Source organism: Misgurnus anguillicaudatus, chromosome 12 (genome assembly GCF_027580225.2).
Source record: "Misgurnus anguillicaudatus chromosome 12, ASM2758022v2, whole genome shotgun sequence".
Classification (NCBI taxonomy): Eukaryota; Metazoa; Chordata; class Actinopteri; order Cypriniformes; family Cobitidae; genus Misgurnus; species Misgurnus anguillicaudatus.
In genome coordinates, this window is record NC_073348.2 from 11,824,157 (window position 1) to 12,112,514 (window position 288,358).

Sequence of the window (288,358 nt, forward strand, 5' to 3'; positions counted from 1 at the left end):
TCATGCTAATCATGCTAGAATCATGCTAGCTTCATGCTAATCATGCTAACATCATGTTAGCTTCATGTTAATCATGCTAGCATCATGCTAGCTTCATGCTAACATCATGCTAGCTTCATGCTAATCATGCTAGCATCATGCTAGCTTCATGCTAATCATGCTAACATCATGCTAATCATGCTAACATCATGTTAGCTTCATGCTAATCATGCTAGCATCATGCTAGCTTCATGCTAATCATGCTAGCATCATGGTAGCTTCATTCTAATCATGTTAGCATCATGCTAGCTTCATGCTAATCATGCTAGCATCATGCTAGCTTCATGCTAACATCATGCTAATCATGCTACCATCATGCTAGCTTCATGCTAATCATGCTAACATCATGCTAGCTTCATGCTAATCATGCTAGCATCATGCTAGCTTCATGCTAATCATGCTAGCATCATGCTAGCTTTATGCTAATCATGCTATCATCATGCTAGCTTCATGCTAATCATGCTATCATCATGCTAGCTTCATGCTAACATCAGGCTAACTTCATGCTAATCATGCTACCTTCATACTTAAACATTCTAACAGTCAGATAGCCTACTAAACTAAACTTCTGTCAAACCGTTTTAAACGTTCAAGCTACGCTTTTTCAAGCCAACATAAAGTTTGTCTTCAAACTTTAATATCTAGTTATATTTTATTCTTACATCCGGACACTTTTTCGGCGCGTAACTCGTCCCGCACGCTTTGTCGTAGACCTATGAAAGAGGGCTCAAATCGACCGGATTATTGAGGAGAGGTGTGCTATGACTTTTATAAGGGATAGGGTGCAGGATTTCCGAAAGGGGGGCGTAAAACCACCCGAAAAATCCCATTGACTTAACATTGGGCCCAACTTTGACGGGTCATAGCTCTGCTCGTGGATTTTGTAGAAACATGTGGGTTACAGCATTTACAGAGGGTGGTAGGCTCTGTAAGAACATACATCACATTGGGGTGTAAGCTGTACCCCTGGGGTGTAAGAGGCTCCCAAAAGTGCCCTAATGAAAAGTCAATGGGGCAAGGAACACGCCCATATAAGGGAATACAATTTTTCCTGATGGGATATCTTCGCATTGCAGCTTCGTAGAGACAAGGGGATGGGCTCATTTTACTCGGGCATCCAATCAGTCCCTCAGGATCATCTCAGATCTATTAAGCCACGCCCCTAGCAACAATTTTGGGTACCCTAGCAACATCTCCCATTGACTGCCATTATAAAATGCCCAGATGGATATCTTTGCACCACAGTGTCATAGAGACATGGGGGTGGGCTCATTTTACTCAGGCATCCAATCAGTCTCTCAGGATCCTTAATGACTTACTAAGCCACGCCCCTAGCAACCACTTTTGAGCACCCTAGCAACATAAAATTCAAACAGTTATATCTCGGCATCAGAACATCGTAGAGACACGGGGGTTGGACCGTTTTACTTGTGACTAGGGGTGTAACAATTGGGCACATAATTGGCCACTCCCAAGCCACGCCCATAGCAACCAAATTTGAGCACCCTAGCAACCGAATAAACTAAGCCTTATATCTCCGCATCAGAACATCGTAGAGACACGGGGGTTGGACCGTTTGACTCGTGACTCGGAGGGTAATCAGTAGTGGATGGCAATTTTTTCCCTAGCAACCAAATACAGTACCCTAGCAACAGAGTAAACAAAGCCTTATATCTCCGCATCAGAACATCGTAGAGACACGGGGGTTGGACCGTTTGACTCGTGACTCAGAGTGTAATCACTATGGGATGCCAATTTTTTCCCTAGCAACCAAATACAGTACCCTAGCAACATAGTAAACTAAGCCTTATATCTCCGCATCAGAACATCGTAGAGACACGGGGGTTGGGCCGTTTGACTCGTGACTCAAAGCGTAATCATTATAAGATGCCAATTTTTTCCCTAGTAACCAAATACAGTACCCTAGCAACAGAGTAAACAAAGCCTTATATCTCAGCATCAGAACATCGTAGAGACACGGGGGTTGGACCGTTTGACTCGTGACTCGGAGGGTTATCACTATTGGATGCCAATTTTCCCCCTAGCAACCAAATACAGTACCCTAGCAACAGAGTAAACAAAGCCTTATATCTCCGCATCAGAACATTGTACAGACATGGGGGTTGGACCGTTTGACTCGTGACTCGGCATGTAATCACTAGTGGATGCCAATTTTTTCCCTAGCAACCAAATATAGTACCCTAGCAACCGGATAAACACAGCCTTATATCTCCGCATCAGAACATTGTAGAGACACGGGAGTTGGATCTTTTTATTTTTGGCTTGGAGTATAATCATATATGGTCCACAGAATTTTGCCACGGCAAGCACCACTCACATTTTCTTCAGGAAATGTACCTATCTAGTTATTATTATTCTTCTGTTCATACTTTTTACCAATTGTAACTCCTCCTAGAGCTTTCAAGCTACACCCACAAAACTTTACAAAACTTTTAAGACTGGTCCGTAGATAGGTGCTATGCCTTTTCTAACTGATGGGACCTACCGAATTCCTAAACGGGGCGCTCAAACACCCCAAATTTTCCATTGACTTAACATTGCGACAAACTTTGACGGGTCATAGCTGCAAGCGAGAAATTTGTACAAACTTGTGGGTTACCACATTTGCAGAGGCTGGCAGGCTCTGTAAGAACATACATCACATTGGGGTGTAAGTTTCACCCCTGGGGTGTAGGAGGCCCCCAAAATTCCCCATTGACTTATAACGGGGCAGGAAACACGCCCATATAAGGGAATAAAAACGTTCCAGATGGAATATCTTCGCTTTACAGTGTCATAGAGACATGGGGGTGGGCTCATTTTACTCAGGCATCCAATCAGTCTCTCTGGATCATCCCATAGCAATTAAGCCACGCCCCTAGCAACCATTTTTGGGCACCCTAGCAACATCTCCCATAGACTTCCATTATAAAATGCCCAGATGGATATCTTTGCAGCACAGTGTCACAGAGACATGGGGGTGGGCTCATTTTACTCAGGCATCCAATCAGTCTCTCAGGATTCTTATTGAGCTATTAAGCCACGCCCCTAGCAACCAAATATGAGCACCCTAGCAACATAATAAACAAAGCCTTATATCTCTGGATCCGAACATCATAGAGACATAGGGGTTGGGTCTTTTGGTCATGTTAGCTTCATGATAGCTTCAAGCTAAGTCATACTAGCTTCATGCTAGTCTCATGCTAGCTTTATGCTAATTTCATAATAAATCTTGCTAACTTCATGCTTATTCATGTTAGCATCATGCTAGCTTCATGCTAATTCATGTTAACATCATGCTAGCTTAATGCTAATTCATGTTAGCATCATGCTAGCTTCATGCTAATTAATGTTAGCATCATGCTGGCTTCATGCTAATTCATGTTAGCTTCATGCTAGCTTCATGCTAATTCATGTTAGCGTCATGCTAGCTTAATGCTAATTCATGTTAGCATCATGCTAACTTCATGCTAATTCATGTTAGCATCATGCTAGCTTCATGCTAATTCATGTTAGCATCATGCTAGCTTCATGCTAATTCATGTTAGCATCATGCTAGCTTCATGCTAATTCATGTTAACATCATGCTAGCTTCATGCTAATTCATGTTAGCATCATGCTAGCTTCATGTTAGAATCATGCTAGCTTAATGTTAGCATCATGCTAGCTTCATGTTAATTCATGTTAGCATCATGCTAGCTTCATGCTAATTCATGTTAGCATCATGCTAGCTTCATGCTAATTCATGTTAGCATCATGCTAACTTCATGCTAATTCATGTTAGCATCATGCTAGCTTCATGCTAATTCATGTTAGCATCATGCTAGCTTCATGCTTATTCATGTTAGCATCATGCTAGCTTCATGCTTATTCATGTTAGCATCATGCTAGCTTCATGTTAACATCATGCTAGCTTCATGTTAATTCATGTTAGCATCATGCTAGCTTCATGCTAATTCATGTTAGCATCATGGTAGCTTCATGCTAATTCATGTTAGCATCATGCTAACTTCATGCTAATTCATGTTAGCATCATGCTAGCTTCATGCTAATCATGCTAACTTGATGCTAGCTTCATGCTAATCATGTTAGCTTCATGCTAGCTTCATGCTAATTCATGTTAGCATCATGCTAGCTTCATGCTATTTCATGTTAGCATCATGCTAGCTTCATGCTATTTCATGTTAGCATCATGCTAGCTTCATGCTATTTCATGTTAGCATCATGCTAGCTTCATGCTAATCATGCTAACTTGATGCTAGCTTCATGCTAATCATGTTAGCTTCATGCTAGCTTCAGGCTAATCATGCTAGCTTCATGCTAAATCAGGCTAGCTTCATACTTAAACATACTAACAGCCAGATAGCCTACTAAACTAAACTTCTGTCAAACAGTTTTTAACGTTCAGGCCAGGCTTTGTCAAGCCAACATAAAGTTTGTCAACAAACTTTTCTATCTAGTTATATTTTATTCTTACATCTGCACGTTTTTTCGGCACCTAACTCGTCCCGCACGGTTTGTCGTAGACCCATGAAAGAGGGCTCAAATCGACCGGCTTATTGAGGAGAGGTGTGCTATGACTTTTATAAGCGATCGGGTGTAGGATTTCCGAAAGGGGGGCGAAAAACCACCCGAAAAATCCCATTGACTTAACATTGCGCCCAACTTTGACGAGTCATAGCTCCGCTCGAGGATTTTGTAGAAACATGTGGGTTACAACATTTGAAGAGGGTGGTAGGCTCTGTAAGAACATACATCACATTGGGGTGTAAGTTGTACCCCTGGGGTGTAAGAGGCGCCCAAAAGTGCCCCAATGAAAAGTCAATGGGGGAAAATCCCATAGACTTAACATTGCAAAAATTTTGACGGGTCATAGGTACGAGTGAGGATTTTGTAGAAACATGTGGGTTACTAAATTTGAAGAGGGTGGTAGGCTATGTAAGAACATACATGACATTGGGGTTTAAGTTGTACCCCTGGGGTGTAAGAGGCACCCGAAAATTCCCATTGAGGAAACATGCCCATATAAGGGAATGAAACAGTTCCAGATGGGATATCTTTGCTTTACAGTGTCGTAGAGATAAGTGGGTGGGCTCATTTCACTCAGGCATCCAATCAGTCTCTCAGGATCATCCCAGAGCTATTAAGCCACGCCCCTAGCAACCACTTTTGGACACCCTAGCAACATCTTCCATAGACTGCCATTATAAAATGCCCAGATGGATATCTTTGCACCACAGTGTCATAGAGACATGGGGGTGGGCTCATTTTACTCAGGCATCCAATCAGTCTCTCAGGATCCTTACATAGGTATTAAGCCACGCCCCTAGCAACCACTTTTGAGAACCCTAGCAACATAAAATTCAAACAGTTATATCTCGGCATCCGAACATCGTAGAGACACGGGGGTTGGACCGTTTGACTCGTGACTCACTGTGTAATCATTATGGGATGCCAAATTTTTCCCTAGCAACCAAATACAGTACCCTAGCAACAGAGTAAACAAAGCCTTATATCTCGGCATCAGAACATCGTAGAGACACGTGGGTTGGACCGTTTGACTCGTGACTCACAGTGTAATCATTATGGGATGCCAATTTTTTCCCTAGCAACCAAATACAGTACCCTAGCAACAGAGTAAACAAAGCCTTATATCTCGGCATCAGAACATCGTAGAGAAACGGGGGTTGGACCGTTTGACTCGTGACTCGGAGTGTAATCATTATGGGATGCCAATTTTTTCCCTAGCAACCAAATACAGTACCCTAGCAACGGAATAAACAAAGCCTTATATCTCCGCATCAGAACATCGTAGAGACACGGGGGTTGGACCGTTTTACTCGTGACTGAGAGTGTAATCATTATGGGATGCCAATTTTTTCCCTAGCAACCAAATACAGTACCCTAGCAACGGAATAAACAAAGCCTTATATCTCTGCATCAGAACATCTTAGAGACACAGGGGTTGGACCGTTTGACTCGTGACTGAGAGTGTAATCATTATGGGATGCCAATTTTTTCCCTAGCAACCAAATACAGTACCCTAGCAACCGAATAAACAAAGCCTTATATCTCTGCATCAGAACATCGTAGAGACACAGGGGTTGGACCGTTTGACTCATGACTCAGAGTGTAATCATTATGGGATGCCAATTTTTTCCCTAGCAACCAAATACAGTACCCTAGCAACGGAATAAACAATGCCTTATATCTCTGCATCAGAACATCGTAGAGACACAGGGGTTGGACCGTTTGACTCGTGACTGAGAGGGTAATCATTATGGGATGCCAATTTTTTCCCTAGCAACCAAATACAGTACCCTAGCAACAGAGTAAACAAAGCTTTATATCTCCGCATCAGAACATTGTAGAGACACAGGAGTTGGATCGTTTTACTTTTGGCTTGGAGTATAATCATATATGGTCCCCAGAATTTTGCCATGGCAAGCACCACTCACATTTTCTTCAGGAAATGTACCTATCTAGTTATTATTATTATTCTTTTTCTTCTGAGACCAAAATTTCTAACTCTAACTCCTCCTAGAGCTTTTAAGCTACAGCCACCAAACTTTGCACAGACCTTCAGTCTGATCTGAGGAGGTGTGCTATATCTTTTCTAAGGGATCGGACTTACGGTTCTCCTAAACCGTCCGATCAAACATCCCAAAAAAGTCCCATAGACTTACATTCATAGAATGTTTAGGCTGAGTGTTTATTTTCAAATTCTAACTGTCAACTCTCACTCATACAAATACATTACATCATCTCTCAACCTCTCTCAGTCTATCTCTGTCTCACAAAACTCACTCAATAGCACAGACAAACAAAACTACACACACACACACACACACACACAACCACACAGACACACAATCACACACAACTACACACAGACACACAACTACACACAGACACACAATTACACACACAAACACAAAATTATATATAACATACTGTCACAAAAACAGACATGCACACATACATACACACACACACACACACACACACAATCACACACAGACACACAACCACACACAGACACACAACTACACACAGACACACAATTACACACACAAACACAAAATTATATATAACATACTGTCACAAAAACACAGACATGCACACACACACACACACACACACACACACACACACACACAATCACAATCACACACAGACACAGACACAAAACCACACACAACTACACACAGACACACAATTACACACACAAACACAAAATTATATATAACATACGTCCACAAAAACACAGACTCACACACGCACACACACACACACACACACACACACACACACACACACACACACAACCACACACAACCACACACACACACAGACACACAACCACAAAATTACACACACAAACACAATATTACACACCCAATCATACTCACACAAACACACACATAAATGTCCCAACTGCCCTAAATGCCCCATCTGCCCCATTCTGCCCCAAATGCCTCAAATAACCTAACCGCCCCATTTTGCCCCATTTGCCCCAACTGGCCAGTTCTGCTCCAAATGCCTCATCTGCCCTAAATGCCCCATCTGCCCCGTCTGCCCCAACTACCCAATTCTGCCCCAAATGCCCCAACTACCCTAAATGCCCCATCTGCCCCAAACACCCAATTCTGCCCCAACTGCCCTAAATGCCCCATCTGCCCCAAATGCCCCGTCTGCCCCAACTACCCAATTCTGCCCAACTGCCCCATTCTGCCCCAACTGCCCTAAATGCCCCATCTGCCCTAAATGCCCCATCTGCCCCATTCTGCCCTAAATGCCCCAACTGCCCTAAATGCCCTAAATGCCCCAACTGCCCTAAATGCCCCAACTGCCTCATCTGCCTCATTCTGCCCCAAATGCCCCAACTGCCCTAAATGCCCCAACTGCCCTAAATGCCCCATCTGCCCTAAATGCCCCATCTGCCCTATTCTGCCCAAACTGCCCTAAATGCCTCAAATGCCCCAACTGCCTCATCTGCCCCATTCTGCCCTAAATGCCCCATCTGCCCTAAATGCCCCATCTGCCCTAAATGCCCCATCTGCCCTAAATGCCCCATTCTGCCCAAATTGCCCTAAATGCCTCAAATGCCCCAACTGCCTCATCCGCCCCATTCTGCCCCAACTGCTCTAAATGCCCCATCTGCCCCAAGTGCCCCGTCTGCCCCAATTATCCAATTCTACCCCAAATGCCCCAACTACCCTAAATCCCCCATCTGCCACAAATGCCCCATTCTGCCCCAACTGCCCAATTCTGCCCCAACTAACCCATCTGCCCCAACTAACTTAACTGCCCCAACTGCAGCTCCATCTATTACTCTCAGACTAGGCTTTCTCAAGCCAACATAAAGTTTGTTCACAAACTTTAACCTCATCTAGTTATGTTGGCTTGAGAAAGCCAACATACTGTTGTTGCACTTAAACTTATTATTATGTTGGCTTGAGAAAGCCAACATACTGTTGTTGCACTTAAACTTATTATTATGTTGGCTTGAGAAAGCCAACATACTGTTGTTGCACTTAAACTTATTATTATTATTCCCTCTTCTTTTCTTCTGAGACTAAAATTTCTAACTCTAACTCCTCCTAGAGCTTTTAAGCTACAGCCACCAAACTTTGCACAGACCTTCAGTCTGATCTGAGGAGGTGTGCTATATCTTTTCTAAGCGATCGGACTTACGGTTCTCCTAAACCGTCCGATCAAACATCCCAAAAAAGTCCCATAGACTTACATTCATAGAATGTTTAGGCTGAGTGTTTATTTTCAAATTCTAACTGTCAACTCTCATTCATACAAATACATTACATCATCTCTCAACCTCTCTCAGTCTATCTCTGTCTCACAAAACTCACTCAATAGCACAGACAAACACAACTACACACACACACAGACACAGAACCACACACAACTACACACAGACACACAACTACACAGACACACAATTACACACACGCAGACACACAACTACACACACAAATACAATATTACACTTACAAACACATTATTACACACACAAACATACTCACACAAACACACAAATAAATTCCCCAAATGCCCTAACTGCCCCATCTGCCCCAAATGCCCCATCTGCCCAATTCTGCCCCAAATGTCCCATCTGCCCAATTCTGCCCCAAATGTCCCATCTGCCCCGTCTGACGCAACTGCCCAATTATGCCCCAACTGCCCTAAATGCCCCATCTGCCCTAAATGCCCCAACTACCCAATTCTGCCCCAAATGCCCCATTCTGCCCCAAATGCCTCATCTGCCCCCTTCTGCCCCAACTGCCCTAAATGCCCCAACTACCCTAAATGCCCCAACTGCCCTAAATGCCCCAACTGCCCTAAATGCCCCAACTACCCCAAATGCCCCAACTACCCCAAATGCCTCATCTGCCCCAACTGCCCTAAATGCCCCAACTACCCAATTCTGCCCAAAATGCCCCAACTACCCAATTCTGCCCCAAATGCCCCAACTGCCCCAAATGCCTCATCTGCCCCCACTGCCCTAAATGCCCCAACTGCCCTAAATGCCCCAACTGTCCTAAATGCCCCAACTGCCCTAAATGCCCCAACTACCCCAACTACCCAAATGCCGCAACTACCCCAAATGCCTCATCTGCCCCCTTCTGCCCTAATTGCCCAAACGGCCCTAAATGCCCAAATGCCCCTAAAGGCCCAAACTGCCCTATATGCCCCAACTGCCCTAAATGCCCCAACTACCCAATTCTGCCCCAACTGCCCCAACTACCCCAAATGCCTCATCTGCCCCCAACTGCCCTAAATGCCCCAACTGCCCTAAATGCCCCAACTACCCAATTCTGCCCCAAATGCCCCAACTACCCCAAATGCCCCAAATGCCTCATCTGCCCCAACTGCCCTAAATGCCCCAACTGCCCTAAATGCCCCAACTGCCCTAAATGCCCCATCTGCCCCAAACACCCAATTCTGCCCCAACTGCCCTAAATGCCCCATCTGCCCCAAATGCCCCGTCTGCCCCAACTACCCAATTCTGCCCAACTGCCCCATTCTGCCCCAACTGCCCTAAATGCCCCAACTGCCCTAAATGCCCCATCTGCCCCATTCTGCCCTAAATGCCCCAACTGCCCTAAATGCCCCAACTGCCCTTAATGCCCCAACTGCCTCATCTGCCCCATTCTGCCCCAACTGCCCTAAATGCCCCAACTGCCCTAAATGCCCCATCTGCCCTAAATGCCCCATCTGCCCTAAATGCCCAAACTGCCCTAAATGCCTCAAATGCCCCAACTGCCTCATCTGCCCCATTCTGCCCTAAATGCCCCAACTGCCCTAAATGCCCCAACTGCCCTAAATGCCCCATTCTGCCCAAATGCCCCAACTGCCTCAAATGCCCCAACTGCCCCAAATGCCTGCCCCATCTGCCCCAACTGCTCTAAATGCCCCATCTGCCCCAAGTGCCCCGTCTGCCCCAATTATCCAATTCTACCCCAAATGCCCCAACTACCCTAAATCCCCCATCTGCCACAAATGCCCCATTCTGCCCCAACTGCCCAATTCTGCCCCAACTAACCCATCTGCCCCAACTAACTTAACTGCCCCAACTGCAGCTCCATCTATTACTCTCAGACTAGGCTTTCTCAAGCCAACATAAAGTTTGTTCACAAACTTTAACCTCATCTAGTTATTATGTTGGCTTGAGAAAGCCAACATACTGTTGTTGCACTTAAACTTATTATTATTATTATTATTATGTTGGCTTGAGAAAGCCAACATACTGTTGTTGCACTTAAACTTATTATTATTATTATTATGTTGGCTTGAGAAAGCCAACATACTGTTGTTGCACTTAAACTTATTATTATTATTATTATTATTCTTTTTCTTCTGAGACCAAAATTTCTAACTCTAACTCCTCCTAGAGCTTTTAAGCTACAGCCACCAAACTTTGCACAGACCTTCAGTCTGATCTGAGGAGGTGTGCTATATCTTTTCTAAGGGATCGGACTTACGGTTCTCCTAAACCGTCCGATCAAACATCCCAAAAAAGTCCCATAGACTTACATTCATAGAATGTTTAGGCTGAGTGTTTATTTTCAAATTCTAACTGTCAACTCTCACTCATACAAATACATTACATCATCTCTCAACCTCTCTCAGTCTATCTCTGTCTCACAAAACTCACTCAATAGCACAGACAAACACAACTACACACACACACACACAACCACACAGACACACAATCACACACAACTACACACAGACACACAACTACACACAGACACACAATTACACACACAAACACAAAATTATATATAACATACTGTCACAAAAACAGACATGCATACATACACACACACACACACACACACACACACAATCACACACAGACACACAACCACACACAGACACACAACTACACACAGACACACAATTACACACACAAACACAAAATTATATATAACATACTGTCACAAAAACACAGACATGCACACACACACACACACACACACACACACACACACACACACACACACACACACACACACACACACACACAATCACACACAGACACAAAACCACACACAACTACACACAGACACACAATTACACACACAAACACAAAATTATATATAACATACGTCCACAAAAACACAGACTCACACACGCACACGCACACACGCACACACACACACACACACACACACACACACACACACACACACACACACAACCACACACAACCACACACACACACAGACACACAACCACAAAATTACACACACAAACACAATATTACACACCCAATCATACTCACACAAACACACACATAAATGTCCCAACTGCCCTAAATGCCCCATCTGCCCCATTCTGCCCCAAATGCCTCAAATAACCTAACCGCCCCATTTTGCCCCATTTGCCCCAACTGGCCAATTCTGCTCCAAATGCCTCATCTGCCCTAAATGCCCCATCTGCCCCAAATGCCCCGTCTGCCCCAACTACCCAATTCTGCCCCAAATGCCCCAACTACCCTAAATGCCCCATCTGCCCCAAACACCCAATTCTGCCCCAACTGCCCTAAATGCCCCATCTGCCCCAAATGCCCCGTCTGCCCCAACTACCCAATTCTGCCCAACTGCCCCATTCTGCCCCAACTGCCCTAAATGCCCCATCTGCCCTAAATGCCCCATCTGCCCCATTCTGCCCTAAATGCCCCAACTGCCCTAAATGCCCCAACTGCCCTAAATGCCCCAACTGCCTCATCTGCCCCATTCTGCCCCAAATGCCCCAACTGCCCTAAATGCCCCAACTGCCCTAAATGCCCCATCTGCCCTAAATGCCCCATCTGCCCTATTCTGCCCAAACTGCCCTAAATGCCTCAAATGCCCCAACTGCCTCATCTGCCCCATTCTGCCCTAAATGCCCCATCTGCCCTAAATGCCCCATTCTGCCCAAATTGCCCCATTCTGCCCAAATGCCTCAAATGCCCCAACTGCCTCATCTGCCCCATTCTGCCCCAACTGCTCTAAATGCCCCAACTGCTCTAAATGCCCCATCTGCCCCAAGTGCCCCGTCTGCCCCAATTATCCAATTCTACCCCAAATGCCCCAACTACCCTAAATCCCCCATCTGCCACAAATGCCCCATTCTGCCCCAACTGCCCAATTCTGCCCCAACTAACCCATCTGCCCCAACTAACTTAACTGCCCCAACTGCAGCTCCAGCTATTACTCTCAGACTAGGCTTTCTCAAGCCAACATAAAGTTTGTTCACAAACTTTAACCTCATCTAGTTATTATTATTATTCTTTTTCTTCTGAGACCAAAATTTCTAACTCTAACTCCTCCTAGAGCTTTTAAGCTACAGCCACCAAACTTTGCACAGACCTTCAGTCTGATCTGAGGAGGTGTGCTATATCTTTTCTAAGGGATCGGACTTACGGTTCTCCTAAACCGTCCGATCAAACATCCCAAAAAAGTCCCATAGACTTACATTCATAGAATGTTTAGGCTAAGTGTTTATTATCAAATTCTAACTGTCAACTCTCGTTCATACAAATACATTACATCATCATCTCTGAATCTCTCTCAGTCCATCTCTGTCTCACAAAACTCACTCAATAGCACAGACAAACACAACTACACACACACACACAACCACACAGACACACAATCACACACAACTACACACAGACACACAACTACACACAGACACACAATTACACACACAAACACAAAATTATATATAACATACTGTCACAAAAACAGACATGCACACATACATATACACACACACACACACACACACACACACACAATCACACACAGACACACAACCACACACAGACACACAACTACACACAGACACACAATTACACACACAAACACAAAATTATATATAACATACTGTCACAAAAACACAGACATGCACACACACACACACACACACAATCACAATCACACACAACACAGACACAAAACCACACACACACACACACACAATCACAATCACACACAGACACAGACACAAAACCACACACAACTACACACAGACACACAATTACACACACAAACACAAAATTATATATAACATACGTCCACAAAAACACAGACTCACACACGCACACACACACACACACACACACACACACACACACACACACACACACACACACACACACACACACACACACACACACACACAACCACACACACACACAGACACACAACCACAAAATTACACACACAAACACAATATTACACACCCAATCATACTCACACAAACACACATATAAATGTCCCAACTGCCCTAAATGCCCCATCTGCCCCATTCTGCCCCAAATGCCTCAAATAACCTAACCGCCCCATTTTGCCCCATTTGCCCCAACTGGCCAATTCTGCTCCAAATGCCTCATCTGCCCCAAATGCCCCGTCTGCCCCAACTACCCAATTCTGCCCCAAATGCCCCAACTACCCTAAATGCCCCATCTGCCCCAAACACCCAATTCTGCCCCAACTGCCCTAAATGCCCCATCTGCCCCAAATGCCCCGTCTGCCCCAACTACCCAATTCTGCCCCAACTGCCCCATTCTGCCCCAACTGCCCATGCCCCATCTGCCCTAAATGCCCCATCTGCCCCATTCTGCCCTAAATGCCCCAACTGCCCTAAATGCCCTAAATGCCCCAACTGCCCTAAATGCCCCAACTGCCTCATCTGCCCCATTCTGCCCCAAATGCCCTAAATGCCCCAACTGCCCTAAATGCCCCAACTGCCCTAAATGCCCCATCTGCCCTAAATGCCCCATCTGCCCTATTCTGCCCAAATGCCCTCAAATGCCCCATCTGCCTCATCTGCCCCATTCTGCCCTAAATGCCCCATCTGCCCTAAATGCCCCATCTGCCCTAAATGCCCCATTCTGCCCAAATTGCCCTAAATGCCTCAAATGCCCCAACTGCCTCATCTGCCCCATTCTGCCCCAACTGCTCTAAATGCCCCAACTGCTCTAAATGCCCCATCTGCCCCAAGTGCCCCGTCTGCCCCAATTATCCAATTCTACCCCAAATGCCCCAACTACCCTAAATCCCCCATCTGCCACAAATGCCCCATTCTGCCCCAACTGCCCAATTCTGCCCCAACTAACCCATCTGCCCCAACTAACTTAACTGCCCCAACTGCAGCTCCATCTATTACTCTCAGACTAGGCTTTCTCAAGCCAACATAAAGTTTGTTCACAAACTTTAACCTCATCTAGTTATTCTTTTTCTTCTGAGACTAAAATTTCTAACTCTAACTCCTCCTAGAGCTTTTAAGCTACAGACACCAAACTTTGCACAGACCTTCAGTCTGATCTGACTTGAGTTGCTATATCTTTTCTAAGCGATCGGACTTACGGTTCTCCTAAACCGTCCGATCAAACATCCCAAAAAAGTCCCATAGACTTACATTCATAGAATGTTTAGGCTGAGTGTTTATTTTCAAATTCTAACTGTCAACTCTCATTCATACAAATACATTACATCATCTCTCAACCTCTCTCAGTCTATCTCTGTCTCACAAAACTCACTCAATAGCACAGACAAACACAACTACACACACACACACACACACACAGACACACAACTACACACAGACACACAACTACACACAGACACACACACAATTACACACACAAACACAAAATTATATATAACATACTGTCACAAAAACACAGACATGCACACATACACACACACACACACACACACACACACACACACACACACACACACACACACACACACAACCACACACAGACACACAACTACACACAGACACACAATTACACACACAAACACAAAATTATATATAACATACCCACACACAACTACACACACACACAGACACACAACCACAAAATTACACACACAAACACAATATTACACACCCAATCATACTCACACAAACACACACATAAATGTCCCAACTGCCCTAAATGCCCCATCTGCCCCATTCTGCCCCAAATGCCTCATCTGCCCCAACCGCCCCATTTTGCCCCATTTGCCCCAACTGGCCAATTCTGCTCCAAATGCCTCATCTGCCCCAAATGCCTCATCTGCCCCAATGCCCAGTCTGCCCCAACTGCCCCAATGCCCCAATTCTGCCCCATGCCCCAACTGCCCTAAATGCCCCACCCCGTCTGCCCCAACTACCCAATTCTGCCCCAAATGCCCCAACTACCCTAAATGCCCCATCTGCCCCAAACACCCAATTCTGCCCCAACTGCCCTAAATACCCCATCTGCCCCAAATGCCCCAAATGCCCCAAATGCCCCAACTACCCAATTCTGCCCCAAATGCCTCATCTTCCCCAACTGCCCCATTCTGCCCCAACTGCCCTAAATGCCCCAACTGCCCTAAATGCCCCATCTGCCCCAACTACCCAATTCTGCCCCAAATGCCTCATCTGCCCCATTCTGCCCCAACTGCCCTAAATGCCCGATCTACCCCAAATGCCCCAACTACTCAATTCTGCCCCAAATGCCCCAACTACCCTAAATGCCCCATTTGCCCCAAACACCCAATTCTGCCCCAACTGCCCTAAATGCCCCATCTGCCCCAAATGCCCCGTCTGCCCCAAATGCCCCGTCTGCCCCAACTACCCAATTCTGCCCCAAATGCCTCATCTGCCCCAAATGCCCTAAATGCCTCATCTGCCCCATTCTGCCCAAACTGCCCTAAATGCCCCAACTGCCCTAAATGCCTCAAATGCCCCAACTGCCTCATCTGCCCCATTCTGTCCCAACTGCCCTAAATGCCCCATCTGCCCTAAATGCCCCATCTGCCCTAAATGCCCCATCTGCCCCAAGTGCCCCGTCTGCCCCAAATATCCAATTCTGCCCCAAATGCCCCAACTACCCTAAATGCCCCATCTGCCACAAATGCCCCATCTGCCCCATTCTGCCCCAACTGCCCAATTCTGCCCCAACTAACCCATCTGCCCCAACTAACTTAACTGCCCCAACTGCAGCTCCATCTATTACCCTCAGACTAGGCTTTCTCAAGCCAACATAAAGTTTGTTCACAAACTTTAACCTCATCTAGTTATTCTTTTTCTTCTGACCTAAAAATTTCTAACTCTAACTCCTCCTAGAGCTTTCAAGCTACAGCCACCAAACTTTGCACAGACCTTCAGTCTGATCTGAGGAGGTGTGCTATATCTTTTCTAAGGGATCGGACTTACGGTTCTCCTAAACCGTCCGATCAAACATCCCAAAAAAGTCCCATAGACTTACATTCATAGAATGTTTAGGCTGAGTGTTTATTTTCAAATTCTAACTGTCAACTCTCATTCATACAAATACATTACATCATCTCTCAACCTCTCTCAGTCTATCTCTGTCTCACAAAACTCACTCAATAGGACAGACAAACACAACTACACACACACACACACACACACACACACACACACACACACACACACACACACACACAGACACACACACACACACACAGACACACAACCACACAGACACACAACCACACACAACTTCACACAGACACACAATTACACACACAAACACAAAATTATATATAACACACTGTCACAAAAACACAAACATGCACACACACACACACACACACACACACACACACAATCACACACAGACACACAACCACACACAGACACACAACTACACACAGACACACAATTACACACACAAACACAAAGTTATATATAACATACTGCCACAAAAACACAGACATGCACACAGACACAACCACACACAACTACACACATACACACAACTACACAGACACACAATTACACACACAAACACAAAATTATATATAACATACTGTCACAAAAACACAGACTCAAACACACACACACACACACACACACACACACAAACACACACAGACACACAACTACACACAGACACACAACCACAAAATTACACACACAAACACAATATTACACACACAAACACAGTATTACACACCCAATCATACTCACACAAACACACACATAAATGTCCCAACTGCCCTAAATGCCCCATTCTGCCCCAAATGCCTCATCTGCCCCAACCGCCCCATTTTGCCCCAAATGCCCCATTTGCCCCAATTGGCCAATTCTGCTCCAAATGCCTCATCTGCCCCAACTGCCCCATTCTGCCCCAAATGCCTGATCTGCCCCATTCTGCCCTAAATGCCCGATCTCCCCCAAATGCCCCCTCTGCCCCAACTACCCAATTCAGCCCCAAAAGCCCCAACGACCCTAAATGCCCCAACTGCCTCATCTGCCCCAACTGCCTTAAATGCCCCAACTGCTCTAAATGCCCCAACTGCCCTATAGCCCCTATCTGCCCCAAATGCCCCGTCTGCCCCAACTCCTCCATTCTGCCCCAACTGCCCCATCTGCCCTAAATGCCCCAACTGCCCTAAATGCCCCATCTGCCCTAAATGCCCCATCTGCCCTAAATGCCCCATCTGCCCTAAATGCCCCAACTGCCCCATTCTGCCCTAAATGCCCCAACTGCCCTAAATGCCTCAAATGCCCCAACTGCCTCATCTGCCCCATTCTGCCCCAACTGCCCTAAATGCCCCAACTGCTCTAAATGCCCCAACTGCCCTAAATGCCCCATCTGCCCTAAATGCCCCATCTGCCCTAAATGCCCCATCTGCCCTAAATGCCCCATCTGCCCTAAATGCCCCAACTGCCCCATTCTGCCCTAAATGCCCCAACTGCCCTAAATGCCTCAAATGCCCCAACTGCCTCATCTGCCCCATTCTGCCCCAACTGCCCTAAATGCCCCAACTGCTCTAAATGCCCCAACTGCCCTAAATGCCCCATCTGCCCCAATTATCCAATTCTGCCCCAAATGCCCCAACTACCCTAAATGCCCCATCTGCCCCAAATGCCCCATTCTGCCCCAACTGCCCAATTCTGCCCCAACTAACCCATCTGCCCCAACTAACTTAACTGCCCCAACTGCAGCTCCATCTATTACTCTCAGACTAGGCTTTCTCAAGCCAACATAAAGTTTGTTCACAAACTTTAACCTCATCTAGTTCTTCTTTTTCTTCTGAGACTAAAATTTCTAACTCTAACTCCTCCTAGAGCTTTCAAGCTACAGACACCAAACTTTGCACAGACCTTCAGTCTGATCTGACTTGAGTTGCTATATCTTTTCTAAGCGATCGGACTTACGGTTCTCCTAAACCGTCCGATCAAACGTCCCAAAAAAGTCCCATAGACTTACATTCATAGAATGTTTAGGCTGAGTGTTTATTTTCAAATTCTAACTGTCAACTCTCATTCATACAAATACATTACATCATCTCTCAACCTCTCTCAGTCTATCTCTGTCTCACAAAACTCACTCAATAGCACAGACAAACACAACTACACACATACACACACACACAGACACACAACCACACAGACACACAACCACATACAACTACACACAGACACACAACTACACACAGACACACAATTACACACACAAACACAAAATTATATATAACATACTGTCACAAAAACACAGACATGCACACACACACACACACACACACACACAACCACACACAGACACACAACAGACACACAACCACACACAACTACACACAGACACACAATTACAAACACAAAATTATATATAACATACTGTCACAAAAACACAGACTCACACACACACACACACACACACACACACACACACACACACACACACACACACACACACACACAGACACACAACCACAAAATTACACACACAAACATAATTTTACACACACAAACACAATATTACACACCCAATCATACTCGCACAAACACACACATAAATGTCCCAAGTGCCCTAAATGCCCCATCTGCCCCAAATGCCTCATCTGCCCCAACCGCCCCAATTTGCCCCATTTGCCCCAACTGGCCAATTCTGCTCCAAATGCCTCATCTGCCCTAAATGCCCCATCTGCCCTAAATGCCCCAACTGCCCCATTCTGCCCAAACTGCCCTAAATGCCCTAACTGCCCTAAATGCCTCAAATGCCCCAACTGCCTCATCTGCCCCATTTTGCCCCAACTGCTCTAAATGCCCCAACTGCCCTAAATACCCCATCTGCCCCAACTGCCCTAAATACCCCATCTGCCCCAAATGCCCCGTCTGCCCCAGCTACCCAATTCTGCCCCAACTGCCCCATCTGCCCTAAATGCCCCAACTGCCCTAAATGCCCCATCTGCCCTAAATGCCCCAACTGCCCCATTCTGCCCTAAATGCCCCAACTGCCCTAAATGCCTCAAATGCCCCAACTGCCTCATCTGCCCCATTCTGCCCCAACTGCCCTAAATGCCCCAACTGCTCTAAATGCCCCAACTACCCTAAATGCCCCATCTGCCCCAAATGCCCCATCTGCCCCATTCTGCCCCAACTGCCCAATTCTGCCCCAACTAACCCATCTGCCCCAACTAACTTAACTGCCCCAACTGCAGCTCCATCTATTACTCTCAGACTAGGCTTTCTCAAGCCAACATAAAGTTTGTTCACAAACTTTAACCTCATCTAGTTATTATTATTATTCTTTTTCTTCTGAGACCCAAAATTTCTAACTCTAACTCCTCCTAGAGCTTTTAAGCTACAGCCACCAAACTTTGCACAGACCTTCAGTCTGATCTGAGGAGGTGTGCTATATCTTTTCTAAGGGATCGGACTTACGGTTCTCCTAAACCGTCCGATCAAACATCCCAAAAAAATCCCAGAGACTTACATTCATAGAATGTTTAGGCTGAGTTTTTATTTTCAAATTCTAACTGTCAACTCTCACTCATACAAATACATTACATCATCTCTCAACCTCTCTCAGTCTATCTCTTTCTCAAAAAACTCACTCAATATCAAAGAAAAACAAAACTAAACAAACACACACACACACACACACACACACACACCCACACACACACACACTCACACACAACTACACACAGACACACAACTACACACAGACACACAATTACACACACAAACACAAAATTATATATAACATACTGTCACAAAAACAGACATGCACACATACATACACACACACACACACACACACACAATCACACACAGACACACAACCACACACAGACACACAACTACACACAGACACACAATTACACACACAAACACAAAATTATATATAACATACTGTCACAAAAAAACAGACATGAACACACACACACACACACACACACACACACACACACAATCACAATCACACACAGACACAGACACAAAAACACACACAACTACACACAGACACAAAATTACACACACAAACACAAAATTATATATAACATACGTCCACAAAAACACAGACTCACACACGCACACACACACACACACACACACACACACACACACACACACACAACCACACACAACCACACACACACACAGACACACAACCACAAAATTACACACACAAACACAATATTACACACCCAATCATACTCACACAAACACACACATAAATGTCCCAACTGCCCTAAATGCCCCATCTGCCCCATTCTGCCCCAAATGCCTCAAATAACCTAACCGCCCCATTTTGCCCCATTTGCCCCAACTGGCCAATTCTGCTCCAAATGCCCCAACTGCCCTAAATGCCCCGTCTGCCCCAAATGCCCCGTCTGCCCCAACTACCCAATTCTGCCCCAAATGCCCCAACTACCCTAAATGCCCCATCTGCCCCAAACACCCAATTCTGCCCCAACTGCCCTAAATGCCCCATCTGCCCTAAATGCCCCGTCTGCCCCAACTACCCAATTCTGCCCAACTGCCCCATTCTGCCCCAACTGCCCTAAATGCCCCATCTGCCCTAAATGCCCCATCTGCCCCAATCTGCCCAACATGCCCCAACTGCCCAACATGCCCTAACTGCCCCAACTGCCCTATATGCCCCAACTGCCTCATCTGCCCCATTCTGCCCCTAATGCCCCAACTGCCCTAAATGCCCCAACTGCCCTAAATGCCCCATCTGCCCTAAATGCCCCATCTGCCCTATTCTGCCCAAACTGCCCTAAATGCCTCAAATGCCCCAACTGCCTCATCTGCCCCATTCTGCCCTAAATGCCCCATCTGCCCTAAATGCCCCATCTGCCCTAAATGCCCCATTCTGCCCAAATTGCCCTAAATGCCTCAAATGCCCCAACTGCCTCATCTGCCCCATTCTGCCCCAACTGCTCTAAATGCCCCATCTGCCCCAAGTGCCCCGTCTGCCCCAAACACCCAATTCTGCCCCAACTGCCCTAAATGCCCCATCTGCCCCAAATGCCCCAACTACCCAATTCTGCCCAACTGCCCCATTCTGCCCCAACTGCCCTAAATGCCCCATCTGCCCTAAATGCCCCATCTGCCCTAAATGCCCCAACTGCCCTAAATGCCCTAAATGCCCCAACTGCCCTAAATGCCCCAACTGCCTCATCTGCCCCATTCTGCCCCAAATGCCCAACTGCCCTAAATGCCCCAACTGCCCTAAATGCCCCATCTGCCCTAAATGCCCCATCTGCCCTATTCTGCCCAAACTGCCCTAAATGCCTCAAATGCCCCAACTGCCTCATCTGCCCCATTCTGCCCTAAATGCCCCATCTGCCCTAAATGCCCCATCTGCCCTAAATGCCCCATTCTGCCCAAATTGCCCAATTCTGCCCCAACTAACCCATCTGCCCCAACTAACTTAACTGCCCCAACTGCAGCTCCATCTATTACTCTCAGACTAGGCTTTCTCAAGCCAACATAAAGTTTGTTCACAAACTTTAACCTCATCTAGTTATATCTTTATTCTTATGTCTGCACAAAATTTCGGCGCGTAACTCGTCCCGCACGGTTTGCCGTAGAGCCATAAAAGAGGGATCAACTTGACCGGATTATTGAGGGGACGCGGGCTATATCTTTTTTAAGCAATCGGGTGCAGGGTTTTCGAAATGGGGGCGAAAAACGACCCGAAAAATCCCATTGACTTAACATTGCGCCAAACTTTGACGGGTCATAGCTCCACTCGAGGATTTTGTAGAAACGTGTGGGTTACATTATTTGAAGAGGGTGGTAGACTTTGTAAGAACATACATGACATTGAGGTATACCTTGTACCCCTGGGGTGTAAGAGGAGCCCGAAATTTCCCATTGACTTATAACGGGGCAGGAAACACGCCCATATAAGGGAATAAAACCGTTCCAGATGGGATATCTTTGCTTTACAGCGTCGTAGAGATAAGTTGGTGGGCTCATTTTACTCGGGCATCCAATCAGTCTCTCAGGATCATCCCAGAGCTATTAAGCCACGCCCCTAGCAACAATTTTGGGCACCCTAGCAACATCTCCCATAGACTGCCATTATAAAATACCCAGATGGATATCTTTGCAGCACAGTGTCATAGAGACATGGGGGTGGGCTCATTTTACTCAGGCATCCAATCAGTCTCTCAGGATCCTTACAAAGGTATTAAGCCACACCCCTAGCAACCACTTTTGAGCACCCTAGCAACATAAAATTCAAACAGTTATATCTCAGCATCAGAACATCGTAGAGACACGGGGGTTGGACCGTTTGACTCGTGACTCGGAGTGTAATCATTATGGGATGCCAATTTTTTCCCTAGCAACCAAATACAGTACCTTAGCAACAGAGTAAACAAAGCCTTATATCTCCGCATCAGAACATCATAAAGACACGGGGGTTGGACCGTTTGACTCGTGACTCAGAGTGTAATCACTATGGGATGCCAATTTTTTCCCTAGCAACCAAATACAGTACCCTAGCAACAGAGTAAACAAAGCCTTATATCTCCGCATCAGAACATCGTAGAGACACGGGGGTTGGACCGTTTGACTCGTGACTCAGGATGTAATCACTATGGGATGCCAATTTTTTCCCTAGCAACCAAATACAGTACCCTAGCAACAGAGTAAACAAAGCCTTATATCTCTGCATCCGAACATCGTAGAGACACGGGGGTTGGACTGTTTGACTCGTGACTCGGCGGGTAATCACTAGTGGATGCCATTTTTTTCCCTAGCAACCAAATACAGTACCCTAGCAACAGAATAAACAAAACCTTATATCTCCGCATCAGAACATCGTAGAGACACGGGAGTTGGATCATTTTACTTTTGGCTTGGAGTATGATCATATATGTTCCCCAGAATTTTGCCACGGCAAGCACCACTCACATTTTCTTCAGGAAATGTACCTATCTAGTTATTATTATTATTATTCTTCTGGTCCACACTTTTTCTAACAGTAACTCCTCCTAGAGCTTTCAAGCTACACCCACAAAACTTTACAAAACTTTTAAGACTGGTACGTAGATTTATGCTATATCTTTTCTAACTGATGGGACCTACCGAATTCCTAAACGGGGCGCTCAAACACCCCAAATTTTCCATTGACTTAACATTGCGACAAACTTTGACGGGTCATAGCTGCAAGCGAGAAATTTGTAGAAACTTGTGGGTTAACACATTTGAAGAGGCTGGCAGGCTCTGTAAGAACATACATCACATTGGGGTGTAAGTCTCACCCCTGGGGTGTAAGAGGCACCCAAATTTCCCCATTGACTTATAATGGGGCAAGGAACGTGCCCATATAAGGGAATAAAAGCGTCCCAGATGGAATATCTTCACTTTAGAGTGTCGTAGAGACATGGGGGTGGGCTCATTTTACTCAGGCATCCAATCAGTCTCTCTAGATCGTCTCATAGCTGTTAAGCCACGCCCCTAGCAACCATTTTTGGGTACCCTAGCAACATCTCCCATAGACTGCCATTATAAAATGCCCAGATGGATATCTTTGCAGCACAGTGTCACAGAGACATGGGGGTGGGCTCATTTTACTCAGGCATCCAATCAGTCTCTAAGGATTCTTATTGAGGTATTAAGCCACGCCCCTAGCAACCAAATATGAGCACCCTAGCAACATAATAAACAAAGCCTTATATCTCTGGATCCGAACATCATAGAGACATGGGGGTTGGGTCTTTTGGTCATGTTAGCTTCATGCTAGCTTCATGCTAAGTCATACTAGCTTCATGCAAGTTTCATGCTAGCTTTATGCTAATTTCATAATAAATCTTGCTAACTTCATGCTTATTCATGTTAGCATCATGCTAGTTTCATGCAAATTCATGTTAGCATCATGCTAACTTCATGCTAATTCATGTTAGCATCATGCTAGCTTCATGCTAATTTATGTTAGCATCATGCTAGCTTAATGCTAATTCATGTTAGCATCATGTTAGCTTCATGCTAATTAATGTTAGCAACATGCTAACTTCATGTTAATTCATGTTAGCATCATGCTAGCTTCATGCTAATTCACGTTAGCATCATGCTAATTCATGTTAGCATCATGCTAGCTTCATGCTAATTCATGTTAACATCATGTTAGCTTCATGTTAGCATCACGTTAGCTTCATGTTAATTCATGTTAGCATCATGCTAGCTTCATGCTAATTCATGTTAGCATCATGTTAGCTTCATGTTAATTCATATTAGCATCATGCTAGCATCATGCTAATTCATGTTAACATCATGCTAATTCATGTTAGCATCATGCTAGCTTCATTGCTAATTCATGTTAGCATCATGCTAGCTTCATGCTAACTTCATGCTAATTCATGTTAGCATCATGCTAGCTTCATGCTAATTCATGTTAGCATCATGCTAGCTTCATGCTAATTCATGTTAGCATCATGCTAGCTTCATGCTAGTTCATGTTAGCATCATGCTAGCTTCATGCTAATTCATGTTAGCATCATGCTAGCTTCATGCTAATTCATGTTAGCATCATGCTAGCTTCATGCTAATTCATGTTAGCTTCATGCTAATTCATGTTAGCATCATGCTAGCTTCATGTTCATTCATGTTAGCATCATTCTAGCTTCATGCTAATTCATGTTAGCATCATGCTAGCTTCATGCTAATTCATGTTAGCATCATGTTAGCTTCATGCTTATTCATGTTAGCATCATGTTAGCTTCATGCTATTTCATGTTAGCATCATGCTATCTTCATGCTAATCATGCTAACTTGATGCTAGCTTCATGTTAACCATGTTAGCTTCATGCTAGCTTCAGGCTAATCATGCTAGCTTCATGCTAAATCAGGCTAGCTTCATACTTAAACATACTAACAGCCAGATAGCCTACTAAACTATACATCTGTCAAACCTTTTTAAACGTACAGGCTACGCTTTGGCAAGCCAACATAAAGTTTGTCAACAAACTTTTCTATCTAGTTCTTCTTTTTCTTCTTCTGAGACTAAAATTTTCGCAGCTAACTCGTCTGACAGCTTTCAAGCTACATCCACCAAATTTTCCACGGACTTTCCGACTGGTCTGAAGAAGTGTGCTTTATCTATTTGAAGGGATCCGACTTACAGAATTCTTAAAACGGGACATTAAAATTCCGAAAGTCCCATTGACTTAACATTGGACAAACTTTGACGGGTCATAGCAGCGAGCAAGAAATTTGTAGAAACGTGTGGGTTACCAAATTTGAAGAGGCTGGCAGGCTCTGTGAGAACATACCTCACATTGGGGTGTAAGTTTCACCCCTGGGGCGTAAGAGGCACCCGAAATTCCCCATTGACTTATAACGGGGCAGGAAACATGTCCATATAAGGGAATAAAAATGTTCCAGATGGAAAATCTTCGCTTTACAGTGTCATAGAGACATAAGGGTGGGCTCATTTTACTCAGGCATACAATCAGTCTCTAAGGATTCTTATTGAGGTATTAAGCCACGCCCCTAGCAACCAAATATGAGCACCCTAGCAACATAATAAACAAAGCCTTATATCTCTGGATCCGAACATCATAGAGACATGGGGGTTGGGTCTTTTGGTCATGTTAGCCTTATGCTAGCTTCATGCTAAGTCATACTAGCTTCATGCTAGTTTCATGCTAGCTTTATGCTAATTTCATAATAAATCTTGTTAACTTCATGCTTATTCATGTTAGCATCATGCTAGCTTCATGCTAATTCATGTTAGCATCATGCTAGCTTCATGCTAATTCATGTTAGCATCATGCTAGCTTCATGCTAATTAATGTTAGCATCATGCTAGCTTCATGCTAATTCATGTTAGCATCATGCTAGCTTCATGCTAATTCATGTTAGCATCATGTTAATTCATATTAGCATCATACTAGCTTCATGCTAATTCATATTAGCATCATGCTAGCTTCATGCTAATTCATGTTAGCATCATGCTAGCTTCATGCTAATTCATGTTAGCATCATGCTAGCTTCATGCTAACTTCATGCTAACTTCATGCTAATTCATGTTAGCATCATGCTAGCTTCATGCTAATTAATGTTAGCATCATGCTAGCTTCATGCTAATTCAAATTAGCATCATGCTAGCTTCATGCTAATTCATATTAGCATCATACTAGCTTCATGCTAATTCATATTAGCATCATGCTAGCTTCATGCTAATTCATGTTAGCATCATGCTAGCCTCATGCTAATTCATATTAGCATCATGCTAGCTTCATGCTAATTCATGTTAGCATCATGCTAGCTTCATGCTAACTTCATGCTAATTCATGTTAGCATCATGCTAGCTCATGCTAATTAATGTTAGCATCATGCTAGCTTCATGCTATTTCTTGTTAGCATCATGCTAGCTTCATGCTAATTCATGTTAGCATCATGCTAGCTTCATGCTAATTCGTGTTAACATCATGCTAGCTTCATGCTAATTCGTGTTAACATCATGCTAGCTTCATGCTAACTTCATGCTAATTCATGTTAGCATCATGCTAGCTTCATGCTAATTCATGTTAGCATCATGCTAGCTTCATGTTAATTCCTGTTAACATCATGCTAGCTTCATGCTAATTCATGTTAGCATCATGTTAGCTTTATGCTATTTCATGTTATCATCATTCTAACTTCATGCTAATTCATGTTAACATCATGCTAATTCATGTTAGCATCATGTTAATTCATATTAGCATCATGCTAACTTCATGCTAATTCATGTTAGCATCATGCTAGCTTCATGCTAATTCTTGTTAACATCATGCTAGCTTCATGCTAATTCATGTTAGCATCATGCTAATTCATGTTAACATCATGCTAATTCATATTAACATCATGCTAGCTTCATGCTAATTCATTTTAACATCATGTTAGCATCATGCTAATTCATGTTAAAATCATGCTAGCTTCATGCTAATTCATGTTAGCATCATGCTAGCTTCTTGTTATTTCATGTTAGCATCATGTTAGCTTCATGCTATTTCATGTTAGCATCATGCTAGCTTCAGGCTAATCATGCTAGCTTCATGCTAAATCAGGCTAATCATGCTAGCTTCATGCTAAATCAGGCTAGCTTCATACTTAAACATACTAACAGCCAGATAGCCTACTAAACTAAACATTTGTCAAACCGTTTTAAACGTACAGGCTACGCTTTGTCAAGCCAACATAAAGTTTGTCAACAAACTTTTCTATCTAGTTGCTATTAAACTTATATCTTATTATTCTACCCCAAAATTTCTGACACTAACTCGTCCTAGGGCTTTCAAGCTATATGCACCAAATTTTCCACAGACCTTCAGACTGGTCTGACTTAGTGTGCTATATCTTTTCTAACTGATGGGACCTTCCAAATTCCTAAACGGGGGTCTCGAACACCCCAAAATTTCCATTGACTTAACATTGAGACAAACTTTGACGGGTCATAGCTGTGAGTGAGAAACTTGCAGAAACTTGTGACTTACCACATTTAAGGAGGCTGACAGGCTCTCTAAGAACATACATCACAATGGGGTGTAAGCTGTACCCCTGGGGTGTAAGAGGCCCCCAAAATTTCCCATTGACTTATAATGGGGCAGGAAACATGCCCATAAAAGGGAATAAAAGCGTCCCAGATGGAATATCTTCACTTTAGAGTGTCGTAGAGACATGGGGGTGGGCTCATTTTACTCAGTCATCCAATTAGTCTCTCAGGATCACCCCAGAGCTATTAAGCCACGCCCCTAGCAACAATTTTGAGTACCCTAGCAACATCTCCCATAGACTACCATTATAAAAAGCCCAAATGGATATCTTTACACCAGAGTGTCATAGAGACATAGGGGTGGGCTAATTTTACTCAGGCATCCAATCAGTCTTAATAGGATTCTTATTGAGGTGTTAAGCCACGCCCCTAGCAACCAAATATGAGCACCCTAGCAACATAACAAACAAAGCCTTATATCTCTAGATCTGAACATCATAGAGACATGGGGGTTAGGTCTTTGGGTCATGTTAGCTTCTTGCTAGCTTCATGCTAAGTCATACTAGCTTCATGCTAGTTTCATGCTAGCTTTATGCTAATTTCATAATATATCTTGCTAACTTCATGCTAAATCATGTTAGCTTCATGTTAAATCTTGTTAGCTTCACGCTAAATAGTGCTAGCTTCATGCTAATCATGCTAGCTTCACGTTAAATCATGCTAACTTCATGCTAATTATGTTAACATCATGCTAGCTTCATGCTAATCATGCTAGCCTCCTGCTAGCTTCATGCTAATCATGCTAGCCTCATGCTAGCTTCATGCTAATCATGCTAACATCATGCTAGCTTCATGCTAATCATGCTAACATCATGCTAGCTCCATGCTAATCATGCTAGTTTCATGCTTATCATGTTAGCATCATGCTAGCTTCATGCGAATCATGCTAACATCATGCTAGCTCCATGCTAATCATGCTAGCTTCATGCTAATCATGCTAGCTTCATGCTAATCATGCTAGCTTCATGCTAACTTCATGCTAATCATGCTAGCTTCATGCTAATCATGTTGACGTCATGCCAACTTCATGCTAATCATGCTAGCATCATGCTAGCTTCATGCTAGTCATGCTAGCTTCATGCTAGTCATGCTAGCTTCATGCTAGTCATGCTATCATCATGCTAATCATGCTAGCTTCATGCTAATCATGCTAGCTTCATGCTAACTTCATGCTAATCATGCTAGCTTCATGCTAACTTCATGCTAATCATGCTAGCATCATGCTAGCATCATGCTAGCTTCATGCTAATCATGTTAGCATCATGCTAGCTTCATGCTAATCATGCTAACATCATGCTAGCTTCATGCTAATCATGCTAACATCATGCTAGCTTCATGCTAATCATGCTAGCATCATGCTAACATCATGCTAACTTCATGCTAATCATGCTAGCATCATGTTAGCTTCATGCTAATCATGCTAACATCATGCTAGCTTCATGCTAATCATGCTAGCATCATGCTAGCTTCATGCTAATCATGCTAGCATCATGCTAGCTTCATGCTAATCATGCTAGCATCATGTTAACTTCATGCTAATCATGCTAGCATCATGCTACCTTCATGCTAATCATGCTAGCATCATGCTAGCTTCATGCTAATCATGCTAGCCTCATGCTAATCATGCTAGCATCATGCTAGCTTCATGCTAATCATGCTAGCATCATGCTAATCATGCTATCATCATGCTAGCTTCATGCTAATCATGCTAACATCATGTAAGCTTCATGCTAATCATGTTAGCATCATGCTAGCTTCATGCTTATCATGCTAACATCATGCTAGCTTCATGCTAATCATGCTAGGTTCATGTTAGCTTCATGCTAATCATGCTAGCTTCATGCTAATCATGCTAGCTTCATGCGTATCATGCTAGCATCATGCTAGCATCATGCTAGCTTCATGCTAATCATGTTAGCTTCATTCTAGCCTCATGTTAGCTTCATGCTAGCCTCATGTTAGCTTCATGCTAGCCTCATGTTAATCATGTTAGCTTCATGCTTATCATGTTAGCATCATGCTAAATCATGTTAAATCATGCTACCTTCATACTTAAACATATTAACAGCCAGATAGCCTACTAAACTAAACTTCTGTCAAACCGTTTTAAACGTTCAGGCTACAATTTTTCAAGCCAACATAAAGTTTGTCTTCAAACTTTAATATCTAGTTATGTTGGCTTTGAAAAAGCCAACATATTGTTATTGCTATTAAACTTATATCTTATTATTATTATTCCGCTTTCTTCTGAGACTAAATTTTAAACACTAACTCGTCCTAGAGCTTTCAAGCTACATGCACCAAATTTTCCACGGACCTCCAGACTGGTCTGACTTAGTGTGCTATATCTTTTCTAACTGATAGGACCTTCCGAATTCCTAAACGGGGGGCTCGAACACCCCAAAATTTCCATTGACTTAACATGGAGACAAACTTTGACGGGTCATAGCTGCGAGTGAGAAACTTGTAGAAACTTGTGGCTTACCACATTTAAGGAGGCTGACAGGCTGTGTAAGAACATACATCACAATGGGGTGTAAGCTGTACCCCTGGGGTGTAAGAGGCCCCCAAAATTTCCCATTGACTTATAATGGGGCATGAAACATGCCCATATAAGGGAATAAAAGCGTCCCAGATGGAATATCTTCACTTTAGAGTGTCGTAGAGACATGGGGGTGGGCTCATTTTACTCAGTCATCCAATAGGTCTCTTAGGATTGCACTAGAGCTATTAAGCCACGCCCCTAGCAACAATTTTGGGTACCCTAGCAACATCTCCCATAGACTACCATTATAAAAAGCCCAGATGGATATCTTTAGACCAGAGTGTCATAGAGACATAGGGGTGGGCTCATTTTACTCAGGCATCCAATCAGTCTTAATAGGATTCTTATTGAGGTGTTAAGCCACACCCCTAGCAACCAAATAAGAGCACCCTAGCAACATAATAAACAAAGCCTTATATCTCTGGATCTGAACATCATAGAGACATGGGGGTTGGGTCTTTGGGTCATGTTAGCCTTATGCTAGCTTCATGCTAAGTCATACTAGCATCATGCTAGTTTCATGCTAGCTTTATGCTAATTTCATAATATATCTTGTTAACTTCATGTTAAATCTTGTTAGCTTCATGCTAACATCATGTTTACTTCATGCTAATCATGCTAGCCTCATGCTAATCATGCTAGCATCATGCTAATCATGTTAACTTCACGTTAAATCATGCTAGCTTCATGCTAACCTCATGTTTCTAGCATGAAGCTTCATGCTTGTTTCATGTTTATCATGCTAGCATCATGCTAGCTTCATGCTAATCATGCTAGCTTCATGCTAGCTTCATGCTAATCATGCTAGCATCATACTAGCTTCATGCTAATCATGCTAGCATCATGCTAGCTTCATGCTAATCATGCAAACTTCATGTTAGCTTCATGCTAATCATGCTAGCATCATGCTAGCTTCATGCTAATAATGCTAACTTCATGTTAGCTTCATGCTAATCCTGTTAGCTTCATGCTAATCATGCTAACAACATGCTAGCTTCATGCTAATCATGCTAGCTTCATGCTAATCATGCTAGCTTCATGCTAATCATGCTAGCATCATGCTAGATTCATGCTAATCATGCTAACATGATGCTAGCTTAATGTTAATCATGCTAACATCATGCTAGCTTAATGCTAATAATGCTAGCATCATGCTAGCTTTATGCTAATCATGCTAGCTTCATGCTAATCATGCTAGCATCATGCTAGCTTCATGCTAATCATGCTAGCATCATGCTAGCTTCATGCTAATCATGCTATCATCATGCTAACTTCATGCTAATCATGCTAACATCATGCTAACTTCATGCTAATCATGCTAGCATCATGCTAGCTTCATGCTAATCATGCTAGCTTCATGCTAATCATGCTAGCATCATGCTAGCCTCATGCTAATCATGTTAGCATCATGCTAGCTTCATGCTAATCATGCTAGCATCATGCTAGCTATGCTAGCTTCATGCTAGCTTCATGCTAATCATGCTAGCATCATGCTAGCTTCATGCTAATCATGCTAACATCATGCTAGCTTCATGCTAATCATGCTAGCATCATGCTAGCTTCATGTTAATCATGCTAGCATCATGCCAGCTTCATGTTTATCATGTTAGCATCATGCTAAATCATGCTACCTTCATACTTAAACATACTAAAAGCCAGATAGCCTACTAAACTAAACTTCTGTCAAACCGTTTGAAACGTTCAAGCTACGCTTTTTCAAGCCAACATAAAGTTTGTCTTCAAACTTTAATATCTAGTTATTATTATTCCGCTTTTTTCTGAGACCAAAATTTCTGACACTAACTCGTCCTAGAGCTTTCAAGCTACATGCACCAAATTTCCCACAGACCTTCAGACTGGTCTGACTTAGTGTGCTATATCTTTTCTAACTGATGGGACCTTCCGAATTCCTAAACGGGGGGCTCAAACACCCCAAAATTTCCATTGACTTAACATGGAGACAAACTTTGACGGGTCATAGCTGCGAGTGAGAAACTTGTAGAAACTTGTGGCTTACCACATTTAAGGAGGTTGACAGGCTGTGTAAGAACATACATCACAATGGGGTGTAAGCTGTACCCCTGGGGTGTAAGAGGCCCCCAAAATTTCCCATTGACTTATAATGGGGCAGGAAACATGCCCATATAAGGGAATAAAAACGTCCCAGATGGAATATCTTAACTTTAGAGTGTCGTAGAGACATGGGGGTGGGCTCATTTTATTCAGTCATCCAATTAGTCTCTTAGGATCACCCCAGAGCTATTAAGCCACGCCCCTAGCAACAATTTTGGGTACCCTAGCAACATTTCCCATAGACTACCATTATAAAAAGCCCAGATGGATATCTTTGCACCAGAGTGTCATAGAGACATAGGGGTGGGCTCATTTTACTCAGGCATCCAATCAGTCTTAATAGGATTCTTATTGAGGCATTAAGCCACGCCCCTAGCAACCAAATATGAGCACCCTAGCAACATAATAAACAAAGCCTTATATCTCTGGATCTGAACATCATAGAGACATGGGGGTTGGGTCTTTGGGTCATGTTAGCTTCATGCTAGCTTCATGCTAAGTCATACTAGCTTCATGCTAGTTTCATGCTAGCTTTATGCTAATTTCATAATATATCTTGCTAACTTCATGCTAAATCATGTTAGCTTCATGTTAAATCTTGTTAGCTTCACACTAAATAGTGCTAGCTTCATGCTAATCATGTTAGCATCATGCTAATCATGCTAGCTTCACGTTAAATCATGCTAGCTTCATGCTAATCATGTTAACATCATGCTAGCTTCATGCTAATCATGCTAGCCTCCTGCTAGCTTCATGCTAATCATGCTAGCCTCATGCTAGCTTCATGCTAATCATGCTAAAATCATGCTAGCTTCATGCTAATCATGCTAGTTTCATGCTAGCTTCATGCTAATCATGCTAGCTTCATGCTAATCATGCTAGTATCATGCTAGCTTCATGCTAATCATGCTAGCATCATGCTAGCTTCATGCTAATCATGCTAACATCATGCTAGCTTCATGCTAATCATGCTGGCATCATGCTAGCTTCATGTTAATCATGCTAGCTTCATGCTAATCATGCTTGCATCATGCTAGCTTCATGCTAGTCATGCTAGCTTCATGCTAGCTTCATGCTAGTCATGCTAGCTTCATGCTAGCTTCATGCTAGTCATGCTAGCTTCATGCTAACTTCATGCTAATCATGCTAGCATCATGCTAGCTTCATGCTAATTATGCTAACTTTATGCTAGCTTCATGCTAATCATGCTAGTATCATGCTAGCTTCATGCTAATCATGCTAGTATCATGCTAGCTTCATGCTAATCATGCTAGCATCATGTTAGCTTCATGCTAATCATGCTAGCATCATGCTAGCTTCATGCTAATCATGCTAGCATCATGCTAGCTTCATGCTAATCATGCTAGCATCATGCTAGCTTCATGCTAATCATGATAGCATCATGCTAGCTTCATGCTAATCATGTTAGCATTATGCTAGCTTCATGCTAATCATGCTAGCATCATGCGAGCTTTATGCTAATCATGCTAGCATCATGCTATCTTCATGCTAATCATGTTAACATCATGTTAGCTTCATGGTAATCATGTTAGCTTTATTCTAGTTTCATGCTAATCATGCTAGCATCATGCTAGCTTCATGCTAATAATGCTAGCATTATGCTAGCTTCATGGTAATCATGCTAGCATCATGCTAGTTTCATGCTAATCATGCTAGCATCAATCTAGCTTCATGCTAATCATGCTAACACCATGCTAGCTTCATGCTAATCATGCTAGCATCATGTTAGCTTTATGCTAATCAAGCTAGCATCATGTTAAAACATGCTAGCTTCATGCTAACTTCATGTTTAATCATGTTACAATCATGTTAACTTTATAGTAAAACATGTTAACATTAAAACTGCAAGCAGTGATGGAAGGGCCCTCGCACACATGACTCCGCCATGCTGTGGCATAAGAATGAAAGGGAACAGTAGTAAATAGGCATTTAAGCATGTAAATATAGGTGAACCATTTAAAAGTGTAGTATAATGTGCCACATTTCCTGTTGCTAATTACAAATGACAGCGAGGTAGCATCGTGTAAGATAGCATGAGAGAGAGAGAGTGAGAGAGAGAGCGAGTGTGTGTGAGTATGAGTGACTACATGTAAATATTGGCACTTAGATGTGTTCAGTCCAGGACTCTTATCAATCATGTGAAGTTTGGGACAAATCCGACATTGCATTATCATTGTAAACATGTTGCTTCCTGTTACCAGCTGGTGGCACTATGACCATAACTGACTATTGGCATCATAGTGACAAAGTAACACGTTTCTGTAACTCCACTACTTTTAGCAGTAACGAGCATGTAACGAAGTATTTTTTATCAAATAACGCATTTACTGAAATTTAAATGAGTTCGTTACTCGCGTTACTCTATTTTGTAAAAATTAGACAAGACATATCTGATGTCGCAGGACCGTAGTTTGCAGCGCAATGATTCATTACACTTCATCATAGCTGACAGTGCATATAGAATGAACATGAAAAATCTGAACGGGACAACATACCTTTGTTTAAAAATTGTGCGCAAGTCATAATCCATCCAGGCTCATGTTTGTAAATGATCTTCACCAAGCAATCGCAGTATGACATCAACTTGCATTTGTAGTCCACAAAGGTAATAAATCTAAGAAATGTTCATATATTCCTAGATGTTTACATCGGCTTCATGGAAGAGAATGATCCGCGATTGTTGTTTCCACTAAAATATTCACACTGCGCTGTACACCCGTGTTAAAACTCCATAGTATGTGTGAGCTCGCTTTTAGTTTTGGTTTCAGTCTCTCCGTATCCGAACAAACAATCCACTCGCTCTGTGTCTGTCTGACAAAACAATCCACTCGCTCTGTGTCCGTCCGACAAAACAATCCACGTAGCCTACTCCGTTTTCTGATTAAATATCTTCCTTTAATCCTGTGTATCATTTAAATCCAACAGAAATCAAACAATATATGACCAAAGAGCGCAGTCCCTGCGGCAAGCTTCACAAGCTGTGTTCCAATGCAAGGGCTGCACTCTACTAAGCATGTGATAAAAGGTGAGCACTCGGCCTTTCAAGGCGCTCAGAAGTTCGCGAATAGAACTGAAATGAGACGGTCTAACCTTCGGAGGACCCATAATTTGCCTCAACTGGTGCACGCGCATCGCGCCTGTCAGCAGGACACAGCAGAGACGTTTCTAACTTATTAAAATAAATATGAAATCAGAAAAATTATAATTTATTTTAGAAAATATGACATGTTGACACAATTGTCTCCAAGTTTTTAAAGACACTACACAATTGTAACACATTATATATTTTTGTAAACATGCAGAATATTTGTCTAAATGGTCTAAATGATATACATAAATAAACTAAGTTTACATATTAAGATAATTTCTAACAAAAATATTCAAAGGTTGAATCTAAAGCAAAATAGGCTCCTACAGTATGTGATATATTAGAGTCTTACGTGTAAAATAGCCCATCCATATCATTTTACTGTTTGACTGTTCAGTACTGTTCATATTTACATTTAAAAAGCAGACATACAAGTAACAAATTACTTTTGATATACAGTAACTGGTAGAGTAATTCAGTTACTTTTAAAAGAAGTAACTAGTAACTGTAACTAATTACTAATTTTCAGTAACTTGCCCAACACTATTGACATGTAGATGTGTTCAGTCCAGGACTCTTATTAATCATGTGAAGTTAGGGAAAGATCGGACATTGCATAATCAGTGTAAACATGTCACTTCCTGTTGCCAGCTGGTGGCGCTGTGACCATAAGTGACTGTTGACATGTAGATGTGTTCAGTCCAGGACTCTTATTAATCATGTGAAGTTTGGGACAGATCAGACATTGCATAATCATTGTAAACATGTCACTTCCTGTTGCCAGCTGGTGGAGCTATAACCATAAGTGACTATTGACATGTAGATGTGTTCAGTCCAGGACTCTTATTAACCATGTGAAGTTAGGGAAAGATCGGACATTGCATAATCATTGTAAACATGTCACTTCCTGTTGCCAGCTGGTGGCGCTATGACCATAAGTGACTGTTGACATGTAGATGTGTTCAGTCCAGGACTCTTATTAATCATGTGAAGTTTGGGACAGATCAGACATTGCATAATCATTGTAAACATGTCACTTCCTGTTGCCAGCTGGTGGCGCTATAACAATAAGTGACTATTGACATGTAGATGTGTTCAGTACATGACTCTTATTAATCATGTGAAGTTAGGGAAAGATCGGACATTGCATAATCAGTGTAAACATGTCACTTCCTGTTGCCAGCTGGTGGCGCTATAACCATAAGTGACTATTGACATGTAGATGTGTTCAGTCCAGGACTCTTATTAATCATGTGAAGTTTGGGACGGATCAGACATTGCATAATCATTGTAAACATGTCACTTCCTGTTGCCAGCTGGTGGCGCTATAACCATAAGTGACTATTGACATGTAGATGTGTTCAGTCCAGGACTCTTATTAATCATGTGAAGTTTTGGACAGATTAGACATTGCATAATCATTGTAAACATGTCACTTCCTGTTGCCAGCTGGTGGTGCTATAACCATAAGTGACTATTGACATGTAGATGTGTTCAGGTCAGGACTCTTAGCAATCATGTGAAGTTTGGGACAGATCGGACACTGTATGCCTGAGTTCCAGCAACCTGTTTCATAGCGAAACAGACACCAATTTTAATATAGAATCAAATCCTTCGCAATTTAGCATCACAAAGGCCTTAAGATGACAATCACCAAATATGAAGATGATCCGACTAAAACTGTAGGAGGAGTTAGTTAAAGTATGACTGCTGGAAATTAGAAAAACTGAGCCAAAATCTGAGAAATAATTCAAAATAGCTGACTTCCTGTTTGGTGTAGGGCGTTGCTCTATGAGACTTTTTTGTAGGGCTTGTAATAATACATGAGCATACAGAAATTCGTAATTGTAAGTTAAACACAGTCCAAGGGCTGCTTCATTCAATATTTGAAAGTGGCGCTAAAACATGTTCCTTCAGGTTGCCAGCTGGTGGCGCTATGGCTATAAATGAAAATTGTTATGTAGATGTGTTCAGGTCAGGACTCTTAGCAATCATGTGAAATTTGGGACAGATCGGACATTGTATGCATGAGTTCCAGCAACTTACTGTTTCATTGGAAAACATCAAACTTTGTCGGGCCAGAACCGACACAAATTTTTATGTAGAGTCAAATCCTTCGCAATTTAGCATCACAAAGGCCTTAAGATGACAATCACCAAATATGAAGATGATCCGACGAAAACTGTAGGAGGAGTTGATTAAAGTATGATGCCTGGAAATGACAAAAAAGCTGCGCCCAAATCACAAAATAACTCTGAATAGCTGACTTCCTGTTTGGTTTACAGCTTCACTCCAAGAGACTTTTTTGTAGGTTTTTACATGATACAGAAGCGTACCGAATTTCATACATGTCTGTCAATCACAGTCCGAGTGCTGCTTCGTTGAAAATTTGTAGGTGGCGCTATAGAGCCATTTTCCCACGCCTAATTCCAGAGCCTGTAAATTTTTACCACTCTTGACATCTTTGCAAAATTTCATGAGTTTTCGAGTATGTTTAGGCCCTCTAAAGTCCCGCTGAAGTCGGAGAAGAAAAAGAAAAAAAAAAATAATAATAATTAAAACTGCAAGCAGTGATGGAAGGGCCTTCGCACACATGACACCGCCACGCTGTGGCATAAGAATTAAAGGGAACAGTAGTAAATAGGCATTTAAGCATGTAAACATAGGTGAACCATTTAAAAGTGTAGTATAATGTGCCACATTTCCTGTTGCTAATTACAAATGACAGCGAGGTAGCATCGTGTAAGATAGCATGAGAGAGAGAGAGAGAGAGAGAGAGAGAGAGAGAGAGAGAGAGAGAGAGAGAGAGAGTGTGTGTGAGTATGAGTGACTAAATGAAAATATTGGCACGTAGATGTGTCAGTCCAGGACTCTTATCAATCATGTGAAGTTTGGGACAAATCCGACATTGCATTATCATTGTAAACATGTTACTTCCTGTTACCAGCTGGTGGCGCTATGACCATAACTGACTATTGGCATCATAAGTGACTATCAGTGATGGGAGTAACGCGTTACAAAGTAACTGTAACTGTAACTCCACTACTTTTAGCAGTAACGAGCATGTAACGAAGTATTTTTTTAAATCAAGTAACGCAATTACAATTACTGAAATTTAAATGAGTTCGTTACTCGCGTTACTCTATTTTGTAAAAAATAGACAAGACATATCTGACGTCGCAGGACCGTAGTTGGCGGCGCAATGATTAATTACACTTCATCATAGCTGACAGTGCATATAGAATGAACATGAAAAAATCTAAACGGGACAACATACCTTTGTTTAAAAATTGTGCGCAAGTCATAATCCATCCGTTCTTATGTTTGTAAATTATCCTCACCAAGCAATCACAGTATGACATCAACTTGCATTTGTAGTCCACAAAGGTAATAAATCTAAGAAATGTTCATATATTCTTAGATGTTTACATCAGCTTCATGGAAGAGAACCATCCGCGATTGTTGTTTCCACTAAAATATTCACACTGCGCTGTACACCCGTGTTAAAACTCCATAGTATGTGTGAGCTCGCTTTTAGTTTTAGTCTCTCCGTATTCGAACAAACAATCCACTCGCTCTGTGTCCGTCTGACAAAACAATCCACTCGCTCTGTGTCCGTCCGACAAAACAATCCACGTAGCCTACTCCGTTTTCTGATTAAATATCTTCCTTTAATCCTGTGTATCATTTAAATCCAACAGAAAACAAACAATATATGACCAAAGAGCGCAGTCCCTGTGTTCCAATGCAAGGGCTGCACCCTACTAAGCATGCGATAAAAGGTGAACACTCGGCCTTTCAAGGCGCTCAGAAGTTTGCGAAGAGAACTGAAATGAGACGGTCTAACCTTCGGAGGACCCATAATTTGCCTCATCTGCTGCACGCGCATCGCGCCTGTCAGCAGGACACAGCGGAGACATTTCTAACTTATTAAAATAAATATGAAATCAGAAAAATTTTAATTTATTTTAGAAAATATGACATGTTGACACAATTGTCTCCAAGTTTTTAAAGAGACACTACACAATTTTAATACATTATATATTTTTGTAAACATGCAGAATATTTGTCTAAATGGTCTAAATGATATACATAAATAAAGTAAGTTTACATACTAAGATAATTTCTAACAAAAATATTCAAAGGTTGAATCTAAAGCAAAATAGGCTCCTACAGTATGTGATATATTAGAGTCTTACGTGTAAAATAGCCCATCCATATCATTTTATTGTTTGACTGTTCAGTACTGTTCATATTTACATTTAAAAAGCAGACATAAAAGTAACTTAAAAGTTACTTTTCTAAGTAACTAATTACTTTTGATATACAGTAACTGGTACAGTAATTCAGTTATTTTTAAAAGAAGTAACTAGTGACTGTAACTAATTACAAATTTTCAGTAACTTGCCCAACACTGGTGACTATTGACATGTAGATGTGTTCAGTCCAGGACTATATTAATCATGTGAAGTTAGGGAAAGATCAGACATTGCATAATCAGTGTAAACATGTCACTTCCTGTTGCCAGCTGGTGGCGCTATAACCATAAGTGACTATTGACATGTAGATGTGTTCAGTCCAGGACTCTTATTAATCATGTGAAGTTTGGGACAGATCAGACATTGCATAATCATTGTAAACATGTCACTTCCTGTTGCCAGCTGGTGGCGCTATAACCAAAAGTGACTATTGACATGTAGATGTGTTCAGTCCAGGACTCTTATTAATCATGTGAAGTTAGGGAAAGATCGGACATTGCATAATCAGTGTAAACATGTCACTTCCTGTTGCCAGCTGGTGGTGCTTTAACCATAAGTGACTATTGACATGTAGATGAATTTAGTCCAGAACTCTTATTAATCATGTAAAGTTAGGGAAAGATCGGACATTGCATAATCAGTGTAAACATGTCACTTCCTGTTGCCAGCTGGTGGCGCTATAACCATAAGTGACTATTGACATGTAGATGTGTTCAGTCCAGGACTCTTATTAATCATGTGAAGTTTGGGACGGATCAGACATTGCATAATCATTGTAAACATGTCACTTCCTGTTGCCAGCTGGTGGCGCTATAACCATAAGTGACTATTGACATGTAGATGTGTTCAGGTCAGGACTCTTAGCAATCATGTGAAGTTTGGGACAGATCGGACACTGTATGTCTGAGTTCCAGCAACCTGTTTCATAGCGAAACATCAAACTTTGGCTGGCCGAAACAGACACAAATTTTAATATAGAATCAAATCCTTCGCAATTTAGCATCACAAAGGCCTTAAGATGAGACTCGCCAAATATGATGATGATCTGACGAAAACTGTAGGAGGAGTTCGTTAAAGTATGACTGCTGGAAATGAGAAAAACTTAGCCAAAATCTGAGAAATAATTCAGTGTAGGGCGTTGCTCCAAGATACTTTTTTGTAGGACTTGTAATAATACACGAGCATACCGAAATTCGTACATGTAAGTTAAACACAGTCCAAGGGCTGCTTCATTCAATATTTGAAAGTGGCGCTAAAACATGTTCCTTCAGGTTGCCAGCTGGTGGCGCTATGGCTATAAATGAAAATTGTTATGTAGATGTGTTCAGGTCAGGACTCTTAGCAATCATGTGAAATTTGGGACAGATCGGACATTGTATGCATGAGTTCCAGCAACTTCCTGTTTCATTGGAAAACATCAAACTTTGTCGGGCCAGAACCGACACAAATTTTTACGTAGAGGCAATTCCCTCGCAATTTAGCATAACAAATGCCTTAAGATGACACTCACCAAATATGAAGATGATCCGACGAAAATTGTGGGAGGAGTTAGTTAAAGTATGACGCCTGGAAATGACAAAAACTGCGCCCAAATCACAAAAATAACTCTGAATACCTGACTTCCTGTTTGGTTTACGGCTTCGCTCCAAGAGACTTTTTTGTAGGTCTTGTCATGCTACAGAAGCGTACCGAATTTCGTAATTGTACGTCAAACACAGTCCGAGGGCTGCTTCGTTGAAAATTTGTAGGTGGCGCTATAGAGCCATTTTCCCACGCCTAATTCCAAAGCCTACACCACATGTAAATTTTCATCACTCTTGACATCTGTGCAAAATTTCATGAGTTTTCGAGTATGTTTAGGCCCTCTAAAGTCCCACTGAAGTCGGAGAAGAAAAAGAAAAAAATAATAATAATTAAAGCTGCAAGCAGCGATGGAAGGGCCCTCGCACACCTGACACCGCCACGCCGTGGCATAACAATTAAAGGGAACAGTAGTAAATAGGCATTTAAGCATGTAAACATATGTGAACCATTTGAAAGTGTAGTATAATGTGCCACATTTCCTGTTGCTAATTACAAATGACAGCGAGGTAGCATCGTGTAAGATAGCTTGAGAGAGAGAGAGAGAGAGAGAGTGAGTGAGCGAGTGTGTGTGAGTATGAGTGACTACATGTAAATATTGGCACGTAGATGTGTTCTGTCCAGGACTCTTATCAATCATGTGAAGTTTGGGACAAATCCGACATTGCATTATCATTGTAAACATGTTACTTCCTGTTACCAGCTGGTGGCGCTATGACCGTAACTGACTATTGGCATCATAAGTGACTATCAGTGATGGGAGTAACGCGTTACTGTAACTCCACTATTTTTTTAAATCAATTAACGCAATTACAATTACTGAAATTTAAATGAGTTCGTTACTCGCGTTACTCTATTTTGTAAAAAATAGACAAGACATATCTGACGTCACAGGACCGTAGTTGGCGGCGCAATGATTCATTACACTTCATCATAGCTGACAGTGCATATAGAATGAACATGAAAAATCTAAACGGGACAACATACCTTTGTTTAAAAATTGTGCGCAAGTCATAATCCATCCGGTCTCATGTTTGTAAATTATCTTCACCAAGCAATCGCAGTATGACATCAACTTGCATTTGTAGTCCACAAAGGTAATAAATCTAAGAAATGTTCATATATTCTTAGATGTTTACATCGGCTTCATGGAAGAGAACGATCCGCGATTGTTGTTTCCACTAAAATATTCACACTGCGGTGTACACCCGTGTTAAAACTCCATAGTATGTGTGAGCTCGCTTTTAGTTTTATTTTCAGTCTCTCCGTATCCGAACAAAAAATCCACTCGCTCTGTGTCCGTCTGACAAAACAATCCACTCGCTCTGTGTCCGTCCGACAAAACAATCCACGTAGCCTACTCCGTTTTCTGAATAAATATCTTCCTTTAATCCTGTGTATCATTTAAATCCAACAGAAAACAAACAATATATGACCAAAGAGCGCAGTCCCTGCGGCAAGCTTCACAAGCTGTGTTCCAATTCAAGGGCTGAACCCTACTAAGCATGCAATAAAAGGTGAGCACTCGGCCATTCAAGGCGCTCAGAAGTTCGCGAAGAGAACTGAAATGAGACGGTCTAACCTTCGGAGGACCCATAATTTGCCTCATCTGCTGCACGCGCATCGTGCCTGTCAGCACGACACAGCGGAGACGTTTCTAACTTAATAAAATAAATATGAAATCAGAAAAATTATAATTTATTTTACAAAATTTGACATGTTGACACAATTGTCTCCAAATTTTTAAAGAGACACTACACAATTTTAACACATTTTATATTTTTGTAAACATGCAGAATATTTGTCTTAATGGTCTAAATGATATACATAAATAAACTAAGTTTACATATTAAGATAATTTCTAACAAAAATATTCAAAGGTTGAATCTAAAGCAAAATAGGCTCCTACAGTATGTGATATATTAGAGTCTTACGTGTAAAATAGCCCATCCATATCATTTTACTGTTTGACTGTTCAGTACTGTTCATATTTACATTTAAAAAGCAGACATAAAAGTAACTTAAAAGTTACTTTTCTAAGTAACTAATTACTTTTGATATACATTAACCGGTAGAGTAATTCAGTTACTTTTAAAAGAAGTAATTAGTAACTGTAACGAATTACTAATTTTTTAGTAACTTGCCCAACACTGGTGACTATTGACATGTAGATGTGTTCAGTCCAGGACTCTTATTAATCATGTAAAGTTAGGGAAAGATCGGTCATTGCATAATCAGTGTAAACATGTCACTTCCTGTTGTCAGCTGGTGGCGCTATAACCATAAGTGACTATTGACATGTAGATGTATTCAGTCCAGGACTCTTATTAATCATGTGAAGTTTGGGACAGATCAGACATTGCATAATCAGTGTAAACATGTCACTTCCTGTTGTCAGCTGGTGGAGCTATAACCATAAGTGACTATTGACATGTAGATGTGTTCAGTCCAGGACTCTTATTAATAATGTGAAGTAAGGGAAAGATCAGACATTGCATAATCAGTGTAAACATGTCACTTCCTGTTGCCAGCTGGTGGCGCTATAACCATAAGTGACTATTGACATGTAGATGTGTTCAGTCCAGGACTCTTATTAATAATGTGAAGTAAGGGAAAGATCGGACATTGCATAATCAGTGTAAACATGTCACTTCCTGTTGCCAGCTGGTGGCGCTATAACCATAAGTGACTATTGACATGTAGATGTGTTCAGTCCAGGACTCTTATTAATCATGTGAAGTTTGGGACAGATCAGACATTGGATAATCATTGTAAACATGTCACTTCCTGTTGCCAGCTGGTGGCGCTATAACCATAAGTGACTATTGACATGTAGATGTGTTCAGTCCAGGACTCTTATTAATCATGTGAAGTTTGGGACAGATCAGACATTGGATAATCATTGTAAACATGTCACTTCCTGTTGCCAGCTGGTGGCGCTATAACCATATGTGACTTTTGACATGTAGATGTGTTCAGGTCATGAATCTTAGCAATCATGTGAAGTTTGGGACAGATCGGACACTGTATGCCTGAGTTCCAGCAACCTGTTTCATAGCGAAACATCAAACTTTGTCTGGCCGGAAACGACACAAATTTTAAGATAGACTCAAATCCTTCGCAATTTAGCATCACAAAGGCCTTAAGATGAGACTCGCCAAATATGATGATGATCCGACGAAAACTGTAGGAGGAGTTAGTTAAAGTATGACTGCTGGAAATGAGAAAAACTGAGCCAAAATCGGAGAAATAATTCAAAATAGCTGACTTCCTGTTTGGTTTAGGGCATTGCTCCAAGAGACTTTTTTGTAGGGCTTGTAATAATACATGAGCATACCGAAATTCGTACATGTAAGTTAAACACAGTCCAAGGGCTGCTTCATTCAATATTTGAAAGTGGCGCTAAAACATGTTCCTTCAGGTTGCCAGCTGGTGGCGCTATGGCTATAAATGAAAATTGTTATGTAGATGTGTTCAGGTCATGACTGTTAGACATCATGTGATTTTTGGTACAGATCGGACATTGTATGCATGAGTTCCAGCAACTTCCTGTTTCATTGGAAAACATCAAACTTTGTCGGGCCAGAACCGACACAAATTTTTACGTAGAGTCAAATCCTTCGCAATTTAGCATCACAAAGGCCTTAAGATGACACTCACCAAATATGAAGATGATCCGACGAAAACTGTAGGAGGAGTTAGTTAAAGTATGACGTCTGGAAATGACAAAAACTGCGCCCAAATCACAAAAATAACTCCGAATAGCTGACTTCCTGTTTGGTTTACGGCTTCGCTCCAAGAGACTTTTTTGTAGGTCTTGTCATGCTACAGACGCGTACCGAATTTCGTAATTGTACGTCAAACACAGTCCGAGGGCTGCTTCGTTGAAAATTTGTAGGTGGCGCTATAGAGCCATTTTCTCACGCCTAATTCTAAAGCCTACACCACATGTAAATTTTCATCACTCTTGACATCTGTGCAAAATTTCATGAGTTTTCGAGTATGTTTAGGCCCTCTAAAGTCCCGCTGAAGTCGGAGAAAAAGAAAAAAAATAATAATAATAACTCCTTGAAGAACAATAGGGTCCTCACACCCCGGTGTGCTCGGGCCCTAATAATAACTCCTTGAAGAACAATAGGGTCCTCACACCCCGGTGTGCTCGGGCCCTAATAACTCCTTGAAGAACAATAGGGTCCTCACACCCCGGTGTGCTCGGGCCCTAATAATGCTAGCTTAATGTTAAATCTTTTTAACATTATGTTAGTTTTATGCTAAATCATGTTAACATTATGCTAAATCATTTTAGCATCATTTTAGCTTCATGCTTAATCATGTTAGCATCATGATCGTTTCAGTCTAAATCATGCTAGCTTTATTTTAGCTTCAAATTAAATCATGTGGGATTCATGCTAAATCATGCTAGCTTCATGTTGACTTCTTGCTCGTGTGAGATTCATTCTAGATTCCTCAATTTATTTACCTCTTATATTTTACAGGGACCAAAAATTAAACTTACATATTGAGTCAAGCAACAATTATTCACAATAACTCTTTTCTTTAAAATATAATTATATACAGTGCCCTCCACAATTATTGGCACCCCTGTTTAATATGTGGTCGTGGACTTCTAAAAATTTTCCTTTTTATTTAAACAACATAGAACCCAAATGCAAAAAAAGACAAAAATCCAACCTTTGATTTAAGTACATTACTTTAGTGGTAAAGAATTTACACGTTTAGAAAAAAAACTTGAAATCATGCATTCCACAATTATTGGCACCCCTGATATTAATACTTTGTATAACCCCCTTTTGCCATCACAACAGCACTTAATCTCCTCCTATAACATTTCACAAGATTGGAGAACACAGAGAGGGATCTTTGACCATTGTTCTTTGCATAATCTTTCTAGATCATCCAGTGTCCTGGGTCCTCTTTTCTTTCGCTCACCCCACAGGTTTTCGATTGGGTTGAGGTCTGGGTACTGAGATGGCCATGGAAGGACCTTGAGTTTGTGACTGCTCACTGCTGAACCATTTTTGTGTAGATTTTGCCACATATTTTGGATAATTATCCTGCTGAAAGCCCCAATGACGACCCATCTTCAGCTTTCTGGCAGAGGCCCTCTGGTTTTTATTTAAAATGTCCTGGTAGTTCAAAGCATTCATAATGCCATGCACCCTAACAAGGTTCTGAGGGCCTTTGGAAGAGAAACAGGCCCACAGCATCACAAATCCTCCACCATACTTCACGGTGGGCATGAGGTGCTTTTCGGCATACTCATCTTTTGTTTTACGCCAGACCCACTTAGAGTGTTTGTTGCCAAAAAGCTCAATCTTAGTTTCATCTAACCAAAGCACATGATCCCAGTTGAAGTTCCAGTACCGCTTAGCAAACTCCAGATGTTTACCTTTGTGAGAAAAGGCTTTTTCCTTGCATGCCTCCCAAACAGCTTGTTGGCATGTATAGAGGTTCTGATAATTGTTATGGAGACCCCTGATGCCACTCTTTGATGCAATTCTGTGACAGTAAGCTTAGGAAAATGTTTTACTTCTCTAACCATCCATAACCATCCTCCTCACTGTGCGTTGTGGCAAGATAAACATGAGACCTCTTCCAGCCTTGTTTGTCACTGTTCCAGTGGTTTTAAACTTCTTAATGATTCCTCTGACTGTTAATACGAGCAAGTTAAGGCAAGTGGCCATTTTCTTGTAGCCATTGCCTGACTTATGAAGGTCGACACACATCTGCCTTACTTGAATGGTGTGTTCTATTGTCTTTGCCATGATGACAAATGGGTAAGAAAATTAGACCTCTTTGTCACGTCATATTTATACTCCAGGGAAACAGGAAGTCATGAATTACTAATTAAAACTTCCTAGATACCCTGACCAACTTTAGCTACTACAGAAAAATATATTTAAAACTTTTTTTTTAATTATTTTCATAGGAATTGTTAGGGGTGCCAATAATAGTGGAACAGGTGATTTTATAAAATATATATTTTTCCTAATTTGTGGACTTTTTAAAAATTATTATTAACTTAAGGGCTTAAGGGTATATTTTTCAAAATTTTTCTGTTAGAGATTATGCTTCTGAAAAAAAAAAGAAATAATTAATTTGATCGCTTTTAACACATCTTAAACAGGGGTGCCAATAATTGTGGAGGACACTGTATATTATATTTTAAATGTACATGTGTTGTCTCTCGGAAGAAATACATAAACAAACTTCCAAATTACTAATTTTGTTGTTTAACAACTGATTTAATGTAATTAATCTACTTGTTAATGCAACAAACTTCGGAAACTGTCGTCTTCGCTCTCCAGGCAGAGAGTGGACACAGAGATGCTGCGGAACGGTCGGTTAAACACGAAGTGGATCACCGGAATAAGTGGATCTTTAGCGGAGCAGTAACAATAAAACAACAAGATTTTTGGGCACCGTGTTTAGTCTATGTTCCGCGTTTTGCTGCTTTCCGCAAGTCTCTCATATTAAAAACGAACTAGACATCCGCCTGAAAGGGTTTTTAAAATATGTATTTCATATTTAATAAATCATCATGCGGGCCGGATTGGACACCTTTGTGGGCCGTATGCGGCCCGCGGGCCGTATGTTTGACACCCCTGGTTTAAATATTATATAGTGTACCCTTTCCACTTTTGTACTGTGTAAAGTTAATAAATTACTTGTACAGAACATGGTTACTACATAGTTGAATCACACATTAAAATTAAAATTTATAAGCCATTATTATTAAACTTTTACTATTAAAAAGTACATATGTATGTTAAGTATGTTAATAATTCACAAAAGTAAAAGTATTGATTTTTGTAAAGCAGATGATGACACAACTACTGACGTGTCTGCAACATAAATATGAGTTTATTATATTATTTTTTGTAGCTTTTATTTAAGAAGTATTTTGTATGCTTTTATTTTGTACAAAGTAATTAGTTTGCTAGACTGCTATGAGATATCGCAATGACAAAATTTGACCAGGCATTAGTGTTAGATATCAGCTGGGGGGCCTATAGGGGACCAGAATCACAAGGGGGGACAAAATTCATTCCACCAGAAACTCTTTTTCACATGCTGTTCCCATGGTGAATCGTAATATCTAGCTCCATTAATAATGGCTTTTCATAGTAGTTGTGCACATTTTAAAATATTGTTACTTGTCTACAAACCTTAACATGGCTTAGCACAAACCTATCTTTCTGAATTACTGACTGAATATCAACCTTCAAGATCTCTTCTGTCATCAAATCAGGCTTTATTATGTACCCCTAAATCGAGGCTTAAGTGTACGGGAGATTAAGCTTTTTACATTGCTGCTCCCAGGCTTTAGAATGCCTATCCAATTAGCATAAGACAAGCTCCACCTCTTCTCACTTTTAAGTCCAGACCTAAAACTTTTTAAATTTCAAAAGCTTTTGATTGACATTGTGTCATGCATATTAATTAGTGCAATTTTATGTTAATTTCTGTTTTTTTTTTGTTATTTGTATTGTTTGTTTGTTATTTTTAGTATGAATTTGATTACATTGTCAATGGCACATCATTTGACAGACATTGTGCTATACAAATAAATTGTCATCTTAGCAACCACATAGCAAGACTATAACAACCACCCAGTGTTCCCTTAGAAACTACTTAGCAGCACCCTAGCAACAACCTTTAAAACCACCTAACAACTGTATCATGCTAAAACATGTTATCATTATTTTAAAACAAGCTAACAACATGATAAAATGTGTTGCCCTTATTTAAGGTGTTTCATGTTGTTATTATGCTAAAACACAAATGTTAAAACATTTTAGCTTAATATTTAAATGTGTTTACATCATTGCTTAAACATACAGTTTTATTGTTTAGATATGCTGTAATGATATATTAAAGAACCACAAGAAGTAAGTTTGTTTAAACAGTGATTTATTTGTATTGATACACACACACACACACACACAGAAATTTGTATATTTATATTTGTGTATATTAAAGTCATGAATTTGGCTTGCTGTATGTTTTCTATAAAATGTAGCCTTACAAATTTAGAAATGATTCTCAAGTGACCCACATTTGATTGTCCAGAATTGTTTCATCTCACACTCAAGTAGTGTGGCAACAAAAATCAGAATTGCCTGTCAGGATGATGTGGTCGAGGAGCTGGTCGGGATGATCTAGTGGATTTTTGATTGAGGCAGCTTGTAATGTCTTACAGCCCCTCCTATTTGATGCTTTTGGCCCAAAAAGCATCATATCCACTTTCTTGATCCATTTCACACCTGCCTGCTCGGGCAGGTGCCCAGGGCGGTGATGTCCTGCCTTAGGTTGCCCTCCGCTGGCCAAAAGAGAGTCTTACCCGTCATTGGATCATCACCTCATGCACCTGGTTCATGCTCCATCCCATTTGGCAACTCTTATCATGTAGGTGTTTTTTGGGTTGGTAGTGGGACACTTGAGAACCAGCACAGCAAATCTGTCTTAACCAAATACAAAAAATTCAGATGCATGAGTCTTTTTTCCATTTACATTTTTTATGTTTTAATGTGTTTATCATGCATAAAAACATTATAGTATATGTCATGGTTTAAATGTTTAAATCATGAATAGTATATGAATACTGGAAGAGTATGAAAACTGCATGTGTGTGTGTGTGTGTGTGTGCGTCTATGTACGCACATGCGCATAACTAGTTTTTATTATGTTAAGAGGACCAAATGTCCCCATAAAGATAGAAACAAATAAAAAAATAGTGTGTGTGTGCACAAACATGTGCACAAACACCTGGTATTTACGTTGTGGGGACCAAATGTCCCCACACAGTTAAGATTGAATCAAATAGAATGTGTGTTTGTTTTTGTGTGTGTGTGTGTGTGTGTGTGTGTGTGTGTGCATTTAAATAGCAGGGTTGCATCATCCCTGATAGTAAATGTGATAAATTGAATTCATCACATTTATGTAATAAACATCAAAATATATATCTTGTTCATGTGACAGATTGTTGTTAAGGGACTCTAATGTGGGTATATTTTATTGGAATCTTTTAAATCTGGAATGTTTTAAAAGCAATGTTAATCCTAATGTGTACTTGCTAAGTTGATGAGGATGAAGTTTCACAGCTGATAATTTCTTATAGTATCTATTCCAAAATACAGTAGACAGGATCGTGATAACTGTAGTATGTTTGCAGTACTCCTGCTCTGATATGTGAGTGTGTGCTACTAATAAACACAGGATCCAGAAGGGTGTTGTTTTCAGTAGTCCCAGTGTGGATCAGTTGTGTATATCCTTTGTCATTAAACAGTTTCAAAATGGGTTTGTTCCCATGGGACAGCTGGTCTTCATTGAAGTCTCCTAAAATTATAACAGGGTTGATGTTTATGATTTCTAGGATGTCAAAAGGGCATTTAGGTTAGTCAAAAACACTCCTAGGTTGTATTTAGGTGGTCTGTAAATTACTGTGACAAGTGCTTCTTTGGGGTGTTCTACTTTTAAAACCAAATATTCCAGGTCTGTCACGTTTTGTATGTACATCAGAGGATGAGCTTGTAAGCTATTTCTCACATAAATGGCCACTCCACCACCATTTCTGTTTGCCAACTGTAGATTATTTGTGTAGGAGGTATGTCTGTTGCGATTATAAATTCTGTATCCTTCCAGCTGGAGACACTCATGAGCAGATGAGCCAGACAGGTGTGTTTCAGTGAGACACAAAACATCAGCCAACAAAAGCTCATGATGACTTTTTAAATCATCCATATGACACTGTAGTCCCTCTGTGTTATGATGAATGATAGTAAGAGGAGAATTTGCATCATACTCAGTGTGTAGAAGAGGTTGGACATGTTGAAAGTCAGCTTTTGGCATGTTCTCCAAAGAGGCATTTATTTCTGGATCACAGTAAAAAATTTTTTCATCAAAGTCTATTATGTGCAATCCACTAAGCGCTGTGGTTCTGCTTAGTGCAACATATGCCATGCCTGGTTCAAAAATATGCTTTAGCGATACAACAGCACGATCAGTTGTCATTCCTTGAACTTTGTGTATAGTGCATGCAAAAGCAAGTTTCATTGGAAATTGCCTTCGAACTGTTCCCTTTCTTTTTAGCGGCTCCTCTGACCTCTCAATATATACAGTGTTGTCATCTCCACCAGGTGCTTTGTTACGATGTTTTTGTCCAGCATTTACATCATCCAGGTAAAGACCAATTAAAAGCACACATGGAACACCATCTCGTTCCTGAGTTGTAATTTTTGCCACTTTACCAAAAGTACCATTAACCAGTCCATCTTCCACATCAATATTTCTGGTAAGCATTACTCGTGCACCAATTGCAATCTGTAGTTTGTCAATTAGATCACATTTGTCTCCTTTATATGGTGCAGCTTGCTTTTTCATTTCACCTGTTCGAGGATCTTTTTTGTAGTCATTGGCATCAATAGTAATAATATTTGAAAATTGAGAGAATATGGCTGCAGTGTTGTGATTGTCTACCTCTTTATTGGTTGCAAAAATGTGTAAAACATCAGTGGGACACTCTTCGGGAGACAAACGTATGACAGTTTGTAACATGCACTGGTCTGCAGCTGTGAGCCTGTCATGCTTCTGTTTTACTCTCAGTCTGTTGGGCAGCTCAGCATATTCAAGATCCTCTCTCTGTCTCATAATCTGTGTCAGTGTTATGATCTGAAATTGATCTTTCCAGAAGTCCAACACATGATTCTCATACACACAGAGTGGGCGTGCTCTGCCTAGGGGAGGCAACTGTAGAAAATCTCCAACAGCAAGAACAGACAATCCGCCAAAAGGTTTCTGGTTTCCTTTAATCTGTTGCAGTCTCCAGTTAACATACGCAAACAACTGTTTTGATACCATAGATATTTCATCTATTATTATAATGTGTACGTTAGAAAAGTCTGCCCTGATTTCATCCAAGCTGTTTCCTAGGCCTTGGTATGTAGGTTTTAAGCTTCTTGGGAGTTTTAAAAGACAGTGCAATGTTTTACCAGAAATGTTAAAAGCAGCAGTACCCGTAAATGCTGTTAAAAGAACTGTTGGTTTGGAAATGTCAGTGTGCTCTCTCACGCATGGAAGTTTGCGCAATATTTTAGATGCTTCTGCATGAATAGATTTAATAACATGTGATTTGCCAACTCCTGCTCCTCCATTTAAAAAATATAGAAACTGTTGTGGGTTTTCACCAGAAACACATCTTTTGCACCAGTCTCGCACGGCATAAAATACAGAAGCTTGTGTTTGATTTAAGCTTTGAAACATTTTGCGAATCTGTGCAGAATTGAGCTGGGGAACTTCTATTACTGGCATAGCTGTATTATTGACAGAAGAAGATGCTGTGTATTCAGGAATATCATCTTGTTCATCGTTTGCATCAGATGGTTCACGTTCCATTATGCATTCCAGCCTGATCACCTCAGTTGCCGGTGCTAATGTTGTCCATGCATCCTCGACTGGACCGTTCTGTTCAAAATCCTCAATTGCTTGTTCTATTGCCTCATTATGCTTCTCATACTTTTCACGGTTTCCATTTACAATCATGCACACGCGTTGCAGTTCATCAGTGCCTGGAAGGTTTACTGAAGCAAATTTGTAAAATGATTCATATGTTGGGAATCTTGGAGACTTAAGCTGTTCATCTGTGCGATATGGTAGGTAGAGTTTTAACAATGTTCCAAAGTATTTTTCTGGGTTTTTTTGTTGTGAGAAACGAGCAAATCTAATAACAGCAGGTTTACCCCGTGTTCTTTTTTGAACGTGTCCTATATTCTTTTGGAGTGCCAAAACATTTTTACCCTTTTTCTGTCTTCCATAAACAATGCGGTATTCACTTGCAAATTCTGCCATGCACATGTTATCAAATTCAGGTTTGTTTGGTCTGGCCTTGTACTTTTCTGGCAGTCCAGTCATCCACACATTCTCTAAGTCAGGGTCCATTGTCTGTAAATACTTTATTGGTAAACTCATCTTTACAGCATTGTCATCAGTGGGTATGAATATGACAGCTCGTGATGATGATTTCAGTTTTAGACTGCATGTGCGAGCAACTGCTTCTTGAGCGGAAACTTCCCTAGATTTTGCATAGCAATTCATGACCTGCTTCATGCTTTCACAGTCAGACATGTTATCATGACTTGAGTCTTTTATTACTTTTTTTAAATAATCACTCATCTCATGTTCAGCTTTTGAAATGTATGAGAGAATGTACATGATACTGTGACGTACGAAACACGCTGGAAGCATATGCAGGAAAATAACACAGGTTTATTCAGAATGAAGACAAACACAGGGATATCAACAACACAATGTCCAGATGATGGTAATGGTGCACGAAGGGCTACGGTGGTAAAGCGGGTGATGGTGGTTGTGATGGTCGTTGGTGGTGTAGGTCTGAAGTGGAATATAATCCTGGGACAGAGACCGGAACATCCAACACGAAGACGACACGAAACAATCCACACACGCTGTACAAACAATCCAGAATGACACGGAGGCCAAACAAAGAGTGAGGATCTGACGAGGAACAGAGAGCAGAGTGAGTATATATATGGAGAGTCTGTAATGATGAGCAGCTGGAGTGAGACAATCAACACAGGTGAAGGGAATCGGGATAACGAGCACATGCCATCACAAGTGAGTAAACACTATACACGAGACACAGAGAGAGCAGTGTATTTACCCACCGTGACAGTACCCCCTCCCCTAGGACGTCACCTGACGTTCCTAGCCTGCTGTACCTGTTGACGGTAATCATCAATAAGGGAGTGATCCAGTATGTCCCGAGCAGGCACCCAACTTCTCTCCTCCGGACCGTAACCTTCCCAGTCCACCAAGTACTGAAATCCGCGTCCCCTCCGCCTAGAGTCCAGAATACGATTCACCGAATAGGTAGGTTCCCCTGCTACGAGACGAGGCGGGGGGGGAACCGGAACTGGCGGGTTAAGTCGTGAACGAAAAACAGGTTTGATTTTAGAGATGTGAAACGCAGGATGAATTCTCCTGTACGCAGGAGGGAGGTTAAGGCGAACTGTTACCGGGTTAATAATCTTGGCAACAGCAAATGGGCCAATAAATTTGGGAGCAAGCTTGTTCGAGACGGAACGCATCGGAATGTTCTGAGTAGAAAGCCACACTTTTTGACCGACGACGTATACGGGAGGCTTAGACCGGTGGCGATCGGCTTTAGCCTTGGTGCGCGCCCCCACCCGGAGTAGAGCTTCACGAGCTCTAGTCCAGGTGCGGTGACACCTCTGGACATAGGCGTGAGCGGAGGGAACCGCAATCTCGGATTCCAGACTGGGAAAATTAGGTGGCTGGTAACCTAGACTACATTCAAACGGAGATAGGCCCGTAGATGACACTGGCAACGAATTGTGTGCGTACTCCACCATAGAGAGATGTTGGCTCCAGGACGAAGGATTCTTGGAAGCCAAACATCGTAACACTCTTTCCACATCTTGGTTGGCTCGCTCGGTCTGACCATTGCTCTGGGGATGGAACCCGGAGGACAGACTAACAGTCGCTCCTAATAACTTACAAAATTCTCTCCAAAATTTGGACACAAATTGGGGAGCCCTGTCGGAGACCACGTCTGTCGGAAGGCCATGTAACCGGAAGACGTGGTCTACGACAGTAACCACTGTCTCCTTGGCTGATGGTAATTTGGGCAAGGGGATGAAATGAGTCGCCTTCGAGAATCGGTCCACTACGGTTAAAATCACCGTATTACCCTGGGAGGGTGGGAGGGCGGTAATAAAATCTAGCGCAATGTGGGACCAGGGTCTCGAAGGGACTGGCAGCGGTAAAAGTAACCCGTCAGGAGGGCGATTCGAAGTCTTACCAGTGGCACACACCGAGCAAGCCAAAACAAAATCGTGAATGTCACGAGCCATACCTGGCCACCAGAATCGTTGTTTGACTAAAAACTTAGTGCGATTCACCCCTGGATGACAAGCTACCTTGGAACAATGACCCCACTGGATTACGTTGGACCTTAACTTCTCCGGCACAAATAAGCGGTTCGATGGGCAACGAGACGGAGGCGTTACCCCTTCTAAGGCTGTCAAAACCTTCGATTCGACCTCCCATCTGAGCGCGGAGATAAATAGAGTCTCCGGTAAAATATGCTCGGGAGTAGAAAATCGACCGGAACGCTCAAAAAGTCGAGACAAAGCATCGGGTTTGATGTTTTTAGAACCCGGACGGTATGAAAGAGTAAAATCGAAACGTCTGAAAAATAAAGCCCACCGAGCCTGCCTGGAGTTAAGTCTTTTGGCAGTTTTAATGTAATCGAGGTTCTTGTGGTCGGTCCAAACGATAAAAGGTACACCCGAACCTTCTAACCAGTGATGCCATTCCTCCAATGCAAGTTTGACTGCCAATAACTCTCTGTTACCAATGTCATAATTACTTTCTGAACCTTTCCGTCTGAAGGTGTGCACTGGGAAAGCACTACTCCTACCCCCAGCTCTGACGCATCGACCTCCACTATGAACTGACGTGTGCGATCAGGGGAAACAAGAATGGGAGCTGAAACAAAGCATCTCTTGATTTTGGCAAATGCAGCCTCGGCTGCGTCTGACCACCTGAACGCAGTACTAGGGGAGGTCAAGGCAGTCAGAGGAGCGGCAAGTTGGCTGAAATTGCGAATGAAACGCCTGTAAAAATTGGCGAACCCCAGAAATCTCTGCAGGGCCTTGCGAGAATCTGGGGATGGCCAATTCACCACAGCCTTAACCTTATCAGGATCCATGCGGACACCCTCAGTCGAAATGATGTGCCCTAAAAAAGGAACAGACTGTGCATGAAAAACGCATTTCTCCGCCTTGACAAAAAGCCCATTCTCTAGCAACCGCAGAAGCACTCGTCGTACGTGTTGCACATGTTCCTGGAGAGACGATGAAAAAATCAATATGTCATCCAGGTAGACATATATGAACTGATCTACCATGTCTCGCAACACGTCATTAACGAGTGCTTGGAAGACTGCCGGCGAGTTAGATAGCCCGAAAGGCATCACGCAGTACTCAAAATGGCCACGAGGGGTGTTAAAAGCAGTCTTCCATTCATCCCCCTCCCTGATGCAGACCAAATGATAAGCATTACATAAGTCCAATTTAGTGAAGACGGACGCTCCTTGCAACCTCTCGAATGCTGAAGACATCAACGGCAAAGGATAAGTATTCTTTACCGTTATGTTGTTCAACCCTCGGTAATCAATACAAGGTCGCAAGGATCCATCCTTCTTCCCCACAAAAAAGAACCCCGCCCCCGCTGGAGAAGAGGAAGAACGAATGAACCCCGTTGCTAGAGAATCAGAAATATATTTCTCCATGGCCTTCATCTCAGGAACAGATAAAGAGTATAACTTGCCTTTAGGCGGAAAAGTACCGGGAAGTAACTCTATCGCACAGTCATAGGGACGGTGAGGAGGTAGAGAATCAGCCCGCGACTTACTGAACACCTCCTTCAGGTCCTGGTACTCTGCGGGCACGTTAGATAAATCCACTGCTTCCCCCTGAAACACAGACTCAGAAACAGTTAGACACGCAGACAAAAGACAAGACTTGTGACACCCCTCACTCCAGCTGGTAACTGTCCCAAGACGCCAGTCGATCTTCGGATTATGTTGGTGAAGCCAGGTGTGTCCGAGAACAATGGGTGAGAGAGGGGAGTCTGTGACGTAAAAGGAAATGTTCTCGTGGTGATTGCCCGATGTGATGAGTGAAACAGGTTCCGTGATGTGGGTTATGGTAGGAAGCTTGTGTCCATTAACACTCTGGGGTCGACGGCGGCGCGGGCGCCGCAAACTCTCTATTTTTCAATCACTCCACAAAGAGACTTAAATTACTCTGCTGATTTTTGACATACAGATATGATTTATACATCATTTAAAACGTTACAGTGTCTAGTTTTTTTCTGTCCACACCCAATAAAAACAGAATGTTGTGCTTTTCGCAAAATTACGAAAATAAACATGATGCGCGTTTTGTTCTCTCTCCCTCAGTGAAGTCCTTTCAGAAACGCGTCAGAAAAATAAACTGTAACTTAACGAATACTTGTCGTAGGGACAAAAGATAAATGTCTACATAATGCTAAGAATGTCTCCTTTTAAATGATGTAAGTGAGATTGAAAACAGATATTGTCATTCGGTGTAAACTGTATGAGAAGGTGGAGAAGGACCGTTTTTCTCCAGTTACCTCATTATCTGTAATGAGAAGAGATCGCCACACCCCCGCGCCATTGAAGTGAACGAGCAGAAACATCCATATGCATGACTCGTGCCTTCTGCAGTCAATGGATACGCAATCCACAATCCATTCTCTCCATTCCTTGTTGTTCATCCGATTGCACCAAACATGACATCTAAATCCTTATTTACTTGCGTATGTGTGTCAGTATCTCCAGACGCGAGTGTTTTCTTTGTCTTCCGTCAAACAGTTGACGCAACGGGAACGCACATACACAAACACGCGAGTAAGGAAACTCGACGCGCTTTTTGGTATTCTTATAAAATACGCGATTACAAATAGTACAATCCTTATTTAGTTGCGTCTAAGCGCATATCTCCGCACAGCATGTTTATTAAACACAGGATCACTCGCGTGTGCACACATTCACTGCATTCATGATCAACACGTGAGGTAATGGCGGCGACTGTAAACAAACATTGATAGGTTTATCACGCGTGTCCCTTGTTGTGTTTCTAATGATTACAAAAACACTAATAAGAGTCCAGACACCGAGAGGCAGTTGTTCTTTTGAGCTTTTACTGCACAAAAGTAAACCTCTCGCTGGCCAACCAAACACTAACCCTGTGTTGAAGTGTGTTCACTTTACGATGGCCAAACAGTACCTTTACCATGATTAGGCTACTATGGTTTTTAAAAGGTTACTTATACTTGTGAAATTAATAGAAAATATTTCAATAGAAATATATATATTATGTGTATTTACATTATATTGAAAAGTAAACCTTATCATTACTACAGAGAAAGTTACATTCCTGTTGAACATCCCCACAAGGCTCATGTGGCTCATTATTCAACTCTTTTGTCTCTCAGCTGTCAATCACTGATTATTCAGGAGCTTTCCCGCCTCCATGCATACAGCCTTTCCCAAGCAAAAGTGTCTTAGAAATTGTAAATAAAAATCTTGCTTTATGTGAATGAGCAGGCCATATGATTTTCACATCATTTTGAAGAAAAAACTCTAGACTACTAGATCCTGTTTTTAAAAGTCTTGGGAAAACATGTTTAGAATGAGTTTTGTGGAGTTATATCAGTGACTTAAAAATTTAGCTTTTTCAAAAACCACGCATAAACATTTTTCTCTCAAAAATACAAACATGTACATACATGTTGATTATATGATATTGTAGCCCAGTTTGTGATGAACACAGTGTTATGAGACTTTTGCCATTAATATGTTTTTAAGCAACTGAAAAAAGCACAAATGTCAGTGCATGTCAAAACGTCCCCAGGGCCCTAAAAACCCCTTAGACCCCAGAGGGTTAAGAGCGAACGGGGCAATCTGGTGAGTAAGCTGTGTAAGTGGTATCTGAAGCTTACGTGCAGTGACGTGATCGATGAAACTCCCCTCAGCTCCCGAATCCAAAAGTGCGTGACAATCGTGAGAGTGAGTGGACCACCGTAGTTTCACCGGGAGAAGCGTAGATGTCGATGAGGTCTTCATGGAGGAGATCCCGCCCGATAGTAGCCTCAGATTTACTATCGGGCTTGGTCTTTTACCGGGCACTGATGGATCTGGTGCCCGGCTTTACCGCAGTATAAGCACAATCCAAGGGACCTCCGCCGGAGCTTCTCCTCCCGGGAAAGCCGAGCTCGACCCACCTGCATGGGCTCGAGATCGTTGGAGGGACTGACCGCATCGCTCTGGCTGGTTTGGAGATGATCCAGTCTCATGGGTAACGGCGTGGTAGCCCTCCGGCGTGCCGCCTGGCTGAGTCGGGCGTCGACCCTGATGGCCAGGTCGATGAGAGCATTCAGGGACGTGGGTAAGTCCACCACATGGATCTCTTGCTGGATGCGGTCAGCCAACCCATGCAGGAAATGGTCCCACTGCGCTTCTTCGTTCCACCTACACTCCGCCGCCAGGGTGCGAAACTCGATCGCGTAGTCAGAGACGGTCTTATCCTCCTGACGGAGCTCTGAGAGACGTCTCGCGGCCTCTTTCCCGGCGACGGAGCGATCAAACACCCTCTTCATCTCATCAGATAGAGCGGGGAACGAAGAACAGCAGTCGTCACGGTTCTCCCACACCGCCGTCCCCCAGAGGGCAGCCTTCCCAGTCAGGAGAGAGAGCACGAACGCCACCTTGGTTTGCTCACTGGAGAAAGTTCTGGGTTGCAAAGCAAAATGGAGAGAACAATGAGACAAAAAGGTGCGGCAAAAATTCGGCTCACCAGCGTATTTGTCCGGGATGGGAAGTCTAGGCTCCGACTGAGAGGCTCCCTCTGGTGAAGAAGATGTAGCTGGGGGTGTGGGAGGCGCAGTGGGAGGTAGTTGTTGTTGCTGTTGTAGGGTCAGCTCGGACACCTTCGTCACCATTACTTGGACTGCTCGACCCATCTCCTCTATAACTTTATCCTGACGGTCCATCCTCTGAACCGCCCGCTGGAGAAACTCCTCGAGAGGAGATGGGGAGCGATTTCCCGCTGCTTCCATTTCTGGTCAGATCCTTCTGTGACGTACGAAACACGCTGGAAGCATATGCAGGAAAATAACACAGGTTTATTCAGAATGAAGACAAACACAGGGATATCAACAACACAATGTCCAGATGATGGTAATGGTGCACGAAGGGCTACGGTGGTAAAGCGGGTGATGGTGGTTGTGATGGTCGTTGGTGGTGTAGGTCTGAAGTGGAATATAATCCTGGGACAGAGACCGGAACATCCAACACGAAGACGACACGAAACAATCCACACGCTGTACAAACAATCCAGAATGACACGGAGGCCAAACAAAGAGTGAGGATCTGACGAGGAACAGAGAGCAGAGTGAGTATATATATGGAGAGTCTGTAATGATGAGCAGCTGGAGTGAGACAATCAACACAGGTGAAGGGAATCGGGATAACGAGCACATGCCATCACAAGTGAGTAAACACTATACACGAGACACAGAGAGAGCAGTGTATTTACCCACCGTGACAGATACAACTGTATGGATTGATAATGAACTGTATGTCCATGTTTGCATTCCAGGCTCTTAACAGCATTGGATTATAGCCATTAACCCAGCAGTCACGTGGTCGTCTCTCCATGACAATTACATTTGATGTTGACAGACATTGAAAATATTTTTTATATTCTTCATAAGTCATGTTTGCTTTTTGAAGCAGCTGTGCTGTGGTTTCAAAACTCTGTGTTGTGTCATTCAGCAGATCCCACACTTTTTGAAGTTGTGCTTTTGCTTGTGCAGTACTGTCATTTTCTCTCTCCTCTGTTGCTTCATTTTCTTCATCAGACTGATCTATTGGAGGAGGCCTGGGACGAGTTATCATGGTTGTGTTCATGGGTGGTTTGGGAAATCCAAATCTACAGTGCTTATTGTTTTTTCTACAGGATTTGGAGTGGTTACGACTGTGCATCTGTACTTCACTTACAATTCTATGCAGTTCTGGTTCTTTGTTTGGGTCTGGTAGTTTACATGAGATATATTTATCAATGAAATTGCACACATCTTCATCTTGATCTTTTTCGAATTCTGGAGAATCTTTCACCCAAAATAGGCAGTGAATGTGTGGAGAGCCACGCTGTTGAAATTCTACTCTATAAAAAAAGTCAATTACCTCACCGATGGGTTGAGCAGGTGACTTTATTAGATCTCTTATCAAGGCTTCAACTCGTTTTTCAAACATGCGCATGGCTGTGACTGGGTTGCTTTTAAGAATGTCACATTTCTCTGACCAGTCTAATTCAGAAAAGTTCACTGTTTCACCTTGTTGGGCTTTAATAGCAGTAATAACTTCTGGCCATCTCATCTCAGCAGCACTAAATGTACAGAAAAATGTAGGTGTGCCCAGTTGTCTTAACATAGAGAACAAATCATGCAGAGTTTTCTCCCAGTAAGCTGGTGTTCCTCTTAGTGGCTGCATGAAACGTGTTGCCTCTTTGTTGTGTACAAGTTTTTCTAACTCAGATTTATCCTGCAGCAGTGAACAGTTTATTCTACGACCATCACGTGTCATGGGCTTTGCTTTTCTCAACTGAATGGACATACTAGATGTGGCCATGTGCATTTCTGTGACAAACTGTGCAAAAAATATGTAGTTTGTATCCTTTGCACAACGGTTATCTACAGAGAATAACCTGGTGTTAAAGTATCTGCTGGGGGAGACACATTTCACTCTGTCAGGCTCATCAAAAGTGTTCTTACCATCAGGAAACTGCACTGGAAATGCCATAGACTCAAGCTTAGGAATTTTAAAAATGCTTACAGGACTGTTTTTCTCTGCAGGGGCAATACAAAATATTCCATCATCATAAGACAACAAATGTTGACCAGGATCTGGGGGCTGTAGACATGTGTCCAAGACAAGACCAGATTGTTGTTCATTATTAGATTCAGGGTCATCACTTGAATTATCATCATTTTCATTGCTTTGTCGTTCTGTGTTTTCACTTTGGCTGTTGTTGTCAATGTCCATTGGCTCATCGTGTGCACTGCTGTCATTTAAAGACTGTTCATACTCATTCAGCATTTCATCTGCCTGGGGAGATGGATTTATAACAATATTTTTATATTCTGAATGCATATCTTTAAGTTTTCCTAAAGCAGATAAAACCTTGTGCATATTCATAGTCTGATACTGATAATGACCTTGGTAACAAAGACGTCTTTTCAGTTTCACTGTAAGCAGCTGTGATTCACTTCTTGGCCTAGGTAAACAATTAACTGTTGTTTCCACTTCAGATGCAACTGAAATTACAGCACCCTTTATAGCTCTCTGTTGGCCTTTAGGAAGTGTTAAGATTTTAGCAAAAGGAATGTACTTTGCAATAACATGTCTTTCTAGAATATTCAAATTGCATAGCTCTGGAGGAATAGGACTAAACTGAAGCTTATTGGCTACAGCAATGTCTGGCATTGTACCTCTCAAAAGTGTTGAATGGCAGCTGTGACAAATCCATTCTGTGTTTCTCATACACTGATCAGTACAATCAGAACAGATGTGAACATAGTTACCTGTCAAACATGCTGAAACAACTGTTGGATTCTTTTGATAGCTTTCACGATCACAGGTGCGCACTTGATTTGAGAAGAGTGCTCTTGCACAGCATGTGCAGATATATGTTGGCCCCTGTTTTATAATGTCTCTGAAAGTTTGCAATGCCTTTAATATCACTGGATTCTATATTTCAACAGGTTGGTCATTTCTAAACACTTGTGTTGCCTGGCGCACACAGTCAATTAGTTTATATTTGTGCTGTATGTCTTGTGCACAGTTTATCTTGTGAAGTATTTTGAGCGCTGATATTCTGTCTTTAGTTTTGAAAAAATTATATGCTTTCTGACGAGCCCTGAAAAGCAAGTCATGTTGATAAAGTTTTTTAAACGTATCCTTTCTTTGTTCATAAAAGTTTAAATCTATTTTGCACCGGTTTGTATAATAGTCTTTTTGCCTATGCCTGAAAAGTGCATCTCTTGAATATCTATCAGTGATGTATCTCTTATGTTTTTCCTTAAATATATTACTACTCCTGTAATTTCTTTTGACATAGTTTTTCTGTCTCTCTCTTAAATTCTTATCCATTCTGTAATTTACAATGATATATTTCTTTTGTTTCTCTCTAAATTGTGCATTACTACTGTAATTGCTGATTATTTTTCTCTTTTTTATATTTCTGTATTCCTCATTGGTCTTGTAATTGTAGATTCCATAACATTTTCTCTGATTTCTGTATTCCTCATTATTCTTGTAATTCACGATAGCATAAACCCTTCTTTTATTCTTATATTCTTCAGATTTGTTATTCAAGTTGTTTTTCATGGCTTGTTTGTGCTTTTCCCTGTAAGCTGTATTAGTTCGATAATAGTTCTTCATAGCTTGGTTATGTCTTTCCTTGTATTCTCTGCTTGTTTTGTAATGCTGTTTTTTTTGTCTGTTTCCTATCTTGTTTTAAATAAATTGTTTTGTGCCATTTTATCTGGTAATGCTTGCGCCTTCTGGATTTGTTAAGCTTTTTTGATTGCTGATTCAAGTTAAATGTTTTAACACACTGATCATTTGGATCTGACAATATAATTTGAATTGAGGAATCTTTTGAGATGTTATGAGAAAGTTTATTTAATTCAACATTTTTGTCTCTGTCCAAATTGTCAGTTACAGTAGTTTGAATCTCCATTTCATCTTCATCTGTTGTGTTGACTGGCCACTGAACTGGATTTATTACCTGAATTTGCTGTTGTGATGATGCAGCAGGTGCACATGGGTCATTAGTGGACAGAAATAGTTTTTCAGATATTTGAGATGCTACACACGGCTCTATGTTATCAAGATACTCCATGGAGACATCAGTACATACTGTTGTGCTTGTGAATGATACTGGCAGCAAATCAAATTGCACGTTATCGCTTAACTGGAAACACCCTTGAAACAACAGCAAACGTCTCTCTATCATGTCTTCTAAACGTGAAAATGTCAACATTACAGCAGTACCCGTGCCATCATTAGTAGACATGCCATCTGGTGTTCTGCAGTGTGAATCAAAAAATCCAAACCTCCCTGAGCGATCTCTAAACAAAGCAACACAATAAAGTCCACACAAAAACAGGCAGTTGCTGATTTCACTTCTGAGACATTGCAGAGTATTCTCGAGGTTGTCATAGCTGCCTAGTGCAGGTGCATCTCTTAGTAATCCAAACCTCTGGCCATGTTTAATGATGTTGTAAGAGCACAAGTTTGTCTCAAGTTTATCCGGTAGCTCATCAAAATCAAGGAAATTACTCCGAAATTGTCCTTTACTCTGTAGTGTTTGCTTGACAAGAGTGTACAAAGCATCACCTTTCTTTAAAATGTCATCTAATTCCAAACTGTTCAGCTCATTACGTTCGTTGTGCACCGCGAGAAACATTAAGGAATTGCACGTGCATTGTTGCCCTCTCGAATAAATACCGTACCTCGGGTCACTTTGACAGTGGGACGCCGTAACAGAGAGCACGTCTGGGCTTACGTCACTCGAACTTGACACGGAGTTAATGCACAGTGAAGCTTCTACCTTTCTGCGCTGCTTCTGGGCTTCACTTCGTTTACCTTTACGTGGCATGACGATGGAACAGGTGTTAGAAATCTAAAGATGTGTTTATAGCAAAGTACCTTTCGTATGTTAAACAAGTGCAAATTTTCCGGATAAAACCTTAATAACAAATACAAAGACCCACTCAATGAATATTAATGCTTATTATACGTTATGCTAGTATACCACAGTAACAAGTGTCAAACTACTGTATTTACATACACACAATGTAACTGTTATACCGTCAACCCTTTGTATTTCACTGAATTACAAAATGTTAACTAAAGGCAATGCCAGTAATGCAACCAATTAGTAAAGGCAAATGTTACAACGTGGTAAGATTCAAATATGAACTTGCCAAACCAAAATACTTTACTGATATTTTAATTACCTTTAAATGTACTGCACTCAAATAACAATTACAACAAGAGTCAAACTGTAAATATAATACTGATATATTAATTAGCTTTTAAAGTATAGGACTGAAATTTTAGTAACAAGTCAACAAATTAAATTTACAAACACACAAAACTATAGCAATTGAACTGTTATACTGTCAAACACTGTCAACCCCAATATTGTACAAAAATGTTAACCAAAAGCAATATCAGAAATGCAACCAATTAATAAAGGTAAATGTTACAATGTGGTAAGATTAACAGAGGAACTTGGCAAACCAAAATATTTTAATGACCTTTAAATGTAGTCTATTCAAATAGCAGTTACAACAACAGTCAAACTTAGAATATTTTACTGATATATTAAAAGTACTGTACTAAAATTTCACTGTTAAAACAGTCAAGAAATTAGATATACAAACACACAAGACTATAGCAATGGAACTGTTGAACTGTTAACCCCAATATTTTACAGAAATGATAACCAAAGGCAATATTACTAATGCAATTAATTAGTAGAGTATAGGCAAATGTGAAAAGACTCAGATATAAATGTAATACGTTTCAAAGATGAACTTCAAAAACAATTTTTTTTTACTGATATATTATTGACTTTTAAAAGTACTGTAATGTGTATTATCTATTATAAGCAGTCTAAAAGACTATAGGAAATTATGTTATTTTAAAACTATAGTAAATTATTGTGTGTGTTGATGGTGTTGATTTCCCAACGCAGTCCTCTAATCAACGTTGCTTTGTGAAGACACTCAAGGCAGCAGGGCACACTGGAGCTGTAGGTAGTTCTGCTCTCACTTTTTCTGTCAAAGCAAAAAGTTAAAAGGGCGTTCTGTTTTGGGGAAAGTCGGTGTATGGGGGTTAGGGCAACAGATTGGCTGGGTGGGGTAAAAAATTGGGTCGTTTTTTTTGGGTAGAAATTGTAGGCTTTGTTTTTTTAGTTGAATCGGTGGTTTTTTGGTATCCTGGCAGTTTTTAAGAGGCAAGCTGCTTGGGTATGCATGGCATGTTTTGCAGTGTTTAAATGCGGTTTGGATGCGTTTGAAGAGGAAGCAAGCAAGCAAAGCAGCAACGTTTTGAAATGCGCAGCCAGGTGTTTGTGAAGTAAAAGTACAGAATAGAAGAGAAGCAATGATTTTAGCAAGATAAAAGTTTGAAAGAAAATGTATATAAAGGTCAGGACAGGACATGACAAACAAACACAACACAAAGAGAAAAAAAACAAGTTAGTTACATTCTAAAGTCAAAATAGCACGCATATTACAGAATGATTAACAGTACATACTTAATTGTACAAAACATATTGCAGGACAAAAATAAGTTACAATTTTTGTTTAAACTCAAAGTATTAAGATCATATTAAAACTACACTCTAATATCAGTTTTTGAAAAGGCTGAATTATATTATCTTGGTTACACAGAATATAGGTCCAGTCTGTATGTTCATTCTGTTAAGGGTGGGGCAGTCAAAAGCTGATGCTCTGTACAGAGTGTTAAGTGTATGACACAAACTGACTCTGATTTCTTCTTTTAAAATCATATAATATTTTTCATTTTCCATGCAAACTGCTGATTAAATTTAATAGTGTATGTTCCTTCATGAGGTCATAAAGTAACCAGGCAGTGAAAATCAATTGTGCATTGCAGTTACTAGATGCTACCTTTAAACCATATTGGCTTTGCCATTTTGGCAGAAACAAGGATGTGACTACACATGGGTTTGTTGTGTTCAGATTGACTAGACAGCAGGACGATGTATGATCTTATGTTTTGGGCATGTAATGCGCAATATTCTGACAGCCAGGTATGTGATATGTAGTAATTTTTTAATCTGTACAAATTTTATGTTGAGTAATATTATTCAGCCTTAGGAAAATTATTTTAATAAAATCCCAGTCATCTCTCCCCCATTGTTAAAGCAATAGTTTGTCTAAAAATTAAATTTTTATGTTTATCAGCTTACCATCAGGCCATCCGAATTGTAGGTGACTTTGTTTCTTCAGTAAAACACAAATGTAGATTTTTAACTTCAACCGTTCAGTCTCTCAGTGAATATGCATGTGGATGGTATTAAAATTTGATAGAGAAAAATAACTCTGCGGCTCGTGACGACACATCAATGTCCTAAGAGATAAAACTGAACCAACAGGTTGCGAACCAACTTCATAGGTGCATACTGCCACCTATTGTATCGGGTGCACTGCATGAGGGTGCATAAGCACTATACGGGGCACCGATATAGTAGGTGGCAGTATGCTCTTATGAAGTTGGTTTGCAACCCACCCTTAAACACCAAGAAGAAGATGTGCACACACGTACTTCTTTAGGCATAGTGCTGTATTGAAGGTTAAAAAATTATATAAATACTTTTCGGTTTCTTGCACAAACCGATCGTTTCGTGTCTTAGGACATTGAGTTGTCGTCATGAGCCGCAGAGTTTAATTTGGATTTGTCTGTACATTCCTCTATCAAGTTGTGTTACCACCCACCTGCATTATACATCTGACAGACTGAAACAGTTGGGAGTTAAAAATCTATATTTGTGTTTTACTGAAGAAACAAATTCACCTACATCTTGGATGGCCTGGGGGTAAGCTGATAAACATAAGATGAACTATTGCTTTAAATGTGAAATATGTAACTGTTACTTACAAAGATGAATTAGATGTCCAATCTAGGAAAAACAAAATCAACAAAAACGACAAATTAGTTCAAAGTAGGCATGACCACATTTACAGTGTATTTAGAAAGTACTTAAACCCCTTTACTTTATTTGCAAATTTGTTATGTTTGCATTAATCCTTTTTATAATTTATATATACCTCAAGAATTTAAAATTACAAATTCACCTACATCTTGGACGGCCTGGGGGTAAGCTGATAAACATAAGATGAACTAATGCTTTAAATGTGAAATATGTAACTGTTACTTACAAAGATGAATTAGATGTCCAATCTAGGAAAAACTAAATCAACAAAAACGACAAATTAGTTCAAAGTAGGCATGACCACATTTACAGTGTATTTAGAAAGTACTTAAACCCCTTTACTTTATTTGCAAATTTGTTATGTTTGCATTAATCCTTTTAATAATTTATATATACCTCAAGAATTTAAAATTATATTACTTTCCAAAGATAATGCAGTTGTCACAATATTAAACACTGTGGACTGGTTTCACAGACAAGCCTATTAAGCATCTTTAAAAAGCACTCCTTTGAAGAAGACATTACTGGTGTGTATCATAAGACAAATCAATGGCACTGGCATATCTTAAGATGTGTTTTACTAAACCTTGTCTGTGAACCTGGGGGTGTGTTAATAAAAGTCAGATGCAGCTTTTCAAGGCCTAATTAAAATGTTCTGACTCAAAAAAAAAAAGAATTTAAATCATTCTCATTAATCAACATCTAGTACCCCATAATGACAAAGTGAAAACTGAATTTAAGACATTTCTGTAAAATGTTTTAAAGGAAAAAAAAATCACATTTACTTAAGTATTCAGACCCTTTGCGATAACACTAGAAATTTTGTTTAGGTGCCATTTATTTGTGTTGATCAATGCCGAGATTTTCTACCTTGACTCGAGTCCACTGAGCTATCATCACTAAAACCTTATCAAAATGACCCTAAGCAAAGAACAAGGACAACACAGTAGTGGTTTAGGGACAACTATGTGAGAAGTGGACCAACCAAAGCCCTGACTTCAACCTCACCAAGCATCTCTGGAGAGACCTGAAAATGGCTGTCAGCCGACAGTTCACATCCAAACTCACTGAGCTTGAAAGGATTTAAAAGGAAGAATGGCAGAAATTCCTTCAATCCAGATGTGCAAAGCTTGTTGCGTCATTCCCAAAAAGACTCGAGGCTGTACTTGCTGCAAAAAGTGCTTCAACTAACTACAAAGTAAAGTGTCTGAATAATTTCATTTTTTTTTCTTCTTTTAAATACATTTAGACATTTCCAAAATCCTGTTTTCAGTTTCTCATAATGGGGTACTGAGTGCAGATTAATAATAAGAGGGGGGGGGGGATTATTGTAGTATCAGATTGAGACCTAACAAAATTGAACTGTGTAGGGGGTCTAAATAGTTTCTAAATACAAAGGTCCACAATGTGCAGTATAATGTCATTCAAACTTCAGTGTTTCTGCTGTCCTATAATAATTGGTAAAAATTAAGTCTTGATCTTATTTAGTCGTACCCAAAATGATCTACTTAGTCACATATGCTTCAGAATAAACAATTAATTATATGATATTCCTGTTCAAAATGTTTCCTTTCCTGTGGTATTAATGTAAAGATTGTTAATTTAATAAATTATCGCATCAGGCAACACAATAGAACCTAAACTGTAAAATGCCACCTTCAGAATTATTATTTTTTTTAACTCACCCCCTTGTCATCCAAGATGTTTGTCTTTCTTTGTTCAGTTGAATACAACCAGACCTATATTAAATAATACCCTGGCTGTTCCTTGCTTTGTAATGGCTCTGATCAGAGACCAAATGTTTAGAAGCTCCAAAAACTGCATCCATCCATTATTAAAGTAATCAAAATTTAATGTATCCAGTGGGTTAATAAAAAAACAATTCATATTTTGACCTTTTAGTTACAAAACATACCTTAAATAAACAAACAATAAAACATTTAGTGTCTAACGACTGTCAGTTTTGTCACAACTCATGATGAAACACAAGAACCAATAAGATTTTACATACCACTATATTTAAATCTATAGTTGATTTTGTTTTATAAAATTACGTATATGTAACTAATCACTAAAAGTGCTCAGAACTAAACTTTTTCTTATAAACCTTATACTTTGCTTCTAAATACATTTATTAAACCACTGGGTTGTATATGGATTACTTTAATGATGGATGGATGGATGGATGGATGGATGGATGGATGGACTTTTTTGAGATCGTAAATGTTTGGTCCATGATCAAACTTATTACAAAGCAAAAAGGAGCCAGTATATTAATAATTAGAACTCTGATTGTGTTCAGCTGATGAAAAAAAGGCATAAACACCTTAGATGACTTAGATGGGGCTAAGTAAAAAAATCTATCATTTTTATTTCTGAAGGTGGAGTACATCTTCAATAAAGTCAGTTTTACTTTCAAACTAGGAGTGTAACGGTTGTCGGTAAAGAATCGAATCGTCCTGTTTTCCAACCCACAGTTCGGGACGCACGGGCACCATGTTTAATTCGACCACGCATTTCTATTATAGTTTGGTGAAAAAATGATGCATAAAAAAGCTAATGTATGGTTCTGAATAATCTCTGCATGTGTTAAGGTGAGAGTACCTGTCCAATCAACTCGAAGTATGCAAATTTGTTGCCATCCTCACAGTTCATCCTCGCGTGTTTGTGTGTTTCACAGACCGTTTAGCACGGCAAACGAAGGAGAAAAGACGCTAACAGAGTCATCCCCAGCTGCATTTAAGTGTACTGCAGCAGTGGTGCTCAAGAAAACGTGGACAAAACTGTAAAATTCGCGAGTGCCGTATGCCTAAGACAATACATCTAATATGACGAGACGCTTTACGCGTCATCACCAGGGTTTTGTTGATAGCACACGATCGCAGGTGAGGCAGAAACAGCACAAATTGCCTTCTGTGTTTGAATTTTAACAAACCTATCTTCTTGCAAAAAAAACTTGAAGATAGCGGCATAGAATATAAAAACTAACCCAGTGTTCTAAGCTATTTTATGTTCATATTGAATTGCACAATAAAGCTGGTATATAGTATAATAATACAAGTGCTATTAAGTGAAAATGTTGATTTTGGCAGAGGTTAAAAACAGCTTAGGTTTTTATTTTTGTAAAGCAGCCTGTTGTGACCAATGTGTACTGAAACTGTGACCCTAAGCCGTGATACGCACCGAAACGTGAGTAATTTGAACCGTTACACCCCTATTTCAAACATGCTGAAATGGCCAAAACTGACAAACAACAATAAACATTGGTAAACAATATCTGTTACATTAACAGAAAAACAATGTTATAATGTCATTAGGCAATTACTGATTCAAAAGTAATTGAAAATGACTCACCAGTGACGCAATGTGGATGGCTCTGAAAAGAGCCTTTGGGTTCGCTATAATAAATTGTATGAAATAGGTGCTGTTGCCCAGCAAAACCAGGAATTTGGCTGAGGTCTAGAGAAAATCAAACAGAAGAAAAAGAAATGGTCACTAAATATCTAAATAAAATATGTCATAACTTGTACATTTAGTAAGAATTTGACATTCAAAAATAATACTTACTTAGCTAAAGCAGTTAAATGTTTTCAAAAGAGCAAAAGAAAGAAAAATTAAACATTACTATTTAAATATCATGTGCAAGGTTAACTGTTCAGAAAAAAAGTATTATGTTGCAACAGAGATTGTTATATAAATGACTTACCACAAAAATGTCTAGACAGCAAAAAATGATGTAACAAAAGTACAGGGGGAAGAGAGAAAAAAACATACATTATTATCAAATCATAAGGGTTGATATACCAACCATATTCTGTTTACAATAGTATATTTTATAAAGTATATTTTGAGGAATTGCCTCCAACATATTAATAAACGTTACACTAGAAAAAAACGCATGTATTTTGCGTACTTCCCCCTACCTAGGCTCTTTATTCAAACATTTTTTCGTCTCTCGCAAATAACAGTGAAGCTAACGTTGGCTGCGTCCGAAAACTCTAAATTGCTGCCTTCTGAGGCAGCTTTCCAAGGCAGCAAGTCATCAAGTCATGTCCGAATTCAATGTTTGGTTTACTTCCTGTCTCCTGAGATACCTATGCGTGGACGTACATTAAGAATGTGATTGGTCGAGTCCGGTCGAGTTCGAAAAATAAAATGGCGGCCAAGGACGCGACTGGACCACCAATTTAGTGTAAATAAAGGTATATTTTTACTTTTTACACCTTTTAATTGCATTTCTAGCGAGAAATTAGTATTGTAGTTTTCAAATATGTGATTAGTTATCACAAAGGCGCTCTCTGTTTAAATTTCAAACACGCTGCCTTAGAAGTGTGTCCGAAAGTCTTTCTCTGAGCTACCTTCATGCCTCCGAAGTCATTTCCTCATGAGGCAGCGAGGCAACGAGTCACTGCCTTGAGTTTTCGGACGCAGCAAGTGTTAATAATGCGGAAGCTCAAGCTGGGCGCGACCTCCCGGGTTCGCGCCCATAGATATGTATATAAAGGCTAGATGGCTCAAGGCGGAGTCCCTAACGGCATCACCTGGCGGCCATCTTACGACAGGGCGCTCGCTCACTCGTAGTATTGAGTTTAATGGTGCAGGTACTTTTAAATGACCATAACTTGCTCAATTTTCTACCGATTTTCAAACGGTTTGGGTTTTTACAAACGTTATTAACGTGGCTATAATTCTGAATGCTTTAACATGTTTCATAAATGTATTTTTTATTTTTAGTATAGGTATGCAGTGTCATAGGTACATCTTTGACGTTTATAACAAACCAACCCGTTTGAAAATCGGTAAAAAATTAAGCAAGTCATGGTCATTTAAAAGTACCTGCATCATTAAAACTCAATGCTACGAGTGAGCGAGCGCCCTGTCGTAAGATGGCCGCCAAAATGCGGACGTTGCACTCAATTGGCCAGCAGCGCGGACGAGCCATCTAGCCTTTATATTCACCTTATTCCGCCACGCCCCTTTTTAATTCTTCGCTCTTCCGCGTCGTTAGACGATATGAAGCGGCCGCGGCAAGTAACTTGGCATATTTAATTACCTCGTCCTGTCAGGAGATGATGGAGCAGCATTGAAAATTATTAAAGTACTTATGCCTACCAATATTTACACAGTGATTTCGACTTTTTTTAAGCAAATGTGCACCTTAGCCAGTCCAATAACTATTTCGTTTTTATGTGGTACCATGATAGAATTCATTTGCAAACTTGCCAACAATTATTCCTTCAAATCAGGAGACTTAAATCCTTTTAAGTGGAATTTACAAAGCTCACATATGGTTTAAGAAATTCCTTACAGATAATATCCGATCACATTGTAAAGGTTTATATAGCTGCATGGCAGGTAACATCTGATCACATAGTAAATGTTTAATATAACTGCATGACAGGTAACAGCTGATCACATTTTAAAGGTTTAATATAATTGCACAACATCTGATCACATTGTAAAGGTTTAATATAAATGCACAACATCTGATCACACTGTAAATGTTTAATATCACTGCATGACATTGTAAAGGTTTAATATAAATGAACAACATCTGATCACACTGTAAATGTTTAATATCACTGCATGACATCTGATCACATATGAAGGTTTAATGTAACTTTACAACAGGTAAAGCAAGACCACCCTGCAATAAATTAAGACACACAGCTTTATCGGGTCATCAGGAGCTGATCCCAAGTGTTTATCTGGAAGCTGTTGGTGTATGTACTGGTAAAGTGCTTGGCGACTGTGTAATGGATGCAATATCAACCCTCTGTAAAGCTGACAAAGATGGTTGTTTCTCAGCAGAGATTTGTACATTTTTGCCAGCTCAACACATTGAAGCAGTTTCTCAGACAGGGTTTACAGGACTAGGATTTAATTATATTAGGACATTTTAGTTTTTACAAACAAACCCTACAAAAAAAAAACAAGACTGGGGCGCATCTTGTGACAAAACAATGACAATCATATATGTTGAGGTATGTCAGTAAAAGGTGTTTTTAAATTATTGTAGCTCAAATATGCATTTTAGCCTGGGACCAGCATAAGCCCTGTCAGGGAAACTGCACCATTGTTTTTCCCATATCAGATGTAGGTTGCTTCAGGTTAAGTTGTGATTTTAAAGTGTAGTTGTGGTCAGAGACGGATGGATCCTGCCATTGTGTTTCTGCATCACAGTTTAGGAACATGTTGATTGTATCATCCTCACAGTTGTCCACTGCATCACTACACATCAATGCATCTGTGAAAACAATATAACCATAAACATTTTTATGTTAGTATTTAAAATAAACTTGCATCATGAGAATTAATATATAAATGGCACCCATACTTAAACAACAGTGTGTGAGAGAGAGATGCATTAAAAAGAGACAGTAACATTATACACACAACCTCTAACTTCAGTGTTAAATAATACGTTGTTTAATAGGTCATTATCATTCTGAATGAGAAATGAACTGACATTCTAGCATCTGAAATCTCAGTAACTTGTAGGAATCACGTGGGCTACTGTAAGAATGCAATGTACTATAATATCTTGTTGTACTATCATAAATACAAAAATATAGGTGGACAATTAAAACCATTCAAAATAGTTGCATTTTATAAACTAACGTTACTGATCTTAAGTGTATTTGTAGAACGGACTTCACAAATCTAACGTTAGGCGAACAAGCACATAGTTAGCTAAGATAGCTTACCTGAAACTGGCCACCTTTTCAACACCCGGCGTGGTTTAAAGTTACCGGAACATCGTAGTCGAACCTTGGGATAAGGGTGTTCCTCAGTTGGCTTAAAATTGGTAAGAAATAAACATAAAGGCGCTCGAGTGAGCTTTTTAAGCTTAACGCGTCGCCTTCAGTCACTGCCTCAGCTGCTTCTTCTTCTATGCTGCCGGAAGAACGTTGACAAAATGAGCGCAATGGCGCCGCCCTTGTTGTCGTGAAAAATAAGGTGAATACATATCTATGTTCGCGCCTACCAAACGTATCTTAAACAAATAAGTTAAGTTACCATAACTTCAAAATGAACGTAAAAAACTATGATAAAATATGAAACACGTCAAAAACTCATGAACAAACAAGGCATTTAAGTAAAGCCTCGCCTGCAGATGTCACTGTAGCTTCGAGTAACGTAACGTTATGTTATTCTTCTATAGACGACACCATGCATTTATTATATATAATTGCATATGTTAGTCCACAACTTAAGTGGTTGTTCCTACCATCCATATAACCTCGGTTAAGCTGATTTTTGTTACCAAAAACAGGCAGACGCCTGAGTGTCTGACAACCACTTAAGTTAACGGTTACCTTTTCCCTCACTGAAATTGTTCGGTCGGTCCGTCCGTTTAACGGTTCACATTAACAATATATCAAACTAAAATCATATAAACAATAAAAATGGGCTTTAGCCACAATTTCTTAGGCTACAATTATTTGAACTATCCGTTTGTTTTTTTCCAACGCATAATTTACCTCAGAAAACAATGATAGCAGAAGATAATCCGTTATATTTCTTTATTGTTTAAACGTAAGTAATATTACACTCATCTAAATTAACAATCGACATATTTAAAATCATCAAGTTGATTAATCCACCGTCTGTCTGTGAAATTTTAAGACTTTTATGAGGAAATTTGACCTACCTCAAGAGATAGCTGAGAAAGTGGCGCTCGCTCAGTGAAGGTAAAACCAGTGAGAACCGGAAGCAAGCTCATTAGCTATACAGACTCTCGTCCAAAGCTGTCGTCTCATTGGTTTGAATTAATCACGTGATGTTACCTAATACCTGAATACTAGTCGTGTAACAAAAGTATTTCAAAAATATATATAAAATATTATCACATTTGAGCTTTGGATACGGGGCAGACAATATTAAACCATAATATTAAAAATAATAAAACAAGAAAAGCTTCCTTAAAATAAAATAAATATAATGCTATCAATGGCCATATGAACTCATTTGCTCTTATATATATAAAATGCTTATCATTTTGTTCGTTATTTTATTTAATTGATTAACTTTGAGAAATGCCCAAAATGGACAATTCTACAATAAATTGATAAATTCTTTGCCTTAAACAGTGCTTCCCAAACTGTGGGCCGCTGCCCCCCAGTGGGCCTTCGCAGTACTGCGGGGGACCTTGACTAGGCTAAATAAAAAAAATCATGTGATTTTAAAGCGTATTTATGTTGTATATTTATTTATATTTATTTCATTTTTTTATTATACTGAGGTGAGATACATTGCTTAAACGTTTTTATATATTTTTTAAATATTTTTTAACATAGTTATGTAATTCATTGCAATAGATTTATGAACTATTTGTGAGCTATGTAGCTTCTGTTACACACTTTTGGGTGGTTTCCCAGACTGGGATTAGCTTAAGACAGGACAAGGCCTTAGTTTAATTATGAAATATAACTAGTTTGAATAAACATGCCTTACTAAAAACATACTGGCGTGCATTTTAAGGAAAAACAAAGGGCACTGATGTATTTTAAGATATGTCAGTGCATGTTGTTTTCAGTTTGGACAGCTCTTATATTTATTTTAGTCTAGGACTAGTCTAATCCTTGTCCGGGAAACCACCCCTTTGTGTTATAATGGTAAATACTATGCAGAAAGTATGTAGTGTTATGGTTTTATATATGAAGAGTTTCGTTGCAAAACGAGATAACCACCATTTTTTTAAATGTTCAGAAATCTTGTTTTTTGGTTGTGCTTTCCCATTTTGTTTTGATTTAAACCTTCATAACTTAAAACATACAGCTAAGTAGCACCATAAAACAAAATAATAACATGATAACAATAATAAACATATTTTCACAAAAATGTTAAAAAATTGATTTATCTCGTTTTGCAACGAAACTCTTCATTTATTTGTAAATAATTTTTACGTCATCTTTCAACAGAATATAAAATACTTTCCATAGTTCTCATGATTCACGTGAGAATCTTAAAAACTGGTTATTAAATGTTGGTAATGTGCAAAGAGACAATCGGCTTTATTAAAAATATATGTTATACTACAAATGGGGGGGGGGGGTCGTGGATGTTTTGCTATGTTTTTGGGGGGGCTTACCAGTGTTAAGTTTGGGAAGCTCTGGCCTAAAATATTACACAGTGATAAGATGGCACTGATAGGTACAGACACACTATCATCAGTGTCATTATCCTAGTGACTATTTGTGAACCTCTTAAATGGCAAACAATTCACATAGATGTTGCAGTAAAGCACCAGCTGGGAAAAATCAAAGGTCATCATCCTATTTATCTTGTCTAAAACATAGATAAAGGAAAAGATGCATCAATATTCACATACAAACAACAGCAGTGTGCATTAAAGTATACTGTGTATCAGTTCCCAGACGTAAAAAAACATGAATATCATTATGCATTACATTATTGTCCGAAAAATGCTGCATAAATGTTTTCCCAACTAATAATGAATTTAAATATATTGAAGTTTCAAGCATCAAGACCTTCATGTTTACTGCATACTCTGATCTTGTAGCTTACAATTACATAGCAACTGCATAGCAGCATCCTAATCATCCTAGCTAGCCTCATATTAAATCAAGCTAGCCCTGCTGAACAAAGCAGCATACCAGCAAGACCAGCATATGTTGTGTTTTGGTGCTGGTTAGCTACTGAACACAAGCTAAACCAGCATCAGCACCAGCATTAGCACAAGCTAAACCAGCACCAAACAAGCAGTAGCACCAGCATCCCATGCTGGTCATACCAGCAAGACCAGCATATGTTGTGTTTTGGTGCTTGTAACCACCAGCTAAACCAGCATCAAACCAGCATAATTTCCACGCTGGTCCATGCTGGTGTGATGCAGTTTTTTCAGCAGGGAGCTTCATGCTAAACTATAGGCTATAGCTTTGTATTAAATCATGCTAACTTTATGCTAAATCATGCTAACTTCATTCTAAATTATGCTAACATAATGTTAACTTTGTTAAATGATGTTGAATGGTGTTAGCTTCATGTTAAGTCATTGTAACTTTGTTTAATCATGCTAGCATCATACTAAAACATGCAAACAGCTAGACTAAACTAAACTTCTCAAGTAAACGTTTATCCTGTGAAATTGTTAAAAATGTTCAGACTCGCTTTTTCAAGCCAACATAAAGTTTGTCTTCAAACTTTAATATCTAGTTAGTACATTAGAATCTTACAGTTATTCCTGTAAGTTGTTGACATTTCAAATGACAGTTAATTAATTAATGACCTATTAAATGTCATAATAACACTGGAGTTAAAGTTTGTGTGTACTACTGTCTCGTTTTTAATGTGTGGCAAGGTGATATACAAAAAGGGAATTACAAATGAAACTAATTTCCGACTACGCCACCCGGAATACACCGGGAAATTAAACCATAAGGCACGAAGGTTCGTTGTCAAAGATGGGGCGAGAAGGACAACACAAATATAGAAAAATATATAAATTCTTTATTTTATAGAGTAAAAAAATAATCGTCCCTCAAGAGTCACAATTTAAGCTTCACAACACATACGGAAAAAAAGACAATAAAATTAAAGTGAGAGTTGCTTGCAGGGATTGTGTAGTTTACACCCCACACTCAATACCGCAAAGTTAGTGAAGCACTGCAAAACAGCAAACCGCAATTTGTGAATTTCAATCCCCAGCCAACGCATCCCACTTCAAACAAAATACAATCAAAACAATTAAACTTATACAAAAAGACAGACATTAATAACTAAAACATAAAACAAAACAAAAAAAGCATAATCAAGGCAATTTAATAAACCGACAAACAACCATAAGCGGCAGCTGAAGGTAGTTGGGTCACGTGTACTCCCAGCGACCAGAGAGAAAGGCTGCACTTTAAAAGCAGTGGATAAAACAGTAAATTCAGACCTTCATGATCACAGTCCCGTAGTCAAATGACGTGGTCAAGGCCGTCAGCACCCGGTCAATGCCGTCAGCACCCCACCTCAGTCCTATAGCAGCCTAAAGGAGGGCAATATCATTGTCGCGGATTCGTGAGCGTCCAACTACCAAATTGAGCAAATGAGACCCAGGCAAGGCAGCAGTGCAGTCATCTCAGATTAACACTCGTCCCATTTAATGTGGTTACGGACACCGTGAAGGCGTAGGCTACATGTCACCAATTCATTCCCAAAGGTTACGAACAGGCCAGTTGACAGTCTTGCCTGGGCCCGGGACAAGATAATCTTAGAGGGCCCCCCACCCCTTACTTTTTACTGGTAACAAGACATTTGGCATTATCAGATTCAGGACCCACGAATATTGCCATTGTATAAAACATTTAGTTAAAGGTGCAGTGTGTAATTTTTAGAAGGATCTCTTGACAGAAATGCAAAATAATATACAAAACTATATTATATGGGGTGTATAAAGACCTTTTAATAATGAACCGTTATGTTTTTATTACATTAGAATGAGAAGTTTTTATCTACATACACAGAGGGTCCCCTTACGTGGAGGTCGCCATTTTGTGTCGCCATGTTTCTACAGAAACCTTTAACGGACAAACTTTTTTTACTAAGTTGTCTCTGACGATGACATGTTTTACCGGTGGTGGCTACTGTAGCTTCTCTATGCGTTTCAAAAGCGAGGGGTGAGTGGATTGAGCCGTTGGTTGCAATTTGCAACCTCACCACTAGATGCTTCTAAAATTTACACACTGCACCTTTAAATGTAGTATATACTGACACAAAATATCATAATCACGTATGAATTATGAACAGACTATTGGAAATATCAGTAAAACAACTTCAGCTAATATTATGCCGTGTTTGGACTAAAAATTGAATAAATATTACTCCTCTCTTTAGAAATTTGAAGTAAACATATATAAACTCAATCAAAATTTCTCCAAACATGCACGCCTTTGAACCAAAAGCCCAGAGGGATATTATTTTGTAAAGAGCTTTCATGATGAGCATGCATTGCATTTTTCTCAATGAATGCGACTGAGGGAAGAGCCCTGCATTTCAGTCCAAGCCCGACCCGACCTTTTTACACCCCTCAGGTCGGGTTTCGGCCAATTTTAACCTCACAGCTGATACGCAGGCGGACCTCGAGCTTATTTAGGCTTCTCCGTCTTTTTATATTTTTCAATTTAATTAAAATAACATTTTGACAGACGATGATTGCAAAACAAACGTAGTAAGACTTTTAACCTATAGCACGAGTCCGCTATAAGCACAGCCAGTCACACATTTACAATGCAGCTGTTGCGTATTTAACAGCAGTACCGCAGCGCACCGGGAAAAAATATTAATGGAGGACTAAAACCTTGGATACTGCGCATAATCTATACAAACAGCATCCAATACATAATCTATATATGCATAGCGAAGTTTTTAGCAGGTTGCATGTTTATTCGGTTTCATCTTTATTTCGTTTCGTTTTGTAGCTATAGCCCTTTTCATTTTTATATTTCTGCCCCCGTTGCAGCTGCGAGCAGCAGAGCAACCTGCCTCCGCTTTTAAAAAATAGTGTGTGTAGATAATAAACGTTTAAACTAACACTGTGATATGCTGAAAATATATATTTTATGTAGTTGTTATTATAGACAAGTGAAGTGTTGATTTGAGAGTTCAATTCATCAAACATGTCGTCAACTTGCTGTCGGCTGCTAACCGCTTGTTGGAACAAACAAAAATACTCTAAAATGTAAATAAAAAAAAGAAATATAACTATTTTGCCATTTAAAACAAATCTGAACTGCTTTAATTGCTGCAAGAGTAGTAGGCCTACAGCTGTATAAGGAATCTGTGCAAGGAGTTATTTTTTTGCTATTTCTGCGGATTTCTTTTGCAAAATCTATGCGGAATTTTGCAGAATAATTAAACATGTTTTAAGCACATTAAGCACATTTGAGAGAATGTGCGCTGTGAATATTACAAAACAATAAAATATTTTATAATTACATTTTATTAAAGGATTACCCTGAATTAAACTGGACCAACATGAACCAACAGATAATGAACAATGTGCTGTCACGACCATAGAGTTTTATATAAAATACATATATTACTGTCTACAGTGTAACAGTAAAAAGAAAAGGCTTCTCATTATGAATGTAGCCTATATCAAGATAATTTCATCTGTTTAACAATTTATATTTATCTTGTAAACGGATTTGAAATAATAAATAATTGTCGCGTCACTTGGCAATAGAGATCTCATCTCATTATCTTCTCCGCGGTAAGTTTTATTTCAAATTCAAGTTTTACACATTAAATATTAAATAGTTTGTGCTTTCTCTCATAAAAACCTCACCACACTGCGTGTCATTTGTACGCATCTTGGTGAGAACGGGTAGTTCTAAACACACGCGATGCAGTGACTTTATCTGCGGTCACAGATTAGGGGAGAATTAGGAATTCTATTTTCCTCTATTTTCCTCTATAAGGCCTATATTTTCTTCTTTTCTTTTATTTTCTGAGCACCGGACTTGTGCTGAGTCTGACCGGACATTTTGAGCGTACTGAACTTCAAATCAAATGAATCAAATATTTTCTTTATTTTTAACAATTATTCCATAGGTTCCAGTTCTGGGCCCCCCTCTGGGCCCACCCCCACCCTGGGCCCGGGACAACAGACCCGTTTGTCCCCCCCTGTCGGCGGGCGTGGTTACGAACATCACGTACTCGGTGATGAGACACCCGATGGAACGAGCATTATCCATTTATTCATTCATAAAAACCCGCGTCTGCCAAGAGGGTGGTACCACTGGATGACGCATCTCGCTCCCCAACCTCTCAGGGCTTTTATACCCTCTGAATCAACATCCAATTGGTCTGGTTTTACCACACATTAACCAATGACTAGACGTCATCCTGCTACAAATGTATCTCTCTCAAACCCTATTGTTTAAGTATGGGTGCCATTGTATATTCTCATAATGTAAGCTTATTTTAAGTACAAATGTAACATGTTTATGGTTATTATTTTCACAGCTGCATTGATTTGAAGTGATGCAGTGGACAACTTGTGAGGGTGATACCATCCACATGCACCTTAACTGTGATGCAGAAATACAATAGGAGGATCTGTCTACACTTCAGAATCACAACTCAACCTTAAACAACCCATATCTGTTATGGTAAAACAATGTGGCGGTTTTCCAGAAAGGGCTTATACTGTTCCCGGGCAAAAATGCATGTTTGAGCTACTGTAATTAAGAAAACACCTTGTACTGACACATCTCAACATATATCAGTGCCATTGTTTTGTTTCAAGATGCACACCAGTCTTGTTTTTGTAAGGTTTGTTTGTAAAAACTAAAATGTCCTAATATAAGTGCCCAGTCCTGGTTTAATCTAAGGCTCTGTTTACACGTACATGGTTATTTTTAAAAACTGAGAGATTTACCTTCGTTTGTGCCCCTCGTTTACACGCAAACGGAGAACTCGCCTCTGAAACCGATTGTTTCTTAAAACTCCGGCCAGAGTGGAGATCTTGAAAATCTTCGGTAGCACGGTCGCATGTAAACTGAGACAAACGGATGTTAAAGCAGGCAACGTCACAGAGTATGCGCCAGAGCTCGCACCTACGTCAAAAGTGCGACCTATGTTTACATGTGTGACTGCTACTCTGAACGCTTCCAAGATCACATTTATGTTCGTGCAAACTCGTTTCGTGTGTTTGTATTTGCAAATACAGCTGCTCCATTATGTAGAGGAGCAGAGACGAGTGCTCAGAGATCAGCAATTTTACGCGTGTTTGACTTCATGCGGCGCTGCATGAACCGACAGACGGATGATGTCAAAGTACCGCGAGGGCGATTCGAAATTAGACCTCTACGTGTGATTCCTCAACTCGCTCTCGCGGTACCTTGACGTCATCGATCACCTACTGCAACAACACCTCCCTCCAACATGAAGAACCAGTTGGCGTCACGACCAGCGCTGCCGGTGATTGGCTTACGTGGGCTTGAGCTTCTCTTGACGGCATATATGCACGGGTACGTGTACATAAACACTTTTCTGAAAACTGACATGTGTGCACGATATTATGTTTGAAACCGGAGAGCTTGAAATGTCCGTTTATGAAAATAGCCGCCCACGTGTAAACATAGCCTAAACCATTGGTGACCAGACCTGTGTCTTGAGATCTACTGTCCTGCAGAGTTCAGCTCCAACCCCAATCAAACACACCTGAACCTGGCAATCAAGCATTTCAGGGCAACCTTAAAATTATAGTCAGGTGTGTTTGTTAAAGCTGGGTTGGAACTAAAATATGCAGGAGGGTAGATCTCCAGGAACAGGGTTGGTCACCCCTGATCTAAACAAAGGGTTTCCAAACTGTGTCCTGCAAAGTTTAGCTCTAACCATAATCAAACACACCTGAAGCAGCCAATTAAGGTCTTACTAAGCATACTAGAAACTTACTGGCAGGTGCTCTGATGCAAGTTAGAGCTAAACTCTGCAGGACACCAGCCCTCCAGGACTGAGTTTGGGCACCCCTGCTAAACCCTGTCTGGGAAACTGCCCCAATGTTTTGAGCTGGCACCATTGGACATTACTGCCGCAGAGAAACAACCACCTTTCTCAGCTCTACACAGGGTTGACATTGGATGCATTATTATTATAAAATGCATTCATGTGCACTTTACCAATACTGTACATAGTCAACAGCTTCCAGCTATACACTTGGGATCAGCTCCTGATGCCTCTCATAATGCTGTGTTATAATTTATTGCAGGTTGATCTTGCTGAAAGGATATTTTTATAAACCTTTACAATGTGACCAGTTGTTACATGTTGTGCATAGTTATTTTTATTAAACCTTTACAATGTCACCAGATGTTAACTGTTGTTAAAAGTTATTTTTATAAACCTTTACAATGTCACCAGATGTTACATGTTGTGAAAAGTTATTTTTATAAACCTTTACAATGTTACCAGATGTTACATGTTGTGAAAAGTTATTTTTATAAACCTTTACAATGTTACCTGTTGTGAATAGTTATTTTTTATAAACCTTTACAATATCACCAGATGTTGTCTGTTAGCCATTATAAAACCACGTGAGCTCTGTAGATTCCTCTTAAAACTTAGAGAAGAATTAATTCTTTGCAAGGTTGCAAATGAATTTCATCTTGGTTTAATACATATTAAACTGTCTGAGGTGCACATTTACTAAAAAAAAAAAAAAAAAACGAAATCACCCTCACTGTGTAACAGTTCACGATTTAAATATTGGTATGCCTAGGTACTTTAATAATTTTAGGTTGGTAAATATATCCATATATGCCGTATATTGCCATATTGTCTACCCACGTTAACAATGACGATGGATGAGACAATATAAGACCATCCGAGCGTCTTATGAAGCTTCCTCCAATTTAAAACATTTACGGCAGTAACGTTATTTGTCATTACGCTAAAGTTGAAAGAGAGCTATAAACAATCGTCTTACTATTAAACTAGCTATCGGATGTGCCGTGTCAGTTTAGCGGAAGTCGGACATCTCGCGGGATTCTGTGTGACTTGGACAACTTAAATTTCCGCCCCCTGCTAAAAGTTACGCCGCTTTAAGGTACGCCCCTCTCTTGCACTCCGCAGACAGCTGCAGCCAGGGGCTTCTCCACTCCAGATCAGTGGGTGGCGGTAAATGCACCCGAAAGTTGTTTGCCAACCGCCAATAAAAACAAGAGAAGAAGCTCGAAGAACCACCAAGGTTTTTCTCCCATGTTGGGAGAGTGAGAGAGTCAAAAATAAATGTTTTGCTTGGATTGCAGTGGATATAGCAAGGAAAATGGGATTAGATCAGGTAGCATGCATCCCTACGGTCCCATTGACAGTAACTGCTCCATGGTCATTTCCATCTGTTTTTGTTGACTTCTATCTATTAGAAAATAGTCATCTTTTTAAAGATGCAGGAAATTTGCCAAGTATAGTGGAGGAAAGAATCCACACAGGATATCAGAGTTATGTACCAATACAGATGGATCTAAAGATCCTACAGGAAGAACAGCGTATGCTTTTACAATTCCATCTTTACAAGTATCTATTAATAAAAGAACATCAGATTACCTGGCAGTTTATACAGTTGAATTAATTGCAATTGCATCAGCTCTACAATGGGTAGAACAAGTAAAACTAAATAGAGGAATTCTGTGTTCAGATTCAAGTTCAGTGTTATTATCAATTCAGTCATTTTCATCCCGGAGTAGGCAGGATATAGTCAATGAAATATATGAAACTCTTTTTAGGCTCCAAAGGTTAAATATAATAGTTTCATTTATGTAAGTACCTGCGCACAGGGGAATTAAAGGCAATGAAACTGCAGATACATTAGCAAAGGAAGCAAGCAAGCAGGAAAATATAATGGACATTTTATTTAGTAAAACAGAAATAAAGACAATAATTAAAAGTGAAATGATAAGGAAATGGCAAAACAAATGGAACAAGGGTAGTACGGGTAGACATTTTATAATTTTCAGAAAGATGTGGGAAGAATGAGGATGACAGGGCGAAATGCCTTGGAAGATAGCATAATATCAAGGTTAAGGCTGGGTCATACAAGATTAAATAAGACATTACAACTCATTGGAAAACATCCTACTGGTCTGTGTGAATATTGTCAAGAGGAGGAATCAGTGGAGCATGTGTTATGTCATTGCCGAAAGTATAATACAGAAAGAGAAATATTGAGAAGGACACCACAGGACACATTAACTGTTGAGCAAATACTTGGACAATCAGGAGGTTATCATTCTTTAATTATGTTTTTGAAGGAAACTGGCTAAATAAACAGAATTTAAATTATCTCATTAAAGGAAATTAATTATCTGATGTTGTATTAATATTATAATTATTATTGTTAGTCATTTGTATTAAATATATATATAGGTTTTTTTTTATTTAATTAAGTTTGGGTAGATACTCTAGTTCACACTCCAGCATAGTAGGTGGCGGTATTGAACCTAAACGTTGGATGCCACCCGCCATAAAACATAAGAAGAAGAAGAAGAAGAAGAAGAAGAAGCTCGAAGAATAAGCTGTAGCTGCAGTTACGGTTTAACATCAGACGTCACGCCACAGTATACAAACAGTAACATCATCATAATTAAATGATCTATGGCGAGAGATTAACACCACGTTATTGATGAGCTGCACTCATATGATTATTTCTTTATACCGAATGGATAAGAAAACCGAAGCATCAGCATTGTGAGCAACGATTGCAAACATCACAATATGTAAGTACAAGCAGTAACTTTTAGATCTTTTTAATTTAAAATTGTCTGGTAATGAATAAAATGTAATTGAAAACTGTGATTAACACGTGGGCGTTATTCGTTTTTAAAGAAGTTTTTAAAGTAAATAAAATCTAAAATCGCATAGCTGTCACGTGGCCAAAACTTTAAATATTGTTTTGCAAGTATCTGAGTGATGCTTAGATAATAAAATATGATCAGCGTTGATAAAATAAGAGAATAATACCGTGAGCACATTTTCCTACTTTTGGAGAAAGTGAAACCAAAAGTGTTATTGGGGTGTAGATACAAGTGCAATTTCTAGCAAGTCAAACTATTAATTTCTTGAAAAAATGTTATGAAAAGCGAAAACATGGGCATTTAAATAGCTCGCGTTCTCCGCTTTTTAATATAGAGGGTTTTTACGGCACTCCATCAATCCGGAAGTCGGCCATTTTGTCGATACTGAGCGTAAACAATGCCATGGAACCGAACGGACCTCGCACATTTTGCTGATGAAACAGTAGCAATTTTAACATAAAGTGGCATGGCATCTTACGCACAGAAGCCACTATGTTTAGTGGCACTTCCAGTTTCCATGGACTTTTACAACTTTGTTTAGTGGCCCGTGGAGTAGCACTTCCGGTGTCAAGTGCCTCATACCACTCCGTTTAGGCAAAATATATCCTGTAAAAGAAACATTGGAGCGTTTTCATTTGGACATTGATAACAAATGTTCTTTTTGTAATTGTGAAAAAGAGACTATTGTACACCTATGAATGTCCCTGCTCATCCTTCTTTTGGTACAATATGTCACAATTTTTAATTGTTATCTTCAGTTGCACTGCATTCAAATGAATATGACTTTTCCAAAGGAAAAATGTTTGTTCTTGATTTTGTATTTGCTATTATGGAAATTTTATATTCACAAGGTGAAATGGAGTAACTCGGAACCCAATTTTGTTTATTTTCAAACAGCCTTTAAAGTATATTTAGAATCTATAAAATTTGTGAAGAACAACTTTGACTTTTAAATTTAATATATGTTTGTGATGCCCTTTTTATTGTTATTTTATTTTATTTTTGTACAGTATCTGAATTGTGAAAATATATGACGTTATGTGGACTTGCCCTTTTGTATAATTCTGAATTTCAAATGTTCAATAAAAAAAGAGGGGAAAAAACACTTTGCTTAGTGGCTCGCCTCGTCCACTAACACAGGTCAGTAAAACTTACAGATAGGTCTGTTGGATTGAGGCATATGGCACTGATAGTAACCTATTGATCATCCTAGAGTAACTTGTGCGTGCTGCTGCTATATACCTTTTGCGTGTTTGCAAACAGAGATGAGTTTTTTTGTGGGCAGAGCCCAACTGGTGACAGAAAGTGAATGCTTCTCAATAGCTGTGTGAAGTGTTCTAGCATTAAACTGTGATTTTTAAGCATCCGGTGTTCTGTAGAAGTCTGTTTCCCCTATATTTCTCTTAAGTGTAATGTTTCTTATAACGTTTTCACCAAGTTACGTTTATTTTTTAAATAAATTAAAAGTTTAAATTAGGGTTGGGCGATGTCCCCATAAATTGGCAGTTGACGATGGTTACGTAAACCATCGCGATGGACGATGATATCGTTAGGTGGGGGGGTATTTTAATTTTTCGTTATTATTCGTTATTATATAATTATTATTCGTTATTTTAATTTATTTTTCCACTTAAGAAGAGTTGTGCACTTTTTATTTTAATATATATTTTACATAAATACTATTCTGTACTTAAAATCTATAATTTTGTTATTTTACTATCCCAACTAATGTCTCTTTCCTATAGGTTGCACATAAGGGGAAAAAGTAGCTTTAATCCACTGAAGAAGAGTTGTGCACTTTTAAGCACTTTTTAATCTCTTTACATAAATATTTTTTTCTATTTAAAAGCTATAATTTCGTTATTTTACTAACCCAACGACTCCTCCGCGCTTTCCAAATTTTGCACGTAAATATCTGAGCGGGGTAAAGTTAGTTTTGTTTTGGATATTCGTGACACATTCGGTACTGAAAATAAAGCATATTTATAAAAAGAGCAAAGCTGATAATGTTTCACAACCTTCATTAACAATGGTTTCTGTCTATAAAATAACCACTGACCCGCAGAAGCCGTCGCAATCTCAATTGTGCTGGAAAGCGCTCTTTTGGCGGAGCCGCAAGTAAGGGACCGTGGGGAAAGTGCAGGTTTTCTTGTTTGATGAGCGGTGTTTTTGTAACAGCCTCCCTGCAAAATGTCCTATGAACAACAAACCAGTGCCACCCAGCACAGGGGGACAGGGGACACCCCCCACAACCTCTACCCCAAGCCCCACTGGTGAAAAATGGAACTGCATGTCCAACATTAACACTCCTTTTGTAACAACTTTGTCCATCGGCGAGACAGAGACACCAAACAAGTGTCATTCAGTACTGGAGGACAGGGGACATCTTTCACAACTTCTATTTTAACCCCTACTGGTGAAAAATGGAACTGCATGTCTAACATTAACACTCTTTTTGTAATAACTTTGTCCATCGGCGAGACATAGACATCAAACAAGTGTCATTCAGTACTGGAGGACAGGGGACATCTTTCACAACTTCTATTTTAACCCCTACTGGTAAAAAATGGAATTGCATGTCTAACATTAACACTCTTTTTGTAATAACTTTGTCCATCGGCGAGACAGAGGCACCAAACAAGTGTCATTCAGTACAGGGGGACAGGGGACATCTTTCACAACTTCTATTTTAACCCCTACTGGTGAAAAATGGAATTGCATGTCTAACATTAACACTCTTTTTGTAATAACTTTGTCCATCGGCGAGACAGAGGCATCAAACAAGTGTCATTCAGTACTGGAGGACAGGGGACATCTTTCACAACTTCTATTTTAACCCCTACTGGTGAAAAATGGAATTGCATGTCTAACATTAACACTCTTTTTGTAATAACTTTGTCCATCGGCGAGACAGAGGCATCAAACAAGTGTCATTCAGTACAGGGGGACAGGGGACATCTTTCACAACTTCTATTTTAACCCCTACTGGTGAAAAATGGAATTGCATGTCTTACATTAACACTCTTTTTGTAATAACTTTGTCCATCGGTGAGACAGAGACATCAAACAAGTGTCATTTAGCACAGAGGGACAGGGGACATCTTGCACAACTTCTATTTTAACCCCTACTGGTGAAAAATGGAACTGCATGTCTAACATTAACACTCTTTTTGTAATAACTTTGTCCATCGGGGAGACAGACACATCAAACAAGCGTCGTTCAGTACAGAGGGACAGGGGACATCTTTCACAACTTCTATTTTAATCCCTACTGGTGAAAAATGGAATTGCATGTCTAACATTAACACTCTTTTTGTTATAGCGTTGTCCATCAGCGAGACAGACACATCAAACAAGTGTCATTCAGTACAAGGGGACAGGGGACATCTTTCACAACTTTTATTTTAATCCCTACTGGTGAAAAATGGAATTGCATGTCTAACATTAACACTCTTTTTGTAATAGCGTTGTCCATCAGCGAGACAGACACATCAAACAAGTGTCATTCAGCACAGAGGGACAGGGGACATCTTTCACAACTTCTATTTTAACCCCTACTGGTGAAAAATGGAATTGCATGTCTAACATTAACACTCTTTTTGTAATAACTTTGTCCATCGGCGAGACAGAGACATCAAGCAAGTGTCGTTCAGTACAGAAGGACAGGGGACAGCTTTCACAATTTCTATTTTAACCCCTACTGGTAAAAAATGGAATTGCATGTCTAACATTAACACTCTTTTTGTAATAACTTTGTCCATCGGTGAGACAGACACATCAAACAAGTGTCATTCAGTACAAAGGGACAGGGGACATCTTTCACAACTTTTATTTTAATCCCTACTGGTGAAAAATGGAATTGCATGTCTAACATTAACACTCTTTTTGTAATAACTTTGTCCATCGGCGAGACAGAGACATCAAACAAGTGTCATTCAGTACTGGAGGACAGGGGACATCTTTCACAACTTCTATTTTAACCCCTACTGGTGAAAAATGGAACTGCATGTCTAACATTAACACTCTTTTTGTAATAACTTTGTCCATCGGCGAGACAGAGACATCAAACAAGTGTCATTCAGTACTGGAGGACAGGGGACATCTTTCACAACTTCTATTTTAACCCCTACTGGTGAAAAATGGAATTGCATGTCTTACATTAACACTCTTTTTGTAATAACTTTGTCCATCGGTGAGACAGAGACATCAAACAAGTGTCATTTAGCACAGAGGGACAGGGGACATCTTGCACAACTTCTATTTTAACCCCTACTGGTGAAAAATGGAACTGCATGTCTAACATTAACACTCTTTTTGTAATAACTTTGTCCATCGGGGAGACAGACACATCAAACAAGCGTCGTTCAGTACAGAGGGACAGGGGACATCTTTCACAACTTCTATTTTAATCCCTACTGGTGAAAAATGGAATTGCATGTCTAACATTAACACTCTTTTTGTAATAGCGTTGTCCATCAGCGAGACAGACACATCAAACAAGTGTCATTCAGTACAAGGGGACAGGGGACATCTTTCACAACTTTTATTTTAATCCCTACTGGTGAAAAATGGAATTGCATGTCTAACATTAACACTCTTTTTGTAATAGCGTTGTCCATCAGCGAGACAGACACATCAAACAAGTGTCATTCAGCACAGAGGGACAGGGGACATCTTTCACAACTTCTATTTTAACCCCTCCTGGTGAATAATGGAATTGCATGTCTAACATTAACACTCTTTTTGTAATAACTTTGTCCATCGGTGAGACAGAGACATCAAGCAAGTGTCGTTCAGTACAGAAGGACAGGGGACAGCTTTCACAATTTCTATTTTAACCCCTACTGGTGAAAAATGGAATTGCATGTCTAACATTAACACTCTTTTTGTAATAACTTTGTCCATCGGTGAGACAGACACATCAAACAAGTGTCATTCAGTACAAGGGGACAGGGGACATCTTTCACAACTTTTATTTTAATCCCTACTGGTGAAAAATGGAATTGCATGTCTAACATTAACACTCTTTTTGTAATAACTTTGTCCATCGGCGAGACAGAGACATCAAATAAGTGTCATTCAGCACAGAGGGACAGGGGACAGCTTTCACAATATCTCTTTTTAACCCCTACTGGTGAAAAATGGAACTGCATGTCTAACATTAACACTCTTTTTGTAATAACTTTGTCCATCGGCGAGACAGAGACATCAAACAAGTGTCATTCAGTACTGGAGGACAGGGGACATCTTTCACAACTTCTATTTTAACCCCTACTGGTGAAAAATGGAATTGCATGTCTAACATTAACACTCTTTTTGTAATAACTTTGTCCATCGGCGAGACAGAGACATCAAACAAGTGTCATTCAGTACTGGAGGACAGGGGACATCTTTCACAACTTCTATTTTAACCCCTACTGGTGAAAAATGGAACTGCATGTCTAACATTAACACTCTTTTTGTAATAACTTTGTCCATCGGCGAGACAGAGACATCAAACAAGTGTCATTCAGTACTGGAGGACAGGGGACATCTTTCACAACTTCTATTTTAACCCCTACTGGTGAAAAATGGAATTGCATGTCTAACATTAACACTCTTTTTGTAATAACTTTGTCCATCGGGGAGACAGAGGCATCAAACAAGTGTCATTCAGTACAGGGGGACAGGGGACATCTTTCACAACTTCTATTTTAACCCCTACTGGTGAAAAATGGAATTGCATGTCTAACATTAACACTCTTTTTGTAATAACTTTGTCCATCGGCGAGACAGAGGCATCAAGCAAGTGTCGTTCAGTACAGGAGGACAGGGGACATCTTTCACAACTTCTATTTTAACCCCTACTGGTGAAAAATGGAATTGCATGTCTTACATTAACACTTTTTTTGTAATAACTTTGTCCATCGGTGAGACAGAGACATCAAACAAGTGTCATTTAGCACAGAGGGACAGGGGACAGCTATCACAATATCTCTTTTTAACCCCTACTGGTGAAAAGAGGAACTGCATGTCTTACAATAACACTCTTTTTGTAATAGCTTTGTCCATCAGCGAGACAGACACATCAAACAAGTGTCATTCAGTACAGGGGGACAGGGGACATCTTTCACAACTTTTATTTTAATCCCTACTGGTGAAAAATGGAATTGCATGTCTAACATTAACAATCTTTTTGTAATAGCGTTGTCCATCGGCGAGACAGACACATCAAACAAGTGTCATTCAATACAGGGGGACAGGGGACATCTTTCACAACTTCTATTTTAACCCCTACTGGTGAAAAATGGAATTGCATGTCTAACATTAACACTCTTTTTGTAATAACTTTGTCCATCGGCGAGACAGAGACATCAAATAAGTGTCATTCAGCACAGAGGGACAGGGGACAGCTTTCACAACTTCTATTTTAATCCCTACTGGTGAAAAATGGAATTGCATGTCTAACATTAACACTCTTTTTGTAATAACTTTGTCCATCGGTGAGACAGACACATCAAACAAGTGTCATTAAGTACAAGGGGACAGGGGACATCTTTCACAACTTTTATTTTAATCCCTACTGGTGAAAAATGGAATTGCATGTCTAACATTAACACTCTTTTTGTAATAACTTTGTCCATCGGCGAGACAGAGACATCAAACAAGTGTCATTCAGCACAGAGGGACAGGGGACATCTTTCACAACTTTTATTTACATCCCTACTGGTGAAAATTGGAATTGCATGTCTAACATTAACACTCTTTTTGCAATAGCGTTGTCCATCGGCGAGACAGACACATCAAACAAGTGTCATTCAGTACAGGGGGACAGGGGACATCTTTCACAACTTCTATTTTAACCCCTACTGGTGAAAAATGGAAATGCATGTCTAACATTAACACTGTTTTTGTAATAACTTTGTCCATCGGCGAGACAGAGACATCAAACAAGTGTTATTCAGTACAGGGGGACAGGGGACATCTTTCACAACTTCTATTTTAACCCCTACTGGTGAAAAATGGAATTGCATGTCTAACTGTATTACTCTTTTTGTAATAACTTTGTCCATCGGCGAGACAGACACATCAAACAAGTGTCATTCAGTACAGAGGGACAGGGGACATCTTTCACAACTTTTATTTTAATCCCTACTGGTGAAAAATGGAATTGCATGTCTAACATTAACACTCTTTTTGCAATAGCGTTGTCCATCGGCGAGACAGACACATCAAATAAGTGTCATTCAGCACAGAGGGACAGGGGACAGCTTTCACAATATCTCTTTTTAACCCCTACTGGTGAAAAATGGAATTGCATGTCTAACATTAACACTCTTTTTGTAATAACTTTGTCCATCGGCGAGACAGAAACATCAAACAAGTGTCATTCAGTTCAGAGGGACAGGGGACATCTTTCACAACTTCTATTTTAACCCCTACTGGTGAAAAATGGAATTGCATGTCTAACATTAACACTCTTTTTGTAATAACTTTGTCCATCGGCGAGACAGAGACATCAAATAAGTGTCATTCAGCACAGAGGGACAGGGGACATCTTTCACGGCTTCTATTTTGGCCCCGGCTGGTGAAGAATGGAATTGCATGTCTGGCATTGGCACTCTTTTTGTGGTGACTTTGTCCATCGGTGAGACAGAGACATCAAACAAGTGTCATTCAGCACAGAGGGACAGGGGACATCTTTCACAACTTTTATTTTCATCCCTACTGGTGAAAAATGGAATTGCATGTCTAACATTAACACTCTTTTTGTAATAACTTTGTCCATTGTCCCCTGTCCCTCTGTACTGAACAACACTTGTTTGATGTGTCTGTCTCGCTGATGGACAAAGCTATTACAAAAAGAGTGTTAATGTTAGACATGCAATTCCATTTTTCACCAGTAGGGGTTAAAATAGAAGTTGTGAAAGATGTCCCCTGTCCCTCTGTACTGAACGACACTTGTTTGATGTGTCTGTCTCCCCGATGGACAAAGTTATTACAAAAAGAGTTTTTAAGTTATACATGCAGTTCCATTTTTCACCAGTAGGGGTTAAAATATAAGTTGTGAAAGATGTCCCCTGTCCCTCTGTACTGAACAACACTTGTTTGATGTGTCTGTCTCGCCGATGGACAAAGTTATTACAAAAAGAGTGTTAATGTTAGACATGCAGTTCCATTTTTCACCAGTAGGGGTTAAAAAGAGATTGTGAAAACTGTCCCCTGTCCCTCTGTACTGAACGACACTTGTTTGATGTGTCTGTCTCCCCGATGGACAAAGTTATTACAAAAAGAGTGTTAATGTTAGACATGCAGTTCCATTTTTCACCAGTAGGGGTTAAAATAGAAGTTGTGAAAGATGTCCCCTGTCCCTCTGTACTGAATGACACTTGTTTGATGTGTCTGTCTCGCCGATGGACAACGTTATTACAAAAAGAGTGTTACAGTTAGACATGCAATTCCATTTTTCACCAGTAGGGGTTAAAATAGAAGTTGTGAAAGATGTCCCCTGTCCCTCTGTACTGAACGACACTTGTTTGATGTCTCTGTCTCGCCGATGGACAACGCTATTACAAAAAGAGTGTTAATGTTAGACATGCAATTCCATTTTTCACCAGTAGGGGTTAAAATAGAAGTTGTGAAAGATGTCCCCTGTCCCTCTGTACTGAACAACACTTGTTTGATGTGTCTGTCTCGCCGATGGACAAAGCTATTACAAAAAGAGTGTTAATGTTAGACATGCAATTCCATTTTTCACCAGTAGGGGTTAAAATAGAAGTTGTGAAAGATGTCCCCTGTCCCTCTGTACTGAACGACACTTGTTTGATGTGTCTGTCTCCCCGATGGACAAAGTTATTACAAAAAGAGTTTTAAAGTTATACATGCAGTTCCATTTTTCACCAGTAGGGGTTAAAATAGAAGTTGTGAAAGATGTCCCCTGTCCCTCTGTACTGAACGACACTTGTTTGATGTGTCTGTCTCCCCGATGGACAAAGTTATTACAAAAAGAGTTTTAAAGTTATACATGCAGTTCCATTTTTCACCAGTAGGGGTTAAGGTCTTTACACACCGGGACGTTTTTCGGGCGCGTTTGTCGTCGACGTTTAACGTCTCGTGACTCAAGAACGAGCGCCAATGTGAGTGCGCACACCCACGCGAAAAGCGCGACGCGCAAAAGCGTCATTTTCAGAAAAACGCCTCGGACGCGTTTTTTTGGTTTGACGCGGCGCGTTAAAAGTTGGCCGACCAATGAGATTGGCGCTTTTGTTCACGTGCCTGGCGCTGCTGAAGTTCCAGTAAAACACGACTTGGTGGCGCTCAAGCACAAAATGGTCTTGCGGAGCACGTGGAACAGGTAAACACACAAAGAAGATGCATCGAGGCTGTGGAGGTTTATGAAGGTGTCGGAGTTCCTCACATCATCGACTGAATTTCGAAGGTAACATATATACATTAGAACATTACAATACATAGCTGTGTGGGCCATATGATTAGATTAAACTTTGTTGTCATTACACAAGCACAAGACAACGAAATGCAGTTAAGGTCTAACCAGAAGTGCAAAAGCAGTATAAAAAGTGCAGGGTATCAATAATAATTGCATAGGTGCAGGATTATGTAATACGATGTAAACACTTACTATGTATGGGTGGTACTATGAACATACGAAATGTACAAATGTACATAATAAACTAAACAGAACAGTAGTGAAATTAATATTTAAGTAGTGCATGAATGAATTTGTATTGTAGTCAGTTAAGAGTGCAATGGCTTAAGTTATTGTGAATAGTTATTCTAATATTCAGTACACAGGGGTACAAAAGATGCAATTCAAGTAGTCCAGCAGTGCAAATGAACAGGGAGTATGAATGAGACAGTCCAGTAGTGTTTTGAACAGACCAGTAGTGCAAATCTACATGTTAACTGTGCAAGTAATAAAAAATTATTATTGGTGCATTACATTACGATATGTAATACACTGACATTGAACACTTCATACCATGGCATGTTCCCTGTACACCGTGATATCACATGTTTTGTTGTTTGCACCACAGTATTTCATTGTGTGTAACTGGAACCTGTTGTACACAAACGTGGACAATTACACTGCTTCATGTTCAAAGAAAAATATTTGGTTATTATATTCATTGCTTCTTCCTAACCCCAAATAGCTTGGAGAAATCTAAAATGCAAGCCAAACCAAAGGTGGGGTTTTAGGAGGTTAATTTGTGTTCTGTGTATAGGTAACATCTGCTGCATTTGTTCAGCCAGATAAAATACCATGAATCTAAATTACATTTGTAATCAAATATTGACCTCATGGATATCGTGGCCCTCAGTGTGAAAGATTGTTTCTGATGAAAACTAAATTTATCTTTACAGTGTTCACAGCAATATTTCTGCTAAAATGATGTGAGGAAAAGTGAGGAGGCCCCAGCAAGCACGTCTTCAGGATCATCCAGCACCAGCCGTGTAGGGTCCAATCTTAACAAAAGAAAACAGTCCGAGACGAACCTCTGGAGATGTACCTCTTATCAAAAGATGCTAAAGGGAAAAAATTGAAAGCGAAGCACAGAAGAGAGAAAGAAGAGCACAGAAGGAGCGCTCTGCCAGTTTTGGGTCACACCTATAGATGTTTATTATATACCATTTTATTTAGTTATTTTTTAATGTTTATACATTCAAGAAATACAGTTGAACATGTACATTTCATAGATATGTTTATTTCCACTACAGTTCACTTACACTTCTATCATTGTGACTTATTTGCTCTACAGCTCTGCCAGTTCTTGTTCACACAAATTAATGTTTATTATATACCATTTTACTTATGTATTTTAAGTGTTTATACATTTAAGAAATACATTTGAAAATGTCTAATTTCTAAATGTTGATTTGCACTATCGTTCACTTGCACTACAGTCATTGTGACTTTTCTGGAGTGGACCAACATTTCTGAATCCTGTTTTATTTAATTTAAACTGTCATGTCTCTGATTGTTAATGCAAACTGCAGTTCATTCACAAAAATAAATGTTTGATTAAAAAAACTAATTGTAAATAACGTGACATTTTGGCACTATGCATATATGTGTACATCAGTATTGTTGACCTTTTATTGTAATAACTACATACCTAATTATTGCATCATTATATTTATGGGCAACACTTACCAATTTGCAGGAGTATTAAAATTTTTGGGCACAACAAAAATGGTGGTTCCTTGTTCTACCCACCCAACCTCTATAAAACGAGTATATTGGTTAAAATGAGAACTTAAATCTTTAGCCAAATCACAAAATACAATACATTTGGCAGGAAATTTGAGAAAATTGTTAACAGAGAAAATGCTTGTAAAAGATTTGTTAAAAGTACACACATCCCATTACCTTATATTTTGTGAAAGAGTTTTCATTTTGATATAACGTGTTCTATCAAAAATAGTTAATTTTATCTGGAGATGCTGATATATTAACTGATGATAAAAGAATCGAATCAAATAGATTTCATTTAAAAATGTATTCAAGTTCACGGAGATATTGTTTGTACAAAGATTATATATTCAAGAGCCATGTTTGTTTGTTTGCCCGTTAACCAAAAATCGTATATTTATGAATGGTGACTACACGCGAGTGGCTCTCTTCTTCAGTGTGACAAGTGACTGTCAGAACAGACGCATAACGTCTCGCAGCGCCGCCCCGTGTACCGGCATATATCTGTTTTGTATTAGGCGCCATCTAGTGTCCAGGGAGTGAAATTGCACCTCACTCGGCTCAGCGCCAGTAAAAATCGTTTGGGTGTGAAAGCAGAAAAACGTGACGTTAAACGTCGACGATAAACGCGCACGAAAAACGTCCCGGTGTGTAAAGACCTTTAAAATCGAAGTTGTGAAAGATGTCCCCTGTCCCTCTGTACTGAATGACACTTGTTTGATGTGTCTGTCTCGCCGATGGACAACGTTATTACAAAAAGAGTGTTAATGTTAGACATGCAATTCCATTTTTCATCAGTAGGGGTTAAAATAGAAGTTGTGAAAGATGTCCCCTGTCCCTCTGTACTGAACGACACTTGTTTGATGTGTCTGTCTCCCCGATGGACAAAATTATTACAAAAAGAGTGTTAATGTTAGACATGCAGTTCCATTTTTCACCAGTAGGGGTTAAGAGATATTGTGAAAACTGTCCCCTGTCCCTCTGTACTGAATGACACTTGTTTGATGTGTCTGTCTCCCCGATGGACAAAGTTATTACAAAAAGAGTGTTAATGTTAGACATGCAGTTCCATTTTTCACCAGTAGGGGTTAAGAGATATTGTGAAAACTGTCCCCTGTCCCTCTGTACTGAACGACACTTGTTTGATGTGTCTGTCTCCCCGATGGACAAAGTTATTACAAAAAGAGTGTTAATGTTAGACATGCAGTTCCATTTTTCACCAGTAGGGGTTAAAATAGAAGTTGTGAAAGATGTCCCCTGTCCCTCTGTACTGAACGACACTTGTTTGATGTCTCTGTCTCGCCGATGGACAACGCTATTACAAAAAGAGTGTTAATGTTAGACATGCAGTTCCATTTTTCACCAGTAGGGGTTAAAATCGAAGTTGTGAAAGATGTCCCCTGTCCCTCTGTACTGAATGACACTTGTTTGATGTGTCTGTCTCGCCGATGGACAACGTTATTACAAAAAGAGTGTTAATGTTAGACATGCAATTCCATTTTTCATCAGTAGGGGTTAAAATAGAAGTTGTGAAAGATGTCCCCTGTCCCTCTGTACTGAACGACACTTGTTTGATGTGTCTGTCTCCCCGATGGACAAAATTATTACAAAAAGAGTGTTAATGTTAGACATGCAGTTCCATTTTTCACCAGTAGGGGTTAAGAGATATTGTGAAAACTGTCCCCTGTCCCTCTGTACTGAATGACACTTGTTTGATGTGTCTGTCTCCCCGATGGACAAAGTTATTACAAAAAGAGTGTTAATGTTAGACATGCAGTTCCATTTTTCACCAGTAGGGGTTAAAAAGAGATATTGTGAAAACTGTCCCCTGTCCCTCTGTACTGAACGACACTTGTTTGATGTGTCTGTCTCCCCGATGGACAAAGTTATTACAAAAAGAGTGTTAATGTTAGACATGCAGTTCCATTTTTCACCAGTAGGGGTTAAAAATAGAAGTTGTGAAAGATGTCCCCTGTCCCTCTGTGCTGAACGACACTTGTTTGATGTCTCTGTCTCGCCGATGGACAACGCTATTACAAAAAAAGTGTTAATGTTAGACATGCAGTTCCATTTTTCACCAGTAGGGGTTAAAAAGAGATATTGTGAAAACTGTCCCCTGTCCCTCTGTACTGAACGACACTTGTTTGATGTCTCTGTCTCGCCGATGGACAACGCTATTACAAAAAGAGTGTTAATGTTAGACATGCAGTTCCATTTTTCACCAGTAGGGGTTAAAATAGAAGTTGTGAAAGATGTCCCCTGTCCCTCTCTACTGAATGACACTTGTTTGATGTGTCTGTCTCGCCGATGGACAAGGCTATGACAAAAAGAGTGTTAATGTTAGACATGCAATTCCATTTTTCACCAGTAGGGGTTAAAATAGAAGTTGTGAAAGATGTCCCCTGTCCCTCTGTACTGAACGACACTTGTTTGATGTGTCTGTCTCCCCGATGGACAAAATTATTACAAAAAGAGTGTTAATGTTAGACATGCAGTTCCATTTTTCACCAGTAGGGGTTAAAATAGAAGTTGTGAAAGATGTCCCCTGTCCCTCTGTACTGAACGACACTTGTTTGATGTCTCTGTCTCGCCGATGGACAACGCCATTACAAAAAGAGTGTTAATGTTAGACATGCAGTTCCATTTTTCACCAGTAGGGGTTAAAAAGAGATATTGTGAAAACTGTCCCCTGTCCCTCTGTACTGAACGACACTTGTTTGATGTCTCTGTCTCGCCGATGGACAAAGTTATTACAAAAAGAGTGTTAATGTTAGACATGCAATTCCATTTTTCACCAGTAGGGGTTAAAATAGAAGTTGTGAAAGATGTCCCCTGTCCTCCAGTACTGAATGACACTGGTTTGTTGTTCATAGGACACCCCACAAAAAAGCTACCTCAAAAACACCGCTCATCAAGTTATAAGAAAAAACAAGAAAACCTGCACCCTCCCCACGGTCCCTTACTTGCGGCTCCGCCAAGAGAGCGCTTTCCAGCACAATTGAGATTGCGACGGCTTCTGCGGGTCAGTGGTTATTATATCGACAGAAACCATTGTTAATGAAGGTTGTGAAACATTATCAGCTTTGCTCTTTTTATAAATATGCTTTATTTTGGGCTCATTGCCGTTCAGTACCGAATGTGTCACGAATATCCAAAACAAAACTAACTTTACCCCGCTAATATCTGTGCATATGTGCCACCAGTACTCCGTCAGAGAGCGGGTCTTCAGCACCGCGGGGAGCAGCCAGCACTTCAATCCGCAGCTTATTAAAACTAGACAAAGTGAACAGGGCCAGACACATCGAAATTTAAACATGGTCTGTGTATGTAAATCCCGCGTTTCGGTCGGAGTGTTGTTCCCGTTTTCTTGTTCTTGACGTTCGCTGAATTCTGGGTTTATATCCTAATCTGCCGCTTCAGTGCAGTATAGCCTCAATGTAACAATGAGCACGATCTCCCGAGACACTACAATAGGCTACTAATAAATGATTAATATGGGCTGTTTTCTTGTACAAAATTAATTATTTTAAGATAAATGTACAACATGTAAAAAGACAAGATTCTAGCAATGTCAAGATTAGGGATGGGCATTTTCCAGTAACTTACTATTACCAGTAATTTACTATTACTTTTAATATTTAATTTTTCGAATATTTAAGCTCTTAAAGAACGAATATTCGTTTATTTAAATTATGTTAATTAAGACATGCGTGTTTTGTATTTTTCATTTTGTCATAATTTCACAGAAGGCTTATAATTAGGAAATATCCACAACAAGCTAAACTTATATTCTGTATGTATATATATATGTATGTATTTTTAAGTTGAAAACATTGTATATATATATATATTAAATTCTTCTTAAAAAATATCCTACAGAAAAAAATGCTTTAAAACTTAATGCGGAGCGAAGTCTAGTCAAATCCTTAGTTTCAAGTCGGTCGTTAGTATTAATTCATTACTGTTTGATCTTACATACATTATATTATACCAAATATTATACACTAACCCCAAATCTAAGCGAAGTTTGATGACTTGTGAAGTTTAAAGTTTGAGGACTTGACAAAGTAGGCTATCATCATTTAAACAGACTCAAAACACCAAGAGACCGGAGCAAACGAAAAAACACATCTACATAACCGACTGCTCAGTCGCCATATAAATATCTTCTCAGCTTAGTTTGACATGTATTTGTGAATAAAGAAAACCGTATTTATCCTACCTGCTTCGGTGAAAGCCCGTTCTTCTGACTAGATACAATAATGCCGGTGCTGCGGAGAAAACTCTTACTGATGATGGTTATCCGATTAAAACAACAGACGGATTGAACAAGATTGAATATCTGTATTTAACATTATTTTACAAATAACGTAAGCGGCTCGATACCTTATTGTTGACTGTGCAAAGTTACTAACGTTAACAAAATTTCACAAAGACGGTGCTTTGCTTTAAACTGCCATGTGCAGTTATCCGGTTCATTTTCAAAAGAGCACCGCATATAATAAATGTTCTCCGTTTCATTTCGTTCTCCGTGTCTGTCTCCTTATTAACAAAATAAAGTAGACTTTATAACAGAAAGCTTACAAATCTCTCATGATGTGTTGAGTCGGGCGGCGGAGAAGCACGTTTAATAACACGTGAGCCCTCACTGAGCCAGTGGCCAAATACGGCGCGGCGCGGACAAACCCAGAGATAAAAGGAAAAACTTAAATTCGTCTGCAATCTGCATTGCCAAACAATCAGAAATACATACAAATTAATGTTCATGTATATTTTACATTTAAGTCTGTAAAAGACAGTATAGATGAAGCATTAAATAAGTTGTTACCCTTTGGTGGCACATTAAAAACAAACAAACATTCGAATAGCATTTTTTAAATTCGAATTATTATTGCCATTCAAATATTCGAATATCCGTGCCCATCCCTAGTCAAGATCAAATGCCTGACAGGATATTTTCACAGACTAACACACGTCACGTCTCAGGCATAGACTACAGTATTTAAAATAGCATATATGCATAAGTTATATTTTCTATTTAATTTATAGAGCAATTCACGCAAAGATATTAGGTTAACTATAGTCTATATAGAAGAGAGTAAGTGTATGTCGACTCGCAGCGGAGTGGGGAGGGGGCGTGGCATCACGATGGTGTCTCTCCATCGTGATGTCAGTCAACCATCACGATGGACGATGATATCGTCTATCGGCACAACCCTAGTTTAAATGGCTTGGCTACTGATATGTGTGCATGTATGTATGTATATGTATTGTTCTTTATTGGCAAATCAATTATTTTTACAGTATGAATCGCTGAAGTACTTATAAGAGCAATACTATCATGTATTCTGTATAATATAATTTATTAAATATTTCATCATTTCCTGTTTTCAATTTCTTCCTTATATTTTTAGCCTACGTGTTTGATCTAAAACTATTATGTTCACATACAAATGAATTTGTATAGGCCTGTTTACATATTATTAACACTTTACATCGTGTGTGTGTGTGTGTGTGCTATGTTTATATATTTATTAGTAAACATCATAATTTAGAACAAACAGGAAGAAGACATAGGCTAAGATAGAAGGTAAAAAGAAGTAATAGAAAACGAAAAAAAAAAAACCTGAATACTTTAATAAATGGTAATATTATTGATATTATGAACTAATTCAAATCTTTAATGTTTCTAAAAAAATTATAAATGTAACATGATGAAAACGCTATAAGAGACACTATAAGGGACAGACTTCGACAGAACACCAGATATCTTCTCAAATTATTTTCTATTCAAATTATTAAAACATTTTCAGATGATTTCATCACTCCAGTCTATCTGGTTGAGGGCTTTTATTGCAACCATAAACACCTACGTTTATCTTCAAATGATGTCTTCGACGACGGTATACTATAAAAATAAAGGTCATCTATTTTGGCATTCCTATTCTGACACTCAACAGCACAACAAAAATTTTTCTAGTGAGTTATATTGTTCATTTCACTCGTGTCTCAATAATTTCCACTGTTTTTCTGCCACCACATGCGCACGTGACGTAACTGTGACGTCGACTCGCAAAAAGTCTATATGAAGAGTTTGGTTCCAAAATGCAATAAATCCATTTTGACAAATTTTGGTAAAAACTAGGGATGCACCGATAGGATTTTTTTGGGCCGATACCGATTTAAGCAGACAACTTCTGGCCGATGCCGATACCGATATTAAACACTTGTATACAATACTATACAGTTGGTCTATTAGCTAGTTTATTTCTGCATCAAATTATTTTTACTGAACATTTGAGCCAGCTCAACAAAGGTTTTCTGTCGGTGCTTAGGGCTAGACCAGAATGTTCGAATATTCGTTCCGTTGGTTGACATTCGATTTTCAGTTTTGAGATTCGAATATATATATATTTTACAGCGTTTATGCAGAGCTATTGCCAAGCAGGAAGTGCGCTTCACGCTCCAGCTCTATAGGTGGCGCAGAGAGACCAACATCCATAGCCAACAGCCATTAAACGGCACCAGTAGAAGAGATCAGAAAGAAATCGCCTTGAACGGAAAGCGGGCTTCCTGCTTTGGCATTCACGCTATATTGTTGTAAATAACGTTCAGTTTCTTGCAAAAACTGATTGATTTGCTTCACAAGACATCAATATGTCACACAGAGTTATTGGGGGTTACCTTTGTATTAGATATACTAGGGATGCACCGATAGGATTTGTTTGGGCCGATACCGATGCCGATTTAAACAGACAACTTCTGGCCGATACCGATGCCGATACCGATATTTAACACTTGTATACAATACTATACAGTTGGTCTATTAGCTAGTTTATTTCTGCATCAAATTATTTTGACTGAACATGGATTGGATCTAATTAACATTCAACTGACCAACATAATAAGAGAGGCACAAATTAAGCTAAAACAAATATAATAAGACAGCATGACAACCTTCCAAGGTGGTTTTTGCTATTCAGCATTTATTTGATAAACAACATTAACTCATTTTTTACATATAATGGATTTCTTTATGCAGTTAATTAATAAACAATCGGTATCGGCCTTTCCCGTGCTATTGCGGATATGCCGATGGTTTCAAATTCATCAAAAATCGGCCGATAAATATCGGCGGCCGATACATCGGTGCATCACTAAGATATACATGTTTAAAGTGGCGGATCGATTGACTTGCATGACGGAGCACTGGGGTTTCTGCAAAATATCTTCTTTATTGTTCTACTGATGAAAAACATTTTGGATGGTGTAAGTGTTAGTAAATACTTGATTTTGAAAGTATGCTACCGTTTTATTACAGTTTCATTCATTCGTTCATTTATTTACGTTGTTTTATTTAAATGGCCTAAGTTACCCTTTACGTTATCAGTAATTACTATGATTCTAATTTCTGATACGGGAGTGTTTGTTTGTTAGAAAAATGTTAGGCTAACGTTACCTTATTAAAAGTATTGCTCGTGTTTTGTTTCACTAATGCTGTTCTCGCAGCACGCGTGACAGGCACGCCGCTACATACGCACACAGATTCCTGCCTTTATTAAAGAGGAAAATATGTTCAGCCCCTCCTTCCGAAGCTTGAATATTTGATTTGATTTCTACTAGAGCTTTGAAGCTCAAAAAATGGTATTCGGAACAGCCCTAGTGCACACCCAAACATTAAATCATTTTAATTGAACAACAGACATGCAATTCATTGACTTTATGCGGTTAATTTATAAACAATCGGTATCGGCCTTTCTCGTGCTATTGCCGATATGCCAATGGTTTCAAATTCATCAAAAATCGGCCGATAAATATCGGCGGCCGATGCATCGGTGCATCACTAGTAAAAACTTGGTTTTCAATGAAACCAACTATTTTCTGTTACAAACTTTCACATAGCATCTTTAGGTTATAAAAACGTAAAAAAAATTAAAATCCATATGTTGATTTTTAAAGATTTATTATAAAAACAGATTATTTTTTCCACAAAATGCAATAAATCCATGACAAGTTTTTATTCAAAATGCTATAAATCTATTGAATCAATAGCCTATATAAATGTGCATTCATCTTTGCCATGTTATATTCATTTAGTTGACTAGTTGTACACACTAATTAAAAATATAAACATTAATGTTACAGTGTTTCCTCTAGGATTTTTTTCAGCTGTGGCGGCAGGGGGCGCCCATGATGATTATAAATGTACATTATTTTTTAAAAAGTAGAATATAGGCTACAGTAAACTAACATGTATTTTTTTTATCATTTTCATGCTGTCATTTACTTTTCCTTATATTTATAGCATATTGCTTTTCTATGTTTGATCTAAAATGTATTTTCTTATAAAACGTTACATAGTACGTAGTTCGGATATTTCATTGTAGTTTTAATGTAGTGTGCATTGCAAGTTGTGCTCGATCGTGTTTAGCGTTACAGAGCTGTTGCAAACTCACGCACAGTCCTGTTTGATAATCCGCACCGCTGTGATTGACCGAACATCCATCAGCAGCAATTTTATTTCACACCCGGACCATTTGACATAAAGACCCCGGGCCGGTCACACCGCAAATCGCGCAGTTGAATAGAAACCTTAAACGGTCTTCAGACAGATCTTAAAAACGAGTCGAATTTTGGTCTTGGATGTTAGACCCGCATTTTACCCTTATTGAGTTACCCGACCTGCATCTACAACAAATGGCATGCGAATAGTCTATTATTACACCCGTTAGATCAAATATTATCCGTCTGCCTCAAGTTTCTATTACCAACGTTCTTCTCTTCCACGGGAATAAGTTTCCTTACAACAGATTCGACTATTAATGTCTTGCAGTCGCATATAAGTAGTATTCAGTATTTAACCTTTTGTTTTTGGACAAATATCATATCATTTAATGTGAAACTTTGTGAGTGTCGATCTAAAGCACAGAAGATTGATTGACAGCTGAGCGGTCAGCTGCAGCAGCGCTAGTGCGCTTATAGCCTATATTCTGAATAACTAATGACCAGAAAAGTTGATAATATGACTGAGTACAGTGATTCCAAATGAATGTCCAAAAAAACTCGTAATATGTTAAATCGAAAGTTTAATAATGTCTTTTCTCGCAGCCCTGCGCTGCGTCCGTGTATATGCGCCGGTGAACATCAAATGCGTGATGACCTTGCACCTTAAATTACCCTAAATTTATAGACATAAAGATAAAAGTAAAACAATATTCGAAACTTCAAATTATGTATTTTTATTTGTGTAAACTCACAATAAGGAGAAAACTTTGTGCTTATTTAAAATCATTAAAAACATGACGTGCTTTCTGCTGCTTTGGTCAGCGCGTCACAAAAAAACAGAAACTCAAATACTTTTTTATTCGTTTTGTCAATTTAATTATTAAGTGTAACATATTTCGTATAGGCTTATTTATTTTATTATTATTTCTCAAAACAGAGACGTAGCTTAATCATCCTCTGTTGATTTGAAATCTATTTGTTCATTAAACTAAACCCATGGAAGAAATTATGATACTTTAGGAGATTTATTTATAAATGATTTAACAACGCGAATCCAGAAAGGAATTTATTTCTAAGACAGCCAGTCTGGCAGAGCGGACATTTCTGTAGCTTTTTTGCGAGCTGCCGCCGTGGGTTTTGTCTAGAAGGGATACAGCAAATGCCGAAAAGTTATGGTTTAGATTTGGAGGTAGGATTATTAGGATGAAAACAGCGGCTCTGGCTAAATGAGATACAAATACATCCTACAATCGTGTGAAATTTTGTGTTTAGAGTTGGGTTGAAGGATTAGGATAAAACAGTGCTCATCCAGCAAGATTTCGTTTGCTGTATCCCTTCTATCCAAAACCGCAGGCGTGGCGGGGATGTTTTAGGCATGGCGGGCCGCCACGGTAGAATGTATATAGCGGAAACACTGTGTTATTAATCAAAACACTTACTTTGTCATATTAAGAACCCTGTCATTGCGGTTATACTGACGTCGTCGCTTAACGTCTTTTACAGCGATCAGCTATAAAATGTTTTTGGTCCTGCTCGATTTTCGTTGACTTTAAGTACAATTATGGAAAGTTTTTCATAAGATCCCCTGGGGTCAATGTGTTAGCATGACAAAAGCTCGATGCTGTCGGGAGAACAAGCACCCGTCTCCCGAGTGCCTCTCAGGGAAATTATTAGATGTTGATGGCTTACGTTTCTTTCCCATCACAGAAAACCATCACAGGTTTATCAATGCAATTAAAGTATTATTTTGTTTTGTTTGTTGATCACGAAGTACAAAGTAGATGAGGAAAACTAGGACTCCGTGTACTCAGCGCGCCGCCATTGTTTGTTTACATTGCGTGAATGGTGCGCTGTAGGATTTATTGCGTTCTGTAAAAAAGGGGGAGTGGCGTTTATCGCATTTTGGGAAAAAAGGGAGAAAAGATGACGGAATAACATGGCAGATATTGGATTTTGCGTAAAATTAAGAGTTTACTTTTAACTACTGACCTGATATAATACTGATTTTGGCAGTAACTCATTTTTTCAAAAATGGTGTTTATCGCGTTTTGGAACCAAACTCTTCATATGTTTACTTAACTGTGATTACAATGATTTTGTGTGTCCTTTTTGACTGTCTGGTGTTTCAGGTAACCCAATGCGCGAAATGATTTGAGAGCTAGTATATATAGCATCTTGATGCTCGTTCATAAGGGATTGTATGATCACAATATTTTAATATTTAAAATGGAAATGCATAATATTTTGAGCGTTTTAATTTAATAAAGCACAGTATTTGTCTAAGCCATGGTCGTGTGAAAGTTGTGCCTTTTATATTTAACCACATTTCACCACACCCTTTGGTTTGCAGATGATAGCATAAAGGTGAAAACGAAAAGCAATTCTTTCTCTATTTCTGTAACCCTCAAATGCTCCTCGTTTTCTGTTTAAACTACTGGCCCTTGGGGTCTATATGACCCCAAGATTGAAAGCATAATTGTAAGAAAAATATACATCTTGAATAATACAAATAATATATTTTTTTCATCTATACTATAAAGCTGTGTTTTGAGAGATTTGAAGTACTTTTGTACCTGTTTACCACTAAATTCCTCAACTACACCATTAACTTGGCTGAAAAATAAAAAAATTATTATCTAACTTTGATTTAAATTGTTTTTAGATATTGATCTAGGTTTAAGGTGTTGAATTCAGCCATCTGTTTAGAAAAAAAGAATTACAGTTTACGAATTAAATCATTTCGGCCAACAGATGCCCATAGAGACCTATTCATTTACTGGATATGGGCAACTGCTCAAATCACTACTTTATTGATACATTTTGTGAATTTATGTTTATATAATCAAGAGTTTGGTTCCAAATTGCGATAAACGGCATAAAAAAAAGAAAGAGTTACTGCCAAAATCAGTATTATATCAGGTCAGTATTTAAAAGTAAATTCTTAATTTTACACAAAATTCAATGTCCGCCGTGTTCTGTAATCTTTTCTCCCTTTTTTCCCAAAAGGCAATAACACCACTCCCCTTTTCTTCAGAATGCAATAAATCCGCTCCACAAATTTCAGCTCTCCATTCCATGTATTGTAAACAAACAATGGCGCCGCGTTGAGTACACGGAATCCTAGTTTTCCTCATCTACGTTGTACTTCGTGATCAATGAACAAACAATAACAAAATAATACTTTAATGGCATTGATAAACCTGGGGTGGTTTTCTGTGATGGGAAAGAAATGTAAGCCATCAACATCTCAAAATTTATGCGAGAGGCACTCAGGAGACGGTTGCTTGTTCTCCCGACAGCATCAAGCTTCTGTCATGCTAACACATTGACTCCAGGGGATCTTATGAAAAACTTTCCACTATTTTACTCGGTCAACGAAAATCGAGCAGGACCAAAACATTTTACAGCTGATCGCTGTGAAAAATGTTAAGCGATGAGGTCCCAAGTACTATAACCGCAGCAATGACTGACAAAGTAAGTGTTATAATGCCATAAATGTTTAGGGCTTGACATTAACTTTTTGAGGAACTTGTCCTTTGGACAAGTACATTTATGTTTCACTTGTCGGGTAAAGATTTATTATATAATGTAGGGCTGCACGATTAACCGGAAAATAACCAAAACCGAAATTCATAAACGTTAACCGACCCTATTTTATCATGTCGGTTATTTTCGGTTTTTAATCCTGTTAATACTTTCATTTTAAAACATACTACTGCATGTGAGGTTACGTGGCTCCGCCCCATCCAGTCAGTAGCACAGAGACACATGGAGGAGAACTCAAACACTGTGTTAACTGAGCAGATCATCTAGTGACAAAGAAAAACGAAGTAGTCGCGCATGTGCGGGCCCCCGTGATAAAACTACGGAATGGGCAATCGGGTTTTTACTGCAAATTTGCATGACGCGTAAAAGTTTTATGTCACCGTGCGCTCAGTTGAATCTAGCGAGGAGTCTACACAGCCCGGGTAAAGTCAACACATACCTCAGAACCGCGAGAAGACGCAGGAAAGCAGGTTTAATTAGACATGAGAGAGAGAGAGAGAGAGAGAGAACAGGAGAACTTCTAGTCTACATCAACACCAAAAACATTATAGATGAGAGTAAAGGTCTTGTATAGCAGTGCCCAGTTAAGGAAAACTGAATAGAAGACAAGAAACGTTTAAAGGATACAATGTGTATTACCCTGCCACTCATCTCATTATCTGGATATAGCTTATTGTATATATGTATCTTATGGCTAGAATTAGTCATGTGGGTTGTATGAATCTTTGGTTCATAAGTTCCTATTTTGAAAGTTTCATAAATTGTGCATAATAGCATGTGCAGCAACTGCATATGGTCAAGTCTATTTAGTATTTTTCAGTAATGCAGTTATTTTGGGGGGTGTGTGATTGCAGGCTGATTTAAGGTGTGCCCTAAATATTCTGCTTGTGTTCCTAAAATTTTCAGTCAGGGGGTACAGTGCTCATAATAATAAAATAGTTAGTCTGGAGCCCTGAATTACTAGACTTAAAGGCGCTGTATGTAGTTTACAGCGGCCTCTAGCGGTGATGTTTCAGATTGCAACCAATAAGTTTACAAGCGCGTGCTCGAACTCATGAGTGACGGCCAGACTGAGATTTAACACACCGGAGAAAGCATCACACAACATGCTGGAAACTCAGGTAAACTCCCACTGCAACGTTTAATTGACTGCATTTAGCCTATGTAATGTGGTGTTACGTAGGTAAATTTATGGTAAGATAACAAAAACGATTAGTGAACTACACTGAACAATTTCAGTATAACAGTAAAGCCTGGTATACACTGTGCTATTTTAAATAGTCCTTTAGGGTTGTTGCTTGCCACACTGTGCGATCAATATCGTAGTTAAGTCCATGTCACACTGTATAATCTCAGTTTCCATCAATGTCAGACTGTACGAGTTTAAAGACTTTTAAAAAGCGGACGCACGCAAACAAAGGCGTCCGCAGTTTTACGTCATCGATCGACGACGGCTGGGCAAACACGCTAAAGCGAAGGCTAGCAAACCGAAACAATGTCTAAAAAACTAAAGCACAAAATCAAAATATATTTAACATTCTTTGTAGTAATGTTAGCTTACCTGCCCAATAGGATGAAGGCCAACTCCGGATCCGTTTTTATACCCAAAACAAAGCGGAGGTTTCTCCATAATTCAAATGCCCTGCCACTGTTAATCCGTGTTTTTGTCCTTAGTTGATCCGATTCACGTTTGGCCTTATGAGCTTCAGCAGATAACTTTTCTTCACAATATGTGGAGTTTGTGTTGGAGTCTGTGTTGTGCTGGGAGCAGGTCGTTTCAGTCTGTCAGACAGTGTCGTCGCTGTTGAGGGCAGAGTCAGTAGACGAGGCGAGAGGCTCGGGAGCGCGCATGCAGGTGACGTCACTGGATTTCGCGCCAAATCCGGCCCGGTACTTTCACAAAAAAATAATAATATTTTTTTTCAGAGGTAATAGCAAAACCCGCAAAGTAGATCATTTTAATGTGAGATTACAACCCATTCGCACACAGGCAATTGAAAATGGATTAGTTTAAGTAGAAACGTTACGTACAGCACCTTTAAAAAAAATAAGTTATGTATTTTCTACTACTTTTTTTTTAGGAAACTGTGAAAATGTGACTTTTTATTTCAAGCAATCTGTGCTTTGATTTCAGTTGAAGTCCAATTGTTCAATAAATAACCTTAGCAACTAATACTTTACTCTTCACTTAATTCTTTTAAAATCACAAAGATAACAACAATTGCCCTTTCAATAGAAAAATATATGAAGAGTTTGGTTCCAAAACGCGATAAACGCCATTTTTGAAAAAAATGAGTTACTGCCAAAATCAGTATTATATCAAGTCAGTAGTTAAAAGTAAATTCTTAATTTTACGCAAAATCCAATATCCGCCGTGTTATTCTGTCATTTTTTCCCCAAAATGCGATAAACGCCACTCCCCCTTTTTTACAGAACGCAATAAATCCTACAGCGCACCATTCATGCAATGTAAACAAACAATGGCGGCGCGCTGAGTACATGGAGTCCTAGTTTTCCTTATCTACTTTTTACTTTGTGATCAACAAACAAAACAAAATAATACTTTAATTGCATTGATAAACCTGTGATGGTTTTCTGTGATGGGAAAGAAACGTAAGCCATCAACATCTAATAATTTCCCTCAGAGGCACTCGGGAGACGGGTGCTTGTTCTCCCGACAGCATCAAGCTTCTAATGCTAACACATTGACCTCAGAGGATCTTATGAAAAACTTTCCATAATTTTACTCAAAGTCAACGAAAATCGAGCAGGACCAAAAACATTTTACAGCTGATCGCTGTGAAAGACGTTAAGCGACAACGTCAAGTATAACCGTAATGACAGGGTTCTTATTATGACAAAGTAAGTGTTTTGATTAATGACATTAATGTTTATATTTTTAATTAGTGTGTACAACTAGTCAACTAAATGAATATAACATGGCAAAGATGAATGCCATTTGCTCGTTAGCGTAGCAAATGGCGCCGACCTATGGCGACACGGTGTGGCTCTGTGTTTATGTTTGTCTCGTTTTGTTTTGTTTTGTTGATAATGCAGTCGGTCTGATTACATATGACAGACATGAATTATTATGTATTCGGGACACTTTGCAAAACTTCCCGGCCTCGGATCATTGGAGGAATGTTGCGGGAAATATTGGCAGTCAAGCCAATGCTTACAGTCACAAGCGTCCTCCAAGGAAGAGAGGCAAACGAGCGGGCGTTTTGGTTCGATTAAGGCAGAGGGTTCATCGCTCTCCGCTACCCAGCTTGATACTGTCAAATGTCCGGTCCTTGAGGAATAAACAGGACGAGCTGGCAATCCTGATTCAATCCAAGCGGGATGCCGCCGAGTGTTCTGCTATATGCCTGACCGAGACGTGGCTGGATGGAAGTATTCCGGACGAGGGTCTTCTACAGCCGGGTTTCACTCTAATACGAGCCGATCGTTCGCAACAGGATTCACAGAAGAAGTCAGGTGGGGGTGTGTGTTTTTACATAAACCAAAACTGGTCCACCGATGCCGTCGTACTTTCGCGACATTGCTCACCGGAGCTGGAATGTTTAATTGTTAAATGCAGACCATTTTATTTACCGCGGGAGTTCTCCTCCGTCACTTTCGTCGCTGTTTACATTCCACCTAAAGCTGTAGCCAAGGAGGCTCGTAGGCAGCTGGCAGCTCAAATAATGAAGGTGGAGAATTCTAGCCCGGACTCAGTGGTTTTAATTTTAGGCGATTTTAATCACGTGGACTTAAAGGAATCACTACCCAAGTATAAGCAGCAGATTCATACTGCTACCAGGGGTGAAAAGACATTAGATAAATGTTACTGTGTAATTTCTAATGCATATCATTCTATTGCTTGGCCCCCTTTTGGTCGGTCAGATCATAACACCATTTTCCTCATCCCTCGATATCGTCAGAGACTGAAATCCACTAAGCCGACTAAAAAAGTAATTAAACAATGGTCTATCCAAGCACAAAATGAATTAAAAGACTGCCTTCATACCACTGACTGGTCTGTCTTCAGGGATGAGTTTACCACTCTGGATGAATACTGTGATGCTGTTACTTCATATATTCACTTTGCTGAAAGTGTATGTTTTCCCTCTAAGACTGTGACTGTTTATAGCAATAACAAGCCATGGTTTAGTAGAGATATTAAGATGTTATATCTGGAGAGGAAAAATGCTTTTCAGAGTGGAGATATTTGTCAGTATTATATGGCTAAATATGCATTTGAACGGGCTGTTAAAAAGGCTAAAGCTAATTATAGGGCCAAGCTTGAAGCTAAGCTTGGTGTCCACGATAGCAGGGGTGTTTGGCAAAGCCTTCAGCAGATTACTAATTACAAAAACAATTATATAGTCTCTGATGATGATCCCTTGTTACCTAATAAATTAAATGAATTTTATTGTAGATTTGAATGTAATTCTGAATGTTCAGTCAGCTCTAATCTTCTTAATGACATAACTCCTCTTGAACCACCTTTTCTGATAGAAGAAGAAGAGGTCAGATCTTTGTTGAGGAAACAAAACTGTAGGAAAGCAGCAGGCCCCGACCAGGTTTCTGCTGCCACTATTAAATGGTGTGCCAATGAGCTGTCGCATGTTTTTACTGATATTTTTAATTGGTTTCTTAGATTATGTAAAGTCCCGGCATGTTTTAAATCAGCTATTATCATTCCTGTACCTAAAAAGTCGAATGCGAGTTGTCTGAATGATTACAGACCGGTGGCCCTAACCTCTGTTATTATGAAGGTTTTTGAGCGACTAGTGGCTAATCATCTTTCAGCTATGCCACTTGATTCTTACCAGTTCGCATATAGGGAGAACAGATCTGTTGAAGATGCTGTTTCTCTCTGCACCCATAACACTCTTCAACATTTGGAGGGGACAGCCACATATGCTCGGGTTTTATTTATTGATTTTAGTTCGGCTTTTAACAATATTATACCAAAGAGATTATGTGACAAACTCCTGGGGTTGGGGGTTAAGGAATCCATATGTAAGTGGATACTTGACTTCTTAACTGACAGATCTCAAGTGGTCAGGGTTAATAACATCTTGTCAAAATCAATGTCGATCAGCATTGGCGCCCCCCAAGGGTGTGTTTTGTCTCCCCTTTTATACTCTTTTTATACCAATGACTGTTTGTCTCATCATGATTCAGTAAAGATTTTTAAATTTGCAGACGATACCACTGTGGTAGGCCTCATAACTAATGATGATGAATCAGCTTACAGAATAGAAGTTTCCTTGCTGGCTGAGTGGTGCTTAATTAACAATTTGTCTCTCAACATCTCCAAAACTAAAGAGATGGTTGTTGATTTTAGGACCAAAAATATTAGGTCGCTCCAGCCTCTGGCCATTAATGACAAAATTATAGAGTGGGTGGAGAGTTTTAAGTTCCTTGGGATTATTATATCCTCAAATCTAAAATGGAGCCTCAATGTCAGCCAGATTGTTAAAAAAGCACATCAGCGACTTTACTTTTTGAGACAGCTTAGGAAATTTAAAGTGTCCAAGGCTGGTATGCTATACTTCTATAGGGCTGTAATAGAGAGCACTCTTACCTTCTCCATTACTGTATGGTGGGGAAGTTGTTCGGCTGACGATAAGTCTGCACTGAATAGGGTAGTTAGAGTTGCATCAAGAATAATTGGGCTGGAGCTCCCTATAAGATCTGTGACATTTATAACACCCGTTTGATTAAAACTGGTATGAAAATACTTAAAGATTCATCACACCCTGCTAACTCACTTTTTATTCCTTTACCATCAGGTAGAAGGTTAAAAAGTATAAGAACTAGAACCACTCGTTTTGCCAACAGTACTTACCCACAGGCTGTGAGGGCCCTCAACTCACAACAGCACTAACCTTATTTATTCAGACATAGCTTTGTTCTTAAATTTGTTTTATTACTATTTATTGGTTAGAATTTAAGTATTTGTTTTCTTTTTAAATTGTATGTTTTTTATTGTATATGTTATGTTATACTGTCTTGTGTGAGCCAATTCACCAAAATGAATTCCAGGCGATGTAGGTCGCTCTGGCAAAAATAAAGAAACTTGAACTTGAACTTGATAGGCTATTGATTCAATAGATTTATAGCATTTTGAATAAAAACTTGTCATGGATTTATTGCATTTTGTGGAAAAAAAATCAGTTTTTATAATAAATCTTTAAAAATCAACTCATGGATTTGAATTTTTTATGTTTTTATAACCTAAAGATGCTATGTGAAAGTTTGTAACAGAAAATAGTTGTTTTCATCTTGTCACTTTCTTGGTATAGAAAACACGTTTTACCAAAATTTGTCAAAATGGATTTATTGCGTTTTGGAACCAAACTCTTCATATCCTACCTTTTAATATCTGAGCATAATTAAAATACAAACCTTGCCAGTGAACTATGAGGCAAAAAATAATAATAATTGCTCATTAACTCTTTCACCGCCAACGTTTTTTTTAAAAAGTTGCCAGCCAGCACCAGCGTTTTTCATGATTTTCACCAAAGTTTAATGCCTTCCAGAAAATGTTCTTCTTTTAATATATAAACATACAATATACCAAATGAAAGAACAGACCCTCTGCTTTCAAAAAAAAAAAAAACGTTTCTTCCTACCTATAGTGGTTCTTTTGTAATCAGCTTTTGAATATGGGTAGGTTTCACCACATTTTGAGCAAAAAGCAGAGATAATTCCATTTTTGTGACTGACTTTTCATAGAGATCCCATTCAGAGCGATCTTTAAAACAGACACGGACATGCAGCTGCTTGCCATAGGGCAATACTTCCGGGTTTAAAAAGTTGCGGATTTTGGCGGGGAAGCGTTTTCTCTTGATTGACGAGATATCTCGTCAATGGCGGGGAAAGAGTTAATCGTAACCGATGGCAAATGTTAAATTAACCGAGGTTTTGATTTTAGGTCAAATCGTTCAGCCCTAATATAATGTATTTTTTGTGTTTTGCTAATCAGTGGTGGAGCAAGGGATTTTTCATAGGGGTGGCCAGGCAGGGGCCAGCAGTTACTCTGGGGTGGCATATAAAATCTCTAAATCAAAACAAACCAACTGCAGTTGAATTGAAATTAATTGGAATGCACAACCAAAAAACAAGATTTCTGAACAATTAACAGAACGGTGGTTATCTCGTTTTGCAACGAAACTCTTCATATATTGAAATGTTTACATTCAGATATGTAAATCAACATTTATAAATTGCTATTAGTTAATTAATGGGGAGATAATTGCTAGATTAACCGTAAATTAAAGCAATAAACCCCAAGAAGCAGTGGGTTACCAGTGCATTTTATAACAGCTAAGGGGCGTTGTTAGGCATGACGCGAAGCGGAGTGCCTAAACCCCCTTAGCTGTTATAAAATGCACTGGTAACCCAACGCTTCGAGGGGTTTATTGCGTTTATAAAACGGTTACTTCATATGCATAAAGTTAGCGGGATTTTATAAAATAAAACACAAATAAGTTGTAACTATATTAGTATAAATATTACTCTTCCGCCAAACAAAGTAGTTCCTCAGAATCAAGTGTGACTGAAACAGAGCGCAGTTCACAAACAACACAGACGCTAGGGTTGTGCCGATAGACGATAGTATCGTGTATCGACGATCTTAAGACATATCGCCAATGGCAGGCTTTCATGGCGATAGTCAAGACGATAGTTGGCGAATGGTTATTATTACATTTATTATCATCATAGTTTTATATTAACACCGACAATGCATGCTTTTCCTCACATGAGGGTTTGTGGGCTTCACTTTACACGGAGAGCTTGTAAAGAGAGTATTCCTTCTTGCACGTACCTGCACTTAATGCGTGCGTCTTGGTCTCCTTCTACCACTAAATCCAGCGCGCCGCGTCATGAGCAGCTGCGCTTCTCTCTGTGCACGCGCTCTCGCGTCTGTCCGCAGTCTAAACATAAACTAAAGTAGTAATCCTTATTTGTTCAGTTTAATGCGTTTCATGCGAGCTGATGCAAACTTTCCTTTTTGTTTAAAATATGACCCGCTGCATATTAGCGCCTCTCTCTCACTCTCGCGTACGTGCAGAAAGCTGCGCTCTGTCCGAAGTCAGATCACTAGGTATTAATCCTGTTTATGATATGCATTTCAATGAGTTGTAGCAACACGTCCTTCGTGTTTAATATATGATTGTGTTTAAAATATGATCGCGTTCCGCTGGACCGATGCGTTTAAAAAGGCACCTCATGAGAGCACCACTGCTTGACACGTGTAGTCTTCTGCAACAGCACTAAATAAATGCATTGAATAGTTTATATGTGCGCGCACGTGTGTGTGCGTGCGCAGATGCATGTTTTTACAGTTATTAAGTAATCATGATAGGGTTTTAATGACGCGCTCGCTTTAATGGCATCAGTTTTAAGAAGGTTGCGGTCATGACGGTGTTGCGGTCCTGTTTTTTTTTGTCCACCCATCAAGTGACTTGTTATAATGAGTAAAAATTTACAAATAAAAAAAAGAGTAAACTACTGCCACGCCCCCCGATTACATCGTGTATCGCCGATCTCACAGGCTGACGATAGGACGATCTGAAAATAGGGCATATCGCCCAACACTAACAGACGCAGCAAAGATACAATGAAAATATGATTAAAGACGGTGGTGTTTATTTTATAAATCACCATTCATCTAATTTATACATTAACATTTATATTGTGCTGTTGAAGTGATGATCAAATATGCTTGTAAGCATATGCTGAACTCTTTCCCCGTCAGCGTTTTTTTTTTTAAGTTGCCACCCGGTTTTAGTTTAATGCCTTACAGAAAAATTATCTTCTTTAAATAAACATAAATATAAAATGAAAGAACAGACCATCCGCTTTCAAACAACAACAACAAAAAGTTTCATCCTACCTTAATTTGTTCTCTTATCAGTTATCACCTCTCAAATTTTCAGCTAAAAGCGGAGATAATTCCATTTTTGTGAAGAACTTTAGTAAGAAATCATCAGATTCAGACATGAACAGTACTACACGGTGTTTTCAGTGAATGCGTCAGTGTTTAAGTTGGGAAAGATCGCCACCCAGTGGATAATAGCGGGCGTATGAACTTCAGTTATAAACTCCTCAGACAACGTTTTCTCTTTATTGACGAGATGACTCAACAGTATTTATTGACATTTATTTGGATATCGCCATTAATTGTGCAATTGTAAACAAATTAAAAATATGATTAAAGACTGTTGTGTTTATTCTCATAAATCAGTACGCAGCAACAGTGGCGCAGTGATACTTATGTAATGTGCTCTGAACCGTGAGGTTACCGGTGTATTTTATCACGGCTTAGAACGCGTTTCAACCAATCAGAATGAAGAACCAGAACTGCCCGTTTTATAAAAGCAATTTTATATCGGAATATCGGATTTTAAAACCAACATACATTTGTATCGATATCGGCCTTCAAAATCCTTTATCAGTCGGGCTCTATTCTAAAAGTTACACACTGCACCTTTAAGTGTTACATCTGTTATGAATCGTTTAATGTTTTTAGTAATTAAAACAGTCAAACATGTTTAGACATGGATGTTACAACAGGACATATCAAGCGATCTCTTAAGCAATAGTGAAACGCAGTAACGTTAGCTTAAATAAAGTAAAATGTTTACATCTGATTATCTCCAACATGGCCACGCATCCGTGTAACTGACCAAACCGTGCCATAGGTGAAAACACTCTATACGCAGGTTTGAATGAGATGATTGATAGGATATTTTCAAACTAAACCACACACACAATGTAAGACGTAATCTGTTAGGAACTACATCACCCTAAGATTTTCTATTTCTAGCACCATTGTACAATAGCTATCAAAAATGCAAGCTAACATTTGATACAAATACTAGGCTATAGTTAGTTACTAGAAAGACTTAAAAAAGCACTGTAATAAAGAGCCATACTTGGTCTTGTAGTTTTGGTATGAATATCACTATATAATACAGGTATATTTGCATAAGGACAAAACAACGTGTAGATCTTTATGTATTATTAACACAGTAGTTTCTTTCTGTAAAAAATGTGTTGTTCATGAATGATAATTTAAATATTCACCATACATTATAAGAGATGTTTTGTATGTTGTTATAGAGTTTAAGATTAAGATGATCAGTGGAGTTATACATTAGTTATCAAATGTTATTTACGTGTGTTTGTTTGGAAAGCACTTTTAACAGGCGACTGCATTTAACAATGATCTTAATTCTTAAGTTGCTTCGGTGGTGGTATTAATACTAATACTACTTTGCTTGCATGTATTATCTTATAGTAAAATTGTATCATGTGCCAAGCAGTAAAGGACAGAAAAATACCCCACAGTGTTAAGAGGCTTAAGAACTATCGTAAACCTTTTCTGAAATCATATGTTTTTAAGTAGATTTAAAGTTAGGTATCCATAATTTACTACTATTCTGAAAGTCATTACTTTTACAGATACATGTACAGGTGTTTAAGGTATAATAAGAGCAGGGATTTATTTATTTTACATGCAGCTTAAAGGGGACCTAGATTAAAATTTCACTTTAACATTGTATTTCAGCCATGGTATCACCTTATCATGACAGAAAACACCCACCCCTGTTATAATCCTGATAAACAAGTTATTTGAGTTCTGTCCAATGAAATGTCATAACAGCAACTAAGGCTGTGACGTAGGCCTGGGCGAAAAATCGATTTAATGAATTAATTCGAATTTTTTGTTGTGGGCGATTTAAAAAATAAGTAATTCGATTTTTTTGTGATGGCGCATTTTGGCTGCCCGGGGCTTCCGTAGCATTATTATAGCAACATCAACAACATCATAGCACACGTAAAACACAGCTGGGACTTTGATTCCAAGAGGGTGTTTATTTATTTATTATTCATCTCATAAATTGGGGTTACATTTGTCTTGCTTTTGAATAAATTAAAGCAAAATTTGCTTCAAGTTGTCTGCCGTTTGTACTTATTGCTTTTCTTAATAAGTGGGGGGGGGAATCGGAAAAAATCGGAAGTCGAATTAAAAAAAATAAAATCTGAGATTTTATTTTTAGGCCAAATCGCCCAGCACTACTGTGACGGTGGCAGTTTTTTTTTACCACCGCGATGGTAATGCACCAATTCACCGCAGTGGTGCGGTGTTTATAGATTGTGTGTCCGCACATATTAGTGCTGGGTTTCGATTCAAATTTTAAGGATCGATTCGATTCCGATTCTCAAGATCTTGAATCGATTATCATTATTCGATTCGATCGGATCTGATCCGATCTTCGAGATTTAGATTAGTGTTTTTGAAAAAAGCTTTTTTTTCCAGCTATTACCTGAATTACAGGACTGTAGTTATGCAACATTCATACTATTTGCATTTCTGGAGTTCAAAACAAACGCTTGCTTAACGTTACAGACCGCCTTGTTCATTGTTTTAATATCCTTCCACCTCGCGCGCATGTGTGAATTCAATCTAGGGTTGCTGCGGTGACAGAATTTACCCACAGGTGGGCTTATAAATGCGCATGCAGACGTGCGCATTTTACTTTCACTTTTGAATTACGCAACTATTTAAATGCAGCGCTTGCGTAAGCTGCGTTAAATCGTGTATGAATTTGCATGCAATGCGAGTGCAACAGATGGTTTAGTTAAGGTAATGTGTGCAGGTAATTCTCACAGAACCTGCCAGTCCCAAGCAGAGCAACCGGCCACTTCTCCATAAAGTGCTGCTTGAATGATGGGTTTATTATTTTTCTTGATGATAAACACAACAACAAAACGATCTCGCTTGTATAAAACATAATATATGTATAACAAAAACAAGTAAGCACGCTGCTTCTGCCATCGTCTGGTAAGTCAGCTCACCTCACACGCTGACAGAAATAAATGAAATCTGACACCGGCTGCTCTGTGATGTGACGCGCGTTCAGCTCCGCTGAATTCAGGCAGCAGACACATTCAGTTGTTAGTGTTTGCTCTCTCTAATGAAACTAAATGATTTAATTACAAGAGAATATCAAAAAGACGGTGAAAGACGGTGTCACGGTGGGCAAGTGATCTAACCGATGAGAGGCTTATCACCGCTTCACCGACTATCGCGGCAAGCCTAATTCAATGACGCGGCAAGTTTAAGTTATTAACTATTAAATCGATCCTCTCAGTTACGGATCGATCTTTAGAAATTAATATGAAAATCGATTCAGAATCGGTGAATCGATTTTTTAAACACAGCCCTAATACATATATTTTGAAATATAAAAATGTAAAGGAGGATCAGATATACAGTTCTTAACGTGCATGTTCAAAGGTGCTGGCTGTGAGCGATGGGTGACTAACTGTTACTTGTTTAAATTGCATTTTTGTGTAAGAATGATGATTCGCATAATATTTTAGCCTTTGTCTGCTTTGATTTTTGGAGAAACGCCAGGATCTTTTTGTCTATTTTACAAAATCGTTTCTACGAGTTTCCTTTATTAAGACATCTAACGTTAATGTCATTGTGGATAAGCAAGTCATCATTGAGCTGACATATCAGACAACAATTGTCAGAAAATGCAGTGTTTTTATGCTGGAAATACAACAAATCAGCCATAGAGTCCGGTCTCTTTACTCACCACTGTCAGTCATCAGGTCTTTAGAGGCGGGCGCGAGCGGGGTAGGTTCACGTTGTGGACCAAAGCGCGAATATAAACACGTGACACAGCTGCTCGCGCCAGTCACGTGACTCGCGCTCTGCAACTCATGCTGTTTGAAACAGACGCATGCGCATCAACTCGTAACTGTAGGGCCCGTTTTCTAACTAACAAAATTTATTCTAGAGATGCATTTTTTACAGACTACATAAAGGGCCGGATCAAATTACCTTGGGGCCCGGTTTTGGCCCGCGGGCCGCCAATTGAATAGCCCTGCCCTAGGGCAAACAGCTGTATGTCCGTGTATGTTTTAAAGATCGCTCTGCATCTGATCTCTATCAAAAGTCCTTCATTATCCCAGCTTTTTGCTAAAAATTTGGTGTTTTTGATGAAACCTACACATATTTGAGAGGTGATAAAAACAGAACACATGAAGGTAGGATGAAACAGATTTATTTTGTTTGAAAGCAGAGGGTCTGTTCTTTTAATTCAAATATTGTATGTTTATATATTTAAAAAGGAGCATTTTCTGGAAGGCATTAAACTTTTGTGAAAATCATGAAAAATGCTGGCGGTGAAAGAGTTAACAACAAAAGACGCTCTGGAACCCCCACGTGCTTTGAAGAGGAGGGAAGCGGAATGGTCACGTTTTTGCATGGTTTTAGACGCGACATTTGAGACTGGTAGCACAGATTGATACTTGTTCGCAACCTTGAGTGACCAAGATAAAACGGGCGTTTCTCAATCCGAAGCCTGCAGCATCCGGAGGTCGCATATGTCATCAAGCCTGGTATATTTCATTTAGCTGACCATTACATTTGCAAGTACAATCAACAAAGAAACATATTCAACTTAATAATTGTTAATGTTATGAAATAAGACAGTCTTGATGACTATTTTTCATAGTTTGTAACGTGCACACCACCGCAGGACGCACTTCTCCATCGCAGGATCCACTCCCTCACCAGGGTGGCGTGGTGGTTATGACAACCGTGACAGCCCTAACAGCAACAACATACCCATGACTGATAATAGACTCTGCCCTATTAGCATAGATCCATTCCTGATCCCACGTTGTGTTTATATCCTTGCTAGAGCAAGCTTGGAATAATATAATGTCTCTGGTACATAAACAATCAAAATGTTCTGTTGTTGGTTAATTCATTGTTTTTCTTGTATCTAGGTCAAGTCAGGGGTTTATCTGTCAAACTTTATAATGACAAGGACCTCCAAATTTTATGAACCTTTTGCGAGGGCCATCCTCCTAAAATAGATATCCATTTATAAGAAACATTTCAAGTAATTTTAATGTTATAAAAATACAACATATTGCTTTCAAACTTAAACAACTGGCTACACAGTAGACACAATAGACAACTTTTGCCTGTCTTTTTTCAGAAATTTGGAAAGGTCCTTTTTGTTGTAAATGTTTTATTTTCTCTGCTCTTTGTGTTAATAGTAACAGACCAAGGTGCTTTCAGCATTTTTTCTGTAAAGAGTAACCAGTCCAAAGCAGTGGTGGCCGGTGACTTCTTTTTTTTGAGTGTGCATGATACGAAGTTCGTCACAACATGTATGTAGCCCGTCATGTGTGTGGTTAGTAATTTCAAAATATGTGTTCTGCGCTTTGAGAGATCGTGTGTGTTGCCAAAACAAGTGCCTGCTGCAGACGCTTCTAAAGGGTTTATGAAAAGAGACACTCGCGTTTCTCGCATAATCTCATGCGTAATCAGAGTTTAATGTTAAGGGAGTGTCTTTCGTGTATTTTGTAAACGTGAGTGTCTCTTTTATCATAAACTGTTTTGACACAGGCACTTATTTTGAAAAAACACGTGATGCACACATGTTCTCTCGACACGCAGGACACATATTTTGAAAAAGGGAACCACACACATGATACGCCAAACACTTATTTTGAATTAGCGCATCCTCTGATGAGGAGTCACGAGCCCCACTGGTCCAAAGGTGAAGTACCAAACTGCTGGTCAAAGCTATTTCTTTCTTAAACGGTAATTCCTTTAGGTTTATCTCTAGCCAGCAAAAGGTGGAATTCTACACCTAACACCTAGATCAATATCCAAAAACAATTTAAATTAAATTTAGATAATCATTTAAGTGACTTTTTTGCATAAAAATTAATATTTCACATGCAAGCTAATGGTATAGTTGAGGATTTTTGTGATAAATAGGTACAAAAGTACTTAAAATCAACTTATTGTATAGATGAGAAGTAAACAAAAAAAGATTTGTATTATTGAAAATTTATATATTTCTTACAATTATGCTTTCAATTTTGGGGACACCAAAGACCCCAAGTGTAACCAGAAAACGAGGACCATTTGAGGGTTAATACAGCGCTGTCTAAACCAACTCAGAGAAACCAGCCCAATGGAAACTTTGCTGAAGTAATGGCAGAGGAGCAAGAAAAGGACTCTGCCTCTGAGATATGTCTCTCAGAGGAACAAAGGTGAGTCTGTTTTAAGTCATTAAAAATCATTTAATGCCTTTTATTACACATTGTTAAAAATACAGAGGTATAGACACCTCATTGGTGGCCAAGCGAGTGCATGAAAGCTGTGCAGTGCAGTGTGTCAACCTCAGAGCTTGTTAGAGCGGCTGTCTGTCATGCTGAACCTATCACTGGTTCGACTCTCAATCAGAGCAGATTTGGGTAACACCAAGATCGGTTACACAAACTTAAACAGGACAATTTAGTTATGTTTATTTTAATTTATTAGACAGTTAATTTGTCTAATAAATTTCAGATGCAATGTTTCTACCTAAATAAGGTACACACACACACACACACACACACACACACACACACACACACACACACACACACCACAAAATGTTTGTATTACACAAAATAGCTTTTACAATGAATGGTAAAGTATTAAAGGGATTATTAAGACATAAGACAGATAGAGACTTACATAAGTGAAAAGTGGGGGACATATTCCACATGTGATCTATGCATGTGTTGGATGGGAATTATTTAAATGAGCAAAACTGTAACATCACAGTATACTGAAAAAAGTGTACCATATAGCGCCATTGGACTTAGCTTTGTATCTTTTCATACATTTTTTATGCTTAAACAGCATCACAAACTAAAATTGAAATGGGAAAAAAATTTAATAGGACCTCGTTATGGTAAGAATTATAAAACTTTTCTTATTTACCTTCATTAGATAAACAAGATACATTGTATCTTAATCTCAATAATTGTGATTAAAATCATCCTGTTGTTATATTCTTGGTTTTTAATATTATGTTTTCCCTCATTGAGCTTCAATGATTCCTTGCACCTTTTGTCCAAATGAATTTTGTGTACAAATTCATTTTAATTTACTATAAAATTGTCAAGTAAATGAAAGTGGCTAATTAGGCCACTGCAGGGACACAGAAAAAAAATATTGACCTATTTTTTTTCTTTTTTTTTTACTAAATTAAAATTCTAAATTGTTTATTGTAATTACCACTGAGGTCATTTTTGTTGTAAATGTTTTATTTTCTCTGCTCTTTGTGTTAATAGTGACAGACCAGGTGCATTCAGCATTGTGTCTGTAAAGAGTAACCAGTCCAAAGGTGAAGTACCAAACTTCAATGAGGAAACACTATCAACTACCGAAAGGTATTTTATGTGTTTAATGGCCAAATATGGACTGTGTTAGAAATTATCTGAATTAACATAAACGTTCACATAACAAAAAATGTTTGCGGTTTTCAACCTTGAAGGCATCTTGAGAATGTAGATTTGAGAACAGTTAACCTTCATCTGAAAACAGCTGATGGTGATTTACTACTAATCAAGGAACCGGCATTACTGACGTGATGCGCGTGACAAACAGATGCGATTTATTGTGCAGCCCTAAGTAGAAGTAGTAGTAGTAGAAGTAGTAGTAGAAGTAGTAGTAGTAGAAGTAGTAGTAGTAGAAGTAGTAGTAGTAGAAGTAGTAGTAGAAGAAGTAGTAGAAGAAGTAGTAGAAGAAGTAGTAGAAGTAGTAGAAGAAGAAGTAGAAGAAGAAGTAGAAGAAGAAGTAGAAGAAGAAGAAGAAGAAGTAGAAGAAGAAGAAGTAGAAGAAGAAGAAGTAGAAGAAGAAGAAGAAGAAGAAGAAGAAGAAGAAGAAGAAGAAGAAGTAGTAGAAGAAGAAGTAGTAGAAGAAGAAGTAGAAGAAGAAGTAGAAGAAGAAGTAGAAGTAGTAGAAGTGGACATCTTGGAAAGCAAACTCTTGGAAACAGGCCTTATGGTCAGGACAGAAAATTCAGGAAACTTAGGCTCAGCTAACTTGGTCGAGACAGGAAGCTCAGGGGACTCGAATTCAGACCTTTTAGCCGAAACAGGAAATGCAGAGGACTCTGGGTTTCTGACCTCTCAGGCGTGACAGGAAGTTCAGGAGACTCAGGTTCGGACATCTCATCCGTGACAGGAAGTGCAGGAGGCTTAGGTTTGAACCTATCATCTGTGACAAGGAGTACAATAGACTCGAGTTCATGGGCTTGAGAGACATCTTGCTGAAAAGAAGAGCAGAAAGCAGACCACACACACCACAGAGCCAAGCACAGAATTCAAATGATATACCTCAGGCATCATCTGTTCCACAGAACTAGAGACCACTGGAGTAGGAACACCAGCCGTCCGTACTGACACTAATGGAGTATCTTTCAGACTGGAAACTAATCTTCTGGTTCTGAGTTTTACTATAAACGGTGTAAAGAAGGTCGTTTTGTGAAGTGGCTCGGGTGTGACAGCCATCTTGTGAAGTGACAGGGTGTGGCGGCAGCCATCTTGTGAACAGGAGCAGGTATGACTACAGCCCTCTGTGGACCAGATGCAGGAATGGCGACAGCCCTCCTTAGAACAGGTCCATGCACGGTGGCCATCTTGAAAACAGGTGCAGGTAATGATGGGGGCCAGCCTCGGAACAGAAACGGGCATGGCGGCGGCCATCTCAGAAAGTGGCTCAGGCTTGATAGCCATCTTGGGCACGGGTGCAGGCATGAGTCTTGGGCTAGCCACCATTAGCGTAGCACACGCAGGCATCCTTAACCGGCCTGGCTCTCCGGCCTGTGAAGCCTGGTGTCTACTGCCCCCCCAAAAAAACTGTTAGACGCCAGCGCTAGCTCCACAAAGTTCTCAAAACTCCCCTGAGGATCATATTGAAAGAGTTGTGTTCTGAGTGGATTGTTTAAACTTTGTTGATAAAAACTATTAGTGACTTATGTGGGTAATGGGTGTGTGGAACAAGGTCTAAGAAGTCCCAGGTGTGATTCTTAAGGGAACGGGAGCCCTGACAGAGCATAAGAAGTCTCATGGGTGGAGACCCAAAAGCTGCTAAGTCCATGGTGTGTCATGGGATGGTAAAAGTCACTGCTGGATCCTGTCTTGATCAGCCTTTCTTTTACGAGTGTGGACAAAGGCAGGCAGAGGCAGCGGCTCCAAGTCCAAGTGACTTTAATGACGACATAAACAAAGTAATACAAAATAACACTGAAAGTATTTAACAGAAATAAATATAAACCAGACAGGATGAATCGCATGTAAACAACATCTGATACAGGACAACTGAAACACTGGGCTTATATACACTGAAGGGATAACAAGACACACCTGGGGAACAACCAGCAGACCAATGAACAAAAGAACTACACAGAACTACAAACATGGCAAACAGAGACATAACTTCAAACTAATGGCGCTTTTCCATTGCATAGTACCCCACGGTTTAGTTTAGTTTGGGTCGGGTCAGCTCACCTCACTTTGGTGTTGTTAGCTTTTCCATCGAGTTTAGTATCACTTCGTAGTGGGAGGGATTTTAGGCGTGTCGTTATATTTGCGCTGCCCACAGCTGTGACATCATACAAGTGAGAGGAATGTTGTTGTACATTCCCATACATTTATTTATTTCTCAGTCCGCCACAAAATTAAAATTGGCCACCACAAATAGATGTTTGCACATCGCGTTTATCACTAACTCTGTATCACATGACAGTTTCAAACACCCGCGGCGTCAGCCGACGGCGCTCCGCTGAGCCTCACTGAAGTTGCATTTAAGCATATAATGCTGACGTGCCTGTCGCGAATGTTCCGCCACAAACTGCAAGTCTGGAAAAAACTGTTATGGAGTCCCTGATTCTCAACATGTGGATGTTTTTCTTCGCTAAAAGGGAGTTTGGGAACTTATAGCAGAGCACAGATGACAACATGTTTGCTCGAGACAGCGCAAGCTAGCCTAGCACAGGTAAAGCTAGCGATGACGCTGTTAGTGACGTTTCTTTCAGACCAGTCAGTGATCTACAGTGTTTTCGCGTCACGTTTGGTATCAGCTCGGGTCGCTTGGAACCCCAACCGAGGTGGTACGAAAAAAAGTATCGGGTACCACGTACTGCACCTAATGGAAAAGCTCCCAAAAGTAAGCTGACCCAAACTAAACCAAACCGTGGGGTACTATGCAATGGAAAAGCGCCATAAGAGCGCGGGAAAGTGAAACACAGACAGATATATCCAATACAAAAGTAATCCAAATGACTGGTGATATATTGACGTCTTGTGAGGCAAATTGATCAGTTTTTGCAAAAAATTGACCTTTATTTTACAGCATTATAAACTCAGCCACATAGGAAGTGCGCTTCTTGCTCTGTAGGTGGCACTGAGAGAATGGTTTGCCAGCCGCAGGCAAAACTAGCCTCTCAGTACCACCAATAGAGCGGGAGCATAAAGCGTGTCCAAGGTTCTGCATTAACGCTAATAATGTTGTAAATAGCGTTCATTTTCCTGCAATAACTGACCGATTTGCTTCACAAGATGTTCATTTGTGACCCGTCACGGAAACCAGTGACACAAGTCGGTAGCACAAGTTTCGAGATAATGAGAAACAAAGTTTTTTTTTATGTGTTTTTCGTTTTATTGCAGAATCTGTTAGTTGAGATCACAAAGAAGCCTCTCCATGTTTTAGATACCAGTTTTTGTATATTTAAAAGCATATATTTTGCGGTTGAAATCGGCTTGTTTTTCCGGAGAATTTAGCATGCAGTGGGGGGCTTCGTTGTCTATGTGTATTTACACACTGGATAAGCGGCTTGTTTTTTTGCCCCCGCCCCCAAAGGGAACTGCGTGAGTACTAAATAAGGATAGGGAAAATAATTGCATTAAGATAGGTATGTATTAATTCGTCTAGTTTGAGGTAATAACATAGTTTAGTATGGCAAAAGGGTAGACTTATTCCGTTCATCTTCTGAACACAGTTTAAGATGTTTTAACGTCAGATTTAGTCCGAGAGCTTTCTGTCCCCTCCATTGAAAATCTATGTATGGTTTCCATGTCCAGAAAGGTAATAAAAACATCATCAAAGTAGTCCATGTGACATCAGTGGGTCAGTAAGAATGTGTTGAAGCATCGAAAATACATTTTGGTCCAAAAATAACAAGAATTACCACTTTATTTAGCATTGTCTTTTTGTGTAATCCGGCTCTGTTGTGAACTGCATGAAGTCACGCGACTGTAGTTACGCGGACCTTTTCCTCAGACATGTTTGTTAAGTTTTTTTTTCAAACTTATAGGGTGCATCTCCCTAGACTGTAAACGAAGCTCGGGCGCACAAAAAAAGAAAAAAAGAAGCTGGGGCGGAACGGATAACAGTCAGCCGTGTCGTACGTCAGCCGCGTCACTGACTTTATGCGGCGCCACAGTCAGATGACGTCAAAGTACCGCAAGAGCTCTTCAAGAAATCTTACAGAGTAGTTTAATTTCGACTCGCTCTCGCAGTACTTTGACGTCATCAGTCTGTCAGTTCTTTCAGTTCAGCATATACCTTTAAATGTTACGATGTAAATAGTTCTCAGATTGTATATTATATTCTATTACCAGACGTTCATGCGAAATCTGATGTAAACAATAGACTATATATCTATATTTCACGGTTTATATGCATTTTTAGGGACAAAAATGGTCATTGGATGATTCACACATCTGAAACAGACTGGATTCGACTTGTGATCCCCACAAAGGTAAAAAGTCATCCGGACTTCTGTCACAAAATACTACATATGATGCTAGAACATCTGTATCTCAAAACGGCTTTACAGGGGGTATGGCTTAGCTAAATGAGATGTAAATGACCCCTATTGTCTCTCCAGGCAGGGAAAGTGTTAACTTTTCTTTCGCAATTTTTTCAGAATTATCTTTCTTGAATGTGTTATATTCAAATGGCCACAACTTCTCAGATTTCCATGTGTAACACATCATTGGAAAGCTTAGAAACCGCACTTTCAGAATCTGTGAATAACTCAAAATGCCCCAGATCAGACTTGTGTCCCAACTTTCCTTGACTGGTCACATATGTCACCAGGAGTCATGGGGATTACTTTTGTATTGGATATCTGCTTTTTGAGCTTTCAAAGTGACGGATCTGTTGACTTCTATTATATAAATCACAGATGGGGTTTCTGCAAAATAATTTATTTATTGCTCTACTTAAGAAAAAAGGCAAGTAAATAAACAGCAAAGTTTTATTTTTGGGTGAACTATTCCTTTTATTATATACTCTATTATATTAATCATCCACTTTTAAGGTTTTATAATTTTGCAGAGCAGAACTATATATCTCACTTACATAATACATAACTATACATATACATAATGTAATATGCTAGTGACGTCTATGAAGGTAATATAATATCGCATTAACCTTATGTAACAATCTTGCTGCGTAGTTTGCATTTATTTGATGCACAGAGAGAAACGGATGATGTGACGGACAACTGGTTGTCCAGTGCGATTCTGTCCAAACGCCACAGCTTCTCTGAAAATGTATGAGTGTGAGGTCGGTTATAGAATGCCGTTTTTCAAACCCGTAAACAACTGAAATGCGTGTGAACACAGCCGTCTTAAGCACTCAAATATGGGTTTGACAACTGTATTATGGTACTGTGTGAACGCAGCCTATGTCATTAATATTGAGCCCATGTGACACAATGAACTCTCAGACATGCAGATATGATTTATACATCATTTAGAGTGTCAAATTTTTTATGTCCACTCCCAATAAAAACAAAATGTTGTGTGTCGTGAAATTTTAGTCGCATCACATAATACCATTAAAGAGTGAAAGTCAAGGATCACACAGACAACACTGTTAACAGAATTTTCTTTGTCTGAATGTATTATATTCTGCAGAATAGTCTATCACCCTCTGTAAGCAGAGGTAAAAATGAGAGTCCCGTTCACAAAGTTGTTCACATATTTATAGCAAGATACTGAAAAATACATAGTCATCCCATCTCTGCCCATGAACCAAAGATCGTCATTTTAGTTCCAGCGTCACTTTGAAAATAACCTTCAGTTTATCAATAATTAAGAAACATATCAGTTAAAGCACATCTAGTCAAATAGAAGAAATGATTTTGTTCTCAGTGAACTACCGTTTACTGAGTTTGTTCACTTGTTCATCAGTTGTTACTTATTTCATTCACTAGCCCCCTTTATCTGATCTGCTAGGACTTTGTATAACGTTCTAGTCCTTGAGCACTTAACTACTGAACAGATGGAAAGAACAGAAATCTTTCACGAAAGAAGAAAAAGATTTTGCATTTAACAAAGTTCATAAACTATAATTAAAATAAAAAATCTCCCACTACATGTGCCTTTCATAAAATTATGAAAATAAACATGATGAGCTTTCTGTTCTCTATCCCTCAGAAAAGTCCTTTCAGAAACGTGTCTGAAGAATTAACTATAACTTAGCGAAAACTTGTCAGACGAACAAAAGATAAATGTCAACATAATGCTGTGAATTTCTACCTTTAAATGACGTAAGTGAAATCAAAAACAAATATTTTCACTTTGTGCAAACTGAAGGAGAAGTACTGTAATGAAGGAGAAAGGTAGCAGGTCCAAATGCAGTAGGTTTTAAGGAAAACAAAACAAGAACAAGATAATCCATATTGGAGAGGCACACAGAACAGGGAACAAATGCCAGAACTTGCATTGCAGTGAAATACTCGACCAAGGACAACTGAAACACAAGGGCAATATATACATATGGGTTAACAAGAGACACCTGGGAAGACAATCAGAGAAGGACAAATGGAAAAATAACTATAAAGGACTACAGACATGGCAGACAAAGACATCACTTCAAAATTAGGCTACAGGACTAGGGAAACACAGAACCAGATAATTTCAGGTACACAGGTCTTTCTCTTATTATATATCTTATATATATTATATATATATTATATATCTTTATTACCTAAAATGAGCTGATATCGCAACACCCCGCGCTATTGACAAGTAAAGAGCTGATACAATCCATATGCAAAGCTCACGCCCAACAGTCCAGGGACACTCAATCCCTGATCCAGTTTTCTGCATTAATGCTTTGAATCTCCAACTGGCAGAGTCTTATGCTTAGCATTTGCCAGCACTTTAAGTTTGGATCTAATGTTAGATGCTCTGCCTCCCAGTTTACATTCAACTATGGTGGCTGGTGCCTCTATTTCCACGTTCCTGAGAATAGAATCACCTATAACCAGGGCGCTTGTGACTAGGGCTGTCACTTTTCGTTCGAAAATCGATTGCACAATCGATCGGACCAACCAAAAAACGTTTCGAAAACGAAAATAGGCAATCGATTTTAACCAAATAAGTACACTATTAAATTTTAAAAGAATTAAACAGTTAAAAATATAGAGTAACAAAACTCACAAACAAGCAGAAAAAGAAAATAAAGAATTCCGAAAGTGCAGTAGGTGTGCGAAAGCTAGACAGAAAATACCCAGCAATTTTACGCACCTATAGTTTCACGCTTTCAATCGCTGCATCTAGTGTTTTGCAAAGAAAATGGAGGACAACCAGTCCCGGCGCCATGGGCGGGCTTTAGGGGGCCGGGCCCGCCCTGTGAGTCACTAGTGCCCGCCCTGGACGAACCTGCGGTCTGCCTTCACCTGTTCACCAGCTCCATGTTTTTATCAATAGGCCACTGTTATTAATTAAAAGTTATTGTTTTGTACATATATAACTCATGAATAAAAATAAAAATGTGTTTGGTCTGATTTAAAAAAAATATATATTTTAAACGAATTTGATTGGTTTGTCAGTAGTGAGCGCGGATGTTTGGTTGTTTGCTAAGCGCGCCACCGCTTAATGTTAAGACACGATTGAGTGCTGCCTGCAGTGAGACTGACATGTTATGGTTCTGCTGTTATCTTTCACTATTTTCGCCACTGAAACAACAAAAACAGTCAACATTGCGTCTAAAATGTAAGTGGCTTAATATTAATTACTTGTAGTGAACTGTCATTAAATCTGTCACATTTTCAACCGTGATGTGATGCTGCTTAACTCTGTATCATGTTATTAAAAAATCCACATTTTTACCGCAGTATGTTTAACCCACTTTGTTAACACACTTTGCGTTTGCTGTGCTTATTTGTTTAACTTTGCGTTTTTACATTATGCACTTTCGGTCGCCATTGATTAAAGGATGAAGAATCATCATCCTGTTTTGGTGATTGTTATTGGCGTTTTTTTAATCAGACTAGGCAGCTTGTTCGGTCGAGCAAGTAAAATTCTCTTTCACTTGGCCTTTTAAAAAATCTACTTGTCTCTGATATTAACCGGACAAGCGTTGATGTCGAGCCCTGCGACGTGTTTTATTTGCGTTTAGATTGCTTCAGTAAGCTAGGTCCAATCTTTACGACTTCTCCGTATTGCGTTAATGGAGAGGTATGTTCGTTCTTCCTCGCTTTTTTTGTCCACTTAATGCATAACTAATGATATTATGCATTGCAGTGACGTTGCTCTCATTTGTGCCCCCCCTAAAAAATGAAATGCCCGTCCGTGAATTTGTGTCTGGCGCCGGGTCTGAGGACAACGTCAATAAACCTGTGCAACACGAGACAGCGTCGAAATTGTGACCTTACAGGAGATGATGAGTTATGACAAGGAGCCACCCTTGCGAGCTGACAACGACCCGCTTTTGAGATGGAAGATTGGCAGTACGAAATACGCAGCGGGCAACGAAGTACCCGAGTTTCCCTGGGACATCAGTGCGGTCGGAGTGCGTCTTCTCAACAGATGGACATAGTGAATGAAAAGCGCTCTGCTCTTGACCCCTAAAATGTTGATTGACTTGTTTTCCTGACCAATAATTTGTAATGGCCCTACTCTTTTTGCGCATTTCATTATGCCTGCCTAGTGCCGCCTAAGTGTCGGTTACGTTTAATAAAATACACAGCATGTTCTCAACTTCAAGTAAGTGTATTTAAAGTTTCATTTTTGAACAGTTGTTTGAAATGGATCGAATCATTATTTAAAATAAATTTTGAATTGCCTAAATCATAAAAGCAGCCGGTTGAACCTGCAGTAATGTTTTTCATTTATGGCAGCAGTCCACTCTTTTAGAGAATGTTGCACTACTGTTGCTGTTTTTTATTCTGCACGAAACTTAATGACAATGAATAAGAAATATTGCTGTCTTGTGCGTTTCAGGCACTCTCTTTACATTTGTCTGTTATTTGGCGTTAAATGGAAACGTCTTTTTTAGACATGGAAAATCGATTTTACAATCGATTCAATGAACACTTATATATTAAAAATTGAAAATGATTTTTTCACAAAAGTGACAGCCCTACTTGTGACAGACATCTCAGCTGGTGTGCTGTTGTGTGAAGAGACCCTGTTTGTAATTGTGATAGAAGCATGTGAGTGGTGCATCATTAGTGCAGCATTAAAGGTTCTCTAAGCGAATTCAAGCGTTTTAGACCATAAAACATTTTTTGTTACATACAGCAAACATCTCCTCACTATCTGCTTGCTTTCTGTCCGCTGATCAAACTGTAAAAAAACGCGATCTCTGTACACAGCCCAGCCTCCACAAACTGTAATAACAAACTGGCCAAACCTACACCAGAAACCATCACAAAGTGTTCTAACCAATAAACGCCAAGAAGGATTTGGGGGTTGGGTTTGGGCGCGTTCATAAAAACACGGAAGGGAGGGGGAGGAGTTAACTACGCTTAGTTTGTTTGAAAACACATTTCAAAAATCAACAGACAGATTCGCTTAGAGAACCTTTAATATTTACTCGCTTCAACTAGCGTTTCTAGTTCTTCAACCTTCACCATTAGCCATACTACTGCTTTACACTTTACGCATAAAAAACCCTCTTTGCTGATGGAAGACCCTAAACTATGCATGTTCCATGAAATGCAGGTTACAATAACAAGTGAGGGAGCGACTATCTTATTGCTTTTAAGCTGATTGGTGGAGTTTCCGTTCACCAAAACAAGGTCTGTGAAGTTGCTTTGTGTGGGGGACGAGGTCCTCGGGCCTGTCTCTGCTCTGCTGCTGACTGTAGTGCAGGTTCAGGGTGATGGTCATTGTGCTGTGCCTACGGACCACGAGTCCAGGCTGGTGGCTTTTGCAAAGCTACCAGTTCTGCACTCGGGGGTGAAACAAATATTGGATAAATCCGCCATTAGATTGGCAAGAAAGGCAGAGTCACAGTAAACAGTAAATGGACAATGTTAAACAAATGCTAGCAGGCGTTGTTTTGTGATGTTAGCAGGCTGTGTGCTAGGAAAGGGTGTTAGCAAAAGATAGTTACCTTTAGTTGTACTATTTGATAATGTCAAATAAAGTTTTCCTGAGTTTAACTATTATGTTATGAAATAAATAGGAATAAAATAGTAAAACAGAGGATTTAGTATGAACTCAACAGACCTCCAAATTTAGATCATGCGTCAGCAGTAAACCAGAACCATAAATGTCCAATAGTTGGCATGTTTGCATAGTTTTAAATTGATTATTATTACTACTATCACCTATATTCACCATAGTTTCACATTAACATTCCAACATAAACCGCACTTGTCACGCCAACAGTTGCATGATTTTCCTTGTTTTTGTTTAAATTTAGCATATCTGCTTGGCCATTTTGATGGGTGCTCGAGCTGAGCCCCCGACCACCCACAGTATCGGCCCCTATGTGCGTGTTTATTGTAGCACTTCTATCCAAAAAACAACACACAGTTTAAGTGAGTAACCTTATTGGGGTTATAATGTTTTCAGCCACGCTGAAACATGTTCTGATAGTGTACTGGTAGCGCAAATTGATACTTGAGAATATCTTGCCTCACTGTTCAGCCCCTCATCACTGATATCAGTTGCCTCCCCTTGCAAAAAAGGCACTAACTCTGAGTCTGCTGGCCGTTTCACACAAGTTACTTTGTTTATTAACATAAAAGATATATTGAAAAGATAAAAATATATTTCATGAACGGTAACGAAGAACAATCCATAGAATGTAAACAGGGAACCAACACCTACATACATACAAAAACGACTGCTTTTGTGGAACAAACCTAACTTCTGGTAAACTTTAAAAAAAAATCAATAACATTAGAGTCCTTTAAAAGTAGTTTATTTCAGACAACAAGCCATCTAAAAGAGTGGATTACCATGTTTCACATCATCATTTGTTGCAGAGTTCATTTTAGCCACTAACCAGACCATAAAAAACAGAGACTGTAAGAAACCATCTATATACACATGGGCTTACAAGAACACAAGAAACACCTGGGAAGACAATCGGACAAGAACCAATGAAATAACATAACTGCACACCTTCTGCAAAGGACTAGAAACATGAAAACAGGGACCCAAAAATACAATCTAAATGTCCACAACTTCAAAATAAAACACAAGACCAGTGAAACACAAGACAGGAGCTTGACAGGGTCACACTTGTTTTATTCATACAAAATCTTATTTTAAAGTTTTTTTATTTAGGTAGTCATTATTTTCTCACACCGCTGTCTTCAAATCCTCTATTGCTGCTTTGTTCTTGGAACTGGAACAGAAACTTTTTGCTTTTTTTCTGTTAACAATACAAGCTTCATAAAATAACACCAGCAACTCATGCTGTATATTACAAGTGTGTATAAGGTTTGGTGAACCGCAGACTAAAATATTATCAATTCTTTTATAAAAATCTTGACCCATGTATCTGCCTGCATTCGCTGTGCCTAACCTGCCTTCAGACTTTGGTGTAATGAAATATCTCCTAAAATAAAGACTACAAAGAGTAAGTGAGTGAAGTGCATCCAGGAGCTGTATTTAACATGAGCATGGATTGAGTTTTTTTGAAAGTCAGAGTGTATGAGTTTTCTCTCGCTCCAAGAGCACTCCACTACTGCTCCATGCAGTGTTTCCCACACATTGACTTTACTTGGGCACGCCGCCCAGGTATGTTAACAAGCACCCAAGTATATCTGGTATCAAATTTTGTCTTTTTTGTTCTTCCGTGATGATGACACTCTTTAATAATGACATTTTGTCTGCGACCTGATGTGTTCGGTGGCGTTCACATGCTCTCTGTTTCTCAATGAATTGGGTGCGACGCGAACAAGCTCGTGTCACATTGTATCCTTTGTTTCTGAACTTGAGCAGAGCTTTACCATTCCAGGTCTTCACGGAGCACCTGCGGCCCGTATGGTTCTGGGTTTATATTTGAAATGGTCAGTCGGGTCCGGGTCAATAATAGTTAAATTTCTTCGGGTCCCAAGTCTGATTAATATTGTGTGTAAAACCCATGTCGATCGGAGAATGACCGTGAGCGTTACCGCGTTAAAGCTCGCATGCAGTTTCAGTGTGCCTCCGGTTTCTATGGCGATAACAACTGGCTCTTGTTTTGAAAGTCACAACCACGCGCTGGATTTTCTTTCTCCCATTTTTTAATACTATTATTATTATTACTCTGCGCTGTGCTCTTGCAGTCATCTTTACAGGACGACCACGTCTAGGGAGTGTAGCAACAGTGCTGAACTTTCTCCATTTGTAGACAATCTGTCTACTGTGGACACATGGACATCAAGGCTTTTAGATATACTTTTGTAGCCCTTTCCAGCTTTATGCAAGTCAACAATTCTTGATCGTAGGTCTTCTGAGAGCTCTTTTGTGCGAGGCATGGTTCACATCAGATAATGGCCGTGTCCCAATATACGCACTTCTGCCCTTGTGCCCCTCATATGCGCGGGTGTTCCGATTCTCTAATGGTGCTCTCCAGGGGTGATCATAAGTGCACTTAATGGTTGACTGGTTGGCTGACTCCTGGCTCCAATTAGCTCTTGGAGAAGTCATTAGCCTAGGGTTTCACATACTTTTTCCACCCTGCACTATGAATGTTTACATGTTGTGTTCAATAAAAACATGAAAACGTATAATGTTTGTGCGGTATTAGTTTAAGCAGACTGTGTTTCTCTATTGTTGTGACTTAAATGAAGATCAGAGCACATTTAATGACCAATTTATGAAGAAATCCAAGTAAGCCCAAAGGGTTCACATACTTTTTCTTTCAACTGTATATATTAACCCAGTGTTCTTCATCCCGTTCCTCGAGGACCCCCTTCCAGAATGTTTAAGATGTCTCCTTAATAAACACACCTGATTTAACTCATTAGCTTGTTGGGGAGACATTCTGGAAGGAGGCTGATGAGGTGGTTCAGGTGTTTCAAATAAGGGGGTCTAAACTTTCTGGAAGGGGGTCCTCGAGGACTGGATTGAAGAACACTATATTAACCAATTAATTGTAATTACCACTTGCCTTTTTCTTGCAGATGTTATATTTTCTCTGCTCTTTGTGTTATTAGTGAAAGACCAGATTCATTCAGCATTGTGTCCGTGAAGAGTAGCCAGTCCAAAGGTGAAGTACCAGACTTCAATAAGGAAACACCATCAACTACCAGAAGGTATTTTATGTGTTTGACGGTCACACATGATGGGCTTCATTAATCAATCTTACGTAGAACAAGCGCAAATCGATGTGCAAATTTTATCTTATGACGGGGTTCACATGTGATTCATGAAACCTTCATATTCCGCAGTTTCATAGTATAAATGATCATATGTTGATAAATGTGTCAAATGAAAACTATAGTAATTTGAATATTATGTCCATAAAATGAAAGCCTCGCCCCTAGAGTTCACGGCATGAAGAAAAGTAACGCGGCCACACAGAGGAACGTCTCCATGTATACTGAACTTTGACCTTTCAAGTTCACACGGAATGGCTTGAAAAACAAAATAAAAGGAAGTCTGGACAATGCAGTTTGGAGCCAGATCACTGAAGAGAAATTGATGCAATTAAATAATTAATTAACATAAATATGATATTAAAGGAGCGGTGAATTAAAGAATCAATTTTATCTTGATACTTTGTTATATTAGAGGTCATTTGTAAATGAAAATACTATTTCTAACTTTTTCTAACTTATGATTCCTTTTCTGATAGGATATCAAATGGATAAAACATAGGCCCTACATCTTTATGCTCACTTAAAACCATATTGATAAATACCAAGTCTTGCGTGGAAACAACTGAACACAGTTTTCTGTCGTACGTTTATTTTATAAATGAGGCCCAGGGCTTTGCTCAATAAGAGCAGGTGAACACACAGATCCTTTCTTCACCAACACTTGGAGAGCTTAGGTTTCAAAATCAAATCCAAGAAGAGTTTGGGGTTTGTGTTTTTAGGCATGACGCTTGACTTCAACAGTTCTTGAGCCTTACTAACGCTGGGGCACACGCTGGCTGTCATCTTGTTCAAAGTGCGTTTATTCGCCCCCTCAATTGATTTCAGAGACAGTTGGGTCTCATGGCAGCTACATCCCTGCTCATTCCGCTGTGTATGCTTTTCATTTGGCAACTTTCAAGTCCTGCCCCGGATAACGCTCAAAGTTCCATGCAGCTGTATGAAAGTGCTGTTAATATGTGGGTCCCCTCACCTGTTTTTCTCAGGCACGGAGCTTGGTTATGAATGCAGGAGGAACGTGGTGACTACGGATGCCTCTATGACGGGAGAAGTTGTGCACTGCGATGGCGAGCCAGCCTTCGCTATGTGGAATGCTCATCTGATAGTGGCGATTAAAGCACTTCAGTATTTCAAGCTTAAAATCTAGCATCATGTTCTTCTTCGGTCAGACAGCATGACTGTGATTTAATTTGTAAATCACCTGCGAGGGCTGCGATCTTTACAGGCTGTCGAGACGCCTCCTCATCTAAATAAATAGAAATACCCTTCTCAAGCTCAGTCAGCTTAACATGTGATTGTCATGATTGAAAGATATTTAAAAGGGAACCAATTGCATTATAGAATTGTTTTAAAGGTGTGGTAAATCGGTTGTTTTTATTGTTTTATACTGTTGTCCAAGCTCTACTTATGACATTCACATAGTTTTTACATTCAAAAACATCAAAAGCAGTAATAGGTTATTTTGTACACTGGTTTTGAGGTTGGCTTAAGAAACGGGGGCCACATTGAAGACTTGGAAGTAAACAGCCACTGCAACAATTGATAATATTTTTTCGTAGTAAACTAGCTTTCAGTCCTGCGTTATAACATGGGGAATCAGAATTTAAATTCACTGTGTTTTCAAACGGCAGCTAGCTTGACCACATACACAGGGAAGTCTTTATCACTAAACTTTGTGGTTAGACTTGGATGTTACACACAATCAGGACATATCAAGTGATCTCCAACTAAGCAATAGTGACACGTAGTACTAAAGTGTTTGACTCACATAAGATTGCTGTGCCATTTTGTCTGGATCCAATTTTAATGAAATAGCATTGCTTTATAATTGCAGTCTCTCTGAAAATCCAGCGTGTTTTAAGCATGTGAGCTAGAACTTCTTAAAAAATAAACTTCAACTAAGCATTCCTAAAATCAGATTCCGAGGAAAGGTTATGCAGTGACTGTGTTTACAACCAGGCACTGTACAATATTTTGCAGTCTTCATCGACATGTTTGTGGTATGGACTATCCAGTTTGCATGAACCTGTGGGCGGGGTTTCCAAAGTAGATGTTAAGTGGAGGGGGTGTTAAATTTACTGGATGTTCATTCAAGTACAATGACCTCATCTACAACAAAAGCTCAAGTTAAAATTGATTCCTTGATTCATCGCTCCTTTAATTTCTCTGTCCATAGCCATGAAGAGAACAATGTATACATGTAGTTAATTAGTTATTGTTAAATTTAGTTACCATTTATGAAACAAAAATCACAAAATGAGACCAAACAACTTTATGTACTTTTCTCAATGCTCTTTATTTTAAGTGAAAGACAAGGTTCACGGATCTACAGCACGGTGTCTGTGAAGAGCCACCAGTCTAAAGGTGAAGTACCAAACTTCAGTGAGAAAACCCCATCAGCTACCAAAAGGTATTTTATGTTTTTTTTTACTGAGGGTCACACTTGTTTTATTCATCCAAAGTCATAGAGTGGTTACATACTTGGGTAAATTTGCCTGGACCCAACCCGATTCTCTGTTCACATTATAAAATTTGGTTCAGAACCACAGCATGATTGCGTCATTAAGCTGCAGCCCTTTGCTGATTTCCTGGTTTTTATTTATGTACACTGCTGTCTTCAAATCCTCTATTGCTGTCCTTGTTTTTGGAACCATTGACTCTTCTGTTTATGACATGCTGTGTTCTAAAGGCATACAAATAGGTTTGGTTAACAACATACTAAAATATAATCCATTCTTTTATGAAAACCTTGACCTTGTAAAAAAATGCAACATAAAGTTAAAACAACTTGGTTTTGCAAGTCAGTTCAACCTACTATAAGTTTTTTGACCTGTAATAAGTTGACACTAGCCTGGTAATACCATCCTCTGCTACTTTGCTTCTCTTCGTAGACAGAGTCTGGCTGGGCATAATTGATAAGCGTTAACCTTCTCGTGGGGGGAGGGGCTTGTCTGAAGTTTAAAATCATTGGTGTAAACATTAGTCAATCACATAACGTTTGGTTATGACGTGTGTTATGCGCTGGCTCAGCTGACATGTATGATGCGAAAACAAATCCATCGAGCAAATACAAGAGTGAACCAGGCTGTGAAAGACTGGATGTGTTAATTAAAGCTGCCCTGTCCAATAAAAACACACACCAGTTTTGAGTTTGCTGTTCTGAAGAAGCATTATCTGATGTGAACCATGCCTCGCACAAAGGAGCTCTCAGAAGACCTACGATCAAGAATTGTTGACTTGCATAAAGCTGGAAAGGGCTACAAAAGTATATCTAAAAGCCTTGTTGTCCACGTGTCCACGGTAAGACAGATTGTCTACAAATGGAGAAAGTTCAGCACTGTTGCTACTCTCCCTAGGCGTGGTCGTCCAGTAAAGATGACTGCAAGAGCACAGCACAGAATGCTCAATGAGGTGAAGAAGAATCCTAGAGTGTCAGCTAAAGACTTACAGAAATCTCTGGCACGTGCTAACATTTATGTTGATAAATTTACAATAAGGAAAACATTAAACAAGAATGGACGTCATGGGAGGACACCACGGAGGAAGCAACTGCTGCCCAAAAAAAACCATTGCAGCACATTTGAAGGTTGCAAAAGAGCACCTGGATGTTCCACAGCACTACTGGCAAAACATTCTGTGGACAGATGAAACCAAAATTGAGTTGTTTGGAAAGAACACACAACACTATGTGTGGAGAACAAAAGGCACAGCACACCAACATCAAAACCTCATCCCAACTGTGAAGTATGGTGGAGGGGCCATCATGGTTTGGGGCTGCTTTGGTGCCTCAGGCCCTGGATGGATTACTGTCATCGATGGAAAAATGAATTCCAAAGTTTATCAAGACATTTTGCAGGAAAACTTAAGACCATCTGTCCGCCAACTGAAGCTTAACAGAAGATGGACAATGCAACAGGACAACGACCCAAAGCATAAAAGTAAATCAACAACAGAATGGCTTCAACAGAAGAAAATACGCCTTCTGGAGTGGCCCAGTCAGAGTCCTGACCTCAACCCGATTGAGATGCTGTGGCATGACTTCAAGAGAGCGATTCACACCAGACATCCCAAGAATATTGCTGAACTGAAACACTTTTTTAAAGAGGAATGGTCCAAAATTTTTCCTGACCGTTGTGCAGGTCTGATCTGCAACTATAGGAAACGTTTGGTTGAGGTTATAGCTGCCAAAGGAGGGTCAACCACTTATTAAACCCAAAGGTTCACATACTTTTTCCACCCTGCACTATGAATGTTTACATGTTGTGTTCAATAAAAACATGAAAACATATAATGTTTTGCGGTATTAGTTTAAGCAGACTGTGTTTCTCTATTGTTGTGACTTAAATGAAGATCAGAGCACATTTAATGACCAATTTATGAAGAAATCCAAGTAAGCCCAAAGGGTTCACATACTTTTTCTTTCAACTGTATATATTAACCCAGCGTTCTTCATCCCGTTCCTCGAGAACCCCCTTCCAGAATGTTTAAGATGTTTCCTTAATAAACACACCTGATTTAACTTATTAGCTTGTTGGGAAGACATTCTGGAAGGAGGCTGAAGAGTTGGTTCAGGTGTTTCAAATAAGGAGACATCTAAAACTTTCTGGAAGGGGGTCCTCGAGGACTGGATTGAAGAACACTATATTAACCAATTAATTGTAATTACCACTTGCCTTTTTCTTGCAGATGTTATATTTTCTCTGCTCTTTGTGTTATTAGTGAAAGACCAGATGCATTCAGCATTGTGTCCGTGAAGAGTAACCAGTCCAAAGGTGAAGTACCAAACTTCAATAAGGAAACACCATCAACTACCAGAAGGTATTTTATGTGTTTGACGGTCACACATGATGGGCTTCATTAATCAATCTTACGTAGAACAAGCGCAAATCGATGTGCAAATTTCATCTTATGACGGGGTTCACATGTGATTCATGAAACCTTCATATTCCGCAGTTTCATAGTATAAATGATCATATGTTGATAAATGTGTCAAATGAAAACTATAGTAATTTGAATATTATGTCCATAAAATGAAAGCCTCGCCCCTAGAGTTCACGGCATGAAGAAAAGTAACGCGGCCACACAGAGGAACGTCTCCATGTATACTGAACTTTGACCTTTCAAGTTCACACGGAATGGCTTGAAAAACAAAATAAAAGGAAGTCTGGAAAATGCAGTTTGGAGCCAGATCACTGAAGAGAAATTGATGCAATTAAATAATTAATTAACATAAATATGATATTAAAGGAGCGGTGAATTAAAGAATCAATTTTAACTTGATACTTTGTTATATTAGAGGTCATTTGTTAATGAAAATACTATTTCTAACTTTTTCTAACTTATGATTCCTTTTCTGATAGGATATCAAATGGATAAAACATAGGCCCTACATCTTTATGCTCACTTAAAACCATATTGATAAATACCAAGTCTTGCCTGGAAACAACTGAACACAGTTTTCTGTCGTACGTTTATTTTATAAATGAGGCCCAGGGCTTTGCTCAATAAGAGCAGGTGAACACACAGATCCTTTCTTCACCAACACTTGGAGAGCTTAGGTTTCAAAATCAAATCCAAGAAGAGTTTGGGGTTTGTGTTTTTAGGCATGACGCTTGACTTCAACAGTTCTTGAGCCTTACTAACGCTGGGGCACACGCTGGCTGTCATCTTGTTCAAAGTGCGTTTATTCGCCCCCTCAATTGATTTCAGAGACAGTTGGGTCTCATGGCAGCTACATCCCTGCTCATTCCGCTGTGTATGCTTTTCATTTGGCAACTTTCAAGTCCTGCCCCGGATAACGCTCAAAGTTCCATGCAGCTGTATGAAAGTGCTGTTAATATGTGGGTCCCCTCACCTGTTTTTCTCAGGCACGGAGCTTGGTTCTGAATGCAGGAGGAAAGTGGTGACTACGGGTGCCTCTATGACGGGAGAAGTTGCGCACTGCGATGGCGAGCCAGCCTTCGCTATGTGGAACGCTCATCTGATAGTGGCGATTAAAGCACTTCAGTATTTCAAGCTGAAAATCTAGCATCATGTTCTTCTTCGGTCAGACAGCATGACTGTGATTTAATTTGTAAATCACCTGCGAGGGCTGCGATCTTTACAGGCTGTCGAGACGCCTCCTCATCTAAATAAATAGAAATACCCTTCTCAAGCTCAGTCAGCTTAACATGTGATTGTCATGATTGAAAGATATTTAAAAGGGAACCAATTGCATTATAGAATTGTTTTAAAGGTGTGGTAAATCGGTTGTTTTTATTGTTTTATACTGTTGTCTAAGCTCTACTAATGACATTCACATAGTTTTTACATTCAAAAACATCAAAAGCAGTAATAGGTTATTTTGTACACTGGTTTTGAGGTTGGCTTAAGAAACGGGGGCCACATTGAAGACTTGGAAGTAAACAGCCACTGCAATAATTGATAATATTTTTTCGTAGTAAACTAGCTTTCAGTCCTGCGTTATAACATGGGGAATCAGAATTTAAATTCACTGTGTTTTCAAACGGCAGCTAGCTTGACCACATACACAGGGAAGTCTTTGGGTGCGTCTCATTTCTCTGTCTTACCCCTACCCCTCGGTTTTGCGTGTTCATGTGAGGCGAAGTGGCGTCTCAATTCTCCGTTTGATCGAGAGCTAGGGCCAAGACGTAGGGCTACACAGCCCTTGAAACGAAGTGTGATAAGGACCACACTTGAAAGAGAGGGGTACACGTAAACGTAGGAATTTCTCAGGAGAGCCGGCATTAATATGTTTTATGGCTGAACCTTGAACTGTCAAGGAGTCGCACAAATGAAAGTAACGTTATTTTCAGCAGTTTAATTGACATTATATTATGACACACATGTTTTATGATACTTTTAATAAAATGTTCAAGCGGTTTTAAGTGTAATGTTTTTGTTTTGAATCGCTGGTTAAGCCGCTAGCTAGCAGCTAAGTTATGTGCTATTTGTTGAGCTCAGCTCAGGTAATCGATACCACACCTGAGATGACGGTATCTTCTTTGTTTATGTCAACGCATGTCTGTTTACGTAGCAGCCATCAAGGGAAGGTGACGCAAACGGTAATCGAGTGGTGTCTCATTTTTTAGATGAACGATCTGTCTTACCCCTTCCCCTTCACTTGGTTTCGAGGGGCAAGGGGAAGACGAAGACAAAGGGGAAGGGGTAAGAGAGAGAAATGAGATTGGCCCTTAATCACTAAACTTTGTGGTTATACTTGGATGTTACACACAATCAGGACATATCAAGTGATCTCCAACTAAGCAATAGTGACACGTAGTACTAAAGTGTTTGACTCACATAAGATTGCTGTGCCATTTTGTCTGGATCCAATTTTAATGAAATAGCATTGCTTTATAATTGCAGTCCCTCTGAAAATCCAGCGTGTTTTAAGCATGTGAGCTAGAACTTCTTTAAAAATAAACTTCAACTATGCATTCCTAAAATCAGATTCCGAGGAAAGGTTATGCAGTGACTGTGTTCTTTTACAACCAGGCACTGTACAATATTTTGCAGTCTTCATCGACATGTTTGTGGTATGGACTATCCAGTTTGCATGAACCTGTGGGCGGGGTTTCCAAAGTAGATGTTAAGTGGAGGGGGTGTTAAATTTACTGGATGTTCATTCAAGTACAATGACCTCATCTACAACAAAAGCTCAAGTTAAAATTGATTCCTTGATTCATCGCTCCTTTAATTTCTCTGTCCATAGCCATGAAGAGAACAATGTATACATCTAGTTAATTAGTTATTATTAAATTGAGTTACCATTTATGAAACAAAAATCACAAAATGAGACCAAACAACTTTATGTACTTTTTTCAATGCTCTTTATTTTAAGTGAAAGACAAGGTTCACGGATCTACAGCACGGTGTCTGTGAAGAGCCACCAGTCTAAAGGTGAAGTACCAAACTTCAGTGAGAAAACCCCATCAGCTACCAAAAGGTATTTTATGTTTTTTTTTACTGAGGGTCACACTTGTTTTATTCATCCAAAGTCATAGAGTGGTTACATACTTGGGTAAATTTGCCTGGTCCCAACCCGATTCTCTGTTCACCTTATACAATTTGGTTCAGAACCACAGCATGATTGCGTCATTAAGCTGCAGCCCTTTGCTGACTTCCTGGTTTTTATTTATGTACACTGCTGTCTTCAAATCCTCTATTGCTGTCCTTGTTTTTGGAACCATTGACTCATCTGTTTATGACATGCTGTGTTTTAAAGGCATACAAATAGGTTTGGTGAACAACATACTGGTGAACAACATACTAAAATATAATCCATTCTTTTATGAAAACCTTGACCTTGTAAAAAAATGCAACATGAAGTTAAAGGCACACCATGGAACTTTTTGGCCACTAGGGGGTGCTAGACATGTATTTTTCACGCCTAGCGCCCCTAGAGGCCACAAGCGCTGCAGCACTGTCGCAAAGGAAAGGATCTGGCCAACCTTAAAACTAAACTAAAAACTAAACATTTAAAACGCTAAACGATCAACATTTTGAGACAACAGGTCTTAGTTAATCGTAAATTGTTGCAGTATGCTTATGACTTGCGAATGTAATTCTCAGTTTACCTTAATAAACCAGGCTTGATAAAGTATTCAGCCTCCATATTTGACCTCCGGAGGCTGCAGCCTTCCAATTGAAAAACGACCAGAAATATTTCCTTGCCTTTTTCCAAACAAATATTGTTGCATCGTCTCTCTCTCCCTCGCCACCAGGATTTTCCGCAATGGCGCTCGTTTTTTCTCTCTTTTGTGTGAAAATTGTCGCTCCAAATCCAAGTAAACCGATGTGATCCAAGCAGACCTAAAGTCTGCCGCTTTGTAATACGTCACGCGAGTGACAGCGGAACGCAGCAAATGAGGAAGAGAGAAGAGAGAAACGCTCGGATCTGATTGGTGAATGAATAGGGTTTGGTTTTACACTGTGTGAGTTTGAGCAAGTTTGAATGCTATAGGATCCTGGATTGTAATGTAAATACCATAGACACAGTAAAAGAAAGGTAAATACGTGAACACAGCATCTGAATACAGCGAACTATAAGCAAGATAATCGCCGTCATTTATAAAGAACATCGCATTTATGTATGAATCAAGAGTTTATATAAAAAGATTGCCTTAAAGGGGAATCGAACCCGGGTCGCCCGTGTCATAGAGCCGTGACCAGGGGTGTGATTCTTCCGGATAAATCCGGAATTCCGGCTTTTCCGACCTGAAAATGAGGCTTTCGTGAATCATGCAAATCCAATTTTTTTTGTGTGTGGGGGGGTGCAAGGCACCGTTATAAATGACCGCATATCACTCCAAGTAGTCTATTTATTTGTCACGATGGAACTTCATTCAAAGCAGAGCTCGAGCTTGCAGTCGGATCTCCGGCGTGTGGTGTTCGCTGCGAATAAAAAAATCATGCGTTCGTCTACGAATAATATGAGAGGAACACATCTTTCACTCTCAACCAAACCAACAAACTAGCCAATAAGAAGTAGAATAGGGAGGGGTCTTTGAGGTGTGGCTGAGATCCAGCTGCAGATGCCGCGCGGTCGCGGCGCGGAGAAGTCATAACAAGTTAACTTTGTCAGCAGGATGAAAAGTATATGAAGCCTAGGTAAGACGACCTAATTGAAAAAGGACTTAAATCAGTGGCGCTGAGCATGGATAGAAGGAATAGGCAGAGACAAACAGCATTTTAGTGGTAAGAAATTAAGAGAGCCAGCCAGGTGTTTGCTGCTTTGACAAACTGTCCGTTTCAAATCAGACCGCTATATGCCAGTAATGTTAATATCAGATTTCTCATCGAGGTGAAATGCGGTGTCGCGATATCAATATAAAGTTGCGTTTGTGTCAAAAAGTTTGCTTGCATTATTTTTAGGGCCGGGACTCGATTAAAAAAATTAATCTAATTAATTAGAGGCTTTGTAATTAATTAATCTAAATTAATCGCATTTTAATCTCATATAAATATTTGACCTGAGAACATTAAGAAGTATTTTTACATGGATTTTTATGAATAATGACTGAATACATAAGCTTAACAAAATATTGTTTATTTTTGTTCAACCAAGTCGTTGTACCCGGAGTCGGGCTAATGTCCACGCTAGCTGCTGTATGTTTTGCATTGAGATTATACTTGAGGCTCGATGTGCTGCGGTGATATGTGAATTCCTTGTTGCATATCTTACACACAACCATGCTCTTATCGACACTTACCAGTGATGCGCGGGTCAATGTATAAACAACCCGCCCGCAACTCGGACCGCAAAGAAAAAAAAAATATATTATACCCGACCCGCTTCCTGTCCCGCATTTCAGGCATTTCTTAAAGTAGTTTGTTTAATATTGCAGGGTTCGGGACTTCTCAGGTTTTGACTGTCTGTGTTCTGGTACCTATGTGCGCGGATGCCCCACCTCGCGTATAAAAACAACAAAACATAATATACTATATAGCCTATATTAAAATTAAAATATATAAAAATGTGCATAATATAGTTTTTAAGTTGCACATCGTTTATAGGTTTCTTAAGTGGGATTCGGATGTGAAAAGCGCTGCATAATGTACTCGCCTTTAGTGTTACCATTGAAACTTAACTAAAGTAAAAAAAAATAAGAGGTGATATATAGCTTTAGCCTACATAAATGCTTATTGCTTTAATGTTGCGAGTTCCTCTTCAGCTTTTCTTGCTGTTATGTTTATAATAGTTCATTGTTCAGAGTTCATATTGATGATCTTATAGTCAATTTAAAAATGTTCTTACAAACTGACTCTATTCGTTTAACTTTTTTCCTTTACCTGCCGTCGCTGATCTCTGTGCGTGTCCTCCGTCAAAGTAGCCTATTAAAATTAATATGAAGTTGATTTTTAAAAGTCTTAAGCACACCGCGAATCAAACGTGCTGCTACAGTATGCTCTAAATGCGCGTGTAAATTTAACTTCTGGGCACTGCCAGGCTGATTTTTTGAAAAGTAAGTGATATAGGCTACTCACTGCATGTTTTGGCATTCGGTAGCATATGCATCAATAGATGCACGGTGTTGCTTTTAATGTTCTTTTTAATTTATATTCACAAAACCTAACAACAAAACATTGTTTATAATTACGAGACAAATTATTTGAAACGAAATTCGTTTTAAAGTAGCAAACAAAACTTAAATTAAACTCGTAATAAACTAATTAAATTGAAACAAAACAACATTACAACAATATTTAAACCCAACAATACTCAAACATTAACATATAACAGACATTAGGATACATGTTAAAATAATCTGTAGTTTGTTGGCAGATGTTTATTGGGCAAAACCTCCGTTGCAAACCTCCATTTACCAGAATAAATCATTTTTACTTTGAAATTGATGCGTTGTCACGTTAAAATCAGCTGTTCGTTTAGGTTCCGTCTACTTTTATTTACACTGCATCACAACCCCGGAGTTCTCGAACTAAAACAGGGTCTGCAGCATTTACGAATGACTCTATTAATAAGTGCGATTAAAATGCGTTAAAATGTTTAACGCGTTATTTTTTGTGTAATTAATTAATCTTAATTAACGCGTTAAAGTCCCGGCTCTAATTATTTTATACTGTAATCACATACGTCAACGCACGCATATACGCGAATCAGATCCAACGTCATCCTGACGAACACACGCATACGTTTGCTTCTCTTAATGGTTTGTGAATCTGGCAGTAATGCTTGCGATTACAGAATAATATAATGATAAACACACACATTCATGGATCTGGTTTGGGAAACGCTTAGCTCTTGACTGTTAGATGCTTTACCAAAAGAACTATGCAAAATAAGACAAATGCACTTGACTGTCTTTCCAGAAAGTCACAGCATCATTTGAATTAAGTATCTTTAATGTAACAGTATCCACTTTAAATCCAGCGATCAAATGTTGTAATCAATAATTCATCTGTATTAAATGCCCCCACTAATTATTCTATAAACATTAAACATGTTTTGACCAATGGCGAATCTCATTTATCAAGTTGTGTATGTGTTTGTGTGCCTTATTATTATTATTACAATATGTAACCAAAGATTTTACTAAAAGGGCACAAATTTACAAGAACATAAAAATCCTCATAGATTTAGTCACTTATTTTTACTCTCAAAATGCACCACATTGATGTATTTACCTTTAAATGCACAAGATGATTTTGTTCAGTCTGATGCAGTGGCAAGGCTACATAATGGTCAGGGTGGCACTTGCCCAAGCGGATTGACGATTGGCCACTCAGATCAATTTTGAGCCCGAATTATATTTCAACTGTATTTCATTTTTTATATATATATGTGTGTGTGTGTGTGTGTGTGTGTGTGTGTGTGTGTGTGTGTGTGTGTGTGTGTGTGTGTGTGTGTGTGTGCGTGCGTGCATGCGTGCGTATGTATGTCACCATGTCATGGTAGGTGTGCCGTATATTTTCCTGCTTTTTTGTCCTTTGCCAATCACACCTATGGTGACACTAACACAGTGCCACGGAGTCACATAATAGAAGTTGCTCTCTACACTCCTTAAGTAGCCTCCAGCAAAATTCACGTTAAAAACAAATTGTGTGGAGGAAGTGACGTATGCCGTAAAGCAGTCGAATTTTGTAGTTTTTTTGGTGCTCTGGTTACTACCAGAAACCCTAAGTTTTAAAATACGAGTAAAAGTGATACAGACCCCGTCAGGCTATGGTAGACATGTCATTCAACCTATTTAAAGTTGATGTACTATCACAAGGGTCTTGAAAATTTATTATGAAGGTTGAAAAATTACATGGTGTCACTTTAAAACAACTTGGTTTTGCAAGTCAGTTTTACCTACTGTAAGTTTTTTGACCTGTGATAAGTTGACACTAGCCTGGTAATACCATCCTCTGCTACTTTGCTTCGCTTTGTAGACAGAGTCTGTCTGGGCATAATTGATAAGCGTTAACCTTCTTATGGGGGGAGAGGCTTGTCTGAAGTTTAAAATCATTGGTGTAAACATTAGTCAAAACACTTAACGTTTGGTTACGACGTGTTATGCGCCGGCTCAGCCGACATGTATGATGCGAAAACAAATCCATCGAGCAAATACAAGAGTGAACCAGGCTGTGAAAGACTTTTGCAGATTATATGAAGTAAATTGGGCCAGAGCTAGTTGAACACTATCCTTACGCTGTCTTTCCACTCACGTCTAAGTGGAGGAACCCCCTCACCTCTCCCAAACTCAAATACTCTTCCACCACACTGCTAAAAATGGTTTTCAAGAAAAAAATTTAAATAAGAATTTTTAGATATTTTTACTGAAAACAAGACAAAAAACTAAGAATTTTTTTTCTTGAAAATAATTTTTTTTCAGTGCAGACATCACATCTTTACATAAACTAGCTAAGTTTATTTGAATTTTGACTCATCACAAACTCAAGTCTAAGGGCCAGATTTACTAAAAGCTTGTAAAAGGTTCTTTTCAGTGTACTTTATTAGCTGGGATTTGGCACCCTGCATTTTCAGCATGAAACGTCTGTGGTGCTGATCTCAAATGCATCAGGTGTTAGTAGATCACCAGCACCTCCAGGAGCATCAGTTTGCGTTGGTCATTATGGAAATCAGCTGTTGTGCCTGTGTTATTTAATTTGTGTCTTTTTAGTAAATAAACATCAGCGTATTTTTGGAATTGCGCTCTTATGCTAATTTGACCCGTTTAGTTAATCTGGCCCTAAAATCCTGATCAAGCTAAAAACATCAGCAATAAAAATTTGGACCTGGTCAAATTATGTTAAGTCCTTGAAACCTTAATCCATTGACCTTGATCCACAATCAAGAGAACAATGAACAGTTAGTTAGTAGGTTAGTTAGTTAGTTAAAAAAATGACTTAATTACCATTTGCAACACTAAATCCTTAAGTTACACTGATAAACCTTTTTAAAATGTTTAATATCTTTGCTTTTATGTTGTTAGTGACCTGTCCAAAGGTGAGGTACCAAACTTCAGTGAGGAAACAACATCTCCCAAAAGGTATTCCCTGTATTTCCTATTGCTTTTCACACCTGGATCTAAACAAAACTTATTTAATAGAAGATTCTGAGCTGAGATTCTACCTAATTTCTCTTAACTATATAGTCATGAGAAGAATAGTGATGTTTTTTAAAGTACTTAAATCTTTTGCCACTATATAATCATCTGTTTGAAACATAGAATTACTTACTTTAGCTTACTTTACATACTTATCTTTACGTGGGTTAAAGATACTTGACATTTATTTGTGTGCAAATGTACCCTACACTCTACTTATATATTGTTATTATCATTACAAGATTACCATTGTGATTTAGAGTAAGATAAGAAGTCAGGTTTGACAACTTGTGTTTTATGTAGGCCTACTTGCTTATTAACAGATAAATGTTGTAGCTGTAATTAACATTTGTAACAAAAAAGGGCTTTTACACTGAGCTTAACGCTGCTTTTAATGATAAAAACAGTTGTTTTAGCAACTGCACAGGTTGACAAGTGCCTTATGCCAGTGGTTCCCAAAGTTTTTAGCCCTAGTACCCCTACTGCCCTATTAGTAAGGCTCAAGTACCCCTTTGTCGAAACTAAACCAAAGTTGTGTTTTAAAGACAAACAATTAGTAATATTAATTAATTTTAAACATTAAAGTAAAAAGCACTGAGTGATGAAGCATGTTTATTTTAACAAACCACCATCATTGTGATAAGTGTTTGCATTTTATCAGCTCATTTGCATTTTAAAAGACACACCCAAAAACCGCACATTTTTGCTTTGGCCTTCAAAAAGGCAATTTTGAATCTGTGGGGTGTTCTGTGATAAAACTTCACATACAAACTCTGGGAATGATAAAAATACTTATTTTACATCTTTAACATTTTTATCATATGAGGGCCAGATTTACCAACAGCTTGCGCAAACCATTATTTTGGCGTTAAATAACGACTGAACTTACTAAAGACACGCGGTGGATATTTAGCTCTGAAAAGGTGTTATTTTTGCGACCTTATTGCATATTATGCATTTGTAGAAGTTTTCCTTTCAGACGCAGCATTAATTGGAGGAAAGTATTTAAATTTTGTTTGCCAGAGGAACATACTTCTGTTAAAAGTTTGCCATGCCATGCTATGTTTAATTTGCTGGAGAAAAGAGGAGGAGATGTCATGAGGAGAAGTAAAATCAGTTGTTTCAAAACTTCTTTTAACCCTTCATCTTTCGTCCCCCGATTCTTTTTAGTGTTTTACTTTGTTCGCTGGAATCTTACACTCCGCAGTCCGCAGTTTCCTTGCGATGTGCTGCCGAGGAGCATCAGCTCTGCTTATTTGCAACCCTGTACTAATTTGCACTGCTCTTGGTAGATTGCAATGGTCATTATGGAAATGGGAAATGTGCTAATGTCATTATTGGGCCCGTGTCATTTTATTTGCGCCTCTGTAGTAAATCACACACAGATTTTTCACTCCAATCGGCGCTTGTTCGGAACTGAGCTCTCACGTCCTTCCTAAATCTGGCCCTAAATTTACTAAAATCTCAATTTAAGTTACTGATAATTAAAGTGTGCAAAAACCTAAAATTATTCTGTTCAAAATATAACGAGAAACAAAATGTGTTAAGACATTCACTATAAATACAAAAGACATATCACATACAGGACAAAATGTTTTTTTTAATATGCCACTTTAAAAACAATGCAAATGTTTGTTTGCATCATTTGAAATCCTATGGCAGATCGTTCTTGAGTTGGACATCGCTATTGCATTTTGGAGCATGCAGCGCATTTACTCACGATGGCTAATGTTAATGATAAGATTAAAATTACATTTAAAGGACAAGTTCGGTATTTTACACTTAAAGCCCTGTTTTCAGATTGTTTATGATGAAATAGAACGGTTTGACTGAAATTTCGACATATGAGGCTGGCCCGAGAATTTTCGGGTGTTTGTGTTTAACCTCCCACCTCTACAATAGGTTTAATGGTGCACTGGAACAATCCTTCCTAAAATGCATTAAACTTTAGTTTACAAAGACGTGAAACTCACCGAGTGGTCAGGGGTGTTCACTGGTATGCTCACACAAAAATCGCTGCAAAATATGCATTCCAACAGGTTTTATCGTAGTTTTTGCCAACTCCATTGACTTGTATTAGATGTGCTGTGAGGTACGGTATTACTCCGCGCCGGGAACTTTGTTTCTATTCTTGCATTTGGCAATGGCGGATTAGCGCCACCAACTGGGCTGGAGTGTCTATTATTCAAGCTCTAAGGGGAAGAATGTACCGGTGTGAGGCGTTTGGAAAAATAGGTCCACAAGTTATCAACGAATGCTAAAACAGCTGTTTGAAAGCATCTTTTGCAGCGATTTTTGTGTGAGCATATCAGTGAACACCCCTGACCACTCGGTGAGTTTCACGTCTTTGTAAACGAAAGATTAATGCATTTTAGGAAGGATTGTTCCAGTGCACAATTAAACCCATTGTAGAGGTGTGAGGTGAAACACAAATACCCTAAAATTCTCGGGGCAGCCGCATATGTCGAAATTTCAGTCAAAACTGTTCTATTTCACCATAAACAATCTGAAAACAGGGCTTTAAGTGTAAAATACTGAACTTGTCCTTTAAAGTTGTCATTTTTACAATGCTTTCCTCACAAAAACCAATCTAGGTCAATGACTGGACAAACGAAAGACATTCTTTATTAAAAGCAAATGAGATCAAAGTAAAATCTAAATCTTTTCGTGTACCCCCTGGAAACTCTTCACGTAGCCCCTGGGGTACACGTACCCCTGGTTGGGAATCACTGCCTATTACGACTCCGTATTGAGCCCCTACTATTGGTTAACTGGAAGGCGGGACTTCAGTCGCCAGAGCAGCCATGAGTGTTGCATTGTCTCCCATTCATAGTAATAGGAATGCTCAATATTGTTATATCCAAGCTTTGTTTAACTCGACCGGAACTGCAAAGTGGACTGGTGGGATTGGCCTTGTACAATATGGTTGCCACACACATTCATAATTTTGACAACAATGGTTAACTCGCAACTTTCATCACGGACATTTGGACATCTGATGTTAGTCCGGTCAGTATGCTTAGCTTAACGGCTCAGTGGTTGGATGAAATGGTTATTATGAAAATTATAGTAGCCTTTAAAAAATATGAACTTATTGGTTATTGGTATCTGTATCGGCCATCAGGAGGACTTAATTAACGTTATTGGTATCTGTAAAATTTTCTCCTGTTGTGCATCCCAAATGCAAATAATAAACTTTTGGCACGAGGATGCAATTGTCCGCTATAGACTTTGCTAATGTGTCGTCATCATGACGTATTCCCGGTGGTGAACGCAAAGCATTTTGTGAGTTTGTGAAAGTTTGTGAGTGGAGTGCATCCAGGAGCAGAGAGGTATGGATTTAACCTGAGCATGGAGTGAATTTTTTGAAAGTCAGTGTGTATGGAGTCTCGCTCCAAGAGTGCTCTACTACTGCTCCATAATTTACTCACTAAAGTTTCATTTTTTGTGAACTAAGGATCAAGAGTCTGAACTTACTTTATGGGGCTTACCAAATTCAATCAATTATGTTATTTTTTTATATTTTTGTTAAATTGTACTTATGGTAATTACCACTGCAGTCTATTTTGATGCAAATTTTTTATTATCTCTGCTATTTGTGTTAGTGAAAGACCAGATAAATTCAGCATTGTGTCTGTGAAGAGTCACCAGTCCAAAGGTGAAGTACCAAACTTCAATGAGAAAACACCAACTACCAGAAGGTATTTCATTTGTTTGATGGTCATATATAGTCTAAAAATGTCTAATGTCCAATGTCTAAATCAATATTTATGATAAAAGATGACATATTTAAAGAGTCGTGGTTCTCAATCTTGTAAGCAATTTTGAGACAATTAGTTTGTCAAACAATTTAACATAGCATGCTTTGGGTTTATTACTGCCTATTTGGCTGAGAATATTTTTAGAGACCTTCAGCAATAAAATTCTCAGTAAGAAACTCAGTAAGATGATGTGAAAAACCATGAAACCTTTGGTGTTTAGCACATGAAATGTATCATAAAACAATAGAGGTTCTTGAGCAAACATTAACATTATAGCACTGTATCTGAATAAGCATCATAAAATCATACAAGATCACATCTTTACATAAACTAGCTAAGTTTATTTATATTTTGACTCATCACAAACTCAAGTCTAAGGGCCAGATTTACTAAAAGCTTGCGCCTGCGCAAACCATCAATTTGCCGATAAATAACGAGTGGATAATTAGCTCTGAAAAGGTGTGGTCTAGTTATTTCTGTGACTGACCTTATTGCATTTGGATTTCTAGGAGTTTCCCTTTTCAGATGTAAAATTTATTGTATGAGTGTTAAATACTCTCATCCCATAAATTTTACGTCTGAAAGGGAAACTCCTTAAAATGCACGCAACGTGATTTACTAATGTTTGCGTGTGTGATTACTGGTATTTGTGACATTATTTAATGCAGAAAAAACATGTATTAAATCATTTTGCGCTTGAAATAGATGCAATTGTTAGTGATAAGAGAAGGCATCACAGAAATAAGAAATCGCATGCTATTTTTTAATTGCTGGAGGAAATAAGAGGAGTCACTAGGAGAAGTCACACAGCAGGTGTTTCAAAACTTCTTATAAACTTTTTTCCCTCCGGTTCTTTTCAGTGTACTTTATTAGCTGGGATTTCACACCCTGCATTTTTAGCATGAAACCTCTGAGGTGCTGATCTCAAATGCATCAGGTGTTAGTAGATCACCAGCACCTCCAGGAGCATCAGCATGCATTGGTCATTATGAAAATCAGCTGTTGTGCCTGTGTTATTTAATTTGTGTCTTTTTAGTAAATAAACATCAGCATATTTTTGGAATTGCGCTCTTATGCTAATTTGACCTGTTTAGTAAATCTGTCCCTAAAAATCCTGATCAAGCTAAAAACATCAGCAATAAAAATTAAGACCTGGTCAAATTATGTTAAGACCTTGAAACCTTAATCCATTGACCTTGATTCATATTCAAGAGAACAATGAACAGTTAGTTAGTAAGTTAGTTAGTTAAAAAATGACTTAATTACCATTTGCAACACTAAATCCTTAAGTTACACTGATAAACCTTTTTAAAATGTTTAATATCTTTGCTTTTATGTTGTAAGTCATCTGTCCAAAGGTGAGGTACCAAACTTCAGTGAGGAAACAACATCTCCCAAAAGGTATTTCCTGTATTTCCTATTGCTTTTCACACATGAATCTAGACTTATTTAATAGACAAGATTCTGAGCTGAGATTCTACCTAATTTCTCTTAACTATATAGTCATGAGATGAAAAGTGATATTTTTTAAAGTACTTAGATCTTTTGCCACTGTATAATCATCTGTTTGAAACAAAGAATTACTTAACTTAGCTTATACCACGGGTCTGTTGAATGCTGTATTAAGATTGGTTGAGAAATGTTCCGTGGTTATGCATCATTTTTTGATAACCGCACACCTAACTTGTCAAATGTCTTAAAAATAGGCACCAGAGCAATACAGTATTTGTGGTAACCGTGGTATAAAAGGAATAATTGACTCCGGTCCTTTGAATTATTTTAAAATAATGCACACCCGCGGTTTAACGGCACTTCACTTCGCGTCGTGCCACATTACCACCTTGGGTGTGCATTATTTTCTTAAAATTCAATGGCCTGTCGTCAATTATTCCTTACTTACTTAACATACTTATCTTTACGTGGGTTAAAGATACTTGACATTTATCTGACATTTTTGTTCAAATGTACCCTACACTCAACTTATATTGTTATTATTATTACAAGATTATCATTGTGAATTAGAGTAAGATAAGGAGTCAGTTTTGAAAACGTATGTTTAATGTAGGCCTACTTGCTTATTAACAGATCTTTTGTTAATTTTTAACCAAAATCGTTAAATGTTGTAGCTGTAATTAACATTTGTAACAAAACAGGGCTTTTCACACTGAGCTTAACGCTGCTTTGAATTCTAAAAACAGTTATTTTAGCAACAGCACAAGTGGACAAGTACCTTATGCGACTTCGTATAGAGCCCCTACTCGAGAAATTGTAAGTCTTTATCGATTGATGATTGCTTCTTTTAACTGAAGGAGGGACTTCAGTCGCCAGAGCAGCCACGAGTGTTGCACTGTCCCCCATTCATAGTCATAGGAATGCTCAATATTGTTATATCCAAGCTTTGTTCAACTTGACCGGAACTGCAAAGTGGACTTTACAGGGTGTCCACCATCTTAAGTGGGATTCCAATCCGAAGGGAGCAAAATATTCATGACGAATATTTCCTGGCTTTTGATCTACGTGATTGCTTTCACTCTCTTAGTTGAGTGTGTGCGTTCTCCTCCCTGTGTGCTTAATCAACTTGCACACCTAAAGAGTGATTTCTCCTAAAAGAGCTGCAGTTGAACTTGCGTCTTTTTAAAGACAGCTGTTCTCTGCTCATGGGCATTAAGGGTCTTTTTAAAGATGTCTTTTCGTCCGTGCTCCACTTTTGGATGCGGTAATTATATGGGACCTCGTGATGGACACGATCGCTGTCTCTCGTGTCTGGGCCTCCAGCACGCTGAAGAGGCTTTCGTGGAAGGGACATGCTCCGTGTGCGATGATCCGTTGCTGATCGCCCCTAAGAAGCAGCTGTGAAGCTACGGAGAGACTACCTCTGCCCTATGGTGCTGAATCGGTCAGCTGGTTCGTCCAGCGTCTCTCAGCAACCGGATCCGCAACCAGCTGAGGTCCAGATGGAGACGGAGGGTGCGTGTTATGCGTCACTCTGTACCTCTGTCGGGCCTCCCGAGGATTCTGTATCTGCTGTAACATCGGAGGAGAGGCCGTCACTCTCGGACGTTGATCCGGATCCTCTCCCTCCTTCGGGAAGGGTTGCGGTTCCCGACCTCGACCCTGAGATGATGGCCATGCTCGCTCTGGCTGCGGAGTTGGTCGGGTTGGAGTGGAGAGCTCCTCCCACTCCCATACGTCCCATCTAGATGATTGGTACTTTGGGGCTGCACGGACTTCGCAGTCCTCCCCACCAGTGCCTTTCTTTCCCGAGGTGCATGATGAACTGACTTGGGCGTGGAAAACCCTGTTTTCCTCCCGGAACCGTCCGCATCAGCCATCACTCCTCACCTCCATTGATGGCGGGCCCGCTAAAGGGTATGCCGGTATCCCGACAGTGGAACATTCAGTAGCAATGCAGCTTGTCCTGCTGGCGTTTCCTACTGGAAGGACAGTCTGACCCTTCCCTCGCAAGCCTGCAGACACTTGTCAGCTTTGACAAAGTCTGCGTACCGGGCTTCTGGGGAGGCGGCCTCAGCCTTACATGCCATGGCTTTGTTGCAGGTCCATCAGGCTAAGGCTCTGAAGGATCTGCACGAGGGAGGTCACGATTCGGCGGTCTTTAAAGACCTTCTTGCGGCTACAGATCTGCCGTTTCGTGCAACCAAGACTACCGGACAGGCCGTCGGTCGTGCTATGTCCACTATTTTAGATCTGTTTGTATCTCCAGAGACAACCCATTGTCGCCTATTTTATTAACTGAACGAGGGAACACTCGGCGGGGATGCATTGGCACACAGCTGGCCAAGGGGTCTTCGCAAATACGCATTTCCCCCAGTGAGCCTCATTGGGCAGACTTTGTGCAAAGTCAGAGAGGATGAGGAGAGTATTCTTTTAGTTGCTCCGTATTGGGCCACCAGGAGTTGGTTTCCAGAGCTCACTCTCCTCGCGACAGCCCCTCCCTGGCGGATTATGGTACTCGCGTCTCGATCTGTGGATTCTCCATGTGTGGTCTCTGGATGGGGCGCAGAGGTTTTAGGTGATCTACCCTATCCGGTATCTAACACCATCGCTTCAGTGCGAGCACCGTCTACGAGACAGGCATATACGCTGAAATAGAACCTCTTTGTTGAATGGTGGACTTCTCAATGAGAAGACCCCCGGGAATGCTCGATCAGAATTGTGCTTCTATATCTCCAGCACTGCTTGGAGAAGAGGCTGAGCGAAATGACCTAAGTAGTAGTTTTAGACAAAAATTATACAATTTAAGTTAATTTGTGCTTAAAACAGGCAAAACAATCTGCCAATGGGGTAATCAAATCTTTCTTGAAATAAGTGTTTTAGAATTAAGTTCAAGATTTTTTTTCTTACCCCAGTGGCAGCTAAATATATGATATGATCTGTATTAATACCATGTATATAACATGTATGTATATATTTTTTTCACAGGTTCATGGATGTAAAATAGCCTTTTTTTTGACACATTTACAGAAATGTTTATGAATGTGCTTTGCTCCTGGAAATAAATAAACTTGAAATGGAGTGAATTGTTCTATTTAAGATCAAATTGAAAAAATAACCTTCATTAATTAAACTACCACAACAACATTATGCCTAATGGTTGGGTTAAAAAACGTATATAAGGTCTGATCTGTTTTAATGTGTTTTTTTTTGTCTTAGAAAACAATGGCCGAAGGGCACAGTAAATATTGGTGCAGAGATTACACGATGGGAAAATCTAAAACGGCAAAAGAACATGGATGATGTACAACTGGCAAATTATCTTTTAAACTGGTGGGTACTCTTCATGCACCAATTTTTGTGAGTTTTGGTCATGTCACGTGAGGTTTGCATGTGTGTACGGCAGGGATTTGCACAGCGTCCAGAGTCACAGTGGACAGCTGCTGCCAGACTAATATTAGTTATCCCAAGTTTATAAAACAAGATTGCTTGCTCATGAAGCAAAGGCATTTTAGTTTACTGCCATAAATGACACATTTTGAAATACAAGGTCTATATTTTGCCTTTTTCTAGTTAACAGTAATACTGGTTGTGAATAATAGGATGTTAACAATTAAGTTTTTGAATTTACCATTAAGTAATTTGCCATCCATTTATAATACCAGTTTAACACACAAATGTTCTGTAACCACTGTCATCAATAGACACACATGTATGCACACACATGTTGGCATATGTGGTTTACAGGGACAATTCCATAGACGTAATGCATTTTATACTGTACAAACTGTTATATTTTATTCCCCTAATCTACTGCACTGATACTTCAAAAGTATTGCAATTCTCGGAAATTAAAAACAACACGATTCCTAAATGTATTAATATCGATACTTCTAAGAATGACCGCGTTCCAGATTTTTAATAGACACATTTCATGTTGGTGTGTGCAACGCACACTTCCAGTGCCTCCCTATGGATGTCTGTGCTTTTTCTCCTCACGCACGCAGCAAAGAAGCTGCAGCTGTCGTGTGACAAACACAACAGTAGGATGGCTGCATACTGTAAGTGATAACCATCAGAACAGGTTTTCCGCACGTTATCCTCTTCGCATCGTTTCTAACAAACGCCCCTTAGCTATTATAAAATGCACCGGTAACCCACTGCTTCTTGGGGCTTATTGCTTTATTATACCACGGGGCTGTGAATGCTTTATTCTTATTGGTTGAGAAAGGTTCCACAGGTGTTGATTTTTTTTTTCTGTAAACCACACACCTGACCAAATAGCCACCAGAGCAGTGTTTGTGATAACCGATTTGTGTCATGCCGCAATACCACCCGGGTGTGCATTATTTTCTAAAAATTAAACAGCAAATATCCCTTACTTAATTTACTGTTATTTATTTTGTTAATAGGGTTCAGCATGTGACACCAGGCTCTGGCTTAAAGACTTCCAAGTATTCTAAAGATTTAAACAACATCTTTCAGGTAGGTTTGATATTATATCTTTTTTAAAGGCTGGCAGTTATATTTAGCATTTTTAAATATTGAATACATTTGAACTATTACACAGTTTTTAATTAATGATCTGGCATAAGCCTCATGATCAAAATTAATGACAAAAATTACTTATAAGGGCAAATTAAACCTTTCTTCCACTGCATAAGGTTTGTTAAGCAAAAATAGATAGTTGTTGTTCAGTCAGATGTAGCAGATGATGAAAAGTCAAGTATGCGCTTTACTTCATGAATCAAGTCCAGGAAAGAGACAACCTGAAAAGTTAGGAAGAATAGTTAGAAAAGTTAGAAAAAATAGGAAGACAACAATGATTTGTGGTGTTATACACACTACACAAACAGCCATTTCTTCTTATTGTCTTATCTTGTTTTAATTTGTAAGGTATAAGCTACAAGTTTTGAAAGCTGTTTGGCTTTTGTGTAAAGAAAAAAGAAGAATTAATGATATACATTAAGATTAGTCAACATGACACAGCATTTTTTCTGTACTTATTATGTTATGTTATTAAGTTGTGTAAACTTAATGCAGTAGGGCAGGGATGGGCAACTTCTGTCCTGGAGGGCCGGTGTCCTGCAGAGTTTACCTCCAACCTGTAACGTTGGTGCTTAAAGAAAGCGAAGGAGAGTAAAATCCATGTGCAAAAGAGGTTTAAGTAAATCCCAAAAAGGGCCAGCAAACACATCCAATAAGGGGCAATCCAAATCGTAATCCAATGACAGGCAATAGGTCAGGGCAGGCAGCAAAACAAACAATATCCAAAAATCAGGCTAGGGTCAAAAACAGGCAGATACTAAACAAGATACAGATAAACAGATACAAACAGGCTAGACCAGGGGTCCCCAACTGGCGGAGCCCGGTCCGAATCCGGACCGCGAGATGCGTCCATCCGGACCGCAAAGACTTTTGACACAATAAAATGCATAAATAGCAAACGCTATTTAACGTTATTATAAAATCCAAATTATATCAGGCACATATATGGTCAGCCCAGTAGCGCTATTTGGGTCCTACATTGACACAGGTTTCGAGTGCGGCGCCAGCGCGATCAGTCAGTCACAGCAGACAGGTGTGCAGGGAAGAAAGCAGAGAGCCTCGTCTGCTCGCGTGTCTGTTGCGGTTGTCAAAAGTGGGGACATTAAACACCTTTACGAAACTAAACATAGACACTTTGAAGAAACTTACCCTCAGGTCCGAGGTAAGGGTACGAAAAATAAATGAACTAAAAAAAGCCCAGTATGAGTGACCCACACGGGTCCTCTCCCACTCACTCACTGCAATAACGAGCTATGACGAGTCATCTATGAGTGTTCACTGATAATACAGTGGATTTTAGGAAAGCATAACAAGCCCTTTACAGATGGGAAAAAAAGTGTGTGGATGCTGCATTTTTGGCTCAACGTATAGTTGCGTGTCAGCATTCTCAACACTTAACATTATCAAAAGTAAATGCATGTCAAGAATGATCAATGAACATTGTTTTTTTCAACTAGGACTTTTTGTGCTTTCGTCGTTCAGCCTATTTTATTTATTTTTCATTTGAGCTTATTTACATTTGTATAGACTTGAAGGAACAGTACAAATTAAGAGAGAAATGTTTTCCTGAACTTTTTCATTTTTCCAACACTGCGAGTTTACTTTTGCCTGTTTGTGTTTATGAATGATATTGATGATGATCTTTTACCAGTGCAACTTGAAGCACAGAAGAGAGTGTTCAACATAACATTTAGTTAAGTACAGACAATGAATGAGAATGAAGATAACATGTGATATGATATGATAGAGGTTTGTGTTCATTGATTATGATTGTTAATCTCAGTTTAGCAGAAAAGAGCACTTTAGTTTTCCTTTTAAGTTGTTATGTGGAAATGAATGTGTGTTTTGAAGTTTTAGAGATGACTGCATTTTGATTTCCCTTTATATTTTTGTCAGACATTGTTACTGGATAAATTTAGATATTTTGTACCAAGCAACTGAAAGGACATACAGTAACAGAACAGCATTAAAATTAAATCCATTTTGTGAAGGATTATTTATGCTTATACATATGAAGAAACATTATTCAATATACTTGATAACACTATATTTTGTTTAATAAAACACATATTTACACTAATTTCTTTAGTCTGGCGAAAGCTGTCAATTTATGTTTTTACGTGCAGTACATGTCCGGACCTCGGCTGGTGCGGAGGGTTCATTTACTGGACCTCCACCAATTTTAGTTGAAGACCCCTGGGCTAGACAATACAGAGTAATGTAATAATGAGCAGTGATATGATCCAAAGGAAGTGGCTTTATACTAAACAAACAGGAAGTGGGAAGTGAAGTGTGACATGGCATGATATCAAAATAAAAGTCAGAACAGAACAGGGTATCAAAATAAAAGTACAACACACAAAACATAACAGAACACGACAAAACCCTTACACAACCATAACTAAACACACCTAATGCAGCCAATTAAGGTCTTACTAGGCATACTAGTAACTTTTAGGCAGGTGTGCTGAGGCAAGTTGGAGCTAAACTCTGCAGGACACTGGCCCTCCAGGACCGAAGTTGCCCATCCCTGCAGTAGGGTAATGTAAGAATTTAAGTCACATTAACTAAACACATTTAGTCAGATTACTCAATTTAAGCTTAAGTTAGTCCAACTTAACTCTTTCCCTGCTATTGACGAGTTAACTTGTCAATTATGAGAAAACGCTCTCCTGCCAATGACAAGTTTTTCTTTCAAGCCACAATATAGCTATTATCCACCCAACTTATGCAACAAGAAACCAACCCCTCCCCCAAACAGTTCAGACACAGCGTGTTTTGATCATTGCTCTGAATAAGATCTCTATCAGAAGTTATTTATGTGATATTTTTGAAGAAATTTACCCATATTTGAAAGGTGATAACAAGAGAACAAATGAAGGTAGGATGAAACCTGTTGAATGACGAGTTGCAAGGCAAAATCCTTTTTAACAACAGTATCTTTACTAAGAGACAGCATGAGTTTCACAAACAATATACAAACTTCAACACCGCAGCACCAACCCGCGCATGCATATAAGCAAGCTTTAGGATCTTAGTCTGCTCAGATTTAAAGCTACAGAACACTGCCATGTTCTACATCCTCCTTCTTTAACTTTGACAGTTATTGTTTAATGAACAATTTCTTATATTGAAGTTGGCTCAAAAGGTTTTTTTGTTTTTCAATATGAAAGGCATTAACAGATTACTTGAGCTGAGAGTAAAAAGAGCACTAAACAGAACATTTGTTAACTCGCATTTCAACATCAGTTATAATTTTTATAAATTGACATAAACATTTATTAATTAAACATTTTGTTACTGAATTATAGAACTTTCTTTTCTGTCTCTATTAACTATTTTTTCATTCCAGGTACTTTGGGTTTGGTTTGCAAATGCGAGCTGTAGAAAGAACGTTTGCTGAATGTACATTCAGTGGCTTCTTCTCAATTCCTTGTAGGGTACATTGTTCTTTGACCTCATTTGGAGTGGGGAGTTTGTGCTTAGATTCAGCAGAGAGGGTCTGAACAAAGGGAAGCGACATATCGCTGTTGTTTAACTTTTGTTCTGGTGGCTCCTCGACAGGAATGATGTTTCCGGTTTCGTCTGTATACTTTACCTTCAACTTCCACAAGACACAATCATGGTTCATCACAGAGCTGTTTGACGAGTCCAATTCATTCATGGCCCTTGGGTGTTGTGAGTTTACTACCTCTTTTTGTAAGAGTGGTCGGAGAGGTCTGCTGGACTTGTTATAGTATGTCTTTTGACAATGTCTCTTTTTTGAGATTTGATTCCTGACAGCAATGTTATTCCTTGAGGCTGGCACCAGAATAGACTTGCTGATTGGCAGAGATGTGCGCGTCTGCCTCGACATTAATCTCTGCTGGTGAACCCAGTGTGTGGCACGTGGAACATTTCTGAGGTTGAGCAAGTTTTGAAACACATCCGAGGCATGCCTCTTGGATTTCTCTATTAGATGTTTTGCACTCCGCACTGCCCTCTCAGCTAGCCCGTTAGCTTGTGGATATTCAGTGCTACTAGTGGTATGTGTAAAATCCCAAGCAGCAGCAAAGTCTTTGAACTGTTGGCTTGTACACTGGGTACCGTTGTCTGAAAAGAACAGAGAAGTGTCTTTTGAGTTTTGTGATTACTTTACTGGAGGACAAGTCACAAAGCAGATCAATTTCGAACCATCCCGAATTCAAGTCAATTAGTGCGAGGTAGTGTTGACCATTCCACTCAAAGATATCCATAGCCACACTTGACCATGGGAGATCTGGGATGTGATGTAAGTGTAGAGGCTCTTTAGTTGATGTGGTTTTATATGGTTACAGACAGAGCAACATCCTTGGTTAAAGAAGGCCAAAATACAATGCCCCATGCCCTGCGTTTGGTTGCATCAAGGCTTGGATAACCTCTGTGAACAATGGTGACTCACTGCGTAGTGATTCTGGGACAACTGTTCTCTGTCCCTTCATGAGTACATCTTCATCACCTGTGAGCTCATCCCTAAAGGGAAAATACTCACGAATTTCTGCTGGCAGCTTTGATTGGCTAGAGGGCCATCCTGGCTTGATAATACTGCAGAGACTTTGAAGAACTGGATCCTGTGCAGTATGAGTGTGCAACTCTTTCAGTCTGGAAGATGAGATGTGTTGAACTGACATAACTTCAAAGTCAGCTCCATCATCAGTGTGTTCATCTGGTGAGTCTATGGGGGAACGTGACAACGTGTTGGCAAGGAACATATGTTTTCCTTTCTTGTATGTGATTGTGAAGTTGTATTTCTGCAATCTTAGCATCATGCGTGCAGCCTTGTTGGAGCTGTGTAGATAGGTTTGTTAAGGATGGTAACCAGTTGCTGGTGGTCTGTTTTGATGTGAATTTGTTTACCATATATGTAGTTATTAAATTTGGTGCATGCAAATACAACAGCTAGAAGTTCTTTTTCTATCTGCGCATAACATACTTCTGTTTGCGTCAGGGAACGTGAAGCGTATGCAACAGGAGCACCTTTTTGAAACAAGCAGCTCCGAGTCCAAACTGGGAGGCATTACAGGTGAGTGTGACAGGTTTCAGGTTGTCAAAGTATTTCAAGGTAGGTGGAATAAAAATCCTGTGCTTCAGAACTTCAAAAGCATCCTGATGCTGTTTAAACCAACACCACTCTGTGACAGGTGAGCTCGCGCAGAGGGGCAGACAGCTCAATAAGGTCCGGTATGAATTTTCCTAAGTAATTGATCATACCCAGGAAACGCTGCAATGCAGTAACATTGTCTGGTGGTGGCATTTCTGAGATAGTTTTTGTTTTTGCTGGGTCGGGTTGTAGTCCCTTGCTTGAGAAAATATGACCGACACAGTGCACTTTACTTATTCGGAATATGCATTTTTGAGGGTTCAGTAAAGAGCACAGTCCAACACTTTCCTCAGGTTTGCATGGTGTTCCTGCTCACCGTTACCTCCCACAATGATGTCATCGACTATGACTGCACACGAGTAGCCAGCAAAGATCTGTTCCATATGGCGCTGAAAGAGCTCGCTGGCCGAATTAATTCCAAAAGACATCCTGAGAAATCGGAATCTGATGGCGTAATGAACATAGTCAGTAGGGAGGACTTTTGATCCAGCGAAATCTGCCAAAAGGAAATTTTTTTCCGCCAAGCACAGAGAATACTTTGGAGTTTGGCATCTGCACTGCCACTTCTTCCACTGTGCGCATGGGGTAATGCAGACGTTTAAGGAACTTGTTTAGGTCCCTAGGGTCAATGCACAATCTTATTTCATCTGAGTTTTTCTTGTAAGTCACCACCATAGATGACACCCAATCGGTTGGCTCAGATACAGGAGTGATTACGCCCATAGCAACCATTCTTTCCAACTCTGCTTTTTAACCTTGTGTTGCATTGCAGCAGGAATTCTGCGTGCTGGATGGAAAGGTTGAGTTTCTTTGTCCAGTTTCATGCAGTACGTTACAGGAAGCTTTCTGATTTCATATCGGAAAAGATCTGCATATTCTGTGTGTTAAGCTGCTGGATGAAACTTGAGTTTTCTTTCACACTGACCTGGTGGACTGCATTATTGAGAGAAATAAGGCCCATCCGAAGACAGTCTGACAGTCCGAGCAACGGCTGTACGTTTTTTTTCGACTACATAAAACTATAGAGGGTAGGTCTGGTCACTCAGATTGCAAGATAACAGGGTTGAACCAGCAGTTTGGATCTCCTCTCCACCATACGCAACAAGCTTCACATGGCTTGACACCTGAAGGTTTCGTCTTGCTTTACCTGTGTAAATGTCTGCAGAGACATGATGTTACATGAGGCTCCTGTGTTGATCTTTAATTCAAGAGGCTTTCCATTAGTTTGCACTGGGCAAGATATTGCAGTTTTCTTTAATTGTTTTTAGTCAATTAGATGTTTTACACCTACTCCATCTATAAAGAATGAGTCTTCGCTGCTATTTGAGGCTTTGGTGACACCAATTTGATTTACAGTCTTTTTTAGATTTCGTGTGCGCTGAATTTTCACTGATTTGCAGCATTTTTGGAAGTGATTCCATTTGTTGCACCTGTGACATTGCTGGCTATATGAAGGACATTTCAACAATTTTGCCTTGTGGTTGCTTCAACAATTGCTACAATTATGAATTTGTTGCGGGGCAAACTTATCTAATCTGTGTTTGGGAGTATGAAACAGTTTTTCTTTTTACCGTTTGTTGAACACTGTCCACATTTGTCAAATTTGGCTTTGGTCCTGCAAGCGTTTTAGTGTGCCGGTCAGTTCGTTCATGTATTTGGCATATTTCAATGGCTTTTGTCAACGTTAGCTCATTGTCCTGCAACAAGAGTTTTCTCATTCCATCGTTAAGTGTTCTGCACACGAGTCGATCTCTTATCAATTCTTCCTGTAAATCTCCAAACCTGCAACTTTGTGCTTTGTTTCGTAGATAACTTACATATGCCTTGATTGTTTCTCCTGGCTTTTGGTCTCTTGAATTAAATTTGTGTCTTTCCATCGTTATGTTTGTTTGTGGGCTGCAAAGTTCGCGAAACTTGCATTTTAGACATTCTGGGTCCTCGCATGATTCAGCCTGATTCATTATTTGTCGGTTTTCTCCCTCTCCTGCATACACAGCGGGTGCATAGACGAACGTTCGCTCGCACTCGATTGCTTCCGAGCCAGCCAGATTAAGCAGTATGAACGCTTTATATGATTTATACATCATTTAAAACGTTAAAGTTTCTATTTTTTTAAAAATTAACTGTAACTTAACGAATACTTCGAATAACGAATAGAAATATAAATGTCTACATAATGCTTGGAATGTCTGATTTTAAATGATGTAAGTGAGATCGAAAACAGATATTGTCATTCGGTGTAAACTGTATGAGAAGGAGGAGAGGTACCGTCTTTCTCCTGTTACCTGTTTATCTGTAATAAGATGAGATTGCCAGACCCCCGCGCCATTGAATTGAAAAAGCAGAGACAATCATATGCATAACTCGTGCCTCCTGCAGTCAATGGATACGCAATTCACAATCCAGTCTCTCCATTCCTTGTTGTTTCATCCGAGTTCACCAAACATTACATCTAAATCCTTATTTACTTGCGTATATGTGACCTGTCACGGAAACCAGTGACACAAGTTGGCAGCACAAGTTTCGAGAAAATGAGAAACAAAGTTTTTTTTCAAAATTTGTGATTTTCGTTTTATTGCAGAATCTGTTAGTTGAGATCACAAAGAAGCCTCTCCATAGCAGTTTTTGTATATTTAAAAGCGTAAATTTTGCGGTTGAAGTAGGCTTTTTTCATTGTCTGTGTGTATATTTACATACTGTATAAGCTTGTGTTTTCGCCTCCGCCTACAAAGGGAACAGCGTGACTGCTAAATAAGGATAGTTCGCCCAAAAATGAAAATAATGTAATTAATAACTTACCCATATGTTGTTCTAAACTCGGAAGATTTCCGTTCATCTTTGGAATACAGTTTAAGATGTTTTAACGTTAGATTTAGTCCGAGAGCTTTCTGTCCTCTTCATTGGAAATCTATGTACGGTTTCCATGTCCAGAAAGGTAATAAAAACATCATCAAAGTAGTCCATGTGACATAAGTGGGTCAGTAAGAATGTGTTGAAGCATCGAAAATACAGTTTGGTCCAAAAATAGCAAGAATTACGACTTCATTCAGCATTGTCTTCTCTTCCGGCTCGAGCGTGAAGTCACCTGACTGTAGTGACGCGGCTGCCCTGTTCCTCAGACATGTTTGCTAAGTTTTTTTTTCAAACTTATTGCGTGCGTCTCCACAGAGTGTAAACAAAGCTCGGGCGCAAAAAAAAGAAAAATAAAGAAGCTGGGGCGGAACAAATAACAGTCTGCCGCACCGTACGTCAGCTGCGTCACTGACTTTATGCAGCACCGCAGTCGGATGACGTCAAAGTACGGCGAGAGCTCTTCAAGAAATCTTACGGAGTAGTTTAATTCGACTCGCTCTCGGGGTACTTTGACGTCATCTCTCTGTCAGTTCTTGCAGCGCAGCATGAAGTTAAATACATATAAGTTACACAGAGATTGTTGAACTCTTTATATAATTGGCTACATGTTTTGTCTATCAATATTTTCCATGAAGTCATTGGCTGATAGAGGAACGAGCGAGCGATTGGTAACATCTCTAAAGGACGTCACGTTTTCGACGGCGCTGAATTATCTATTATACTACCTCCCTATTTTAAATACAACTTTGAAGGCGGGTTCATGTGTTTAACGGAACGTACCGGAGTGTAATGCTGCGTTCCAGGCAGGTTTTTGAGCCCGTGAATCACGACTTCAAACCCACGACTTACTACTTTGAACTGGGAGTACGCGTTCCAGGCAGCCTGTAACCTGTTTTCACAACCTTCTACCTGTGAAAGTGCACTGGAACGGCAGTCAAACCCGTGACTTCCCACTCGTGAACTCGTACTAGATCGATGTACTCCCAGTTCAGAGTCGTGAGTCGTGCTTTTGAAGTCTTGATTTACAGGTTACAGGTCGCCTGGAACGCAGCATAATCTCATATACCCTTACATGTTACGATGTAAATAGTCCTCAGATTGTATATTATATTCTATTTAACAGATGGTCATGCGAAATCTGATGTAAACAATAGACTATATATCTATATTTCACGGATTATACGCATTTGTGGACAAAAATGGTCATTGGATTATTCACACATTTGAAACAGACTGGATTCGACTTGTGATCCCCACAAAGGTAAAAAGTTCTGTTTATTTTTCATCCAGACTTCTGCCATAAAATACTACATATGATGCTAGAACATCTGTAACTCAAAACGGCTTTACAGGGGGGTATGGCTTAGCTAACTGAGATGTAAATGAGCCCTATTATCTCTCCAGCCAGGGAAAAGTGCTAACTCTTCTTTCTCAAATTTCTCGGCATTCTCTTTCTTGAATGTGTTATATTCAAATGGTCACAACTTCTCCAAATCTTATCAGATTTAGATGTGTTACACATCGTTTAGAAACTGCACTTTCAGAATCTGTGAATAACTTAAAATGTCCCAGATCCGACTACTTTCTGTGACTGGTCACATCTGTCAGTATCTCCAGACCGCGAGTGTTTCTTTGTCCTTCTGTCAAATAGTTTATGCGACGGGAACGCGCATACACAAACACAAGAGTCAGGAAACTGGACACGCTTTTTGGTATTCTTATAAAATACGCGATTGCAAACAGTACAATCCTTATTTAGTTGCATCTAACCGTATCTTCGCACAACAATTTTTTTAAACACAGGATCACTTGCATGCAAACATTCACTGCTTTCATGATCAACATGTGAGGGAGTAATGGTGGCGGCGGCTGTAAACAAACATTGATAAGTTAGCTCGTCCCTTGTTGTGTTTGTACTATAATGATTACAAAAACAAATAAGAGGCCAGACAACGATAGTCAGTTCTTCTTTTAAACTTGTACCTGCACAAAAGTAAACCTCTCGCTGGCCAACCCTGTGTTCATTTTTACGATGGCCAAAAACAGTACATTTACCATGATTACTATGGTTTGTGTAATATATATATATGAGCCACATAAAGGGCCTTCATATATATATATATATATATATATATATATATATATATATATATATATATATGAAGGCCCTTTATGTGGCTCATTATGCAACGCTTTTGTTTCTCAGCTGTCAATCACTGATTATTCAGGAACTTTCCCGCCTCTACGCATACAGCCTTTCCCAAGCAAAAGTGTCTTAGAAATTGTAAATCAATATATTGTTTCATGTGAATGAGTAGGCCGAATGATTTTCACATCATTTTGAAGAAAAAACTCTAGACTACTAGATCCTGTTTTAAAAAGTCTTGGGAAAACATGTTAAGAATGAGTTTTGTTGACTTATATCAGTGACTTAAAAATTTAGCTTTTTCAAAACCACATATAAACATTTTTCTCTCAAAAATACAAACATGTACATACATGTTAATCATTTAATATAGTAGCCCAGTTTTTGCTGAACACAGTGTTATGAGACTTTTGCCATTAATATGTTTTAAGCAACAGAAAAAAGCAGAAATGTCAGTGCATGTCAAAACTTCCCCAGGGCCCTAAAAACCTCTTAGACCCCAGAGGGTTATCTTCATGTGTACATAACCAAATATATATTTTTTACTTTGGTTTGGAATTTGCTTACTTGTTTTTTTAAGGCAATACAATACATTTCCAAATGTTTTTAAGCAAAGTCAACTAATCATTTTTTAGAGTGTGGTGATGGACTGAAATTAAAATCCTTGTCCGAAAGCTAAAATTTTAGATTCTCTTGGCCGAAACCTGAAAAGTACCTTTTCAAAATATATTTGTTTTATAAAGTTTTATAATTATATTAATATTATACTTTTTAATTTAATTAATCTGACAATTTAGTATATTGTTTTTTACTAGGGAATGCACCATTTAAATGTTAACAATGCTTTACTTGTTTTGTACAGGAACTTGAGCAAATAATAATCGTCTTTTTTAAAAATGAGCTGGACAAATTTAAGAAAATAATAAAAAAAGAAAACACACAATACTTTGTGAAGGACTTTGAGGAGGCTAGAAGCAAAATCAAAGAAGCAGCCCTTGATATCACACTCTACTTCCTAAGACAAATGAAGAAAGATAAAGTAGCTGATGATATACAAGGTAAGAGGCTTTTGACAGAACCATCTGTTATATTGTTGCTTTTTAAATGGATCCTGGGCCTAATATTATGGTAATGTTTCAGGTCGGACAGTGCCGTGCAGCTGAGATTCTTACAATATAGCTTGGGCTCTCAAACCTTGCTTAGTTATAAAATGTAGGAGAGAATGTACTGTATGATTAATGTCTATAGTTTTGTTTCTGTGTTTGTGTGTGTTCAGATGAGCTAATCTCCATTCATCAGCGACCAATAAAAAGAAACCTGAAGAAGAGGTTTGAGTGTGTATCTGAAGGAATTGCAAAGCACGGTGACTCCACATCCTTAAATAAAATCTACACCGAGCTCTATATAACTGAGGGTGAACAGGTCAACGCCGGACACGATATAGCACAGATTCAGTCCGATTCTAAGCGTCCTGATATACAAGAGAAATCTGTTAACTATACAAACGTGTTTAAACAAACTGAAGAAGACAAGTATATCAGAACTGTGCTGACAAAAGGAGTTGCCGGGATTGGAAAATCTGTCTCTGTGCAGAAATTTGTTCTGGATTGGGCTGTAAAAGAGGAGGTCGATAAGGAAATCACCTTCATATTTCCACTTCCTTTCAGAGAGATAAACTTACAGGAGAAAGATACACTGAGTCTGATGGACCTTATTATTCACTATTTCCCAGAAACAAAAGGACTGAATTTTACGAGGATTGATAAATTTAAAATCATTTTAATTTTTGATGGATTGGATGAATGCAGACTTCCTCTGAAATTTAAGGATAATGAGATTTGCCGTGATGTTACAATGAAAGTCCCTTTGGACGTTCTCCTAACAAATCTCTTTAAGGGAAATCTGTTTCCTTCTGCTCTCATTTGGATAACCAGCAGACCAGCAGCAGCCAGTAAGATACCTCCTGAATGTATCGACCGGGTGACAGAGGTACGAGGGTTCGACGATGAACAAAAACAGGAGTACTTCAGAAAAAAAATCCCGGATACGACTCTGGCTGAAAAAATCATTAAGCATGTTAAGGAATCAAAAAGCCTCTTTATCATGTGTCACATCCCAGTCTTCTGCTGGATTTCAGCCACTGTGCTCCAGAACATTTTGGAAAAGAAAACCAATCAGTCTGATGAAACCCTTGAGTCACCACAAGGATTAGATACTGATGATACACCTCAAACTCTGACCCAGATGTACACACATTATTTCCGATTTCAGATCCTGCACAGCAGTCGAAAGTATGACGGAGAATATGGACCAGATATTTCCTGGAATAAAGAGGATATCTCTTCACTGGGAAACCTAGCATTTCAGCAACTTAAAAGAAACAACCTGATCTTCTATGACTCAGAACTGAAAGAAAGCGGTATTGATCTCTCTAATGTAGTAGCATACTCAGGTATGTTTACCCAAAATTTTAAGGAGGAAACAGGGATCAGAGTTGCTACCACATACTCCTTTGTTCACATGAGTTTTCAAGAGTTTGTTGCAGCTCTTTATGCACATCTGTTTCTAGATAGCAAGAAGACAAATGTATTTGCTGAGAAGCACACAGAGCAGGAGGGCACAAATGAAACGATGTGTGGTTTGCTTAAGACTGCAGTGAACAAGGCACTTGAGAGTGACACTGGTCATCTAGACCTTTTTCTTCGCTTCCTACTTGGCCTGTCACTAAAGTCCAATCGGCCACTCCTACGAGGTCTGTTGACGCAGCAGGACCAAAATGGTGAGCAGACCAAAACGGAAATAGTGAAGTACATCAAACAGAAATTAAATGAAAATCTGTCTCCAGAAAGGTCCATCAATCTGTTCTACTGTCTGCATGAACTGAATGACCAAACTCTGGTGAAGGAAATTCAAGACCAACTAAACAGTGGAAGTCTCTCATCTGTTGACCTCTCGCCTGCTCAGTGGTCAGCTTTGGCTTTTGTGTTGGTGACATCAGACGTGGAGCTGGAAGACTTTGAGCTTCAGAAATTCAAGAAATCAGATGAGTGTCTTCGTAGACTAGAGATGGTCGTTAAAAACTCCAAAAGAGCTCTGTAAGTAATTTAAAGAGAAGTTTCACCCAAAAACTAAAAATCTCATTATTCAATAAATATTTCACTATATATATATATATATATATATATATATATATATATATATATATATATATATATATATATATGGAGAATATATATAATATATTAGGGTCGGGACTCGATTAAAAAAATGTATCTAATTAATTAGAGGCTTTGTAATTAATTAATCTAAATTAATCGCATTTTAATCGCATATAAATATTTGACCTGAGAACATTAAGAAGTAATTTTTTTACATGGATTTTTAGTATACACTCTTAGAAAGGATGTGTTAATTTTTTACACATCATTGTGTGGTAAGCTTTTAACACATTATGTGTCATTTTGTGTTCAAGTATAACACATGTTGTGTTAAAAGTAACACAAAATGTGATGTTTCAATAATAACACAGAGATGGGTGGATTCCAGGACGACGCAGTTAGTGTGTTATCCCAGAATCAACACTAATGTGTTGTTTTTAACACATTCGTTCTAAGAGTGTACCATGAATAATGACTGAATACATAAGCTTAAGCAACAAAATATTGTTTATTTTTGTTCAACCAAGTCGTTGTACCCGGAGTCGGGCTAATGTCCATGCTAGCTGCTGTATGTTTTGCATTGAGATGATACTTGAGGCTCGATGTGCGAATCTAGATTAATCTCATACAAAATAAAAGTAATTTTTTGCATAATATATGAATTTGTGCTGTGTGTAAATATTATGTATATTTAAACACACACACTTACACATATATACATTGAACACATGTTTTATTTAAATATAGTTTTTTAATTTATATATAATTTAGAATATATAAAAATATAAATAAATATTTATACACATGTAAATGTTTCTTAAATACATACATGAATGTGTGGGTATTTATATACAGTGGGGCAAAAAAGTATTTAGTCAACCACCAATTGTGCAAGTTCTCCCACTTAAAAAGATGAGAGAGGCCTGTAATTTTCATCATATGTACACTTCAACTATGAGAGACAAAATGAGGAAAAAAATCCAGAGGATCACATTGTCTGATTTTTTGAGAGTTTGTTTGCGATTTATGGTGGAAAATAAGTATTTGGTCAATAACAAAAAAGCAAGATTTCTTTCTCTCACAGACCTGTAACTTCTTCTTTAAGAGGATCCTCTGTCCTCCACTTGTTACCTGTATTAATGGCACCTGTTTGAACTTGTTAGCAGTATAAAAGACACCTGTCCACAACCTAAAACAGTCAGAATGCAAACTCAACTATGGCCAAGACCAAAGAGCTGTCAAAGGACACCAGAAACAAAATTGTAGACCTGCACCAGGCTGGGAAGACTGAATCTGCAATAGGTAAGCAGCTTGGTGTGAAGAAATCAACTGTGAGAGCAATTATTAGAAAATGAAAGACATACAAGAACACTGATAATGTCCCTCGATCTGGGGCTCCACGCAAGATCTCATCCCGTAGGGTAAAAATTATCACCAGAATGGTGAGCAAAAATCCCAGAACCACATGGGGGAACCTAGTGAATGACCTGCAGAGAGCTGGGACCAAAGTAACAAAGGCTACCATCAGTAACACACTATGCAGCCAGGGACTCAATTCCTGCAGTGCCAGATGTGTCCACCTGCTTAAGCCAGTACATGTTCGGACCCGTCTGAAGTTTGCTAGAGAGCATTTGGATGATCCAGAAGAAGAGTGGGAGAATGTCATATGGTCAGATGAAACCAAAACATAACTTTTAGGTAGAAACTCAACTTCTTGTGTTTGGAGGAGAAAGATGCTGAGTTGCATTCAAAGAACACCATACCTACTGTGAAGCATGGGGGTGGAAACCTCATGCTTTGGGTCTGTTTTTTTGCAAAGGGACCAGGACGACTGATCCGAGTTAAGGAAAGAATGAATGGGGCCATGTATCGTGAGATTTTGACTCAAAACCTCCTTTCGTCAGCAAGGGCATTGAAGATGAAACGTGGCTGGATCTTTCAGTATGGCAGTGATCCCAAACATACCGCCCGGGCAAAGAAGGAGTGGTTTCGTAAGAATAATTTCAAGGTCCTGGAGTGGCCTAGCGAGTCTCCAGATCTCAACCCCATAGAAAATCTTTGGAGGGAGTTGAAAATCTGAGTTGGCCAGCGACAGCCCTAAAACATCACTGCTCTGCATGGAGGAATGGGCCAAACTACCAGCAACAATATGTAAAAACCTTGTGGAGACTTACAGAAAACGTTTGATCTCTGTCATTGCCAACAAAGGGTATATAACAAAGTATTGACATAAACTTTTGTTATTGACCAAATACTTATTTTTCACCATGATTTGCAAATGAATTCTTGGAGGGTCGGACAATGTGATTTTCTGGATTTTTTTTTCTCATTTTGTCTCTCATGGTTGACGTGTGCCTTTGACAAAAAATACAGGCCTCTCTCATCTTTTTAAGTGTGAGAACTTGAACAATTGGTAGCTGACTAAATACTTTTTTGCCCCACTGTATATATAATAATTACACACAGCACAAACTCATATGTTATGCAAAAAATTACTTTTATTTTGTATGAGATTAATCTAGATTAATCTATGCCCAGCTCTAATATATATATATATTGAGAGCCAGGGAATCCCTGTCAGAGATGTAGCTCTGAGGGAGGTGGTCAGCGAGGCAAGTGAACACTGACGTCCGCTCATGCTTTGGTTCTCATACGTACCGAATCTCACTAAGCAAACGTTCAAACAGGCGCTATCTTTACTAATCGACTGTAGATTTAAATATAATACATATATATTCCCGACTGAACTAATCTTAAAACTACACTTTGTGACCAAGAAACGGTAATATAAAGAAACGGCTTTTCCTTCCATTGAGTTGTTATGAGATTCAAAGCAGCCGAAAGTGTTACCTGTCATTCTGGCAGCCCTAAAATCCGTGGCGGAAGAAGTAGTTCCCAAACAAAGAGGGTTTTAAAATAACTCCGTTGTTGTTTTCTAGTTTTCTTTTTGCAAATGTGTGCTGTCGAACTGTTGTATAAAAGCAATATCGCTCTCGGAGTCGTGTGATATAGCTCTATATCGGCACGGCTTTGATTAGGGCAGAGGCACGAGGCCATAGGCAATCACAGCCGTGATGATATAGAGCTATATCACACTCCTACTCGGGCGATATTGCTTAAATATAAATATATAAATTAGGGCCGGGACTCGATTAAAAAATTAATCTAATTAATTAGAGGCTTTGTAATTAATTAATCTAAATTAATCGCATTTTAATCTCATATAAATATTTGACCTGAGAACATTAAGAAGTATTTTTACATGGATTTTTATGAATAATGACTGAATACATAAGCTTAACAAAATATTGTTTATTTTTGTTCAACCAAGTCGTTGTACCCGGAGTCGGGCTAATGTCCACGCTAGCTGCTGTATGTTTTGCATTGAGATTATACTTGAGGCTCGATGTGCTGCGGTGATATGTGAATTCCTTGTTGCATATCTTACACACAACCATGCTCTTATCGACGCTTACCAGTGATGCGCGGGTCAATGTATAAACAACCTGCCCGCAACTCGGACCGCAAAGAATATATATATATATTATACCCGACCCGCTTCCTGGCCCGCATTTCTTAAAGTAGTTTGTTTAATATTGCAGGGTTCGGGACTTCTCAGGTTTTGACTGTCTGTGTTCTGGTACCTATGTGCGCGGATGCCCCACCTCGCGTATAAAAACAACAAAACAATATACTATATAGCCTATATTAAAATTAAAATATATAAAAATGTGCATAATATATTTTTTAAGTTGCACATCGTTTATAGGTTTCTTAAGTGAGATTCGGATGTGAAAAGCGCTGCATAATGTACACGCCTTTAGTGTTACCATTGAAACTTAACTAAATTAAAAAAAATAAGAGGTGATATATAGCTTTAGCCTACATAAATGCTTATTGCTTTAATGTTGCGAGTTCCTCTTCAGCTTTTCTTGCTGTTATGTTTATAATAGTTCATTGTTCAGAGTTCATATTGATGATCTTATAGTCAATTTAAAAATGTTCTTACAAACTGACTCTATTCGTTTAACTTTTTTCCTTTACCTGCCGTCGCTGTTCTCTATGCATGTCCTCCGTCAAAGTAGCCTATTAAAATTAATATGAAGTTGATTTTTAAAAGTCTTAAGCACACCGCAAATCAAACGTGCTGCTACAGTATGCTCTAAATGCGCGTGTAAATGTAACTTCTGGGCACTGCCAGGCTGATTTTTTGAAAAGTAAGTGATATAGGCTACTCACTGCATGTTTTGGCATTCGGTAGCATATGCATCAATGAGATGCACGGTGTTGCTTTTAATGTTCTTTTTAATTTATATTCACAAAACCTAACAACAAAACATTGTTTATAATTACGAGACAAATTATTTGAAACGAAATTCGTTTTAAAGTAGCAAACAAAACTTAAATTAAACTCGTAATAAACTAATTAAATTAAAACAAAACAACATTACAACAATATTTAAACCCAACAATACTCAAACATTAACATATAACAGACATTACGATACATGTTAAAATAATCTGTAGTTTGTTGGTAGATGTTTATTGGGCAAAACCTCCGTTGCAAACCTCCATTTACCAGAATAAATCATTTTTACTTTGAAATTGATGCGTTGTCACGTTAAAATCAGCCGTTCGTTTAGGTTCCGTCTACTTTTATTTACACTGCATCACAACCCCGGAGTTCTCGGACTAAAACAGGGTCTGCAGCATTTACGAATGACTCTATTAATAAGTGCGATTAAAATGCGTTAAAATGTTTAACGCGTTATTTTTTGTGTAATTAATTAATCTTAATTAACGCGTTAAAGTCCCGGCCCTAATATAAATATATAAATATATATATATACGGTTCGGTTCATTTTCAGTACAGTAAGGGGGAAAATGCATATATTAAACTGCAGGTTGTTTATTACTATAAACTTTTTTAACAATTTATTTACACTTTTTTAAACACTTTTTATTAAAATATAATAAATAAAATATATATAAAATAAAAAAGAATAATAAATAAAATACTGCTGCAAAGTTCTCTACTAAATAACATACTTTTTTACATTATTTTATAAATGTAGATAAATCTCTTCTTAACCTTCTTTTAAACGTTTTCTACTAAAACCTTGCATTTAACTAACATTCAATTCCTGAATACATTTATGAACGGTCCGGTACAAATACACGTGTATATATATATATACAGATGTGGCCTTTAAAAATGCGTGTTTTCTCCCGCGGCATTCACGGAGTCTCGCAGAATTCTGCAAGTGTTTTCGGGGGGGGCTACTTTGCCTTTTCCCTCAATGTTTTTCGCTTCACAGAAAATCCACCAGGTGGCGCATAAAAAACGAAATCTTTATATGCGTTGTCATTACGGTTGTTTCCAGAAGTTAATAAGGGCATTGCCGTATATTTAACATTGCTATTAAAACAGCAAAGTGCCAGCATAACAGCGCATACAACGATGACTGTATGTACAATGCATTTATACTAAGTGCAACGGAGAATTTAGTGTGAGCCTACACGTAACTCTATTTACAATGAATATCTTAATTATTTGTGTTGTCGAATTTTGACTTCGTTTCATTGTTTGTTCATAATATTTATAATTATGTAAATTTTTCTAAAAGTATCAATATTTTAAAGAGATTAATGTGGTATAAAAAATACATGTTTTACAGTTAAAAGTGTTGTAAAAATATATTAGTATTCTTATATATTAAGAACAATAATATGACACATGTATATTGCGCTAAAATGCTTTACATATGGAAAGAGGAATTCTTCTCAGCCACCACCAATAAAGTTTGTAAAATGAAAATGATTCTTTAGAAAAACAGTGTTTAAACCCACGCAGAGCGAACAAGAAAACATAGGCCTATGCTTACATACTGTACAGTTGGCATATGATATCTTTATTTAGTTTTACATATTTATATTTATAATACCTTTAATTATACCTTTTTTTGCGCATATAGGCAGTGTTGTGATTTTTAAAAATCCTTTCAGCCGTAATTCATATCTGTAAAAATGTCCAGTGGCTTTGTAAATATCATTAAAATAATGGATTAAAATAACTTTATAAAATCTCTTAATGTCACTTATGTATTTTTTAGTTGGTCAAACCAAAATAAATGACTAGAAATAGAACAGACATTTTTATTTTAAATTGACTTTATATGTAGGCTATACTGCATCGAATAAATTGGCGAACAGAGAAACTGTGCCTTTTACATACAAAAAACACCCCCGAAGTGTTGAGTTTATGAATATTTACACTTACAATATGTACTTTGTGAAATGTGTGTGTAAAATAATCAATTTAATAACATGTGGCTTTATAAACAAACACGCCGCGTCTCCTTCCAGATATCTTATCTCAGACATTCGCATTCAACACTTTTCAAAACTTATTTATATAAAAAGTGTATAATTTATCTTAATAAAATCTCCTAATGTCACTTATGTATTTTTTTATTTGGTCAAACCAAAATAAATGATAAGAAATAGAACAGACTTTTTAATTTAAAATGTATATTATATTATAAGCGTATCTAATAAAATAGCGAATAGAGAAACTGCGCCTTTTACGGACGGAAAACACCTCCGAAGTGTTGAGTTTATGAATATTTACACCTACAATTTGTACTTTGTGAAATGTGTGAGTAAAATAATAAATTTAATAACATGTGGCTATATAGACAAACACGCCGTGTCTCCTTCCAGATACCTTATCTCAGACATTCGCATTCAACAGTTTTCAAAACTTATTTATATATAATCTAATTTATAAATTAAAAAAAACAAAGTTTTAAGTTAAGACAATAATAAATATGTTTATCTTTATTGAAAGAAAAATGTAGAAAATGTTATTATGGGTATAGTTGATGCAAATAAAGTGTGCAGTATACAAAAAAATGCAAACACATTATTTCTAAAAGTAGCAATATTTTAAAGAGATAAAGGTGGTATAAAGAAAGACATGAGAAAAGTAGAGGTATGCAAAAGAGCACAGTTCAGATATTGGTTATTCAAGCGGTTTTATACACCTTTCAGCTTTGTTTGAATTGACAAGCATTTTATTCGGCACTGTCAACACATTTTGTGATTGATTTACTGATGTATTACAGAAACTTGTTGTCAGAAGCAAAGCTATTGTACTAAGCATCTTTATATGTATGTTTTAAAGTTAAAAGTGTTGTAAAAATATATGAGTATTCTCTTATATTAAGAATAACAATATGATACATTTATATTGCGCTAAAATGCAATATAAATTATTCTGCAATATAAATTATTTTCAACCACCACCAATAAAGTTGTAACATTATTCTTTAGAAAAAAAACGGCGTTTAAACCCGTGGAGCGAACAAGAAAACATATGTTTATATGCTCATTCGGCATATCATATGATCTTTTTTATTTAGTTTTGCAGTTTTAAAAGTGGCAAAAAAAGTTCTTAAAATCGAATGAATACTGGTCTCTGTAAATATAACTGCAGATGACAGCAGATTATATTCAGTTCATCTACTAAGAAATAGGAGAAGCGATGATTTGTGATTGATTGGGGCTAATAGAATGACTGCCACACTCAAAATACACCAAACCAAATGAGCACTTTATATTAAACTAAAGCAACACACAATGTGCAAGTCATGACCATGGCCGGGTCTCCCAAAAGCATTGTGAGGGTAAGTAGATCGTAAAAACGATCGTACGAATCATCTTAGAATTACGGGCTGTTTCCCAAAGGCTTCGTAACTTAAGTTGCACTTGAAAATCATCGTAGATCTACGAGTGCTCTGGAGTAATCGTTCATTCATAAGTGCTTTTGTGAAACCGGGCTCAGACCTTGACGCTTTGTGTGTTCGACTTTAAATGGTGCGGCGCTGACTGGTCGGCGTTTGACATCAGAGTACCGCGAGAACAAAGGGAAAGTCGGAACATTTGTATCATTTCGACTTGCTCTCGCGGTACTTTGATGTCTTCGGTGCCGAACTGTCTGCGCAGCGCCACATATAAACGCCCTTTGACTCTTTACAGCAGAGTACCAGCAACATGAGAAGTGGTGGCATGCAAAAGAAAGTGAAGGTACGCAGTACGCTCAAATATAAAGTGTCTGTACTGCGAGCACTGGTTTAGTTATTTACATCGTGTGTTGCTCTTTCACCATTGTGCACCCGCGCACTTGCTCTGTAGTTTGTAGCTCGCGCTCCGGCTTCTGTAAACAATAGCCGTTTCTTAATACAAAGTAGGGGAGAGTGGAGCAAAATAAGCCTTTATCTAGGCAACCATACAGATTTGTAGCCGTGTGACCACAAATACAGGTAGCAACCATAATTTCTATTTGGCTATGTTAAAGAGAAGGACAAATTAAAGAGTTATGATTAAAGTGATTTTTTTTTACAAAAAAACAGTTTTTATATCAAAGTAAAATTTATACATACCAGGTTGTTATGTCAAAGTAGATTTATTCAGGTCTAAATATTTATACCATGATAGGCTAATGTATAAAACCATGTGAATGATTTAGCTAAAGATTAGCCTGAATTACTATAGGCAGTTTTCCCAAAATGGTGGCTGTGGGGCAAAGTGAACCAGATGGGGTAAACTGAACCAGCGGTTCAACCCCACCATGAGGCACTGAAACCACTGAATATGTTTCATTAAAAAATATATCTGTGTAGTTTCGCACAACTGATTTGTTCATTTTTAAACATTTTAGAAAACATATCATTCCAATACATTACAATATTACTACATTTTTATTTTATGCATTTGGCGTTTTGGTCCATACTGAAAAACAAACTTACTACTAAGAAACGTCCATTGACAATCTCCAAACAATAAGTTGTTCCTCAAAATCTGTATTTTCATCTGATACAGACTCAAACATGAGTGGATGACATCAGAGTACCGCGAGAGCGATTGAAACCAACCTCCTCCGCCTTATTTCTCGCGGTACTCTGACGTAATCTGCTTGTCTGCTCTTGCGTCGCTGCGTAAAGTTGACCACACCTAAAAACAGTACTGCTAAACTCGACAGGAATGCTCTGTGTATACCAGCACCTCTTTATTAATTGTATAGCAGGAAAAGTTCTATTTTACTTCTCAGCGTGAGAAATAGCTTACACGGTTTGGCGTGTGAGCGTGTGAACTGACAGAAATGCATCATATGTCAAATTACGTTACCCGATATCCACTCAATTTTAGTTATAAACATTCATTTAAAATAACTTACAGCGTATGTAGTAGGCCTAGATTTGCATTTAAACAAAGGAACTGCAAGGGTGGGAATTAAAACGCCACACGCTGGTCAAAACTTGAAAAACCGGTTTTCTTTTGTTTGGTTGTTCCCTGAGAGGCGATTAGAATTGGGGGTTGGCAAAGAATTGGCAGACCTGGGGGTGGGTGGTTTTTAATTTCTTGACTTTCTGTGTCACTGGTAGCTGCTACACTAGAGACGCATTACATTTTGGAATGAACTTCCTTCATGTCGTTTTATTTATACACTGTAAAAAATATTTTCTGAATTTGTAAGTATAGTTAGCATTAAATATGTTTAACAATTTTAAATGAATTTTTGCTTTTATTATAATTATAACTTAAATAACTGTAAATATTTATAAAAAATAATATTACACATTTTTTATCAAAAAGACAAATAACTTGATTCTCATTAATGGAAAACAAACTTCTAATTTTCAAAGCCTCATACAGCTTGTGCCTATCTGCGTTGAACTTGAGAGCGCTTTAAGCGTTTATTGTGTCTTTCAGCACATTACATATGTGACCCATTCTGTCTAAATGAGTGGGATGTTTTCAAAAACTCTATTAATTAAACATCTAATACGTTTTCTGAGAGTGAAATGATTAATACTAAGATGCATGTCATGTCTGACATCTTAGTTTCGGTTTAAAAACATGCAGGAATTTGAAAATAAAATGCAGGACTTGCTTGATGTTTAAAGAGTTATTAAGAGAGATAAAGTTCGGGACTGATTTATGTTAAAAAGTTATTAAGATCAACAAGACTCGCGCTGACTAACAGATCCGAAACGCAACGCACAGACACGCAAGTACCTGCACTGACAGAATAGTAAAAAAACATCTGTTTTGGCAAGAATTTACGAAAGCATATAGCATTACAACAAACTTGTTAAGCTCATTATTAAATATGTCCATAGCCTACAGCGTTTGCGTGAACAGAACGAATTGTTTAAAAAAAAATTCTCATTAATCTTCATCTAAATTAGTTAATAATCAGATATTTGTTTATAATTTCAAATAACAGTATATGCTCTATTATTTAAAAGTCAGTTTTGACTTAGTTCAAAACAAGCAAAATTATTTTAAACAATGTAATTAGAAAGATGTAATTCAAATGTTTCAGCTGTTATTTACTAACTTTTTTTTAATGTTAATTGCAATTCATGTCATAATAATCTTCAGTATAAATTTTGCTTTTAAAATGTTACAATTTTCATATTTTTATCTATTTACTTGTTTATTTTATATTCACCTAGATTTACAATGAAGCTGGCTTTAACTTGAACTAATTAAAAGATCATCTGTGACCGAAGTCACGGAGGCACGGAGTTATTAACGAATATTTCGTTTTTATTGTCAGAGTGCAGCATTTTATCAAGGTTTACTGGTCTTGTGTAATTAAATAAAACAAAAAAAAAAGGGTATTTTTTACAGTTGGATTAAAAGAAGTTTGATATTATAGGAGCGTGTTACAACTAATTCCAAAACATCTTGAGTTTCTAAATAAGGGACGCGCAGAAAATGTCATTCATGTAATTTTATAGATTACACTCATTCACTTAACACACATATTATGTGTGCTTTAAGGGCTTTATAATTTAGCTGTTACAGTAAACACTTGATTATGTCTGGCCGAATATTTTTTCTGTTATTCGGATGAATTCGTTATTCGTTTTAAAGCCATTATCCGTGCCCTTCCGAATAACGCATTTGGCTTCGGGCACATCCCTAATATATATAGACAAATGCTTATCAGTACATTAATTTTTTGTTTCTTCAACTTTAAAGATGAATATTCTCCTTTAGAGATGGGCAATTTTTTGCAATAGCACATCATATTCAAAATTTTGAGCTCATAAAAAATATTTTTCGCTTATTTGAATGACTTGTTTATGTTTTTATGCACGTTTAGTTTTGGTGCAATTTCCCAAAAGCTTATAATTAGGAAATACACCCAACACGCTTACCTTATATTTTCTTATATTTCTACTTATATTCCTACTGTTCAGTAATGCAGAAAAGCGCAACACAACCATGTTAAAGCTGCAAAATGCAAAAATGAACTAAATGTAAAATTAGATAAACTAGTTAATGATATTGCGTAAATGCGCTCGGTCTCTTCAAAGGTCTTCGCGAGTTATTTTTTTATAAGACTCAGTTATCATACATCACGTCTCTTCTACTGTAAGTACACGGAAAATAAAAAGACAAATGATGCGCGTTTGAGTCGGATGAAGAATATGTGACTGTTTATGTAACTGGCAAAAGAAAACTTCGCCAACGAAATGTTTGCCAAAAAAGCGTGCACTTGTATGACATCAAAGTCTATCGCCTAAACACAGAAAATCCGTGTCATGTTACTTCAATATCATACAGTATACTCTCAGCATGAAGTCAAGCACAAAAATTGCCGTCAGTATGGCCTACATGAAACACGACTGCCATCTACAGGTTTTTGTATTTCCTGCGTCCCCCACCGAACCCCCCTTCTGCAGGATCTGGCAGAATTTCGGAAGTGCTCGCGGCATTCTGCTCTCAGAAACGCGCATTTTTAAAGGCCACATCTGTATATACACCATGGGCCTGTTGAATGCTTTATTCTTATTGGCTGAGAAATGTTCCATGGGTGTTGATTATTTTTCTGTAAAACGCACACCTAACTTGTCAAATGTTTTAAAATAACCACTGGAGCGATGTTTGTGGTAAACGTGGAATAAGTAGAATAATTGACTTCGGTCCTTTGGATTATAAGAAAATAACCCACAGTATGTATACTGTATACACCATATTTTCCGGACTATATGTCACACTTTTTTGATAGTTTGGCGGGTCCTGGAACTTCTGCTCTGGCATTTTTAACTGATGCGACTTACTCCGGAGCGACTTATAGTCTAGAAAATATGGTATGTTTACTAATTTATTAAACATTAAATTAGCAAATACCTGTACATTGTTTCATTTTAGTTTTTTTTTGCAGGTTAAATGATTGTAACCTCACAGAGAATAGCTGTTTTTGTCTGGCTAAAGTTTTTAAATCAGATAACAGTCTAAAGGAGCTCAACATGAACAATAATAGTCTGCAGGATTCAGGAGTAAAGGAGCTCTGCACTGGACTGGAGAATGTAAAGTGTAAACTAGACATACTGAGGTAGGTTGTGTGAAAACAGACAAAACACTGAACTCAATTTAAACCAAATTTTGAGATTATTTATGAAGAATGCATTTGAAATGATGATCTTTTTAATGTAATTTTTGTTTTTGTAAGGTACACAGCAATAACTCATGATGAATTTTAGAAATACTATTTCACTTAGTTTGCAGCACTTCAACCTCGGGTGCAGTAACATCACTCCTGACTACTCCCCCTCTTTTGAGTTTGAGAGAGAGGGGGAGTAGTCATGAGTGAGGATGTTACTACGCACCGAGGTCGAAGTGTTGCAAACTAAGTGCTCTTCCACCATACAATGTAGTTCTCATTTTTATCCACTTGAGAAAAACACCATGTTTTATTTTGTGCCACCATACTTACTAGCACAGCAAAATCACCAGTGTTAAATCAGCACTGCTGGTGTTTATATGAGTAACACCAGACTTAGTCGTCCCCATATATACACCAGCAGTGTTGATTTAACACTGGTGATTTTGCTGTGAGGGCTGCACGGTTCGTGCTAAAACGTGAATCACGATTTTTCTCAATAGGAATTGAGATCCCGATTCTTTCAAACGATTCTCATATTTTCAACAAAAAAACATGAGCAAAAATGTGCTACACCGGACTTTTAGTTAAAATAAAGTGTTTTCAAAGTCTCTTTTCCTTATTTTAGGAGTAACTAAAGATTTGTTAGCTGTTAAACATAAACAATAGAATGTTGACACTAATAAATTAAAGATGCAGTATACAGTGTAAATGCATATCTTTTTTTCATTAAAAGAAATGCAAGAAGTGTAATAAGTTCATCTAACATGTTTTAGGCTAAATAAATGTGATCTAACAGAAGAAAGTTGTTCAGCTCTTGCTTCAGTTCTTGGTTCAGACTCAACCAGTCTGAAGGAGCTTGACCTGAGCAATAATAAACTACAGGATTCAGGAGTGAAGCTGCTGTCCGATGGACTACAAAAAAACTCTACATTAGAGATACTCAGGTGAGTTTAGACATTATAATAAAGGTCTCTTTTACCCACTGTATTCAGGTAAATGGTTCTGCAGTATAATATATTTTACTATAGTTTAGTAGTAGTGAATATTGTTCAGAGAAAGTTTAAATTATTTGATGATCTGATGTCGCTATCGTAAAAGAATGTCAACTTGTTGTTCCAGACTTTCAAACTGCAGTATTACAGAAGAAGGTTATAAAAGTTTGGCTTCAGCTCTGAAGTTAAACCCCTCACACCTGACAGAGCTGGATCTCACAGGAAATGATCCTGGAGAATCAGGAGTGAAGATGCTTACTGATGTACAACAGCATCTAGACTGTACACTCAAAACACTGAGGTAAATTCTAGAAAGCATGTAACTAAATCGCCATTCACACAGCACTTTGATTCCAGAAATCTTCAGTTAATTGGCAGAGAGCCTTTTGTGTGTACACAAACACGTGTTGTAAGTGTTCTGGGATCGCTCCCGTAAAGAGGACCTAGTCCATGTTCATTTAGACAGCAGACTTTTCTTTTAGAAATAGTCTTTTGGTGATAGTGAAATTGTACACTTATTATCTTTATGTCAATCAATCTTATAATGTACCATCTTACTCAGGCAATAAGTACAGGAGATCCCTGGTTTATTTTGGCGTATACATACTAGCTCAGGTTAGCTGATAAAGAAGTATCAGCATATATAAAAACATCTGTGCTATGTAATAAGCTGAGGGATGACTCTTGCACTTCACGTTTGTTTTTATTTTGTATAGGATCACAAGTTTAATAAAGGGTCCCTTGACAAAATCAAATGTGATATGCATGTCTGCTCTTCGCTCAGACCAGACATTACATTTTCTGTACAGTTTTTGACATATGCAGCAAGCTGATGTCCCGCAATTTTGTGTTATATTTTGTGCTACGATGGCTCATTCATAGCATTTGACATCAAAGTACCGCGAGACCACAATTCAAGAATTTTTATTTGTCATATACACAGTTATATGCAGATACAACCTGTAGTGAAATGTAAGACTGGTATGCTCTTTTAGACTGTGCAACTAAAAAATTTGGAAAAAAATTAATACAATATATACAACAAGTTAAGCCAAAAAATATATAGGGGAATCAGAAAAAAAGTATAAAAAAATTTAGTTGAGAGAAAAACAAAACAAATCTGAATTGAGAGAACAGAGATTGAGGTAGAACTGTAGCTAAAATGTGCAAAAAGTGTATGTCATTGTACAAACAGTAAAGTGCAGGTGCAATAAAACTGGGAATAACATTACACAACCAGAGTCCTTAAGATGCGGGATTGTGTGTCCATATTAAGAAGTCAAATGGCCTGAGGAATAAATCTATTCCTAAGCCTCTCTGTTTTGGCCAACAGAATCCATATTCTCCATATGCTTTTGATTGGCTCACACAGTACTTTGATTGATTGCCCTGCATAGTGCTGTATTAAGTCCCTCAGTTATATGTGTGTGTCTAACCTTTTGAGCACACAGATTTTATCCCTCACTCACTGACACTTTGTATGATTTTTATTTGTTGATGAAAATGTCAATAGATTTTTGTCATAGTTATCGTCGTCATTGATTAGTTTTTATTATGTTATCATTTCATTTTGATCAGTAAAAAAATTACGTTAACGTTGTCAAGAAACTAATACTGGACCTAGTAATATTGCCGTAACATTTACAGAACACATTATATGTGAACAGTGCTTACAGATTCCAGAAAAATCATTGGCAGTGTTAATGAACCAAAATCAAACATTCCACGAACAAATCCCTGACGCATTTTCCAAAATCTCTGGTTGAAAAGGCCTTAACAGAGGTTGCCATGTCTTTAAAAAAGAAGGGCACAAGCCTGGTAAGGCAGCTAAGCTGGCAATATTTGAATGAATGGTGTATGGACAAAGATGTTGGACTCGCATATTGATGTCATTTTTTATTAAATTAATTTTATAAATGCATCACATGTCTTAACAAATAAGCATCATATGAGCATGAGCTACATTGACCACTTTTATATTAGTGTAAAATGTTTTAGTGGCAGCCTTAAATACTGTGTTAATGTTAATGCATTAAATACTGTGAAAATAACTGAATTTTATGAATTGTTACCCTTATATATTGTATGGCTATGGCTACAGATTTCTTCATAAATCCTGAAAGGAAAAAAATCCATGTCATTATGTACTGATGTTCACATTGCTTAATACTATATTAAACAAAAATATAATCGCATTGTTTAGACATATTTGTGAACAATATTTGTGAGAAATATGCCTTTTGTGTACATAGAAAGGGAAAGAGTTCAGCTCATGAAAAATGGGGGCAAAAACAAAAGTGTTGCATTTATAATTACTATATTTAATAGTGTACTAATAATAGTACTACATTTCAGTAGTACAGTGTATGCTGCCAATGTGCTCATAGCATAACACTTAAAACATACTTTTTACTGTATTGATTACCATTTGCAAAGCAGTGGTTTCACCACAGTAACCATGTTCCTTTTTTTTACGGGACTCTATGCTGCGTCATGAAATGACGCTTTGAGGAAAGCCACCAGGGTTTGTGCATCTGAATTAACTGTGAAACTAGTCTGACTTAAAGCCAATGAGAGATGATGTCACGAGTGCGACGGATACCGGAAGGCACAAACAGCTCAAGTTAGCTTCTGTCATTCAGCAAGCTCTCTTTTAAGCTGTCCTAAAAATATATTCGCTTAGTCAGATAGCTTAAAATGGTTAATGGCAAGTAAGAGTTTTAAGCGGTGTGCTGTTCCCTGCCCTCGACTTTACATAGGCATAATCGGGCAGCTCTTGAGTGTGATGTCTTTAACACTCTGTTCCTGGGCAGCTTTATGTGATAAAGAGGGCAATATTACCGTCCCTCACGATTAGACGGTGCGTTTCATTGCCTCAACTCCTTGTGCCTGTATTGCTCGCTTTACCTTTTCCAGAGGCTGACATGTGCTGTTTGCACATCCCTTCTATGCTTGTGATGTCGTCTCTTGTTGCCTGTGGGATGGAGTAGTTTCACAGTTTATTCAGATCCGGGAAGATCCCCAGGGTGTAATTTCATGATGCAGCATCTTGTTCCCTATCTCAAGGAACAGAGGTTACAGTTGTGACCGAGACATTTACCCTTGTTTTTGTAGCAAAACCGTGGTTATTTAAGTTAATAGTGCTAACAAGCACTAAATACTTGTAATCTTTCTGTTTTATATACTTTAAGATTCTTGGAAAATCCTGCGGAGACAGCCCTAAAGTATCTGAATGACGTTCTTGGTGAAAACCTTCTATTTAAGAGAGAGCTGGATTTGAGTAAACATGAACTACGAGAATCAGGATTGAATTATCTTGCTGCTGTACTGGAGGATAAGCACTGCAAAATAAAGACACTAATGTAAGTTACTATTTAAATCTTAGTTGTCTTTAGAATATGTTTCCTGAGAATGGGAGTGTAACCAAACTTCTTAAAAAATGTGACCAAGAAGGGAGTAAATAATAAATAAAATTTGGCCCAGAACTAAAACCCTGGAGAACACCAGTGGTAACTGTAGATGTTCTAGATTGAAAATAGCTGAGCTGTACAATTGTTTAGCATGAGCTGTAAAAAATTTTTTAGCATGAACTGTACAATTTAACACTTTGATAAATGCTTAGATGAGATGCTTTGTGTTCTCATTCTGTAGCCTCAATGACAAACCCTACATCAGAGAAGAAGATTGTGCTGCTCTGGCTTCAGCCTTTATATCAAACCCTTCAAACCTGATCGAGCTGGATTTGAGCAGGAGCAAACTTAAAGATTCAGGAATAAAGTGTTTCTCCAATCTGTTAGAAAATTTACAGTGTAAACTGAAAAAACTAAAGTAAGTATTAAGCAAAAGCTAATATAAATAAGTAAAAACTTTACTGTGAAACGTTTTTGTATATCTCATAGCTGGGTAAAAGCAGGAATACTAATAATCTGAATAAATGATAAGAATAAGAATATGATACATTTAATAAATTAAAAGTATTCTTCAACACTATTTATGCATGTTATTTATTTCTCAAATAATAAACAAAATACACTATCACAATATTTACATTGAATGTATAAATCATTTATTATATGAATATCTTAATAAATATATTAATGATGCAATACGTAAATGTAAAATAATGTAAATGCCAAATAATCAAATGCGAAATGTGTTTATATTATTGCAATATTATTGAATTATATTTATTTATTATCCAAGGTTTAATTGTGTTGATATTACGAAAGAAGGTTGTACTCTTCTGGCTTCAGCATTAAATGCAAATCCTTCACATCTTCGAGAGCTGGATCTGACTGGAAATAAAATAGAAGACTGTGGAGTCACAGAAATCTCAACTCTACTGAAAAATTCTGAATGCCGACTGGAGAAACTGAGGTTTGAATTTTTGTTACTCTAATTGTGAATTAATTCAGAATTATTAGGCTTAGTCAGATAGCTTAATTAAGATTGTTAGATTAATTAATATTGAATGTTTATAATACAGGCATTAATATAGGTAGCCGTAATAAGTACGTGAATAAGTAATGAAAAGGAGCAGGAAATCAGTCACAATAAGGTAAAGTGTGCAGCCCCCCAAGGGATTAAAGTGCTCCCCCCCAGTTGTGTCTTAACATGAATCAACTTGTGCTGGCAAATGTTAAGACGTCACTAAAAGCATATACACTAAGACTTTTCACCCTGTGCTCAACCCTGGGTTATCCCTGGGTTATCTTCATTCTAAACTGAATGAGGATTATTTCCACATTTTACCAGGGGTTTGAAAACCCTGCTCTTAAGCAGGATAAACATTGCATTTGCTGGGTTAACCCCACATTGCAGTGCCAAATGTATACTGTGTGAAATGAGGTTATAGTGAAACTGTGTGTACAGTCACAGAAACTGCAATTCCTAGGCAAAGGGCAACTGCACTTCAGATGATAAAATTTAAGTTTGATCTATTTTGGATGCATTATGCATTTCTTCACAACATAATTTTTTACGTTTTAATATTTTGTTTGTGGTTTATTTACTGTCCTGAAATTTGATCTGAATTGGTGTTATTTTGATTATCTATTGACTATTTTAGTTAAAACAGTGGGGTATAATTTGACATTTTTATTTTTGTAGTTGTTATTGCTGTGTTGTACTGTATGTGTGATTGTTGTATGTAATGTCTAACTGTTATTCTGTTATTGTTTGTAAGATTGATATCTTTGTATGTTAGGACCCCCTCGAAAACGAGATGCTACATCTCAAGGGGCTTATCCTATTAATTAATAAAATTTACATTATAATTCCCACAGTTACATTTTTGTTATGCCGTAGTTTGTGTAAGTTTATTATTTTTCTGTAATTTGGAAAAACAATATGAAGAAGTGTTTCAAAACTTTTAACCAGTAGTGTGTGTGTGTGTGTGTGTGTGTGTGTGTGTGTGTGTGTGTGTGTGCGTGCGTGCGTGTGTGTGCGTGCGTGCGTGTGTGTGTGCGTGCGTGTGTTTGTGCACTTGCGTGCGTGCGTGTGTGTCAAGGCTTGGTATTATTTAAACAGCATTAATCTGAGGTTATTTTTATTATTTGTTTTCTTCTGAGACTTTCAAACTGCAGCATTACAGAAGAAGGTTATAAATCTTTAGCTTTAGCTCTGGAGTTAAATCCCTCACACCTGACAGAGCTGGAACTAACAGGAAATGATCCTGGAGAATCAGGAGTAAAGATGCTCCTTGATGTACAAAAGAAATCAAACTATACACTGAAAACACTGAGGTGAGACATAAACACAATAAATAAAACACAAACACATGTGTATGTTACTCTTAATACCCTGCATCACAGTAACAAAGTCACTTCAGGATTAAAACATGTTTTATTAGCTTGTTATATCCAGTACACTGTATCTTCTGTGTTTTATCCCAACAAATGTACGCGTGAACTGGATTGACTTAAATAATTCTGCAACTTCCCTTCTTTTCAGGCTTTTAAAAAGTTCTGAAGCTGAGAAAGGCTGTCAGTATGTGATGAACGTTGTCCATGAAAACCCTTTACTCATGACAGAGCTGAAACTGATTCAAATTAAACTACAAGACACAGAAGTAAAGCAACTGGCTGCTCTTTTAGAGGATAAGCACTGTAAACTAAAGACAATACAGTAAGCTTTTCTTTGGTGTCAATTTTATACATATTATACTTGATACTTTATTTTCAATTGTATTTAAAGTAGCTTAAAAATAAAGCATTGTTTGAAATTGCTTAAAAAACAGCATTTTAAATTGAAATGTATGGTTTTTTTTTTATAAAGGTTTAGGGATCTAACATCAGTGAGTCAATGAATCATATACTGTAGATTTATGGTTCTGTTTGTTTAGTTACAGCATGTATGAAATTACTTGAATTATGTTTTCAACTTATGTTTTTACTCTCTGCAGGATTGATTACAACGGTATTTCAGAAAGCGGCTGTGCTGATCTGTTGTCAGCTTTTATTTCTAATCCTTCAAACTTGAAAGAGTTGGATCTGAGTGGAAATCAACTCGGAAACGCTGGGATGGAGAAGATCTCCACTTTGCTGAAACATTCACTATGCAGGCTGGAAAAACTGAAGTTTGTATTTGTTTTTATTTATAAAGATTTCTGTATATTAATATACACATGTAAATGTCTGACTGTCACAGTGAAAGATAAAATAGCATATTTACATTTATTGTTTTCAAAGTTTGACACTGTTTGATTAAACAATTTTTAAATATTGTACTAAATATTGTAACTAAATGTGAATTGATTCAGAAATTCTAATAAATGTGTGATCCTTTTCCAAGTTTAATTTCGATATTTTGTTTAAGTATAGTTGTGTATACAAAAACTGTTTTTCCCAAGGAAGTTAAATAAAATATTATTTTTTTAATAGGTTTTCAAACTGTGGTATTACAGAAAAAGGTTACAGAACTTTGGCCTTGGCTCTGAAATCGAATCCCTCACACCTGACAGAGCTGAATCTAACAGAAAATGATCCCGGAGAAACAGGAGTGGAGATGCTCCTTAATGCACAAAAGGCTAAACAAGGCTGTAAATTGCAGACCATCAGGTGATTAAAAGCACAAATATGTAATAATAATAAGACCCAGACATGGAATCAATGGCATTCACATAGAATAAATGAAGAAAACGAGGCACTAGAAACACATTTTGCACAAGTAAATATGCAAATATGTAAATCTCCTGCTAGTAAGACTAATGATTCCAAAGTCAAGTGTGTAGTAATTAAACATTAAATCAGAATTAGGAAGTAATTTATCTTAAGAAAATAGTATTTACATTTTTTTTTTAAATCACTTGAATAGGAACAAAGTACATACATTTTAGTAAAGTAAATATTACATTGGATTTATGACAGGAGCTGCAAAAGGCCTACAATTTTATTAGAAAATAAAGTTTTGTAATCTGACATGATCTTTATCTTTCTGTAGATTTCTAAAAAGTCCTGCTGCAGAAGAGGCGTGTAAATATCTGACTGAAGTTTTGGATCGAAACCCCTTATTGCTAACAGAACTGGATTTGAGCGACAACAAATTAGGAGACCTGGATGGAAACAATCTTTCCGCTCTTTTAATGGACTCGCATAGCAGACTGGTGAAAATTAGGTGACTAAAATATACAATATAGCTTTTTATTTATTTCTTATAGTAAATATAGAAGAATGTCAGCAACATTGTCTGTTATTGTAATGTGTTAAATATAGGGTTGGGTACCGAAACGCGGTGCCATTATGGCACCGAAGCTTATATGGGCGGTACCTACCGGACCGAATCAGAACACAGATTTCGGTGCCTCATTTCGGTGCCTCTCAATGCATGAACGGTTGACTGAAGTATTTTGCTCTCTGTAGCGCAAAAAGCATAATCACACAAGCACAGCACAATCGCTAGTTAAATTATACTGCACTCATATGGTGTAAATAATTTCCTCACTTACAAAATTCACGTGAATGTGAAAGTTGGAAAGATTTGATAATACAGAGGATTCAAGTTTGATTTCTTCGCTTAAGTTTGTTCATATTTTACATTATTGTTGTAGTTTTATATTGATAAAAAAGGGAAACCAATCATTTGTTTTGAAAAATCTAAGGATCTTAGATTTATTTATGTTATAGTGCGGGTAAAATCTATTCATTTTTGTTAAACGTTTTGTTTAATATAAGCGAGTCATTTTACATTTTTATTGTTGTTCTGCTTTAATTAAAAAATAATAATGAACAAATAAGCATTCGTAGTAATGAAAATTATGTCAATTAAATCTTTCATTTATTTGTGTTTTAACGCAGATACCATCCGTCGAATTCGTTTGATTAATAAACAAGCAATATAAGCAAGTTTGTCATTGGAGCTAGTATTTTATTGGAGTTGAGTTTTTCGTTTAGAGTAATAATGAACAAACATTTTAAAAATTAATAGCCAACTTTTAAACTTCTTTGCCAAATATATTTTCATTTAAAATATGCGCTGTGTTTAATAAGTTTAAAATGTGAAAAAATCCTCATCTGCACATCCCTAATAATACAAATCGAACTAATTTTGTAAGAATATATGTCCAGGTTATTTTTATATTCTGACTTAAAAGAACAATTTGGAAAATGAGATACTCAGAGGAGCGCGTGAATGCCGCAATTGATCTGATGGCAGCTTATTTTATATTTTATATGGTAACATTCCTTCAGAGAATTTGCTAAAACGTATTACCTCAATAATGTTTTTATTAGTACTTCGGCTGATATTGGCCTGAGATGGCCCGCGGCAGTCACGAGTGTCAAGTTCATCGGAGACAAGCAGAAAGCGTCAAAACGTGAATGGTTTTACAAGCCGATAAGAAAATATTTTGGATGAATTCCAAATGCTGTTTTGCGCCATTGAAGGGCACTTCACGAAGAGGATTTCGCATGAAGAGTCGATCCAAATAAAGAGAAAAAGACGCTGTATTTTATTGCTCTATTTGCCAAGTGTGTTTAATTAGCCACACTATGAGACACAATTGCGCAACTTTCTCTAGAGTTCAAGAGATCTGATCTTCGAAGGGAATAGGACCTAGGGAGGATCACTTTCGATTAGAACTCGCCCTTTTTGTGAGCGGCAGCCGCGTAGGCTTTAACCAATCATTGAACAGATTATTAACAACCAATCATAGAACATTTTTCTGAGCTCAAAGTGGATTGTTGAGAAGATTTTATTTAATTCACAAATCAAAAATTTCATTAAAAAGAAATCAAGAATGAAGGTCTTAAAAGATGATGGTGCTTTAGTCAAATCATTAATAAACAAATGACAAACAGAGAAGAATTTTAATAGTGTTTTATGCTGTACTATCATCTACCATCTTTCTGTGACTCTTTTTTTCAAAGTACCGCTTTAGGCACCGTTTAGGCACCGGAACCGTTTTAAAAGTATCGCTTTGGCACCGGTATCGAAAAAAACCCAAACAATACCCATCCCTAGTTAAATATGTGATGAATTACAACAAAACATTGTTATTAATTCTGTTTAGGCTAAATAATTGTGACCTGACAGAGAAAAACTATTCAGCTTTAGCTGCTGTTTTGTCTTCCAACACCATTCTGAAAGAAATTGACTTGAGCAACAGCTGTTTGCTAGATTCAGGAGTAAAACAGCTCTGTAAGGAACTAAAAACGTCTAAGCTGCAAATTCTCAAGTAAGTATTACCAATAGATATGTGTGCACCTGTTCACCTTGCCTTGAGAATTGATTAAAATGTTCTCTTTTTTTCTCCAGAAAACAACTTGACAGATAATATACATAAAAGTGTTCATTGTAAACTTTCAAAATCTGTTATAGTCGTGTCAGTGATGTTAATCCAAACATGTTAAGTCAAGCTCCTGTGGGACACTTGTAAAGTTATAGGATTCACAATATGCGTTTCCATGAGTTAGCATTATTGCACTGGAATAGACAAGTCTTACTGGTTGTGCCGTACTGATACACCTAGACCAGGTTTTCGGAGCACACAATGCTTTCAACAGACTTTTACATTGTAATTTATAAATATGTAGGATGTCTTGTTACAATTGTAACAAGGAATCTACATTTCAAAAAGAGAATAACTGGCTACAGCATTATTTCTCAGAGAAACAGATAGGTGAACTTATGTGTTTCTTAAATATACTGTATATATTGTAGTTTTTTTATTTTATTTTGTACAATGAAAAAAAATCACTGGTGTTCATCTTAAGACAAAACAATGGCACTGATATATTTTAAGATATCTCAGTGCAAGCAGATTTCAGTTAGGACAGCTTGGTAGAATTAATGACAGGTTTATGTCTATTATTATTTTATCAATGTTTTTATTATGTTATTTTAGACTAAATAAGTGTGGTCTGCAAGAGGAAGGTTGTTCAGCTCTTGCTTCAGTTCTTGGTTCAGACTCAACCAGTCTGAAGGAGCTTGACCTGAGCAATAATGAACTACAGGATTCAGGAGTGCAGCAGCTCTCTGCTGGACTACAAAATAACTCCACATTGAAGATACTCAGGTGGGTTCGTTTTAAACTAAGGGACTCTTGCCTTTCTTTCAGTGTGATTATTCGGTTATCAAAATTTGTTTTATACTTATTTTTTTATATATTTGTACAATTTCTGTAGTATTGTGTAGCAGTTTTAGGCCACCACAAATGTTGTTTTAGCAAAGTTTTATTGACCATCCATATTTTTTCACACACTTTATCAGGGTACAAACTGAAAATACAGGACATTTGTATACAAAATTTAAAAAAGTGTGACCTCCCATTGGCACTAAACACATCTTGAACTTTTGAGGAGACTGAAGTCATTAGATTTGAATAAAAAATACGATTTTATTTCATTTAGGTTTAAGAGATCCTGCAAGTTCCTGCTATTGCTTAAGTGGAAGAGGAGATCACATTAAATACCTATATTCTGTCTGTTAATGCTGCTGTATGTACTGTATTTTTAGTTGTATTCTATTGAGAAATAATTGTAAATGGTCATTATTCCATTGCAAAACAACAAATTTAATTGTGACATGGAGCTCCAAGAATTTTTCTCAGCATTATATATACAGTACTAAACTGGCTACCACCAGACTAGTCTCATAGAGAATGAGACGTGGTCTGGGAACCATACGCTCATTTTCTCGTATTTGAAGCGTGGTTTACGAATGCCCAGAGATGTTTATTGGGCGCTACGAATGTCTATCAAATACGTCTGTACGTAGCTCATAGCAAATCGTTTCAATTATACCAGATGACCTATGTAGAGCGACATCAATTCAAAAGTAAATGACTTTAATTGGGTACGTGTGCACACAGCTGAAAGCTATGCAACTAAACCGGTGGCTGTATATTGATATTAAAAAGCAACACAATTTAGTTGCACTGTGACAACCACAGTACAGGCATAATGACAATATGATATTAATAAATATCACTTACCATTTATAAGTTAATTATACTTCGTCGACGATGATGCCTAGCAGGTTGGTCCTATAAAACTCTGTGGCTATCATGTCTTGCTATATACAAACATCTTTTGGATATCCAATTGTTTAACGCCAAAAGTTGCTCTTTTTTAAATAAATGCGTTCAAAACTACTAAGATCAATATCTAAGGCAGCATTGAAAAGTAACTTCGCATCTGCTTTGTTGGATAAACAAAACTGCTTCGGTGTGTCGCATAGACATTATCATGCCTCCTCCCCGTTCTGTGATTGGTTTCCTATTTCAGGGGCAAAAAGGTCCATAGTTTCCATGCTAGGCTTGCAGCGTGAATAAATTTGCGCGCAAGGCAGCATGGGGAAACCCAGACTAATACAGTACAGTGAATCTACTATGGTTTGCCATAACTAATGTTCAACTGGTATTTTTGTTTTAGACTTTCGAACTGCAGTATTACAGAAGAAGGTTATAAATCTTTAGCTTTAGCTCTGGAGTCAAACCCCTCACACCTGACAGAGCTGGATCTCACAGGAAATGATCCTGGAGAATCAGGAGTAAAGATGCTCATCGATGTAAAAAATAAATCAAAGTTTACACTAAAAACACTGAGGTAAGTTACAAAATACCTGTAATGTTGTTTTTAATAGCAGTAAAATAAACAAATGTGTGTCTGTATCAGTTGACAAAATGAATATACAGGTGCTGGTCATATACAGTATTTACAGTATCATCAAAAAGTTGATTTATTTCACTAATTCCATTCAAAAAGTGAAACTTGTATATTATATTTATTTATTACACACAGACTGATACATTTCATATGATTATTTATTTTAATTTTGATGATTATAAATGAGAACTAAGGAAAATCCCCAATTCAATATCTCAGAAAATTAGAATATTAAGACCAATACAATGAAAGGATTTTTAAAAATCTTGGCCAACTGAAAAGTATGAACATTAAAAGTATGAGCATAAAGAGGGATTTTAAGAGTTTTTGTGTTTTGTTTTGTTTTGTTTTGTGTTGTCATGTTGTAATGCAACAGATTGTAATATGTGTATGTCCAATACAAATTTCCCCTTTGGGGACAATAAAGTGTATTCCATCCATCCAGCATGTACAGCACTCAATACTTAGTTGGGGCTCCTTTTGCCTGAATTACTGCAGCAATGTGGAGTGATCAGCACCTGTATGATTTAAAAAAAGGACAGAAACATTGTACAAGCTTTTTATAATAAAGTTTGTTCAAATGTACACGTTAACTATAACCCCAAATCAGAAAAAGTGGGGACACTATAGAAATTGTGAGTAAAAAAGAAATAATTTACAAATTTCATAAACTTATATTTTATTCACAGTAGAATAGATAACATATTAAATGTTGAAAGTAAAACATTTTGAAAAGTAATGCCAAATATTGGCTCATTTTGGATTTCATGAGAACTACACATTCCAAAAAAGTTGGGACAGGTAGCAATAAGAGGCCAGAAAAGTTAAATGGACATACAGTATAAGGAAAGCTGGAGGAGGACCAATGTTTAGGAATAGGAATGTTGTCCCATGTCTAATACAGGCTTCTAGTTGCTCAACTATCTTAGGTCTTCTTTGTTGCATCTTCCTCTTTATGATGCGCCGAATGTTTTCTGTGGGTGAAAGTTCTGGACTGCAGGCTGGCCATTTCAGTACATGGATCCTTCTTCTATGCAGCCATGACATTGTAATTGATGCAGTATGTGGTCTGGCATTGTCATGTTGAAAATGCAAGGTCTTCCCTGAAAGAGACGACGTCTGAATGGGAGCATATGTGGTTATAGAACTTGGATAAACCTCTCACCATTGATGTTGCCTTTCCTGGGGGCGTATTACAGAAACTTTCTATCTTAGGTCTTAACTTAAGATATGATGTGTTAAATTAAGATTTTTCACAAATTGATATTACAGAAGCAAATCTTAAGTTGATTTAGGATTCTCATCTTATCTCACCAAATCTTATCTTATCTCTAGTTAGGAAATCCCAAATCGCTTAATCATGTTCGGCTATCAACTGTCAGGTCTGTTACCAAGCAACCTGTAGCTGCTGCTACAGTAAACAAAAGAATTGTCCTTTTAATTTCAATGGGGCAGAAAAATACATTTTTATTAAATTCATTGTAATCATAGTCTGTGTTTTTATTAGTGTTTTAGCACATCATCTGTCAGTTACCATTCAATGTAAACATTTAGCAAATGTGACTAACAAAAATAAAAAAATTATTCTTCCTAAGTGCTAGGATACTACTGTACATTTCAACATTTAATAGAGACATGAGAAGAGATAGATGCTGAGTCAAGTGTGTACTGTATTCACTATAATCCCATCAAGTGTTCACGGATAACTGTTTTTTAATAATGAGGGATGACAGAAATTGAAAGATCGCTCCACTAGTGAGAAACATTGTGATTATGTGAATGTGTGAAGATAAAAAACATTCAAAAAGTAATCCAAAAACAAACATTGCTGTTTTCATCCTGCACTTTGTTAAAAATGTAATGTCATTCTCCCGCAGCTCTATCATAATGTGATTGTTTCAGCTGGCTATCATTAAAGTTTTAAGTTAGGACACCTGTGAGGTTACCCTAAAGTTAAGACCGTTTTTAGGATGTTTTGTCAAGTTAGGATGCTTCTGTTATAACACTTTCCTATCTGCAGTTAAGATAAGATAATGCATTTAGGAACGTCATACTGTAATAGCTTTTGTCTTAAATGAGGTCCTAACCATTACCATAGTTACCAAACAGTTAAGATAAGGTTTTAAAGGGTAACACTTTATTTCGATAGTCCACTTTAGACATTTTACTAATTATCAGTAACTTTGCAACTACTTATCAACTACCAATCTTTAGATAATTAGTAGACTGTCTGCTTAATTAAGCAATATCGCTCGAGTAGGAGTGTGATATAGCTCTATATCATCACGGCTGTGATTAGGCCAGAGGCACGAGGCCGGAGGCCGGAGGCAATTACAGGCGTGATGATATAGAGATATCACACGACTCCGAGAGCGATATTGCTTTTATACAACAGTTCGACAGCACACGTTTGAAAAACAAAAACTAGAAAACAACAACAGAGTTATTTTAAAAGCCTCTTTGTTTGAGAATTACTTCTTCCGCCACGGATTTGAGGGCGGCCAGAATGACAGGTAACACTTTCGGCTGCTTTGAAGCTCATAACAACTCAATGGACGGAAAAGCCGTTACTTTATATTACCGTTTCTTGGTCACAAAGTGTAGTTTTAAGATTAGTTCAGTCGAGAATGTATATGTATTATATTTAAATCTGCAGTCGATTAGTAAAGATAGCGCCTGTTTGAACGTTTGCTTAGTGAGATTCGGTACGAATGAGAACCAAAGCATGAGCGGACGTCAGTGTTCTCTCGCCCCGCTGACCACCGCCCTCTCTGGGCTACATCTCTGACAGAGATTCCCTGGCTCTCATGTTGGCCTTGTTTGTTTATGATCGTCAAAATGAGATCAAATCAGCAGTATTTGGTGTCATGATCAAACTATTACTTGTTTTTTTATTCATATTTAGTGTCTTTTGTGTTGTTATTGTTTTGGCGCGAGGAAAATGTTAATAAAACTATACTTGTATAACGTTACTATTGCTTTCTCATTTCATCATAACGCGATGCGAGCACTCGATTATTATTATTAAACTTTGTTCTTGTCAGTACTATATAAAACGTTTTTTTATAAGTGTCAGAGAGATGTTTTTGCATGCTGCTTATAAATATACCAGTGGCGATATCTCATAACATGTTTTAATAGTCACGTCACGATAAAGTAAATGATCAATGTCCACATTTAAAAGCTGCGGTGCTTACCTGCAGTTCCACAGTGTTTTCGCGTTCTGATAAGAGATATAGCTCCAGAAGAAAAACGAGTGTTTATATTCCTCTTTCCAAGTGTTAATTGTCCACACGATGTGACAAGACATTTCTCCCATTAACTTTAACGTAACATCCAAGAGCGCTGATCTTTGACGGAATAATAACTTCCGATTGGGAATTCACAGACTGATTTATGAGCTAGTAAACTAATGAGACACACAGAGAGTGATTCAAAACAGCGCGTCTGTGTTTTTCCATTCAGAGATGAGCCTGCTTAGGACCTCCATTCACTAGGTGGTGGAATGATACGAAAGGTGAAGCGGTTACAGTGCCGTTATCAGCACAATATCGCATAGCTCTTAGCCAATCAGATTCGAGAACCAGAAAGAACTGTTGTATAATATCTACTAACACTTTATTGTGATGATATCTCAACAGACATTCAAGTGATTATAAGTATCTGTGCAGGTGCATGTCAACTTAATCCACTAACCCAAACCTAACCCTAACCCTTACAGTCTACTAATACTCTAATGATAGTTAGTTGATGTATAGTTGCAAATTATTGAAAGTAAGTTGACATGTAGTTGCAAAGTTATTTATAGTTAGTAGAATGTCTAAAGTGGACTATCAAAATAAAGTGTAAGCTTTTAAAGTTAGGATTTTTCTGTAATACGCCCCCAGATGTGTAAGCTGCCCATGCCGCATGCACTCATGCAACCCCATACCATCCTAGATGCAGGCTTTCGAACTGAGCCCTAATAACAACTTGGGTTGTCCTTGTCCTCTTTAGTCGGAAGACATGGTATCCCAGTTTTCAAAAAAGAACTTCAAATTTTGATTCGTCTGACCACAGAACAGTTTTCCACTTTGCCACAGTCCATTTTAAATGAGCCTTGGCCCAGAGAAAACACCTGCGCTTCAGGATCATGTTATATATGGCTTCATTTTTGACCTAAAGAGTTTTAGCCATCAATGGCGAATGGCACGGTGGATTGTGTTCATCGACAATGTTTTCTGGAAGTATTCCTGAGCACTTGTTGTGATTTCCATTACAATAGCATTCCTGTATGTGAAGCAGTGCCGTCTAAGGGCATAAAGCACCTTAAGTGTAATTTTCCCTTAAAGGGAAACTTCACCCAATTGCATTAAGCTTTGTACCGTTAGAACCCCAGTCATGTTTTTGAATGGTCGTGCACCATTCCCTCAGTTTCCCCTGAGAGGGGAGAAATACTGATTTCAGTGAGGCACTTCCTTCTTTCAATGATGTAAAAATCGTCATTTTGCGTCATTGAAAGAAGGAAATCCTGTATCTCTATTGAGTGTGAAAGACTACAGACACTCATTCCTCATTTTTCCAAGGTGGGGGCTATGGGTGGGACCCACTCGCGCTTCAGACCAATTACAGATAAGTGGGTGGGACTTACAAAAATATACGAACACAGACCGAAAAAAAACGATCAGCCGCCATCTTTATGCTAAGCTAAGCTAAACAGAAGTTGTGGAGCGAGCCAGAATTCATGTTACAATAACAGTGGAAGTTAATCAATATTACATGGAAGAGGGTGATTTTACAAGCGTGATGCTCTAATCCGCTGTGCATTGCACCTTTATGAGCCACAATACTGCAAAGAGCTGAGGCAGATGTAGGAACAGAAGCCCGAGGAGAAGCCGGAGCCTGGGCGTCGGCTGGGTAGAGGAGCCCGGTGAAGACGCAGCAACCATCGGCCTCTGCTGCGGAGAGAAGCTTGGACAGACAACTGCCTGTATTCTCGCTGTGTGCTTGCTTTATTACATTTCTGCATCAGATAAGGATATGGGCGTTTGTTTGGTGAAGGTTTCTATGCAAGAGAGGAACTTTGCGCGCGTTTGGAACGTTTATTTCACGGACACGTTTCGGTTTACGAGCAGACGCGCTGCGGAGTATATAAGCTTGGACGGACTCACGCTGTTTGCTTTCGGTTTAACATTTCTGGATCAGAAAAGGATATGAACGTTTGTTTTGTGAATGTTTCTGGTCGCGTGCTTATTTCAAAGATGTGTTTCGGTTTACGAGCACAAGCTCCAAATGCAGGCAGCGCGTCTGTGGAGATATTATGCAGGGGATGCGTTTGTGTGGAGGATGCAGGGATAAACGGACGTCTGACTAAAGTGAGTGTTTATATTTTCTTTGTTATACTAACGTGGCAGTTATGTACACAATAGCATATCTGAGCGGTGTTTTATATGTCTATATTGTGAGAGCAGTGAGGCCAATAATAACACAAATGTAATTACAGTAAACAAGAGACAAAAAGAAAATTGGTAAAACTAAATAAACATTTAAAATGCATACCCTTTTTTTAAGTACTTGGAAAGACATTTGTACTGCGGATCTGAAACTGCACGTTACGGTTTGAATAAGACTTTGCTACACACCAGGCCAGAGTGTTATTGTGTGTAACACAATGTAACATCACGTTTAAAAGTAAGTCATGATTGGTGTCTGTCAGACAGTGGTGGTGGCTATTTTCTTTGTTTTACTAACGTGGCATTTATGTACATAATAGCATGTCTGAGCCGTGTTCCGATTAATGGGAGTGGCTTGCAGAGCTGTGCATTGTGGTGCATAGTGGCAGTTGTAGTTTTTCATACAAATGTGCTCTAAAATCACATTTAGTCTTTTCTCTGTCAAATAGGCACAAAATTCTACATTTATGTTACATTTTGACTACAAATATGACTCACTTTTCATAAAGATTAATGTTCCTATCGGTGAAATGGCCCTTTAAGTTCACCCTTATGTTTCCCTTAAACCTTAAGGGTGTTGCAGAAAAAACCCTTACGTTTTTTCTGTTGCGTCTCCATGGCAACAATAGTATTTTATAACAACAAACCTGGGTCGCTGTCATGAAACACTTAACGATTACCTTTACCTAAGAGAACTGTTTAAGGGATTATATGCAAAACCCTTAAATTATTCTTTTACAGTAAATTTTCTGGCCTCTTAAGTTATTACTACCTGTCCCAACTTTTTTGGAATGTATTTTTTGGTAAGTCCAAAATGAGCCAATATTTGGCATGACATTTCAAAATGTCTCACTTTCAACATTTGATATTGTCAGGATCCGTCTGAAATCATCTGTTTTATAACATCTAGTCTTTGTGTTCGGGGTCCTGGCAGTACCATGTTTTATGTGGGAAATGTGTGGTTTTTGTATTGGTTTATTCTGACCACACATTTCCCAGGTCTCGTCACTTTTTCCCCGATCCCTTACTTGTAATTACTTCCAGGTGTCTGTAATTTACTTTCTCCCTATTTAAGAGTCCTTGTGTTTGTTGTCCAGTGCGCGTTCGTCTTGTCACCATCCCTGTCGTGTTCCAGAGTCTTGCATTTGTGAGTATTGAGTATATTTAGTCTAGTTTGTCATTTGTAGTTTAATGTTGGTTCATGTTTAGTGTTATGTTAGTTTAGTGTAGTGTGATCCTGTCTTGTTTTACCCCCTCGTGGGTCTTTGTTTTCCCCTGTTTTTGTGCAATAAATCCTTATTTAGTTACATCTGCATTTGGGTTCTTTTCTTGTCATAAATCCTCACATTACGAACGCGCCACCACTGAACCCAGCAGACGATGAACGATATGTTTGCCGATTGTAGAGCCCAGGGGGCTCATGTGTTGTTTGGCATGCGCCAGAAGGGAGATCCATTGATGGGGTTTGCTATGGACTCTTTAAAGGCAGCGAAGGGCACTGGCTTTAATGAGTCAGAGCTAAAAGTCATTTTTCTTAGCTGCCTTGATGAGCCTCTGTCTGAGACTGAACGGTGGGTCGTCAAACCCATGAGCTTCCCGGATTCGGTGGAGTTCATCATGAACCGGGAGTTCAGAACTCCAACTGCAGTTTCCCATCCAGCTCCTCTTCAAACCATCCCAGAGGGTCAAGTCATGGGAGGCTTGACCCTTGGCGACCCAGAACCTTTCCCTCCGGCTCCAGAGAGCTCCTCCCCACCTGCGTCCCTTCGAGGGAAACGAGAGAGGAGGATCTCCTGGGAGTCTTCGTCCGGGGGTCCTCCTCTGAGTTGGTTGCACCACCTCAACCACTCTCTGCTCCCCGACCTCGCAAAAAGAAGAGAAAGAAGGGAACTCTTGACCAGCCGCCAGAGCGCCCAGAGCCGCCAGCGCAGCCGACAGAGCCGCAGCCGCCAGCGCAGCCGCCAGAGCCGCCAGCGCAGCCGACGCAGCCGCCAGAACCGCCAGCGCAGCCGCCAGCGCACCCGACGCAGCCGCCAGAGCCGCCACGGCCGCCGACGCAGCCGCCAGAGCCACCACGGCCGCCAGCGCAACCCTAGCCGTGTGCGCAGCCAGCGCAACCCCAGCCGTGTGCGCAGCCAGCGCAACCCCAGCCGTGTGCGCAGCCAGCGCAACCCCAGCCGTGTGCGCAGCCAGCGCAACCCCAGCCGTGTGCGCAGCCAGCGCAACCCCAGCCGTGTGCGCAGCCAGCGCCACCCCAGCCGTGTGCGCAGTCAGCGCAACCCCAGCCAGATTTTGCCATGTTCGGCCATGAACCTTCCAGAACTCTCCCCAAGTTTACCCAGACTCCTTTCCCACCCTCCCACCCTGGACCACCTCCTCTGAACTTTTGTGTTCCCCCACCCCACCTCCCTTGTTTGTTATTTTTATTGTCCCATCCCAATCCTGTTATTGTCTTTTCCTGTTTGCCCCTGTTAGTATTTGTAATGTTCTCGTGGGTCATGTCTTGTATGCAGTCTGTTTTGTCCCGTGTTTAGTGTTCCCCTTGAGGAGCGTCTGGTAGCCGCTCTTTAAGGGGGGGCTACTGTCAGGATTCGTCTGAAATCATCTGTTTTATAACATCTAGTCTTTGTGTTCGGGGTCCTGGCAGTACCATGTTTTATGTGGGAAATGTGTGGTTTTTGTATTGGTTTATTCTGACCACACATTTCCCAGGTCTCGTCACTTTTTCCCCGATCCCTTACTTGTAATTACTTCCAGGTGTATGTAATTTACTTTCTCCCTATTTAAGAGTCCTTGTGTTTGTTGTCCAGTGCGCGTTCGTCTTGTTACCATTCCTGTCGTGTTTCAGAGTTTTCAGTTGTGAGTATTGAGTATATCTAGTCTAGTTTGTTATTTGTAGTTTAATGTTGGTTCATGTTTAGTTTTATGTTAGTTTAGTGTAGTGTGATCCTGTCTTGTTTTACCCCCTCGTGGGTCTTTGTTTTCCCCTGTTTTTGTGCAATAAATCCTTATTTAGTTACGTCTGCATTTGGGTTCTTTTCTTGTCATAAATCCTCACAGATATGTTATCTATATTCTATTGTGAATAAAATATAAGTTTGTGAGATTTGTAAATTATTCCATTCCTTTTTTTACTCACAATTTCTACAGTGTCCCAACTTTTTCTGATTTGGGATTGTAGATTGACTTAAATAATTCTGCAACTTCCCTTTGCAGATTTTTGAAAAGTGATGATGCTGAGAAAGGCTGTCAGTACGTGAAGAACATTATCCATGAAGACCCTTTACTCCTGACGGAGCTGACACTGATAAAAAAATACCTAACAGATGCAGAAGTGAAGCAAGTGGCTGCTCTTTTGGAGGATAAGCACTGTAAACTGAAGAAAATACAGTAAGTTTTTTCTAACTGGTTTCATTATTATAATAGCTTTTTACTTTACTTTATTTTATACTGTGATAAAAATATCTTGACATGTCTGAAACCCCTCATTTCAGTAGATTTTTTCAGGGGTGTGGTTAAGAGGAGTGCCATTAAGCAGATAAAAACAGTACATTTGCACTGTAATGCAGATGCAAATATAAACACTATTGAGAAACCAGAGATCACTGACTTTTTTTAACCTGAAGATCACTGACTTCTGCCTTTATGAAAGGCAAGATCTACTTATTAAAGAATTTGCATAACAAAGGCTTTCAACCTGAAGCCGTAAATACATTTACAAAATATGTATAAATATATTATACTGAATATATATTTCACTGTACAGTAGCAAAACCGTTCAAAATAAGTAAGTTAAAGTGAAATAAGTGTTAAATGTTAACTTTAGTAAACAATATGTTGAATTCCCGGAAATTTTCCAGCTGTCTTATAATCTGTCCGTATGTTAGTCGACAGCAGAGCACCAATTTCAGGTTATAAGCTTAACGCAATCATAAATAGATTAATGCAGCACTGAGAATGAATGTAATAGCAGGTTTAAAAGCAAGAGAGCGAGGTGCTAAACTGAACATTAATTATGTATAATGTATGTGTATCTACTTTTTGTTTGGGATCAAAAGGGACAATGTCAAAGATCAACAGGTTGGTGAGACTGATGGCCAGGGCCAGATTTATGCATAGGCATTCTAGGCACGTACTTATGTTTGCATGTCCAGGTGGTGGGCCCAATCAAGGCAAAAAACTATATTTTTATCATTATTTATTGTTGGCATTCTAAGTTTATAAGTGCGTGAAGCTGCTTTGTTTTTTTAAGCGGTAATCCTGGTAACCTTTGCTGTTAAATTCAGCAGTATAGTAGCGCCATCTATTGTCAGAGAGTGAAATTGTGCTTTTATTCAGCCCGTCTGGTGTTTGTTTTGTGTAGCTGTTTTGTTTTATTTAGCGTAATTTCACAAAAAATAAGTCAGACCACTTTGTTTTTACTTTAAGTGTTAAAATTTTAGACAAATTATAAGTATAAAATTATAAAACAAGTTAATTGAATTTAAAATTAAACTTCTGATGCCACAAGTATGTCACATGTTTGATCATTGCGCTTAAGATGTATTTATTATGAATCAAAGTGCAGTTCATTTATACATAATGTTTTAACTTTATATATGGTCCCTTACCAACAATGTTTACAATAATTAGCTAATTTTGCTTATACATTTATCCATTTGGCAGATGCAGTAGCGGAGTGGCAATCGGGAGAGTCGGGACTTTTCCCGGTGGGCCGGTAATGTTTTGAGGCCGCGAGGGCCGGTCTGATAGTTATACATCGCGAGTAATAGGAACACCATCTGACGGCCTGATGTGCGGCCCCTTCCCATCTGTGCAGCCTCTCTGCTCAACACATTATATAAAAGTGCTCAACCCGTTTGGCAGGTCCAACCATGTCTAAGATTATAGTCAAAAATATAGGGTGATCAGCAGGGCCGCATTAATGCATGGGCTTACCTGGGCTTAAGCCCAGGGCCTCGGGCTGGGAAGGGCCCCGAGTTGCCGGAAAAAAAGAACTGCCGCATTTTATAAAAAGTTGATACTCCCTTTAAAATTATGCTTAATCGCTTTGCTTTGAATGTCCGTGCGTGAATGCAGTTCCTGCGCAGAAAATCTCTCACTTACTATAGGCTACCCTGCAATCATTAGTGAGCTTTTTAAAATTTCTGTCTGAAATATCCATTATTTTGCATTTCTGAAGGCAACACAGACAGCTTTCTGATAAAGTGACCAAAAGTGCCTTTCAAGTGATGAACAAAGACTAAACTGAGGACGCGTTTTTATCTTAATATGAAAGACAACGTGTATATAAACATTCATTAAATGATTCCTTGTAACATTTTAAAGCCAAGATGTACAGAACAGCACACAAAGATATTACACAAAACATTTTTGATAACTAAATCTAATAAATAACAAATTAGATTCTGCCTCGGAAGCCACGGCTAAGTTCAGCGATCGTTTCATTTTGAGATTTAGCGTGGCAAGGAAATAAAAGACGAGAAATTACATATAATTTGTTACTGTAAATTATAAAAAACAAGCTTTATATACAATTACTTAAACGGTTCAATTATAACCAAAAAACACTGAAATTAAGGATTTTATAGACACTATATATGCTTTATTATTTTGCACAGAAATATCTGATTGCTTACTTTCACTTTGATCATCTCTGTATTCACAAAAACGGCTTACCTGTTTTGTAGCTCAACTTTTGACAAGTTAAGCAACCTTTTTAAATACATTTTAAAACTTATACTTGTCGAAAAAATCAGTTTTTTGATGTTACGTTTGATGAATGCCTAAATATGATCACGCAGAGCACCTAGCACGTTCGGCTAAGTTGAATGTGACAGCATGCAACCGCGCAACATCGACACAACGGAAAGCAATCCAAAACTTACAGAACTTAAATTAGATCAGAATTTACCTTTATAATTAATAAAACATAAAAACAAAATAAAGTCAGAATCAATAGGTGCAGAACATGGGTGCAAAATGCCTAAATGCGCAGGGGAATAAAACCCACAAATAGTTTAATCAGATAACACTAAATAATCTATAAATTAAATAAAAACAAGGAAATATTAAAATTTATTTTAAAATAACGAAAGTATAGAATTACCTGTTTTGTCTTTTTAATTGCAGAAACAAAGAGACTTTGCAATGGTTTCTGGATATGGACGTCTATCCCTGTCACAGGATTTAGGCTATTAACAGACTTTAAAAATATTTATTAAAAGCTACTATATTATTTACTTAGTATTATTATAAGAGGATGTCTATTTTTTATATTGGGAGAAAGCTGTTAAATGTGAAATCAGATACTGTGCACTCTTATACAGCCAAAATTAAATGATCCTCACTTTTATAACACATCTGCGACAATTGACTGTGCAGTAGTCGAATCAGGCTTCTCCTGTCAAAGCATCGATTCTTAGACTATTCGGGTCACCTAGGACTATGTGCATGTTATGCAGTGATATTTGTGTATATTGCGGGCATTCTGATATGGTTTTAATATTTTGTAATTCCATTTATTCCAGCAAAATAAAAGCCTGACAACTTGCACTTAGTGATTATAAAGATTGTGTGAATGTAGGCTGCAATTCTGGTGGATAAAGGGCCACACAAAATGATAAAGCCCAGGGGCCCCTTACAGTGTTAATGCGGCCCTGGTGATCAGTGAGCGGCACCTCCCCAAATGGCATAGCCTGTCGATCGGCCTTTGATGTAAAAAGCCCCCGAACGCCTGTTTATTGCAGTAGGTCTACGTATGCGGTTGGATCCGTCAAGAACTTGTTGTACTTTTACACATAATAACATTATTATTTGTCAAAACTTATTTTCAAGGGAACTGTATTCTTAGTTATTCAAAGATGCCAATATGGCAATACATATCCACACTTAAAGGGGCATTCAGTAGGATCTACCCCCATCTAGTGGTGGAATTGTATTTTCCATTCAAACGAACAGTGCTTACCATAGATAACATATCTCCTCCCCTTTCCAAATGCGTGTTTCAACTACGGTAGCCGTTATGTAATCGCTGATCTCCTTGTCCGTTGCAGCTGGTTCACGTGTTCTGAATGAAAACGCGTTGTGGAAACGCGTTGGTAGGCTAGTGCTTTTTGTTCCTCTCTGTTATTATAGTTTATCAATACGGCGGAACGATATGGATGCCTCCTTGGACTTACCCGTTCAATGTAAGTAAAGAGGAGAAATTCTAAGCTTACAAACAAAAGTCAGATCCCTGGCAGAGGTCATTTGACACCCGGAGGACGAAACCTGATTTGACTTCTCCTCGTGACTTCTCTTCCTCTTTTCTCCAGCAAATTAAACATAGCATAGGTTTGGCAAAACTATATCTTTTTTATATTTTAAAGTATGTTCCTCTGGCAAAATTTAATACTCTCCTCCCATTAATGTTGCTTCTAAAAGAGAAACTTTTACAAATGCATATGCAATAAGGTCGCAAAAATAACAAATTTTCAGAGCTAAATATCTACTGCGTGTCTTTAGTAAGTTCAGTCGTTTTTTTAACAGCAAAATTATGGTTTGCGCTGTTAGTAAATCTGGCCTTTAAAGGGGTCATATGATTAATTTTTTTAAATTTGTAAAATAAGTCTTTGGCGTTCCCAGAGTCAGTATGTAAAGTTTTATCTCAAAACACCCTACAGATAATTAATTATAGCATGTCAAAATTGCCATTTTGTAGGCCTGAGCAAAAATGTGCCGGTTTTGGGTGTGTCTTTTAAAATGCAAATGAGCTGATAAAATGCAAACACTGATCGCAATGATGGTGGTTTGTCAAAATAAACATGCTTCATCCGTCAGTGATTTTTACTTTAATGTTTAAAATTAATAAACTAATTAATATTACTAATTATTTGTCTTTAAAACACAACTTTGGTTTAGTTTCAATGAAGGGGTAATTGAGCTCTACTGATTGGGCTGTGGGGGTACTTAGGACTAAAAAGGTTGGGAACCACTGCTCTAGCTGAACTACAGCAGTTGCTATTCAGAGGAAACCTAACACAGCATTAATGCATGCATCTGAGCAATCGCTAATGTAGTAAATGCTTCTAGAGGTTGTATTTCAGGGAACTGATAAAGGACCTATAGACGCTTTCCGCACCGAATCAGTAACAATAGAGTCCGTTTAGTCTGCACAGAAGTAAATAACTCTCGTCTCACCTCGTCTTTAGGAATCATATTATTTTTATTTTCAACAAGGTATTTGCCAGATCGAAAAACCAACACGGACCAGAAGTTAAAGGAACAGGATGTAGGATTGTGCCCAAAACTGGTATTGCAATCACAAAACTTGTGGCTAAAACTGGTACTGCAATCACACAACTGGTGGCCAATACACAAAATGACAACATAAACATCAGTTGAGGGCTGCAACTCCACTAATTAAATGACAATATCCTGTCCAGACCACTGTTGTCAGTGATAGAAGTATTTGAAATGAAAATGATTTCTTAATGTCTAATGACATATTACGGCCATTTTATGATTAATTGATATACATTTCTTACATACTGTTCCTTTAACTTCGGGCCAGTTGTGTAACAGTCGTATGATGTAATAGATTGTTACAATAATGCACATACCTCACATGTAGTGATGGTCCTTCAACTTTGCTTATGTAATTGAAAAATTAAATGGGTCCAAAAAAAATTTTTTTGTTAATTCAAATAAAGGCCGCTATTAATGTATTTACAACCCATTACTGCCTCAGAAAAATGTGTTTAAAATATAACATTGTTTTACAATTCGCAAAATTCTCTAGGATTAAGAAATAACATTTCTGTTAATAAACTGAAACACAATTTCTAACTTTGTTTTCTTTCTCTGCAGGTTTAATAATAACTGTATTTCAGAAAGAGGCTGTGTTGATCTGTTATCAGCATTTAATTCAAATCCTTCCAATCTAAAAGAGTTGGATCTGAGTGGAAATAAAGTGCGAGACATAGGAATGGAGAAGATCTCGAATCTGCTAAAAAATCCTCTATGCATGCTGGAAAAGCTGAAGTTTGTATTTTAATGTTTTTCTATTCCTATTTATTATTAACCGTCATGAAAATAATGAAGAAATGTATTTTCATGTACTTTTACTACACTGTAAAAAATATTTCATGTCATACATTTTTTTGTTGAATCAACTTAGATTTTTTATTTATTTATCTTGACAAGAGATGAGTTGCTACAACTTATTCAATGAAGTTGACCGCTTCACCCAACGGTTCTGTTTATCACTGCGCCCTTAGCAACACCCTTAGCAACCACATGTATCGGTTTGTTGTTTTTATTTGAGCTTTCATTCATATTACACATTGGAACACATTTTTGTTCATGGTCAGGGACTATTTTTTCTAGCAGAAGGAATGTTTTTAATTGATTTAACTTCATGAAAGTTGCACAATTTTTTTTAACTTTGATATTGTGTGGTAACCATTTTATAAAAACAATAAGGTACTTGAGCCAAGTGCTGTATCGTGAATAAGTAACGGCTGAAGGGGTTGCTATATATATATATATATATATATATATATATATATATATATATATATATATATATATATATATATATATATATATATATATATATATATATATATATATAAATGTTGTACTAAATGCTGTAAAAGTGAATTCATATTTTCATTTAAACTGATTACATTACAAAGCACTTATAAACATTGGACCACATATGTTTTTCCCCTACCTGCCTTTGGGTGACACAGTAAAGCAGGAAATTGTGTACTATGAAGTGCAGAGATAGGGCACTGGATGTTTTATTTATCCCCCACCACCCTAACTTGGGTTCAGAAACTTAGCCACACAAATTTCACCTCCTAAGACCCGAGCTTTGGTTTGTCTTTTTTCAGATTTTTTTCCAGCTATTTTGGGGTTAGGAAGAAGCAATAAATACAATAACCAAATATTTTTCTCAGGACATGAAGCAGTGCAATTGTCCATGTTTGTGTACAACAGGTTCTTATTTTGGTGGTGGTGGTGGTGATGGCGCAGTGGATAAGACACTCGCCTTTGGTGTGAGAGACCCGGGTCCGAATCCACTGAGACACACCATTGTGTCCCTGAGCAAGACACTTAACCCCTAGTTGCTCCAGAGGCATGCGACCTCTGACATATATATAGCAGTTGTAACTTGGTGGGAAAAGCTCAACATATTGTCACAGGATCGCCATTCCCACCAAGGCACACCGTCTCCTAAACACTAATCATCATCATCATCATCCACTACAAATTACCTCATGAACTGCTCCATATATATATAAGCACTTAAAATAAACCCACACACAAACACTTTATGACTAGTGTTTGGATTGCTACAATGACTACTGTTTGGAATGCTCCTTACCTAAGAGTTCCCTTTCAGTCGGTCACTACGACGTCACGTCTACTTCGAGAAATTACTAACACGCCAATGAACTTGGCATGCAGGTATTTGCATCTGACGGCGCCGCCCCGCCGCTCGGGTATTTAAACGAGGATCAGGTGCAATATCATTAGCTCTTTCGCTTTGAAAGCTGGCAGTAATCTGCTCACGAGAAGCTACACTTTTGGCTCTTTGGAGAACTATGCGTGTTCGAGTTGATTGGGCAAAGGGCACTTCAGCGGAGGCTCACAGGTGTTCCACCTCTCTTTTTGTATTTTTCGATTTTTCGATCGTTCTCTCTCGTGGGCAAGAGTGCATGCTGGGCTGCGTTCGTGGAGGGTTCATACTCCTCAGAGAGCGTGACCCTCTTGGATGGCGGAGACGGGTTTTGTACCTCCCGGAACGTCACCCCCCCCCCTTTTCCATTGCTTTCCTCCGGAAGTCTTATCTCCGTATATACAGTGCTGAATCGGTTAGCTGGTTCGTCCAGTGACTCTCAGCACCCCCATCCACAGCCAAAGGTGCCACTAGAGATGGGTGGCGCATGTTCTACACGCTCTCGTCCTCTTTCAGTCCTCACGAGGATTCTATGTCTGTCACAGCAACAGTGAGGGCGTTGTATTTATTCGGTCGCCGACTCGGACTTACTCCCGCCATTAGGTCCCGTGCTCGACCCCGAGTGGAGGCCATGTACGCTCAGGCCGCGGAGACGGTCTGTGTGGAGTGGAGAACTCCTTCCCCACCCGCACCGTCCTGCCTAGATGATTGGTACTTCCTCCCGGAACCGACCGTTCAGCCATCACCTCTCACCTCTCCTGACGGCAGGGCCACTAAGGGTTATGCTCTGCTTTTCGCAGAGGGCGTCCTGCTTTGGCTTTTTTCGTTCCTCCATCCCGGCAGCTCTGAGGAACCTGTCGTAAGCAGTTCACCCCACCCGCACAGCCCGCTACAGAGGTGGAAAATGAAACCTAGCGGCTTTAAGTCGGGCGACCTGAAGATGGAGGGGATGCTCTTCAGGAGATGGTGAAAGCACCACTCCTCCCCCCCGGAGGAGGGCCGGGTGGGGAATCCTTGGTTTCATTTTGTTCTATTCTGCCGGCTTCACTTGGCACCCCCTAAACCTCAAAAAGCAAATTCATCTTCCTTCTCCAGGTCTCCGGAGGCATGTAGGAGTTTCGGACAGGCTCAAAACCCTACATTCTCCTCTTCCTCATTTGCCAGCGGATGTGTCGAGCATCCCGGGACATCCACAAAAGAGCCCCCTTTGCTCAGCATCCATCAGTGTGTGAGTGTTTCATTACACACAACATCTCACAATACAACCAAAGAGCATGCGTCATTGAGTTCCCCGTCTCCGCTCGCCACATCTATCGTGCCATTCATTTTCCCTCCCTCTGTATCTGGGGGCCTGGAAAAGGCTTCCCAGCCTGTCGCGTTGGCTTTTACGAACGATCCATTTCGGTTATGCATTCAATTTGCCCGCTATCTCCCAAATACTCAGGCATTCGGTTCACCATGGTGAAGGCTGCCGATGCGCACGTACTGGGTGCGGAGATTGCTGTCCTATTGGCGAAGGACGCAATCGAGCCGGTCCCTCCAGCCGAGATAAAGTCAGGGCTGTACAGCCCTTCCTTCATTGTACCCGAGAAAAGCGTCGGGTTGCGTCTGATCCTAGAACTGCGCATACTGAATTGAGCACTTCACACAATCCAGTTTAAAATGTTAATGCAGAGGAGCATATTTCAATGCATCTGCCCACAGGATTGGTTTGAAGCCATTGACCTGAAGGACGCGTACTTTCATGTCTCCTTACTCCCCTGACACAGGCCGTTTCTCCGCTTTGCGTTCGAGTGGAGGGCATATCGGTACAAAGTCTTACTGTTCGGGCTCTCTCTCTCTCTCTCTTCCGTGTCTTCACGAAAGTTGCGGAGGGCCCACTGAAGCCCGAGAGAGAGAGCGGTGTTTGCATTTTGCCATATCTAGACGATTGGCTCATAATAGCTCAGTTCCGTCAGATGCTGACACCGCTCGGGCTGCTCCATATGAGACTGCTTCACCGTTGGCTTCACAACCGATTCCCGAGGAGAGCGTGGCTCACCAGCTTTCACCGTATACTAATTACACCGAGATGCCGTCTCACTTTCACCCTGTGGTCAGACCCAGTGTTTCTCAGGGTGGGGGTGCCACTGAGACAGGTCTCCAGGCATGCTATTGTTTGCACAGATGCCTCCACCACGGGGTGGGGAGCCACGTACGGTAGACTTGTTGCTTCGGGGTCTGGTCTCCCCTGAGGAAGGACCTTCTTTCTCAGCCAGGGGCACATTATGTGTGCACATTCTACGAGATGTGTGGCATCATCTTGGGCATTGGCTCGTGGTTTGTGTTGAGCCAGTATCCTCTTGGGTTCTTTCTTCTAATCAGGGAAGACCACTAGAGACCGGCTTGTGTCGGCTTGCAGCCTCTATTTTGGTGCTCCGTTCCCTTTCTAACGAGGGTTACATGCGTAACCGAGACGTTTACTTACCTGTTCCTCAGTCCTGTTACCCATTTTGTCTCCTGGCTCCCATGTCTTCCTGTGTTCCAGCCTCATCATCTTCTACCTAAAAGATGAGGATAAGAACTGTTATGTGTGTCTGTGTTTGTGGTTTACTCATCTGTCAAGATCTGTATCATCGTCTCTTCATTGATTTGCGTTTATTAAAAATGTTTAAATAATTTCCTGCATTATTGTCAATAAAGGATTGAATTGGTTTCATACTTACTGCTCTTAATAGAAGATCAGATCATGACAGAGCAAGAGCAGCATGAGCTCATCCCAGAGAAACCCATTCCAAGAGCTAGTTGATTTACCTTGTAGATTTCTCACACAGACAACCACCACCATACAAGCCACTGTACTGCCCACTTCTTCGCCACCCATCATTGTCACCAGTGGCATGGCCAGCTTAGTGCCCTACTTTGGCTCAATGGAGGAGTGCTCCCCGGGAGTTTCTGCATAATTTAGTCCTAGTATGCATAGATGATATTCTTGTGTACTCTCAAGATTTGGCTGAACATCACCATCACGTGATAGCCGATAAACCAGATGTTCCTCAAGGCCAAAAAAAGTTATATCAGTCAGAGATCCAGTTCCCAGGCTATGTTATTAATAACCAAAATGTTATTTCCATGGACAAGAAGAAGGTGGAAACTACCCAGAACTGGCCTATATCCAAAACCATCAATAATTTACAATAGTTCCTGGGCTTCACCAGTTTCTACAACTGGTCCATCAAGAATTACACTAGTATCACTAGTCTACTCCCCTCTTCCCTCTGTGACAAGCCCAAGTCTCTCACTTGGTCCCAAGTCACCCTTCAACTCACTGAAAAAAGCCTCATCCAGTGCTCCACTTCTAATCCATCTTGAGCCAAGTAAGCAATTCATTGTTGAACTTGATGCCTCAACCACTAGAGTTGGAATATTTTTACAGCAACAGGGTATGCCTTCCAAAGTCCAGCCATATGCTTTCTTGTCTCAAAAGTTTAACCTGGTGGAGAAGAACAGTGACATTGGATAACGGGAACTCCAAGACATCAGAGTGGCCTTAGCAAAGAGTGGAGGCACAGGCTTAAAGGGATAGTTCACTTTAAAATGAAAATTGTGTCATCATTTACTCATCCTCATGTTGTTCTAAACCTGTATGAATTTCTTTTTTCTGATGAACACAAAAGAAGATATTTTGAGAAATGATGGTAAACACACAGCATTAAGTGACCATTGACTTCCATAGTAGGAAAAAAATATTTTGGAAGTATTGTGATAAATGACTAAAAAAATATTTTGATAAATGAAGGTAAGCACACAGTTGACGGTACCCATTAAATTCCATCATATTATTTTATTCCTACTATGGAAGTCTATGGTCACTTACTGCTGTGTGTTTACCATCATTTCTCAAAATATCTTCTTTTGTGTTCATTAGAAAAAGAAATTCATACAGGTTTAGAACAACATGAGGATGAGTAAATGATGACATAATTTTTATATTTTAAAGGGAACTATTCCTTTAAGGGTGCTTGTCATCTATTCACTCTCTGGAATGACCACAAGAACCTCCAGTACCTTTGTGATGTTAAATGTCTCGACTCTCATCAGGGACACTGGGTATTATTCTTGACCTGCTTTGATTTCAAGATTGCTTGTCGTTCTGGTTTATCCTGGCAAAGCAGATGCCTTATCCCGCATTCATGCTTATGATGATTCTTCAGAAGCCTCTGAGCTTGTCATTGACCCTAAAATATTTGTTAGTTTAAATGGACAGCTTTGTGAGTGGATGTACAGACTGCATCATTGCCAGATCTCCTTGCCATCTACCAGCTCTTTTTTCTCGCTTGATGAATTGCAACTGCCACAGAGACTGCTGAGCTGGTTTTAAAGGCACTGTTATTGAACCCCAGTTTACTTCCAAAGTCTGGAAAGCTTTCATGAAACTCCTAGTTGTGACTGTATGCAACCCAGACAAACGATCAGACAGAACAAGATATCTGTGTGTAGTTAACTAATGCTAGAATGACTAGATAGAGAGCTATTCCCAGCTTTACAGGAACGTTATTGCTCCTCAATATTGTGATTCTCAATCGCCAGCTGAAGCAATACTTTAAACTTTTACACCCTAAATGTATACTTTGGATGCATATTACAGACTAATAGTTGAAATATAATTGCAAATTGAAATATTAAAGAATGTAAAGCTTCCCAAAGCATGTGGCTAACTGTGACATTCAAAAAAGCAGGAACTGGGTAAAGGAGCCTTTAGAGTCCATGACATTGGCTGATTTATTCAGGATTACAATTTAAAAATCTAGTGCTGCCTCACGATTAGTCGCGACTAATCATTTGCAGAATAAAAGTTTTTGTTTACATAAGGTGGGTGTATTGTGTATAATAATTATGTATAAATACACATACACACATGCATGTATATAATTAAGAAACATTTGCATGTGTATATACATGTTTATATTTATATATAATCTATATTATATGTAAGCAATAAGGTACGAGAGGCTGTGCTGTATCGTGAATAAGTGACGGCTGAGGGGCGTTGTTAGGCACGACGCGAAGCGGAGTGCCTGCAACCCCTTCAGCCTTTGCTTATTCACGATACAGCACTTGCCTCGAGTACCTTATTGCTTTTATAAAACGGTTACCACACAATATTAAAGTAAAAAAAATATTAGTGCAACTTTCATGAAGTTAAATCAATAAAAGCATTCCTTCCGCTAGAAAAAATAGTCCCTGACTGCGAACAACAACATGAAAGCTCAATAAAAACAACAAACTGTTCTCAGACTTTGTCTCATTATATGTTTATGTGTTGCTAAGGGTGTTGCTAAGGGCGCAGTGATATTAAATAGAACCGTTGGGTGAAGCGGTCATAGCAGTGTTTTATTGTGAATAAAGCACACCTATTGACCAATCAGAATCAAGGATTAGAACTAACCGTTTTATAAATAAATATAAATATTTATTATATAAATATATTTTTTTCTTAAAATTATACATTTGTGTGTTTGTATTTATATAAACATAATTATTATACACAGTACACACACATTTATTATGTAAACAAAAACTTTTATTCTGCAAACGATTAGTCGTGACTAATCGTGAGGCAGCACTATAAAAATTCTGAGTTTACACACAGGACACGGGTTTGATTTGTGAAATAATTTACTTCATATTTTGTTTGATATCTTACAGATATCTGTCTTTCAATTTAATGTATTTTTTTAATTAGTTGTATTCCCTGCTTTAAAAAAACCAGCATACCAGCAAATGTTGTGTTTTGGTGCTAGTATGCTGGTGACCACCAGCTAAATCAGCACCAAACCAGTATGGGGATGATGCTGCTCTATGCTGTTTTTTTCAGAAGGGTTCCCTTTATCACATTTTAACAAAAATGTTTTTTCTATATAGAATTTCAGAATGCTGCATTACTGAAAAGGGATATGACATGTTGGTTTCAACTTTGAGATCAGGCTGTTCACATGTAACAGAGCTGGATCTTTCAGGAAATGACCCCGGAGAATCAGGAGTGAATATGCTTATTGATTTACTAAACCAGCCAAATTGTACACTGAAAACACTCAGGTGAGCAATGCACACCAAACGATTATTTTAACAACAAACAAACTGATGCTGCTGACCAATTGACAATCAAATAACCATTGTAATGTTAAGACTATTGGGTGAAAAATCATTCAAATATAAAAAACTTAATGAAAAATTTGGTTGCAGACAAATGGAAATGTGTTTGAAATTTTTGTTAAAATGAAATTTAAATTTTTTAAAATTGCAACTCAAAGAAATTCAACACAGTCACACAAATTTGTATTATATTTTAATGACATCTTGCATAACCTCTTTATGGGCATTTCGTACTGAAAATTTTTAATTTAACCATATGAAGAAATAAATAAAAATAAATATTTTATCTTTTCCCATTAAATTATTTTACTTCCTTAAATTAAATTTAAACTAAATTTGATTTGAAATACTGCATAATAATAAATTGTATAATTAATTCAGAAACCGAAATGTGATTTTTTTCTTTTACCAAAAGATCCTCACATTTCATTTCATGTTATTTTTTCTACTTACTCTTTCTTACAGAATTGACAGTGAAGGCATAGCCAAGAGACTTTTTAATTACGCATTTAAAAGTGAATCTAAAGCTGAGAAATCTGAGAAGACATTACCAAATGTGGAAATCCAAAGGGTAAAAGATGGAAAGGAGGAAAGCTCACCGCCTCTCTATGGTATGGGGTCTATAATGATACATTATTATTTTTAGGCTTTAAAGGGGTCATGATCTGTGGTTTGTATTATTTTATTACGCTCCATGAGGTGTGCTTATAATATTACTAGCCTTTTTTGTCAAAAGACATACAAAATCAAGTAATTTATGATCTTTTTCTACTTCTGTTTTTATCCTCTGACTAAAACAATTTGTGCTTTTTTTGTTTAAGAACCTTTGCTTTTTGGGCGTAGTCTATATTCTGATAAATAACCGCAGCTGCACTTGCACATACTGGACAGCTTCTAAAACTTTAGTCTAAACATAATAAGTGTTTATTCATACCAAACACACCTCAACAATCTTCCCGGCACAATGATAAAAGTTGTACTCTAAAGGAAAAATATAAACTCACCAGCCACTTTATTTAGTACCGGGTTGGACCCCTTTTAGATTCAACAAGGTGTTGGAAACATCGCTCAGAGATTTTGGTCCATATTGACGTGATGGCATCATGCAGTTGCTGAAGATTTGTTGGTTGCATATACATGAAGCGAATCTCCCATTTCACCACATCACAAAGGTGCTCTATTGGATTGAGATCTGGTGACTGTGCAAACTGGAATACAGTGAACTCATTGTCATGTTCAAGAAACCAATTTAAGGTTGATTGGCGGTTTGTAATTTTTATTATCCTGTTTGAAGTAGCAATCAGGGTACACTGTGGTCATAAAGGGATGGATATGGTCAGCAACAGTACTCATGTAGGCTGTGGCGTTTAAACAATGCTCAATTGGTACTTAGGGGTCCAAAGTTGCCAAGAAAATATTACCCGCACCATTCGGCCTGAACCATTAAAGGCAGGATTGATCCGTTCCTTTATGTTGTTTAAACCTAATTTTGACCCTACTATCTGAATGTTGCAGCTGAAATCGAGACTCATCAGACCGGGCAATGTTTTTCCAATCTTCTATTGTCCAATTTTGGTTAGCCTTTGTGAATTGTAGCCTCAGTGTCCTCAGGGGTCATTCATAAAGCCTGCGTACGCACAAAATGGGGCTGGAAACATCCTCTGCCATTTCCCACACAAAGGTTAGATCCACGTTAAAAATCTCGTGCTGTGCTGCCACAAAGCGATACTGTCAATTATTTGTTCCAATTTCGCAGTAAACTAATCCACAAGTTTTCTGTCTAAAGTAAATGTAAACAGGAATTAACAGATTGATAGATTTAGGATTGAGTTATGGGATTTTAAAACATTCTTCTCAAATTTCACACTAATTTGAAGAGGTAAGATCCAGGTCTGGATCACATCTCCTTTGTGAAATTAAGGCGACCCTATAATGATGGGGGGCTTGACCAGGGGGGCTAAGCTAGGGGACCAGCATAATCTTTGACATATTTTGAAAACTTAGTGTAATGATCTAACTTACCAGTGCCTGTGAGCATTCGTGCTGCTGCTAGGGATGGGACGATTACCGGTTTCATGATTAACCATGATAAAATGTCCTGACGGTTAGTATTATTGTTTAAAATGGAATTATCATTACAACCGTGTTTGATTACCGTGATTTTGAAAACTTGCTGTAAATCCTGTCCAGCCAGAATCAGTTTGACGCAGGTGCGCACATGCAACAGGTTTTTTTTTCACAAGAAGGCATTTAAGGGATAATGTATTGTTTTCATTCACTGTAAACTTATTAGATATATTTATTTTTCAGAAATCATTTCAGGGACATGAGATATTAAATTGTGATTTTCAAAAATAAAACTTGTTCAAACAAAACCATGATAATATTGATAATCGTGATAACTTTGGTCACTATAATCATGATATGAAAATTTCATACCGTCCCATCCCTAGCTGCTGCATTTTGGATAGGGACGCACCGATCTGATATTCTGGTATTGGTATTGGTGCCAATCTGGCCTTTTTTGCTGGATCGGATATCGGACTAACAGGACCGATCCAATTCCGATACTGTGCAACCAATGGTTGTTACTGACAAGCGATAACAAGGACAAAGTATTATAAAAGCACCATAAACGTTTTTATGCACTATAATCAAAGTCTTCTTAATACACTGGTAATATAAACTCTATGTGCTGGGATATATATGATACATTTACACTGCATGCATTATATTTGTCTTTTTCTGCGTTTGCTTTTTTGTTTGGGTTTCTAATAATGTTCGTTTGGGAGCTCGAGTGAAGTCTGAGACGCGTTGTGTTTGTCTGTTGATCAGTGTCAGATGTGAAGTCTCAGCAGATTAAACCCTCACACAGAGTTACATGATTTAATGTCTGCATGTTCTTGCTCAAAAATGACAGGAGCTGTCTCCCAATTCAAGGGCTGCGACCTTATAAGCATGGGTCCTTAAAAATGAGCTCTCGGTCTTTCAAGGTGGCAGCCTCAGAAGTTCGCGAAGAGAACTGAAATGAGACGGTCTAACCTTCGGACGACCCATAATTGGTGTCACCTGGTGCGCCTCTCAGCAGGACATAGCGGAAACGTTTCTGACTTATTAAAATAAATATGAAATCAGAAAAATATGAATTTAGTTTAGAAAATATGACACGTTGATGTAGATTAAACTATTCAACAGTATATTAAATTAAATCAATCAACCTTAGAAATATATGCATCATAAAAATAATAATATTAACACAAAACATAACTTATAATACTAAAACAGTGACAAACTTTTTTTGATAAATACACACTTTTATTTAATGAAGGTTTTAATTGTTTATTTTATAATATCCAGCCGCCGTTGCAGGCGCGCAATGAATCTTGGGATATCGTCGGCTGTTAAGGATCCATTCGTTCTATCCTTAACATCGCGGAGAAATGAGGACGCATTTTGAGGCTTCATTCTAAGCATCCTTTGAATTGGGATGTCCTTACCAGCCTCAAGTCGCGCTGCTGTGACGCAATCGGTCTTAAAATACGTCCTTAGAAGGTCGCAGCCTTTGAATTGGGACACAGCCAGAGTCTGTACCATTTCTATTGTAAAGAAATTGACATATTAAATATTAATATGGATTTAAACATTGTTTGACTAAAATAAGGGTTTCTCTCCGTCTAAAGTGAAAGTGAAAGTGAAGACAGAGTCTTCGAGACGAGTCCTCTATCGCCCCCTGCAGGCATTTGTTATAATACATGCATAATGCTTTTTAGTTATAGGCCACAAAATGTTGTTTATGTAACTTGGTTTTAATACTTTATTTGAACCAATTATTATTGCATCTTCGTTATTATGTAATTTTAAATGCTACTGCTCACTTGGGTCTATTTTTATTACCCCAAAATAACAAATTACTTCATTATCAGTTAGCAAAATAATTGTTAGGGCCAGTCCTTGATTAATTTAAACATTTAAAAATAATGTGATTTCAGTTTCTTAAAAAGTGTAAAAATATCGTCTCGTCTCGTGAACCCAATCTCGTGTTTCGTCTCGTCTCGTGGATTAAGTGTCTCGTCACACCCCTAATTGTTAATATATAAGCCTACTCAATATAACATTTAAAATGCCAGCATTTATGTAAGTGTCTGAATTATTATGTGAAAAAAAGTTATTATCTTTTTACATGCTGAATTCATACAGATTCAAATAGAAATTGTTTAATAATGCTGTTCTGATATTTATAATAATAATATGTTTATAAAATAATAATTGTGGGTTTTTTGTACTTAGGTGGAACCGAGGAATCAGACCCTGGTCAAAGTACGGATGAGTTCAAGTAGCAGGGATATTTGAGATTACACTTTAACAATCAAGGTTCTTATAGTGTTCTCTGCAGTGATGCCTTGTCAAAATTCCTTAAAAGTTCCATTTCTTTTTTGTCTTTTATAGTATTGTTAAACACCTTACCACTCACAGAACCTTTGTGTGACAGATAGGTTATGGGGATGTTTCAAGTTTTTTATGGAACCATACAGTCAGGCAGTGTTTGATACCTTTGATTTTATTACTGCAGAATAATGCCTTTAACATGTTGTTGTGCTTAGTTGCTGGGATTAAAATTCTGACTTGCAAAGAGTTTGTCTTTGTATTATCTCATTCATGATTTTGTTGTCCATATTGTGCATACATTTTTTTTTCATTTTCACATATTTCATTTTAATTATTTCTTCTTATTATTTTTATTACAGTGGTTAACTTTTATTTTGTGTGATGTATTGTCTCCTCAAGATTTCTAATAAAGTCATTGTTTTACATGTAATAGTCGTTTTTTTTGTCGTATCAAAACTATGTACTAACACAAAATGTGTAGTTATGTCTATAAAAATAATTGAGTCTACAAAAGTAATCACACATAAACACAACGTTTATAAATAAAAAAAATCAGCTTTTTATATTTTTTAGTAAACGCAATTACACTTCAAAATTTATCTGTAAGGATTATCTTGTTGGACAAAAAGTATAAATGTCATAGGGGTGGTTTCGCAGACAGTGATTATTTTAAGCCAGGACTACACCTTAGTTTAAGAAATATAACTAGTTTTAACAAACATGCTTTACTATAAACATTACTTGTGTGCATTTTGAGGCAAAACAAAGGGCTATATTGTATTTTAAGATATGTCAGTGCAAGATGTTTTCAGTTTGGACAGCTCTTACATTTATTTTAGTCTAGGACAATTCTTATCCCTGTCCAGCAAACCACCCCATAACATTTTGTTAAACACAGAGAACACTGATCCAAAAAAAGGTCTTGGTTACATATAAAACCCGTTGTTCCCTAATGGAAGAGAACGGAGGGGTTACTTGAGTGTAACCTTGTTCCCTGAAAAAGTGGAACGAGATGCTGCGCTGCTAAGCACTATGGGGAAATGTCTTTATCGTTGACCAGCTGAATATAGTGTGCAAACACGTCAATGAAATTGACCCGGAGGTATATAGCCTCGGTTGATGACGACATCACAGCGCACCCGATGCGAGGCTATAAAATAGATGAGCAACAGCTGTGTCATCAGATCTTTTGTTTGAAGAACAGTCCTGGGACATCTACTGTACGGCAAGACAGCGCAGTCTCTCGTTCCGCTTTTTCAGGGAACAAGGTTACACTCAAGTAACCCCTCCGTTCCCTATCAAAAGCTTTACTCGATGCTGCGCTGCTAAGCGCTATGGGGAACGACAATACCCACGCTGCCGTGCTTGGAGATGTCTGGACCCCTTACGGATGTGTAAGTGTGTGCACAAGGACCGCAAAGAAATCTCAGACATAAACAACCAAGCTAAAAATAGTGGATGTGTGCGGAAAGGATGCTCCTGCCGCCTCACAAACATCTATAAGAAGGCACCCCTTCCTAATAAATAGCAGTGGGGAATACCCCTTTATGGAAAAATGGTTCAGACAGCAGCTTGAGATGTTGTCTCGAGGACATGAGACCCTGGAGTGACATGAGCATCCAAGCTATAAAATCTTATGAATGTATGCGGAGAGGACCAGCCCGCCGCATCACAAACGCTCTGTAAGGAGGCACCCCTTACTAAAAGTAGCAGTGGGGGATACCCCTTTTATGGACAAATGGCATAGACATCAGCTTGAGATGTTGACTCGAGGACAGGAGATCCTGAAGTGACATGAGCATCCAAGCTATAAAATCTTAGGAATGTATGCGCATCACAAACGCTCTGCAAGGAGGCCCCTTTTACTAAAGCAGTAGAAGAGGCTACTCCCCTGGTGGAGTGAGCTCTCAGACCTGCTGGCAAGACTTGACCGCGCGCCTCAAAGGCAAAAGCAATGGCATCCCTAACCCAACGTGATATGGACTGCCTGGTGGCCGCAGCACCTCTGTTGCGGCCCCCAAAACAGACAAACAACTGCTCTGACTTACGCCACTGGCTAGTGCGGTGGACATAAGTCTGAAGAGCACGGACTGGACACAATCTGTGGTATAACTCCTGCTCCGGCGTGGTGAACGGCGAAGGGCAGAAAGTCTCAAGAATGACCGGATGTGCAGTCAAAAAGGGAACCTTACGCAGGTAATCAAGATAAGGATGTAAAATCAACTTCACCATTCCTGGGGCAAAATCTAGACAGGATGGCGAGATCGCCAGAGCCTGCATATCCCCAATTCTTTTTAAAGAAGTTATCGCCATTAGAACAACCATCTTTAGTGTCAGAAGTCTATCAGACGCTGACTCTAGAGGTTCAAAAGGAGGTCTGAACCAGACCCTCAAGGACTATAGCTAGGTCCCACGAAGGACTCTTAGTTCTTGCTGTAGGCCTCAATCGTTGGATGCCTCCCAAGCGGCGCCCCGTCCACCAAAGGGTGGCAAGCCGAAAAAGCGGCCACATAAAACCTGAGAGTGGATGGGCATAAGCTGCTGACAGCTTTTCCTGCAGAAAACTCAGAACTGTAGCAAACTGGCAGTTAACAGGATCTGCATTATGGGTCATGCACCATGCTTCAAAGACACCCTATTTAAAGGCATAATTCTTTCTAGTGGAAGGAGCCCTAGCACTCAAAATAGTGTCAGTAACATCAGGCGACAAACCTGTGTCCCTCAGTTGGTACCCTTAGGAGCCAAACATGGAGATTCCACAGGTCGGGCCTGAGATGCATTATCATATGAGACAGAACGCCCCTCCTCTCCGGACTTGCCCATGGCGAGCCGTTGAGGAGAGATATTATCTCTAAAGAACCATACTCTGTTCAGCCAACGCGGTGCTATCAGAAAGAGGCAAGAGCCTTGCTGGTGAACTCTGGCTAGAACCTGCGGGAGCAGCGCCACTGGAGGAAACGCATAAAGGCGTTTGTTCGGCCATGTGTGCGCCATTGCGTCCAGACCCAGGGGGGCTGGGGAACTCAGAGAGAAGTAAAGGAGACATTGCGCTATCTGAAAAGAGGCCAAGAGGTCCACTTTCTCTCTGTAAAATCAGGGGCCTCATTTATCAACATTGCGTAGAAAATGTTCTATATTTGTACCTACGAATGAAATTTAGAATGTGCCTAAGTACAAAAAAATCGGGATTTATCAAACGTGCGCACGTGGTTCGTACGCACATCAGTAAGTAATCCTTGATGATAAATCCCACGTGTTCTTAAGCACCATGCTCGTGCACGGTCATAGTCATTTGCATTCCGAAACGCCTCCAATGACCCATATATGGTGACAACACCTCCCGTTATATGTCACGTGGTTGTGCTTTTTCCCTCATCGCAATAATGACAAAGAGAGCGTAAAAGAAGAATTTTACAGACACAGAAATTGAGTTACTGCTGGATGAGGTTAAATCCTTATAACACATCCTGTTTGGTTTACTTAGTGCGGGAGGAATGATAAACAAAGAAAACAAATCTGCATGGGAACATATTACCAGTGTGTTTAATTCCGTTGAATATGAGGAGAGAACACTTCCAGAAATAAAAAAAGCGGTTTGACATTAAATTATCAGAAAAAAAACGCGTCACAGCACACCGACGTGAAACGAGTGCAACTGGAGGAGGACAGACAACTTTCCACCTTGGACAGCAGCATATATAACCAGCATCATTGGCGCGATCTTTGAAAACGCGCTACCGGGGGAATGGATTATTTGCCAAGTCTTCCAATAACGCAAGATAAGCCTTTGCACTGTGTCACGCATTTGTCGGAGACTTCATTCATACAAATCACATGTAGAGCTTTCACAGATACAGATACATTGCTGTTACCATACTGACATTAATCATTTTTAACACCTGCTTGTGGATAAAAAATAGACACTTCTTTACTCACTGGAACAGGGTCCTATGTAGTATCGCTATTCTACCACTAGATGCTCTGCGTACGCATACTCAGAGGTGTGCGTATATTTACACACATTTCTACGTATAAGTGCAATTTGATAAATTCCACACTTTGCGTAAAACTGTTCCTACGCACACTTTACGCACACTTCTGTGCGTACGCACGTTTGATAAACGAGGCCCCAGGTCCATATCTGAGACACTATGTCTGGGTGGGGTTTCCAATCCCCAGTCGATAATGTCTGCCTGGACAGTAAATCTGCTCCTACATATAGGTTTTCTGGGATGTACACTGTTCTGAGTGACAGGAACTTGTCCTGAGCCCAGAGAAAAATCTGCCACGCTATCTTGTTCAGATTGCGTGAGCGCCGACCTCCCTGGTGACGTAAGTATGAGACTGTCGCTGTGTTGTCCACCCGCACTAGGACATGACAGCTTCTCATTTGGCGGAGAAAATATTTCAGGGCCAGAAATACAGCCGTCAGCTTTAGGCAATTGATGTGCCAACCGAGCTGATGACCCTCCCATTCCCCTTGAGCTGGACGACCATCTAAGGTCGCACCCCAGCCCGTCAGGGAGGCGTCTGTCATTAGCAGTTTGCGATGACAAGTCGCTCATAGCGTGGGACCCAAGGCAACAAACCGGGGTCTTATCCACATAGTTAGTGTATGAAGCCCGTGGCGCATCACTTTAATCAGCCTTTGAGGGTTGGCCCTTGGCTGAAACCCTCCGGCTCTGAGTCACAACTGAAACGGCGTCATATGCAGCAGCCCCAAAGGAATCACCGTGGATGCTGATGCCATAAACCCTAATATCCTCTGATATTATTTCACAGTGAGATCCTGGCCTAGCCTAACTCTGCTCAGGGTATGCTGAATGGCCTCGATTCGTGCGGGAGACAAATGTGCCCGCATCGTAATCGAATCCCAGACTATCCCTAAATAAGTCATTCTCTGGGCATGAGAAAGATGTGCTAACACAATGTTTTTGTGTTGGAGCGCCACCTATCACGATTTTGCTAGTATTAGCCAATCATCCATGTAATTTAAAATGCGGATGCCCCGGAGTCTCAATGGAGCCATTGCTGCATCCATACATTTTGTGTGTGTTCGGGGTGATAAAGCTAGGCAGACTGTAAGAACCAGGAAGTATCTGCTGTAAAAGCCTGACCTTCTCTCTGGAAGGGGAACATGTTCTATGGCCCCTTTCATCAGTAGAGTTTGTATTTCTTGCAACAGTACGTGCGTTCGTTCCGGTCTCACGGAAGTGAATATCACGCCATTGAAGTGCGGAGGACGACGAATAAATTGGATTATGTATCCTAAGTGTACTGTGCTTATTACCCAAGCAGAAACGCCTGGCAGGACAGGGCTCTAGACTAACTTTTCGCACTGGTTGCACTGGTGCGCCTAACATTTTTTCTTAGGTGCACCAGCACAAAAGTTAGGTGCACCCTAACTTTTGACCGCATCAGATTTATAGTTCACCTTATTCTGTCATAATTTACTCTCATGTTGTTACAAACCTGTATAAATGTCTTTGTTCTGGTGAACATGAATGAAAATATTTTGAGGAATGTTTGTAACCAAACCATTCATGAGCCCCATTCACTTCCATAGTATTTTTTTACCTAGAAGTGAACGGGGCTCATGCTTGGTTTGGTTATTAAATTCCTCAAAATATCTTGCTTCGTGTTTATCAGAACAAAGAAATTTATACAGGTTTGTAACAAAATGAGGGAGAGTTAATGATGACAGAATTGTAATTTTTGGGTGAACTGTCCCTTTAACACCGCTAGTTTGGCGCCCATGGTGGTTTAATACAGAATATAAACATGTAGGCTATTTTATAATTTTCCTTATACGAGTCATGCACAGTCCTGTTTGATAACCCGCATCCGCGCGATTAAAATAACACTTGACCCGTTATCCGACATCAGCAATCATTTATTTCATACCCGCACTTTTAAAAAAAAGACTGCGACCGGCCGCACCGCAAATCAAGTAGAAACCTTTAAAGATCTTCATGCAGAACACTGACAGAAATCAGGCACAGGACCATGACTGGACAAATATATTAACATTTAATGTGAAACTTTGTGAGGGTCGGCAGATTGACAGCTGAGCGGTCAGCAGTGTTTGAACACTCATAAGCGCTGCGCTTATATTTATACCTTTTAAATTGATGATATGATTGCAGTGATTCCAAAGGGATGTCCCAAAAAAACTCAAGTAGAATGTTAAATGTTAAAAGTTTAATGTATTTTTCTCGCTGCCCTGCGTAAACCCGCGCCAGTGATGGCATGAAACGCGTAATGAGATTGCATAAAAAAGTTTTTTGTGCTGCATCGGATTTGGAGCGCGTCACACAAAAAAATAAACTCAAATGGGCTATACGCTACTTTTGAATTCGTTTTGTTAATTTGCAAATATTTAAGTTAAACACATTTCATGTAGGCTTATTTTTTTAATTATTTTCTTCAAAAAAGAAAGATATAATCATCATGTTCTATTCATTTTAATGCTTTTGCGCATAAACTAAACCCTTGGCGAGATTATTTATAAATGAATCAACAACGCAAATCAAGGAATTAACTTATTTCTCTATTTAAGACAGTCTGGCAGGGTGGTGATACAGCAAACACCGAAAAGTTTATAGGATTAGATTTGGAAGTAAGATTATGAAGAAAACAGCGGTCCTGACCCCTGGCTTTTTTCTATAAATTTGGCGCACGGCACGCGACATTGCTGTTCGGGGTTACGTTCAAATAATATTCTTCAAAAGAATTATGCTTTGGCTCTGACTCGATTGTAAGAGGCTCATTACCTAATTCCGTCTTCGGGTTCGGACCTGATGTGACGGGAGGTTGATGTCAGAGTATTGGTTATGATCTTCGAATGGATCAGGCAACTTAACATTCTTAACGAAAAAGTTGTCAATCGTTATTTTCCTCTTCTCTTATCATCCGCGGCTACATCCACTACACACTCTGTTTATCTGACGGACTCACCTCTCTCTCTCTCTCTCTCTCTCTCTCTCTCTCTCTCTCTCTCTCTCTCTCTCTCTCTCTCTCTCTCTCTCTCTCTCTCTCTCTCTGACTGGAGCGAACACGCATTTTTAAACGTACACACACGTAGATCTGGACCATGGCTTTTTCTCTCGAACTCCTGGTCGCACCAGTGCGACCTGATATTTTTTTAAGTCGCACCATTGAGAAATTAGGTCGCATGTGCGACCAAATTGGTCGCACTCTAGAGCCCTGCAGGAGTTTCCACGCTGCCAGACTCTCTGATAATGGTATTAATTTTATTATTTCCTCTTAGGGGAATGCTTAAAACCCTGCACGGGGGGCCTTTAACATTGAAGACAGAGGGCCTTTAACATTATGCTGGAAACCCACGAGAGCTGAAGTTATTTTACACGGTTTCGTGGGCAGGGTAGGCTTCTTTAATGAGGATGCCGAGCCAGGCGAGAGATAACTCGCGTGCGTCTCTTCCACCTGTGGCATTTCGGTATATCCGCGCGTCTTCGTACCCACGATAGTCGTAAATTGACGCCGTGGGCATGAAGCACGCAATGAGTATGGTCTTTCCCATGATTTATTTAATTCACCATGGAGATCCTCAAAGAAAGAGAGAGGCTCATGTTTCGTCCTCTCCCTTTGTCACTATAGAAACCTATCCGCTAGTTTGCTTTGTTTGGGGTTCTCTGGCTCGCGAGGCCAATCAATTTGCAACCTGGCGCGTGTTACCACCTCGAGAAGCTCCTCGACCGACTTTCATTGCGCGAGAAACGCTCGGAGGCTGGTTTATGAAACTCCACAGAACCGAGAGAGATATCATCAACGTCATTATTATAATTACCCCCACATAACCAGAAGAAACACCGGAGTGCGCTTCGGAATCACGCGAAAAAATATAACTTAATTTGAGGTTGCGGTCAGAAATAATCACGGCGAGCACGAATCATTTATATTGTGAATGATTCACAACTCTCGCACTCATCAGACTGTACAAAGCCATGACCGCATGCTCCTCCCCCAAACACACAAAACAGTTAAGTGTGTGTGTCGTCCTTCGCCATAAATGAAAACAAACACGACTTAGAATGCTCGTGACTCTTCTTACTCATATTTTCCTTTTAACTTAAACTCCTTTAAAATCGGAAAGAGAGAAAGTCTGCACTCTATCTTGTTGGAATCTAACTCCTAACAAAGATCTCAAGTGAAGTTCAAAAGGTAAGAGAGAGATTTGCATTTCAGTGTAGCACATACTCATTCAGTAGTTGGTCTGAAAATAAAAAGACCTGATGACACAGCTGTTGCTCATCTATTTTATAGCCTCGCATCGGGTGCGCTGTGATGTCGTCATCAACCGAGGCTATATACCTCCAGGTCAATTTCATTGACGTGTTTGCACACTATATTCAGCTGGTCAACGATAAAGACGTTTCCCCATAGCGCTTAGCAGCGCAGCATCGAGTAAAACTTTTGATAGGGAACAGAGACGTCAAGTAGTTTTGCGGGGACCAATCGCTTTGAGAAACTTCTAAAACGCCAATGAACTTGGCATGCAGATATTTGCACCTGCCGGCGCCGCCCTGCAAGTATAAAATGAGCCGCCCTGCGAGTATAAAATGAGTATAGGTAAATTGGGAAGCGAACTAGTATCGGAACTAGGTACCCTGCAGAAGTCACCCTCTAAGGAGGTTTCTACTGGTTGGCATATATAATATGAAACAACCGATAGGTTCCTCATATCGAAGTCTCTCAGTAGTCACATGAACTGGACAGAGACGTAGAATGGGCTCTGCAAAGGGAAAATGTGGGCTGGTAGGATTAACCCCATGGAAAATACACACATGGGAACCTTGCGTAGGGGACGCAATGTGGATGCCTAGGCCTAACACAGGTTTACAAAGAATACATCTAGTGAGAGGCTGACAGCAGATGCTCTGCAACATCGGCCGCCAAGGGGGTGGAGGAGTAACAAACTTTTCTTGAAGTATTTATGGCACTAAATTAGGTCCATAATGGCTGCATAAACTCCATTAGTAAGTAAGTAAAGTAAGTACAATTTATTTATAAAGCGCTTTTCACAGATAAAAATCACAAAGTGCTGTTCAGGAAATAGGAACATATCAATATAAAAAGATTGTAAATACACATGTAAAATTAAAGTAACATTTGTGAAAACCCATCATCCAAAAGCTTTCTTATACAAGCATGTTTTAAGATCCCTTTTAAAAGAAACAACAGAAACATATAGACAGGGGCAGTTCATTCCAGAGTCTAGGGGCAACTGACTGAAAAGACAGGTCCCCTCAGCTCTTACATCGAGTCTTTGGACCTTAAGCAGATTCTGGCCAGAGGACCAAAGGTTGCGACAAGGGGAATATGGCTTTAAAAGATCCAAGATGTACTTTGGGGCCTGACCGTTCATAGCTCTAAAAGTTCACACTAAAATCTTAAAATCAATCCTGTATTTTACTGGGAGCCAATGGAGGGTTGACAAGACTGGAGTAATATGAGACCGTCGAGGGGCACCTGTTAAAAGTCTGGCAGCAGAATTTTGAACAATTTGCAGTTTGTTTAAAGCAGATTTGTTTAGACAGGTAAAAACAGAATTGCAATAGTCGAGTCTTGTAGATATAAAAGCGTGAATTATCATTTCCAAATCTTCCTGTGACAACATTTTGCGAATTTTAGAAATGTTTCTTAGATGATAAAAGCAGTTTCTTACTAGCTGTTTTGAGTGTGGCTCAAAGGACATGGCTTGGTCAAACACAACCCCCAGGTTTCTGAGGCTGGATTTGACAGAGGGGCCCAGTGAGCCAACAGGCTGTTTAATCTGTGGGATCATATTTTCTGGACCAAAGATCACCGTTTCAGTCTTGTTTGAATTTATCTGCAAGTAATTTGTGGTCGGCCAGTCTTTGATGGAAGACACACATTGTAGAAACAGAGTCAGACGATGGAACTCTGCATCGTTAAAAGAACAATACAGCTGAACATCGTCAGCATATAAATGATATCAGACATCCTTGAAACAACCAATAATTTTCCCAAGTGGCAAAATATACAATAAAAACAAAATAGGGCCCAAAACTGACCCTTGTGCCACTCCACAGGACAAATTACTTACGTCAAACTGAATATTGTTAACAACAACAATAAAAGTTCTATCATGAATATACGAGGAGAACCACTATATGACAGATCCTGATAGTCCCATCTCATTTTGAAGCCGATTTATTGGTATAGTATGATCCACAGTATCAAAAGCTGAAGTCAAATCGAGAAGTACAAGTACAGTGTAGGGGCCAGCGTCTGCTGCCATCATCACATCACTAGAGCCTTTGATTAGTGCTGTTTCAGTGGAGTGTGATTTACGGAAACCAGACTGAAAATTATCAAACAGGTTCTGCTGCTCCATATAGGAGGTCAGCTGGCAGGCCACTATTTTTTCCATAATTTTGGAAATAAAAGGAAGTTTAGATATGGGCCTGTAATTTTGAGGTTCAGAAGGATCAAGACTAGGTTTCTTAAGGATCGGATTTACCACGGCGTGTTTGAAATAGCTGGGTACTGAGCCTGAACTAAGCGACAGATTTATTATTTTTTCCACAGAGGGCCCAATAATATCAAGCATTTGTAACAAAAAAAGTTGTAGGGATAATGTCGGCCGGGCTTGAAGACAGTTTCAATGTTCGTGTTATGTTCTTAACATCCTGTAGGCTAACAGGAGTGAAGGACGACCAAGTTGAAAGTGGTGAAACCTCAGTGGAACAAACAGTAGTGAGTTGGGGATTAACACTGGCCCTAATATCACGTACTTTGTTCAGAAAGAAAGACAAAAAGTTGTTACAGTCCTCATGTGTGTACACAGGCACAGGGGGAACAGATGGTGCAGTGAGATTTTCAATGGTGTCAAACAGTATTTTTGGGTTTTTCTTATTTCCTGACCAGTGTGGGGAAGTAACTAGTTACTGTAATAATATTACTTTTTTTCAGTAACTAGTAGTGTAAGGCATTACCCGTCTGAAAATGGTAATATTATTACAGTTTTCCCGAGCTAGTTACTTGAGTTACATTCGCCAGTAGCACCTTCATCACACAAGGCACAAAACACAGAGAACAAAAGGGAAGGGGAGGAGGGCGTGAATGGAGCAGTGATTGGTCTAAGTTTGGCACGAGGTATCATTTACCATCACCGATTGGTCGACACCCGGCAGCCAGCAGCACAGAGCGGCAGCGGCACACTCAAAGACAGATCGGGAAAATGGAAGCGTCAACAACTGCAAGCTCTTTTTCAGAGGAAGGTTCCCAGCAACAGAAAGCTAGTTGTTTCGACGGGTGGAGATTCAGTCATATTTTATTATGTTCAACGGAAGGAAAATAACTTGACGGTGAAGTGCACACTCTTTAATGTTTCTCCGAACGCTGTGCCCCGTGTCCAGTAGCGGGTAAGGAAGCCAGCATTTTCTTGGCCGTGGCTTGCCCAAATAAACATTCTTGTCCAGAAAAAAAAATGTAACTAGTAATATAACTAGTAACTTTCTCCAGGGAGTAATAAAGTAAAGTAAGGCATTACTATTTTTGAGAGTAATATGTAATATGTAATATATTACTTTTTTGAGTAACGAGCCCCAACACTGTTCCTGACACAAGGTTAGAAAAATAGGATGATCTGGACTGCTTTATCAGTTCATTCAAATCCAGTCTCATGTCTTTTAAATGGAGTCTGTGTACCTCTAATTTAGTGGCTTTCCATAGAAGCTCTGTCTTCCTACATTTTCTCCTAAAACTGCAAATATTATCATTTATCCATGGGGGGACCTTCTTCTCTGATCCTAAAATCTTTTTAACAGGCGCTACCATATCCAGAACTGCCAGACAGTGGTTGTTGTGCCCTTTTTTATGTGTGGGGCCAGTAACATGCTGTTCAAAATTAAAAGTAGTAGTGACCATCATACTGCAGCAAAAAGAATCCAGAAAAACCGTCGCATGTCCACCTCCCCGGCGCGCGAGCCGCAGGGTCCCAAACACGGAGCAGCCCACGGGACATAGTTCTTTTAAATGATAGTTTTCGTTCTCCCACTGCCACGTCTCTGTTATGAACATAAAATCCAAGTTCTCTTTTATAAAAAGGTTGTTTAGAATAAACGCCTTGCTCGCAATCAAGCGCGCGTTTAATATGGCAATCCTGTTACATCGCTCGCGTGGCATGGATGGCCTGATCCGTCCGACAGGTAACCAGGCACAGGACACGCTGGCGGGGCGCTCTATGGAAAACAGGACGTGTGGGGAAGATTCGGCCGGAGGTGGTCCGCACAGGTGATAGCGCACAGACTGCGTCACGATCTGACTCGCAGATCGGAACCAGTCTCAGGCAACGCTCACTCCCGGGAGCTCTGGTTTCGTTCTGATTAGATCCGTTCGGTCTCAATGAAAATCCGGGCAATCGCCACTTTCTCATCCGGACCTGAACACCCGCCCTGGATCCACGCTTCCTTCTCCTGCCGCGGCGTCGGGTAAACAACAGGTATTCTGGCGATGGTACGTAGGACTTCAATTTTGGAGGGAAAAACTCTGTGAATGTATCCCGAGTAATACAAAAGTCCTGCATATGTGCCTTAATACGAAATAACAAGGCCTGATCATACTGTATAATTGCAGAGACATAGCTGGAAGTTGATATGGTTGACACAAGTAGAAACACTAAGAAAGTTACAAATGTATGAGACAGTAGAGAGGTGACCGAGGCATAGCCAAACACAGGCGCCATCTTGCCACTACTCGTACTGCAGGCAGTACTGCTGACTACGAACTATACTTTAGATTTGGTTACTCTTTAAAGAATGTCATGACCATACCAAAATATGCATTGGTTTAAATGAAACTCAGCTTTATTAATAGTGTTTTGTTGTATAATTGTAGGCAGGGCTGGATTGATAATCGGGCATAGCGGGCATTTTCTTGCTGAGCCGACATAGCCTATTTAAAGGTAGGGTATCTAAACAACCTGCACAAGAGCCACAAAACGAAAGACATCTTTTATAACAACAACACCAAAAACTGCCTGGATCAGCAAAGAGCTTAAACCCAAATTAACATCGGTAACTTTACTGCTTTACCACAAGATGCAAACAACTGCAGGAGGCAAAGGGTCTGAACGTTTATTTTGGTAAGGTAGGTACGCGATATGTTCGTATTGAGGTGGATTCAGATATTCTACTTTGATGAAACATTTTTTTGCTTATGAAATTTGTGTTTATTTACGGATTAGCATAACGATATAGTTACTACCAGGGGCGGCGTTTGCGTATGGCAGTTGCCATACCCTAGCATTCAGACAAAACACCAGAAATCAACAGGCTATAATGATGTTCATTAAAGATAATTTTAAATATTTTCAGTAGAACATATCTGAACATTGGTACATCACTAATATGGATAATTTACACGTGTGCTCGACTTCATGCTATAATACAGGAACCGACATACGGATGACATCAACGTGCCGCGAGAGCGGTTTGAAAGCAAAATCTTCCGATGATTTCTCGCCTCACCCTCGAGGTACTTTGATGTCATCAGCCTGTCGTTCTTGCTTGCACCGCAGCTTGAAGTCCTTGCAGGAGGTTTCATGATGACCGCTGTTGTTATAATCTTTATTTTCGCAAGTAAACTCCTTTTTTTGTTTTAACATTCAAGCAGACTCAAGGTTCTCCCCCACACTCGCGCAATGCATATTGCATACATTATTCCAGAAGTAAAATGATTTGTTCTCTGTGGATAAATAAACATGTTCTCTTACACTGGGAAATTGTAGCGCAGTCAAAGTGTATTAATTATTTGCGCGCGTTTTTGAATATGGCGACTTGTGGAATAAAATCTGCACGACGACAAAAGGTAAGACTTGTTTTTGCATTTAGCCCTGTTTTACTAAGAGTTTTATATAGTGTTTTAGTCTTAGTTGGTTAGCTGGCTGGGTTAACTAAGTGTGCTCTATCACATCATTAAAAGTCTTTATTGTGTTTAGTGTTTATTGGCGGCTGTCATGACAAGATTTGTGAAGAAATGTTACAGTATGTTTTGATAGTATCTTGTTTTAGTTTATCTGTTGCTGGAGTTGCACTTAGTTAAGAATGACTACATTTAAAAAGCATTTTAAACAACCATGATTTCTATTTTTGTTTTTCGATTGTATTGCTTCTGTATTGTTGTCAGTAAGTGTACATCCGTGCAATCATAGTATGATTTTGTACAGGTTGGAGGAGTATGTACACATATGGATATAATGTGGTTTCATGGATTCGTTTCTTGAATGGCCTTCTTGTACGAATAATTTTTGCCATACCCTAGGTTTTCGTGAAACGCCGCCACTGGTTACTACGTCTACACAACCGAAAGTGTGCTTTAACTTATTCTGATGTAAAACAGTTGTTTATGTTGGTTATTTTGCTAACGTTTTTCAGTTTGTACTGCAAAGTTTTCTCACTGGTGAATGAGACATGAGATGTGGACGTCTGATCTGTGCGTGATCATTCGTTTTGAAAGAGGCATGACTTTGGATGGCGATTTGAATGGAGGGTGGGATCGTGACTTCATTGCTAGTCGGCTACCGTTAGCATTTTTCAAACTGTGATACCCTACCTTTAAACCAGAGTAACACGTCATAAACACCTGGGGCCTCATGTACAAAGGCTTACGTTGAATTCATACTAAAACATTGCGTAGGGGAAAAGCTGTAAATGTGCATAAATACAGATGTATTAATCTTTTCGTATGCAGGATTCCACGTACATTCTCTTTGTACATCCCAATTAACGCAGAATTGAGCACACATGCACGAGCACATTACCACACCTTTTTTCCTCCCTCAATTAAATTAATATACATATGGTAATTAGTCCAATTCGGCAAAATAAACCAGCAAGAACATGGCTAAAGCAAGCAAGAAGCTTTCACTAAAAATGAATTAGAGGTGCTATTATCAGAGGTAGAAACCAGAATTTTTTTATTTGGAACTTTGTCCTCTGGTATAAATAACAAAAGAAAGAAAAAAGAGTGGGACAGTGTGTCTGATGCCGTCAACGCGGTGGGATCTGAGAGTCGCACTGTTAATGAATTGAAAAAGAAATGGTCTGACATAAAGGTGGAAGTTAAAAGGAGAACTGCTCCGCACCGACAAAGTGTGGGCAGAACAGGCGGTGGTACAGGGGGCCGATGAACTTACACCCTTTGATCAAAATGTGGGAGACTCAGATACTTTACAGGACTGCCAGGAAGGTGAGTAATTTTAAATATATTTCCTTAACTTTGAGACGTATAAATTACCGTATCAAACACAGTAAGCGTGCATCAGAATCTAAACTGCGGCTAATAAATCCTTATCAATAATTTTGTATATTTCTATTGTGCTTGTGAGGTTGCTTTTACATTCACGTAATGTTAAATACCAGAGTTATATGATAAAAATAAGCTTTGTTGAGTGTTTGACCTTTCAAACACAACTCGCCTACATTACCGTATACAACACAGTAAACGGGCATCAGAATCTAAACTGCGGCTGATAAATCCTTCCTTATAACTAACTTTGTATATTTCTACCTTTAAATTACAGTCGTATTGTTAAGTGTTGTACCTTTATAAATCATTTAATGTTTTTAGTAAATTAAAACAGTCAAACAAACGTGTTTAGACACTGATGTTACAACAGGACATATCAAGCGATCTCTTCTAACAAAGCAATAGTGAAACGCAGTAACTTAAATAAAGTAAAATGTCTTACTGTGTATTATACTGCTGTGTCATTGTTGTCAGATCCATAGAGGTGGTGCTTTTAATCACAGTCTCTCTGCAAATCCAGCATCGACTTCTTTACAAATGAATCAGTGTACACAACGTTAACAAACACTCCCAACATGAGCTGGAACTTCTTCAAAAGCAAACTTTATCCACGCATATTGCTAATGTTATGTTCCAAGCCTCCGAATTGAAGTATTTAGCTTCTGTGTTGTTCCCACGCGGTTCTTCCACAACCGAAAATGCGTTTCCATGGTATCATAACAGATCACCGCGTCAAAATTAAAGTCTCTCAGAAAAAAAGTATTTAAAAAGTCATTTTGGTTAAATTTGTCAATCTTTAAAGACATGTTTACTTATTGAGACACACGTGTGTCACGCGAAGCTGTGGGCGAGGCTACAAAAGTAGACTTGTCCTTTTGGTTATGGGGAGGTGTTTCAATTCTACTTTGACGTCATTGATTTCCGAATTCCTCACTGGAGTGTTTAGCTGGCTTGGTGCCAAAAACTGTTATATTTCAGTAGCACGGACGTTTTCAGTTCTGAAACTTGCAGGATGTTCATTTAAGTATGATGACCTCTTATATAACAAATTATCAAGTTAAAATTGAGTTTTGGATTCAGCGCTCCTTTAATTTCAAAATGCATGCAATGTAGCAAAAAGTACACCAGAGATTTTAAGTATCCACTGCTTTTATTGCAATTACGTGTATACCCATTAATTATGAACAGAGTCAAATTACTGTTAACAGGTGCCTGTGTTTTTTGGACTTAGAAACAACAGGAACAACCGCAGGAACATCCACTGGCACACACTCAGAGTCCGCACCACCCGAGCAGCCAGAGCCCATTCAGCCCAGCGTCTCCGATGTCTCTAATGCTCCCCCCAGTGCTGAAGCCTGCATCGTTTGGGAATGTTATATACCTGGTAGACAAGCGGATGATCCCGTCCCATACAGCTGGCATTGCACGGCTCAAACCCGACTGGCTTATTCCCGAACGGTCTGCCAGTTCTCTTTGGAAAGAACCAGTTACCAGGAAACCAAGTGTAGTAAGCACCTGTAAAGAAACGGGTAATGCGTGGCTCCTCGCTGTCTCTCTTTCCAAATTCGGACCCAACTCAGCGCAGAGCTCCATGAGTATAGCCCTTGGAAATATGAAACGGCTGATAAGCCAGTCATCATCGTGGGCCAGAAAATCATTGTGGTCCCTAAAAACTCGTTCTCTCCAGATTTGCCAATTGAAAATGTCCTCTAATAAAGCCAACGGTGCCATTGCTAGACGGGTTGTATCAATTTGCACATGTTTTTTATATGTTCTTACTTAATTGCATAATTAATAGGATATTTTATTAAGACTCTTGTGACAATAATATGTAAATTCATTTATCAATTACAATTTATAAGCAATATCTAACAGCTGGTGGTGCGATAGAACAATTCGTAGTGTAATGTTTGCCATTTCACTTTACGGCCTCTATGAGTCGCCAACGGACAAAAAACACGACAAATGTACGTACGCCAGGCATGAAGTTTACGTGGAGGAACGCACATTCTAACGTTAATTTCACTGTTAGTACATCTGACCGTGAACGTGAAAGCTGCCGTACGCCGCGTTTTTGTGCGTAGGCAGTGTTGATAAATGAGGCCCCTGTTGTATGGCCATGACGTTCTTTAAAGCCTTAAATCTTGTTCCAAAGTGGTTAGTTTAACACCTGAACAAAACGTCTCACAAATGTTGCATTTTTTGATCAGGTTTTGTTTTCGTAGTGAACAGTATAATAACGCTAATTATGTATTTTACAATGTTATTAAAACATCCTATTTTTTGTTAATTTAGGTGTTTTGTGTTTTTTAAATGTTTTTAAAGGGGCCATGGCATGAAAATCTGACTTTTTCCATGTTTACTGTAAGTGCTATGATTGGGTCCCTAGTGCTGCTATCATCCTAGAATATTTGAAAAAGATCAACCCAGTAACTTGGTTTTGGTAAACCATTCTCTACAAGCACATGAAAAATAGGTCGTTGAAATTTGGCTCTCCTTATGATGTCATAAGGAGCTCTTATTATAATAATACAACCCCTTAATCCAACCACAGCACTGCCATTTATTGCAGAGAGAAAATAATTCACAGAACAAATGAGTTTCAATTTCAACAAACCACCATCGTTGTGATCAGTGTTTGCACTTTATCTGCTCATGTGCATTTTAAAGGACACACCCAAAACGGCACATTTTTGCACACACCTACTAAGTGGCAATTTTAACATGCTAAATAAATTATTTATATGGTATTTTGAGCTAAAACTTCACATATGTGCTCTGGGGACACCAAAGATTTATTTGTCATCTTAAAAAAGTCCTGTGACATGGGCCCTTTAAATGTTGTGCTGCAACATCACCTAATTACAATAAAAATACAATGTTGTAAAAAGTTGTAAAACTTCTGTGTATGTATTTTTCATCTGCCTTTGGTCCTACTGTCACGATATGGAAACGGGGAAGACTTAAATAAAGAATACTTTAATGCACGCAAAACACAGAACCAAAACACCCACGAGGGGGTAAAACATTACAGTAACAGAACACAAGAACTAAACTAACTAACATCAACACTGAAAACACTAAACTACATAAAATTACACAAGACCAGGAACAGGAATAAACACGAGGATTTTGGAAAGGAACAGAGAATAATACCAACGCACGGAGGACAGGACAGAAGGATATTAAATAGGGAATTCTAAACAACAAACACCTGGAGCTAATCAAATATAAGGGAGCGGGAAACAATTCACGAATCCTGAGAGAAACATGGACCGCGGAAGGGCATGTCACACAATTCTCTCAGGGCAGACAGGTACTGTCACAACCTAATCTCTCAAACTCGGATAAGACAAGAAATGGAGAGACCAGGTCGTGACACCTACAATGTCTTATCTTTTTGACTTTAAAAGCTTGATGTTTTTTCTTTATTCTTGTTTCTTCAGCAATTATTTTCCCACCTCTTTATATTTAGTCATTACTGTATACAATAGTTTGTGATGATTTCTGGCCATAATTGAGATGCATTCTCGTTTTGCTAAATTCATTTAACATTTAAAGCGTAACTAAACCCTAAACCAACTTTTTTAAATTAATGATCTGTAAGAATGGGGCTTTATTAGTGCTGTTCATTGATTTTAGCAAGTTTTTTGACATTTGGGTATAAAGTGTTTCAATACTACAATATATGGTGTAAAAACGTCTGAGTGCTGCTCTCTTCAGGTTGAACGGTGGCTACTGCATTTGAATTTTCCTATTGGATGGTGGGTCCAAAAAATGACTCGTGACGTAAGCAGGTTCAAGATCACCACGCCCTTGTTACGATCTCACCACACACTTAGTTCGTCCCCTCTATCTCCGTTGGGATCTGCCCACTTTTCTTGCATTTTTCAAAAATTGCAAGTGGGTGGAGTCAGGTTCTGACCAGGGGTTTAGTTACGCTTTAACATCTCGTGACTCAAGAATGAGCGCCAATAGACCCCTTAAATGTTTGTAAACATTGCAACGTCTCCGGGTGGGCGGGGGCTCCATGCTGAAAAAAACAGCATACCAGCAAGACCAGCATATGTTGTGTTTTGGTGCTGGTTTGCTAGTGAACACCAGCTAAACCAGCATCAAACAACATCAGCACCAGCATAAGCACCAGGTAAACCAGCACCAAACCAGCATTAGCACCAGCTAAACAGGAATTAGCACCAGCATCCCATGCTAGTCATACCAGCATATGTTGTGTTTTGGTGCTGGTATGCTGTGACCACCAGCTAAACCAGCATAGACCAGCATAATTCCCATGCTGGTTTGATGCTGTTTTTTTCAGCAGGGCTTATATGGAGGCAAAAAGACTGCCTGAATATGTACAGTCACTGATTCTGCAGGACCGTGACAGCTATTTTTGTAAATTAACTCTCACGATTTTATCCAGGTTTTGGATATTTCCTAGACAGCATATGTATTACTTTCGGGTGGTTTGGGGAATTTTGTCAAGGCTTACTGTCTAATGTTACCTATCGCTGGGCTAACTATGATTAGCAATGTGAATTATTTTAAGAGACCATTCAAAGGATGGCACACACATCTATCGCTGTATGTTTGTTTAATATTTAAGCTAAACAATATTGAAGGTTGGCAACTTTTCACCTATAAAACAGAAACTTGTTGATTTGTACTAGATAAAACCAACACACCAGTACATCTGAATAGATTATTTTACCTGATATGAGGTGTGCACTGCAAACACGAGCATTATTTATGATCGTCTTTGTCCAGTCTGTACTCCGTATTGCATTCAACCACAAGTTGTGCGACTAAACCGCATACGATGTGCCGACCGGAAGTGATGTATTTCATTGTATTACAGTCATAGACTGTGTGTGAGATGAAAATTATCAATCCTTTTTGTTTAACTTTATTGGTAACACTTGAATCCTTAAAAAACCTTTTGATTACTGATAATAAATACATTATTCATTTAATTTGTGTATGGTATTATTTTAATCTTGTCTTTATATGTTTTCTCCAAAAAATACAGATGTGGCCTTTAAAAATGCGCGTTTTCTCCCGCGGCATTCGCCAAATCGTCTCGCGGAGTCTCACAGAATTATGCAAGTGTTTTCGGGGGGCTACTTTGCCTTTTCCCTTAATGTTTTTCGCTTCACAGAAAATCCACAAGGTGGCGCATAAAAAAACTAAATATTTATATGCGTTGTCATTGCGCTTGTTTCCGGAAGTTAATAAGGGCATTGCCGTATATTTAACATTGCTATTAAAACAGCAAAGTGACGTCAACCCCTTTTTGCCAGCATAACAGCGCATACAACGATGACTGTATGTACAATGCATTTATACTAAGTGCAACGGAGAATTTAGTGTGAGCCTAATACACGTAACTCTATTTACAATGAATATCTTAATTATTTGTGTTGTCGAATTTTGACACCGTTTCATTGTTTGTTTATAATATTTATAATTATGTCAGTTTTTCTAAAAGTATCAATATTTTAAAGAGATTAATGTGTTATAAAAAATACATGTTTTAAAGTTAAAAATGTTGTAAAAATATATTAGTATTCTTATATATTAAGAACAATAATATGACACATGTATATTGCGCTAAAATGCTTTACATATGTAAAGAGGAATTCTTCTCAACCACCACCAATAAAGTTTAAAAATTATTCTTTAGAAAAACAGTGTTTAAACCCACGCAGAGCGAACAAGAAAACATAGGCCTATGCTTACATACTGTACAGTTGGCATATGATATCTTTATTTAGTTTTACATATTTATATTTACAATACCTTTAATAATACCTTTTTTGCGCATATAGGCAGTGTTGTGATTTTTTTTAAATCCTTTCAGCCGTAATTCATATCTGTAAAAATATCCAGTGGCTTTGTAAATATCATTAAAATAATGGATTAAAATAACTTTTTAAAATCTCTTAATGTCACTTATGTATTTTTTAGTTGGTCAAACCAAAATAAATGACTAGAAATAGAACATACATTTTTATTTAAAATTGACTTTATATGTAGGCTGATGTCACAAGGTGACGATCTTTTTTTTCTTTGGGGCGGAACCAAAATTATGGAAGTTTGGTTCCGCCCGGAAGTGTTTCTGCCCGGACCGGAAAAAATGAACACCGGACTTCCGGTAAGCGCCGCGGGCGGGAAAATTGCCGAATTAGATGCACCTGTGCCTAGTTATGAAGAGCGGTTGGTGATTGGAGGACACGCTAAACAGGGCAGTACTTAAGACAAAGTTTAATCACAGTTTGGAGTTGTTGTTTGGTGTGTGGAAGCGCTGTGTTGTGCCCGTTTGGCGTGTTGCTGGTGGTTGTCTGGACTCTCTCCCCCACAGGCTGAAGTTGTATGGTGGCAAAGATATTCGTGGACCTGAAAGGGAAACGGAAAGGAATACATTTTAAACGGAGACAAAGTGAAACGGAACTGAGACGGGCCTCGATGTGAGTACTCAGATTATATTGGAAACGCATTGCTATTTATCTGCCTTTGTGATAGATACCTCCAGGAGAAGGAGGGCGGCCCTACCCCTAAACTAGCGCGGTGGGTGAGCCGAAGAAATTCATATTGAAGCAGTCACAACGACGATACTACCAACTAGGCCGTATATTTCATCGCCAGATCCAACCTAAGCGAAGTGGAGGAAGACGGGTGTCCTTTGTGTTCACTAGAGTGTGGTGGGTGAGTCCTTGTGCTGTGGAAACCTTTATTTTGACGTGGTGTTGTATATTGCTGTGGATTGCTGTGCATTATTGTGTGTCTTGTCAGATAAACCCCCGCCTTCATATACGTCGTCGAGGGAGGACGAAGAGGCTGTCGGCCCTTATCTACTTCAGTATAGCATATGTTGTGAGTGTGCTCCAGGTCTAAGGAAATAGTACGGTGACTCGGAACGATTTCTCCCCCGTCTAGACATTGGGTGAAATTGGAGAGCGGCGGCAAAGAACAGAAGGACTAGCAGATGTGTGAGTACGATCGGGGGCTGTCATTGTGGATGTGTTCAACTGTATAGAAATTGCTGTTGCAGAGTGAGAGGTGTAGGAACTCCACCGTCCCGAGGTCTCTACAAAGGGGCGCCCCTGTCCAGTGTTCGATCACCTAACGGTAGCGAGGAGAGGGCAGCGCTCGGCCCGGTGAGACGGTGTGACGTCCACCCCTCTGTAACCATTGAGCCAGTCGAGAGGGTTCGCCCCCGACGCCACGTAGGAACTGCTTGTCCCATCAGACACATTGCAAACATTTGACGTAAGCCTGCCACATTTGCTAGAAGTCATATATACTAACCTCTTTGAGCCCGTTCATCGACAGATGAGCGCCACGAGTGAAACTTGTACCTACGGTACGCTGTGTCCCGCAGAAGAGGTGAGAGCCATACGAATCTAATTAACTGCACCTTTGTGTCCTAGTCACCACCTGTGGAGAAGGAAAGAGAGAGTGAACAACACGAGAAGAAATGAGTGAAACTTGTACTTGCGGTACGCTGTGTCCCGCAGAAGAGGTGAGAGCCATACGAATCGAATTAACTGCACCTTTGTGTCCTAGTCACCACCTGTGGAGAAGGAAAGAGAGAGAGTGAACAACACGAGAAGAAACGAGTGAAACTTGTACTTGCGGTACGCTGTGTCCCGCGGAAGAGGTGAGAGCCATACGAATCGAATTAACTGCACCTTTGTGTCCTAGTCATCACCTGGGAGAAATAGAGAGGAAAAGTGAGCGGCACGTCCAGAACTGTGCGAGAACAAGGGAGAAGGCTCCTCGAACTAAGCTAGGTGCTCAAACAGGACGTTACTTCTAACACTCACACTGTTTTGATTTCTGCCTCCAGGAAGAAGGAGGGTGCCACGGATAGTAGAGACACATCCCAGCCCACAGGGCTTTGGACCCCCCCCCCCCCCCGTTGCCCCCCTTCCTCCTTGTCACCCTCCTGGCCGTGGCCTACCTGGAGGGCAGAGCCAGATACTAATTTTAATTTCCCTTCCCCATTTCCCCACTACATTTTAAATATTTAAACAAATAAATAAAGATTGTTTTTATTCTTACCTGTCCTCGTTGTTGTCTGGTCATTGGGTTCGTTTTGGGGACCTCCTCGAGGTGGAAGTTGAGAAGGGGCGTGGCTTTAGCTATTAGCAGCCAGCCCCTGGGTGTGACACTATACTGCATCTAATAAATTAGCGAACAGAGAAACTGCGCCTTTTACATACAAAAAACACCCCCGAAGTGTTGAGTTTATGAATATTTACACTTACAATATGTACTTTGTGAAATGTGTGTGTAAAATAATCAATTTAATAACATGTGGCTTTATAAACAAACACGCCGCGTCTCCTTCCAGATATCTTATCTCAGACATTCGCATTCAACACTTTTCAAAACTTATTTATATAAAAAGTGTATTAAGTAACTTAATAAAATCTCCTAATGTCACGTATGTATTTTTTATTTGGTCAAACCAAAATAAATGATTAGAATTAGAACAGACATTTTAATTTAAAATGTATATTATATGATAAGCGTATGCTACATCTAATAAAATAGCGAACAGAGAAACTGCGCCTTTTACGGACGGAAAACACCTCCGAAGTGTTGAGTTTATGAATATTTACACCTACAATTTGTACTTTGTGAAATGTGTGAGTAAAATTAAATTTAATAACATGTGGCTATATAGACAAACACGCCGCGTCTCCTTCCAGATATGTTATCTCAGACATTCGCATTCAACAGTTTTCAAAACTTATTTATATATAATCTAATTTGTAAATTAAAAAAACAAAGTTTTAAGTTAAGACAATAATAAATATGTTTATCTTTATTGAAAGAAAAACTTAGAAAATGTGATTATGGGTATAGTTGATGCAAATAAAGTGTGCAGTACAGTATACAAAAAAATGCAAACAAATTATTTCTAAAAGTAGCAATATTTTAAAGAGATAAAGGTGGTATAAAGACATGAGAAAAGTAGAGGTATGCAAAAGAGCACAGTTCAGATATTGTTAATTCAAGCGGTTTTATACACCTTTCAGCTTTGTTTGAATTGAAAAGCATTTTATTCGGCACTGTCAAAACATTTTCTGATTGATTTACTGATTTATTACAGAAACTTGTTGTCAGAAGCAAAGCTTTTGTACTAAGCATCTTTATATCTATGTTTTAAAGTTAAAAGTGTTGTAAAAATATATGAGTATTCTCTTATATTAAGAATAACAATATGATACATTAATTTTGCGCTAAAATGCAATATAAATTATTCTGCAATATAAATTGTTCTCAACCACCACCAATAAAGTTTTAACATTATTCTTTAGAGAAAAAAACGGCGTTTAAACCCGTGGAGCGAACAAGAAAACATATGTTTATATCTACCCGTTCTCACCAAGATGCGTACAAATGACACGCAGTGTGACCATCGTGCAATAGACACGCCAAACTCCGATCCCGCGTGCATATGATACGCCAGTCCCTCCCATTCACTTATATGGCGAATCGTTTCGTGACGTTTTATTTATTGTTTTCTCATTTGTTTTCTGTTTTTTAAACCATTTTCGCTTGGGTTTAGGGTTAGATTTCACATTTATTTAAGCAGGTTATTTAATATACAGGTTTCTCTATGTTTTTATCTATATTTAAGCCATGGTCGCTTGGAGTTGGGGTTAGAGTTGGGGTTTGGGTTAGGGTGTCATTTTTATATAACAAAAAGTTGTTCTAACCCTAAACCCAAGCGAAAATGGTAAAAAAACAGAAAACAAATAAGAAAACAATAAATAAAACGTCACGAAACGATTCGCCATATAAGTGAATGGGAAGGACTGGCGTATCATATGCACGCAAAATCGGAATTTGGCGTATCTATTGCACGATAATCACACTGCGTGTCATTTGTACGCTTTTTGGTGAGAATGGGCTGGTTTATATTCTCATTCGGCATATCATATGATCTTTTTTATTTAGTTTTACAGTTTTAAAAGTGGCAAAAAACTCCTTAAATCTAATGAATACTGGTCTCTGTAAACATAACTGCAGATGACAGCAGATTAGATTCAGTTCACCTACTAAGAAATAGGAGAAGCGATGATTTGTGAAAGATTGGGGCTAAAAGAATGACTGCCACACTCAAAATATACCAAACCAAATGAGCACTTTATATTAAACTAAAGCAACACACAATGTGCAAGTCATGACCATGGCCGGGTTTCCCAAAAGCATCGTAATGCTAAGTAGATCGTAAAAACGATCGTACGAATCATCTTACAATTACGGGCTGTTTCCCAAAAGCTTCGTAACTTAAGTTGCACTTGAAAATCATCGTAGATCTACGAGTGCTCTGGAGTAATCGTTCATTCATAAGTGATTTTGGGAAACCGGGCCCAGACCTTGACGCTTTGTGTGTTCGACTTTAAATGGTGCGGTGCTGACTGGTCGGCGTTTGACATCAGAGTACCGCGAGAGCAAAGGTAAAGTCGGACCATTTGTAACATTTCGACTTGTTCTCACGGTACTTTGATGTCTTCGGTGCCGAACTGTCTGCGCAGCGCCACGTAGAAACGCCCTTTGACTCTTTACAGCAGAGTACCAGCAACATGAGAAGTGGTGGCACGCAAAAGAAAGTGAAGGTACGCAGTACGATAAAATATAAAGTGTCTGTACTGCGAGCACTGGTTTAGTTTATTTACATCGTGTGTTGCTCTTTCACCATTGTGCACCCGCTGTAATAATTTTGTTCTGTGTTTTTCTTGTATTCTGTGTATTTTTGTATTTTGGACTTTTATTTTGACATCCTGTTCTGTTTTGGCTTTTATTTTGAAATACATCATGCCATGTTTCACTTCACACTTCCTTTCTGTTTGTATAAAGCCACTTCCTGTACACCTGTTGTTTGCTGAATATTACACATAGTAAGCCCAGCCTGTTACCTGATCCTGTTACCTGTCTGATTCTGTTTCTGTTATTTGTAAGCCTGTTATCTGTATCTGTTCCTGTTTTTGACCTGTGCCTGTACTTGGATTTTGATTGTTACTCTGCCTGCCCTGAACCCTAGCCTGTATTTGGATATTGCCTGTTTTGCCGCCTGCCTTGAACTATTGCCTGTCTTTGGATTTATGATTTGGATCTACCCTTGTTGGATTTGTTTGCTGGCCCTTTTGGGATTTTACTAAATAAACACCTTTTGCACATGGATTCACATCTTCATCGCTTTCTTTAAAGCACACCCCTTACACCCGCGCACTCGCTCTGTAGTTTGTAGCTCGCGCTCCGGCTTCTGTAAACAATAGCCGTTTCTTAATACCACGTAGGGGAGAGTGGAGCAAAATAAGCCTTTATCTAGGCAACCATACAGATTTGTAGCCGTGTGACCACAAATACAGGTAGCAACCATAATTTCTATTTGGCTATGTTAAAGAGAAGGACAAATTAAAGGGGCATTTCACCCGTAGAAACATTAATCTTTATTGAAAGAGCATCATATTTGTAGTCGAAATGTAACATACATTTAGAATTTGGTGCCTATTTGACAAAGAATAGGGATGTTTGTAGTCTCACTCCCTCAACAAAGATATTGCACTTCCTTCTTTCAATGATGCAATATGATGATATTTACATCATTGAAAGAAGGAAGTGCGACACTGAAATCTGTATTTCTCCTGTCTCAGCGGCAACTGAGGAAATGATGCACGACCATTCAAAAACATGACTCGGGTTCTAACTATACAAAGCTTAATGCAAATGGGTGAAGTGTCCCTTTAAAGAGTTATGATTAAAGTGATTTTTTTTATACATACCAGGTTGTTATGTCAAAGTAGATTTATTCAGGTCTAAATATTTATACCATAAATATTGGTGATAGACTAATGTATAAAACCATGTGAATGATTTAGCTAAAGATTAGCCTGAATTACTAAGCTAGGCAGTTTTCCCAAAATGGGTAAACTGAACCAGCGCTTCAACCCCACCGTGAGGAACTGAAACCACTGAATATGTTTCATTAAAAAAATATATCTGTGTAGTTTCGCACAACTGATTTGTTCATTTTTAAACATTTTAGAAAACATATCATGCCAAGACATTACAATATTACTACATTTTTATTTTATGCATTTGGCGTTTTGGTCCATACTGAAAAACAAACTTACTACTAAGAAACGTCCATTGACAATCTCCAAACAATAAGTTGTTCCTCAAAATCTGTATTTTCATCTGATACAGACTCAAACATGAGTGGATGACATCAGAGTACCGGGAGAGCGATTGAAACCAACCTCCTCCGCCTTATTTCTCGCTGTACTCTGATGTCATCTGCTTTTGTCTGCTCTTGCGGCGCTGCGTAAAGTTGACCACACCTAAAAACCGTACTGCTAAACTCGACAGGAATGCTCTGTGTATACCAGCACCTCCTTTATTAATTGTATAGCAGGAAAAGTTCTATTTTACTTCTCAGCGTGAGAAATAGCTTACACGGTTTGGCGTGTGAACTGACAGAAATGCGTGTGTTTCATGGCGAATGCGTGGGACTTGAGAGCCCAGGTTATATCAACATATGTCAAATTACGTTACCCGATATCCACTTAATTTTAGTTAAATGACTTACAGCGCATGTAGGCCTAGATTTGCATTTAAACAAAGGAACTGCAAGGGTGGGAATTTAAACGCCACACGCTGGTCAAAACTTGAAAAACCGGTTTTCTCTTGATTCGAATTAGAATTGGGGGTTGGCAAAGAATTGGCAGACCTGGGGGTGGGTGGTTTTTAATTTCTTGACTTTCTGTGTCACTGGTAGCTGCTAAACTAGACGCTGTAGCGAATTAGCGGGAGGAGGGAAATAACGTTATCTGAAACACTATGAACCTCCGACCGAAACACTACGGGGATTCCCAAGGGAATCTTAGATTTTAGCTCAAAAGGGAATATTATGTATAATTAACTGTAATTAATTATACAAGTTTATCAGGTTTTACCTGGCGTAGCAGAATTAATAATAACAATTAATTAATATGTTCGTCCACCGAAGACATATATCCATAATCGTATATTAACGTCTAAGAAATGTTAATTTCATGGCCTTTAAAATTAACCTTCTCACTGATATACAGTGCTACTCGCAGGGTGTAGCTGGATCAAAGGCAGAAATAGTGACTTTAATTTCATGAGCATTGAACACAGAAACAATTCAATTGTGAAAATGCAAACCGGTTTATTAACTATAAAATGAAGTACACATAACGACTAACTAAACATGCACACATACAATAACATAAAACATAGATGAGAAAGAAAAGATTGAAAGAGCTAGAGAGAGAGAGTAAAAGATTGGCAAGCACTATTGCTTAACATCTGCACAAACCATCGGAAAATCTCTAAGTAGCGCCTTAATTTTATAAGGGGTAAAGCTTAAACATCAGCGAGTAAAACAAGTTTATACTTGCATTTGGCTCTTTGTGTTTTCGTTGCGAAGTTTCTGCTGCACGCGGTGCGAGCAAGGAGAGAGAGAGAGTCCAGATGTGTTCGTAAGATGTAGTCCGTTAAGTGGTTTCGTAGGGCGGATTGGTCCGCGTGGTTTTCCGAACTCTAACGCAAAGCCAGGAAAGACTGTCCTGAAGAGACAGGGCTCAGAGAAAAGATGATGAATCCGAGGGACTCTGGGTGAGTCTCAGCGAGTTTCCAAACTGCGCTGACGGGTTACCTGGGTAACCGGGCGACTGGGCGCTCATGAGTGAACTAAGCCACTGACTGAGATACTGAGCGAATCGTTCGAATTGAGAGATTGAGCGAACTGAGCAATTGAGCTAATGATCAAAAGGGCAAATGAGCAATGTTTAATGATGGCTTGGGCGATTGGCCGTTTTGACCTTTCACACGCCCAGCCCATTTTGGGTGTACGGCCAATGTGTGAAGTGTACGATTGCGCGGGGAAACAAGCCTTTGTTCTTTCAGACAACACATTTGCGTAATTGCATAATGATACAAGTTTGTTCCCATAACTCTTCAAATCGATATTAAATGACATTGATGCGGCTTATGGTAATATGATACATAGAAATGATTGGGAAATAAAGAGTAGATTAATTTGATACTAGACAAGACATGGGTTTAAGATCACGTTGAATAATAATTTCATACCTAAGATATGAACCATGCTACAGTGAATAAAATCTAACTAAAGTGTTAACACACAGTTACATCACACATACCTGATCATGCAGTAAAGGGATATAACATATATATACATTTAAACAGCTCATTGTGATTTTTAAATGTGGTTTCATCACAGACATACAGTCTGCGCCCCCTGTTGTGTCTCTGGCGATATTCGTTTGAACGGCTCTGATGGAATTCCTTTGAACGTCCTTTTACGACGGCATTTGTTTTAATTGTTGCCCACTTTACAGCCTTGATAGGTGGTAGATATCTGGGTGATTGTGTTATCAGGACACAGGGTTATCTAAAGTCACAATTTTAGGGCTGTTTACGATCCAGACGCCAAATGGCCTCAATCTGACTCCGAGCCATTTGCTACATATCCCCCCTTCATGGCCACCAGGGTCTTGAGAGACTTTGGTGGGCGATGGTTCAATAGGCGATGGTTGGACAGGTCATTTGGTCTGGATGGCAGGTGTATCTTAATTTTCTGCAGCGCTTCGGCGTGCAGACAGAGGGGTGATTTCAATGAGGTTGGGCTCTTGCTTGGCTTGTGTGTCTTGCTTCCCATGGTTCCGCTTGAAGGCTTGAGGGACGGCAGCTGTGCACTTGTTTACTGTTTCCTGCATCCCGCTGACTCTTCGGTACAGGATGAAAGTGAAGCCAAGAGTAAGGGCGTATCCTACTCCTGTGGAGAGGCACGGTACCGTGTCAGCGGCGGTCCAGGCTCGGACAACAGGGAGGCTGTGCATAGCTGGCATGCGAGCAAGTGCCTGGAGGGCAGTGTCGATGGGCGTGACATCAATTAGTTGGGTCCCCCCTTCTGCAATCCTCATCTCCAGTTCAGGGTCTAAAGTGAAGTTGTGGTCCCTGAAAAAAGTTGAAATTTCCAGTTCGGTGTGGTACTCCTCACTGGAAAGGTGATAGAGTGCGAGTTCATCGATGTGAAGAATCGCACCTTTTGGAACTTGGATCCACATCGTCTGGTTTGGTACACTGATGCGGGTGGCTGTGTCGTGTTGGTCGTAGGTCAAAGTGGCCGTGCTGGCTGGGGTGTTGACCAGCCATCGGTCACCTACGATTTCAGCTTGGGTGTTAGTGACCTCGGCTCGTGGTTTAGCTGAGGCAGGACAACGAGAGTCAATCTTCATGGGCCGCAGCCCACAGATGCCGTCAGTGTTGTCCCGAAGGAAAGGTTTGCTGGGGCAGAGATAATGAATGTCCTTAGTGGGGCTGTGCATACGAAGGTTTGGTGCAAGGTACAGCTGTTCGTTGCTGTCATGGTAAGCCACAACAGTGGGGGTGCGTATTCTGATGTGAGTGTTTCCCTGCCAGAAGCCAACATTGACAATGTCTTTGAGTCTGTAGATGTTGTGTGACTCGATGATTGGCAGGTTTATCAGAAAAGCAAGTTCGCCTTGTTCAGGGGCTATGCTTAGTGGAATTGCGCTACCTAGCAAGTAGGCCAGATGTGCCTGCAGGGTGTTTGTTGGGCCTGCAGTGGCAGAGGATAAAGTGGTTTGTACCAGGCTTAGGGGTACCAGGCAGGGTGGAATGGCTGCTGCGGCAGCTCCGAGTAGGGCTCCCAGGAACCGCTTGGGATGCTTGGTTTGTCCGCCAAGACCTGCCTGTGTGACAGTCACCTTCTGAAGTTGGTACAGCACGTGTTTGATGTCAGCCTCTGCGTGAATCATAGCGTTCTGCCCCCATCGTTCTCCTGCCCAACTGGTTTCTGGTGCTGATGCTGTGTAGTGTGCTCTGTAGACATCACGGGGGTTGAGTTGGACATAGACTTTTTGGCCATGTGTTCTGCAGTTCGTGATCAGGAGTCCAGGTTGCTCTTTAAGGACGATGCCTGAGACGGGACCCGGCGACACGATTTCAGGTTGTGGCCACCCCCCCTGTAGGCTGATGTACAGAACAGTGATCAACAGCAGCATCCTGGTGACAGAGAGGGAGAGAGAGAAAGAACAATAGGCAAGCACTACAGGTCCTTGTTTGGTCAGGACAGTTCTCTTTCTTTTCATTGGCGGCTGTTCCCTAGGTGGCAGAGTTCTAGTGATGAGGCAGTGTGGAGAAGTTTGGTTCGTCCCCCCTTTACTATCATGCCATAACGTTGAGTGTCTCTTGACTTGGTTCTGGTGGACCCATCTGGAAATTGGTTCCTTCTGACTCCTGCCCATCCTGATCTGGTATGCAATGGGGGAGAGTTTGTCCACAATTTCATGAGGTCCTGTCCAGTGTGGCAGAAATTTCTTTGACAGCTGACGGTGAGCTGTCTGAATTGGCGGGGCGAAACTGTAGTACCAGATCTTGGTCGTTCGAAAAGCGAAGGTTGTTCCCGGATGAAGTTCATCCAGATACTGGTGAGTGGTGTCATTGGGTGCTGGAAAGCATTCTGCCAACTTTGTGAATTGGCAGATGACTGTGAGAAAGTGTTTGTTGCCCCTCGTTGGCCTGGGTAATGGTCCAACCCAGTCTATCTGGAGGTCTGACACTGGAAAGTTGACACCTCTTTTTTGAAGTGGTGCTCCATGGTTTGGCTTAGCCGGTTGGAACTGGCAGCAAACCAGACATTTCTTGATGTGTTCTGCTACATCGTGCTGCATTCCAGGCCAGTATGCCACCTGTTTCGGTGTTTCATAAGTGGCTTTTGTGCGGTGGTGTGCGGCACACGCTGTGTCATGCGCATACATTAGTATGACCCCCCTATGGGCCTGAGGAACCACAAGCGCAGGTGTAGTGCGGTCATCAGGGACATACCCGAGGATGTTGTGTTGTATGCGCAGCAGGTGCCTGACATCGTTGAGATGTTTGCGGGTTGGAGCAGCAGACAGGTCAGAGTTTGTGATAGGGTAGGTGGAGGGGTCTGAGAGGTGGTTTAACATAGCTTGGGTAGCGATGTTAAAGGCTTGTAGTTTCTGATGATCTGCATCATCCTGCATGGCATCTGCATCTTTTAAATTTTGTTGAACTTGTGTGTCAAGTCCTGGGTATGGCTCTGAGTCTTTGGCTGGATGCAGATTGCAGAGCAGTGAACTTTTGAAGTTTAGGTCTGAGACGAAGTTCCCGCGGCTGGCTGGGGGGTCGTCCATGACCTGTGTGACCTGGCAGTTTACCTTAGATGATCTGGCTGATTGAAAGGGTAAAGGTTCTCGCACTTGAGCCCAAATTTTTAACTGTTTAAAGTCCATTAAGGGTTCAAAGCGGTCTAGCAGGTCTTTGCCAATGAGGAGAGGGTATGAGTCCATTGGTGAGATGTACACAGGGTGTATGATGCTCATAGGACCGATCGTCAGGTGGATGGGAATCACCTGTTGCAGTTGAACTTCAGTCTGGCTGTAAGACTGCACATTCAGCATACTCCTTTGGGGTTTAAGGGTCAAATTTTGGGCCTTAGCTCTGTTCTGGAGTCTGGTGAAAAGCTGGGATGACATCAGCGTTAGGTCAGCTCCGGTGTCGACGAGGGCTTCTAGTTCAACCTCATTTTCCAAGGTGATGGATAGATATAGCTTTTTAGCTTCTCCTCTTTCGATCAGGTTTCCCAGGAGGCTTGGTACTGGGGCTGTGGTATTAATAGGAAGGCAGTTAAGGCTGGTTTCTTGTGACTCTGTAGGGAAGGAGACATTTAACACAGCACTCTCTGGTACTTGCAGGCTTTGGTTGGTTGGTGTTTGAGATATTGTTTGTATGCCAAAGCCTTTGGTTTGTGGGATGAATAAGGAGTCGGGTTTGTCTTCGTGGTCCTCCTTGTGGGGCCTCTTTTGGATTAACTCCTTCAATATTCTCAGAATCTCTGCTGTTTCAGACGTGTCTGTGTCACTCTGTTTCTGGTGTAGTTCAGACTTAGCCTTGCTCTGTGTGTATCGAGACTGATCTCTCTGTTGTCTGTGACCAGTATTTGAATTGCAAGGTGCAGGACGGTTACCTCTAGGTCGTCGGCCAGGTTCCCACGAGCCGCCACCCTTCTGGTTGTCTGATGAGTTTAGCTGGCTCCATGACCTCTCGGCGCGTCCCATTTGGTGCTTGGGACGAGCCCCTTCATGGTCGTACCATTCCTGGCTGGCTGTAAAGTCTCTTGACCCTCTTGGCCCTCTGTTGAAAGGTCTTTCACTGCGGCGCTGTCGTGCGCCCTCCAGTGGTAGTTCAGGGTACAGTTCAGAGACAGGGAGAATGACAGGGTTTTTAACAGTCTTTTCAGAGGCCGCTCTTTGTTTACCATAAGCTTTCTGGGCCAAGTCCCGCAGCTGCCTGGTTGTCATCGTGCGAGGGCAGGCCATAACCCCTAAGTGTTGGCTTACTGTGAAGTGAAGATTTCGCAGGAAGAGGATCCTGAAGTTAAAGTCCTCCTCCATTCCTGGCTCATTCCGTGAGCCAAAGTAAGCTCGCCTGAGTCTGTTGTAATAGGCCTGTGGAGTTTCGTTTCGGCTCTGTTTGAGGTCCATCGCCGTAACAAGTCCTTGTTCTGACTCTGGATCCGAAAACTCTTCTATTAAGGCCTTTTGCAGCTGCTCGTTATCCATCTTGACGTTTTCTGGCTGCCGGTCAAGGAAACTCCTCACCTCACGACTGGAAGTAACCCGTAGCAGATACAGTTTGTCTCTTGTGGTTACATTTGGCAGTGTTTGCAAATAAAAGTCAATGTCCTGCAGGTAAGAGTGGATATCATGGCCACCTGCAGGCTCTGGGGTAAATGTTGGGATATTTCTAGCCAGCTTGTCGAGGTCTTTGGGTGCCACGCCGGGCATGTCTGCAGGTGACCTCGGGAAATTTGTCTGTCCCCACCCCCCTATGGTAGTGAGAGGTTCTGGGATGCTGGCTGATGTCTTTAACAGTGGGCTCCCGCCCCCCTTTTCAACAGAAAAGCTTTGGTGGGGGGGTGCAGGCTCACTGGTTGAATGAAAGGGAAAGGTTGCTTTTTCCCTTACTTGTTCAGCTTGCAGTTTATATGCATAAATGAGTTCTCTTTGGGCGGAGTCAAGGTCGTCCCTAGCCTGGTCTCGTTGCTGAGCCAGAGCTCGACCTTCATCTCGAGATGCTCGCAGGTGATTCTCACAGGCCTTCAGCTTGGCATCACGTTCCTTCAGTTCTGCCTTTGCTCTCACCAGAAGATGTTCAGCCTGCTGGAGCTTTCCAGACAGCTCTTCTCTGGCTGTCTTTTCCTGTTGCTCCTTGTGCTCTGTGTCTGTGCAGAGTTTTGACAAGGCCTCTTGGAGTTGTCCAATCTTGTCCTTTAGCCTCCAGTGTTCCTCCTCCGTCGATGGGTGTTGATCCTCTAATCCCTGTGTCAGCTGATCTAGATGATTCTGCGCGTCCTCCTGATTCCTCCGTGCCTCTGCTGCTTGGAGCTGTAGAGCTGCTGCATCCTGTTCCAGTTGGGCGATGTTCCTTTCGCCCAGTTTAAGCTGGATGATGAGGTTGTGAGCGATGGCACCTGTGATCTTGGCTATATCCTTGTGACTGTAGCTCCTCGTTGGGTCGTGGGCTATGAACTTGTCCAGGGTGCCGTCGAGTTGCTCTCTTTCCAAGTGTTGCAGTTCATTGGCGAGGTTGGGCAGGAGTTCAGATGTCACAGCACTGAGCCAGGCCTCTAGCTGGTCCCAGTGGTTGACAGGGCTTGGTAATCTGGACATGTTGACACACTGGTAGAAGAGAAAACACAAAGAGCCAATGCGAGTCCGCACAGTTCAGCGAGCTACGGCAATAAAATATATATATATGTGGGCTATAAGCTTATTATCAGGGCCTTTCTCCGGCGGCACAGATAATCAGTGTGGGGAAATAAGGGAAAAATTTTAGTAATTTGTCGCTTTGTTAAAACCTATAGGTCGCCTTGGACATTTGGTTATTCGAGCGTATTACTAATGAATTCTCCTAATGGTTTGTGCAGTTTTGCTCTTTCAACCCAAAATAACCCAAAGTGAATCAAAATAATTAAAATTAATTAATTATAATGATAAAAATAAAATAAAACATAAAGCAAGGTTGCTGGAAATGAAATGAAACAGGAAAGGGAAAAGAGAGGAAAAACAAATAAATGATAATAAAAAAAAATAAAAATAATAAAAAAAATAAATAAAAATAATAAAATAAACTGAAAATGTGAATTGAGACAGCCAACAGACGAAGTCCTAAGGCTGGGGGAATGAAGAGGATAGGAGGTGGAAAAAGGGGTTTCCTGTTTCAGCTTAGCAGGTTCTCTACCCTAAATTTGATGACAGGGCCTTACAGGGAGAGGGCACTATGGAGTCATGCGAGTTAGGGGAGTGGCTTAGCTAGATTGGCTGGGCTAGACCCAACCTGATAGGGATCTGGTGCCTCTAGTGGCTACAGAGGGGAGAAAAGTGCATCTCTTTTACACCAACACTCGTTGACTATTTAAGGAAACCCAGGGTGGAACACAGAGACAAGGCGCTTCCCTGAGCACGCAGCCAAGAGTGCCGGGCCTTCTGCCCTCCCCACCTCGACCGCTCAACAGTCACACCCTTCACACCGCCGGGCCGCACTCAAAGGTGTCACCCACCAACTGGCACTGCCGCTAGGGCTTTTGTGTGTCAGCTGGCAAGGTTAGCGATTGGAGTGCCCGGTGGCAGAGGTTGCACTGTGTCTTGCTGCCTAAGGTGCTAAGGAGGGAGCTACCGCAGCACCCCGACTGTACACACTCGAGTCAGTTCAGCGGGACCGGTCTCTTGTAGAACTCACCGCTGGCGAAGCCTCTGATTCATCTATCAAGTGTTAGCTTTAAAGAGATGCACAGGGGCTTATCCTATTGCACCAGTTAAAACATAAATGAATTCACTGAGAATGGGACTTATGGGGCTGAATTCTATTCACAGTAAAGAATTGATTCAATTAAAATTTAAAATAAATCAAACCGCATTGAATTTAAATTTAAACTTAATTAAAAATACAATCTCTACAATAGAAAAGAGAACAGGAGAGTAAGGAGTGAGAGAGACCAGCAAAAAAATGCAATAAAATAAAAATAAAATAAATCAAAATTAAATAAATAATTAAATAAAGAAATAATAAATTAATAAAGCCACAGCAATATTAATTATTATTTATAATTTAGGACCATAACATTCAATATGTAGGAAATAAAACTACAAAGTAGTAGAATAACCTAGTTATTGAAGTAAGGTCAAAAATCCAAGTTGGATTCCTGTCATACACTCCCAAAAGAGTTTATGAGAGGACCAAACGAGCTTTTCCCACTAGATGGCGATATTTCGCCCAACAAACAAAGAAAGCGGAAGTCAGACGTAAAGTAATGGAGAAGAAGAAGTGTTAGACACTCAAGACTGACATCTAGTGTTGGAACTAGGTAATACGCTTTAAACTGACAAAGATTCGCTTCTATACAGTAATTACATCGGCCGCTGCTGCGTTGCTAAGACGACGGATGTAATTCGCTCGTGTTCAGCCGGTGCCTCTTTTGGCTTACGTTACCGGGACACGAAATAAACAAGAATCCAACGTGCTTTATCATACGTTGTGACTATAAATACTTGATCAAGTTTTTTATCTCCTTTAACAGTTAAAATTGAAAAGTCTTACCCTCGGTGCTTACAATTTTAAAAATCCACGTACGTGAATAAAATGGAAAATACAATAGACAGCTTCTCTAATTGTAAATCATTTCCTGGAGATTTAACAAAAAGGCCTTATCAGATGGGAGTATTCACTCGACCACCGCTTCGCTCTAAATAAAGGAATTCTACTCTTTATTAGGCGGAATCAGACGGTAATGCAGCGTATTAAAGTTTTTTTTTAATACGGTTACCTTAAAGACTGCAGTTAAATATACATAACAGGGGCGCGAGTCTGTTACGTCCTGAAAATGATACAGGAAAATACATTTTCATTCATACAAATAAAGAACGAAATCAGTTATAGCTGATAGTTCTTTTTCATTCACACAATGCAAAAACACATTTGATTTGTAACTGGTTTGCTCAGAAAATAATGTTTAAATCTGCCCGCATGTTCTCCACCATTATATGTAGCGAATTAGCGGGAGGAGGGAAATAACGTTATCTGAAACACTATGAACCTCCGACCGAAACACTACGGGGATTCCCAAGGGAATCTTAGATTTTAGCTCAAAAGGGAATATTATGTATAATTAACTGTAATTAATTATACAAGTTTATCAGGTTTTACCTGGCGTAGCAGAATTAATAATAACAATTAATTAATATGTTCGTCCACCGAAGACATATATCCATAATCGTATATTAACGTCTAAGAAATGTTAATTTCATGGCCTTTAAAATTAACCTTCTCACTGATATACAGTGCTACTCGCAGCGTGTAGCTGGATCAAAGGCAGAAATAGTGACTTTAATTTCATGAGCATTGAACACAGAAACAATTCAATTGTGAAAATGCAAACCGGTTTATTAACTATAAAATGAAGTACACATAACGACTAACTAAACATGCACACATACAATAACATAAAACATAGATGAGAAAGAAAAGATTGAAAGAGCTAGAGAGAGAGAGTAAAAGATTGGCAAGCACTATTGCTTAACATCTGCACAAACCATCGGAAAATCTCTAAGTAGCGCCTTAATTTTATAAGGGGTAAAGCTTAAACATCAGCGAGTAAAACAAGTTTATACTTGCATTTGGCTCTTTGTGTTTTCGTTGCGAAGTTTCTGCTGCACGCGGTGCGAGCAAGGAGAGAGAGAGAGTCCAGATGTGTTCGTCAGATGTAGTCCGTTAAGTGGTTTCGTAGGGCGGATTGGTCCGCGTGGTTTTCCGAACTCTAACGCAAAGCCAGGAAAGACTGTCCTGAAGAGACAGGGCTCAGAGAAAAGATGATGAATCCGAGGGACTCTGGGTGAGTCTCAGCGAGTTTCCAAACTGCGCTGACGGGTTACCTGGGTAACCGGGCGACTGGGCGCTCATGAGTGAACTAAGCCACTGACTGAGATACTGAGCGAATCGTTCGAATTGAGAGATTGAGCGAACTGAGCAATTGAGCTAATGATCAAAAGGGCAAATGAGCAATGTTTAATGATGGCTTGGGCGATTGGCCGTTTTGACCTTTCACACGCCCAGCCCATTTTGGGTGTACGGCCAATGTGTGAAGTGTACGATTGCGCGGGGAAACAAGCCTTTGTTCTTTCAGACAACACATTTGCGTAATTGCATAATGATACAAGTTTGTTCCCATAACTCTTCAAATCGATATTAAATGACATTGATGCGGCTTATGGTAATATGATACATAGAAATGATTGGGAAATAAAGAGTAGATTAATTTGATACTAGACAAGACATGGGTTTAAGATCACGTTGAATAATAATTTCATACCTAAGATATGAACCATGCTACAGTGAATAAAATCTAACTAAAGTGTTAACACACAGTTACATCACACATACCTGATCATGCAGTAAAGGGATATAACATATATATACATTTAAACAGCTCATTGTGATTTTTAAATGTGGTTTCATCACAGACATACAGTCTGCGCCCCCTGTTGTGTCTCTGGCGATATTCGTTTGAACGGCTCTGATGGAATTCCTTTGAACGTCCTTTTACGACGGCATTTGTTTTAATTGTTGCCCACTTTACAGCCTTGATAGGTGGTAGATATCTGGGTGATTGTGTTATCAGGACACAGGGTTATCTAAAGTCACAATTTTAGGGCTGTTTACGATCCAGACGCCAAATGGCCTCAATCTGACTCCGAGCCATTTGCTACAACGCATTACATTTTGGAATGAACTTCCTTCATGTCGTTTTATTTATACACTGTAAAAAATATTTTCTGAATTTGTAAGTAAAGTTAGCATTAAATATGTTTTACAATTTTAAATGAATTTTTGCTTTTATTATAATTATAACTTAAATAACTGTAAATATTTATTAAAAATAATATTACACATTTTTTTATCAAAAAGACAAATAACTTGATTCTCATTAATAATAGGCATGGAAAACAAACTTCAAATTTTCAAAGCCTCATACAGCTTGTGCCTATCTGCGTTGAACTTGAGAGCGCTTTAAGCGTTTATTGTGTCTTTCAGCACATTACATATGTGACCCATTCTGTCTAAATGAGTGGGATGTTTTCAAATACTCTAGTAATTAAACATCTAATACGTTTTCTGAGAGTGAAATGATTAATACTAAGATGCGTGTCATGTCTGACATATTGGTTTCGGTTTAAAAACATGCAGGAATTTGAAAATAAAATGCAGGACTTGCTTGATGTTTAAAGAGTTATTAAGAGAGATAAAGTTCGGGACTGATTTATGTTAAAAAGTTATTAAGATCAACAAGACTCGCGCTGACTGACCAACATGATCTCACAAAGTTCCGTGGGATAGTCACGGAATTTTTTGCTCATTTTTCCGTGACATTCTCACGGATCTCCGCATATTTCCGTGGCCCTGCCACAGACTTTCTTTTCCGTGGCATTCTCACAGATTGGTTACTCAACTGCTTTTTCCTATTTTCAAACCATTGTCGCTTCGGTTTAGGGTTAGATTTGGTGCTTGCGTTACTTTGTTACTGTAAGTATTGGTTTATACAATTTTTTCTGATGTATTCTTTTATATTTTCTAAACTTTAATCAATTGTCACCTGGCATTGGGGTTAGAGTTGGGTTTGGGTAGGGATGTCATTTTATGTAAATCTAACCCTAAACCGAAGCGACAATGGTAAAAAAATAGGACAAAACAGTTGAGTAACCAATCCGTGAGAATGCCACGGAAAAGAAAGTCCGTGGCAGGGCCACGGAAATATGCAGAGATCCGTGAGAATGTCACGGAAAAATTAGCACAAAATTCCGTGACTATGCCACGGAAATTCGTGCGATCAGGTTGCGACACATCCGAAACGCAACGCACAGACACGCAAGTACCTGCACTGACAGAATAGTAAAAAAACATCTGTTTTGGCAAGAATTTACGAAAGCATATTAAGAATTACAACAAACTTCAGACCTGCCAACCTGTACGCATTTTGCGTAGCAGGTACTCATTTTGACCTCAAAGTACGGTGGTACGACTTGTCACACTAAACTACGCAAAAACCTGATGACGCCCTTTGCCGGGCGAAGTACTCAAAAGAAGCAACAGAAAAAAGAAAAATATGTCCAATCATAGCACTGGGCTCATCCACCACATAGAAAGTAGGGATGATTGACAAGTCGTATGGCCAATCAGTAACAAGAGTCTGCTATCGATGGAATCACAAAATCCAGCGTGATCTCCTTCCTCCACCCGCAGTTTCTGACCATCTTTTTCAACGGAGAGTCAAGACGTCTGACCCGCCAGAGATGGGCATAAATACATGGAAATGTATTTCAAATACAAATACAAAATACTGTGTTGAAAAATGTATTTAAATACAAATACAAAATACTGTGAGGAAAAATGTATTTAAATTCAAATACAGTATTTTGTATTTTTAAAATACACAAAATACATGTGAAATTGATGATTCAGTGCAAGTATCCCTATTAGGCTGAAATCTAACTGGGTCTATTTCTGAATCCCAAAAAGCATTTAGATGTGTGCAACTGCTTAGAAACTTTCATTTTATTTTAAGTACCTCTTGCTTTCTACTGCCTTGTAGGAAATAAAAAATAGAAAAAAAACTTGGTAACACTTTACTTGAAGGGGTGTGCATAAGACTGACATCACACCTTCATAATCATGACATAACATGATCATGAAGAAGATTTTATGCACATTTATGACAACTGCCATTAAGTGTCATTTACTCAATTATGTAATTTTTTATGCAAAGATGACATTGTTTGAGAGATCTTTGTTATGACAACTTGACACATAAACCAATACAACATAACTTGTTATAAATCATAAACAATAATTTTCAAATTAAGAAATTACCTAGCTTTTTGGGTTAACATTACATTAAACTGTTATTTAAATGTCATTAAGTGTTAATACTATGTCAAATATTATTAATACTCGGTCAAATAAACATTATGAACTGAAGAATATTCATGATGCTGTTATAAATTATTTTATACTATTTAACAAAGTATTAACACTTAATGACATTTTAATTACAAATTCAATTTGTATAACTGGTAAAAAGTGGTCAGTTATGTTGTTTTAGTTAATGTCAAGTTGTCATGACAAGTTATGATGTATGGGTTAATGTCAAGTTGTCATAACAAAGACATCTCAAACAATGTCATCTTTGCCATAAAAATGACAAAATTGATCAAATGACACTTAATGACAGTTGTCATAAACATCCATAAAATCTCCTTCATATTCATGACAAAGTGTCATGTCAGCCTTTTGAACACCCATTCAAGTAAAGTAAAAACTTTTTCATGTGTCGTCGACCCACAACCTAAACAGTTTATATGTGAAGAAATCCACGTATTTACTTCTCACGAGAAGAGTGTTTGACAAAATATTTGGCAAACTACTTTCTCTCATCGCTGCTTTTTGATGGATTTGGGAACAATTACTCACGAGTCGCCCTCTGTCATTTACAGAATTATACAATGGAGAGCACGTCAAGCATAAAAGTCTTGTAGGTTTACTGAGGAGTTTGCAGGTTCAGCAGGTTTAAGCCGTAGAGTAGAGCCATGCGAATTGCAAAAGTGTAAACAAGGCTTCAACTGCACAAAGCTAAAAAGAAATCAGCACATGTGTGCTGATTCCACCACTTGCCGCGTCACGTGTGAAAGGGCCTTTAAAGCAAAACACCACAGTTTTTCAATATTTTAGTATGTTCTTACCTCAACTTAGATGAATGAATACATACCTATCTTTTTTCAATATGTGCACTTCATCTTTGCACAGTGTGTCATGAATGTGTTAACATTTAGCCTAGTCCCATTTATTCCTTATAAACAGGGAAGAATTTAGAAGCCACCAAACACTTCCATGTTTTCCCCATTCAAAGACTGTTACATGAGTAGTTACACGAGTAAGTATGCTGTCACAAAATAAAAAGTGATTTTTAAGTGAATAAAAAATTAGAACTATATTGTATGGCGGAAGAGCACTTGTTTTGCAGCACTTCGACCTCTGGCGCAGTAACATCATCACTAAGTGCTCTTCCTCCATGCATTGAAGATAGATAGTTTTGTATTAATTTGTCTAAGTTGAGGTCAGAACATAGCAAAACACAAAAAAACTGTGGCTTTCCCTTAAGTCAAAAGTGTAGGCCTATTTGTCACCGTTTCACACTCTGTCTCAGTCGTGCAACATGGAAGTGTGAATTTGAATTTCCTTTCGCGACAGTTATAATAACACAAATCACATCACGCCCAATAATTCAATCGCCCTTGCTTTTTTTCCCACTCCAACATTTCAATTATTGCCCACTAAAAGCTGCACAGATATATTTGCTTACCTGAACTCTGGTGTCTGGCCTGAACTAGTTGATGCATGAAAACAGCACCCTGACTGGTTGACTGACTCAAAGTATTTTGAGTATTTTAAAAATACAAAAATACTCATCTTAAATGTATTTAAATACAAATTACATTTCATTTTTTTCAAAGGCTTAAAATACAAAATACTATTTTGTATTTCAAATACGTATTTTAACTCATTCACCGCCATTGACGAGTTATCTCGTCATTTATGAGTTCATATTTAACTAATAAATATGCCTTTATGGACGAATTTCAAAGGGAAAGTGTAATACCGCTTTTAACCACCAGACGGCGGTAAACCGAATTTATCAAAAACGGAAGTTATAAAGATTTAATTATTTATTTTAACTGCCTTTATGTTTGATAGTCATTCTGAGTCTGATCTCTAACATAAATTTCTTTACAAAAACGAAATTTTTTAAAGCTTTTTGCTCAAAATGTTGTATTTTTGAAGAGAAATATCGATATTTCAGTGGTTAAATTAAGTAGAAAAAGTACATTTATAATGAAAGGTTTTTTCCCCATTTTGTTTGTTTTTTGTTTGTTTATTGTTTGTTTGAAAGCAAAGGGTGTGTTCTTTAATTTGATATAATTTGTATGTTTATATATTTATAGAAAATAATTTTTCCTGCAAGGAATTTTGTGAACATTTTGTTAAAATAACAAAAATGCAGGTGGGTAACTTTTCTCAAAAAGGCTGGCGGTGAATGAGTTAAATACATGTATTTGAAATACTGCCCATCCCTGTGACTCGCTAAGGTAAACTGGTCGGGGTGGATGTGCAAATAATGAAATAATGCATTAGCTTAATCCTATGAAGTCGACGGTCGCGCGGGCTCCGTTTCATAACGTGCACTTGACCGCAAGATGCGCTAACATTACTTCTGATTTGTAAATGGGCATCGCTTATGAAAAAGTACAATGATTTTACCATGGGGCAGATCATCAAGTTTTAGTCAAATAAAAACGGAAAGTTCAATTTCAGTGAAGGGGAATCCACCTGACATCCGAGTGAAGCGGATTAAATGCGTTCTGAAATGACGCACTGTTGATAATTGTCAATAAAATAAAACGTCATATACAAACCACATCAAATAAAGTTTTATAAATGGAGAATATCTAGTGTCTCGAGTGCCCACGTGATAGGTGCCTATGCCATACTGTACTGTAAACAAAGCTACAATAAATGACAGACAGACATACATATAACAGCACTACTGTCACAGTTATGGTTGAATTTAAAGCAGTGTTAACTCTAAAATACTGTCTTAAAGGGATAGTTAACTTAAAACATGTAATTCACTCATAGTTTACATAACAGAACAGACCATCCAAACATTTGAGTTTCTTTATTGTGTGATACACAAGTTATTTTAAAGAGCCCCTTTCATGGATTTCAACTTTTTAACTCTAGTTACAGTATAATGTAGCAGTTTTGAGCATAAAAGGGATGTGCATAGTTACAAAGCTCACAGTCCAATTTAAAGGAAGATATTCCCTTTAACCGAAGGCATTTTTAACGTACTACAGTAAACGCCTGAGATGTAGTTCTACAGTTATTTCCGTGACCTGATGACATAGATGTTTTCATTTGAATAATGCCCGCCCACTAGCTGCTTATACCTGCCCACTTGCTGTTGTCAGAGAGAACTGCTGATTTGTTAACTAGCCCAAGTCTGTTTGCTAACGGTATTGCGGAGTTATTGATTTCATTATGTCTAGAAGAAGCTGTTTTTTATGTGAGGGTAAAATAATATTGTACAGTATGAAGAGTTAGTGAAATAGTGGTTACAGTTTATGCAATAAACAGTTGCAATGCAATTCATTCGCACTGTAACCAGAAACTATATTTCTCCTCTCCTCATTTTTGTGATCACTGCTTCCTTAAACATGTAGAGGTCAAGGCTGGATTTGTGCAACGTTTGTCCCTAAAGGATTAATCTGTTCCTAATTTGTAGTGATTTAGGATCACATTCACAACCAGTACACATTATTATGTGTATATTTATTTGTGTACGATCGCAGTGCTGTGGAAAATATAACAAATTGTTAAAAATAATTAAATAAACTGACATCCTATATGTGAATTTTTCACGCGTATTTGCGCCATATTGTGTGGATAATTCAGTAAATCATACAAAACTATACAATGTAACAATGTAATCGTATCAAATAATGCAGTGTAGTGTTACATTGTAAACTTGTAAACTTCAGAGGACTGTAAAATGGATGGTCTCTTGTGCGTGCACGTTAAATGAAGCCTTTTAACGGACTGTAGTAGGCTGCTGTATGTCTAAACTCAACCTCTGTTTAAACCTGTATAGCTCTAAATCGACAAGCAAATGCATAAACAATTCGTTTTATTCGGTCTATAAAACGAATGAAGCAGTTCTCGCTTATACAAACTCATTTGACAAGAGCCGCGTGCCGCGGTAAAAGTTTAAGTGGAGAGAGACGGAGCTTCTATAAACCTCATAACACCTGATACATTTATACTCAGTGCTGTGTTTCTCAATAACGTTGTTTTTAATGAAACATAGCGTGCTGTGAAGACTTTAAAACCTTTCTTTCTTACGATGTTAGCGGCTGCTGTCCATGGGAATGGGGCTGAATTGGTAGACAGCGATCTTTCTGGATCCATATTTCAAACAGGCATGTTTATACACATCCATACTTATTTATAGATAGATTGTCTATTTAAAGAGAGTTAAAAATATTTTGTATTCACTGCGCCTTTTTTGCAAGAAAGTATTTGTCTACTTTCCTAATAAACTTGACGTTGTACAACAATAGTAGGCGCGAATCTGCATGTTGTGTTAAATCCCATGCGCAACACTCGGATAAATGTAGTGTGTTTAGATGAGAGAGTTTGGTCTGCGCTGTGGAGAACGCGTGTATGATATTTTATTTTAGCTGTTTAGATGTTTGGTGTCTGGACATCGACTGTGTTTATTATTATAAAGCAATTCTGCAGCAAGGTTTGCCGTCATGCTTTTACACAGTGAACGAGAGTAACAGGTTATTATGTGACAGACAACTAGTCCAGTTCTCTTCAGTACACAGCAGAGCTTCACCGAAAATGACTACAAGTGGCCACGATCACAGACTGCTGCACCTGTGCTCTCACTCTGTCTAAAGCCCCGCTGTGACATATAGCGGGTTTACATTACAGACACTAAATATCTATGCAGACACTTAAATGAAGAATTGTAATACACTGATTATTTATTCAGGGGGTTTACCTTTATTTCTGAATATGTAAAAATTACAGAGGTCTGAATTTCGTGACCCTGTTGTTGCAGCCACAACACAGCCGAAGTGTAAGGTGGTTACAAATATACCATTGTGAAGCATCCTGCTCGATTCGTCCTTGGGAAGGAGTATCTGTTAGATTTGTTTCTTTCTGCAAACTCTCTAAATCTGATTCAGGCTCAAACTGCAAGGTAATACCGATGCAATAGCCTACTACAAGCAGTTTACAGAGACAATTGTGTTTGATTATCTGTACACGCATGAGAAGCCGAAACCCGATTATGGTAATGGACTTTTCGAACGCTACAAGGATTGACCAATCGTTTAGAATGCCCGACCAATCAGAGTATACTTGGCGTTTGTGGGGGGTGGGGCTTTGAAGAGACGCCCTGCAATCAAGCGTTTTAGCCAGAGATGTTGCAAATATCTATATTATGAGAAAAATAATGCGTTTTTTAACTTTAATTCAAACAACAGTATTGTGGTAGACCACAACAATAAATATATAAACTTTTTTGTGGTCATTTTAGTGGCTCTTTAAAGTGTTGATATCCACAGTGTCTGGTCCCCAGCCCACTCCATTGTATTTTTTGCTAGTCAGGGGGGAAAAAAATTCTCAATTTTTTTTGTGTGTGTTTCACTCAAGAAAGAAATCATGAAGGTTAGACACAATATGTGGGTCAGTAAATGATAACAGAATGTAATTTGTGGGTTAACCATCTCCCACTATTTAACAGTAATATCACTTTTAACAAATTTGTGCAGACATGCTAAACTTTGGAGAATACAGTATTTAACATTAATAATGTTATTAATCACCATGTAAGGCAAATTTAGTTAAACATGATTTTATTCACATGTATAATTATTTTTAAAGCAGATTATGGCAAGATGGGGAAAAAAGTGAGTGCAATGTGCAGCATGTTACCTTGAAAGTTACCAAGAGGTGTGGGTGTGTGTGCGTGCATGTGTGCGTGCATGTGTTAAATTATGTTAAAACCCGTGTTCTGTCCTTTCGGGCGATGCTACTGTACTTAAAAAAATTTCCAAGGTTGGCAGGTCTGAAACTTGTTAAGCTCATTATTAAATACGTCCATAGCCCACACCCGTCGCTATGGGTGGGCCTTAGGGGGCCGGGCCCGCCCTCAAGGACGCTTGTGCCCCCCCGTATTAAAAAAATACTGTCGTTTTAAATTATTAATGTTGCTAATTTTGTGTTGCATTAATGTTGTATTCTTTATAATTAAAACATTAAAAATATAAAAAAACAATGGTGTGATTTTGTTTGATTGACGGGAATCTAGCTACACTGCAACAGCCTATCACGAGGCTACGTACGACACGTACGTGACGTAGCCTACGTCAGTGTAGCCGCTCAACAGTTACCGCACTTTTTTTAAACTGGATGAGTTTTCGCTTAGCTATACTGCTTTAAGATGGATATTATCCGCAAATGGTTAAAAGCCCAACAACAGTCTCCAAAAGACGCGCAGCAGTCAGACAGAAAGAAACTCCGGTGGCCTTGCAACCAATTTGGCGAGCTGCTCCATTCGTTTTACTTTGTTATCTGACGACGACACCAACGTAAGTCGCTAAAATGTACATTTATAATTGACTGACATGTTTGTCTCAACGACAATGAACCTTCCGACCACCACACAATGTCGCAAGCGCTCTTGGCACACAGAGGAGAGGTTTGAAAAGGACATTGACGCACAAAGGTGAGAGAGTTCGGGTCTTCTCGGGTCCGTTCAGAAAAAACACATTAATTTTTAAATGACCCGAGACCCGCTGCCGCTATTGTTGTACCCGACCCGTGTCCGAGGCACATGTGAAACGTTTAGACCCGAACCCGATCGGGTCTCGGGTCGGACCTCGGGTTTTCGGATCTAAGTGGACCCGTGAAGACCTCTAACGTGGAGCCCGACCCCGGGCCTAACAGACTACATTCAGAAGATATGGACTTGTTCACTGCGGTGATTCAGCTTGCTTCTGAAAAGGACCTCACTCACAAGTTTAATTCCGAGTGGACACTTTATTAATGAGGAGCTTCTGCTCGGAGAAACGCAGCCTGCCGCAGTACTGACAGGAGGAAAGGGAGAGACGACAGCGCTGCCTCCACTGTACCGTAGGTTCAAAGTCTGCGTGCGTGTGTGTGTGTGCGTGCGCACGTGTCTCATGGCAATGCATATCCCTCTGTTGACTGCTTTAAAATGCAATGTTTGAGAGATGTCTCTGGTGTTACATGTAATATGTTGTAAAGATTTATGGATATTCATAAATTTTTTCTATATGTAATGTGGTGTGTAGGCTATAGGCTATAGGCTATCTGGTCATATTGCTGATGGTTGTTTAACGTGATGATTACGTGCTGCGCGAATAGAGTATATATTATTATAAGTATAGAGACAGAGCGCCGTTATGCAAATTTGAAAACCACGCCCACCGGGGGGGAAATCAATCCAACCGTCTCCATTGACTTTGTATTGCGAGAAGCCGCCTCCTTGTCATTTCTGGCTTATAACAAAAAACTGAATAATGCCTAAAAGCTGCTTTGTGACAACATGTACAGCTAACAAGCCAAAGAACCCAGAAATAAGTTTTTATAAGCTGTCGAGCCGTAAAACAAAGCCTTTAAGGAGAATAAAGTGGATCGCCGACTACGTTTCCCCCTAGTGGACACAGTTCTACTAATAGAAGTACTATGAAAAGTTGCCTGTATCCATTTTTGTGTCTTTAATCGCTCGTTTTTTGGGGTCGACAGCTTATAAAAACTTATTTACAGATTAAACTTAAAAACAGAATAATACCTAAAAGCTGCTGTGTGACAAGGTGTACATCTAACACGCCAAAAAAATAAATAAATAATTTTTTATAAGCTGTCGAATTCAAAAAACGAGCGTTTAGACACAGAAATGGAAACAGGCAACTTTTCATAGTACTCCTATTAGTAAAACTGCGTCCAATAGGGGGAAACGTAGTCGGCGATCCACTTTGTTCTCCTTGGGGACTGGGTTTTGCGGCTCGACAGCTTATAAAAACGTATTTCTGGGTTCTTTGGCTTGTTAGCTGTACATATTGTCCCAAAGCAGCTTTTAGGCATTATTCAGTTTTTTGTTATAAGCCAGAAATGACAAGGAGGCGGCCTTTTGCAATACAAAGTCAATGGAGACCATAGCCTACAGCGTTTGCGCGAACAGAACGAATTGTTTAAAAAAACTCTCTCATTAATCTTCATCTAAATTAATAAATAATCAGATATTCGTTTATAATTTCAAATAACAGTATGCTCTATTATTTAAAATTCAGTTCGGACTTAGTTCAAAACAAGCAAAATTATTTTAAACGAGGTAATTAAAAAGATGTAATTCAAATGTTTCAGCTGTTATTTACTAACTTTTTTTATGTTAATTGCAATTCATGTCATAATAATCTTCAGTATAAATTTTGCTTTTAAAATGTTACATTTTCATATTTTTATCTATTTACTTGTTTATTTTATATTCACCTAGATTGACAATGAAGCTGGCTTTAACTTGAAGTAATTAAAAGATCATCTATGACCGAAAGTCACGAAGACACAGAGTTATTAACGAATATTTTATTACCAGAGTGCAGCATTTTATCAAGGTTTTCTGATCTTGTCTAATTAAATAAAACAAAAAAAACTAAAAGTGTAATTTTTTACAGTTGGATTAAAAGAAGTTTGATATTAGGAGCGTTTTAAAACTAATTCCAAAACATTTCAAGTTTCTAAATAAGGGACGCGCAGAAAATGTCATTCATGTAATTTTATAGATTACACTCATTCACTTAACACACATATTATACGTGCTTTAAGGGCTTTATAATTTAGCTGTTACAGTAAACACTTGATTATGTCTGGCCGAATATTTTTTCTGTTATTCGGATGAATTCGTTATTCGTTTTAAAGCCATTATCCGTGCCCTTCCGAATAACGCATTCGGCTTCGGGCACATCCCTTATATATATATATATATATTTGACGAATGCTTATACATTACTTTTTTGTTTCTTCAACTTTAAAGATGAATATTCTCCTTTAGAGATGAGCAATTTTTTGCAATAGCACATTAGGCTATATTCAAAATTTTGAGCTCATAAAAAAGATTTTTCGCTTATTTAAATTACTTGTTTATGTTTTTATACACGTTTAGTTTTGGTGCAATTTCCCAAAAGCTTATAATTAGGAAATACACACAACACGCTTACCTTATATTAAAACGTTCAGATGCAAAAATGAACTAAATGTAAAATTAGATAAACTAGTTAATGATATTGCGTAAATGCGCTCGGTCTCTTCAAAGGTCTTCGCGAGTTATTTTTTTTTTATAAGACTCAGTTATCATACATCACGTCTCTTGAACTGTAAAAAATAAGACAAATGATGCGCGTTTGAGTCAGATTTTTATGAAGAATATGTGACTGTTTATGTAACAGGCAAAGAAAACTTCACCAACGAAATTTTTGCCAAAAAAGCCTGCATTTGTATGACATCAAAGTCTATCGCCTAAACACAGAAATTCCGTGTCATGTTACTTCAATATCATACAGTATACGCTCAGCATGAAGTCAAGCACACAAATTGTCGTCAGTATGGCCTACATGAAACACGACTGCCATCTACAGGTTTTTGTATTTCCTGCGTCCCCCACCGAAGCCTCTTGCGCTGGAATGAGCTTCTCTCCAGGCACGTGCACACATAGACATCAAAGGGGGCTTGAGCACCTGCCCTTTTAATTCCTGGAGAGAAAGTGCCCTTTTTTTCTCGGGTGCTTTTTAAAAAAAAACATAATATGATCTTTATTCATATAACAACTGATGTCTGTCTGTTTCTTGTGTTTTTAACTTATTACTTATTTAATTTAATATGAATTCATTCAGGAAACATTTAAATGAGATTTAAACTCGTAAAAAGAAAATAGCGCTTTTTGTGGTACACAAACGGTTAACAGATGAGTCCCGCCTCCAAAACTCACATCGCTAATATGATTGGCTTTATCTTTCTTAAGTCCCGCCTCTCTAACCTACTTCGCTTTATGATTGGTTGGTCTATACTCGTGTATTGTAGGCTGCATTCGTGCTTGTAAGAAACGCCAAAGCTCTGACAGTCCAAATGAGACGCGATATGCAGGCAGGTTACTGGTAAGTGACTGAGGAAGAAAATATTCTTAAATTAACACTTTTATGCACAAAAATGGAACACGTTGTCACACATAACGATTCAGGGACATCGTTTTCCACGGCAATCCCATATTAACCTGAAGAGTTGCAAACTTGAAACCGTATAGTGTACTGTATGTAGTTTAAACAGACTGCTCATAAAATAATAAAGCACAAACAATAATATAATTGCTAACTACAATAGTAAGCTTTTTTAGTTTGCGTTTTTTTGTAATGGCTGTTAAATATAATGTGTTATCTTGGAGTGCTGGAGGAGATTGGGAAGAAATCTGATGGTTCAGTATTTTACTTGCCCAGTCAGAATTTTCACTGACGTCACAAAAAAGTAAAATATAAAATACAAATAAAATAGGTCTAATCTATATTTGTTGTTTCTGACATGTGTAACCCTAATAAATATGAAACCTAAGATTAAAGGTGCCATAGGATGTGTTGCCATAAAATGTCCGTTTACAACCCTAGAATTTGTCATTTGAATGAAATGGTCTATTTTTGCCCTATTTGAAAGGGTCATGAATAATAATGTTGAGCTCTGCTCTGATTGGCTCTGCTCTGAGGGTCATGCCAGAAGCTCACATTAGTAAACAGACCTTATATGTTGAGCCCTTATCAGACGAAAATACAGATTTTGAGTAACAACTAATTGTTAACTAATAGAACTTTAGCTAAACGTTAGCATATAGCATGTATTGACATGTAGCGCTAACTCAGAAGTCACAACTTTGTTTTTAGCATTTAAACAAATTTGTAAATTAATGTGTAATTTAATGTTGGGGCGTACACCTCGACTTACATCAAGAGTCTGTCGCCCTTAAATTTAGAAATCTAAATTGGTGAATTTAGAAGAAATCTACAGATGCAAACAGATGGAGGATAAACTCTAATAATTTAGTAAATCTGAGTAACTGCATCTGGTACATTAATAAATACAACTAAGTAAAAATAAGTTAACATGAAACATTCAAAATTATTTTTTAGTTGCTGTATTTTGTTAATCATTTTTGCAGTGAATTTTTTTCAGTGAAGTTAACAAAATACAGCAACAGCCCTCTTCAGTTTAGAGTGCATATTTATGTTGATTTTAAAGTGTTGTGTATTCTGATAACACCAAAATAATTAAAATGATGTAGTGCCTTGTGCAAAATAATAAAAAAATTATAAGTAAAACAAGCCCCTCTGCTTGATGCAGTTATTTAGGTTATTCTAAATATTTACTTGAAACAAGTAGAAAATGTTTTCAAAAAATGCACATTGTCGTGTAATGGTTTCCTTTGCTGCTCTGTAAACCTAGCATACTAAGGAGACCATGGTTTCTGCGTGAACTGATTATTTTGTAGACATCTTTTGAAAATGAAACAATTGCGTGAGTTTGAGGAAGATAAAATTAATTAACTTTTTAAATATTTTTTTTAAATGGAAGTCAGAGTTGCGTTAATATATATACTTTTTTGTTAAAAAAAGAAAAAAATACATAATTATGAGAAGTGCCCTTTATTTCACTTGAGCCCCTGCCCCTCAAAATGTCTGTGCACGTCCCTGCTTCTCTCCCATATGTGATTAAACTGAAACTTCATTACGACTGCCACTAGGGGGCGAACTCCGGCTGTCGTTTCCGTATGTCGTGTGTAGTGGAAAGGCGGCTTAAGGCACACACCGAGGGGCAACCTTCCCATCTCTCTGATGAAGCCAATACGGAAGTGACTTAAAGGGATAGTTCGGCCAAAAATTATTTACTCACCCCCAAGCTGTCCGAGATGCATCCCACACAGCAAAAGGACTCTGTGGCGGATCAGCCGCGGATGTATCGGGGCTTCCGCAACGGACCCGTGTCGGCGTCCACTTGCGCGCAGTGACGAATCCGCAACAAAGGCGGATCACAGACCAGCCGTTGCTCCGCGCTGCATCCATCATTAAAAGTCTGATTCAAGCTCCGGGGCGGATCCGCATGATTCACACATGCGTAGACAATTTCACATGCATGAAATCTAATTCACATACACAAAAATATATATATTCGCAAAAAAAACGATGTGCATACACAAAATAAAAATTCATATTCATAAAATACGTTTCACAAACGAAAAAAACAATTCACAAATGTAGAACTGTGTATGAAAAGTTTTAAATTGTGAGTTTATCATGACTGTGAATGTACGAATCGTCTTTTTCGTGTGTGAATTGCTTTGAATTCGTGTGTGTGTTTTTTGAGACTTTGGTGGCAGCGTGCTTCTCCAACGTGGGTCACTCGTACTCTTTAGCCAATCAGATGCAAGCTTACCATTCAACCAATCATAACCCACCAAGAGCGCAGCACTCAAGGAGCTTAGCATTGCACACCTTTTGCGCAATCAACTGAAATGAAGCTTCACATCATCAACCAAGCATGGCGAACGAAGTGCGGGATATACGTGTAAGTTATTACTTTATTTCATATTGTTTCATAATTTAATATCGCTAAAATAACACACATTACACTCGCTGTTTACAAGAGATTCCAGCGATTAACGTGAATGACGTTAATCGTGTTGCAAGACAGACTGTCTTACAACAGTAAGAAGGAGAAGTGTTTTTTAAAGTTAAATCAACAACTTTGAGAGTACGTTAAGTATTCTCATCTCATGCTTAATCCTCGTCTCTGTTTCTGACAAGGTTAATATTGATCTTTGTATTATTTATCTATTTAGTTAAATAGTAAACACTTACAGTAGTCTTTATGTTATGCCATAAAGTGTTTGTTTTTGCAATGTACGTACAGGAATAAGATTGTTACTGACTGTGAGTATTTTTTCAGTAAGGATCAGGTCACTGCATGAGAGATCAGGGTGAGGGCGACTTGTTTCAGGTCGATGAGAAAGTCAAACAACATAAACTGAGTCTATATGAAAACACAAAAGACAGCTAAAATGCATTTTAAGCAGACGTTTTTGTGGGTTCTACATCTGTGCATAGACAGGCTAAATCTGTTCATAAGTGCTTCAGTTTAATGACAGTAGCCTAGTAAATAGAGTTTACATATTTAGAATCAGTTTACATATAACATTGATTCTTAATTCTTGATATTGTTTAATGTCATTTATTCACCGATTGTATTAAAGGACTCTCGTCGTGTAATACTGTCTCAGAGCAGTTGTTCTTGTGTTGCTGGGACAGCACATTGTTGCACTACTCAGAGGTTGTCATCAGTGAATTTCACAGCTGTACTGAAACGGTTGAGAGCTGACACAGACCTAGAACAATGGTAATTTTTATTTAATCTACATTTTACTGTAATGTAGTATTCCAAACTTTGCTGTAATTTTTATTAATGTTAACATGGCCACTGTGTGTTTTCTGTGTATTTTCAGAGGTTCTGTCTCCAAAGAAAGGAAGCTTGCTGATGTATTAAGGTACAACACAAAAATTTTGCAATGTAGTATTTAACACACACACACACACACACACACACACACACACACACACACACACACACACACACAAACACACACACACACACACACACACACACACACACACACACACACACACACACACACACACACGCAGACACACATATATACTTCACAAAAGACATACTGTATGAGATCAGGCTTATTTCACTGAAAATGTTTATGTAACAGATAAAGTCCATACGAGTGGTTATTACAGAACAATCCATTACAATGTACAAAACAATAGTCCTGTCCAGATTGAGGCTGCGGTGTGACATTCAGGACATCAGACGATTAGAAGTATTGCAAATGCCATGTAATAAGAAGCAGTATTTGATAAAAAACTGCGAAAGATTTTACAGACTAAAATGATAGGAATTGACCTTTTTTCATTTCAGGAGTACCTTTTAAAAGAGTGTCACCTGTAAGCTGCCTGACCTCACAGTCCTCAAAGTAGCAGAGGCGTTTAAGGACCTTGCCAGTGCTGTAGCCCCTTCGGTCACCACTATCAGGATGTCACATGTCAATTTTTTGGTGGATTTTGGCTTTGGCAGAGTTTAGTATGGAAGTGTGCTGTCATACCAGCAGCAACAACACGCAACCTTAATCGCTATCAAGATGCCCCATAACTACAACCTCTGCAACTATTTGGATACAGCCTTGACACATCTGTTTGCTTGATAGTTATTTATATTTACATGTTTACATTTCTGAAGTTAAGGTAGTTATTTACAGTATATTACATACATACTTTACTGCAATGTTAATGTTCAAAGTCATTTAGTTTTACATTCATGCAGTGCATGCAACACTGTATGAAAGTTATTTACAGTATATTTAAATACATTACTGCATTGTAAATGTTCAAAGCCACATGTTTACATTCCTGCAATGCATGCAACACTGAATAAAGGTTAATTACAGTATATTTACATTCATTACTGCATTGCAAATGTTCAAAGTCATTTATATTTACATGTTTACATTCCTGCAGTGCATGCAACACTAAATAAAAGTTATTTACAGTATATTTAAATACATTACTGCATTGCAAATGTGTAAAGTCATTATTTACATTCCTGCAGTGCAGGCAACACTGAATAAAAGTTGATTATATACATGTCAATATTATTTATACCTAAACAAAACTAAATGCAATACTTGGTTCACTGGATAAGGCAACGTCCTTTCAAAGCCAGCGACGCACTTAAGGCTCAATAGCACGATCAAATCATCACTTTTAAAATGACTGCAGATCCGTGTATGAGAAGTGATGTTAAATCGCTCGCGCCGAATGTTGTGAATCCATTTCCTGCGTGTTTTTCCTCCACAAAAAACATTTGGAAACTCATACAGAGTTGAACTTTGAGGAGTCCTCACATAACTGGACACAGCAATGTTCAGCTTAACTACTTTATTTCCGCTGTTGATATTTAAACTTTCTGGAAGCCATTACTATAATGGTTAACTATATAATGCTATAAATATACTTTAGTTATAAATCGCTCTCAAATAAATTTTATGAAAGCATTTGGCTGCTAGTACACTCAGATACGAAATGCTCTAAGTAAATACGCTCAGATTTTTCCGGAAATACGTCAGGAGAGCCAGATTGCGCAAAAGGTGTGCAATGCTGATCTCCTTGAGTGCTGCGCTCTTGGCGGGTTATGATTGGTTGGTTGAATGGTGAGCTCGCATCTGATTGGCTAAAGAGTACGAGTGACCCACGTTGGAGAGCGCGCTGCCAACAAAGTCTCAAAAACACACACACGAATTCAAAGCAATTCACACACGAAATAGACGATTCGTACATTCACAGTCATGATAAACTCGAAATTTAAAACTTTTTTTTCGTTTGTGAAACGTATTTTATGAATATGTATTTTTATTTTGTGTATGTACATCGTTTTTTGCGAATATATATATGTTTTTGTGTATGTAAATTAGATTTCATGCATGTGAAATAGTCTACGCATGTGTGAATCATGTTTTTTGCGTGAATTATTAATGAGATAGAATTATCTCCATAAAAAACACCTGGATTCATTCAGTCACTGATTAGGTCACATGACATCGTGCAGTGTGACCGTTAGTCTGAACCGACTCAAACAGTAATTAAATTGCCTAAGCTTAATTTTCATTATAAAGAGGATGGCAGATGTACACCTCACCAAACTTGCCAACATGCAAACTTAATAATGCACAGCTAGCTAACGTTAGCGCTAAACCACCCACGAGTGAACATGCTAAAGTTTTCCTAATATCAATGTCATTTCAATCATTAGTATACAGTATGATTAAAAAAATAATGTTTACTGCCATAATTATATCAATAAATGAATACTTACTCAAAAGAGGGTTCAGCTCAACTGTGTCCAAGCAAACAAAGTCTTGATTGACAAGTGTGCATCAACTGTTCAGTAAAGGCACGTCCGAGGATCCGACATGGGTCCGTTCAGGATCCGCTGTTTGACAGTAGAATTTATGGGGCTCCAAAATGAATGTGACAGTCACATGGGTTTGGCGACTTGAAGACGGATCCGCATAGGAGTCTCCTGCTGTGTGGGTGGTATCTCTCAATGTTAAACTTCTCAATTTTCTCAATAAGCCTAGACATTGATATGCTTTCTTAAAAAGACTGTCTTGATGCTTTTTTTATTAAAGTGGGAGTCACTCTGTACCCAGATATTTAAAAGATCATACCTGTTCTACCACCTCACCATTTAGTAGCAAAGGCTTGAAAATTGAACACACACTACTAGTCCAACACCACATTTATTTAAATGTAATAAAATTAAGCTGTAAAGAACTCTCCCCTAAATGGACAGTTAAAACATTAACAAAATTAAAATAACTGTCTAATGTTTGAGTATCCTTCACACATCCCATGCCATATGATCAGCATATTTTTTAAGCATTACATTCTCATTATAACAGGCTATACACAGGCTATAACAGAGAAAAGGATTGGGGATAAAACACATCCCTGTGGAAGACCAGTTTTCAAAATCACATTTTCAAAGTTGCTACCATTCACTTGCACATGTTGTGGGCAGTCCCGTAAAAAGCTATTGATCTATAAAATCAAAGTTTGATGCACTTGCAATTCCTCCAGACACCTTAAAAGCATATTAAAAGCAGAGGAATGTCCATAAGTAAAGTCCTAACAAATGAGTTTGCAGAGTTTAAATGCGTCATAGCCCTGTTCAGCAGAGTAAGGCCCAATCCCATTTCTCTGTCTTACCCCTTCCCCTTACCCCTACCCCTTAGTTTTGCACGTTCACGAGAGTGAAAGGGCTACCCCGATTGGTCCTTACTCTCACGTGAACATGCAAAACTAAGGGGTAGGGTCAGGCCAGCTGACAGTCTTGCCTGGGCCCGGGACAAGATAATCTTGGAGGGCCCCTCGGCCCCCCTACTTTTTACTGGTAACAAGACATTTGGCATTATCAGATTTATGACCCACGAATATTACATTATTATACATTGTATTCAACATTTATATAGTAAATAAATGTAGTACTGACTATACTGACACAAAATAACTTTTATTTATATAACGTCAACCCCCTCTTTTGAAAACCTCTATTTTCTTCTTCTCTTTTCTTCTCTTTTCTTTTCTTTTCTTTTCTGAGCACCGGACTTGTGCTGAGTCTGACCAGATATTTTGAGTGTACTGAACTTCAAATCAAATGACATCATAAAATTTTGATCAGTGGCTAAACCATTTTTGTGTTGGGCGGGGGGTTTCTTGACCACTATTTCAAGTATAGGAAGAGAACAAATAAAAGTTTTTTTATGTATCTCAAATACAGTCACCTCCATAAATATTGGAACAGAAGCACATTTTGTGTTATTTTAGCTGTTTACCAAAATGTATTCCAGTTACAGTCATATTATGAATATTGGCTTACAGTGCACACTCTCAGCTTTATTTTGAGTATTCACATCCATAATGGCTGAAGGATTTAGGAATTACAGCCATTTAATATGTAGCTCCCCCTTTTTAAAGGGGTCAAAAGTAATGGGACAGTTGACTTAAAACTGTTTTATGGACAGGTATTGTCTATTTGTTAAATAATTTCCTCATGAATGACATATGTTAAAGGTCTGGAGTTGATTTTAAGTGTGGTATTTGCATTTGGAAGCTGTGGCTGTGAACCAAAATCATTTGATTCAGGGACATCTCCATGCAAGTGATACAGACCATAGTTAGGTTTCAAAAACACAACAAATCCATCAGAGATGGCAGGAACATTAAGAGTGGCCACATCAACAATTTGGCACATCCAGATAAAAAAACAACACAGTGGTGAGCTTAGCAACATTAAAATACTGTATGTCTAAATAAATGGGATAACAGTGGTGGATGATCGCATTATCCTCTCCATTATAAAGAAAAACCATCATAACTGTAACTGGAATACATTTTGGTAAACAGCTAAAATAACACAAAATGTGCTTATGTTCCAATATTTATGGAGATTGTATTAGATTTTTTTCCACAAATATGCCTATTTTCTTTATTTTTTAACAATTGCAGTGTTTCCCACAGGATTTTGAGAGACTGTGGCGGCGATGACGTCACACGCCGATTAGCATATATGTGGCGTCATTGCGTCGTGTTTTACTCTTTAATCTGTCACATTATATTGCATTTTAACACAACTGAATGCTATTTTTTACATATTATTTGTTCTGTTGTCTATAAAATAGTGACTAACAGGACCCAGTTACGACCCAGTGACTCATTGTTAATGTATGTTAATGTCAATGTAAATCCAATCAGCTCTTTCTTTATCTGCTGCTAAAAACGCGTCCTCATCTGACAAAATCATCATGCATTTACATTGAGGTTGTACTGATGTTGCTCTTCTCATTGTTGTTGCGTTATGAGCGCTTTTTTATTTTAAACACGGGTGGTAGTTTTATTGTATATCATCGCGTATAGCGCAGACAATTTGTTGCAAATTCAGAATATGAGAGAACACACGGTTAGTGTTACTACAGAACACGTGCACGAGCATACCGCATCATAGGTAGGGAGAGAGCTTGGACACAGACTCACACCAGAACGGGTATGTGTGGTAATGCTGACCTTTTGTTAAGTCACTCATGATGAACTCGATCAGCCATCTTCTCTATCAGTGACATCCGTGACTGTTGACGTTTACACGAAAAAGAAAGTAAAAGGAACGCGGAGTTAAAATACTTTTGACTGTAGAGAGAGCCGCGCTGCTTGCAACAGGAGAGAGAGGGGAGGG

The 288,358-nt window shown here is 39.1% G+C and overlaps 1 protein-coding gene, 2 long non-coding RNA genes and 1 other non-coding gene across 5 annotated transcripts; 3 read left to right on the forward strand and 1 right to left on the reverse strand.

Moving 5' to 3' along the window:
- Positions 1-65,896: 65,896 nt before the first annotated feature.
- On the reverse strand, positions 65,897-72,253 carry LOC129433561 (uncharacterized). 2 transcript variants are annotated; one of them, XR_012372746.1, is made up of 5 exons: positions 71,885-72,253; positions 71,672-71,776; positions 68,544-68,565; positions 68,263-68,284; positions 65,897-66,597 (listed from the first exon to the last, which is right to left on the reverse strand). It is a non-coding gene; the product is annotated as an uncharacterized protein (transcript). The 2 variants fall into 2 exon arrangements; XR_012372745.1 differs by having other exon boundaries at positions 65,897-66,600.
- A 14,073-nt stretch (positions 72,254-86,326) lies between these two features.
- Positions 86,327-223,922, forward strand: LOC141368896 (uncharacterized). The gene is made up of 31 exons (XM_073873688.1): positions 86,327-86,544; positions 124,802-124,960; positions 126,032-126,130; positions 139,147-139,245; positions 141,614-141,718; positions 144,028-144,126; positions 147,152-147,256; positions 153,246-153,302; positions 156,965-157,060; positions 158,465-158,521; positions 161,792-161,905; positions 162,985-163,057; positions 174,101-174,296; positions 174,515-176,333; positions 188,641-188,811; positions 189,636-189,806; positions 189,982-190,155; positions 193,046-193,216; positions 193,506-193,682; positions 194,058-194,231; positions 195,425-195,598; positions 195,807-195,980; positions 196,258-196,431; positions 196,736-196,912; positions 197,295-197,468; positions 199,363-199,527; positions 200,197-200,367; positions 201,725-201,898; positions 210,607-210,780; positions 216,241-216,414; positions 223,745-223,922. The coding sequence occupies exons 2-31, from the start codon at positions 124,902-124,904 to the stop codon at positions 223,920-223,922; spliced, it is 5,925 nt and encodes a 1,974-aa protein (XP_073729789.1). The 5' UTR covers positions 86,327-86,544; positions 124,802-124,901.
- A 524-nt stretch (positions 223,923-224,446) lies between these two features.
- Positions 224,447-228,791, forward strand: LOC141369010 (uncharacterized). The gene is made up of 2 exons (XR_012372469.1): positions 224,447-224,586; positions 228,263-228,791. It is a non-coding gene; the product is annotated as an uncharacterized lncRNA (long non-coding RNA).
- Positions 228,792-282,416: 53,625 nt separating this feature from the next.
- LOC141369013 (uncharacterized) lies at positions 282,417-284,055 on the forward strand. Its single transcript, XR_012372472.1, has 3 exons — positions 282,417-282,904; positions 283,011-283,052; positions 283,493-284,055. It is a non-coding gene; the product is annotated as an uncharacterized lncRNA (long non-coding RNA).
- The last annotated feature ends 4,303 nt before the right edge of the window (positions 284,056-288,358 follow it).

What these genes read in the sequence shown, in the direction of transcription:
- LOC141368896 (XM_073873688.1), top strand. Translation starts at nt 124,902, where the DNA reads ATGGCAGAGGAGCAAGAAAAGGACTCTGCCTCTGAGATATGTCTCTCA. An exon ending in AAAAACTCCAAAAGAGCTCT is followed by an intron (nt 176,334 to 188,640) that starts GTAAGTAATTTA and finishes TTTTTTTTGCAG; the next exon opens with GTTAAATGATTGTAACCTCA. An exon ending in TGTAAATTGCAGACCATCAG is followed by an intron (nt 196,913 to 197,294) that starts GTGATTAAAAGC and finishes ATCTTTCTGTAG; the next exon opens with ATTTCTAAAAAGTCCTGCTG.